Genomic DNA, 288,358 nt, shown 5'->3' with positions numbered 1-288,358 from the left:
GCTCTGCCTTTCATCGGAAACCGCAGCCTTCAAGCTCCAGCCAACACACTGTCAAAACGACAGGAGAGTCTTTAAATTGAGCCGAATTGTTTTCACAAAACTTTCGGGACTGTGAGAAAGAGAGAGGAAAAAAAGAAAAAATCTCCCACTGGACGTGAAAGCGGAGGTGAGGCTAGATTAATCAACCCGTCGTCCCGCTGAGCCTACCACCTTCCGACCAGCCACATGACACCTGCACCCGCACCTCCGCCACACTTCTGCTGCCACTCGCGCACACCACGAGGACTTTGACAAATGGCGTCCCTCTCACTCTCTCTTATATCCCTCATTGCGGGAATTGATCCCCAGACAACAGACATGATGAACGGATAACGCGACACTTGATGAAATCACAAGGTGGCCATCAGGTTGCACAATAAACTCCCAATCAGTTGTAAAGGCGAGCTCCATTTGCCCCGCACTCCAAAAAGCACCTTCATAAATCAGGATGATTCCAAAATGGATGACATCCACACGGATCAGCCTTTTAGAGGACCAGTGTATGGCAATCGCCCGGCCTCGTTGATCCTTTTAGGTGCTCTATAAGCCATCCGACGGGAATAGGCGTCAAGATAGTGGGAGCGTTGCAGCTTAGGTGGAAGTTCCATAGAGATTTAGTGACTATTATATCGTATGGCAGGTTTGAGGATCACATACTATGGCACAGCATGGAAAGTTCTTGAGTACATCCCATGTTCAGGAGAGTAGTGGGATTGTGGAATGTAATCCAAATTGTTCTGCGCTAGAATAGCAGGTCACAAGTTAAAGTGAGAGCTCAACTAGTTAATTGCTCTTTAAAAGGATGCACTTGAATTATATAATATTTCTGGCAAACGAAAATCGAAAGAAAGTCACATGAAAAGGGAAGTCTCATGAGGTACGCTAACGTTTAGCACAAGATGTCAGCGTATCATGACAAACTTTAGCGTACATTACTGTACAAGTGTTTTATTTATTTATTTTATAATATATATAATAATTTGGTCCCCCAAAAAGCTAAAAATAGAAGCTAAACATGTTGAGTAATCATAATAATAATAGTATACTACTAATGTTTGGCATGATATGCTGACAACTTGTGTTTTGGATTTCAAAATTATATAAACGATGCCAGCTTTGATGTAGTCCTATACATCAAAGAATGTATCTTCAAAATAAAGTCGAGCTAACACAGAGCCAACTTAATGTTAAAGAAAGTTTTTGGCCTCACTTTGTAAACACAAGCAACATGAAAAGACAAGCATCAAGTGGCGGGTGCAGAGGTGACGTCCGTAACTCGCTATTGGCGCTGACATTTGATCAAAAAACAACAACAAAAAACACGCACACATCTCGCGGCATGTTCATGTTTTCCATTTACATCAAGCACTATGCCCCTTTTTTTTTTTTTTTTTTTTTAACGCAAGCGTAGCCCTCGCCGAGGCAGTCCCTTGGAGGACGCCACCGCTTCCAAGTCTGCGCCTTTGAAGTCGACGCCTCGCCAAATAAGCCGCTGCCCCGTGAATCCAAATCGAGGTCTGCGACTGCAGACAAAAGGGAAATGGCGCTATGCGTTAATTAACACCTGGCCTCATTATCTGTCCCGTGTGGCACAGTCCCAGCGGGCCGCATTTAACACCGCTTATCACGATCATAGCGGCACTAACAGTTGTGTGTATGGACAAACTTTTTTATGTATGTGAGTATCACGGTGTTAGTCTGTGTGTGTGCGTGCGTGTGTGCGCGCGCGCAGGATTAGACTCTCTGATGTCGGGATTTAATAAGATGCTTCAAAGTTGCTCTAACGAGCGGCTCTTTAGTTCTCTTCTCTAGATCTCGTCGTGATACGCTCGATAAACCGCCGCCTGCTAAGTGGCTAGCTAGTCCGGATCAAGTTTATGGCAAAACACTAAATATCTCATATTTATAGGGCACATCCATCCATCCGTTTTCGATCCAGTGATCCCCTTATTCAACTATTCCCGGAGTATAAGGACCAAGCCCAGCCACAAAGAGCGAAAAACTGTGAGTAGTTGACACCCTCCCTAATTTTTTAAATTGTGTTTTTATTTATTTTAATGATGGCCTGTGTTTGTAGTTTAAACCATACATACACCACAAACCACTCTTGTATACTGGGCTAATTTACACAATAATCACCCTCCACACTGAGTTTTTTTCACCAATGACATAAAGAGCGAGGCTGGGTGAAGATCCACAGCCACTTTCAAGCAACACCTGTCGGACTACTGTATATTGTCGGAAAATGTCAAACGTCTAAGCCAAAAAGTAAGCAGAGCTGCATTGAGTATTTTTGATTGGTGCCTCCATGAGTTAACACTTTTATGGTCTTTAGACGCTTGCTTTTGTGCACACTCTGAGCTGTTGCCGCCATGGAAACCAAATTCGTACTGGCCATTGACCCAGCACTGCTGTATATGGGGTATAAAGGGACTCACTTGCACCAGACATGGCTGCCCTCTCAAACAGGCTACTTTCAGCAACATAGTGTATGCAGAGTGTGAAGTAGTACCTTGATTTGCAAGCGCAAAAAAAGGTTTTCTCAGTTGCAAGCCATTGCTTGGTCCATTTTTTATTTTTTTTTTGCTTTGAGATGCGAACCGACATTTGAATTACGAGTAAATCAGATACGCCGCCACTCCAATGCAGTGAAAACAAATTGAGCAATTAAGGTACTGTAATGCCCCCGCATGTGGGCAAGGAGAGCCGCAGCCACTGATTCACATTCAGCCTTTTATTGAATGGGATCCAAATACAAAATGAGAACACTGAGGACCTGCTGTAGGCCACAACTCACGCTCAGACACTCACACTGAACTAGCTGGCCAACCCAACCCAACTCCAAGTCCTGAGCCCACTCTCTAGGCCACGCCCCTTTAATGCACACATCCAACACACAAATACAACTCTTAAGTAAAGTAATTGCATTTTACTAAAGCAATTTACTTCATTACATTCTCTTTTATTATGCTTTTATACAATCATGATTACAAATTTGCATATTTTTAGGGGACTGAATTGGATTAATGGCATTTTAATTCATTTCACTGGGAGAAAATTGTTTGATATACATTCAGTATGAGGAAATTCCTTTATGATTTTTTTTAAGCAACAAATTTGGTCGAACAGTATGATCCGGAATTGCTTGTTGACTTTTGATTTGTTCGCATTTGAAAAATATTTCTTGCATAGAAAATAACAAAAATAGGATTATCTATTCAGGAAACTCTCCCATTTATTAAACTGTCATTAAACAAATGTCTTGCGTGTTATGACTGTCCAGCCTTATTTTTTATTTTTATTTAAAAAGTACATGTCTATTGTTGCCATGGCAACCGCTGATCATCCAGTCTCGTGGTTCTATTCGATGCTAATTGGACTAGCATGGATTCTTTTTCATTCTAATGTAACATTTCTGAGTTGTGTGCAGTACTTGTAGAAATATTGCCACAGATAACGTGCAATACATGACACTGTATTACCGTGGGTGAAAACAATTCTGTATTGCCGTCAATTTAAGCCTGGTTTCTCTCGCGTGACATTGCTTTCGGGGCTGTCGGCGAACAGCTGTCGCGTCTCCAGAGACTCAAAACGCTAAGTAGCACCAAAGCTGCGCCGAATGTTCGTGTGCAAGCTCATGTAGACGGAGGTGACAAGTTCACCACTGTCAAGATTGGGGAGGGGGGTGAGTCACGTTTTTTAAAAATGTTTTATTTGTGTGCGAAAAATACTTCACCCTGAAATGAGTTGTTTTGCCATCACATGTGACACCCGTTAGGTCACGAATCACGTAGCTTTTCATTGGTAATAGTGCTTTCACAAAAGCCAGAGAATCGTAGCGGTCGTCGCCATCAAAGAGATGAAATTGAGAGCGGGAAATAGCGTCGCTATTGTGCTAGCTCACCATGTCAATCTGCATAGTTATTAGAGGCATCTATTAATTTCAAATGCCAGCCAGCGTGCAGAATAAAGCAGCACTCAAATGTCAGCCTTTCATTCAGCATTATATAAAAATCACGCCAATAAAGCCCGTTCTCCTCACACACACACACGCACACACAGACACACACACACACTCTTTTTGCTCTTTCTCAGATCGATGTGGCTTGACAACGTGATGGCTGAGGGGGGGAGCGAGCTCCCAACAGTTGCCTGTCATCCTGCCACCGTTTCTGCCTTCAAACCTTTCCATGCGCTGCAGGATTTTTCTCTGGGAAGAATACATCATAGTGAATACAAACATCTAAAATGCTGTCCTGCTTGACCTCCCCCCCCCCCCCCACTAAAAAGACAGAAAGCACTTTGACATTTGCAACGAGTTGACAAAAACTTTTATATAATGCATGCTTCATCTGAACATCGTTCCCTTTGCGCCAAAACAACAAAATCGGAAACCTGTGATGTTGGCTACCTACAGTATATGGCACGAGAATCTTCTTATGTCATCAAACTTCCGCCCCCATTTGAACGGTGTAGGAAAAAAGCGTCACAATTCAACCTGTCTAGGATATTTGCTTCACAATGGTGCTCACTTGGGCGAATTCCCAAGTTGGAGTTAAACATAGTATGTAATAGCCCTGGAAACACAAAATGGCTGTTTCAAACCAAAATGACTGACTTCCTGTTTCATTTGGATCATGGGTCCTTGAGACTTTATAGTGTTCTATTACGATACACGTCCATCTAATTTCATATCATTCAATAAAACAGGTGACGAGGGTTAAAACATTTTTTTACCGTGTTTTTTTATGATGAAGCCTTCAAATGATCATCAAACTTTGATGCCATGCTCCACACACATTGGATGGCGTAAGCAAAAAGCTGTGCAGTTTAGCATCAACCATTTTTCTAAGATCTCTGCTTCCCACTGGGGTTTACTTGGGCCAATTCCCCAGTCGGGATATGTCAGATCCCTCGAATCCCCCCCAAAAATGGCTGCTTCAAACCAAAATGGCTGACTTCCTGTTAAGTTGTTCGATTCAACTCAAATGTTCCCTAAGGAGTGGAAATGTGCTGCAGTCATCACAGTTTTTAAGGGAGGTGATGACATAAATTTGAACTGTTTCAAGTCTAGTTGACTAGCCACAATTACGTCGACGATTGAAACCGTCGACAATTAATTTGATCGTCGACATCGTCGTTTATTTTTTGAAAAACATAAAACTGGCTCTGTAGCTTCCCACTACTCGCCGCTGTTGTCTCTGTCTTCTGGTCTTTGACACGCATGCACAGCACAGGCATTGGTAATCCGAGTCAGCTGTGATGTAACCAGAAAAGCTTCGCTAGTACCTTGGCTAACCGTGTTAGCAATCGAGCCCGAATGTTTTACGGCCAAAAATACAAAAGAAAAATGCGATGCAGAACTTGCTTGGACGGATGCAATCTATTGAAGTCTATTGACTGCATCGCAAATGTTTTATTTTGTGTTCAAATAACATATTTTTTTTATTACAAACCTTAAATAAGGATGTCTGTGGGAAAACTTGTTTCTGATAAATGAATGGATGGACTGAAAGATCATTTCCCCCATAGTCGATCATGAAAAAAGGAAAAAAAAAATCATGTTATAAAGTCCTTTTGTGCAGTTAAACAAGAAGGTCAAGGATTAATTTTTAAAGTATCACATCACAACACAGTGTGATTGAAATGTGTGAATAATGGCCGCTTTCGAGGAACGTCTGTCTCATCACGGAAATGTCAAATTAGCCAAGTGTGAGAAACACAATTTAGCCGTGACGCGCTCGTGCCAGGCTTTTTCCCGCCAGACGATGCGAGTGTTTTGCGGCAAACAGCAAGGCGTCTGAGTCATATGGTGAAGTAAGAGGGTTGCCTTTGAATAATTGCGCACAGCAGGGAATGCAGGCAAGATTTGTCTCTTTGTTTGCTTGATCTAACATTCAAGCCTTACGGAGGAAGAAAAGATGTTGAGTTTGTGAACGGAAAATCTGAAAAGTACTCATTCAAATGTGAAAACAAAAAAAAATGAAGATGTCTTTTTGTGTTTCGAGCAACTGCAATATAGCTTGGTGGTTACATGCACGATTCACTGCAATTCCGATACGATACACTCCAGTTATGCTGAGATATGATGCAACATAATATTATTCACTCCAATTACGATACAATCCCCACCAATTACGACGCTGTTCACTGCAATTACGATATGATCCACTCCAATTCCGATACAGTTCACTTAAATTAAAATGCAATACAATTCCCTCCAATTCTGATGATTTCACTCCAATATGATATTCATTACAATTATGATATGATTCACTTGAATTACAATGCAATACAATACAAATTACCATGTGATGTGATACAATACAATAAAATACACAATAACACACACTCAAATTACGATTACTGCAATCACTTCAATTACAATGTTATGATTAAATTCGATACAATACCATGCACGCAAATTCCGATACAATTCGCATCAATTACAATGATTCACTCTTATTATGCTAAACAATTTACTTGAATATAACGCTCCATGTTACGATTCACTCCAATTATGATACAATGCGATATGATACAATATGATTCAAAATAATTATGATTTGATTCAATCTGATTCACTACCAAGCACGCAACTTTCGATATGATTCACTCCAATTACGATTCGATACAATACAACATACAGTGGACCCCTTCATACTTGCGGTTCAACACCCGCAGATTCACCTATTTGCTGATTTTTTTCATTTAAAAAAAACATTGTTTTTTTTTTTTAGATTTTTGTCTTTTTCTTTTTTTGCTTTTTTAAAAATACTTTTTCGCAGTTTATCCCTACACAATAATTTTTGGGTGTTTTTTGAATACTAACTAGTGGGGGTTCCTATGACGACATGATGAGATATGATACATTACAATTTACTCCAATTGCGATACAATTTGTTCCAGCAACTATATACAATTGACTTATATGATTCACTTTATGACGCAGTGAGTGAGGTACAGTACAATGCGATAATATAGTACAATACGATTATGGTTGGGCATCGTTTGAATTGGAGCGATTCCGCATTTTCGCCACTCTCTTCTTCGGGGTCGGTGGACTGTAGGCATGGAAACTGGGACCCTAAATTTTTTAATTTGAATGATTCTCGATTCTCGGTGCCCAACCCTAAATACGATTCACTCCAATTGTGATACAATTCACTAGAGTTATACAATGATTCACTCCGATTACGATGTGATGAGATACGATGCCAGATAATTCACTCTAATTCAGATACAATTCACTGTGTTTACTATATGAGTCACTGCAACAGAAACTTGACTGTTGGGTAAACAACTGGAGAATTCATAGTTAGTTTCAGCAACAACAAAATTACATTGACACCGATTAGCGCAATGGTAATACACGGGCATTTTAAAAAGTGAAATCTTTGGAAGTAGAGCAAAGCAGAATGTGTTAAACCAGGGGTGTCAAACTCAAATTCACGGTGGGCCAAAATTAAAAATTGTGACAACGTCGCGAGCCAAACTCTATATTTAATGAAAAATCACTGAGATGTGCATGTTTCGCTGATCTGCAGAAACGTAGCATTAAAATTTATCATATGACAACAAACTTAATTTTGCTTAAACACTGAATTTTAATATTATAAACACGAGAAATCAAATTTGCGATAAAAGACATCAGTGGTATTTGTTTGTTGTTTTGTATTTAAACAGATAACATGAATTCTTCTGTCTCTCCATCTTCTATTTATCTATCGCCAACTTCCTTTCTTTTTGATGTAAATCTTTGTTCAAAGGCCAACAACAAAACAACCCGAAAAAATAAGAATGTCCTTCAATAAAAATCCAAACTTCAAACTTTTAATAGTCCCTACCTACGAGTTGATAAACGACAATAATAAAAAAAAAAACATTAATTCAAATTATGTCCCTCTTTGTTACAGCCACGTTGCTCCGCACACGACAAACAGGTCTGTCTTTTACTTTAGTGAACAGACAATCTGCCTCCCACCTGTCTTGGAAGTTAACCGTTTTCCATCTTTCGTTTGGCCGTTTTTGGGAAGGGGAAGTGTAAAATTGTTCGAGGAGACTGGTAGCATAGTTACTAATGACTGCAACAGAAAGGGAATGGGCGCTCGCCGGTCTCGACCGATGGGCCAACACACTCGCAAAGCATTCTGGGATTTGTAATATTAGTAGCGCATGTGCTATATACTGGCGGGCCAGCTCTAATACACATTTGATATGGTCTTGCAGGCCAAATAGAATTACATCGTGGGCCAAATTTGACCCCTGGGCCTGAGTTTGACATATATGTGTTAAACGGTCCAGAAAGCACACACATACAATCATCACTTTTCCCTCTCTGCTATCTCCATGCATAATTCATTCATCTTTGTATTTACAACCCGCCAAGAATTAACCTGTCACTCGTACGTGCGAATAATGGCTACATATCTCCTTCTGTCAAGCTGCTCACCTCATCCCGGTGCCCAACCTGAGACCGGGATATTATCCATCATCATTTGACAGAAAACAAGGCACAGGGAAATTCAAAAGCGGGGCGGCGGACAATAGCGGTGGCAGGCGAGTCATAGCCTAAATGACGATTCCCTTTACCTCCCCCTGTTGGCGTCAGGGGACATGTTGCGTGTCACCGCGGTGTCTCGGCGGGCAGCGGTGCGGCGATGATGCGCCGGTTCAAGACAGAGTCAAGGGCGGCGGGGTGACGGCACGCTAAACGCTCTAACTGTTCCCCTTCTCCAAACAAATGCACGGATGAGTGAATTCCGCCTTGGCCCGCCTCCGCCAACGGTCAGAAGGGGGGCATCGCTAACTGATTTAGCGAGCACTTAAAAGTGTGACATTCTGGAGCAAGGATGTGACCCCGTCATCGTAAAAACAACAGTGGGAGGGGTTGATTTATTTGATTTGATTTATTTATTTATTTGTCTGTCGGAAGCGTGGTTAGCATTGGAAAGAGCCTTTACAAAGTACATCACTTCGAGACATGTCTCCATACACTGACCACAATACATATGAAGCAATATACGATACGATCCAATTTACTCCAATTACAATGCAATGCGGTACAATGAGATTCACCCCAATTACAATGCGAAACATTACGACGCAATACCATTCACTCTACTTCGATGAGTTACGATACAATCCGATTTCTCCCACTCCATCTGGCATAAAGTATGTTACAATATGATGCGATACACTCCATCTAGGATACGATGAGGTACGATAAAATATGTTACGTTAGAATATGATAAAGTTGGCAAAATGGCAATGGAGAATAAGAATTATTCATTAAGTAATTTAAGAATAAATTCTACAGAAAAGTTGTATATGTTTTAGAAAGTCTAATCTTATGAGAATAAAATAATATTTATTTTTCATTAAGTTCTATATTTTTGAGAAAACAAAGCCAGAATCTTTAGACAATAAACGAATGAAGTTGTCTATTTAAAAAAAAAAAAAAAAAGTCATTCACGTAACGAGAATTCTTTTATTTTTGGGGAAGAAAGTTGTTTATTTTTGCAAAAAAATGTGTCAAGCTTTTAGAGTCGTCTATTTTTACTCCCTATCTTGATTGCGTAAAATTGCTTAAATCAAAGCATTCGTGGACAACGTATCACCTCGCGGTAAACATTTTCTTATTGATGCTCCCAGCAGACACGGATCAACATTTATTTGGATGGCCGCCTCTGGCCACCTGATTAACGTTATTTTGGTCTCCGCTTTATCCCCGAGGACATATGCCTCTTTTTTCTTTTGAGGGGGGAGACATCAAAGTGAGCCGATAAATATCTACGACCACATAAATATTTTTCACCATCAGCACGAGTCATCTTTTCACCCCGCTGAGGTGAGTTGATGTGGAAAACAATCAACCTTAACCGAGTGACGCGTCGATTCGCAAAATGCAAATAAAAGCCATTCTCTTAAGTGGATAAACAATAAGTGGCAATCTCCCAGCGTTTTAGCGGCGGCTCTCATCTTGTGTTTTCATCCGTAAGCCTCTGCGGGAGGGATTGTGTGTCCAACTAGCAGCCTGCGCTCTTTCATCCTTTCTTAGAAAACGGAATAAAGTTCAGCAGCATTACAAGGATCCACCCAGTTAGACTCAAACAACGCCGGAATAGAAGCGCCCGTCACGGAAACGCGTAGACCGACGGCGCTCTCGCTCAAAGCCAGCATTTCTTGGTTCACCTTCGCTGACGGATTCCCAGAAGTGAGAGGCTGCTGGTATCCTTATTTGCCCTATTCGCAACCTCGAACCTGATTCTTCTCTACGATGTCAGGGAGTGTTCTTGCTTGTCATTGTGGACTGTAGAACTGCTTATGTGGGTTTTGGCAGACTCATCACAAGATAAGATAGGATATCCTTTATTGATCGCCACAGGGGAAATTCACATGATACATCAGTTAGAAAAAAAAAAAAAAAAAAAAAATATATATATATAATAATGTATGGTAGTTCACCCAACCAGTCTACATGTTCTTTGTGGACTTGAAGAAGGTATTTAACCATGTCCCTTGGGAAGTCCTGTGGAGGGTGCTGTGGGAGTTTATTTTCTTGAACAAAAGTTGTAAATTCTTGCAAAAAGTTACCAAAAAAAACATTTTCACACACCCAAAAAAAATGTGCATATATTTGTAGCTTTCTGGGAATAAAAGTTATTCTTACGAGATTTTTCTTTTTTAAATAAACTGATATATTTTCAAGAAAAAAGTTGCACATTTAGTTTAAAAAAGTCTTTCAAGAATTACCGTATATATCTTCTAGGAAAAAAAGTTGTATAAATGAAAAAAAAATACTGTTACTTACAAGAAAAATCTTACAATAACCAACATTTGTATTTGTCAGAAAGAAAGTAATATATTTTCTCAAAAAACTCTTTACTCTAAAAAAACCTTTGTACAGTAAAAAAAGAGGTAAACGTCCGAGAACAAAGTGGTATGTTTTTTCATGCTATCTTATCTCCACCTTATATAAACCTGTTTAACATTTAGCCGGTGGGGAGAGCCAGACATTCTTAACTCTTTTGTCGAAACCATTGATGGAAAATTTGTGACAAAATGCCACCAAAAAGTCTCCGCTTGCATTGAAAAAGTTCTGTTTGAAAGCTTCATTTGTTTGAGATCAGCACTGTTGCATTATTAAACAGCCTATCCAAGCCAGACTGAATGAATTTAGGTGTATCTGTTTGTGCTGTTGTTACCGGGTTAAATTTGCTAGATTTCCACATCCTGTTTTCCTTCCGTTGATACGGTACCAAGGAACCTTTTGTAAACAAAGGACATTGATTTGGATCTTCTGCAACAGGTGTCATTTGAATTCATCTGTTTGTCCTATAATTGTTTTTATTTTGGTAGGTCCCTACTTTCTATTTTTGTTCCTGTGTCCTTTGACTTAATAGGACTTTCAGCCGGATCAAGTATTTGGTAACAAGCGACTTCGATTTAGATCTTCTGTGACTGGTGTCGTAAATTTGTGTCCCTCAGTTTGTGCTACATCTTTTATTTTGGGAGGCTAATACTTCCTGTTTTTGCTCCTGTTTTCTCAAAGAACTCTCTGCCAAGAGCTGGTATTGGCCAGCTTTTTGTGAACAAAGGACTTGACTGGATTTTCTATGACTGGTCTTTTGCGTTTGAGTCTATTTGTTTTTTTCTGTCACTGGTTTTATTCTGGTAGGTTCCTACTTCCTGTTTTTGCTCGTGTTCCCTCAAAAGAACTCTCAGTCGGAGCCGGTATTGCCCAGCTTTTTGTGAACAGAGGGCTTTGCTTTGGATATTTTTGTGACTGGTCTCCTACATTTAAGTCCATCTTTCTGTGATGTTACTGGTTTTATATTCATAGCAAAGCAAATGTATTCATATAGCGCATTTCATACACAAGGGAACTCAATGTGCTTTACATGATTAATAGCATTTAAAAACAAAGAAAAAACAGCTTATAAAACTTTAAAACAAAGAGGAAAAAGATAAAAAAATAAATCAAAATACAATTAAAACAGCATACAGTGCAATAAATATCATTTAAAAGTGGAAATGCTCTAAAAAGCATGGGAAAAAGGAAGAGTTTTTAACCTGGACTTAAAAACATGCACACTTGGGGCTGACGTCACTTCTTTTGGCAACTTATTCCATTTGTGTGCAGCATAATAGCTAAATGCTGCTTCACTATGTTTGCCTTGGACTCTGTGCTCCACTATTTGACCTGAGCCCTACTGGGTTTATGTCCCATTAGCATTTCATTCATGTATTCAGGACTTAAACCGTTTAGTGATTTATAGACCACTAGCAGAACTTTCAAATCTATTCTAAAGCTGACTGGGAGCCAGTGTAAAGACTTCAGAATTGGAGTAATATGCTCTGACCTCTTTGTTCTAGTCAGAACCCGAGCCGCAACATGCGGAATGAGCTGCAGCTGTTTAATGCTCTTTTTAGGTAGTCCAGTCAGAAGACCATTACAATAGTCAAGTCTACTTGAGATAAAAGCATGGATGAGCTTCTCCTGGTCTGCTTGACACATGCAAGCCTTCACTCTGGATATGTTCTTCAGATGGTAGAAGGCAGTTTTAGTAATTGATTTGATATGACTGTTGAAAGTCAGGTCGGAATCTATCAGAACACCAAGGTTTCGGACTTGGTCTTTGGTTTTTAAAGAGAGTGACTCCCGGTATTTACGAACAGCAATTCTACTTTCTTTATTGCCAAAAACAATGATCTCAGCTTTTTTGTGTTTTAATTGAAGAAAATTTTAGCTCAACCAGATATTTATCTGTTTCAGACAGAGACACAAAACCTCAATTGAACTGTAGTCATCTGGGGCCTCATGTACAAAGACTTTCGAGGATTTCCTCCTAAAACATGGCGTACGCTCAAATCCAGAAAACGTCGTACGCACAAAAATATTCAGATGTATGAAACTGCGTACTCATGAATCCAAGCACATTTCCTTCTTCGTACATTCCAATCAACGTGGAAATGAGCGCACATGTTGGAGTAGCCGACTCCTCCCTGTCCACGCCCATATTTGAATATGCAAATCATATTTAAATGAACCCTGCACCTGAGATGCCGATCTCTGCATGATCAGAAAAAAAGGAATATGAGCAAGGTAATGAAGAAAAATAATTTTTCTGAATGTGAAGTTGCTCAATGATGTGGAGGCACGCAAGAAAATCCTCTTTGGCACGCTGTCCTACGGCATTAACAACACGCGAAAGAGAAGTGAATGGGACAGCGCGTGTGCGGCTGTCAATGCTGTGGAGACAGAATAGCGCGCACATGCTGAACTAAAATAGAAGTGGTCAGACATTAAGGTGGATGTGAAGCGGAGGACAGCTGCCCACCGCCAAAGTGTGGCCAGAAAAAGGCGGAAGAACCGGCGCGGAGGGCCTCACCCCGTTCGAGGAGAGAATCGCTGCGATCATGGGCGACGCTGCTCTCTCAGGGTGATGGGAGGACATGTGGCTGACTATGCTCACCCCACAAGGTTAATACCATGTATTTTTAGAACTCATAACAAATGTGTTCATACAGTAACCTACACTCAGCCCTGTGAGATAAAGGTTCATGCGTAAATGTTGTATGTGTGGTATTTGTAATAAATCTTTTGAATTCAAATAGAAGCACATCAGCATATCAAAGAGGATATCAAAAACGTGTACTCCTTTTTGATTACACAATTTATTATTTTAATACACAGGAGAGGACACAGCTGAAAATCACGTGATCGGCCCCCGATTTTCGATCACATGATCGGATCGGGACATCCGTGGTTGGTTCCTTTTTCCTGCTTTTGTTCCTGTTCCTATTAGCTTAATAGGACTCTCAGACGGACCAACTTTTTGCGAACAAAAGATGATTCGGATTGTCTGTGACTGCTGTTGTGCATTTGAGTCCATATGTTTGTGCTGGTACTGTTTTATTTTGGTAGGCTCCTAAGTCCTGTTTTTGTTCTTGTCCCCTTCATAGGACTCTCATCCAGAACTGGTATTGGCCAGCTTTTTGTGAACAAAGGACTTTAATTTGGATTTTGTGTGACTAGTCTCCTGCATTTGACTACATCTGTTTATGTTGTTACTGGTTTTATTTTGGTAGGTTCACACTTCCTGTTTTTGCGACTGAGATTTGAGCCAGTATTCGCCAGCTTTTTGTGAACAAAGGACTTTGACTTGAATTTTTTGTGACTGGTCTTCTGCATTGGAGTCCATCTGTTTATATTTTAGTAGGTTCCTGTTCGATTAGCTTTCTGCAAACATAGCTCTTTGATTTGGTTCTTCTGCAACTGGTGTTGTGCATGTGAGTTAATCTGTGTGTGCGCAGTTACTGCTTTTATTTTGATAGGTTTCCACTTCCTCCTCTAGTTCCTCTGACGGGACTTCCGCTGTGTCTTCATCATTATGCAGCACCACAAGCTACATTGTCTATCTCCGCTAAAGGTCGGAGCTACTTAATTTTTGTCTGCTGTTTGTTTTGATGTAAAGCTCAGCACGTCCCTTTTCTCTCCGTCTCTCTATCCAACGGTGGCATTAAACGTCTCAGCGCCATCTGGAGCCACCAGCACCAATGCGCTGCTTTTTAAACGCTTTTAATTGGTAAATATTTACAAGTGGGAGCTCTCAGCGCGGCTTCGCTCGGAGCGTGTTTTAAGCGCCTCTGTGCTCCCTGACGATGATGCTGATGTCTTTGATTGGGAGAGCAGATAAATGCAACCTGTGGCTCCGCTGTTGACAATAGCCACTCAATAACCAATGAGACTCTCTAAGGTCAGGCACTTTATTAGCGATGCTTCGTGTAATGAGTAGCAGTGCAGTGCTTCATCACTTATTTTTTGTGTGTGTGTTTTATCTGTGATGGCATTAGCGTCTTAAGTGTCCATTTTGGCGGCACGGCGACTGGTTAGAGCGTCAGCCTCACAGTTCTGAGGACCCGGGTTCAATCCCCGACCCCGCCTGTGTGGAGTTTGCATGTTCTCCCCGTGCCTGCGTGGGTTTTCGCCGGGCACTCCTGTTTCCTCCCACATCCCAAAAACATGCATTAATTGGAGACTCTAAAATTGCCCATAGGTGTGACTGTGAGTGCGAATGGTTGTTTGTTTGTATGTGCCCTGCGATTGGCTGGCAACCAGTTAAGGGTGTACCCCGCCTCCTGGGATAGGCTCCAGCATGCCCGCGACCCTAGTGAGGAGAAGTGGCTCAGAAAATGGATGAAGTGTCCATTTTGTTGGGGCCAAAGTAATAATAGTAAACAAATATTTAAGGATTATGCGATATGTTAGCTAAGCAACTCTTAGCATGTTATCAATTCTCATTAGAAATCGTACATGCCAAGATTGAAAATCCATACCATCCTAACTTGACTCCAGTTGATATCTCATTGTATGTTAGCGTACTGACTGTTCGCATGTTAGCTCAGGTGCAAATTGATTGGTACCGCACCAGACCGTGAATAGCGAAAAATAGCAAATAATTGATGGCCATTAGCTACAATTGCATTGGGGAAAAAAGTCTTTTAACCACCCAAAACATTTAATAAGAGGGATATACCACCAATAAGCATTTTCCATGAAAAATGCGGGTTGGTCTCCCCGAAATAAAATAAAATAAAAAAATACAAATCAAAGAAAATTTACAAGAATTGAAAAATAAATCTGTGAATAGGTGAATCTGCAGGTGCCAAACCGCGAGTATGTGTGGGTCCACTGTATTAGTTTAAAACCTAAATATACCCAAAACTATGATCCCAAACGTCATCTATCAAACTCATCTCACAACATTACCCTTAAAAATAAATGGCTTACAAATTATTTGATTTTGACTACTTCCAGATGTCTTCATTTTTCAAGACATTAACAATGTCTAAACCAGTGATGATCAAAGTGTGACTGGTTTTCTTTTGGGAGGTTTGAAGAAATGTTCACGTTCAAATCATCATGTCCTCCACCTGTAGTTATGCTAGCATGTCACAGCATAAACAGGGCATCCCTAATCTGTTTCTCAGGTTTGGTTATGAGATGTATGTGACAGCAAGGCTTGGCAATGTAGTTGTGACTTTAATTTCGGTTGACAGCAGAGGGGGATATTGCCAAACTGCGGACTCCATCGTTCTGCTGGGGGACTTCAATGCTCACGTGGGTAATGACAGAGAGACCTGGAAGGGCGTGATTGGGAGAAACGGCCGTAGCGGGGGTCCGGTTTGGTGGCCTCAGTATTGCATCTCTGCTTTTTGCGGATGATGTCGGTTGTTGGTTGGTTTCATCAAGCCGTGATCTCCAACTCTCACTGGTGCGGTTCACAGCCGAGTGTGAAGCGGCTGGGATGAAAATCAGCACCTCCAAATCTGAGACCACTGTCCTCATTTGGAAAAGGGTGGCATGCCCTCTCCAGGTCAGGGATGAGATTCTGCCACAAGTGGAGGAGTGCAAGTATCTTGGGGGTTTCCTCCACATGGTGTCTGGGCTCTCCCTTAGAGAGAGGGCGAGAAGTTTGGTCATCCGGGAGGAGCTCCGAGTAGAGCCGCTGCTCCTCCACATTGAGAAGAGCCAGATGAGGTGGCTGGGGCATCTGATTCGTATGCCTCCCGGACGCCTCCCTGGTGAGGTGTTCCGGGCACGTCCCACCGGAGGGAGAAACGGGGGACGACCCAGGACACGCTGGAGAGACTATTTCTCCCAGCTGGCCTCGGAACGCCTCGGGATCCCCCCGGAAGAACTGAATGAAGTGGCTGGGGAGAGGGAAGTCTGAGCGTCCCTGCTAAAGCTACTGCCCCCGTGACCCAACTGCGGATAAACGGAAGAAAATGGATGGATGAATGGATAATACTGTAGTTGTTGGGTAGACTTGACAGCAAAATTTATGAACGGCGAATTTGCGGATTTTCACTGTATTTCCTGGCTTTGTGTAACTCGTGTGCACCCGCCCGTGGGCACTTCAGGCCTTCGGCGTGTTCATTAATCTCCGTTACGGGAAACAACACGTCGCCTGGCGTACCCCTGACCTGCCACGTCGGCGTCCTCATCCGTCTCGATCAGGGCAGCAGGCGAGCTCGTCACTTACCAGAGCGCAGTAGGTTTCTGGCGGATCCCCGCACGTGATGTTGGGCGGGTCGAGGGCCACCCGCAGGTACTTTGTCATGTCGGTGGCTTCGGGCTGACAGGCCATGTAGTCCCACGCCAGACCCTCCTCCGTGTAGATCTGCGACTTGCACACGTCGTAGTGTCCCCAGGCCGCGGGGTAATGTTGCATGGCGTAGGCCACACCGCCATAGATGGCGCACAGGGCAAGCAGGACGCTCAAGAGCATCTTCTTTCTTTTGTTTAAATAGTCACAAAAATGCGTCTGAGGGCGATTTAGATGAGCCGCAGTGTTGTCAACCGCCACAGCATCTTTTCTGCGATTATCCTCCACGTGGCCACTCGAGGTGTGACCAACAAGTGTGTGGACGGGTGGGTCAGCGGTCAGATGCGACGTGCAAAGAGGCCGTCAGATGTTGCGGTTTATGCTCCCCGCGCTCCTCTTTGGACACAAAGGTGGCAGCGTCCTGTGGGACAGAAAGAAATTAGATTTTTTTTTACATTGTGTTTTTTTTACATGTAGCTACACAGGGAACCATTCACAGCAACAAAAATAAAAGTTAAATTGTGTGCTTGTTTGTCTTATTTGAACATTACGTGATGCTTAGGATGGCTACACGTGTTGAAACATTTACAGGATAAAAACCGTCTTAGTATGTGGTGTGCTTGTCAAATGTGAACATTCCATGAAGCTCACTGTGGCTATACAGGGAGTTGAAACATTTACAGCAAAAAAATTAAGTGGCGTGTTTGTCAAATCTGAACATAGATGATGATCAGGGTGGCTAAACAGTGAGGTGAACCATCCATCCATCCATCCATCCATCCATCCATTGTCTGTACCGCATCATCCTCACAAGGCTCGTGGGCGTGCTGGAGCCTATCCCAGCTATCTTCGGGCGAGAGGCGAGGTACACCCCGAACTGGTCGCCAGCCAATCGCAGGGCACAACCATTCACGCACACCTTCACACCTACGGGCAATTTAGAGTCTTCAATCAACCTACCATGCGTGTCTTTGGGATGTGGGAGGAAACCGGAGTACCCGGAAAAAACCCATGCAGGCACGGGGAGAACATGACCTGTGAGGCAGATGTGCTAATTAGTCGGTCACCGTGCCGCCAATTGAACCATTGATGGCAAAAAAAAAAAAATGTTGCATGGGGTATGCCAAATGTGAACATTGCATGATAATCAGGGTGGCTACTCAGGGAGTTCAACCATTTACAGCAAGTACTTTGGAACAGCTTTTTGTTAACAAAGGGTTTTGATTTGGATCTGCTGGGTTTCTCTTTCCTGTTTTGTTCCCTTTTGCCTTGACTGGACTCTCAGTTTGAGCTGTTTGATCAAAGGACTTTGTTTAGCATCTTTTGCAACTGGTGTTTTTAACTGTTACTGGTTTTATTTTGGAAGGTTTTCGTTCCTGTTCTCTTAATAGGACCCACTTCAGGAGCTGGTATTGACCAGCTTTCTGTGGGGAAAAAAAAGGGAGTTTGAGTTGGCTCTTCGGTGACGGGTGTCATGCATTTAAGTCCATCTGTTTGTGCTATTACTTGTTTTATTTTGGTAAGTTTCTACTTCCTGTTTTTGTTCCCAAGACCTTGATAGAAAACAGCCTGATTCGGACTTGATCAAATATTTGTGAACAAGAGACTTTGATTTGGTGTTGTGATGTCTCCTTGTGATGGTCCTAGTTTTATTTTGGTAAATTTGTACTTCCTGTTTTTTTTCCTATTCCTATTGACCAATTTTCTGTGAACAAGCACTGTTAATTTGGCTTTTTTTGTGACCGGTGTCATGCATTTGCGTCCATCTGTTTGCGTTGTTACTGTGACTTTGGTGGGGCCAGTTCAGAACACAGCTATTATATACATGTTATGGATATACATTTATAAGTATGAAGATGAAAGCCCTGCAAGATGTCACATCTGACAAAGCAAATTGATTTGATATGAGCCCTCCATGGCTTCACACGTGTACGCCTCCGTAATAACCTGGCTCCAAATCATTGTATACAATTCAAGTGGAGCCCGAGAGCCGCAAAGCCCAATCTCCCTGTGATTTTCATACAAAGGGGCTTATTTCCATCTCCCCAAGTCACTGCATTTAACTTATTGCTTTTCCAAACTGCTGCCTCGTCGCCATCCGAGCCTCGTGAGGCATTTGGGGAAATATTAAAGTCAAATAGCGAGACAGAAATGGTCTATTTGACGGATTGTACTTTTGGCGGCGGAGCCATCACAAGTCATCAGTGAAGACCGCTAACCGCTAAAGGGGCCTGGCAGCGGTCGGCCGTAAAGTCACGACAACGGCTAAAATCCAAAAAATAAAATGAAAAGTGGTGATGAACAAACACGATGAGCTGTTGACGACCGATATGCTAATATGCAGCTTTTAAAAAAAAAAAAAAAAAAGGTTGTAAATGCCAGCCTCTGATCTAAGGGGGGCATCATGGGAAGGCACCCCCCTATATACACCCGCCTTTCATAACGCGTGACTTTCATTACAAAGACAGCCAAATTAAGTACCAGCAGCAGGGTGGCGGGTGGTGGCTGCAGCACCCCCCCCTTCCCATCTTATTTTTTATTTAATAGAGAACACGGCAAGCTAATAGGCAGCAGCAAATGGAGCTAACTCTGGGAATATTGCATTGATGACAGAGTGAGATTGAAATGAGGGATGAAAGACAGGCGTCAGCACACGACAGTCCAAGTATCGAAGTGGTTATCCAAAGTGTTCCGATTCATTGCTGAGATGATCTACTTTCATGACTGAGCGTTAACTTTTATGAGTGTAAAATTCCACTTACAGTGGTAATGTCCACAAGGTATGTAGCTATTTTTAAAAATGCAAAAAAACAACAACAAACAAACATGAAAATAACAGTAACCAGCAGGCTTGGTTGCAAATTCTCATGACTTTGGTTCCACAATGTCATTAGAGATACATTATTTATACCTATATATGCTACATGTTTGCTAAATATGTTAAAAAAAAATTTAAAAAAAAAATACACAGCTTGGAAAAATTAAACCAACAAGCAATCTTGGAAGCAAATTCTGAGAATTGGTTCTCGATATTGTTAGAAAAGTTATATTTATGCATACCTATGCTACATTTAATTACAAATGTTTACCGTAAAAAATGTAAAGGAAAGAAATTGTTAAAAAAAAAACAAAGCGGTCTTTGTCATACATTCGGACCTTTATGTTCCTCAATATAAGTGGAGATGTGCTATATAAATACAATAGTCATTATTATTAATATTAATATAACTGCTACTACCATTATAAGACGATTATTTATGCATATATATACTCAATGTTTCCTAAGAATGATTAACATTAAAAATGATATGAAAAAACAAACGACAGCAAAAATCAGCATTTGTCGCAAATCCTGATATCGCCGTTCCACAACGTTGTTTTGGAAGTTACATTTACGCGTATAAACGTGAAATGTTTACCATGTATGTTAATTTTATTTATTTATTTTTTCATCTTAAAAAAAAAAAAAAAAAAAAAAAAACCAACAGCAATCTGCAGCCTTGGTCCCAAATTCTGAAGTCTCCATTCCCCAATGTTATGAGTGTACATATGAGAATTGTTCGCGAACTGTTTAAATAAAAAAATCAAGTTTGAGCATGTTATGGATTATTTCTATTTGTTCTGTTTATTTCTATTGTGCAAGGTCGCAGTTACCATAAATAACTGGCGAGAGGAGCTGTCGCATTAATCATACCACGTCCACTTACACGCTCTCACATTGAGTAGCCAGCCGAATCTCATTAAAAGTCATTTGACGGTGAAAAAGATGCCGTCAGATTCTATAATAAAAAGTCATCAATATTAGAGCAGCTGTCAGTATGCAAGGAGAGGAAGGATGTTAGATGACCACCTCACCTCGTGAGCCCTCCCTCCTCTCGCTCTCCTCCTTGCTCAGTCGCTTTCACTCGTTTTTTTTTAAAGTGAGTGAAACACCCCGTTGTGTGTTCATGTGTGTATGTGGGAAGCGTGGACGTGTTTTCAAAGTCAGCGGGCTTCCACCGGATGACCGGAGCGCATTTATTGGATTCATTTATGGGGAGGGGAAAAAAACATGCATTTGATTAATTTGTTTCTTTTCTTTTTTGACTGAATACATGCCAGTGACATCACCTCTGATCATTGGGTTCTCCATGATTAAAGCAGCAATATGTGGGAACGGTAGCCTACAAAAACACATCTACAGTGTTTCTGGAAATAGTACCCAAAAGGGACATTTATTCATTCAACTGGAGATGGGGGGAAGGACTTTTGGGAATTTTATTAGTATACGGATTAGTGTAAAGTGAAAATGGAGTTTAAAGACCCTGTAAAGTATATTCAGAGCTTTATTACTATAAACACATTATACATTATATATACATAATTGCTGGAACCATGCAAAGACTGAGAACAATGTAGCACTCAGTTGTACAGATGTAGCATGACTGTTTTTCACCATTTCAGCTTTCCATATTTTTGGGGGTGTGTGGCTAAAATGGCATTAGTCGCCCCTCCCCCACTATATAAGAACTGAAAGTCTTCGTTCACATCAGCGGTTATTCTGCACAATTGCAACATTAGCTAGCTAGCTATGACTACAGCCCGAAAAATGCATCCAGTAGTACACTGCCTTTGCGGCTTTAGAGCGCCTCGTTGTCGGTCGTGAGTGTACGCACGTCGCAGAGAGAATGCGGAAGAGTGAAAAAAAAATGACAGGTGCTTTAGCACAGGGAAAACCCCTGTGACAACCTGATTGGGTATATTCCAGCCCCCAGAGGCTTCAGGCAAAAATAATTTCACGGATCAAACGTGGGCATAATGTTTAGGCATACGAAAGGTTTTAGATGAGGTGGCATCCGTTTTTACAGATCATTAAACTCGTATTTGATTGAAGGTTGACAGTTGAGCAGGGCTCAGCAGTGTGTCTAGCCACACACTTGCAAACCATGCCATTGCGGCCAGTATCCTAACTGTAATTTCTAATCTAAATTGACCTTGGTTTGATATCAAAATCTGTATTGCCTTTATTATGCTGCTGGAAATAATAGTTCCACTTCACACCTACAGGGGGAGTGTGGGAGTCAATACATCTGAACGATTGAAACACCGGTGTCACCAATTGAAACAATATCAAAACAAATCAAAAGTTGCCAGTGTGCGGCCCTTCCGACCATGACTCGTCTTTGTATGGAGCAACTGCTCGCCTCAACAATCGACACATCCATGCAGCCGCCATGATGCCGGGGGATGCGCGAGCCAACAAGCGCCCTCGGCCCCCATCGACCAATATGAGTCGCGGCGGGATCAGTTGGCAGGCACTAGCATGTCTGTGCTGGCACACGTTTGTGATTGTCTTTCTCCTTCTGTAGTCCCCCCCCCCCCCCCCCCCCCGCCCCCCTTACACATCGCACTGCCACCTCCACCTCCTCCTTCATGTCTCCTTGTTAGTGTGAGTACTAACCTTGCTGAAATAGATCTAGGTAAGCACTAAAAATAATACAAATGCTGTACATTAGCTCGCTTTTCATTTGCAAGGAAGGGGTGACAACGTGAGGGTTCCTCCGACCACCTTGCATTATTCATGCACTACTTCTCCCCAGTGACCCCAGAAAAGAAAAACCGCAGAGCATGTCGCTGGCATTCATGTAACATTCATGCAACCGCACAGACAGACAGAACACAGGAAATAACTAAGGAGACTCTTTCACACTAGAAATCTAAGCTGGCAGTTCCACTGGCTCGCTGTCCGGTGTGTGAGGGGGGGGTTAATGTCGACCTGCAAATTTGCCGGCTTTCGACGTGGCAACAGAGACGGACCGCCACCTAAGGGCTGCGACCCGACTTTAAAAACCAAACCGCAACGGCCGCGTTGAAGGGGGCCCTGACACGCATGTAAAGTTTCACAGCTAAGACTCACTGACTCACTGCCCACTTTGCCCCATTGCATGGAAAACAATTTTCTCTGCCCCACAAGTTGCTGCTGACATCACAACCCATCTAATTATCTGAATGGGGACAGCCATAATGATCACACGAACGTCTCACTGTAAAAGGCATTTACTAGCGGGTGAAGTTTAACAGCCTAGGCTCATTGCCTACGCCCTCCTTCTATTTTTTTCAACAATTGGCTCTGATGCAGATGTCGCCACGCATCTAAATATGTGGATGCACCAAGCCTGTCGTGTGAGCACACACTGCAAGGCGCCGCTACTAGTATGTGATATTTATCAGCCGAGACTCACTGCTTACCACTCTTTGTGTCGAAAGCAATTGTCACCGTCCTTGACGTTGGCACAGATATTGCCACGAATCACCACAAATACACCGCCACAAATAATCCGGCTCCGTTGACGTCGCAATGCATCCAATTATCTGATTGCGACAAGTCACAACTGTCACATAAAAGCGCACAATAATGGGCCACGACTAACGTGTGAAGTGTAAAAGCAGAGACTCGTTGCCCGCGCCCGCTTTGTATAGAAAATCGCCGCGCGTCTAATTATCTGAATGCGCCAAGCTGTAACGGGCGTGTGAACGTGCGCCGTTGGGGCCGCGACTCGTGAAGTGTAACAGCTGAGAGTTACTGCCCACACTCCTTTGTGTCAAAAGCAATTGTCTCGGTCCTAGATGTTGGCACAGACGTCGCCGCGCATCTAATTATCTGAATGCAGCAAGCAGCAACGGCTGCATGACCGAGTACTATTAACAACCGTGACTTTTGAGAGTCGAGAATTACTGCCAATGCCTCTTTGTGTCGAAATCAATTATCATTGTCCGAAACACTGGACCTAAATAAACAATGAAGAACACACACTACACAGTATATGACTACAAACATGAATCCAAAAGCCATTTGCCAAGAAGCCGAGGGCCAGGAAGCAATAAAAATATCACTCATGTACCATTTTAGGCCATCGAACGTCAGGTAGTAAAACACTACACTTGACACATAAAGCACATAGTTCATTAAATCAGGGGAGGGCAACCTATGGCATGTGGGCCAACTGAAGCTGAAAACACTGTACCTGTTTTTTCATGGTGAATTCTCAAAAAGATCATCAAACTTTGCTGTAAGGCAAAAAAAAGCTTTCTTAATTTCTATCCGTCTAAGATACCCGTTTTCAATTGGGCAAATTTCTTTGTAGGAGTTTAAGTTAAGAGCCTTAGAATTTGACCAACAAACCAAAATTGCAGACATCCTGTACAGTTCTGGGCATGGGCTCTTCAGACTTTTTCATGCGTCCTCTGATGACAGACATGTCCAGCCAAGTTTCATGTCAAACGGTAAAACTGGTGTCGTGGGCTCACTTTTTGGGTCTGCGTCTTTTTCATGGAGAATCCTCAAACTTTGACATCATGCTCCGCCCACATTAGATGACATAGGCAAAATAACAATCGGTCTAAATAGAGCTCATTTGGGTGAATTCCGCAGTAGGTGTTCTTCAAAGTAAGTGAGAACGTTAAAATTTGCACCAAAATGGCTGCTCAAAGCCAAAATGGTCAAATTCCGGGTGGATTTCGAGCAGGGGTCCTTGAGATTTTTTTCTTGCATCCTATGTTAGACATATCCATGCACCCAATTTGGTGACACTGGTATGGGGGGGCTATACATTTCCAAAGATTATCAGACATGTTAAGACAAAAACTGAAATGGCAAATGATAATGGAAGGGGAAATAAAGGTTTCCCACCCTCGTTAAACACAACGTCTTCCAACGTTCAGTTCCATTCACGTCTTAATCTCCTTAATTAATTCTCCCCTCATAAAACACCAGCATCTTTGGGAAGCACACAAGCACCACATAACGTGGGGGAGCTACTCACGTTCAACAAGTTATACGCAGCCGCGAGGCTTCTTCTCTTTTTTTTTTTTTTTTTTTTTTTTGCAACTTTGAACACATTTCCATGATACATGTCGCGCGTGGCTGGTGGGGAAATGCAAGCCGACGAGGAGGCAATTTGGGCGGCAAGGCTGCTGCCGCTTGCATCGGCGTCACACAACAAAAAAACAAACACTTTCAATGGCGAAGTCCATCAATTTTGTTGGAGTTGAAAACAGGTTCGAAGCAGAAGAGAACGAGATGTTCAAAATATTAAAAGCAGGCTTTTTCTTTTTTAAATTTTATTTATTTTGTCTCCGCCGGGTCCTAAAGGCAACAACTACCGTTTTTTTTTTTTAATGCGAGAAAATGAATTTGAAACTTAAATAAACTCATAAAAGAGACATTTTAAAAGATGATTTTATAGCGTAATTACGCACGTATCTCCGCCGTTTTCGCTCCTCCGTGCAGCCGAGTCGTTAAAGTTAACGAGGCGAAGGTTCTTTACACTCAAGCCTTCAAAAAAAAAAAAAAAAAAAAAAAATGCATTTAACTGCACGAATGTTGACAAAAAGTTCAGGATGCAAATACACGCAACAAATATCTTACCTTCCATTAGTATGAAGGTGCGGCGTGTGAACAAATAATCCGGGTCCGAACGGGTATAATCAGCGCGTTGCAGCGCGCACTGCCGGGGTGCAGCACTCAATGCTGGCTGGGTGGGAGGGCTGCTTTACCCCCCCCCCCCCCCCCCCCCCCCCTCCTCACTCCCCCGGCGAGGAGTCATGGATGCTTCACCGCCTCCTCCTTCTCCTCTTCTTCTTCTTCTTCTTCTTCTTCTTCTTCCGCCGGGCGCCAAAGCAGCGCAGTGACAGGTCGCCAATAATGCCACAGTGGGTGTGTGGGGGTCGGTAGGTGGGGTGCCGGTCTCTCTCTGCCTAAAAAGCCTGAAGGTCACCCAGCAGTGATTGGGTGTCACATGCATGTGATGTCTGCATAGACGCGTGAGAGTGCGGACGAGAACCAAATTAAAAGCTCAAAATGCATCAGTGATTCTATTTATCTATATATATATATATACACACACACAGTGGGTACAGAAAGTATTCAGACCCCCTTAAATTGTTCATTCTTTTTTTATATTGCAGCCATTTGCTAAAATCATTTAAGTTCATTTTTGTCCACATTAATGTACACACAGCACCCCATGTTGACAGGGAAAGAAACGGAATTGTTGAAATTTTTGCAGATTTATTAAAAAAGAAAAACTGAACTATCACATAGCCATAAGTATTCAGACCCTTTGCTCAGTATTTAGTAGAAGCACCCTTTCGAGCTAATACAGCCATGAGTCTTTTTGGGAATGATGCAACAAGTTTTTCACACCTGGATTTCGGGCTCATCTGCCATTCCTCCTCACAGATCCTCTCCAGTTCTGTCAGGTTTGATGGTGAATGTTAGTGGGCAGCCATTTTCAGTTCTTTCCAGAGATGCTCAATTGGGTTTAAGTCAGGGCTGTGGCTGGGCCATTCAAAAACAGTCACGGAGTTGTTCTGAAGCCACTCCTTCGTTATTTTAGCTGTGTGCTTAGGGTCATTGTCTTTTTTTGAAGGTGAACCTTCGGCCCAGTCTGAGGTTGTGAGCACTCTAGAGAAGGTTTTCGTCCAGGATATCCCTGTACTTGGCCGCATTCATCTTTCCTTCGATTGCAACCAGTCTCCCTGTCCCTGCAGCTGAAAAAAAAACCCACAGCATGATGCTGCCACCACCATGTTTCACTGTTGGGACTGTATTGAACAGGTGATGAGCAGGGCCTGGTTTTCTCCACACATGCCACTTAGAATTAAGGCCAACAATTTCTATCTTGGTCTCATCAGACCAGAGAATCTTATTTCTCACCATCTTGGAGTATTTCAGATGTTTTTTTTTTTAGCAAACTCCACGCGGGCTTTCATGCATCTTGCACTGAGGAGAGGCTTCCGATCGGCCACTCTGCCATAAAGCCCCGACTGGTGGAGGGCTGCAGTGATGCTTGACTTTCTAGAACTTTCTAGAACTTTCTCCCCTCTCCCGACTGCTTCTCTGGAGCTCAGCCACAGTGATCTTTGGGCTCTTCTTTACCTCTCTCACCAAGGCTCTTCTCCCCCAATTGCTCAGTTTGACTGGCCGGCCAGCTCTAAGTAGGATTCTGATCGTCCCAAACGTCTTCCATTTCAGGATTATGGAGGCTACTGTACTCTTGGGAACCTTAAGTGCAGCCGAATTTTTTTTGTAACCTTGGCCAGATCTGTGCCTTGCCACAATTCTGTCTCTGAGCTCTTCAGGCAGTTCCTTTGACCTCATGATTCTCATTTGCTCTGACATGCACTGTGACCTGTAAGGTCTTATATAGACAGGTGTGTGACTTTCCTAATCAAGTCCAGTCAGTATACTCAAACACAGCTGGACTCCAATGAAGGTGTAGAACCATCTCAAGGATAATCAGAAGAAATGGACAGCACCCGAGTTAAATATGAGTGTCGCAGCAAATGGTCTGAATACTTATGGCTGTGTGATATTTCAGTTTTTCTTTTTTAATAAATCAGCAAAAATGTCAACAATTATGTTTTTTTCCCCTGTCAATATGGGGTGCTGTGTGTACATTAATGCGGGAGAAAAATGAACTTAAATGATCTAACAAATGGCTGCAATACAACAAAGAGTGAAAAATTTAAGGGGGTCTGAAAACTTTCCGTACCCACTGTGTGTGTATGTGTGTATATATATATATATATATATATATATATATATATATATATATATATATATATATATATATATATATATATATGTATATATATATATATATATATATATGTATATGTATGTATATATATAAATGCAGCCCTATGGGGGGCACAAGTCAGTGCAAACTGTAGGCCGGTCCCAAGCCCGGATAAATGCAGAGGGTTGCGTCAGGAAGGGCATCCGGCTTAAAACCTTGCCAAACAAATATGAGCGTTCATCCAAAGAATTCCATACCGGATCGGTCGTGGCCCGGGTTAACAACGTCCGCCACCGGCGCCGTCAACCTGCAGGGCGCTGTTGGAAATTCAGCTACTGTGGGTCGAAGTCGAAGTCAAAGAAGAAGAAGAAGAAGAGGTGGAAAGCGGGTTCTTCGGCAGAAAGAGAAGAGGAAAACACAGAGCCTAGAACTGAATGTGGGGACTTTGAATGTTGGGACTATGACAGGAAAATCTCGGGAGTTGGTTGACATGATGATTAGGAGAAAGGTTGATATATTGTGTGTCCAGGAGACCAGGTGGAAAGGCAGTAAGGCTAGAAGTTTAGGGGGAGGGTTTAAATTATTTTACCATGGTGTAGATGGGAAGAGAAATGGAGTCGGGGTTATTTTAAAAGAAGAGTTGGCTAAGAATGTCTTGGAGGTGAAAAGAGTATCAGATCGAGTGATGAGGCTGAAATTTGAAATCGAGGGTGTTATGTGTAATGTGATTAGTGGCTATGCCCCACAGGTAGGATGTGACCTAGAGGTGAAAGAGAAATTCTGGAAGGAGCTAGATGATGTAGTTCTGAGCATCCCAGACAGAGAGAGAGTCGTAATTGGTGCAGATTGTAATGGACATGTTGGTGAAGGTAATAAGGGTGATGAAGAAGTGATGGGTAAGTACGGTATCCAGGAAAGGAACTTGGAGGGACAGATGGTGGTAGACTTTGCAACAAGGATGCAAATGGCTGTAGTGAACACTTTTTTCCAGAAGAGGCACGAACATAGGGTGACCTACAAGAGCGGAGGTAGAAGCACACAGGTGGATTACATCTTGTGCAGACGATGTAATCTGAAGGAGGTTACCAACTGTAAGGTAGTGGTAGGGGAGAGTGTGGCTAGACAGCATAGGATGGTGGTGTGTAAAATGACTCTGGTGGTGGGGAGGAAAATTAGGAAGACAAAGGCAGAGAAGAGAACCATGTGGTGGAAGCTGAGACAGGACGAGTGTTGTGCAGCTTTTCGGGAAGAGGTGATACAGGCTCTCGGTGGACGGGAAGAGCTTCCAGAAGACTGGACCACTGCAGCCAAGGTGATCAGAGAAGCAGGCAGGAGAGTACTTGGTGTATCTTCTGGCAGGAAAGGAGAGAAGGAGACTTGGTGGTGGAACCTCACAGTACAGGAAATCATACAAGGAAAACGGTTAGCTAAGAAGAAGTGGGACACTGAGAGGACCGAGGAGAGGCGAAAGGAATACATTGAGATGCGACACAGGGCAAAGGTAGAGGTGGCAAAGGCAAAACAAGAGGCATATGATGACATGTATGGCAGGTTGGACACTAAAGAAGGAGAAAAGGATCTATACAGGCTGGCTAGACAGAGGGATAGAGATGGGAAGGATGTGCAGCAGGTTAGGGTGATTAAGGATAGAGATGGAAATATGTTGACTGGTGCCAGCAGTGTGCTAGGTAGATGGAAAGAATACTTCGAGGAGTTGATGAATGAGGAAAATGATAGAGAAGGGAGAGTAGAAGAGGCAAGTGTGGTGGACCAGGAAGTGGCAATGATTAGTAAGGGGGAAGTTAGAAAGGCATTAAAGAGAATGAAAAATGGAAAGGCAGTTGGTCCTGATGACATTCCTGTGGAGGTATGGAAGCATCTAGGAGAGGTGGCTGTGGAGTTTTTGACCAGCTTGTTCAATAGAATTCTAGTGCGTGAGAAGATGCCTGAGGAATGGAGGAAAAGTGTACTGGTGCCCATTTTTAAGAACAAAGGTGATGTGCAGAGCTGTGGCAACTATAGAGGAATAAAGTTGATGAGCCACACAATGAAGTTATGGGAAAGAGTAGTGGAGGCTAGACTCAGGACAGAAGTGAGTATTTGCGAGCAACAGTATGGTTTCATGCCTAGAAAGAGTACCACAGATGCATTATTTGCCTTGAGGATGTTGATGGAAAAGTACAGAGAAGGTCAGAAGGAGCTACATTGTGTCTTTGTAGATCTAGAGAAAGCCTATGACAGAGTACCCAGAGAGGAACTGTGGTACTGCATGCGGAAGTCTGGAGTGGCAGAGAAGTATGTTAGAATAATACAGGACATGTACGAGGGCAGCAGAACAGCGGTGAGGTGTGCTGTCGGTGTGACAGAAGAATTTAAGGTGGACGTGGGACTGCATCAGGGATCAGCCCTGAGCCCCTTCCTTTTTGCAGTGGTGATGGATAGGCTGACAGATGAGGTTAGACTGGAATCCCCGTGGACCATGATGTTTGCAGATGACATTGTGATCTGCAGTGAAAGCAGGGAGCAGCTGGAGGAACAGTTAGAAAGATGGAGGCATGCACTGGAAAGAAGAGGAATGAAGATTAGCCGAAGTAAAACAGAATATATGTGCATGAATGTGAGGGGTGGTGGGGGAAGAATGAGGCTACAGGGAGAAGAGATGGCAAGGGTAGAGGACTTTAAATACTTGGGGTCAACCGTCCAGAGCAATGGTGAGTGTGGTCAGGAAGTGAAGAAACGGGTCCAAGCAGGTTGGAACGGGTGGAGGAAGCTGTCAGGTGTGTTATGTGACAGAAAAGTCTCTGCTAGGATGAAGGGCAAAGTTTATAAAACAGTGGTGAGGCCAGCCATGATGTATGGATTAGAGACAGTGGCACTGAAGAGAAAACAGGAAGCAGAGCTGGAGGTGGCGGAAATGAAGATGTTGAGGTTCGCTCTCGGAGTGACCAGGTTGGATAAAATTAGAAATGAGCTCATCAGAGGGACAGCCAAGGTTCGATGTTTTGGAGACAAAGTTAGAGAGAGCAGACTTCAATGGTTTGGACACGTCCAGAGGAGAGAGAGTGAGTATATTGGTAGAAGGATGATGAGGATGGAGCTGCCAGGCAAGAAAGCTAGAGGAAGACCAAAGAGAAGGTTGATGGATGTCGTGAGGGAAGACATGATGGCAGTTGGTGTTCGAGAGGAGGATGCAGGAGATAGGCTCTCATGGAAAAGGATGACGCGCTGTGGCGACCCCTAACGGGACAAGCCGAAAGGAAAAGAAGAAGAAGAAGATGTATGTATATATATATATATATATATATATGTATATATATATATATATATATATATATATGTATATGTATGTATATATATATATATATATATATGTATATATATGTATGTATATATATGTATGTATATATATATATATATATATGTATATATATATATATATATATATATATGTATATGTATGTATATATATATATATATATATATGTATATATATGTATGTATATATATGTATATATATATGTATGTATATATATGTATATGTATATATATGTATGTATATATATGTATATATGTATATATATATATATATATATGTATATATATATATATGTATATGTATATATATATATATATATATATATATATGTATATGTATATATATATATATATGTATGTATATATATATATATATATATATATATATACATATACATATATATGTATGTATATATATATATATATATATATATATGTATATATATATATATATATGTATATATATATATATATATATATATATATATATGTATGTATATATATATATATATATATATATGTATGTATATATATATATATATATATATGTATGTATATATATATATATATATATATATGTATATATATATATATATGTATATATAAATGTATGACAAATGTGCAACACCGGTAACAGGGGAACCCTTGTTCACAAAATGGAGTAAACGGACGCAAAAGCACAGCACCGGTCAAAAAACAAACGAAAAAAACAATGCTTGTAAACCACACAGGAATGGAAACAAAAACTTCCCCACTAACACACACAAAAGAGGAAGAGCACCACCAAATTAATGCAAATGCCCAAAACACTAGTTGTGCTGTTAAATCCTTGTAGCCGTAGCCTGCTCAAAAGGTATGAGCTCTTATTTTAAAATGACAGGAAGTAGATTACTCAGGAGGAGATAAAAGGAAGAGGAAGTGACAAACTAGGAAAAGAAATGAGACAACTCCTTTGTGAGTGAGTTGCTTGTTCAAGAAAAAACCCTGTTTCACCCGAGTGGAGAAAGGAGAGTCTCATTGGACAAACTGCAGTGATACCAAAGGTGGGATTCATGTTCCCCCCACTTTTTAAAAATGGTGTACATGCTAATGCTAGTATGCTAAAATGTGCATGTTTCAAATGTTCAAGTGTCAGTTGCATTTTAACCTAGCTATTAGATTAAGAATTAGCTTAACATGCTAATGCTAACATGCTAAATGCTAGCTTTTAAATGCATACCATTTGGCCTGTGAATGAGATGATCTGAAACCAAATTAGAAACCTTAGCTTAGCTTAGCATTTGCTTCAGCAATGTAGTTCTTTTGTTTGCTGTGATGCATGCCTATGCTATATCTTAGATATTTAAAGTATGTTTAGGAATTAATTGTAATGGTTTATTGATGTTTGTTTCATGTATCAGTTGCAATGTAATTTTTCAACATTATTTAGACACATACAGGAATGGAAACGAAAACAAAAAATAAAATAATAATACCAGTACAAATAAATGCACTTAAATGCACAGCAATGGTCCAGTAGGATCTGAATCAAAATTTCTGGTCAAGAAGCATGAAAGGACCTATTGTATTTGTATTTAAATAAAAAATTATGTTTATATTAAATCATAATGCTTATTTTGGGCTGCCATCACACCTCACACAGTGAGAGTGAGCTGATCATGTTCCAAACACTTTACTCTCTTGATTGATTTATTGCCAATTCAAATGCAATGAAAGACTTGTCCACCTTATCAAAACAAGAAACAATGACAATTTTTCATTTTTGTTGTTGTGTTTTGGCGCTGAGGTTCGGGAATACTGCTTGAATGACGAAATGCGTCTCCTCTGAGAAAAAGTGCTTGGGCTTGGAGCGACTGCTGCTTTTGACATTTCCATTAACTCCTTTCTCCTGGAGACGCCCTCCGCGGAGACTCACGCATGACTCTGTTCGCTCGTGTCGCTTGAACCTATGCACAGAGGGACGAAAAAACCTACGCGATACAAAAAGAGGAAAGTTACACAATAAAAGCAACAGCAGAAACAGATGGATTCAAATGCATGACTTTCGTCACAGGTGTTCCAAATCATCCCTTGGTCACCAAAATGTATTAATAGTGGCTCCGGTTGAGCGTTCTCTCGGGCGAACATAAAAAGGAAGTTCAAAACTTACCAGAATAAAATCACTCACAGCACAAACAAATGGTCTCCAATGCATAATAGCTGTCACAGAAGATTAAAGATGTTTGTTTTTAAAAAACGATCAATACCTGTTCTGTCTGACAGCTCAATCAAGGCAACAAAAACAGCCCAAAAACACTACCAAAATAAAACAGTAACAGCATAAAACAGATGGGCGCAAATGTACTTTGCTGGTCACAAAAGATCCAAGTCAAAGTCCTTTGTTCAAAAAGAGGCAGTCATTACCGTCTCCAGCTGAGTCTGATCCACGCCACTGAGAACGGGAATAAAAACGGGGAGTAGAAAACCTACAAAAAAATGAAACCAGTAACAGCAAAAACAGATGGACTCCAATATATGAAACCGGTAACAGAAGATCCAAATCAAAGTTACTTGTTCACAAAAAGCTGTTTGATATTGGCTCCCATTTAGGGCACATAAACAGGATGTAGAAAAGTTTTACAAAATAAATCCAGTAACACCACAATGAGTAAACTCAAATGCATGCCTTCTGTCACAAAAGATCAAAATCACTACTTTGTTCACAAAAGGCTAGTCCATACCACCTCCAGCTAAGGGCCATATCAAAGGGTTGGGGGGGGAAACAGGTCGAAACCTACCCTTATGAACCTAGTAACAGGACAAACAGATGGACTGAAATGCATGGCACAAGTCACAGAAGATCCAAATCATCATTTGTTTACAAAAAGCTAGGAGACACTACCACCAGTCAATATATCAGGAACAAAAACAGGATATAGAAAAAAAAAACATTAACAGCACAATCAGGTGGACTGAAATGCACAAAAGATCCAAATCAAAGCCCTGTGTTCCCAACAAGCTGGTCAGTACTAGCTGCAGCTGAGAATTTTATTAGGGGAACCAAAATTGGAAGTACCAAAATAAAACCAGTAACAGCACAAATAGAAGGGACTCCAATGCAGAACAACAGTCCAAAAATATCAAAATTAGTCTTTTGTTCACAAAAATCTGGTCAATACCAGCTCTGGTTGAGTCCAATCAAGTGAACTGGAATGAAAACAGGAAATAGAAACCTACCAAAATAAAAATCTGTAACATCTATTACCATAACCTTGCGTAATGAACCATATGCTGCTGCACCTTGTCTAAAGACTGAAGACATTCACACAAGTTGTTCCTGTTTGATGAATTTAAGCACGTTATATGATTACACAATGACTGTGAGGCGCTAATCTGTCGCGAAGACCGCACCACCATTATCTGAGTAGCCAAATGTATAATTGCTGCTGTGCATGCCAAGAAGAAGAAGACGACGAATTATTTATAGGGATTTCCTACATGCTAATTAAACAGCCCCATAAACAACTTAGGATCTATTAGAGCAGGACAAGGAGGATGAAGACGGGGGAGCCTGTAGTAAACAATTAGATGTCAGCAGTGGCGGTTCAAGACCAATTTCACCGAGAGCACATGGCTTGGGTCGGGTTTTTGTCAGACAGGGGCATTCAGCCCACCTCTAGCTAATGTTAGTTAACCTTAACACAACACTTAATTAACTAAATACAGTAAAAATGCACTTTTTTTTTATTGTGGGCAGCCTAAGGCCCACGTGTGCAATAGTAATGTTGTTTCTGCAGCGTCTTCATGCCACCGTGCAGTGGATAGGTTATCTCGGCAAAGGAGAAGTGCTCGCCAGCAGAGATTTAATGAAGAATATTTGAGAGAAATCGTCTTTTTGTATATATAGAGAGTCTTAGATCTTTGAGTTCAGCTTCAGAAAAATGGGAGCGAAAACAAACGTGTCATATTTATATTTTTGTTCAGTATAGATGGGCTCAAATATATGATGGAAGATCAAATTTGCAGTCCTTTTATTCACAAAAATTTTGACCCATCCAAGTACGACTGAGGGAAAAAAAAGCTGTAAATGGGTATCTTTCAAAATGAAAGCAACACGAACACAAAAAGATGGACTCAAATGCACAACACCAGTCTCAGAAAAGCCAAATTCAAGTTCTTTGTTAGCAAAAAGTTTATTCATTCCAATTTAAGCAGAGTTTTATCAAGGGAACACAAACAGGAAGTATAAACCTGGCAAAATAAAAGCAGTAACAGCACATACAACAAATGCATTTTGCCAAAAAGATCCAAATTAATGACTGTTGTTCACAAAAAGCTGGTCCTTCCCAGCTTTGAATGAGTCAGATCAGACACATGAAAACAAAAACAGGAAGTAGAGACCCACCAAAATAAAACAAGTAACGGCACAAACAGACAGTAACCAAATGCACGTGACGCTAGAAAGATCCAAATTCAAGTCTGTTGTTCACAAAAAGCTGGTCCGTTTCCAGCTTCGACTGAGTCAGATCAGATACACAAAAACAAAAACAAGAAGTAGAAACTTACCAAAATAAAAACCACAACAGCACAGATTGACTCAAATGTATGACAACAGTCACTGAAGAGCCAAATCAAAGTCCTTAGTTCTCAAAACGTTCAAAACTGTAGCATTCAGAGAAATTCTCCCATACTGGTAAAAATATGACTATGAATGAATATGAATCAATTGAATCAATTAAGGAAATGTAGTCAAATGCCTAAACCTGAACAACATGGACGCTGTAAAGAGATTGCTAGAATACATTAACCAGCATCAGAGTCCTACATTCATCTCTTCCATTGGCATCTCGTAGCGGTAACCCGCATTTCTAGCATCTGATGCCAAAGGCGAGGTGACGAGATGACAGAAAGTCTGCTGCAAATCCTGTTGCAAGCATTAACTTTTGTTTTCGATATCCGCCGTGACCGGCTCACTCCTTCCCTGTAGTAATTTCACAGGCGGGGATTATAGACATGAAAAGACCTGACATCATCCCTCCAATTGCACCTCAAAACACTCAATCTCACGTCTACTGTTTTCTGCCGGTTTCCACTAGCTTTTTGTGAACAGAGGGCTTTGGTTTTTTTGGGTCGTCAGTGACTGGTGTCCTGAATTGAAACCCATCTGTAATTTTATTTTGGTAGAATTTTATTTCCTGTTTTAGTTCCCGTGCAGTTGATAGGACTTTGTCTGTTTTCACCAACTTTTTGTGAACAATGGACTTGGATTGGTTCTTCATTTGTTGCCATCTGTTTGTGCTGTCACTGCTTTTTTTTGGGTAGGTTTCTACTTGCTGTTTTTGTTCCCCTTGATAGTATTGTCAGATGGGGCTGGTATTGAGCAGTTTTTTTGTGAACAAAGTGATTTGGATTTGGCTCTTTTGTGACTGCTGTTACACATTTGAGTCCATCTCTTTGTGCTGTCACTGCTGTTATTTTTGTAGGTTCCTACTTCCTTTTTATGTTCAACCACAGCCATCTTTTTGTGAACAAATAACATCGTTTTGGATCTTCAGTAACTAATCTCCTGCGTTTGAGTCCATATGTTTGTTCTGCTACTGCTTTTATTGTGGTGGGTTTCAACTTCCTGTTTATCCTCCCTTGATATAACACTCAGCCAGAGCCAGATTTTTGTAAACAAAGGACATTGATTTGGTTCTCCTACGACTGATTTCTTGCATAGGAGTCCATCTGTTTGTGCTGTTACTGGCTTTATTTTGCTGGGTTTTTAACTGCCTCTTTTTTTTCTTGTCCCCATTGGCTTGCTGTGACTCTCAGCCAGGACTAGTTTGGAACAAGTTTTTGTGAACAAACTGCTTTGATATGGCTCTTTTCTGACGGCTGTGCTGTTTAACAAGGAGCACTGAACGAAGAACTAGACTGCTACCTTAACTTCTAATGTATTTCAACTCATCATTCATTAACTGGTCTCACATTTTGTGTACATGGTGTGTGGATGACGAGCTTCAGTAACAGCCATCACAGCAAATAGCCCTTTAGCTTGTCAAGATCCAAATCTTCTAATACGACTTTATACACAGAACATTGCATTTGATTCCCCTTCCTTTTATGAGTGGACCCTACACTTCTCCGACACCAGGTTTTGTACTGTATCAGAGCTGTAACAAAGGTGGAAAAGCGTGTGTGTGCGTGTGTGTGTGTGTGCGCGTATGTGCGCACGCGCATGTGCGTGCATATAATTTAACCTCACCTCACAAAATCTCAATCTAACAGCTCGAGGGATGGTGTTTCATAATTGTAACATTCAGAAACAGAAATTAATTGTATTTAACAATGATCACAACTACATGTACTTGCACATGTACAAAACATACTGTTAGCCTGGTGCTGATCTCCAGTTTCACTAGTTTTTCTTCCTATCTGAGCTGCTGTCTTCCTATCTGGATCCTGATAAAGAACAACATTAGCTTCCGTGCGTGGCAACACTTGCGGTAGATAAGCAACCCGAGAGTCTAAATGTTTGGCCTGGTCTTATCGGAGCTGTTACAGCACTGTCCATCATTTCACAGCAAACTTGGTATCCCCCATGCCGTGTCTGTTTTCATCACAACAGGGCAAGAGAAGTGAGTGTAAAGTGTTAATCTTACCTAACACCTTACGCCGGCGTCATCTCGGCTGTGTTACTATCTTCAACGGTGGAAATACTTGGTCCCACTATTCCGTGTCTGCTCTTAACACAGCAGAGAGGGAGAAGTGAGCGTTAGGTGTTAAACTTCTCACTCTTGTCCGCAATCCGGGCATTCATAATTTACACTAGCGTCCCTGCTCTGTCATCGTCATACCGCAAGGGCCTATCTCCCTGGCCTGGAGACTAGCTGGCAACCTTATGGCGACTCGAGTGGTTGCGGAGACTTCTCTGGGATGTCTCCTGGAGACTAGGTGGGTCGCCAGGGAGTCGTGTTAAATTTTAACTTGTTCGAGCGCTTTTGGAGATTTTTTTTCAACTCTGTAGCAGGTCTCGGAGACGTCGCAGAAACTAATTCTGCCCGCAACTGGGAAGATGTCTCCACGACATCTCTGAGACCTGATGGTGAGCAAGGAGACTGAGGAGACATTGCGGAGCCTGACTGGCAGTCGCGGTGACGTCTCCGCTGATTTTAGTACTGAGGGAAAATACTTGGTCCCCCTCCCCCCCATTCAGTTTTCCATTTTCAAAGTGTGAAACTTCATACCTTAGTGAATTCATCCTTTACACAGGTGTCGTCCTGGCTCTGTTATTATCTTCGAAGGCAGATACTAGCTGAAATAGTTGGTTGCCCCATTTCATGTCCAGTTTTAAGGTGTTAAATTTCATACCTTTGTCCGGCAGTCTGGGAATTATCATTTACACTGGCCTTTGCCGTGGCTCTGTTCGTATGTTCAAAGGTGGAGTAAGGGCAGAAATACTTGCCCCCCCCCCCCCCCCCCCCACCCACCCTCCTTAGTCATATGAATACTGGCGGAAATACTTGGTCCCCCCATTTCGTGTCTGTTTTCATATGCATTTCAGGTTTTAAACTTCCTACATTAGTTCCGCCCAAAATTTCTCTCTCTCTCTCTCTCTCTCTCTCTCATATAAAATACAGGCGGAATGATTTCTATGTGCCCTGCGATTGGCTGGCAACCAGTTCAGGGTGTACCTTGCCTCCTGCCCGATGACAGCTGGGATAGGCTCCAGCACGCCCACGACCCTAGTGAGGAGAAGCGGCTCAGAAAATGGATGGATGGATGATTTGTTACCCCCTCTCCATGTCTGTGCCGCTTATATCAGGGTGGGAAAAAAGGTGGATACATCCATTATAAAGGGCATTAAGGGCTTATGTCACTTGAGGTAGCTGACAGGTGGAGATAATATCTAAAGTATCATCGTGAACACTAAAGCGTAGGGATGTTTTTTTTCTGTGCACTTACTGGGAGACAGGCAGTAAATCAACACAGCACACCTATACGACACACTCGGAATGGCAAAGCGTAAATAAAAAAAAGTAGCGTACATGCGCGTTGTCGGCGAAGTGAAAACACCAAACATCTTTTTTTTTTTTTCTTTTTGCTCATTCAAAATCATAATGCACACTTTATTTTTATCCAAGCCGTGCAACTCAATCCTCGTGCTGGTTGTCTACTCAATCAATTCATCGATTTTGCCGTCATCTGCCACTTCCCTCTCTTGTGCGGGCTCCTGATGGCGGCCGCTCTATTGCGGGGGTCCGGCAGGTATTTAGGCTTTCAACGGCTCGAGGTAATGCGCTTCATAGTGCTCCGAGGTAAAAACCCGAAGCTACTCAGGCCTCCCTAATTCGTTTAGCCAAGCCCAAGGAGGGAGAGTGGGCTGCGTCTGCAAAATCCATCAGCCGCTCGGACAAAGTGAGGCTGCATATGTAATCCTTTGTCCCCCCCGTGCTCACAATCAAATGAGGATTGATAAGTGACGTGATCGACTGTGAGTGTAAAGTTTAGTTGATTCGTAGAGGTGGGAATCATCGGGATCAAGGGTGTGTGTGTGGGTGGCTGGGTGGGGGTGGGGGTAGCGCAAAACAACACTGCATTGGTGCAACATCATAATTGTCTGTGATGCTATGAACAGCTTTGAAAAAAATATCATAATTAATCTTAATTGGAGTGAATTGTGCCATATTAGACGTGGAGTGAACGCATCATAGTTAGACTGCAACATATTGTATCCCGTCGAAATTGGAGTCAATCATATCCTATAGCATTGCAATTGGAGTGAATACTGTATCATCGTAATTTGAGTGAGTCATTTTGTAACACCTCGTAATTGGAGTGAATCTTATTGTATCGCATTGTAACATTGGTGAATCATAATTGTATCACATCGTAATTGTAGTGAATCGTAGCTCGTAATATTTGGAACGAATACATCGTAGTTGAAGTGAATCATATCGCAATTGGATCATGTCGTAATTGGATTAAATTGTTTTGTATCACTTCATAATTGGAGTGAATCGTATTACATCATATGGTAATTGGAGGGAATCTTTATAATACCATATTTCTATTGTATTGTATTGTAAATGGAGTAAATCGTCTTGCATCGTATTTAGAATCTCATAACGTAATAGGAGAGAATAACAGCGTATCGTATTGCATCGCAATTGGAGTTAATTGTATTTTATTAAATGTTAAATTGCATCGAAATTAAATTGATTTGCATGTCGTAATTGGAGTGAATTGTATCCTGTCGTATCATAATCACCATGAATCGTATTGTATCGCATCATAACGTAATTGGAGTGCGTCGTGGTCTATCGTATCGTAAATGGAGTAAATCACAATGTATTACATCGGAATTGAAGTGAATCGTATTGCATCAAAATTGGAGTGAATCGTCTTGTATCACCGAGAAAGATACGGTATTGTAAATTTTATGGTTTCCTATTGAGTGAATTTTATGGTCAATGACTCATTATCAGTCGACTGCATCAGTGAGTGGAGATCCCACTCTTATTGTTTGATTTGACGTTGCCTGGAAGCTTTTCCCACGTTTGGGTTGAGGGAGAGGTTGTCGTCTTCCTCGCCAAGGAAAGCAGGCCAAGCGCCTTTTGACAAGTCCCTCGACTCTGCCGGCTTATGGAGTCACACAGCAAACACACGTGCATGCACATGCTAACAAGCCACCATGTTACTGCAGGAGGTGACAGACAAGTGCCTCAACACAAGCAAAGTGCATGAGGTGAGAATGTGTTTCATGTTTGTTAATCACATACTTATGGGGGGGGGGAAAGCTTCCCCGCCCTCGCCCTAAACATTCAAAGAAAGTATACCACAATCACAACCTATAATATTCTAACTATTAAACAGTTTGCACTGAAATTTCGCCTCCAGCAAACACACACACACACACACACAAATAGTATGGATACAAGCAGTATGAATTAAAAGACAGTTAGAATTAAAGTAAAGGTATAAGCGGAGTGAGTTCAAGTAAATGTACAACAATACGAATTAAAGTAAAATGTCAGTTAAAACGAAAGGTGTACAAGAGTAAGAATTAAAGTTACAGGTGGTATGAGTTAAGATAAAGGTACAAACAAGGTAAAGGTATACAAACAATACTTAAGCTTAAGTAAAGGTATAAACGTTCTGAATTAAAGTAAAAGTTACTGTGTGAGCGAAAGTAAAAGTGCATGAATTAAAGCTAATCTACAAATAGTTTGAGTTAAAGGTAACATGCATTTGTTTCATTAAAATTAGACCATGATGCCAACCAATTTATTTTATCCATCCATTTTCAACACCGCTTATCCTGGTTAGGGTCGCGGGACGCTGGAGCCTATCCCAGCTGACTTTGGGCGAAAGGCAGACTACACCCTGAACTGGTCGCCCATCAGTCGCAGGGCACATATAGACACGGACGACCATTCGCACTCACATTCACACCGTCACTGAGTGGGAACTGAATCCACGCTGCCCGCACCAAAGTCAGGCGAGTGTACCACTACACCATCAGTGACTCAATTTATTTTATTTTAAAAAAAAAAGGATATTTTTTATTTATTATTATTTTTTAAAAATCTATTTTTAAATGTTTCTTTTATCGGCACTCGACATGTCCTGGAGGTGAAGTGAAATCTCAGACGCTTCCCAGTGACTGGAAACACGGGCTAATGGCATTGCTCGAGGCCTGTCCGGGCCAAGCTTGTCAATACCATTTCCCTTACGCTTCTCCCGCTTGCCACTTCCCATCTGGAGCCAATTCGTGAGCCGCGAGGTCAACGCCTGCCTCCGCATAACACTTAGCACACATACACAACCCCCACCCCCCCCGCTCCTTCCGTCCTTTCGCTCAGCTGAGCCTTGCTTCGTTGTGATAGCCATCACCCACAACACTTTTACTGTAAGCCACCAGCACACTAAAACATTCTACTTTCTTTAATATGTTGAAAATGGTCACCAGGCTTTGAATATGTTCCATGTGTTTTCTGTCATGGCTAAGTTCTGACTTCCTTGCACTTTCCTATTGTTCTGAGTATTGATCAATCCAATAAGTGCTGTTGAATGGGTACTTTTTATGCCGGCAAAGAGAAACTACAAAATCCGTATTAGATTTACACTGGAGCTGAATATACAAACAGTGGTACATATGATGTTGACCCTTGTTTTTATTTTTTCAATCATTGAAGACCATAAACGTATATCATAATGACTCAGTTACAGTATAACAGTTTTGTTAAAGCAACAACTGGGGTCGATTATCCCCAGATTTCACCAGAAATTCACCATACCCATACGGGCGATAAACACACTGGACTGTGGTACACAAATATACGCGGGGCATACAGAGCCCTCCTGCGCCACCACTATGGCTACTCCAACCACATATCCATCCTACTGTCACCTGCCTATGGTCCGATGGTTAGGAGGGTCACTGTTTGGCCCAGTGATGCAGCCTCTGTGCTCCAAGACTGTTTTCAGTGGACAAACTGGCAAATGTTCAGGAAAGCAGCTATACATGAAGGAGAAGTGGACCTGGAGGGATACACTTCATCCATTCTGGGCTTCATCTTAAAATGTGCTGATTTTGTCTCCACCATCAAGATAATTACACTGTACCCGAACCAGAAGTTCTGGCTGAATGCAGAGGTGAGCGCTCTGCTGAAGGCTAGGGCTGCTGCCAGCAGCGCATGCGAAACATCAGCACTCAGGGCAGCAAGAAGAGAGCTAGTTGTGGGCACTAGGAGGGCAAAAGACTTCTATGCACAGAAAATCCAGAGTCACTTCACATTGAATGACCCTCAGAGAATTTGGAAAGGCATTAAGTGCATTACTAGCGACAACACCAAAGATGCACAATGTACAAAAGACTCTTCTTTCACCCGCTTTGAGGATCCCAACAACGGCACCCCAAATGCCAGACTCACACTGCCACCCTATGACTGACCTTTCAGCTTGAACCCCTCTGACGTGAGGATCCTCCAAAGGATTAACCTGTGTAAATCTGCGGGCCCTGACAATATCCTAGGGCGGGTACTGAGAGACTGTACCCACCAGCTGGCCGAGGTGCTGACAGACAATTTTAACACCGCGCTCCAACTATCATTTGTCGCAACCTGCCCAAAGACTGTCTCCATCATCCCCGTACCGAAGCGCTCCACAGTGACAGGTTTGAATGACTATTGGCCAGTTGCTCTCACTCCAGTAGTCATAAAGTGCTTTCAGAAACTGATCATGGCACAGATTAAAAACGCCATTGATGTCACTGTGGACCCTTATCAGTACACCTACAGGAAGAACCGCTTCACTGACGATGCCAACTCATCAGTGGTCCACATAGCCCTCACCCACCTGTAAAGCAAGAATTCCTTCGTCTGCCTGCTCCTCCTGGATTTCACCTCCGCTTTCAATGCTATCATCCCATTTGTCCTGGTACAAAAGCTGAACGGTCTTGGGCTGAGCCCATCCCAGGGGAACTGGGTCCTGGACTTCCAGATCAACAGACCAGATTGTCAGGATCCACAAAACTGTCTCCTTCTCCATCACCCTCAGCACTGCCTCCCTCCAGGGCTGTGTGCTGAGCCCCCTCCTGTTCACACTAATGACCTATGACTGCGCTGCGAAATTCCCGAGCTGTCATGTAATGAAATTTGCGGACGACACAGCAGTAGTGGGATGCATCACAAACAACGACGAGTCAGAGTACAGAGAGGAGGTAGAACATCTAGTGGACTGACGCAAAGATAATCTTTGCATCAATGTGACAAAGACCAAGGAGATGCACACCAAAGTCTCTACTTCCTCCGGAAGCTGCGACGAGTCAGACTGAGGAGCGTCATCTTGAGGAGCTTTCACAGACGTGTGTGGAGGAGAGGGTCGACAGCATCACAGTTTGGCACAGCAGCTGCTTGGCTGCAGAGAGGAAGGCACTACAAAGGACGGTAAATGCTGCATTAAAATGGCAAACATTATAACAGTATGAATTAAAGTTATATCTAAAAATTGAAGTGGAAATTAAAATGTTCTGGGCAAAAGCAGCCAAACTTTAACTTGACCACAGTTCAGTATGTAAAATGGCAGTGAAGCCACCCCCAAAAAAGACCCTCATTTCCAAGCCACAGACTTAGTGACCCACAAAGGTGCACCAAAGACAAAGGTTGATACTCTGCCACACGTCAGCCAGCTACACAGCAGGAGGCTTGTCACCACCTGGTTTAAGGGGCTTACATCTTGAACCACCTGTCTTCCCCTTTCCAGTCAAGGGTGCATATTCATGCCACCCCTTTGCTCTGCTTCACCGCTATACTCTTCAACTGACTCCCCAAGGGTGAGCTGCGCACCAGACACCATGAATTGCGAGTACTCTGATTGGTTCATACCTTATCTTAAGGCGCTCTCACACTGGGATAATTCTCCCGTTTGTGGATTATTTTTGAGTCGTCATGTGTATTTCTATTGTGCAAGGTGGTAGTTGTCATTGATAACTGGCAAAGATCACATTCATTTATGTGATGCGTCAGCATGTGCTCATGCCTCACTGAGTGTACCTCAAGCTTTGCCTCCGTGGCTTATTCAGAGTGTTTATTTCATCATCATCAATACGTGGCAAAAGAAAAGGTCGCATCAATTATTTTGTATTGTGCTTCCACATTGTAGGGCTTTGTTTTCATGCCCGAATGAGCGTACTTTTCGCTTGGACTCGATTTCAAGTCGTTCTGTTCATTTGTATTCTGTATTATGAAGCTACGATTATTAACAAGTAAAATGAACTCACATGAACAAGCAATGTAAGCATGTGTTTGTTTTGTTTCCCCCCTCACCAAACCATCCCAAATCCACACTGGCACTTTGGCTGTTTTATTACACCCCGTTGCTGTCTTCTAAGCTTTTAAACACTTTTATCAAGAGGTGTATAAAAAAAAAAAAAGCAATTATCTAAACTCGCTGTCACACATCAGCAGGAGTAAGTAGAGGAAACACTTAATGCCAGCGCACCCCCTTGACCCGCAGAGACAGTGGAAAAAGAATTTTGGCGCCCGTTGTCATGGAAATTTTGTGGGACTTTTATTTAAAAAAAAATATGGAACATTAGTTGTCACATTTCTTAAATCATGTCATGAGATTTAAAACTGCTGCCAAAAGCTTTGAAATTTAGCCACCAAAATGGACTTCTGCGAACTCTAGCTGTACCTAACTTTGGCTCAGATGAACTGTGGCTAACATTAGTGGTAGCAAACATGAGCTAACGACAACAGAATAACAGAAAAGCTGTCATTGACATTAAGTGCAGCTAACATGGACTTGAGCTAGCACTAGCTGTACCTTAACTGCGGCCAAGATGAACTGGGGCTAACGTTAGCTGTAGCAAAACATGACCTGTAACTAGCACGAGCAGTATAACTCCCATTTACGGCAAGTATCCTTAACTAACGCTAGAACACTAGTTGGATTCTTAATAACACTTAAGTGACAGTAACAGTGACTACAATTAAAAGCAGTACCGTAATAGTATATTCACTGTTGCTAAGATGAACTATAGCTAACATTAGTGGTAACCATTACTACAATGCTGGGAGAAAAACAGGAGTTCCAAACGTCGCTAAAATGAACTTCGGCTAGTACTAGCTGTACCTGTGGCTAAGATGAAAGTGCGGTTAACATTAGTGGTGCGAAACATGACCTGTAACTAGTGTTATTCGTAGCTAACATTTACTGTAATTGTCCTTATATCCTTAACAGATGCTAACATTTAAAACAATAAGTTTCACTGTTGCTATAATGAACTATGGCTAACATTAGCAATTACGACAATGCTGGCAGTGAAACAGGACTTCAAAATATTGCTAAGATTAACTTTGGCTATCCATTAACATTAGCAGTAGCTAATGACAAAAGAATAAAAGCACAGCAGTCATCTACATTAACTGAGGCTAAAATGGACCTAGCCTAGCACTAACCCTAGATTAGCAGTATCTAGCATTACCAGTAGCTAACATTTAAAATAATTATCCTTAACAGTGACTACTGACTAACAACCAAAACATTAATAATAATGTTCACAGTTGCTAAGATAAAATGTGGCTAACGTTATCGGGAGCAATTAATACCGCTGGCACTGAAATAGGACTTCATAATATTGCTAAAATGGACTTAGGCTCGCACGAGCTCTACGTCACTTTGGCTAACATAAGCGCTAGCTTTAACTAACAGTAACAGAGACTAATGTGAAAAAAAACCCAGTAATGTTCACTGTTGCTAAGATGAACTATGGCTATCGTTAGCAGTAGGAGCCACATGCTGCTTCAAAGCCTTTATGATCTGGACATGAAGTTGATCAGCAAATGAAGCCTCACATGGAGGTGGAAGAAGATAAAAGAAGCGGCAGCTGGGGTGGTTGGGGGATGCTAATCTTGTAATTTTGCTAAGTGACTCATCAAAGATAGCCCTTTAATCCCAAAAAACAGGACGAGGAATACACGCACACACACACATGCAAAAACTCTTTTGATCAGAAAAATTAGGCCAGTGCCAGGAGAGCCTCCAGAGGAACACTCAAATCCATTTGGGGGGGATTTGAACTCCATTGCGGGAATGAAAGGATCAAACTTATTCGTCGAACGCGAAGCCCCCGTGGTGATCTCATTCAATGAGATGCAGATACAAATAAAAAATATGGAATATTATGAGAAAAGTGGCTGATTTCTCCACCTTCCCATTTCCATCCATCCCTGAGCTGCTCCTCAAACCCCAAAGATGTGTTATTCTTCCATGGCCGCAACATCACACAGAAGTCTCAAACAATCAACAGGGGGGAAGAAATATTAGACGGCCACTTCACTGTGCATCATGTTGAGCCGATGTTCCGTTTATTTTTACTTTGCAAGGTGTCACTTATCAACAGGCAGTAGGAAAGATCACGTTGATTATGACTTACACTTGAATGAGCGTATCTCAGGCTTTGACTTGAAGGTTTTCACATATATATATAATTTTTTGAAAATGTATTTAGACAGCGCATTTACATTGCGGGCGCTCATGCCTTAATGTATAGGTACACCAACTTTGACTTTGTGGCTTATTTCGAGTTTTAGTCTATTTCTATTGTGCAATGTGGAAATTATCACAATACGTTATTATCAGTAGGAAAGATCAATTCGATTATATGAAACATCTATGTTGCGGGCGCACACTCTCACACATGAGCGTACCTAGGAATTGGATTTAGTGGATTTTTTTTTTTTTTTTTTTTTTTTTTTTTTTTTTTTTTTTTTTTTTAGTGGCACGGTGGATGACTGGTTAGAGCGTCAGCCTCACAGTTCTGAGGACCCGGGTTCAATTCCCGGCCCCGCCTGTGTGGAGTTTGCATGTTCTCCCCGTGCCTGCGTGGGTTTTCTCCGGGCACTCCGGTTTCCTCCCACATCCCAAAAACATGCATTAATTGGAGACTCTAAATTGCCCGTAGGCATGACTGTGAGTGAGAATGGTTGTTTGTTTCTATGTGCCCTGCGATTGGCTGGCAACCAGTTCAGGGTGTACCCCGCCTCCTGCCCGATGACAGCTGGGATGGGCTCCAGCACGCCCGCGACCCTAGTGAGGATTTTTTTTATGGAATTCTGTTTATTTCTAATGTGCAAGGTGGCTATCATGAATAACTGGAAAGTAAGAAAGATGGCCTTAATTCTATGATTATAACAAATCTATGTTTCAAGTGCTCATGCCTAAATGAGCGTACCTCGACCTTTTGATTTTTGTGGCTTATTTCGAGTATTTCTTTTTATTTCTATTGTGCAAGGTGGCAGTCTTCATGAAATAAATGTCAGGAGAAAAGGTAGATTATGACACATCTACGTTACAGGTCCTTATGATCAAGCCTGAAAGAGCGTTACCACTGTATCTTATCTCTCCTCAAATCCAAAACACTTCATCATCATGCCTTATTCATTTCCTGTCGCATCAACATCACACGGAAGACCGTCACTCTTGGTGCAGGATTAATGTAAATCCTGCACAAACAATGCTTTCCGGAATGATAATGGGCAACCACGCGTTGCATGTAATGTAACGCCCTGGATATATATGCTGGAGATGGGCATCAATTCATGTCCCCGATTTTACCTTTTTAAGGAAAACGCAGGGACGATGGGCCAGAGATGAAGGTGTCCCTGTTCATCACCCGGGATATTTATCACGATTCCCTGCCAATTCCCCCATCAGCATTTACGGAGAATTTGCAGGACCATACGCGGGAACGAAGCGACATCTAATGACACGAAATGAAAAGTGGCATTGCGAGGCCGCTCTCTGATTGCTCCGCTGCGGTTACGACGGCTCTCGCTCCCGACTTCCCGGTGCCGATCACTTGCAGCTCGGCCTGCCTGGTCATAAATAATGCAGCCTTCTCCACCACCGCCCAACAAACACCTCCACCAAGGAGAGGCAGCCTGCACTGCAGATTCTCAAAATGACAAAGGTGACTTCAAGGAGCTGGAATGTGAGGGGCTGGTGGGGGGTGAAAAACAAACAAACGAAAAAAAAACAACAGGAAGTCGTTTGGGGGTGGTGTTTACAAGTCTGGAAGCAATGACGGGCATATGTTGGGATGCTGTAGGTGGAATAAATAAACAACGCCTCAGATTTCAGGAGGGAAAAATACAGTAGATATGTGATGACAAGCTGTTGACGAACACTCCGGAAAACTCCAGACAAACAACGGCCAAAAAGGAATAAAAATAAAATGTTGGCGGCCTACTTTTCACAACTTTTCCGGCATAAATCTAGCACGGAAGCACTTAGAGTGATCCCCGCGTTGTCACGTACCGCTATTCACGAATTCACCGGCATCCTTCCCCTGCTAAATTGTGGTTCTTCATTCGCTCTCCCGAAATTGTATTTTTTTAATTTTTTTTTATTATTATTATTATTTTTTTTAAAGCCATCTTCTTTTATGTGCAAAAATTTCAGATACGACCGATATGGTCGCGGTGAAATCAACTCACTTCACAACAAGTAGCAGTTTGGCAGGTAGTGAAGAGTTCGTAAAGCTGTTTATTGCCACTCCCAGTTGAAGCTTACTGTCAAACTAAACATAAAACAAAGAGAATTACACGTGTTCGATACATTGCGATATTATGACCTAATATTAATACTCACAGGGAAATATATTCTTTATCCTCGACTAATGTTACTGTGGCTAACAGAAGAGTAACTTGTGACCTTCTCCATGCATATCAGTGTTTCCGTATTATACTGTCCCCAGGTAGCCAAAGTGCGCACACCAGAAGAAATAACACAATGTCCGTTGAAGTGAAGCAAAATACAAGTCACACTGTTGAATTATTTTGTTATTACTGTATTTTTTTATGAAGTGCAATAATATAGGGTGGTTTAAAAAAAAAAAAAAATGATTTAAGATGATTTGAAATAAGTGTTTTGAGTTACGTGCATGGTCATGGAATGAATTCAACTCATATCTCAAGGCACCACTGTATTTACTTATGGTAATGCCCTTGCGTGTGGGAAATTAGAGACACAGTCGTAGATGCACTTTTCAGTTTATTGAGCGCCTATAGAACAGCAAAACACAATGACCACAATCATCCTCAGATACTCACACGCGGACTGGCCGATGTCACACACCACCTCACCATACCCCACCTCTCAAAGGTATCGTAATTTCTCGTGTATAATACGCATCCCCCCCCCCCCCCCCCCCAAAAAAAAATCCAAAATCAATTGTGCACATTATACATAGGTATAGGGGAAAATCGAAAAACTTTTTATATAAAATAAAAATTTGATAAATGTATGCTGCCATCTCGAGGTTATGAAAAAGCGGTACACGTTCATTTCAATATGCCACCGCCACCTAGAGGCTATGAAAAAGGTATAGCCTACACTTTCATTCCAATATGACAGGGGTACGTATGACTGCATATGTACAGTTGCGCTCCTAAGTTTACATACCCTGCCAGACTTTGTGAAATTTATTTTAAATTTTTTAAAATGCGACTGATGAGTGAACACCAACCATCATTAATTTCTTTATGGTTATTTTTTGTTTGTTGATAATGTTTTTTTCTGAAATACTTGACAGTTTAATTTGAATCCTTTTAAAATAAAACTAAATGTGTCACCTGGCCCTTCATGTTTTCTTGTAGAAGCAAAATCATGCATTGTAAAAATGCATTATACATTGGTAGAAGGTTTTTCTAGAATTTGGAGGTCAACTTTTGGGGTGCGTATTGTACATGGCTGCGCATTATACATGAGAAATTACGGTACATGCATGTACACAGACACTACAATAGGTACTGCTTTTGCCATACATTTTTATCCTTGCAATATCTTTGTGTTCTTTGTGTATTCAAATATCATACTACGATGTTTAAAACATTTTTTGATAGTTAAAATGTGTTTAAAGCATGTGGGAGTGGTAAAACTGTATATTAAAAATAAGATTATATGGTCACTCTACTGTGTATCGGAGATGTCCCCCCCGATAAGCAGGGGTTCGCTGTATTCAAGTGTTTCTCCGTGGAACCTATCCCCAGCTCTTGGCTGAAGAACTCGCCTTGCATTTTTCATGCTGCTAACGTTGGCGGTAGCAAACATGACCCGTGACGGGTATTACAAGAAACAAAAATTTGTGGTCATTATCTTGACCTAACAGTAACAATGATTACAGTCATAGTAATGTTCACTGTCGCAAGTATGAATTGTTATTTTTAGCGGCTAGCATTAGCTTCAATTATAACTGCAGCATGTGCGAGACAAAGACAGTCCAATTGATAGATAATTGATTGCAGGACGACATCCATCTAAGTGTCCCTCCGTGGTTGGAAGGCGGGTAAAAATAAAAAAAAATAAAAAAATAACTCCGGAGTGGTGAATATTGTGAGCCAAGACCCGATTCTTTTTCGTGTAATGACTTTTCATTCGTGGCCGCTCACAGTGAGCTACGACTTCATAAACATTTACAACGTGCTCTGACGAGGTGAAGCCAAGTGTGGAAACCTCAACCAGAAAAAGAAATGGCGTGCCCGGCCGGCAAGTCACGGAGAGCAATTAGCGGCTAACGATCAGCTATTAGACGTTTATGGACCCACATATAACCACCGCCGTGTTGTGGACTGAAGTCTGTTTATCAGTGTTTATGTTCTAAGACTCCATCACGTGTACAGTTATTGTTTGTCAAAGGGAAACTAAGTAACAGCGATTGTGTTACAAGTCCTTGTTCATCTTCATATTATGATAAATAATTGAACCACTAGATTTTGACTTTTAACTTGGTTCATTACTCAATTATCAAGGGTTGCCTGCACTGATGTCTGTTTATGAGAACAAGTCAGCAGCCATTGACTTGTGAGTCTTTGCTTTTTGTCATATTAAAAAAAAAAAAAAACAGCCCCAATTTTGAGCTTAACTCACTGTATTAATCGATTATCAATGATTGTCAACAATGGGTTATTAAAACAAAGTTATGCAGATTGTGTTGTGAGTCTTTGTTCATCTTCATATTATAACAGGATTAAGCCACGTGATTTTGACCCTGACAGGTTTTATTAATTCTCAAAGGCAGTCAGAACTTGGTTTATTAAAACAAAGTAACAGTGACTTTCCTTGTTTACACATCTTTCTATTATAAAGACACCCATTTTTTACATTAACTTGCTTGATCAAAGGTTGTCAACAAGTATTTATTAAAACAAAGTAATGCAGTTTGTGTTGAGTGCCTTTATCCTCATATTAAAGCAAATAATTTAGCCACCCAATTTTGACCCTAACTCTGTTTATTAATTGATTATCAAAGGTTGTTGACAATGGTTTATTAAAAAAAAGTAGCACAGATTGTGTTGGGTCTTTTTTCATGTACATATTATAACGAAAAATTTAACCACCGGCTTTTGGTCAGTTTGGTCTATTGATTCCCAAAGGTTGTCCACACTTGGTCGATAAAAACAAAGTAACGCCGATTGTCTTGTGAGTCATTGCTCGTCTTCCTAGTATAACTACTTCTTATATTACAAAAATAATTTAGCTGATTCTCATCATGATTGGGTTTATCACAGGTTGTAGAGACTTGGGTTATTAAAACAAAGTGACAACAATCATCTTCGAGGTTCTTGCTCATCTTCCGATGATAACAAATAATTTAGCCACCCAATTTTTACCCTGACTTGGTTTACTGCTTAATTATCAAACATTGTGGGCACTTGGTGTATTAAAACAAAGTAACTGCCTTTGCTTTTCAAGTCCTTGCTTGTCTTCATGTTGTGAAAAATAATGTAGCCACCTGACTTTGAACTTTTGACTCGCTGGCCAATTATTAAAGGTTTTGGGCACTGGGTTGATAAAATAAAAGTGATGCAATTTCTTTGTCAAGAGAAAATCACAATGTGATGCGACTTCTCAGGTACGTTATTTGCTCAAATCATCAGCAGAGGGCCAGTGTGTTGTTTGTTAGCATATTTTATTTTACCGCTCTGAGATAATTATGTAAATCAAAAACCATTTTAAACTCACAACAACTTCTGAGTTAACTTTATTTTATTGTGCATCAGGGATCTATCTAATATTAATAATGGCCTCTAATTAGATGCCATAATTAAGGGGCGCGTACAGAATAAATTGAATTAATGTGGCAGCCGAACCTTGTGCTGTCACGCTGACTTTTTATGAAACATATATTTTTATTTTATTTTATTTTTTTTTTTTCTCCCAAAGCAGCTAAATTAGTGTGATCACATAATAATGTGTTTGGTGAAAAAACATGCGGCTCATTACCAAATGTTCCAAATAAGTGTCAGCAATCGTATATGTTGCTTTTTGTGAGTAAAGGACTGCTTTAGGGGCTGCTGTCGTGCATTCAAGGCGTTTGAGTAGCTATCTGGTTTTATTTTGGTAGACTACTGCTTCCTGTTTGAGTTCCTTTGATAGAACTCACAGCTAGAGTCGGTATGGACGACTTTTTTTGGGAACAAATGACTTTGATTCAGATGTGTGACCGTTATCATGCATGAGAATCCATCTGTGGTTTTATTTTGGTGGATTTCTATTTCCTAATTTTGATCCCTTTGTGGGAATTTGTCAGACCTTGGTATTTACCAACGTTTTGTGATGCAAGGACTTTGATTTGGCTCTTCAGTGACTCGTGTTGCGGCTTTAAGTCCACCTGCGACTTTATTCTGGTAGGGTTCTACTTCTTGTTTTGGTTCCCTTGCCCTTTTAGTTCGAGCCAGTATGGACTGTTTTTTTCTCTCTCTCTCCCCTCTGCTCTGTGGTCTTTCCTCTTTCCTTGCCTTTCATTTTCATCATTTTCCCTCCCTGTAAAAAAATCAATGCTTATTATTCATTATTTATATTGTGTATATAAAAACAGTATACTTCTTTGTTGTGTGCGAAATGCAAGCGCGGGGGGTGAAGCATGATAAAAGCAGTGGCAGGTGGACTCTATTTTGCAGCCCTCAATAGACCAAATCAAACGCCCGAGCCTCCATTTCCGCCGCGCCGTCAAGGGAAGGGAAGGCACCGGGTTACGGCGCGTTGGCCTCTGAGGAATTCCCGCCTCTCTGATGTGATTTGGAGGTGGGGGGGTTGGTAGGCCTTGGTGGGATTCCTCCAACTGACCCCGCGGCCTCTGAATCGCAGGGGTGTGAAGGGATTGGAGTGCTGGTTCCACAGTCGACTTGTACTGCATTTGCTCTATTCACCAACGCATTAAAGCTCGTAAAGTTTGCACTTTGAACAGCATCTGCGGATAAAATATAAAGTCATTAGCAAACTGTCATAATGGCCACCTGACTGGATTTCAGTCAGCTTAAAAGGATTAACTGTTTTGTTTTATTTTTTCGGTTTTTGTTTTCATTCCTGTGTCTATGACAGGACTCTCAGCGTTGTGCATTTAGTTGATTTGTTTGTGCTGTTACTGGTTATATTTGGTTCCTTCTTCCTGTTTTTTTTTTTTTTTTTTTTTTTTTTTTTTAAATCCCATGCGCTTAATAGGACTCTGTCCGACCAATTTTTGTGGAAAGAAATTCACATTTTTACCAGATTTGTATCCAATCCATCATTTGGATCTTCTGTGACTGGTGTTGTGCATTTTAAATCATCTTTTTGTGCTGGTACTTGTTTTATTTTTGTCGGTTTATGTTTCCTGTTTTAGTTTTCAATTCTTTTGTCTTGATAGGACACTGTACCATAGCTGGTGTCAACCAGCCTTTTGTGAACAAAGGACAATGAGTTGGGATCTGTGACCATCATCTTGCCATCAAATCTATCTGTGGTTTTATTTTTGTAGGCTACTGTTCCCTGTTTTTGGTCCTGTTCCCGTTGGATCGATAGGACTCGTAGGTGGTATTGACCAGCTTTTTGTGAACAAAAGACTTCAATGTAGATCTTCTGTGACTGCTGTCGTGCATTGAAAGGTCCATCTGTTTGTGCTGTTGCTGGTTTTATTTGCGTATGTTTTTACTTCCTGTTTTTGTTCCCTACGTAGGATTCTGTTGGATCTGGTATCGATCAGAGTTTTTGTGATCAAGGACTTTGATTGGCACTTCTGTGACATCTTCTGTGCGTTGAGGTTTAAATGCATGACACCAGTCTGGTTGCTTACTTCCTGTTCTTGTACCCTTCGCATGGGCTCGATAGCCTGGTACGGACCGGCCTTTTGTGAACAAAAACTATGATTATGGCTATGATTTGGATCTTCTGTGGCTGGTGTCATACATTTAAGTCCATTTGTGGTTTTATTTTGGCAGGTTTCTACTCCCTGTTTTTGTTCCCTTGATAGAGGACTCTCAGAAGCAGCTGGTATTGATCAACGTATTGTGATCAAAGAATTTGGATTTGCGTCTTCTGTGACTGCTGTCGTGCATTTGAGTCCATCTGTCCGTGATGTTTCACAAGGAGACTGCATGAGCTCCTCGCACTAGCAAAAGTATGTTTTATGACATTAGTGCTATACTATTAGTGCTAAAGTTAACTTACTATTAGACTGGTTAACTTGTTTACTCTTATAATGTTACTAACATCAGAGCGTGTACAGTAGAGGTTTTTACAGTAGCAACAGTTTGGAACAAATTGGTCCAAAACGTAAGCTGTTGAGATCCATCTTCAATGATGGAAGTACAGTGGTTGGTTAAACAACATCGACAATATTTTATCATGTCAGCGGTGACGTGAGCCTTTTGGCGGAAGTCTTCACCGCTGGAGCGTGGGGCGGACTGACTGTGTGTTGCAACAGAGCCTGAATGATTTATGCCTTTGTCATTTCTCATTTGCCGAAGCAATGTGTTGTCGTTTTGTGCGTGCGTGCGTGTGTGTGTGTTGTGCACCCCAGTCAAGTCTGCAGAGACAAAGAGTTAAGGATTCAGAGTACCCTTGAAGGAAATGGCAAAGTCAAGCAGGCATGTTATCTCGTTTTTTCCCACTATTTTCATGGTACACAATCACCAGATGACACAATGTTTTAACAAAAGAATCTCCTGCTTGTTTAGGGTTGAACAGGTGATGTATTCAGTGCAAAATATGAGTGTTCGTTTTTTTTAGTTGGGGCAGTTGGGGGAAAAAAACAAAAAACAAAAAAAAAAACACGACTACCGCAATGGCTATGGTAAAAAACAAAAAAAAATATAATAATAATGTTGGCAGTACACTCAAAGAAATTACACATGATCTGGAATTGAGCATTTCTTCTGGTTCCACAGAATAGTAATCTGTCTAAATAGGAATTGGTGTCAAGGGGGTGTCTCAATTTAGAGGCTGGCCTTGTGCAGTATGTTGGGAAGCAGTAAAGTTTAGCCTGGCTTGTCAGGGGAAGTTACAGAGAAGTTACAGTTGCTGCATGTGCACTCCTGGTGCATTTTTTTCGAAACCAAATCATACGTAAGCCATTTATTGTTAAGAATAATGTTGTGAGATGAATATGGACTAACTGTTTTGGGATCATTGTTAGTGGTATATTTACGCTGTAAACAATGAAAATTTTAAGCGGAGTGTAAATTACCCACGAATAGCAGAGGATTACTGAATTATTGTTCTGCCTTGTCAGAAGTCTACACTTAACTTTTCCCTCTACTTTTGTGACTTTGTGTGCACGACAACGTAAGAGAGTCGTGTGCCGAAAGCCAAATAAGCTTTTGACTCACTCTCACGTACGCAACTTTTGGGGGCAAACTTGGCCTCATCCTGTCAGCGGCGTCGCAGGCAGGCACGCAGACACGCTTGTGTGTGTGTGTGTGTGTCAAAGGAAGTGGTCCTCCGTTGAGTTGAGGGATTCACTGAATTGGGGGGGGGGGGGGAGGAGGTGAGACAGACAAAGAGAGTGAATGACAGATGCGGCGGCGGAGAGACAGCAAAGTCGTGGGTTTTATCGGGGGAGGTGGGGGGCAGTGGAAAGCGCCGCAGGCGAAAACCCAGTGTGGGGATGGCCGACAAAATCCATGCTGCTGTTGCCAAGCGGACACAAGACAACAAGAAGCCCAAATGCATCAACCCTGACGCCGAAGTTGACCATAAAGTCCGAAAATGTTGAAGATTAATTCTAGAACAGGAAATGACACTTACTGCCATATATGCAGTGGATAGAAAAAGTTTACACACCCCTATTCAAATACAAGGTTTTTTCGGTATAAAAAAATGAGACCAAGATAAATCATTTGTGACTTGTCACCTTGGTTAAAAAAAGGAAAATATATATATATATATATAATTCACAAAAACCTGGCTTTGGTTTGTAGACATTTTACATCCACTGTATGCTTATTATATACTATACAGTATATTAATTCTATCAATAGCTCTAAAACTCCAGGAGGTGAAAAGCGCAACAAATTGGATGTCTGGGAGCACTTTGAAAGTCAAAACACTGCTGGCGAACGGAAACGATTGTGGCACAAAAGCAGGCAGCTCCATGTCCAATTATTGCTGATGAAAGGCACATTCTGTGTGGCCCACATCACAGTGCCGGATTAGCCAAAGTGATTTCTTCCTCTCCCTCTTTGGCTTGTTTGACATAGTCTGCCACTAATCCTCTCAAGAACTTTGATGTCTCACCTTTTCTCGACCAACAGCACGGACGCCAACAACCTACAACAAAACATGGCCGCGTAACGGAAACGGAATATGGATGACTACATTCCGTTTTTGTATAATTGCTGTATAGTGATGTTGGCATCGGGCAAATATCGCACTAATATCATAGAAGTTACACCCGCAAGTATACAGGTGCAACAGATTATTTCGGTTTCCCCTCTAAAGTTGTTTCAAAATAAAAAAAAAACAAAAAGCCAGACCAGAGGTTACAATTTGATCATAATTAGCTAAATTTTTGTGCTTGGACTTTTCGTAAGCTTTCTGAACCAATTTCAGAACAAGTATGTACAAAACAAAACAAACAAACATACTTTTTACGTTTTTGTTTGTTTTTTCATTCCTACGATGGATTAAAGTAAACATTTCCAACTCAAACTTAACGTTGAGAATGTTTTAATATTCCTCTTTTACGTACAGTAAAAATTTGAAATTGTTTCGAAATATGAGCAAAGCGAGGACGCTACATTTGGACGAGCGAGTAGCTGTCTCCAATGCATTCTTTTAAAATGTTACTCAAAACATTCACGTTAAACAAGTAGCTTTCAAAGTTTTATGATGATGAAGTTGTGGGAAAGAAAACCCGCTTATCTGCAAATGGCCACGCGTTACTTTCCGTCAGCTCTGCGACGAGCCGCTCGCCGTTTGAAGGAACAGCTCGACAACGTGTCGACACTTCGCCCTCGGGGACGAGTGATTCTGACTCACAGAGCCAAAACGCTTCACTGTGAAGCTCTCTGCCGCCGAGTTTCACATTTGACTTTTGGCGAATTTGATCATTGAAAATGTTCTATGTAGTGTACATTCCGATGCACATCAGACAAGTTGATTAACCATCCTCGAATGTTCTGTATTAAGCTGATCAAAGGCCTCAATAAAGCGAACATGGGATAGTGGATGTGTCAAATGATTGACAATGAAGGTGGATTAGGTCTTTAATCTCCACATTGGATTAAAATGCCAGGGACGTTGCCAGTAAATCCATTGCTTTCTATTCATCGAGGTGCTCGCACATGCTTCTGTGCGCTATGGTTAGTGTTCTCCAGCAGGCCCGTCGCATTTTCCGCCCATTTCACTGCTTCCATTGAATTGTAATGGCGTGTTTAAGTCTAAAGAGAGCCGTGTTAGGCAGAGCGATTTCCCCACGGTGGTCATTACTCATTACTGACAAACACGCAGAGGCACACTGGATGTTTGTTTTATGGGTTGGCATTTTTACATGATGGGAGACTGGGAAAAAAAATGACACTGCAATTCATGTTTTATGCAGTTCTACACATACAAGACTATTGAAGGGATTGTGTTTAAGACCTCCAGAATTTAGAACACTGTGAAGGGCCACAACACATTACTATCGCAAACCTCATTGAAAGCCTTCTTAGAATTGCCTTTTAAGGCCTCAACGTGACAGAGAAATCACCAATTTTAGCAAGTACATTCATCCAGGTAAAGAGTTATGTGTGTTAGGGGTCCTGAACCAGACCCCCAAAACTCCCTAACTAGCGCTGCGTGGAAAGTTTGAATAAAAAGTCGGCCACGGACACCAGTTTCACCAAATGACATGAATTTGGGTCAACATAACTATCATAACACGACACGCAAAAAAGTCTCCAGGATCTATGACCATAATCAAGGAGGAAACCGGCCATTTTGGTTTGAAACAGGCATTTCTCCATTTTCAGGTGATTTTCAAGGCTCGGACGTACTTTAATAATTCACATATTAAGCCCTACTAGGGAATTCGCCCAAATGAGTCCCAATCGGAAAAGGCTGTCCAAGACAGATGAGTGAAATTGAATGGCTATGTTTTCATGCCTATGCCAGCTAATGTGGAAAAGAAGGTTATTTTATTTTATCCAGTATCACTTAGAAACATGAAACTGGGCAGGCATGCCTATCGTAAGAGGACACACAGACATGTCTTAAAGACAAGACAACATCGAACAGGAAGTCGGCCATTTTGGTTTGAAGCCGACATTTAATTTTCAAGCGATTTCCAGCCCTCTGATGTACTTTAGGAAACTACTACAGGTACGAGGGAATTTGCCCTAATGAGCCCCAATTGGATGCAGCTATCCTAGACAGACGGGCAATGATAAATTGTGAACTTTCTTGCCTACATCATCAAATGTGGACGGAGCATGGCATAAACGTTTGATCATTTTGAGGGTCCAAAAAAAAGGGGTGAAATTCCCCCCAAACACAGTTCCACAGATTGACATGAAATTGTGTAAATCATATCTATCATAATAGGACACACACAAAAGGGTCTCGGGGACAAATGTCCGGCATTGTACAGGAAGTTGGCCATTTCTGTTTTAATCGGATATTACTTCGATTTCAGCCGATTTCCAGGGTTCTTACGTACTTTAATAAACTCCTGCTCGGAAATTCAGAAGCAAGTATCTTAGACAGATTGGTGATGCTGAATAAGGAAGCTTTCTTGCCTAGGCCATCTAATGTGTGAGGAGCCAAGCATCAAAGTTTGATGATCACATTTTGAAGAGTACCGGACGCAAGCTGCCAAAATTCACTCGTGGTCTTAAAATTCAATAAAATTCAAGTTTTCTCTCTTCAACACAATAAACAACAATAAAAGATGAGCCACCTCCTTTATAACAAACATACAATTGTTTACAGTTAGTTACTTGGAACGGATTGTCCGACAGAGAATAACCTTGGATAAGGAGCCGCATGCTGCTTCACCATGTCTCAAAACATTCTAACATTCTGGTGAATTTCTACTCTATTCCATTATACTGTCCTCTTGTCAGTAATTTAAATTTGTGCAATTTATTGGCAGAAAAGTGGAATGGATGCTTAAAGAAATGTAAAAAGTTAAACAATCACTCATCTCAGGCGCTCCAAATATGTCACCGCCGGAAAAAAAAAAAAACCACATCAGGGTTCCTTCGTCGCATCTCTCTCCCACACAGAAGTCAACTTCAGGGACGCTTTGTACGTTCCACAATGCATGAGAGACGGGATTTTTCATAGCAGATGATAAATAATACGCATAAAAAAAAAAAAAAATACCAAGGTGGGAAATAGTTGCCCAAGATGCCGATTGTCACTAAAATCTGTTTAAACAAAAATTGTTAAAGGAGTAAAGCTATAAATTCCACCAAGGACCCCTATACTGCATGTTCCCATTACGATCTGAGTTCCGAGAATATATCCCGCCCGCCCCCGTCCCCGAAAAAGGTGCCTCTCATTAGTAAAAAAAAAAATACATAGTACATTTAATTATCAGTTTTGTTCACACACAGACATTAAAGAGTTAACGCTGAGCCCATCTGAACTTTGTTACTAACCAAAACAGCAACAACTACTAAGCCATGTGAACAGAGAACTGTTTGAAATGAGTTCCTTTGCGAAGTATTAACAACGAGCTTACTTGAATGACGATTATCGTTCCAGTCGACTCTTGACGTGTGGACACTCCACAATATTGTGTGCCTTCATGTTTATAAACTGGAGGGCTACGCCACTTTATTTGCTCCACTCCGTCTGCCTCCTTCATAATAGATGATCTCGCGTTTGCTGGAGACAGCATCTTTAACGTTAACGGTTCCAGTAGACTCTATGCGGTCACTCGACAATATTGTGTGTGTCCATATTTATTTTTTGGGGGGGGGGGAAGAGGAACCATATCCTCCAATATTTGCTGTTTTTATGATCAAGCCAACACCATGTCTAATATAAAACATTGCTTTGGTACGATCATGTGGCACCTTGGGACCAAGGAGATATGTTGAAGTGAGGGGAGGAGCTTCATTTAGTCAAACCGTGGCCATGTCTCATAGAAAAAAAAAGTGCTTTGTTTTAATCTTGTGGCATATATTATGAATCATGGATTTTTGCGATGCACAGCAGGGCTCAGATCCTGTCCCCCATGAATAGCAAAAAAAAAAAAAAAAAGTTACCTGCCACCCATCTGCGAGTTGAGTAAATAAACACTTCTGCTCTGAAACTATTTGCGTAAAGTTTAAGTCGAGTTCCAAGTAAATATCTGTGTCCTTCCCAACAACAACAAAAAAACATCTGCTCTTGAAAATTGTCAATGAACATTTGACATTCGTAACTCCTTGGCACTCCTCTCGCTCGTTGGGTGAGCAGTTGCTGAAAACTAACGAGCGTCATGTTTGGCAAGTGCTTCACAACCGTTTTCCGCACGCGACTGCAAATGATCACGATCCGCTCGACTCATAACGGTGATTGGCAGCCCCAAACTTCCCAGTACGCAAATGCACGTTTCAAGAGCTCATTTGCATCGGCGGTAAGATACTTTCTGAAGATTTCCCAGCTCCTCACTGCAGGAGATAATGATCCCGCCTGACAGATTGGCTGCCATTACACTGGTTTCTTCTTCTTTAGCGTGGACTCCCCTGCCAATGAGGGCCTTTCTCAATGCGTGGAACTTGAGAAAAGTTGTCTTTGGGGAGGAAGATTGAAAAGATGGCAGTGATCCGTTTTTTGTTGTGTTTCTGGAAATGTCTGAACGTCTACTGACAGCGGCCGTGTGAATGCTGGGTTTTTGTTTGTCCTAAATCTTGGTGCGGTTGGCACTTGTTTCAAACCAAAATGTCTTACGTTCTGTGATTTTCTCTGACATGGCTTCCTAAAACCTTTTTTTATGGGTTTACCCGTGATCGTCCCTGCCTACCGAGTTTCATTTTGATAAATGAAACTGCCTCAGACCTTGTGGAACCGCGTTATATGGAAAAGTTGGGTCACTCCTAACTCAAGTCTCCACTGTATATAAACAATATGTAATTGCTTGATGAATTGGCTTTAGTGTGTTTGATAAATTCAAGTTGAAGAATTTGAAAATGGCCATTGCAATCAGTTTTTTGGTATGCGGCTCTCGGAAGAATACGTTTGGAAACCTCGGCCTTGAATGGTTGCGTTCCTGCCAAAAGCGTTAATTGCGTTGACCTGCTAATCATTATGAAAAACAACAGGCACAAAATGAATGGAATGAAGGAAACCTGCGTTCAGCAAAATAAGAGATGCTGGCTAATGAACCGATTCGCTTGTCAAAAAAGTGTACTATTGCTCTGTGACTACAGAAGAAGCAGGCTCCCTCCCTCCCGTCGCCGTCCTTTTCTAACCACAGACTCTCCAATCGACAGCGCAATTGATTTCCTGATTAATGCCCCGGTCCACCTACTTGCATGGAGGCCCCCCCGAGACATCATTTTCTTGTGACCTTGATCAATATTTGCAGCAACATAAATGAATGTCAGGAGAAAAGTAATTTTGTTTAGTCGGAGGAGGCATCGAGGCTAAAATACTTGATAGCTTTCCAGCTATTTGCAGCCATATAGCAATACATTGCACAGCACTAATTGCTTTTGGTTCAGTCCAATCATAGCGCGCACGCCGGGAGAAAAAGACTCTCTTGCGATATTTAACGCCCTGTGTCCGTAGATGGCGTCCATCGTACTGAACCACATTTTGGGGTTCGTCTTTTACGGCGTGCCATCAAACCTTGCATCCGTGCTTTACCTAAACTTAACGGGAACTGAAATTCTTTGCAATTTGCAGTCATGTGTCTGTCTTGGTAGCAATCGGAGAAAATGCCCTTGTTTGAAGGACCCCTAAAAATAGGCAAAATTACCCCTCAGACTTCCCGTTTGTTTTAAGGTATGGCTTTTCAAGACGTTTTTTTTTTTTTTTTTTTAATCTTTTGTAGTTTTTCTCATGATAGACATGTCTACCAAATGTCCTGTTGCTAAGTGAAACTAGCGTCAAGGGTCTGGATTTTCAAAACGTTCGACTGGGTAATGATAGGAGAGCATTTAAGGCTGAGTTCCTAACTCATTAAAAGCCGGACCAAAGCATGCAGTATGGTCAGGGAGAAAGACATTCCCATCAGCCCTTGCAAAGTGACGAGATCGCAGGCGGAGGAACCAGAAGTTGCCTCACCGCTGGACTGCTGACCTCTCTCGCTTTCTTTCACTCTCTCACACTCTTTCTCTCTTCCCCTCACTCACCATCTTTTTACATGATGAGCACGGATAAAATATGTAGGAGGCTGTCTGCTAATTTTAGCTTCCGACTGCTCCATCATCACTTTCAAAAGTTTGGACCTTTTTAAAAAGCGACTCTCGGCCTTGTCGTCGTCATTGGTGGTCATGTTACAAGGCTGGGTTTCACCTTATTTACATAGTTAACATTCTCTCCAACTAATGTAACATTCACGGCATATTTATTGTTCTCTTCTCTCTATTTACTGTTACTGTTCTACTCTATTTAATGATCCATTCAGCTAGGGCTTGACGTTAACATCTTAGGTCGCTGGCCCCTGTGGCGACTGGTTTTCCCAGAGTTACGAGCCACTCGGTCTTTTAACCAGCCACACATTTAACATTCTATACTACTGTGACCTATATTGTATTTAATGTTCTACACAACTGCAATGGACGTTTGTATATGCCAATGTACTATATTTAATGCTTGATACAACACTATAATTTTCCATATTTACATCATTCTTAATGTTCTATACAACTCTAATGTACCATATTTAAATTGTATTTAATGCTCTGTACAACTCTGATTTCCCACATTTAATGTTCTATCAAACTCAAATGTAAATTAGTCAAATTATATTTAAAGTTCTATAAAATTCTAATTTACCACATTTCCATCATATTGTATGTAATGCTCTATACATCTGTAATGCACCATATTTAATGATAGATGCTAATACCCCATATCAATTGTTAAAATCCAAATTTTCACAGTTGCTTCCCTGGGTGTCTGTTTCTATTTCTCACTAAAGGCTGCCATTATAAAAACTTCCTGGGCTGCGATCATTTATCGCCACAGTGCCCCTGATGTTGTAACATCCCCCCCGCCCCACCCCATCGCCCCAAAACAAAAAACAAAAAAAAGGGTGATTCATTTGTGGGATGTCGAGACCCGGTATTGGTTCCAGCCACTGATGACTTTGAGAGAATAATTAAAGCGTGGCCAAAGTGTTGCCGAGGGATATTTTACATGCGCTAGACGATGGGGGGTTGGGGAGCGGCTATAGATATTGATTACTGCTGGGATTACGGCACCGGCAGCATTGCTCTCAGTTCAACAATGTAATCATCAGCACCCCCACCCTTGTAATGCGCAGGTGGCCGCCCGCCTCCTCACCGGGGTCGGGGGCGTAAGGGGAATGATTGGACGCGGAGCAGATGGATAATATTGCATCCGCCGGAGGTCCGGAGGAATTAGAAGGCGGAAATTTGCCGACTGGGGATTTGTTCTTTTTGGTGACAATTTAAACGGTGCGCTTCTGGTGCAATTAAGAGGACGGGACGATCGCTTTGAGCTTTGGTGTATTCGTCAAGGACACGACAACCCTTCCCTGCTTTTTGTTTTTGCTCCCCGTGTCACTGTCCTGTACAAAAGACTGAATGGGGAGAAAGTCGACACGCCAATTTTTCAGCTTTGGACATGGTATCGGAAGTGGTACGTGTGCAAGAGGTTGCCACAAGACCGGGATGTGAAGTGTAACACCCGACACTCACTTCTCCCGCCCGTTGTGTCGAAAGCACTTGTCCATTACACTCTTCTGGCAACCAATACACCATTACTGTGGAAATTGGACATGTTTCGGCTTTAGAGGTAATATCAGAGGTGATATGCGTGTAAGGGAATAAACACTTGACACTCACCTCTCTGGCCCTGTTGTGGTGAAAGCAGTTTTCCGTGTCAATGTTCGCCACGGAATGGGGGAATGAATTTGACCTGGAAATAATCTTGTCAGAAGTGTAACACCCGACACTCACTTCGCTAGCTCTGTTGCGTTGAAAACAATTGTCCACGTCACTGACGGGTCCCGTTGACCTGGCATTTTTCCGGGTTTGGAAGTAGCATCAGAGGTGGTCGGTGTGTAAGGGATTGTCACAATACTAGGACCGGGGTATGAATTTGAACTTGACTAATCACTTCTCTAGCCCTGTTGTGTTGAAAGCAATTGTCCATATCACTGACCGTTACCGTCCGCTTGGCAATTTTTGGAGGTAGTTTCAGCGTCAGAATGGCGCCCGTGTGTAAGACTGTGGCAAGGGTGTGAAATTTTACATTCTCTTCTCATGCCCTTTTATGTTAAAAGCAATTGCCCGCGTCACATTTCCGTTCAACGGCTTTGTCACGCTATTACTGTCGACCTGGCAATTCTCTTGCTTCGGAGATGGTATCAGAGGCAGAATGTGTGTAATGGAATGCTACGATGCCAGAACCAGGGTGTAAAGTTTAACACACGAAACTCTGTTTTCTGGCCCTGTTGTTGAAAGTAACTACCCACGTCACTGTTACATATAAACAGCACCGACGCAGCGACTTTAAGGCTTTTTCAACTTCAGAATTAAAAAAGAGACTCAACAGTTCCATGTCAGCCAATTAAGGCCATGTTCCAATGAATCAATAAATCAATCGAAACCATTTTTCTAAATATCATTTTTAGATATGCAAAATTGTCAGGATTTTTATTTTTTTTTATTTGGATAACCACTTCTATGAATAATCATTTTTTTTCTACAACAATTTAACGTGAAAGGATTTGTCCCAAAAGAGCTAAGCTGGTGGGACTGGAACAATTTTCATTTTTAGAAATCAGAAGACAAATGTGCCCATTCTTTCCTCCATTAGTTCACTGCCGGACTGCCTCGTGAAGAATAATGTCGCATAATAATGTCACAATTAGTCCAAAGTCACTTTCATTATCCAAAAAAATAAAACATAAAAAATGAATGAATGACTGCAATTACTGAAAGGACAAGCAACCACTTCTAATATATTTGAAGCTGCGGAAAAATGAAATGAATAAATCACCTTATTGTCTGAAAACTTGCCCTTTTTTGCAAGTTTGGATATCCTGGTAAAATGTATTTATTTTAGAGGTTCCAAACACAACACCACCAAAACTCACTCAGTAGCACCCCATGGAAATTTCAATTAAAAAATAAAGTTTTATCGATCGACATTAAATTAGATGTCTATGATAGGATGCACGAAAAAGTCTCAAAGACCAGTGCAGGTCAAAGACTAAGCAGGAAGTCGGCCATGTAGATTTGAAACAGCTATTTTGGGGCTCTGAAGTACTTTCAGGTGGTCAGTAAATTTCAGCCCCCGAATCTAGTTTTACTAAGCACCGTGTGATTATCATAACATGATGCACAAAAAAGTGTCAAGGACCCATGCCCAAAATTTGACAGGAAGTCGGCCGTTTTGTTTTAAACCTTCCATTTTAGGGCAAATTCCAGTACTTTGACAATGTTCTACTAGGAAATTTTCCAAAATGAACCCCGATCAGAAGCAAGTATCCTAAACAGATGGACAACGCTAAATTCCTACGCCATCAAATGGGGGCGGAGAATGGCATCAAATTGAGATAATCGCTTCAAGGATTTGTCATGAAATAGGGGACCGTCACCAGGGGGAACGTGGGACTTGAGTTATCACCGAGCAAGGAGAGGCGTCAGCCTGTATGTTCAATACGCCGCGGAGTCGTGCCGAGATGGTGGTGCCGGGGGATGTGGATTTGATGGCGGATAATGACACCATCCACAGCCTTGTGTGTGGAGAAAAGTAGAGCTAGCTTCCCTCGGGGTGGGGGTGGAGGGGTTGCGCGAGATAAGCGTCCTCCTCTCACAGAAGGAGCTGGCAAAAAAAAAAAAAATGCATTTAGATGCCTTCAGATAGAAATAAAAGGGGGGGTGGGGGGGTGACTAAACGTAAGAATTACTCATGAGTACCCGAGATTGAAGTATTTGTTTGAATGCGGAGGAGGATTAAGTCCAATCAAACGAACGAATCACCAGCACAGTTTCCAGTGTTTCTGTGTGTGTGTGTGTGTTTTTTTGTTTGTTTTTTTTTGCTCTGGCAGCGGGGAAACAAGGACAACTGGCAGCGTGTTGACAGTCGACAAACACAGATGTTCAAAGCGGGACGGCGAAGGTATTCCCGCTTGCTCGCTTGGTGGCGTTCCATTGGACACAAGCGGATAAGAACAATGAACAATGAATCATCCATGCATGAGAGTTCACTACTTGGCCCCAAAGGACATAATGTCATCCACTTTGTGTTCTGCTTATTGACTAAAAATTCAATAATATATCCACACCCGTTTTTGGTATTGCTATTGATCGATGCCAGTGTCTCTCCTGTATAAGCCAACATTTCCACACACATTCGGCAATTTGATGATGCTTTTAACTCAATTAATAAGTGTCACGATTTGCAGTGGTATCGACGATACTGTCCCTGTGTCTACTTGTATGGGTTCATAAAATCACTTAAAACTCATTCATATTTAGATTTCTGACCACGCAGCCACCTTAATTATTTAAAAAAAATATATTGTTTATTCCGATACGTGGCGGCACGGTGGCCGACTGGTTAGAGCGTCAGCCTCACAGTTCTGAGGTGCGGGGTTCAATCCCCGTCCCCGCCTGTGTGGAGTTTGCATGTTCTCCCCGTGTCTGCGTGGGTTTTCTCCGGGCACTCCGGTTTCCTCCCACATCCCAAAACCATGCATGAATTGGAGACTCTAAATTGCCTGTAGGCATGACTGTGAGTGCGAATGGTTGTTTGTTTGTATGTGCCCTGCGATTGGCTGGCAACCAGACCCGCCTCCTGCCCGATGACAGCTGGGATAGGCTCCAGCACGCCCGCGACCCTAGTGAGGAGAAGCGGCTCAGAAAATGGATGGATGGATTCCGATACGTGTCCTCTATTTACGGTACTTGATATCAGATCAATACGCAATCTTGCGTCATTCCTGTCTCCCTATCGGAGACTAAAATAAGCCATTTTTTTTCTGTCTTTGTCATCACCCAGCGCTAGATAACCAGCAGAAGTTAATCTCTGGATCAGTGAAGACCACAGGTGTGTTAGCGATCAATTCACTTCTCTATACTGCGTAGAAAGTTGACCTCACGGACACACTTTGGGTGTCTGCGGATCCTTAAAAATGACACTCCATCTTTAAAGGGGACATTATGAAAATGTACATTTTATTATTTAGATACAAATACTTGGGTCTCCGGAGTGCCTGTCCAAACATCAAGTGTGAAATTAAACAAGCACGTAAATCTTTTGCTCGCTACCTAGTTCCAAAACTGTGATTGCTGGACTGTGATGTAACAGTGGGTTCATTTACATAACCCCGCCTCCACAGTGAGTTTCTCTGCCATCTTGACATCTCGAGCTACTTTTAAGCTAAAAGTTAAGCAGAGCTGCATCTTTGTCAGATGCAACAGATTAAGCGTTAGCTTCTTGTAAGCGGCACATACTTGATTCTTCAGTGAAGTAGCCGACGCGGTAGTTGCAGGGAAGATGTTTCCACTGCATGCACCACATCAGCGGATCCACAACTCTTAATTGGCGAATGTAGTTTGAAGTGCTGCCGCCACCTGGTCAGATTCAATCCATGCTTCTACTGTCTTCATGAGCTTTTATCTTCTTTGCCTCTTTGCGACCCCTTAGCCCTGGTTGTCATGGCAACAATAGCTCAGTACTGGCCCTGCAGTAGAGGGGGACAGGATAACGTGCTCAAAACATGCATAGTTCAGCTGGGCTAAAAAACTAGAGTGGGTTCAGTGCTGTAAGTCTTGATCCTTGGGGTATTTTGATGAAAGTACATCGCAGAAATGTTCCTAAGACACAAGAGAAATGTTTTAAAAAGTGAAACAAAATGGCCAAGTTGCCGCCTTTAAAAGCTTTAACCTGAACCAAGATTCTGTCCGCCGTCTTCTCATCAGCAAGCAAAGACGATTGTCGCATCTGCTAAAACTCAAGGCAGCAGGGTCGACCTCGACGAATTCATCGAGACAACTTATCGATCGCAGAGTGTTAAATATGCTAAACATTTGTCAGCAGAATCTTGGCTGCCTAGGAATACCAAGAATTCATCATTTTTTTTTTTTTCTTATTCTTTTTTTCTGGCCGTCATAGTGAGAGTTTCAATTATGCCGCTAATAAAGCATGCAGAGTCGCCGTCATCAAGCGTCCTTCTGTCTGCAGAATGTTAAATACTCGCATGATGAAACTGCTCGCTGACTCTATTATTGATGTTTTTGCAGGTTTTAAATGGGATTTCTACAGCTAAAGCGTGTAATAGTAAAAATAAAGTCTCCATAGTAAAAACGAATGCTAATTTCTAACCCATTTTTTTTCTCCAAGAAGTAAAAAAAATGTTCGGTGGAGTCAGAAGAAAAACGGCTCGCGGCTGTCGTTTTTATGACTTTTTGTTTTAGTTTGTTAGTTTTGTCCACATTTGTTCCATGGATTTAACTCATGAATAATCCAAAAGAAAAATCGTGAAATCGCTTGTTGGTCATGCAAATTCTGATTTGCCAGTATGACAATCATTCAACTGTATTACAAAAGATAATGATACATGATTAATAATAAGCATCGACATCTGCTATACTACTTGCTATCGGATCACAAAAACTCTTTAAGCTCATGATCATTTATTCATATTCAGCAATTTGATGACGCATCTTCTTTTACTGTTTCCACCTTTTTCTGTACTTAATTGGTATCAGTATTGCTGATACTGTCTCTGTATTTACTTGGTATCGGATCACATCCGCCTTAAGTATTAAAAGTATTGTTATACGTATCAGCTTCAGCAATTGGTGAAACTTTATCAGCTACGAAAAACCATTAAAGGTCATGAAAATTCATTCAGATTTCGCAATTTGATGATGCATTCACATTGGAGTGATTAAACTCCTTGCTGCCTACTATCGAAGTTTTTGTGGATTTTAAATGGGATCTTCCAGCTAAGACGTGTAATCTCTCTGTAGTGAGGATGCGTGCAAAGTTTTTTTTTTTTTTCTTCCCCCCCCCCCCCCCCATGGCTTTTCTCCGAGAAACAGGAAGCCACGTTCGGTGGAGTCGGGAGAAAGACCGGCTCGCGGCGGCATCTGTTGTCATGGAGCGCACCAAAGCACTTGTCAATGTACGAGTTTCTCTGCACGAGCAAACTTCGGTCACGGCAAAATCCCATCAGATCCCCGCTGATGTCCGTCCTGCTGTCCATGCATGTTCCCAAAGCGCAAGGCCTCTTTTTGTCTGGTTCCGCGACAGACCGGACAGACTGGCCCGCTGCTTCCCGCAAGGGTAACATGTCCGCGTTTGATGTTGAACTTTATCCCACTTGTCCCACCCGTCATGGCGACTGACGCCAGTCTCCGCGTCCTCCCGCTGCGTGACATGAGACGGCTGAGAAAGTCGTTTGAATTACCGCTCGCGACGTTTTTTTATTTTTTTATTTTTTATCACACCGCCTCACACTGGGCGGCCTTCTGTTACAGAGAAGACATCTGCTTGATAAGCGGGCATCGCGTTGCTGTGGGAATCCTGCCGAGGGGACATTTCCTCTTGATTCCTTTCCAGTCTGAGTATCGTGAATCAATGGTTCTCTTTTTGGGAGATGATAGCGTTTTATACCTGCTTGTTGGAGTCAGGGTTAATTTTAGGGTCCGATCATGGCCAACATACGACGAATGACCTATGCTGTGAAACGCACCACTAGTCAGATATTTTGGTGTAAAGATGCTATTTTTCTGGGGAATTTTGAAATCATCCGGTGTTGAGCAGCTGTTCGAGAGTGCAGAGTGACACTCATTTTGCCAAATTAGAGTAGTCGGAAAACAATTTGGGTGGCATATTTTTCATTTTTGGGACTGGCTTAAAACAAACATGGGGGGTGGCAAGCACAATGTTAGGGGGGCATGGACCCCTGCCCCCCCCAAGAACCGCCACTGGTTTGAGGTCCAATTTGAAGCGTAGTTCATTAAGTATGCGTACACTAACAAGTAATGCTGCTACGCGAGTGGACTACAGTGAGTGGTTATGCTTCCGTTCATTTATTTCCATTGAGAAATGAAAGTCTTACTCAAGCTTTGAAGTTGAGTTTTTCTGTGTTGACTAAGTATGTCCGCGTTTAACGAGAAGAAGCCTGCTGCTCGAGAGTGGACAAGAGTGACCGTTTGTTTTCAATGCTATTTCCTTGCATGGTATATTTCGTTTTATTCAAGTTTCGAGGTCCAATTTTGCTTTGGAGTCTGTTCAATATATGTGCACAAACGAGTGAAGCTGCTTCCCGAGAGTGGACGAGACTCACCTTTTATGTAGTTTGACTCATCATTCATTGCCGTTCAAGGTTTGAAATCCAATTTGGAATTGGAAGTGTATAAGTAAGCATCTGTGCGCTAACTAGTAATTTGCTGCTTGAGAGTGGACGAGACTAACTTGAATCCATTGATATTGACCTCCATTGCAAAATGACACACATAGTCATGGTTTGGGTCCAATTTACCTGCTTATTAAAGATGAAGAAACCTACATTGCATTACACCCCGAACCCAGCTGCCCCCCCCTCCCCCCCCCCACCACCCCCACCCCATCCTTTTCATGCAGCTCACATCGCAGACAGTCCACCATGCAAATAACCATTGCTCTCAATCGCACCATTATCATAGAGCGCTACGCTCCTATCATACCCACGACTCTATTAAAATAAAATAAAATTTAATTAAGTTAAAAAAAAAAAACAGCTCTCCAGGTATAAGGTCGCAGAATAGCAAAAGTGCAGCAATAGATTGTTTAAAAGGCACAAATAGAGTGGAACCATGACAATCCTTGAAACCCCTAATGGCAGCCCCCCCCCCCCCCCCCCCCCCGGCCCCCCTGGTGGTCGTACTGCGGTTGTGATCGCTTGACTCGAGTTGACCTCAAATGACAGAACCATCCCACCGACCCCCTTGAAACGGTCTTATTTTGTCCGCTTAATAAGGAAGCCAGAGCACAGCAGGCCTGCCGGGTCGCTTTGACCCAACCAGGCAGCTGTCAATCATCCCAGGAGCCAATCAGTGTTGCAATTGGAGCAGATATCGGGGAGATAAACGCTCGGCTCGTCTTCGTCTGCGCTGACATAATGATTGCCTGTCGGAAAATGGAAAATAAACTGTCGCCGTCGTAAAACTATTCTTTACTGTCATACGAGTGTAAACAGGTTCACCACTGTTAACATTACAATGTTGAAAAAGCTTAATTTTGTAACGTTAGTGATAACGGTGTGATGTAAGTCCAAGGTGTGAAAATATTCTTTTATAACACGTGACGACAAATGGTAAACATTACGGCGTCCGAATGCTGTATTTTTAATACCTCCACCAAGGAAGTGACACGCATCCGCACAAAACATGACATCACATGCCGCAGTGTGTTTACGGACGTAAATAAGGCCTTTCGTACTGACACATTTGTGGCAATTTAAAGGGGTTTTGTGCTTGAATTGACCGATTTCCCCCATATATTTATCAATTCGAAAGCATCTTTTCACCGCTGAATGTTTTAAGCTTCTTTGTCCGTGATTGCTTTTTCACGCTTGTCTTTATGTTGAACAATTGTGACATTTGTCACCTTTTGATGACATATAGGTCTGACACAATTGTGACGTGCACTTTGCCAAGTAGGTTGCCTGCACCCCAAAAATGCATCTTCTCTTCAGATAGTCTGCTGGCGTGGCCGCTTTAGAGCGCCTCGTTGTCGGCCGCAGAGAAGGGCGGAATAGCAGGTTGGGGGCAATTTTTTTTTGTTTGTGTGTTTGTTTTAGTTTTGCTGACTTCACAGTCTGTATGTACAGTAGAATGGGGCTTCGGGTTGGCGTGGCCGCTTCAGAGTGCCTCGTCGTCTGCCATGAGTGCCCACACGTCACAGAGAGAAGGAAGAAGAATGAGGTAAAAAAAAAGAAAAATTCAAACATTCCAATTGTGACAGACAGCATTTGGACCGGTGTTTTGCGTTGGTGTGACCACTTTAGAGTGGCTTGTCCTCGCGACATGGAAAAGCCCCCGCGACGACCCGGTAGGATATATATTCCAGCCACCGGAGGCTGTTATTTAATATTTGTGGCTCAAACATGTAATTATGTGTAGGCATAAGAGAGATGCTAGCTCAGGGGTGTCAAACAAATTTTTGTCACGGGCCACATTGCAGTCATGACTTCCTTCTGAGGGCCGTTATGACTGTGAACCCATGTAAATGAATTATTGCCTCATATATTTATATGTACACGACAAATTGATGGAAAACTACTTTTTAAATCAGAAGCCTATATAAATGTTTTGATTTTATTATTCTATTACATTTCTTTTAAAAGGCTGATTGATAACAAAAAAAAATGCTCACAATATCTAAACAATATTACAAGACAGTTTACAATTTTGATATTTTCGCAAGAAACATGAAGTCGACGCAGATCATTTGCTTTCGTGGGCCACATAAAATGATGTGGCGGGCCAGATCTGGCCCCCGGGCCATGAGTTTGACACCTGTGTGCTAGCTGAAGTAGCATCCACAGCATTTGAGAGCGCTTTCTAAAGCCTAATTTTATATACTTCCCGGGGTTTTTTTTGTTTTGTTTTTGTTTTTTTGTTTTTTTTTTAGTCGTTCCAATTTGACAGGGTTGTTATCTTCTCTGTTTGACAAAGTTACTTATTTATTTACATGTTTAAGCTGGGAGGGACACTATGGTGGACACAACAGCCACTCAGCCATTCTTGGGAATTCTTTTTGTCATAATTTTTAAGGTGGTGACACAACGGATGCAGAAGGCGGCGTCTGGCCGGGTCACCAAACCGATTTTGATGTGGGTCGGTCGGTCCTGAGCTAGCCATGCAACTTTAATGCTCATGTGTTGCCCTGGGCTGCTATGTATAATTAAGGTGCTCGTGTGGACTCCTCCCCCGCCGGCACACATGCTGGGAATTAGGTGGGAAAATTGCGAGAAGACGACACCAAACCTATTTTCCGCCACAACTGTGACGAGACACGTTCTCATTAAATTTTCCCTGGGGGGCGCAAGGGGAACGTTTTCACACGCTCCGACTTGCGAAAGTCCGTCCGGGTGTTGACCTTGATGTTTCAATCCAGTAATGACGCTGCCATGCTAGCGCATCACTTAAAAGGGGCGTTTGTTGGGGTAATGTGCTGCACGTGAAGGCGAAAACTGTGTGCGAGTGGGCTGAGGGGTGGCGGCGGTGGGGTTCAGGGACAGGACCTGCTGCACTATTCATGCCGCCATCTGCTCCCTTCCACTCGCATTTTCAGACCAGGCTCGATGCTGTGTGTGTACGTGTACGTGTGTGTGCAGTCCAAACATACCTGAGATGTGGGCGGCAATAAGAGGGAGCAAACAGCAGCAGCAATAAGGGGGGGATCGATAAAAACAGCGGCACGAGGGGAGGGGGCGGCTGAGAGGGGTCATCTCATACTGCGACTCGGCCCATGAAATATAAATGCGGCTCAAACAGATGAGATTGCTCGTTTTCTACAGCCCCCAAATGTGAATGACAATCACATCTGTATTTCGGTGGACTAATTGAAAGCGTTCCTCTCGACCGCTGGTGTCCAACTCGAGGCCCACGGCCCAAATCCAGACGTCAATTTATGTGGCCCGTGAAATTTCGCCACTTTTTTTCACAGCAGAAAATAACCAAAGACCGGAAGGGTCTACATTCAAAAGGTAGATGACAAATTCAAAGTTATAGTTATCAATTAAGCTGCTGTTATAACTACTATGTAATCACCTCAAAATAGCAGTTATAGTTTAAGGGGTTCTAAAGGTATCAAAGAATTTTTTTTTTTACAAATTTGCACTCTGACCTTTAAAACCAAAGAACCGTAACATATGAGCACAACTGTGGGTTTTCTCATTCACTGAATAAAAGTAGGGCTGTTAATTTCAAATAAGAGCAAGTAAATAAAAAGAAAGTCTTACGAGTTCAAATAAAGTGCTTAACTTCAGAATAATTATTTGAAAAAATTCACAAAATAAAGATACTTCGTTTTGATCATTTGGGTAGAAGCAAAATCATGCATTATACATTGGTAGAAGGGTTTTCCAGAATTTTGAGGTCAACTTTGGGGGTGCGTGTTATACATCGGTGCGCATTATACACGGGAAATTACGGTAATTGTACCAAACCGTGATTTTTTTTTTGGCTTACCGTTATACCCATAGGACTGTTGATGACGCCATTTCGACGATGGCATTTTATCACGTTGCAAATTGAGCGTCTCCCTTTGCTCGTTGCGTCAAATGAGGCACGACTGACTGACTTTGAAAGATGCTCCAGTGTGTGTGTGTGTGCCGTTATCATCTACATTTAGGATGCACTGACACACACCTCGGGGAGTACACACTGTTTTCTCAGCGGGGTGCGGACTATTAAAGATGATTTAGCCGTGCAGGGATATCATTAAGGAATAAATGCATGAGGACAAGTTTCATGTTGCTCTGTGTACTGCTGTGTTATCTGTCAGTGGGAGGGCCAAGAAGAAGAAACCCACCACAAGGACAGCAAAGGTGTCGGCAGTATTAAACATATGCTGTCTTCTGTATTTACTTTAGTTTGAATATGAAACTGTGAATTTCTTGAAAAAAAATGTATATTTTTCTAAAAGAGCTGGCACAATACAATAGCTGTATTTATTAAAAAATAAATAAATAAATAAATTTGCTCAGTTTGGAGTGACTCTTTTAGACAGGCTGCATTTAACAATAATTTAGTCTGTTATTGTGCAATAGTTTGAATTTTTCATATATTCTTTTAAGTTCTTATTTCCTGTATTTCTTTTCATGGACATTTTCAACACTGCATCTATTATTTGTTTTAAATATATAGAATAGTGATACTTGTCACTTTAATTAAAAAATATGTTTTTGTATTTATTTCTATTTTGTATTTCATATATTACATGTATTTATTGTCAACAGTGCATTCTATCATTTTAAAAATATTTTCTTTATTTTAAACTGTCTTTTTTTTCTTTTCTTTTTTTTTTACAATTTTACACATTTTATTTTTTCACAATTAAATAATAATCAAATATTTTTTAAATTTCCTTTAAAAATATGTATTGCTATTTGTATTAAAAAAATAAAATGTTTTACTTTCTTTTATTTTCCACAATGCAGCTTTCTAATCTAATGTAACCCTAACCCTCTTTTTAACCAAATAAAAGTAGTCTATTTTCATTCTTTTACATTTATTGTATTTCTTTTTCTATAGTTTTGTTTTTCTTTATAGTTTCTACACTGCATCTTTAGTTTTCTTTATAATAAAATGAAGTAAATAGCACGGTCAAATATTCACTTAAAATGTGTCCGTTCATTTTTCAGTGTTTGTTTTTTTAAATTTATAGTTGTTTATATTAGAGTTTACAGTTGTTTATATTTCACCTCCCCTCTCAAAAAGATGCAAAAATAAATCAGTTGAGTTGTACAAATTTTAGGTCACATTAATGGTGGAAAAGGTTTTAAAATGATTTGTATTGGTCAAAATTCTTTTACAACACAAAAAACATGGCATTTGAACAGGGGTGTGTATACTTTTTATACCCCCTGCAGCCTTGTTCCTGTTTTTGTAATCTCTGCCTGGTGAGCTGACATTATTGCGCTGTTTAACAAGTGGAGACGATATATTATAAAACCATTTCTTGGAGCTGAATTTCCCTTGATTTGTTATTTTACAAAGGTTTTATTTGAAAGATTTGATTAATTATGCTTTAGATTAAGTGATGTTGTCAGCAATATCTGAATTTGCGCAATCATATTTTATTTCATTATTATTATTATTTTTTATTTTACATTCATGCTCTAAAAAAACAAATCAGAAGTTACTCAGTGCTTGAGTACTTTCTTACTCTTACTCAAGTAATTATTTGGAGGACTACGTTTTACTTTTACTTGAGTCATATTATTCGAAAGTAACAGGACTTTTACTCGAGTACAATATTTAGCTACTCTACCCAACTCTGCTTATTACATATTTTATTGGGTATACTTTTAACCAGGGTTTGTTTCATTGAGGGCAAAACAGCGACTTTGTGGGTTGTTGTTTTTTTTTCCTTATAAAGACAAGACACTGGTCAAGAATCAGATGCCACTGGTGAGTTTATTTCGATATCTCAAATGATCCTTTGCTGAGTTTCAAGTGGTGATGAAATGAATTCACAAAGAGCAACTATCTGTTACAACAGTGCCCCCCTGTGACTGGCAGAGCAACTTTTTTAGTGCAGCGCCATTGTACAGTTTTGTGAAGGAGGGGCTTTTCTAGACATAAAGTATGCTCCAGCTCGGCAAACTGAGGAGTTTGATCAATTTTGGGACAAACTAGAAGAGAGTTGGGGTCTCTGTCGTACTCTGTGTGGAATTAGAATTCGAATCTTTATTTTCATTGCACTGCAGGTGCAAAGGCCTCAAGTCCAAATTATTATGTACAATTTTCAAACTTTCACCACCAACACAAAAATTCTTCACCTCAAAGTTTTGAGGCTGTGGGTTCAAATCTGGTTTTCCGGCCTTCCTGTGTGGAGTTGCCATGTTTTCCTCGTGCCTTTGTGGGTTTCCTCCATGTAGTCCGGTTTCTATTCTTATAAATATATAAGAGAGCGGTGACGGGCAGGTGTGGTGGCATGAAATATGAAACAGGAAAGGGGGGACACTCTTGACGGCCGTGTCAGCGAACATCAGCAATGGATGACAGCGCCAAAGAGGTCGCCCAGCAACGCTTGACATCTCGGCGGCTAATCGGAATCTACAGCAGCCGGACTGCGACGTGGAGCTAGTGCCTGGTGGCGGTGGGAGACCGTGGGTGGCAAAGAGGTCAATAATTTAGAAGCTGAAGATGGTCCAGCATTTGAGGTTGTCTTGTTGTCCTTCCTTTTCACTTTTTAAATCATGTAAAAAGAGCTCCATAACCTAATCCCCTTGAAAATACTTTTTTTGTAGTGTACTCATGATAGACCTGCCTACCAAATTCCTTGATGCAAAGAGAAATTGGCCTTGAGGGCTGATTTTCTTCTTCTTTTGTTTTAATCCAAAGGATTAGAGTGCTGGGAAAATGTGTGTGTCTCGTTGCGTCTGGCGTAAATGAAACATATTCATTCATCTTATCCTCACATAGGGTTGCGGGCGGGCTGGAGCCTATCCCTGCTATCTTCGGGTGAGAGGCGGGGTACTCCCTGAACTGGTCACCAGCCAATCCCAGGGCACATATAAACAAACAACCATTCGCACTCACATTCACACCTACGGGCAATTTAGAGTCTCCAATTAATGCATGTTTTGGGGATGTGGGAGGAAACCGGAGTGCCCGGAGAAAACCCACGCAGGCACGGGGAGAACATGCAAACTCCAAACAGGCGGGGCCTGATTTGAACCCCGGTCCTCAGAACTGCGAGGCAGATGTGAAGCACATCATTTCAGAAAAAAAACATCATGCCAACAGTCAAACATGGTGGTGATAGTGTGATGTTCTGGGGCTGCTGATCCCATTAAGGACCTGGACGACTTACTGTGATTGCTGGAACCATGAATTTCTGCTCTTTACCAGAAAATCCTGAGGGGAATGTTCAGCCATTAGTTTTTGACCTCAAGCTGAAGCGCACTTCGCTTGTGCAGCAATCCAAGGCACACTTGCAATTGAACTTCTAAATTACCTTTTTTTTTTTTTTTTTTAAATTAATAAATAATGAAGGTTTCTGAGTGGCCTAGTCAAAGTCCATACTTGAATCCATTTGAAATGCTGTGGCGTGACCTTAAAAGGGTCGTTCGTGCTTGAAACCCCTCCATTGTTGTTGAATTAAAACAATTCTGCAAGGAATAGTTGGCGAAAATATCCCCACAGAGATGTGAAAAACTCATTACCCGTTATAAAAAATGCTTGATTTCAGTGGTTGCTGCTAAGGGTGGCCCAACCAGTTATTAGGTTTAGGGTTTCATTACCTTTTCGCACAGGGCCAGGTAACTTTGAATAGTTTCTTTACCTGAATAAATACAGTCACCAATTAAAACAATACATTTTATGTTTACGTGGGTTATCTTTGTCTGATATTTACATTTGTTTGATGATCTCAAACATTAAAGTGGGGAAACAAATAGAATCTAAAAACAGAATCTTAGAAGGGAGATAATACTTTTTTTACGGCACTTTATAAGAATCATTGTTTTTGTTTTGTTTTTACCCATCTCCTCACCAAACAGTCAATTACAATAAAAAAAATCTATCCGGCACCAAAGACATGGAACGGAAAAATAACCATTGAGAGAACAAAAAACAAAAAAAAAAAAAACGAGCTGACTGAAGAAAATGGATATATAATGACCAAATAATAGTGACTGGCTGTAAAACGTTATTTTCCAACAGTCTGAATGCCTTGTGGCACATTGCTGCCTCTCACTGGTCACCCCGTGTACTACATCAGATTAATCATGCAGGACTTCTGATTTGTGGGGTGGGGGGGGGGGGGAAACCACACTTTTTACAGTATTGTCAGTGACAGATCTTTAAGTCTGGTGCGTTGTGTTGGTCGTCTGTATCGGGCTTCAGGTGTCTTGCTCGGTATGAGAGGTAGAAGAATGAAGAATCACAACTGATTCGTTTCTCGTAACTGATGATATGCCCTTTAGCATGTCACCCACCCCTGATCAGATGCAGGACATCTATTATTAACCAATAGAATCCTGGTGTCCCTTGAGTATCTCTTCATCCAACACCTGTGAGATTGTTTCCCTTAAGGCCACTTTCAACATCGATATCTCAAGGCAAGGCAATGAAATGAAATATCTTCTTTCATTCTCCTGCTCTGCGGTCACATTGCCATGACAACTGAAATGAGATTAATGATCTGGGCAAGCAACACCTTTTTCGCTGTCTGAACTGTGGACGCTGCCACTCAGTCCACAGCTCAAAGAAGGTGGGGGTGTTATCGTGAAACGACAGAGAGAGAGAGAGAGGAAGGGAAAAGAATGAAGTTGCTGGCAGCAGGGTCTCTGTCCTTCCCATTTACTCCACCGATGTCAGCGCTAAGCTCTCTGCGGCGACACCGTGATGACAGGAAGTCCTCAGCGGACGACAAAAGCGCAGCGAGGACATCCGGAGAACATCGAGGGTTCATCAAGGACAGCCGCCTGATCAAGGAGATGTCTGACAGTAGAAGAGATTTAAAATTGATAACAGTTCTCCCCTCTCCATTGCTTTTGGGTTTAATACCCCGCCACCACTAGACGCATTTGCCCGATGGAATCTGTGAAGCTATACAATCAGACACACCTTTTCTTCTCCAGTGGCGTGTGGTAACAAGGTTGCCTTCTGGTGTGGATTAACAACTGCACCGTTGTGTTCTTGGACCTGATGTCCATATCCACGGGATAGAACATAAGAGTGGAGACATTTTTTGGGGAAGGTCAGACGTATTACAGTTCACTCAGCCTTGTATGTTTGATGGAAGAATAGCAAGCTGCAAATCACCCAGCCATACATCCAGCCACATAAACATGTTTTTAGACTGGGGGTAGAAACTGAGGTACCCAGAGAAGACCCACGTAAGAACAGGAACTCAGAAAGGCACCAGCCCGCCTTGACCCACCCGTCTGTGCAGTAAACATACTAAACACCTCTGCTAACATGAAGATAATGTTGTTAAGGCACCAGAACAGAAACAAAGAGAAGACAGCAGAGGCAAGCCTTTCGCCACAAATCCCCTTTAATGGCACTTTTGTTTGCAGCTTGTAATATTTTGTCCAACGTAGCAGGCATTTACAGTTTGGATTCCGCGTGAATCGCCACAAAAGGGTCCTCGTCTTGTGTGCCGATCCGGAATTGGGCCCGGCTGTCGTCACCGACGTGGATCTGCCTTCCCGTGCACCTGTCTCCTTCCTTTTGGCCGGAGATGACATCACAGTAGGTGCCGGCAGGCATGCCAGTGTTCAGGGTCACGTCCAAGTCCCTAAAGATGAAAGACGGAAGCTGCTGTTTCAAGTTTTAGAGATTGTTTGTTTGAGTTCTTTGAAAATATGGGACAATGAATGCAGCAAAAAAAAAAATAAAAATAAATAAATCAAGCGCAGGATACGGAAAGCGTACGGTGTTCTGTCAGGTTTCAACACACTATCGAATAGTAAGGACATTAGCCATATGGAGCCAGAATTAAAGTGACCAACTTAAAAAGTGTGCAGTATTTAACATCTTACTGTATGCCTGCGAGACCTGGACTCAAAATAACAGACATCAACAAACTCAATGCCTTAAATGAAATGCTACAGACCCTTACTGAAGACCGTGAACATGGCAGATAGCACAATGTCTTTGGTCACATCCCATCCCAGACCATAATTCATCAATACAACGGTCTTTGGCAATAGTGAAGATGCAAATAAACATGTAAAACCTAAAAAAAAAGAAGGGCTAGATGACATTAAAGAATTGTGCCAGACGAGTGTGTGGATCACTAAGACGATTGTCGAGATAAAGAGAAGCGTACTCCTCTCTCGACACCCATTGGACATGCACTTATGGATATTAGGTGAAGTAAGTTAGTCATTTGAGTGGCGTTCACGCTCACCAGTTGTCATTGTTAAAGACGATGAAACCACGATTACCGCGGCCAAAGGCAACCTGGTTACCCTGGTTGTCCCACCAGTTGGTATGAGGCTGTCCGTTGACCACGTTGCGGAAAATGACCATGTTCCTGAAGGGTGTGTGACAGAGAAAATCCATCAGACACCATGTGTTTCATTTTATTAAGAACAAAAACAATCTGCATAAACTAACTAAAATCCGGGAGTTCCTCACTTGATCTGTCGCCATCTGTGCTCACACACCCATCCATCCCCGCAGGTCTGATCAGGGTTGATGGGAACAGACTTAGTGCTTCCGTTGCTATGACTCGGAGGTCCCATCCAGTCGTTCTTATCCTGAGAGGATGACCAGGCCACAACATGAATCCATCGGCGCATAGATTAACGGCGAGGCGGCAAAACGAACCTTTCCGTCGACAATGTGGCGGTTCCAGCGGAAGCTCGACATGACCCTGGCTACACCATACGGGTGGGCTAGCATGTACCCCACGGCCATCTTGTACAGCCTCGGGTCCCAGAAGGTGACGATGGACGCTCCGCCGGCACCGTGCCCTCGCTGGTTGTCGTGGTTGTCGACAAATACGACGGCATTACCGTTAGGCATGAAACCCCACCCCTCTCCCCAATTTCTGCGGAGAAAAAAAACCAAATTATATTTATAGGTTATAGAGGTTATTAGTCATGGTAAATATTTGTGTTAAAAATCAGTAATCAGTAATTATGGCAGTAACAGGGCGTACTGAATCTTACGCCTCTACGCAAACTATTCGCATGGTGTCGGTATCCTCAAACCACGTATGTCGGGATTATCCTAAACCGAGGATGCCCCTGTTTGGCCAATCGCATAATACAGGTGGTCTTCAGATTCACAACAAAGTTGCGTTCCTGCGATAGCCACGTAACCAGAATTTGTACGCAAGTCTGAACACGCTGTCGTCTATCACTAAACTACGCTAACACAGTAGAAAAGTCATTTTGATGAAAAACACTTCTAAGCTATAAATACCATAAAACAATCCGATGAAAAACAATAAATACTGAGTGTACCGTCTCGTGCTGCGCGACAGCGTTTTCTTTCACTCTTTGTAACCTTGAAATCTCGTGCGGCTCTACCGTCGTAAACCGAGTACCGCCTGTATGTATGAAATGAATATTTATTTGAAAAATGCCTCTTGGCCATAAATATAAAACACTCAAAAACAGTTAGTCCAGCACTAACTGAGCGTGCAGTCTTGTGCCGCACCACCACCACATATTCTTATGCCAATCGGAATCTCAAAACATTGTATTTCGGTACTGTCGTAAACCGAAGACCCCTCTGTTTGTACGAACTTTGCTTCCCAAGATGCCTGGCTGCGGCGTACCTGGTGTAGCACAACTTCTCGCCGTGCCATTTTCGGAAGACTGTTCCCAGTTTGGCGCCATATTTGAACTCAGTCACTCGTCCCAGGTGGGAGTACTCCCTAGCTGAGATGGGCTCGCCTCCGAGGTCAATAACCTGAGGGCCAGGGAACAAATCATTTGTCAGCCACACAGTGTTTGGACCACATCGTCCATTCCAGAAGCCTTCACTGCAGTTTTTTAAAAGTGACCCATTTGGCGGCAGCATGTTTGCTCACTCCTTGTTTGACCGAAGACTGGATTTACACAGCATGTCTGTATGTATTTACATATACCTTACAAGTGACTCATATCTGAAGCTCAAATTGCACGTTTACAACTCCACAACTGTCAACACCGGGCATTGACAACATATTTATTAAACAAAAATTAATGCAAATATTAAACCCTTAAATAATGTTAATTTTCTATGCACACATAGTATATGGCTCCATTTTGAGCCGGGACAAGAATATCCTCATTATAATTGTTTAAATTATGAACTACAGAGCTCTTCAGAATGTATTAATAGCCTGTCTGACATTAATAAATGGATACTTACTTCCTGATCACGTTTCATAGAAGAAAAGCGAACATGCATTTGCTACATTGCAGGTAGATTTGTGAAAGTGTAGCTTTCCCCAATGTCAACACACCCTCCAAACGCTGTAATATTTCTGTTCCTTACGGGTATGTTTAGTCTGTATGATCATTCTTATACTGTTTTCTTTCAGTGTTTTGAGAGTCTCCCATGACGAGAGGTGTAACCAAACATTATTTCAATTGGAAAAACCGTTTTTGATGTAAAAGATGCAAATGCATCGGTACAATGAATCGTATCGCATGAAACTCGATATAGCTCGAACCGTGCCTGGTCAAAAAGTGAAAAATCGGTTTGATGTTGCTGACGCGGCTGCATCTCCTTCTTTGACCTTCTCCCGCTCTCTCGAAACTCTCGCGAGACTTCCGTCAAATAGCGCTGTGAGTTTGAGTCAAAACGTACTGCATTCCATGTATCGAGCTACGTAGTGAATCGTCTTTTATTGGAGAGATGCACACCCCTACCCATGACTCTTCAAAGACCAAAAAGAAAGAAAGAAGTAGAAGAAAGTGCTTGTTTCTGTGGGAACCTGTTCAAATGTGATGGGAGCGCAGACATTCTCGGGAAGGTTTCAAGCTTTCTCTTGAACACTCTTACCACTTTCAATGTAATGTCATGGTACAGTGGGTGTTTTTTGTTTGTTTTTCTTTTCGTTTTTGTGTTTGACCAGACACAAGCATCTGTGACCAATCGTTCATTTCGATTGACAGAGTGTATTTGATCTGACTTGTTTACGCTGTCGTTCTATTACTCTGTCCACTTTTGGAAAAGGCTTGATAACCATCTGAATATGTCCGAGTCCGTAAATTGTGTCATTTGAACCGTGTGGTGCAAATCCAGCCTCAGAGCTCAAATAAAGCCATCAAGGTGAAGTCTCATACTGCAGAAGTCGAGCTTCTGCGAGTACCTCCTGGAAAATGAAGGGTCTGGAGCCTTCGGCGAACCACTCGGCGCTGAGGTTGTGCAGGCGGCCGTAGACGGCGGCCAGGTCTCCGGGCCACATGTGCTTGCAGGCGTCCACCCGGAACCCGGCCACGCCCATGTCGATCAGTGCGTTCATGAACTCGGCCACCTTATCCCGGACGAAGTTCTTCTCCAATGCAAGGTCCAGGAGGCCCACCAGGCGACAGTCGCGCACCTGGAGAGGGAAATGACAGAAAAAGAAAGTCATGTTGTGATTTACGTTTGATTAGTCTGAGCCCATTCACAGCTGGTACATAGACATTCATTTAGACACATTATATCCTATTTCATATCTTGCATTTCGTATGTATTTGTACTTAAATATAGATACTTTAAAATACAGTCAGGAACTTTTCATCTTATGCACCTGATTTGCATCCGAGTAGCTCTCGATCTCACCGCTGCCCGTTCTGCATTTGTGGTCGTTGAAGTCCGAGCCGCTGTAGGGGACGTCGGGGAAGTTCTTGGTGCTGGCGCTGAACCAGGTCCCGCACGACGAGTGGTTGCCCTCGCCGCCGGCCGCCCCGCACATGTGGTTGACGACGGCGTCCACGTAAATGTTGACCCCGACGTTGTTGCACCGCGCCACCATGTCTCGCAGCTCCCGCTCGTCGCCGGACCTGGAACACAGGTTGTAGCCCACGGGCTGGTACCTCTGCCACCACGGCCTCCAGGGATTGTTCAGAACAATGTGTTCGTTGGGAGGCGAGATCTGAGTAAACGCACGGAAAGAAAATGATGATATAAGCAAATAATCAGGCATACAGTTTTCAAGTATAGAGCACACTTTAGAAAGTAATTGAGATACATTTCAAAAGGTGTGAGAGAGGAACTTTGCAATTTTCCTCTAAAATTACGTTTTGCCATATTTGTGGAAACTGTACATCTGACCTGACGGTAGAACATTAGTAAAATGAAAAGTGAAAACAATCAGCCCTCTCTGGCCCCATCTTCTCATACAATCATATCATATCATCTCCGGTTATTCATGACAACTGCCATCTTGGGTAATAGAAATAAACATAAATAATAATAATAAAATCCTCATTAAAACAAAAAGGCCACCGTGCAGGGACATACACGTGCGCGTCACTTCCTGTCAAAATAGCAGGACTACAAGAGTAGTACAGCGTAAACAAACGAGCAATGCATAGGTACATACACATGCACATGATTCATGTAATCGCTCCTCTTGCCATTCAGTAATCATAACAGCCACTTGGCACAGTAAAAATCAACAGCATGACTCAAAATAATCCATAGAGTAAAAAAGTAAAATCCAAAGCATGGGTACATACATGTCATGATAAATTTAATTGCTCCTCGCGTCACTTATAGTATTCATAATCACCACCAGTTTGCACAATAGAAATAATAATGACAAGAAATAATCCCAAAAGTCCATGACACACTTGTTTATGCGCATGTATGTGATTTATGCGATCGCTATTTAGCAAAGATAACAGCCGCCTTGCTCAATAGAAAAAAATCACACAAGTAGAAATAATGCACAACGTAAAAAGAAAAAACAAAGTCCAAGGCCTCGCACAATGTGCTATATGGTACCGCTGTTGTATGGCTCAACTCGCCAGTTATTCATGATAATCGCCGCCTTTGATACGGAAAATTGCCCACAGTCGAGAAAGTTGCAGTAATGATATTTCAAACGTCAACCGCGGGGTACCTGAACTCCCCCGAAGCCGTTGGGCCCCAGGAAGCGCTCGCACTCTGCTGCGATGTCCGCCCAGCGCCACTCAAAAAGATGCACGATGGCCGTCCTGCCGTGCCGCAGCTGAGGGGGGTGCTGTGCGGCGGCGAGCCCACAGAGCAGCGCCCACACCACGATGAACCCCTTCATTCTTTTCAGACGAAATGCTCTCAAAAGAAAAGAAAAAAAAAACACGAAAGCGGCCGTCGCACCTGTATTTGTACAACTTTTCTCCCCTTCGGGGGAACCAATGGGGAGCCTGGCAAATAGAGTCAGGCAGGTTTGGCAGCTGCACGCTTTCTCACACTTAGAATGTGACTGTTATCATGTGCGACAAAAACAAACCAATATTTCCCGCTGGTCAACTCAATTTCATGTTAGACTGACTATATTTGTACTTATTCGCGCAAATTCCGTTTCTTTAGACCAGGAGGGGCAGATGTAAATGATTATTGAATATTGAACGTAAGACTCGAATGTGATGTGGCAGCCAAATAGTCCTCATAGTAAACACTGGTACTTGAAAAACTTATCAGAGGATGGAAAATTGGGTGCGTTCTAGAGATGTTTCTATCTTACAACTGCACTCGGAGGATGTATTTTGGGAAGAAAAAAAAAATCCTCAAAATGATCAACAAACTTTGCCGCCATTTAGTCGGAGTTTGTCAACCTACGAGCCCTGCAATTTGCGCCAAAATGTCTGCTTTAAACCAAAATGCTTCAAATTTTGTTGCAAGCGGACAAAATCTTGAGGACAAGTTGATCTTTGAAGGACCCCTGGCAAATGGCCAAAACAGCCCCTAAAATGACAGCTAGAACCCAAAATGGCAGACTTACTGTGTCTTTTCTTTTTTGGGGGTCTACTCATGATAGACTGCTAAGTCAACCCTTTTCCCACTGTACAATTTGTCTTACTTTTAGCAAATAGTGTAGCATAATTTGTAACATGAGGCTCGGCCGAGGCGTGTGTACTCCTGCAGCTGTTTGTATTGGACGTGATCCCGTATTGATCGAAGTCAATGATTAAATTCGTTGCTCAATTCGTTATGTGACGACACACCGCACTGTTGTTAAACGTCTGCAGGATAGTTTGTGGTCGCTTTGAAGATCATTTTTTTTCGATGTTGACAGTATTATTCTTATTGTGTTTGAGCAACTGCACGACGTCATACCGAGAGCAAATATTTTGGTGACCTTAAATAGTAACACGAAATATTAGGTTGCGTTCAAGACTGCTGGCAAATTCGTCACTCCTCAAAGTGTTCCGGTCGACGGTAACCAAAAAATATGGTTGCTGTCCTCGGCTACATTTTTTTTTCATTGTGAGTAGATCATTTGACTTTAAAGCTTATTTTATTTTGACATGAGAATGCGCTGCAATGTTTTTCCACATTGAAACAAATGGAAATGCCATTTGTCCATTCCAGCCCCTACCCTAAAAAAAAAAAAATAATAATAATAATTTTTGCAACGTTTTTAAATAACAAAAAATAGGTCACTTTAATATTGTACTTCATAAAACATACAGTAATCCATCCATTTTCAACACCGCTTATCCTGGTTAGGGTCGCGGGGCGCTGGAGCCTATCCCAGCTGAAAGGCGAACTACACCCTGAACTGGTCGCCACTCAGCTGCAGGGCACATATAGACATGGACAACCATTCGCGCCGTCACTGAGTGGGAACTGAACCCACGCTGCCCGCACCAAAGCCAGGCAAGTGTACCACTACACCATCAGTGGCAACATACAGTAAGGATTATGGAGGCCACTGTGCTCTTAGGAACCTTACGTGTAGCAGAACTTTCTTTTGTAACCTTGGCCAGATTTGTGCCTTGTCACAATTCTGTCTCTGATCTCTTCAGGCAGTTCCTTTGACCTCATGATTCTCATTTGCTCTGACATGCACTGTGAGCTGTAAGGTGTGTGGCTTTCCTAATCAAGTCCAATCAGTATAATCAAACACAGCTGGACTCCATTGAAGGCGTAGAACCATCTCAAGGATGATCAGAAGAAATGGACAGCACCTGAGTTAAATATGAGTGTCACAGCAAACGGTCTGAATACTTATGGCTGTGTGATATTTCACTTTTTCTTTTTTTAATAAATGTGCAAAAATGTCAACAATTCCGTTTTTTTCTGGCAATATGGGTTGCTGTGTGTAAAACCCGAATTTCAATAAAGTTGGGACCTTCTGTTAAACACAAATAAAAACAGAATACAATGATTTGCAAATCATGTTCAACTTATATTGAATTGAATACACTCCAAAGACAAGATATTTAATGTTCAAACTGATAAACTTTATTGTTTTAGCAAATAATCATGAACTTAGAATTTTATGGCTGCAACACGTTCCGAAAAAAGCTGGGACAGGTGGCAAAAGAGACTGAGAAAGTTTAGTTGAAACACCTGTTTGGAACATCCCACAGGTGAACAGGCTAATTGGGAACAGGTGGGTGCCACGATTGGGTATAAAAGGAGCTTCCCTGAATTGCTCAGTCATTCAAAAGCAAAGATGGGGCGAGGTTCACCTCTTTGTGAACAAGTGTGTGAGAAAATAGTCGAACAGTTTAAGGACAATGTCCCTCAACGTACAATTGCAAGGAATTTAGGGATTTCATCATCTACGGTCCATAATATCATCAGAAGGTTCAGAGAATCCGGAGAAATCACTGCATGTAAGCGGCAAGGCCGAAAACCAACATTGAATGCCCGTGACCTTCGATCCCTCAGGCCAAAGAGGAAAAGAACCATCCGGACTGTTATGGACGCAAAGTTCAAAAGCCAGCATCTGTGATGGTATGGGGCTGTGTCAGTGCCAATGGCATAGGTAACTTACACATCTGTGAAGGCACCATTAATGCTGAAAGGTACATACAGGTTTTAGAGAAACATATGCTGCCATCCAAGCAAAGTCTTTTTCATGGACGCCCCTGCTTATTTCAGCAAGTCAATGCCAAACCACATTCTGCACGTGTTACAACAGCGTGGCTTCGTAGTAAAAGAGTGCGGGTACGAGACTGGCCTGCCTGCAGGCCAGACTTGTCTCCCATTGAAAATGTGTGGCGCATTATCCATCCATCCATTTTCTGAACCGCTTCTCCTCACTATGGTCGCGGGCGTGCTGTAGCCTATCCCAGCTATCATCGGGCAGGAGGCGGGGTACACCCTGAACTGGTTGCCACCCAATCGCAGTGGCGCATTATGAAGCGTAAAATACAACAACAGAGACCCCGGACTGTTGAACAGCTGAAGCTGTACATCAAGCAAGAATGTGAAAGAATTCCACCTACAAAGCTTCAACAATTAGTGTCCTCAGTTCCCAAATGTTTATTGAATGTTGTTAAAAGAAAAGGTGATGTAACACAGTGGTAAACATGACCCTGTTCCAGCTTTTTTGGAACGTGTTGCAGCCATAAAATTCGAAGTTACTGATTATTTGCTAAAAACAAAAAAGTTGATCAGTTTGAACATTAAATATCTTTGTGGAGTATTCAATTAAATATAGGTCGAACATGATTTGCAAATCATTGTATTCCGTTTTTATTTATGTTTAACACAATGTCCCAACTTCATTGGAATTGGGGTTGTACAATTCCACAATTGGGGTTGTATTAATGAGGAAAAAAACGAACTTAAATGATTTTAGCAAATGGCTGCAATATAACAAAGAGTGAAAAATCTAAGGGGGTCTGAATACTTTGTGTACCCACTGTAAATTACTTTATTTTGGCTGATTTGATTTGTTGTGTTTTTGATGTAACCTTTTACAAATGTTTATTTTAGAAAACATTTTATGTCCCTTTATTTTTCATTTTTATAGTGTTAATTGTATTCAATATCACATTTTTAAATAGTCAATTGTTCCCATGCAAAGCTTTTGTTATAATTTCAGCAATGTAATGCTTATTTTCTTTCATTCTTTGATCAATTTTGTATTTAGCATTGTTTTAATTCATTTCAATATTAGTTTTTCGTCCAAAAGCTTTTTATTTTTATTTATAATTATTTTTGAAATATAATTTACATAATTTTTCCTTTCAACATTCCTTTTGTTTTTCCTCTTAAATGTCTGCGCTGTGTCATTTTTAACTGTGACATTTGATGCAACACATTTCCCCCCAAACTTTGTGCCACTTTTTCCCACGAGCCTTTTGGAACGCCGGTCGGCCCAAGGACAAAAGCTTCCTTTCACGTCTGTGTCTGTGGTGCTCAGGTTAAAAAAACAAAAAAAAAGTGCTTCTGCCACGGGAAAATGGAAAAAGACAGCGCTGGCATAGTGTGAGGGAATAACATGATGAGGACGATGAGAAAATAAATTAGAGGGTGGTGGTAGTGGGGGGGGGGCGAATCATCTCATGGCTTCATCGAAAACCTCCCCCGCCCCTCCACCTTTTCTACCTTTATTTGTGATTGTTTGCATGGACGGAGTTCAGCGAAAGAGGAAAGACGTCCCACTGAGTGAAAATCCATTCAGGTTCATCCCATGGAAAGTTTTCACCGTGCTGATATGTTGTGCAGATGTCGTTTTCCGTTACGCCGCAAAGAAGGCGAAGAAGAAGAATAACAGCGGCGGCGTGAGGGGAAGTTCCCGAAGGTACATGCGCACACGCATACACGCACGCACCCACACAACTCAGTAAAAAGCTTCTCCGGTGTGAGATGTGGAGCCCGTGCCAGCACATATTCTCCTCTCCATCCACGTCTGACATGACACCTTCACTTCTTGAAAACACGAAATGTCACACCCTTTAAAATGGCCCATGGGTGCAGATGGGCGAGTACAGATACTAGGTATCGGTATCGGGCCGACACCAACCTTAACTCATGAAGGCTGCCGATACCAGCCACCGATACTAAAGGCAACAAAATCTGACATCGAGTAAGTCATCCTCACCAGTAGTTGGCGCTGCGCTGTGGCCATTTGACATATCGGCCAATCATCAAGTGCTTCAGAAAGAAACAAAAGTCTTTGTTCACAATCATCCGTCATTGTGTTCATTGAAATTTTATGTATCAAAAGTACGGTAGTCTGTATAGGTATAAGTTAGTACTCAAGAGTAAATACTCATGCTGGTATCTTAGTGGTATCAAACATCTCTAGTGAACGGTATTTTTTGACATTTGAAACTGCTGTATTCTGACACGAAAACACCATATTTAGTCTTGAAAATACAATATATTTTGAGATGAAAACTAGACATTGTCACATGAAAATGCACCACTACAACATATTTTGAAATGTTATTACAACCCCAATTCCAATGAAGTTGGGATATTGTGTTAAACATAAATCAAAACAGAATACAATGATTTGCAAATCATGTTTGACCTCGTGCAATTCAGAGAAGCTCCTTTTATACCCAATCATGGCACCCGCCTGTTCCCAATTAGCCTGTTCACCTGTGGGATGTTCCAAACAGGTGTTTGATGAGCATTCCTCAACTTTCTCAGTCTTTTTTGCCACCTTTCCCAGCTTTTTGGGAACGTGTTGCAGCCATAGAATTCCAAGTTAATGATTATTTTCTAAAAACAATATAGTTGATCAGTTTGAACATTAAATATCTTGTCTTTGTGGTGTATTCCATTAAATATAGGTTGAACATGGTTTGCAAATCATTGTATTCTGTTTTTATTTATGTTTAACGCAACGTCCCAACTTCATTGGAATTGGGGTTGTACAATATTTTGCTCTGGCAACTATATTTTGCAATAAAACCTCATAATTTGACAATAAAATGCTATATTTTGACATGTAAAAGCAATATTTTCTACCTATACCAAATCTAGCATATTGCTATTACAGTGCTGATTTTTATACAAAAACATAAAATTTTTGCCGTGAAAATGTTTTGTTTTGACCTTAAACCGCCTTTTTAATTTTTTTTATTATTTTTTTTTTTTTTTAGAAGAAATACATAAAAACAATATAATTTGACATGAAACAGAAAGACCCGATTTTCACACGAGGATGCTAAATTTTGACACAAAAAGACTAGTTTGGGTAAAAATTGCTCAATTTTGATGTGAAAACACTGCTTTGTCATGAAAATGCTATTTCCAGACATAAAACATTGTATTCGAAAGGATAATGCCATATTATACAATGACAGCGCCAGCCTTTGCCACAATTTTGCAATGAAAATGTTCGTTTTTTGCCATGAAAGTGCTAGCCACTGATTTATTTTCAAACGGGATCGTTCACAATGAACCAACATCATCCTTGAATCGAATTTGCAACCATAAACCATGATTCGGACCAATTCACAGATTTGTACCCCAATAGATTACGATTACAAAATCCTATCCTTTACCTTGAAAATTTATTTTAACATAAAAAAAGAAACCCCCCTCCCTTTTTTTTTTTTTTTTTACTTTACATGAAAATGTGAAATTTTGACACTAACATGGTGTATTGTGACATTACAATGCTATATTTTGAGATGATGATGCAATAGTAGGACATTAAAATGCTGTACTTAGATGTGGAAATACAATATTACGGAATTCCAATGCAATGTTTGCTTCTGAAAACACTATAGTTCGACATGAAACGCAGAATTTTGCAATGACGAAGTAATATTTTGCTATGAAAATGCTATATTTTGACATGAAACGGTCTGATTCTATGAAAACGCTGTAGTTCAATTTGAAGTTGCTTCATTTTCTGCCCTGAAAACAAAATGGTTGGATGCCGCGAAAAGCGGATTGAAAGGCATTAAGGAGGAATGTAAGAGAGCACTGAGGAAGGGTTGATGTTATTGGACCATGCGGCTTCATTCCATTCCATTCGCCCTGCCAGTGGCTCGAAAAGTTGTCAGTGAAAAAAAAAAAAGTCAGCTGGAGTCAATTTTCTGATCGTCTTTCACACGAGTCAGCGGGAAATAAGACATTTGTGCTCTTCAGAAGACTTTTTACTCCTTGTTGCACATTTTTTACTATGGAAAAAAAAAAACCTTAAAAATATTTTTTTTAATTTCTTGTCTACGCTTTAATACGTTTTTCTTAATTGCATTTCTATCTTTTTTGTTGTATTTCCTACACTGCACCTTTATGGAGATGAAATTAATAACAATTTCATTTTTATTTTTATTTCATTTGTTTTTTTTCCGATTTTCTTCCCCCCCCCCCCCACTACTGTGTACTTTTAATTTAATTTATTTAAATTATTAATTTCTGTATATTTCTGGTTCATTTATATATTTAATATTGTCTTATTTTTGTTTTAGTTCGCTTATTTGTGAATGTTTAATTTTTATTGAATGGACAATTTTTCTATATTTTTTTAAAAACATTTCTTTACATTTATCTTTTTGTCTTATTTTTTAAATTATCTATTAAAATTGTATTGAGGTTTTGTTTTATTTGTTTTGTTCTTTCTTCTTGTTTACTCTCCATCCACCACTGACTGACATAAGGTGACCCAGTTGGCTGCTAGGAGAAGGGCTGTCGACACACGGAGACTGACAGAGGCCTTGAATGACATCCAGGAAGTTCACGTTGGAGCGCTTCCATCAGGCACGATGGGGAAAAAATGCTTCCCGTCTCCATTCGATCGGAATCAAATCAAAAGCAGAGATCTAAGAAATTCAATCTAGTTTTTTTTTTTCACTGTCTTTGTTCTTCCCAAATCCCATCGCAGCTTTTTTTAAACCAGAGGGTGTACTTGTAAGCTAACTCCACTAGGGGGCTGTCTAAGGTTTGGTTTAGAAGATGTTCTTTTTGATCTTCTCTGGAAACGTCTAAAGGTTGCTATTCTGCAATGTTGTATTTGAGATATTTATATGTGTAATGTATAACTTGATTCATTCACTATCGCATATCATTATCTCTCTTGATATATTATCAATCCAACTGGATCAAATATTGGATATCATCACTTTGTGACAATTTGGACTGTACAATGTAATCCTTTTTTTTTTTTTTTTTTTTTTTAACTATATGTTTCCATAAAAATATAACATTTAACCACTAAAACACAATATTTTGCCATGAAAATGCTGTATTTTGTATATGACTCAACTTAACTCATTCACTGCCAGCCCTCCCAGTTAACATGGCTATTTGACTTCCAAAGCCGTCCGTCTATGGCAGTGAATGTTAAATGCTCAATCCAAAATAATAAAACTGTATTCTGCCATGAAAGTCCTGTATTTTACCTGTTAGCTGTTTTTTGGGGGAACCTATCCCCCATTATTCGCATTTCTTTTTTTATTTTACCGTAGTCCCTGCTTATTTTTATTTAACGTTTTTTAATGGTAATTATAAGGAGCCTAAATTATTTTGGTAGTCAGGTTCGCTTCCTATCCCCTGTGAGTAGTGGGGGTTCGCTGTATTTCTAAATAAGTATTTTGCCATGAAAACGATATATTTTAACCTGTAATGCTATGTTTCTAAATAATAGCACAGTAGTTTATCATGAAAATGCTACATTTCAACATAAAGCGCTTTGTATTTCAAACTAATGCATTATTTTGCCGTACAAATGCTACGATATATGCCAGTATCGTGATATTGTCGGTATCACATGGAAAAATAGCGGCATCATATTGTGCAGTGAAAAGCAAAGATGTGGGTCAGTTGTGGTCAGTGGGTCGGTATTGGGGTTGGGGAAAAATATCGATCGTGCTGCATTGAATCATGGTTTTCTACCGAAATATCGAGGTATCATAATACTAGTATTGTAAAGAAAATGTTAGTAAATTATCACTTGTGTCTCCTTTGTAGACAATGGGTCCACATTTGTCAGCCACTAACAGCTAAACAGGAACTTTCAAAGTATAGCTTAGCCCTGTAGCACGCATGTATGTGTGTTTGCGTCTCCATTGGTGAGCGTCGCATGGGCATATGTGATTTTCTTCGTTCTATTTGCACCAAGGTATCAATTTGGTGAGCCGTGCACCAGTAATAAACTTCTATTCCCGTGCTGCCTGCAATCCGGGCCTCCTCCACCGCAGGCTGCGGTGTGGACGCCGGCCCGCACCGCCCCGATGAAAAACCGTATGAGCGCCCCCGAGGTTTACTACGCCACTGTGGCGATGGGCCCCAGCGCTGTGGCACTTCATTCTGGCAAGTTGCCGCCGATAATGCAAAAGACAAATGGCATTTTTTAACCTCTGCCATGAACAAATTGCTATAAATAAATGTTCTGTCGTGAAAATGCTATATTTTGCCCTTTCAAATTTTTTTATTTTGAGATCACCTATCTTTTGACATTGAAATGCTATGTTTAGTCATAAAAACATTGTTTTGATTATAAATTTTGACATGAAGATGCTATATTTTGCTTTATTGCTCTATTTTGATGCAAAAACACTATTTTGACATGAAATTTGTATATTTTGTCACAAAATTGCCAAATGTTGCAATGGAAAGGCTATAGTTTGCAATGACAACTATATTTTGCCATTAAAATGCTATATCTTTGGCATTAAACATGGGGAGAAAAATGCCACATTTTATCATCAATATGCTTTATTTTGCCTCGGAAACACAATCTTGCTATATGAACACCATATTTTGCCATGAAAATATTCAGCTATTAAAATCATATCTTTGAACATGAAACCGCTACATTTTGAAATCAAATATATTTCCTTGTATTAAAAATAGTATATATTATGACATGGAAATACTGCAGTAATAATCATTTTTTGCAGAGTACAAAGAAATTATGCCTATGTGTATTGTTACATTGTCTGTCTATATGTGTTGATGCACTATTTGTGTTATAATACCTGTAGTTAATCCTTTGAAGGATTAACATAAAATAACCTTAATTAGTCCCACAATGGGGAAATTTGAAATTTGGGCAATTATAACACTGTGACTATCGATGCTATTCGTTTTCCCGTCTATGTTGGTTTTCATTGTGTTTTAGCATTATGCTAGCAGAAGGCAAACTTTAAATACACAATATGCAATTCTCTTTGTTTTATGTTTACTTTGACAGTAAACATCAAATGGGAGTGGCATTAAACAGCTGCAAGCCTCTTTTTTGAAGAATTCTGCCAAACTACTGCTTCTTGTGAAGTAAGTCGCGTTCACTGCCCATCCAGCACTCGCATCTCACATTTTTGCTTGTAAGTCAAAGCAAAAAATCGTCCGAATGACTGTTTGTATCGCAAAAAGAACTCGTGAGATGGGTCACCATTATGTTAAGGCACCACTATGGTTTGCCATGAAAGCTACGAAAACGCTATATTTTTAAATGGTAATGCAGTAATTTGGCATGAAACGAAACTCGCGTCGATGTGGTGGTAGCTATAAATATTTAAACAACATATATTTGAACACAAGCGGTATCAACACATGCAGAGCATACAATACTCACAGGCAAAAAATTATCCTCTGCAAAAAAAACGAATATTATCGCAGCTTAGTTGAGACGGTCTTCTGTTTCATCATCAATGTGTAGTATGTTTTTATGTATTGGCCAGAATGAGTAGCACAATGCCCATTGAATTATAATGATGCACAAAATGTTTCATTCTCTACATTCTATTCAATTGACTGTATGTTTTTATCAAGTACAATACTGGAGAGGTTTTAAAAAAAAAAAAAAAAAAAAACACTACAAAAAAAAGGTTGTTGGTATTTTTGGAGGCGCTGGAACGGATTAATGACCTTTCATTTCAATGGGGAAAGATGATTTGAGATATGAGTGTTTTGATGGATGAGTGTGGTCACAGACTGAATTAAACTCTTCAGTCACTGTACACTCTATGTTGTTGCCACATTATTAAGCCTAAGAACAATGAGCGTCTGTTGCCTGGTTTGCCGTCCTTCCAGTAAGATGTACATCGTGTGTGTCAGTGGGCGGTGAAACATATAGGAAAACATGCCACCTGAATCACAGCGAGCAAGCGAGAGAGAGGAAAAAAATGACACGTCCTATTTGGGCGGAATGATTCCATATGCGGGAATGCCTTCTTTCCTTTCCCTGCTGAACTTTAAACGCTTCCAGACGCGCTTCGCTATCGCCTTTACGTTGCAGTGGAGGCGACTATAGACGCAGAAGCACACGTGCGTGGACTCGCTGGAAGTCCTGGCTATCACGCACACACACCACAGTACATTGAATATTGTAGTAGAAAGCACTCGAAGGCTGTTTATGCGCCGCGGTAAGTGCTGCTGTTTTGGATAGCAAAGAAATTCAACTAGGAGGATGGGGGTTTAAGATTCTTGTGTCTCAGTAGATGCTGCTGTTGTTTTTAACAAATGACATAAAATGTGGTTAGCAAGGGGTTTAGTGTCCAAATTTGTAATCCTTCATGTTTCTTCGTGGTTGCTGCTGTTTTGGTTAGCGACAGAGTTCAAGTCGGTGTGTGCGGGGTCAGTCTCAACATTTGAAAGACTGTTTATGTGCCTCGTTTGGTTAGCATTAAAGTTCAAATGGAGGTTAGGCTCTAAATTTGACAAACTTTGCATCAGTAGGTAATGCTGTTTTGTAGCAAAGAAATTCAAACAGCATGATAGGTTCTTTAGGCTCTAAATTTGAGGGACTGTTTATTTGCCCCAGTAGGTGCTGCTGCTCTGCCTAGCAAAAAAGGTTCAAATGGGTTAGTCAATAAATCTGAGAGACAGTTTACAGTCAACCCTGTTAGGTTCTGCTGTTCTGATTTACAAAAGACTCAATATGACTGGTCGGAAGGTTAGTGTCTAAATTTGAAAGACTGTTTATGTTCCTCAATAGGTGCCACTGTTTTGGTTAACAATAGTATTCAGATTGTGGGATTCAGTCTCTAAAGTTGAGAGACTTTGCAACAGTAAGTGCTGCTGTTCTGGTTGGCAAAGGAATGCAAATAGGGTTGTGGGGGTGTTAGCCAGAGGCTGAGCTGCACTGTGTTTGTTTGCGGTGTGGACGAGTGGCTTGAATATACCTCAGTTACACTTCCTGTCGCTTACTTAAAATGTTCATTAAGCCTCTACCAAAAAAAAAAACTGAATACGAATACATTAGACCCCAATTCTTAAATTGATGACACACTCGCCGCTTTGCCAATTCGAGGCACGGCCACTATTTGAGAAAATATTTCAAAGGCAACACAAAATTCAAGTGTTTTTCCAGTGTTTTGAATGGAGAGCTCAGACAGCTGTCAGGACAAACGCGTCACTTCTCTCCGTCCCGTTTTTCGAATGCCAAACCACACTGCTTTCCCACCCTTAACTGAGTGTCTTTTATATTTATATTGTCATTGTTCCTGTGGTCAATACATGCCATTTATCGGTTTCAAACCATCACCCAACACCACGGCCCCCCTCATCATCTCTGCAGCGCTTAATTGCATCTTTCGCAGTGTTGCCTTTTCTTTGTCATTTTTAGATGTCAACTATTTTAGCGAGATAACTCTTTAGCGGAGTGGAGTTGGGGGTGGTTCGGCGTGGAAACAACGCCGCATCCAGCTGGCCACTGCAGCGCCAACCGCTGCGGTGGAAGCGTTCCAGCGCACACACTGGGGGAGCAGTCGATCACGGAAAAATAATGTGCTACTGTACCCGCGGCAGTGGCTACTGCTCGTCCTTACACCTTTTCCACTTGAATAACGTACATTGACTTGTTTTAGCTGCAAAGCTGAAATCTTGAACCGCGCTCTCCGCAAGTCCACAACCCAATTTCAAAAAGTGTGTCACGGATATATATAATTTGTACCTTGAGCGTCAAATGTCATTACAATTGTTAGAAACAGTTACTAATCCTTCAGAGAGACGAGGGACATTTTGTGCCAGCTAGCCTAAAAATGGAAAAAAGACAGAAAACTGTTTTGTTTTTGTTTTTTTAAATGTCATTTAGACTCCACATTTATTTTAACATATATTGCTATTTGGATTACTGGCTTTCCTTTTTAAATCTGTCCACCAGATGGTGCTACTTTTCCCCATTCAAAGCATGCAGCAATTTTGCAAATGTCACTGTCTTCATCAAGGATGTCTCACGACTGAAATGATGCAGCACAGTTGCTCCTTTATAGTCTCAACTATTGTCATCCATCCATCCATCCATTTCTACCGCTTATCTGAGGTCGGGTTGCGGGGGCGGTAGCTTTAGCAGGGACGCCCAGACTTCCCTCTCCCCAGCCACTTCATCCAGCTCTTCCGGGGGGATCCCGAGGCCAGCTGAAGAGCGTAGTCTCTCCAGCGTGTCTGGGAGGCATCCGAATCAGATGTCCCAGCCACCTCATCTGGCTCTCGATGTGGAGGAGCAGACGCTCTCCTCTGAGATCCTCCCGGATGACCGAGCTTCTCACCCTATCTCTAAGGGAGAGCCCGGGCACCCTGCGGAGGAAACTCTTTTCGGCCGCTTGTATCCGGGATCATGTTCTTTCGGTCACGACCCACAGCTCGTGACCATAGGTGAGGGTAGGAACGTAGATCGACCGGTAAATCGAGAGCTTCGCCTTTCGGCTTAGCTCCTTCTTTCCCACAACGGATCGATACAAAGTCCGCATCACTGGAGACGATGCACCGATCCGCCTGTCGATCTCCCGTTGCGTTCTTCCCTCACTCGTGAACAAGACCCCAAGATACGTGAACTCCTCCACTTGGGGCAGGATGTGTTATGTGTAATCTACTTTCTGCATTAAGAAATCTTCAACCACACTCTCCATAGTCGGTGGACCGATTTCAAAGTGTGTCAAAATTCATTCACTTGTAAAAATATTAATCCTTAGTCGAGGCAAGGCACTAAATGACAAAACTATACACACAAAGACGGGTGACAAAAAATATTGCATACCCAGTGAAAATGCCATTCCCAGATTTGTCTTCGTATAAACTATGCTACTATGCCATTTGGCTTACTGTCTTTCCATTTTTATTTTTTATACTACACACCAGATGCCTTACTTTCCTTCCGTTCAAAGCATGCAACAACATTTCACACCTTCCACTGTGGTTAGTAAGGGTGCCTTGCTGCTAAAATGATAACATGGGGCAATTCAATTGCTGGTTTATACTCTCGACTATGGTGATTGACGTGCATGAGCTATAATTATGTGTGTAATCGACTTTATGTGCATTGGGAAATCCTCAACCGCATTTTTCACAGCCAATAGCCTGAAAAAATATTTAAAAAAGTGTGTCAGTGGTTTAATTTGCATCTTGCTCTTCAAATGTCAATAAAATTTGTAAAAACATCCTTAAGAGATTCTCGTGACATGTTGTGCCATTTAATTCAATACATTTTGGCTATGTTACATGAACCTAGATTGAATTTGCCAGAGGATATTCATTTAAAAAATGTTTTACATTTGTCGTCCCTGTTCCTTAAACTAGCCTAAATTGCTAAAGCAACACACATAAAACGCGGGTTGTGATCCCACATGTATGAACTGTGTTCGAGAATCCTAACGTGTTTTTTTTATTAAGTATCAATAGCATCAAATCAAAGGAATCTTGGCCTTGACTCCACACATTTAGTCATTCTTGCCATCACATTCGATAGCCTTTGTTACGCTGTTTGACAAAACCCATTCGAGGAAACGTAAACTTTCCAAATCGGAAGAAGCGGAGGAGCCTCAAGCAAAAATCGGCTATTTTACATTCTTCGTTCTGCAACATTTTCCTTGCGCTAATATGGTTGGAAAGTCAGTCAAAATAGGAAAAAAAACACTGGAAAACACCAAGACTTGTCATTCCAGTTTTTCCTTGCGAGAAAGACGTACAGAATGCAGTATACCAGGTCTCCTGACGAACACTGAGTCACATCACAATCACAAAGGTGATTGTTTACGGTTACTTGGAACAGGACATTCCAAAAATAACGTCAGATAATGAGCCTTCAGCAAATTCTGATCACATGTAGCAGCCTGTTCTGGTCTCACAGACGTTTGAGTCTCATAGGTTTTGTCAGGCGGAAATAACGTGGATGTGGACCTATAATTCCAAGCTGTATATTTAACTTCAACCCTGAATTATGTAGAATTACCCTTAATGAGCAAATTTGAAGCGATACCTTTTTAGAATTGCCCTGCCACCCCATGAGTGATACAGTTCACTTCAATGCTAGTTCTCCAAAAGTATTAGAATGGTGAGGCCAATTCCTTTATTTTTTTGTTTGTTTTGTACTGAAAATATTGGGGTCTAAAGACGTACACAAGACGAGATCAATATTCCATCTTTTTCCCCCAGATATTCTCTTTGGATCCAAAGACCTAATTTATAGGTAAGCAAAAGTATTGGGACAGAATAAAATAGATGAAGTGAAAGTTATTTTGTCCCTCTTTTTTAATTGCTCTTTGTTAAAATTTTAGGCTAAATGCATGCTCTGTTGAGTTTAAATCTGAAAAACCTTCCTTTTTTTTTTTTTTTTTTTTTACGCGATGAACTCCTTGGTTATTTCGACAGTACGTTTAGGGTGTCTTTTCTCGGCTTCTCAACTGCTTTTTTCCCCCACTTATAGCCAGTGCTTTGGTTTTCATGTTGGTGACAACGCTAACTAAATCTACAGGAGGTCCTCGGTTTACGACGGTCCCGACCGATGCCATTTCGTGTATACGAATGGCACTGATGTACTAGTTTGTGGTCCTTCTGGTCGATTTTTTTTTTATTACTGTATTCATTTGATTGTTTTCTACTTCTGGGCTAGCATGTGTTTCGTACAAACATTGACTGTAATTATGAATTTACTACTGCATTAGTGCAGGTTAGAACACATAAAACAAAACATAAAACATTTAAATAAATTATGCTCCCCAGAGATGCTGATTAATAAAAGGTATCAATGTGTGCAGATTGCTACACACGGGTTTTGCAAGTCGAAATTGGCTTCCTCGGACCAACCAGAGAATGTAAAGATGCTTAAAAAAAAAAAAATTTTTTTAAACTTACTGTGGGTCAGCTACCTGGCCCTTCTGATGCAAATTTGAAAGAAATAGTCCAATGGCTAATATTTTGTAAATTACATTGGCCTGCACTACTTAGGAAGATCCTGGACAGATGAGATTGACAAAACAGCACATAGAGGCAATTGGCGATTGGACAAAAACCATAACATACACATACTAAAAGCAGTGCAGCCAAGAGAAATGCTATGAAATGAAGAGAATAGACTGTTGTTAATAAATTAATACTGTAGAATTATTGGAATTTGGGTTGTAAATCTTGGTTAGAGTTTCTGGTCAAAAAATTGTGTATTCAATCCAGATGTCAATAACAAGAAATAAAAGCACAATTTAGTTTGGCCTCATGTTCATCTGGTTTGAGCACGATTTTGACACCTGCAACTCAAGTAGTTTGAGTCCATTTGCGCTATAATAAACATTGGCTTTGAACTGGATACGATTCAACGGCGTTGCTGTCTTGCAGCACATTTGGCGTCAATGACCCCTCCTTCCATCGCCATCTTCTTGGCTTGAGTCTTCGCCGCACGAAACCCGACACGGCGGGCTTTACATTATCAAAGACCTCGCCACTTGGCTCATCACAACGCAGTCCCCGCCCGCTGTCAGCCGGAGCCTTTCATTACAGTCAGAACAAGCGAAAGGACCGACCTCTTCGTTTCTAAAAATGTCACTCATGATGGTACAGTCTTTTTCTTCATGACGCAACAACTATCGGAAGCCTCAACATTATATAGGACATTTATGAAGCCCTGATAGTTAGTTAATTGTTATTTTTTCAAGAAAAGCTATTCATTTCTCCGAATCAATGCGCCATGGCACGTACTCGTAACTCAAATTGCCTTTGTCCCTCACTTAGTGAGAAACAGCTCTCATGTTCATCCAAAGCATTTTTCAATTGTGTGCAAAGGCTTCACCCAACGTCAAAGCATTTTCCACAATACAAGCTTTCACTCGGGCAACATCGGCGTAACGCATCTGGTCAAAAGTCAGGGTTTCAAAATAAAAGAGCCAAAGACTGTGCTGAAACTTTATTATACAGACGTACTTTTATTTTGAAGGCTTTTGACAGGATGTTTTATACTGATGTTGCACCACTTTGCCAAAGTGTTGCCGAGCACACCGGAGTGGTTGTTGCCTTGAGTTGTTAATAAAAGCGTGCCTTGTGAAATACGATATATATAGAAAGTTCAGAGTGCCACCCATTTGATAAAGAAGGCGAGAGACAACCGAAAGTTTTAAGGCATAAGAGTGGGCCATTTTGTGCCATTCTTTATTTTCTTTTATTTCTAATTCATTTTGGGTGTTGGGTATTTTGTGAATACTGAATTTGCCTGAGGATATCTTTATAATATAAAACCATAGACAAAGGTGGTCTGGCCACCGCGTGCGCGGCAAGCAAGCAAGCCCAGACATATGTGCATTCCACCCAGTCGTTCGGTGTACCTCTCTTTATCCTGAGAATTCATCGCATCGATGAGGTTTGACTCGACTGGAACTCTGAGCCTCTTCTCAACTTCCACGTGCTTCAGGGCAGTCGTAAAAAATGCATGGCAAGGAAATGCCCTCTAAAATTCAGGGAGTTTACGGGCAGTTTACATAAGCGCTAAATGCTTCCAGCTGGATGACCTTTTACGTCTGAAGGTGCACTTGCACTACTCGAACCGTGCTTGAGCCCACTTTCACCTAAAGTCCGCAACGTGTCGCTAGTGTTTGTGCTCTGATGCGTATTCAAGATTTGTACACTTCCCCTCACCTGGCACGCTTGTGGGTCATACAATTAATGCAGTTTTTCATGATAACCGACAGTACACATTAGAAATGAACTACTACGAGAAATAATCTACAATCAAGGCACCTTTGGTTATGCACGGGCACATGCGGGAAGAAAAAAAATTCACTTTTCAAGATTAATGCGCTCACTCTTCTCACCAGTTATTAATGAAACCAACACCTTGTACAGTGATGCCTTGAGGTACGCCATTGTTTGGCTGACTTCTTGCTTTGATTTGCAAGCAAAAATTTGAGATAGGAGTGCTCTCTAGTGGCAGTAAATTCAACTCAACTCACTTCACAACAACCAGCAGTTTGGCAGATTGTTCAAAAAAAGAGGCTTCAAGCTAAATCTAAAACAAACAATTACACTTTTTTTTAAAACAACTAAATGACTTTGCCTTAAAGTCTGCTAGCTTAATGCTAACACATAATGGGAAACGCAAATGACTGCATCAGTGACGCAGTGTTCTAACCCCTTAAGCAATGAATATTTGAACACAAATGGTGGAGCAACACATAGACAGATAATAACTATATTCACGGGGATATATTCTTTATCTTCTGCGAAGAACGAATATTAGTACAGCTTACTGATGATCTGAGACTTCTCTGTTTATTGGTATGTCTGTATGTCTTGTATCTCAAGGCACCACTGTACAAATGAAATACAATTTTTAAAAATGACTACAATTATCCACAGACTCCAAATTTTAAAAAATCAGGGGACTCGGTCAGGCACCGTGACCTCCCACTCTCGCAGTGTACCTCGTAATGATGTCATTTCTCTCTCGCCAGTTATTCATGTCAACCGCCACCTTGCTCAGTAGAAATAAACACAGAAATAATCCTCAGTCAGAAAAGTTTCAGTAATGCCCCCAGTCATGGTACAGTTTAAACCATCAGTATGAATCCCCCAATAAAAAAGTGTGTCAATCCAACTTGGGAAAGTCTGTGGAATGCTGATTAAAGAAGTCTTCCTGTACAACCGAAATACATGTGAAGACTTTATTTTCACAGCTGCTCTACGTATGTATTACGACGGCATAATTACATATTGTCAGTCGTGCGCACGTTGGCACCGTATGCACCGCTTGTAATCACATGCGTGGAAACTACAAAGAGTTGCCCCACAAATCAAATCATCCCGAAAATTAAAGAGCAGCCCAAAGAAATGACGAGCTTTAAGAAGAAGTCCGTACATTTTTCTGAGTCGGGTGACTTCATTTTCAAAGGGAAGCACAAAAATCTACTTTCATTCTTTGAACAAGAGGATCGCAAGGATTAAACCCAACATTTTGGGATTAAAGTTGCATGGGAAAGATCTTTGAAACTAAATGATGAGGAAAAACAAGACCAACTCATCCAAGGATTCCCAAACCATAGTGCACGCATCTTCAAAGTTTTGCATAAATATGAACTTTTCCTCTGTAACTGCCATTTTTTACTCCACATTTATTGGCTGTAAACAGGCTTTTTTTTTTTTTTTACTTATTTCTCAAGGGTGCGCTAACTACAGTCGATAGAAAAAGTCTACACACCCCTGTTGAAATGCAAGCTTTTTGTCATATTAAAAAAAACTTTGAAACTCAATTTATAAAATATGACTGCTTTTTGAGAGGGGAAGTAAAAATAAACCATTGAGGTAACGTGGTTGCACAACTTTGTAACTGGGAATGTGGCAATGTTGGGAAAAAGCCACTCACATGCAACCTTATTTTAAATGAGAGTCAGCACTAACCTGCAACCATTTAAAATGCCTCTGATTTACCCCAAATAAAGTTTAGCTGTTCTGGTAGGTTTTACATGACTTTTTCTGTGCTTTCTATGTCCCTTTTGAAATCTTTTTTTTTTTTTTTGCAGGTTTTATACCTTTTTGTCCGTTTTATGTAGTTTTTCTGGTTTAAGTAATTTTGTATTATTAATGCTTTTCTTTTGTAGTTTGTGATATTTGTGCCTTTTTGTGTCTTATTCACCTTTTAGTAACTTTTTTTTGTTTTATGTGAAAAAATAACCTTTGGTGTTTCTTGTTCCTTTTTGTGTTTTATTTTTTTATTATTATTTTTTCTTTTGCACATTTATTGAACCCTAAATCATGCAGTTTTGAATGTGTGAAAATGACAATTGATCGTTAATTTGAAAATAGGACATTTTGTGACCGTGACAGTTGTGGTTGGCCAGTAGAGATACATGGTTTTATAAAACATGTTGTCATTGGTTGTTCGGGTTCACTCTTTTAACAGTACATGCAGGAGAACACAAAGAATCTGTTAAAAACGTCAAACTCGTCATGAAGTGGACTTATAGAGTTTTTGTTGGACCTCTCTCCTTCGTTTTTCAAATACCCCCCATTTTATTGGCAGGGATTTGAATTGTTTTGGGATTCTGCCTTTTTTTTTTTTTTCTTTCCACAGATGTCCATTGTTCTCCATCCAGTGTGTATCCCTTAAGACAATAGGCTGGACCAGCTGGTGTCCACAGTGGCGATCGCACACACGCCTGGTGGACCTCCACGCGCCAAAATGGAGTTTACTTGTGCATCCAACATGAGCCAAGCCTCTCTGAATGCAGCCGTCTAATTGGTTCAGAAATCTCCCCCGAGGAGAGCCAATAACAGCGTCAAATTTGATGCATCTTTTATGCAATTGGCAGCAGATTCATTTACCGTCTATTGTCTCGCGCCTCAAAGTGGGTCGCGGTACATTCGCATCCGTCTTATCGACATGCCAATGCACCGTCTTTTTTTAATAAGGTGCCATAAAGTACCTGTTTGTATCACAAAATGGCTCTGTTTTGAGAAATGACTGTGTTTACGAGCCTTAAACGACCACGCGGTGGACGTTTAAAAAAAGAAGCCCTTGATTAGGGTGAGGGAGAACACTGACGCTTAGGCTTTTTCATGCATCCCTTCAGTTACGTGGCTCATGAGAGAAGGCTTGCGTATATCGAGTAGCACCGGGTCGCTACATGCTAACATTAGCCAGATAAATTTTCCCATAGGAAATAGCTGTACATTTTCCATACATTTTGTATAGCTCTTGTACTCTTTAGGGTCGTGGGTGAGCTGGAGGTCATCTCAGCTGACTTTGGGGAGAGAGACGACATACACCCTGGACTGGTTGCCAGCCCATCGCAGCTCACATAAACTTTCACACTCGCATCCACATCTGTAATGACTCAAACCAGACTGCCAAAACAAGTGCATCAGGTGCAAGAAGGGGAGGTTTTTAGACTTGTCAAGTCAATCTCTAGACTTAAACCCAACAGGGAATGCATTTTACCTGCTAAAGAGGAGACTTGAAGGAAGTAACCCAACAAAATAATCCAGCCCTTCGTCCATTGACCCTAATAAGGAAATTTCTTTAGAAAATGGCAGGATTGTTTTTGTTTTTGTTACTCCTTTGAAGTCAGCTCTTTACCAGGTAAAATTAATTCTCTCTCGGGTGGAAGTCTGGAGATTGACTTGACAAACTTAAAATATTCCACTTCTTGCATCTGACAAACTCCCCGTTATTTTGGCAGTGTGTTTTGAGTGGTTACAGGGGGTCCCCTGTTTGTGAGGCAGTTCCGTTCCTACGGCAGTGACGTAAACCGGTAGCCTAGTGGTTAGCACGTCTGCCTCACAGTTATGCGTTTCTGGGTTCAAATTTCAGGTTTTCCAGTGTGGAGTTTGCATGTTCTCTACCCTTGCTTGCATGACTTTTCTCCAGGTACTGCGACTTCCTCTCACATTCCTGAAAACATGCACTTTAGTTTCATTGAAGTCCACTTTGGACTAGTGTGTGGTAACTCCATTTTTGTAATGTTGCAGGTGAGTGGTTTAAAGTTTCATGTTTGCAATAAAATCTGGGGGAATTGTTAGCTTGACTTATACGACCATGATTACTTTTTCTGAATACTTGTTTTTACCGATATTGTGGTTTTCCTCAGATTTTGGCATTTTCCCAAATATAATGATTCAGGACTAGGATCATATTGCTTGCATTTTTAACCACAGTTCAGGTAATCGTCATCTTTAATTTTATAGGTTGGATCCATGTCACTATCATCTAGTTCGCTTGAAAGAAAGAAAAAAACAGACAAACTAGGATTAGAAAAACAATGCTTAGTGCGTTAGCGGTCCAAAACATCTGCACATGCATCAATATTTCATAAAAGATGTCTGATCATCATTTTTTGGGCTATTTTTGCAGGAGGTAAAGCCTGGTTTCATGCATGCAGTCCTCTCGGAAATGGGAGTTGACCCAGTGTTGCACTAAATCGGGAAACGTGCAACGTGCAATGAAGGACTGCCCCTATATAACAAAATTGGAACTACACCTGGCTTTAGACCAGTATTCATCTGAAAGATACATATGCCTTTACTATTTTCATTTCTGCACATAACTGAGTGAGTAACTAAGTGAGTTCCATTTCCTGTTCTTTGGTTGTCATCACATGTTGCTGGCAGATGCATTTTCCCCCCCCGAAGGTTTTCAGCAGAAAATCCAGATTCTGTAAATTTCTCCGAGGTGGTGGATTTTCAAGGTCCCACTGAAGAGTTTCCAGATGGCACTCCTTTTTTGTTTTTTTGTTTTTAATAATAATGCAACCCATTCATAACGACTGGCTGTTTATCGCTTTTATGGGCTGGAAGTATTATTGTTTGATTAGCGACGAGCGCTCCACTTAGTGTCCGCACGCCGTCCTCTATGGCTTCCACCTGTACTTCCATTTTGTCTTCCAGTCTCTTTTTTTTCCTGTTGTTTTTTTATCCGCTAATTATTATCAGGCCTGAAGTCTGTGAGAGGAAGCTGGCGAGTCTGGAAAACATTTGAATTTTTGGCTACCGGGTGCTAGTCCCCATTCCCACCCCCTTTGAACGCATTGGCCCCGTAAAGGAAGCTGTTAAAAACTCCATTTTGAATCGTCTACAATAACAACTCTGCCCCCCTTTTCTGCTTCATTTGCATTTCTGGTCAGCTGACCTGTCCTACATTTTGTTCCATTTCGTATAGAAAACATTTAAAGTAGAAATAGTCTGGTCCGAGGTCAAACTGTGTGCTGTCGTAAAATCCTTTATTAACTGTTCCATTTTCTGGTTGTATGGTTACCTTCGCACTTTTCATCGTTACTAATCCCATATGTCGCATTCACTTCCTTTTTCTGCTCATAACAATTTTCATCATCAATGATCCCCGTTGTTGCTACGAGTTGCATTTCTTGTTCTATGGTTATTGTCACAAATTTCCCAATCAGCGATCCCTTATGTTGCAGTCAGTTCTACGGTGATAATCACGCTTTTGCCATCAATGATTCCATGTGTCGCAGTCAGTTCCTTTTCTGGTTCTGTAATTACGTTTCGTCTTCAGTGATCCCATATGTCGGTCTTTTCCTTTTCCTGTTTTTCATCATCTCTCATCTGCTGTGTTCTGTGAGTTCAGTTTCCTGTTCTATGGTTATCATCACCCTTTTCCTCTCTACCATCACTGGTACCCTTGTAAGGGGTCAAGCTGAAGTCTCACGAGGTTTGCTCAAGTCTTGCGTGATGTTTAAAACTCTTTGAAATTTTACTTGATGGGGTTTTTTTTTAGGTTTATTTTTCCAGAACATTTTAGTTAAAGACTTTTTTTTCTTCATTTTGTGAGGTTTTGATGTGATTCCGGGGGTGGCTGCACCTGAAGCCGGTGATGCTCTGCTGTAGATGATGGAGGTGAGGGGAGGACCAAAAGGAGGTTGGCCTATAAGGGGTGTGGAGAGAACGTTCCCGAGTGCTGATTTGACGAAGGGATGCTTTTTCACAGTGAGTATCCTCCTCGTTGGCCTTCGGCCAACCCTTCTCAAGGAGTCAACTGCATTTTTTTTCATGACAGCGCTCCAGCATCAGTGTGCTGCTGCGCTTGGAGAAAGGGGGAAGCCGGTCTGAAGCTTCTCGTCAGGCCGCCACAGGCACAGGCATCGTCACTCTTCCCCCCCACATGGAGCTGTAGTAGTGCCAGCACACACACTTTTTCAGGAGGATTGTTGTTTTTTTTTTAATTTAACTTTTTTAATTTAACGAGAAAAGTTTGTGCACCACCCGCGCGGGCGATCACCATGGAGACACAGAGGCGGCCCGCCAGGTGGAGGACGAAAAGGTGGCTGCGGGATTCCACGCTTGCCGCTGTCGTTGTTTTAATCCTGCAAACTGCTGCTGTCAGAGCAGGTAAGAAGCTTTTCTTCTTTTTTCCCTTTTTCTTTTTTTTTGTTTTTAAAGCAAAGTGTGCCTTTCAACCACGCCAAAACAGGGTTACGCAGCTATTGCACCTTGCATTTGCAGCTGTTTTATTTATTTATTTATTTATTTTAAGTTCAATTAATGCGTCTTTGCCCATTGTTACACCTTCCTTAAACCCGTTTTACGATATGTCTTGAGTCACGTTCGACTTGGCACAAAAGCGCGCCCCAACATTTTTCTTAGGCGTGGTCCGCCGAGGTGAGCGCTTATGTTGGAGACCTTGATGCATAAAAAGGGGGTGGAGGGAACTCAAGTGAGGATGTGCTCTCATTCATCTTGAACGCTGTGCACTTGTTTTATTCTCAATCCTCTGGGTCGTAAAAATTGTGTTTGTGCTGGGCTACAGTGGGTTTACGCATGACTTTTACGCATGGGATAATACGGAGAAACGTACGTAAATTATCACAGGAATAGTTTATTTACAGTAGAAATAAACTTATTCATCATTACCCAGTAACTAAACACTAATTGCACATTCAATGACATGTTGAACCTATATATTTTTTAAATGACCCGGAAAATGTTTAATTTTTGACATTGTTGAACTCTAAGGCATGGAATTCACATCCCTACTCCTTGAAGGATATCTTTTCCATCTCTCCACTATTATCCAAGCGCCCCCCCCCCCCCCCCCCCCCCCCCCCCGCTTGCCCCCCCACACACACACACACACAAAAGGGAGCGTTGATGGAAAAGAGAGAAGGAAGGGGCGAAAAAGTGGACTATTTTGACTGGTTTAAAAACATATGTGGGTCACATTAACGTCTAGCTTTGAAGAATAGTGTCGGAAGAGCCAAAAAAACATCCATACTGTGCAGTCCCAAGCCAGGAATATAAAAATGTGCGTCTGCTGGCTTTCTAATATTTGCTTTTTTGGGCTCATTTCAAAGAGTAAAGACTTGGAATTTCTGAGAAGAAGCCTTTGGCTGGCTTTTATTTGGCCCACAATGTGGGAATTCTGGTTAAAGTGGCCAGTAGCAGCACCAGAGAATAATATCACCAAAGAATCAAACAAATCAGCAACAAGAATAGTCAGCACCAGTATGTGAAAACTACAGGAATATCAAATACTAAATGCGAATGTGCAGTATTGTCAGTACAAAGAAAACTACATTTATCATATCTCTCGACATTGGGACCTTGGTTTGAAAACGACCCAGTACACGAACAATTTGGTTTATGAAAATTTTTTTCAAAGAAAAATTACCTCGGGTTACCTACTTTTTACAAACACTCTTGGCATGTTCATGGAAGGCTCAGAACTTTGTGCTTTTTCTCACACCACATAAAAATCACTGGGTCCGTGCTTCAGGTATCTTTGTTTTGTGCCTAAAATGGCCGCGACATCCCACAATGAAACGCAAAAGCTGTGCGGCATTTTGGGTGGTGGTGGCCAATTAGGGCTAGTAGTAACCATAGTGAACGTAAACATTACTCTACCCGAAAAGGCTAAGACACTGCGCAGTGATTTGCAAGCGAACTCACTGCTATTTCATCATTAGAAAGTGTGTTTTCAGCTATTTCTATATTGTGCAGTATTTATGTTTAACCACACAACGGCAAAAATAAGGTAAACAAAACATTGTTCAACGGCTGGAACGGATTAATTGTATTTCCATTCATTTCAATGGGAAACATTACCTTGGTTTGCGAACATTTCAGTTTGAGAACGGGGTCATGGTACAAATTAAATTCATAACCCGACGTTCCACTGTATATGTATGAACGGTGAACTGTACATTAATCAATGGATACTGTGTATACAGAAGTGAATGTGCACAGCAGCAAGAATAGTCAGCAGCATTGTATGTAGCAAAATAACTGTATACAGTATTTCAACAAACAGTCTTTAGATGAATGTTAAACGGTACATGAATAGATGGTGTACGTACAGACGTGACTGTGAAGAGCAGCAGCGATAGCAGCAGTGTACTGGATGTAGCGGGACAACTATAACATGAATGCTACATAAGTATATAAGTGGCAAACTATACATGAATAAATATCATATAGCAAAATAACTATATAAATTGTCTATATATGATTGTGCAAGTGGCAAATTGTATATGAATAAGTACTAATTTAGAAGTGAATGCGAACAGAAACAAGCATAGTCAGCGACATCGTACGTTTAAAAAAATATATTCATGTATAAATAAATTGCCAAATGTTGAACTGGATATGAAAAAAAAGTGCATACTGTACTTTATATAGAGAAGTCAATGTGAGCAGCAGCAAGAATAGTCAGCAGCATTGTAGGTATAAAAAAAGCTGTCTGTATTAATGCATCAAGTATGTTTTATATCTTTGAATGGCAAACTGTACATGATTATATATAGGTAGATGCTATTCAAAAACACACATACACACTGTACTGTATGTACATACAGTATATATACAGTATATTAAACAGTATATTGTGTGATCATCAAAGCCAAGTGTCCCATCTTGCCCCTCCTTGCTGCTGTCCCACCATGATTGAGATGTAAGGTCACCATAATTGCATGATGTGCACTCGCAAACATTTGCGGGGTCTCTTGAGAGGGCGGGAGGATTGTGTGTGTGTGAGTGTGGGGATGGGGGGGTGGGGGGGGGGGGGGCTTTAATTGCTTTCATTGCTGCCAGACCTCGTTAGAACGCCTCTTGTCAAAAGGGAGAGAGAAAAAAATCCCTGGGAGAAGATTCCTGACTTAATCACAGCTAACTCCACATCAGACCAAATAGACCGGGGTGGAATTTTTGCCTCCATGTCTGCTGCATTCCCTTGAAATGATTTTAACGAGTTTTATTTTCTTTCTTCTTTCATTCTCACGTCGTGTATCTGCATGCACCTGAGGGCGATTATCATGCTTTTTTTTTTTTTTTTTTTTTTTTTTTTTTTTTTTTCTCTTTTCCTCCCACATTTTTTTTTCTTCTGGAGAGCTTGTTCACATGGCAGACATGCTGCTGCTGCTGACACACGTTGACAAATGAGCTGTCTTAATCACCCACAAACACTCCATTAAAGCAGTCGCAGTTAATAGTCGATTATCTCGAGAAGCGAGAGTGGCTGGAATGCTGGATTGGGACAGACAGTGTGCCGTGCAGTGGAAAGAAGGAAAGGGAAGAAAGGAAAGTGGCAAAGAAAGAGGAGAGTGGGATTGGGGGTGGGTTGGTGGGCGTGTGTCCTGAGCAATAGGCCACATCTGGAATATATGAGGCCTTGAGGTATGCAGTAATGCACAAAGGTATTCACCAACTCTTAGAGAAGAAGCAGTAGCTTAGCACTATATTCCAACACAGACATTTGCTTTTTTTTTTTTTTGTTACCAATATGTTCCCTTTATAATCACACTTTTGATGTGACATTAAAGTTCCCCTCTTGATTGAAAATGAAAAAAAAAAAATAAAATCCCTGAGCGGGTTTATAAATTGCTTATTAATCATCATCATCATCATTATCAAGAGATTTATAAACAATTCTGTTCAACATTAGGTGTTGTCATTAACATTAGTAACCATGTTATAAAGCCTTTATGAAGCCATCATATGGGTAACTAGTTGGTTAATACTTTATAATGATGTAATAATTAGAAGTAGGTGACTAATGATGTAAACAATACTTTATAAATCAGTATTAAGCAGTTAAAAATGACAGATTTTCAACATCAGGTGTTGGCTGACTGAAGTGTGTTGCACCTAATTTTATTTTACAATTCAACTTATTACAACTTTATTTATAAAGCATCAATAGAGTTACAAACCACTTCATGAAGCATTGACAAGTTGGCTCATAGCTGCTTTATAAAGTATTAATAACCGAGTTATTAACCTCTATAAAGTGTTAACAAAGAAGGCAATAACTTTACAAAGCATTATCAAATATGTTGATACCGCTGTATAATGTATTACCAAATAAGTTACCTTTTTTTTTTTACAAAGCATTAATAAACTAGTTATTAGCCACTGTATCAAGCATTAATAAACTAGCTATTAAACCACTTTACAAATCATTAAAAAAGTATTTAATAACCACTTTGTAAAGCATTAATAACATGGTTATCGCTTTATAAAGCATTACAAAGTTACCAAGTAAACTCTTAGTAAAGCATTACCAAAGACGTTAATAACCACTTTATTAAGCCTTAATAAAGTAGATACATTTGTACAGCGTCATGAACTAGTTATTGACCACTTTATAAATCATTAACAAGTCGATATTAACACTTTGTAAAGCATGAATAAATTGTATTAATCTCTTTATCAAGCATTAACAAACTAATTATTAACACTTCATAACGCATTAACAAACTATAGATAACCATTTTATATAGCCTTAATATGCAGTTAATAAGCACTTTATAAAGCATTAATTTACTTGTAATAACCACTTTATAACGCATTGACAGACTATTTAAACTACAGCATCATAAAGCATTAACCACTGTATTAAGCATTAATAAAGTAAACCATGAAATAAAGTTACTAATCACTTTGCGAAGTATTAATTTACTAGTTAATGAGTAATTTTAAAGCATTATGTAAACTAGTTAATAACCATTTTCAAGCATTAAAAAACTAGTTAACTGCAGTATTGTAAAGCAATAATAAACAGGTTGATAACCACCAAAGCATTGAAAACCCAAGTATTAACCATGTTAATAAACATCAGTAAACCAGTTAATAACAACTTTATAAAGCAATAATAAACTAATAAATAGCGCCAAATAAAGTATTGACAAAACTAATTCATAAAGCATGACTATACTAGTTAATAATGACTTTGTAAATCATTAGAAAACTAGTTCATAACCACTTTCAAAGCATTAGTAAACTAGTTAATAACCACTTCATAAAGTATTATTAAACTAGTTGATAATCACGTCATAAAGAATTAATGAAGTTCTTAATAAGCACTTACTAAAGCATTACTAAAGCTTTCCAAAGGGCGCGCAAAGAAGTAGCAGAGAAATTTGGGGCCATCCTAGTTTAGTCTTGTGTATGTTTTACTAAGGGGGGTGCATAGGGAGTGGTGCCAGGCCCATAATGGCTTCAGCATGTGGACTCCAAGCTCGAGCAAGAAGACCCACCACCACTCACCACCTCCCCCCCACCGTCCCAACCAAGCAGGCAGCCACCCATTCAGGAACCGCACAATCAGCACTTCCTTTACTTCACATGCCATCACAAGAAAATAATATGAAGCATTATATGTTTTTATTCTGCATTTATCGAATTTAAAAATGTGCGAGTGGTCAAATGTCATGGGCCGTTTGTGCTTGGGCCTTCATCTTGTCCGGATTGAGGTAGAGGTTTTTCCCACGTAAATCATAACTCCTCAAGGGGGATTTTGTGGTGATCTGTCAGACGTGGTTGGTCTTTTGGAGTAGACAGTAGAGACATAGTAGCTCCCCGCCTGGTTAAATATACAAATGGTTTTTTTTGTCTCACTCAGTATTGGTCATTCTAAAAAAAGCTTGTCAATATGCTACAGCGCAGATTTCCACAAAGCAAGTAACAAGGCAATCCAAGATCATCATATTTGTATTTGTTTGTACAGGCGGCAGTTTATTGCAAGTACAAGGCAGCCGATGGCAATGAACAACTGAAAAAGTTTGTGAAAATGTTTTTTTTTTTAATCTAAAAAAAAAAAAAAAAAAGTCATAAATCAGAATTACAAAGTCAAAACATTAAAATGATTGGACATAACCATTTTTTATTCAAGGGGGTCACGTGATAAATTCCCCTAACAAAAGTAAAAATATGGTGCAAGCTAACATGCAAACAAAATGAATAAAAATACATTTGTATTTGGAATGTTTTTTTTTCTCCTTTTGCTAGCTGAGTCACAATGGTACTACTACTCTCCACCTCATTATGTGAATGGTAGAGTCCTGTTCGTCTCGGGTCTTATGGAAATTTTTGTGAATCAGGACGGAGGCTTAACTGTTGTTATATTAGCTCGCAAGCTACTTCCTCTTGCATCAAGAATCAGCGAACAGGACGCTACCTTTCACATTCTGACACGGGGGAACATTTCTAGTGTGACTCAAACAGTGAAAACAGAAAAATCTTGCAGTCTCCCAATTTTTTTTTGTCTGTATGTTAGCCCACAGTCTACTTCCTGATACCTGAAGACTGCCCTGAGACCTTAGATAACCAGGGTTCATACCATAAGCAGCAGTACCATCGTGACTATTATAGTAAAAAACAGAAAATTAATTTCAGGAACTAAAGTAATGTTTTATGTTTTATAGTACATATGTTAGCTTGCATGCAACTTCCTAAAGACTGCAAACCGGACTCTTCCACGGGACTTTTATGTTAAATTTATTTATTTTTTTAATACTTTTGTCCATGGAATTAATTTTCTCCTTTCACCACTTGACTCCCTGATTTTTCCAATTTCGCTTTTTGAGTCAAAATGGTACTGCGAATGGTAGAATCCTGTTCCTCTCAGGCAAGGGTGTCAAACTCAAATTCACGGTGGGCCAAAATTAAAAATTGGGACAACGTTCCGGGCCAAACTCAATATTTAATGAAAAATCACTGCGATGCGCACGATTCCCTTTTCTGCAGAAATGCAGCGGTAAAGTTTATCATTGACAACAAACTTAAATTTTGCTTAAACACTGAATCTGGAATCAACAAACTTGAATATTATAAACACGAGAATTCGAATTTGCGATAAAAGACATCAGTGGTATTTGTTTGTTGTTTTGTATTTAAATAGATAACATGAATTCTTCTGTCTCTCTATCTTCTATTTATCTATCTCCATTTACCTTTCGTTTTTATGTAAATCTTTTTTCAAAGGCCAACAACAAAAAATAAGAACGTCCTTCAATAAAAATCCAAACTTCAAACTACTAACAGTCCCTGCCTAGGAGTTGATAAAGGGCATTAAAAAAAACATTAATTCAATTGTCAGCCACGTTGCTCCACACACGACAAACAGATCTGTCTTTTACTTTAGTGAACAGATAATCTGCCTCCCACCTGTCTTGGAAGTTAACTGTTTTCCATCTTTCATTTGGCCATTTTTGGGAAAGGGGAGTGTAAATTTGCTCGAGGAGACTGGTAGCATAGTTGCTAACGACTGCAACAGAAAGGGAAGGGTCGCTCACCGGTCTAGACTGATGGGCCAACACACTAGCAAAGCATTCTTGGATTTGTAATATTAGTGGCGCATGTGCTATATACTGGCGGGCCAGCTCTGATACATATTTAATATGGTCTTGCGGGCCAAATATAATTACATCGTGGGCCAAATTTGGCCCCCAGGCCTGAGTTTGACATATATGGTCTAAGGCAATGATTCCAACCACTGTGCCATTAGTGTGCCATGAGAGCTCAGGAAGCGTTTCACTAGAAATGATCAATTTCACTTAATTGGTGAGAAAATTCTCAGTTGTTTACTACAAATAATATTAGTGTAGTTTTTGCATAATCCCTCTAATTCGCTAACAAAAAGTACCTTGGCAAAAGTTCAAAGAAAAATGCTGAGTGAAAGTTGTTGTTTTGTCCCTTTGACTCATAGTTACATGTTGCGGGTTTTGGTTAATGCGTACAACATGATTAAAGCGGTCTAAAAGTGGACAGTGACAATCAATCAGTCAAGCGCGCACTGGAACAAAAGGGCCAAAATACGTTTTGACATTGGTTATGCGGTTCAGAGGCGAAGTGACCTTAAACAACATTTTCACGGCACAAACGCAATCAGCCAGCCTCATTTCCCCTCTTATCATCGCTGTAATAAGTAATCACGTGACAGGAAATGGACACAAAATGGGGATTTGCTTGAGGAATGCAGTGTGTATTATTTAGGGAGGGGGCGAGACACAGGAAAAAAAAGTCTATTGGCTAGGGTTAAATAGTTTGGATGGTTTCCCAAACAGCAACAAGGACGACTTAAAAACCTGCTAATATTCTAGAAATAATACAACCCCAATTCCAATGAAGTTGGGACGTTGTGTTAAACAGAATACAATGATTTTCAAATCATGTTCAACCTATATTTATTTGAATACACTACAAAGACAAGATATTTAATGTTCAAACTGATAAGCTTTATTGTTTTTAGCAAATAATCATTAACTTTGAATTTTAGGGCTGCAACACGTTCCAAAAAAGCTGTGACAGGGTCATGTTTACCACTGTGTTACATCACCTTTTCTTTTAACAACATTCAATAATTTCGTTTGGGAACTGAGGATACTAATTGTTGAAGCTTTGTAGGTGGAATTCTTTCCCATTCTTGCTTGATGTACAGCTTCAGCTGTTCAACAATCCGGGGTTTCCGTTGTTGTATTTTACGCTTCATAATGCGCCTCACATTTTCAATGGGAGACAGGTCTAGACTGCAGGCAGGCCAGTCTAGTACCCGCACTCTTTTGCTACGAAGCCACGCTGTTGTAACACGTGCAGAATGTGGTTTGGCATTGTCTTGCTGAAATAAGCAGGGGCGTCCATGAAAAAGACGTTGCTTGGATGGCAGCATATGTTTCTCTAAAACCTGTATGTACCTTTCAACATTAATGGTGCCTTCACAGATGTGCAAGTTACCCATGCCATTGGCACTAACACAGCCCCATACCATCACATATGCTGGCTTTTGAACTTTGCGTCCATAACAGTCCGGATGGTTCTTTTCCTCTTTGGCCCGGAGGACACGACGTCCACAATTTCCAAAAACAATTTGAAATGTGGACTCGTCGGACCATAGAAAGCTTTTCCACTTTGCATCAGTCCATCTTAGATGAGCTCAGGCCCAGAGAAGCCGGCAGCGTTTCTGGGTGTTGTTGATAAATGGCTTTTGCTTTGCATAGTAGAGTTTCAAGTTGCACTTACGGATGTAGCGCCGAACTGTATTTACTGACATTGGTTTTCTGAAGTGTTCCTGAGCCCATGTGGTGATATCCTTCACACATTGATGTCGGTTTTTGATGCAGTGCCGCCTGAGGGATCGAAGGTCACGGGCATTCGATGTTTGTTTTCGGCCTTGGCGCTTGCTTACATGCAGTGATTTCTCCAGATTCTCTGAACCTTTTGATGATATTATGGACCATAGATGATGAAATCCCTAAATTCCTTGCAATTGTACATTGAGGAACATTGTCCTTAAACTGTTCGACTATTTTCTCACGCACTTGTTCACAAAGAGGTGAACCTCGCCCCATCTTTGCTTGTGAATGACTGAGCCATTCAGGGAAGCTCCTTTTATACCCAATCATGGCACCCACCTGTTCCCAATTAGCCTGTTCACCTGTGGGATGTCCCAAACAGGTGTTTGATGAGCATTCCTCAACTTTCTCAGTCTTTTTTTGCCACCTGTCCCAGCTTTTTTGGAACGTGTTGCAGCCATAAAATTCTAAGTGAATGATTATTTGCTAAAAACAATATAGTTGATCAGTTTGAACATTAAATATCTTGTCTTTGTAGTGTATTCAATTAAATATAGGTTGAACATGATTTGCAAATCATTGTATTCTGTTTTTATTTATGTTTAACACAACGTCCCAACTTCATTGGAATCGGGGTGTGGAACAGTTATATTATTATTATTATTATTATTATGTTTTCACGGGACCTTGTGGCACCTCTGTTTCAGGAGATGGGGGTTTAATGGCGTGTGTGTATGTCTGTGCCAAGTTAGCTCATAAGGGGGTGTTTGATATGACTTTAATGTCGTAATTGTAGGAGGGTTTTTTTCATGAAGAGAATCTTTTTAATCTTTAAAACAATACTTATTTTCTTTTTTAAAAAAGGCTTCTTTTTATGTGGGAAGAATACAACTTTATTCTTGAAATATCATGATAGTTTATCTTGGAAAAATACTTTTTATCTTTAAAAAACAACAACTTTATTCTCGGAATATTACTTTTTAGCTTGAAAATATCCCACTTTGTCATGATTTCATGATTTTTTTTCTTGACTAAGTATCTATTTTATCTTGTAAGTCTCCCAAAAAATACTTCAATAGCTTTTTCTATAATTACATTTTTCTATTTATTAATTGAGAAAATAAAGCTTGAAGAAATACAACTTTATTTGTGTAATATTATGACTTTTGTCTTGCCTAAAATATTAATTTTTTTTCTTTCTTGTACAAAGACTACTTTTTCTCGGGGAAAAAAAAGCCTATTTTCATCACCTTTTTTAACCAGATGTCTTTAAATGAACATGTTGAATTATCAAAAGTGCGCCGGTGGATACTTCAGTCGACATGTATTCTTCCACTGCGCAGTGGCTTACACTTCTGTTTACATCCTTTTTCCTCTTGTTGGACTGTACCATGATTGGTCGTTTTGTTGGTCGTTGTTCATACAGTCATTGGGTCGTCTCACTGTGTCAGTCATTACAGTACATGTATATGTTAGTTATTGTTGTCATTACCAGTTCTGTGTTCTACCCAACGACATCAGGCATGAGAAAGCCTACTGATCAACATTGCTGTCCATTTTTTTCCAATTTTTATTTAATTTCACCTTCAACTCCTCTTCTACCTCCACAGCCGAGCCAGTGGACGTGCTGAAAGCTCTGGACTTTAAGAGCTCCCTGGAAGGCGTCAAGAAAACGCCCGGATTCTGTACGATGCGCCAAGGATCCAAACCCGACATTGCGTACCGAGTGAGCAAGAATGCTCAGATCAGTGCCCCGACTAAACAGCTATTCCCAGGTAAACATGGTCATCTTGGGAGCCAACACTCGCAGTGTCCAAATATTTTCCACCGAGTGCCGGATACAGAAAAGTTTAAGGGTGATGCGGATCATTTTGATATAATTCCATCTCTTATTTACGAAAGATGAAAAAAATCCAACGTAGCTCAAGATATGTGAAGAAAAAGTAACCTTCGCCTAAACCATTAGGTGCCTTTTTTAACGACCCGTTTTAGCGTCATCCTAGGCAAAGATTTTCTTGCCGACACCATTTAATATGTGTGGAGAATGGCGTCCAAATTTCATTCATTTAAACCAGGGGTTTCAAACTCAAAGTCACGGTGGGCCAAAATAAAAAATTGGCACGTCGCGGGCCAAACTCAATATTTAATGAAAAATCACTGCGATGTGCATGTTTCCCTTCTCTCCAGAAATGTAGCGTTCAAGGTTATCATACAACAACAAACTTAATTTTAAGAATAATAAGAATGTCCTTCAATAAAAATCCAAACTTCAAACAATTAACAGTCTCTGCCTCCCTGCCTAGGAGTTGGTAAAGGGCATTAAAAACAAAACAATTATGTTATATGCTTTGTTACAGCCACGTTGCTCCACACACGCCAGACAGATCTGTCTTTTACTTTAGTGAACAGACAATCTTCCTCCCACCTGTCTTGGAAGTTAACCGTTTTCCATCTTTCGTTTGGCCATTTTTTGGGAAGGGGAAGTGTAAATTTGCTCGAGGAGACTTGTAGCATAGTTGCTAACGACTGCAACAGAAAGGGAAGGGGCGCTCGCCGGTCTCGACTGATGGGCCAACACACTAGCAAAGCATTCAGGGATTTGTAATATTAGTGGCGCATGTGCTATATACTGGCGGGCCAGCTCTATTACACATTTGATATGGTCTTGTGGGCCAAATATAATTACATCGTGGGCCAAATTTGGCCCCCGGGCCTGAGTTTGACATATGATTTAAAGGATTGCCCATCAATAAGGGGGTACGAGTGTACTTTTGTTCAACTGTATTCCAGTGGAGAGCATAAAGTGGCCCCTGATCTGAAAAAGCAGAAGGTCTAAATCAGCCTCTTCCACTGTTCGATCGTCACATAAACAAAGATCAACATCCACTTTGTGTTATCGAATCCTGTGTGGAAAAGTGCTGAGGCACTACTTGTAATTAAGTACAATGTCAACTGCCAGCATCAATACAATGTGCCGCTTTCTCAAATTTAATTGCTGCCAGCCTACACTTTGCTGCCCTTGGCAGACAGTAGAAGACTGTCTGGCTCTTTTCTTTTATGAGTCGCGAAAGGCTGGCATGACGCATTGTGGGGAGGAAACCTGCGGAGCGCGGACCTTGTTAGTCGTATTCGTCATGTGAGGGCACCTCACTAAAGTGAATGAATTAACCCTCGAAAGCGCTGCGGTAGACGTAATGAACAGTTTCTGTGGCTGCAGCTGTCTAGACGCTTTGGTTTAACGTGGCCAGAGAAAGACACTTGGCGAAGGCAGACGACGTGGTTCTAGTCTGTTACACTTAGCTAAACTTGTTGCTTATAGCCTTCACGCTAAGCTAAACTAATTTATTTGAGTCCTTTATGCTTTGCTAAACTAAGCATTTCCTAGCTTCATACCAAACTCAAGCCGTTTAGCCGTAATGCTAACCCAAAAGCAGATTTTTAGTCTTCAAGTTAAGGTAAATGCAAGACGTTTCCTCCACGCTTGGCTAAACTTAACTTTTTTTAGCCTTCGTGCCAAACTTAATTAACTGAGCAATTCCTACATTCATACTAAATTAAACTCTTTTAGCCTTCATTCTAAGCCAAATACAAGTCTTTCGCCCTCCACAATATGTTAAACCCAGATCTTTTATCAGTCATGCTAAGGTAAGTCCATCACTTTAGCCTTCACACTGAGCTAAACTCAACCTTTTTAGCCTTCATGTTAAGATGAACTCAGCATTTCCTACTTTCATACTAAACTCAACTGTTTTGGCCTTCCCGCTAAGATAAGCTTGACACTTAACCATCTCAGTAAGCTAAACCCTTATCTTTTAGGTTCCATGCTAAGGTAAATGCAACACCTTCAACCTTTATGCTAAGCTAAACTCAGCATTTCCTATGTTCATTCTAAACTTCACTCTTTTAGCTTTCTTGCTAAGCTAAATTTGACACTTTTAGACCTACTTACTCAGCTTTATACCAACATTTCTTGCAAAGCCAAAATCAACACATCCTGTCTTTTTGCTAAACGAAAAAGTTTAAGAGGCATTACTGCCATCTACTGTGCTAGAGTGTGGGTAAGTGTATGTATATACAGGAAGTCCTCGAGTTACGACGTACTCGACCTACGACGTTTCGACTTTACGACGCCCATTTTGTCCCCAGCACCATAGTGTTTCTGCTTAGCTAGTGCGTAGTGCTTGTCTGTGTTTGTGCGCCGGGAGTATCTTTCCCTTTTTTCACACTCTCAGCAGTAATGGTAAGTACAGCATCTTATTTTTTTATTTTAGTTTCTTTATACAAAGTGTTAACTTTCCCGCTACGGTCACCTGACCGTGGTCGGGAGACGCAGGGGAGACGCCTTCTCCAGTGCCGGGGTTGTTGTCCTCGGGGTTAACTCCCTTCTCTCGTTGCACAGCTGAGCTGGGTGGCGGCAACAATAAAGGCATGAAGCACCGATTTGCTGCTTTAATTGCTTTATTAGCGCCTCTGCACATTCAACGTCAACGGGTCCTCCGCTAATTGCTACTCTTCCCCGGTCGCCGTCACTACATTTGCCACTGTAGACACTCGCACTTGCGTGCACTCCTTCCTCCTTCACAGTCCGTCTCACTCACACATCGATGCACACGCCCACACACACACTGAGCTTGCTGTCACAATCACGTGGGACAATACCCGTAACAGAAGTATTTTGACATAAATTTCGACTTTAACGGTGACATCCGACTTACACGGAAATTCGGGTTGCGTCGCCAGGGTAGGAACGGAACTCGTTCGTAAATCGAGGACTTCCTGTACTTACAGGGAGCAAATCAAAGAACGAAACCAAAACCTAAATTGTCATTATCTATTTTAGAGATTCCGCTAAACTAAACATTTTCTGTCTTCATACAAAGCTAGACACGACACATACAGCCTTCATGCTAAGATAAGATCATCTCTTTTAATCTTCACTTGAATATAAATGTATCTTATTTAACCTTCACACTAAGGTAAGCTCAACACTTTTAGCCTTCACACAAAGCTAAATCCAACTCTCTTAGGCTTCATGCTAAGCTAGAGACTACGCTTTTTGCCTTGCAAGAGTCGAGAATTCATGCCTTCATGCTAAGCTAAAATCGACACTTCCTGCCCTTATGCTAATTTTGACTGGGTGTCCTTTTCCAGGTGGAGTTTTCCCGGAAGACTTCTCCATCATGTTCACCGTCAAGCCCAAATCAGGCCTGCAGTCCTTCCTGCTCTCCATGTACAACCAGCAAGGCATCCAGCAGCTGGGCGTGGAGGTGGGCCGTTCGCCCATCTTCCTGTACGAGGATCAGCACGGAAAGCCAGAACCTGAGGAGTACCCCCTGTTCCGCTCCATCAACCTGGCTGACGGCAAGTAAGTGACCTCTCCCCCCACGAGGGTCCTCTTCCCCACTGCAGATGTGGCCGCTAACCTAAACTGTTTCCTTATTGACCTTCATGCTAAATTAAACACCGCATTTCCTGTCTTCATGTTAAGCTACCTTTAGCATTTCCTGCGTTAACGCTAAGTTAAAATGAGCACTTTCTGCCTTCACTCAGGAAGTGTTGAGTTAAGCTTGGCATGAAGACAGGAAGTGTTAAGTTTTGTTTAGCATGAAGGGAGGATGTACAGATTTTAGCTAAGCATGAAGGACATACAAATAGCGCTTAGCTTAGCATAAAGGACACACCAATATAGTTTAACATAGCAATGAAAAGGACATAAGAATAGAGTTTAGCCTAGCATGAAGGGAGGAAGTGCTGAGCTAACTTAGCATCAAGACAGTAAGTTCAATTTAGCTAGCATGATTAACAAATATAGCGTTCAGTTTTTGTGTGGATGGTGGAATAGCTAAGTTTAACTTAGCGTGAAGGCAGGAAGTACTGAGTTTAGCTAACCATGAAGGAGATAAGAATTTAGTTAAATTAGCATAAAGAAAAGAAGTGTTTGGTTTTATTTTCGCATGAAGGCAAAAAATGCTGAGTTAAGCTTAGCATAAAGAACATAAAAATAAAAATTAGCTAAGCATAAGGGCAGAAAGTGCTTTAGCTTATTATAAAGACAATAAGTTGAACTTAGCTTAGCATGAAGACAGGAAGTTCTCAGTTTGGCTCTATTCTTATTTATTTAATGCTAAGCTAAACTCAGTGCTTCCTGAATTCACGCTAAGCTAAACTCAGTACTTCTCACCTTGAGACTATGCTAAACTCAGTACTTCACCCTAAGCCAAACTGGACACAGAGAAAAGAGGTTCAAGAAACCATACCTAAAAACAAACAGCAAGTGGGCCATTTCGGATTGAAGCTTCTATTTTATCTGATTTCGACCATTTTGAGTGTTGGTATGTGAATAATTTTGTGTGTGTTGGTCATTAGGTGGCATCGTGTGGCCATCAGTGTGGAGAAGAAGAGTGTAACCATGATTGTGGACTGTAAGAGAAAGGTGACCAAGACTCTGGCCAGGGGCGAGGAGGCGGCCATCAACACCCAAGGCATCACCGTCTTTGGCACCAGGATCCTGGATGAGCAAGTCTTCGAGGTGAACCGCTTGCCATATTGGAATCCCTGTTTGAACCCCTTGTTTCCTGCATTCCCGGGGTGGAACATTTAAAGGCGTTTAACCCGTCACGGCGACAAGATTGATTCGATTGTAAAGTTGATCGGGGGAAGATGTTCTTGGCCAAGTTACAATTTTTTTCCATGTATGCTTTTTTACTAAACTAATCTCAACATTAGCAGCCTTCTTGCTACTCATGCAAAGCTAAACTCAACACTCCATCCATAGCTAAACCTGTCATGTTAATTTAAAGTCAACACTTCTCAGTTCTAGCCTTGATGCTAAGATAAACATGACACTTGATGGAATGTAGCCAGACTTGTGCTAATGGGTCTTCATTTCCTACCTGCATACTGACCTCAACTCATTTAGCCTTCATGCGTGGCTGAACTCACATAATTAGTCTTAACACTAGGGGTAGGTTTGGAAATTCACTCCAAGCACGATCTCTACACTCCAGAACATTTGGAAACTCTAGAGCGTTGTTGGAGTGTGCCGTTTGGTTATTCAGAGCGCCTTACTCTGGGAGTGCTGGAGCGCACTCCCACCGCTCTGACTAATGAGACTGAGCGGCCGGAGCATCAGGCAGGACAAGATAACAACAGGCAGAACTGACACATTCAATATGGCAGACGCACTGACGTATCCCTGGCAATGGCCAACACGCCTCTTCGTAAATTCGTCACTCTGCTTCTCTGAACACTGCACTCACAGAGCGCAGTGAGCGCGTCAGATTGAATTTACGAATTTGCCCTAAATTAAAGGCAGATAGCTTAGCCTTCATGCTAATCTAAACCAAACTCTTTTATTCTTCATGCTAAGCTAAAGCCAACACTTCTTATATCACATTAAACTCATCCCTTTTAGCCTTCACACTAAGTAAACACAACTCTTTTTGCCTTCATGCTGATCTTGAGTCACATTTAATTTTCAAGCTAAGCTAGAGTTGTTACATTTAGTCTTCACACTATGCTAAACACATTTTAGCTTTTATGCTAAGCTAAAGTCATTACGTTTAGCCTACACACTAAGCTAAACACAGATGTTTTAGCCTGCAAAGATTAATACAGATCTTTTAGCGTTCACGTAAGCTAAATGAAGCTCTTTTAGCCTTCACGCTAAGCTAAAGGCAACCCTTTTAGCTGTCATATTAAGATCAATTTGACATATTTAGCCTTCACACTAAGATAAGCTAAATATATTTTAGCCTTCATGCTAAGCTCAATGCAGATCTTTTAGGCTTCACGCTAAACTAAACCCAACTCTTTTACCCTTCATGCTAAGCTAAACTCAACCCTTCTTGCATTCATGCTAAATTGAACTCTGTATTTTCAATCTTCACGCTAAACACAACTGTTTTTGCCTCTGCGCTAACCTAAACTCAACTGCCTACGGTAAACCCATCTATTTTAGCCTTCTTGCAAAATCTGTATTTAGATATTTTAAACAAAATGCTAGGTTAAACTTAACTTCTTGAACCTTTACACTTTTTTAGATTTCACTCTAAGCTAAACTCATGATAAACTAAATTTAGCTCTTTTATTCTTCTCTGAGCTAAGTTATACTTAACAAACCCAGCAGGTTGTGACCTGTGTGGAAAATGTGACTTCAACACTTTGATGTGTGATCTCGGAATGCTGGCTAAAGTGAAGCAGCCGTGGTTAGATGTCCTGACAGTGTTGATAAGGAAATATAGCGTGGTTATGTGGGCCATAAAAACCGCGGTAGTGAATTAGTTTTATAAGGGAAAGAATGCCAGACTGGAAGCCGCAGTGAAGATTGTAATTAACGTTGTTATGAGTTGAGGGGAGACGAGTGAACAAAAACACTTTCTCCAAATCTTATATATTCTTAACACGCTGTTGAAAAAGACATTAGTTTTTTTCTTTAACATTTCATGTTAAATTACCTCAAATACTCCTAGCCGTTATGCTAAGCTAGATTCAGCCCTTGATCAAATATAGCCAAAGTTTTGGTTCTGGTTCTTGGCCTTTAAGATAAGATAAATTCAACACTACCTGGCACATGCTAACCTAAATAAAGCTTTTTTTTTAGCCTTCATGCTACATTAAACACATATCTTTCAGGACATCTTGCTAAGGTGTATTCAACACGTCTTGCCACCTTCTCTTTCAGCCTAAATTTAAAATGTCCTGTCTTTATATTAATCTAATCCTGGAATACATTCACGCTAAACTGAATTTGACACATTTAGTGTTCAAGCTAAGTTAAACTCAACTCTTTTTGTCTTCATGCTTCGCCCAACTCAACACTTTCTTCTTCAAGCTGTCCTAAACTGAACTCTTTTAGCCTCGATATTAAACTAAATTCAACGCCGCTTGTCTTCATATTAAACTCAAACTAATTTAGCCTTCATGTTAAATTAAACTCAACTCTTTTAGCCTTCGCACTAAACTACCCGCAACACATACAGCCTTCTAGCTAGTTCAGGAGACATTGAGGTGTTTTTCAACAGACACTAGTAAGACATTGACGGGTATGTTAGCCAACGTTATAATTGCTTCCTGCTTAATGGCTGATTACAAACGTCCTGTGTTGTTGTATTGTCATTACTGTAGCTCTGTTCAAATACTGCAAGCCATGTTTTTTAGCTTCAGGTTTCGTAATTGTACTACAGGCAGTCCACCTTGACACCTTTGGAACATAGCCAGCTGTGTTGAAAAGTCGCATATGTTTATGCTCAGAAAATACAAACCAAGCCATAGGAAATAATGGAGAGTGAATTAATCTGTTCCAGCCTCAAACTGTTTATAAAACCTTTATTCACTAGTACGGGCCTTGATGTTTTAAACTGTCAACTGTCATGCAAGTGTAAAAACAAGTTAGCCGCTGTACAATACAACTCAATAAAACCAAAATGAAGCTATTTATTTACACTTTGAAGAGCGCTCATATGTAGACATACAGTATTATAGTGTCACCTTCATATTCTATAGTTACAGTTAAAATGTAGTTACAGTATTATTGTTGTGTTCCTCATCCTAAAATAAACTCACCTTGACGAAACTAAACTAATCTCGTTTGACTTGCATGCTGAGCCAAACTCAGCACTTTCTTGGTTTATGCTAAACTAAACTAAACTAAACATTTTTAGCCTAGTGCTGGGTGGCAGATGCAAGAGTCTTGGAAGTGCAGGAGAAGCTGGAGTAATGATCAGCATGTGTTCACATTCCACAGCTGGTAGACGCATATCCTCACCCAGCAAGTCTACCGATTATGCAGCCTCTGTGCTCCCACTTTTTTTTATATAAATATATTTAATACAGATGGTGCTGAGTCAGTTGTGAAATGAAGTTTCGTTTGGTTGAGCTCCGCTCATGATAATTTTTGGGGTTAGCTTAGCTCACCAATTTTGTGGGCATGGCTAAAATGAAGTCCGGGTACGCACTTGGGCTTTCTGCCATGAGTCGGCCCTCCCCCACTTTATAAATACTTGAGCGCCTTCTGACATCAGTGGTTTTCCTGCAGAATTGCAAGTTACTCTGTTTTTATTACAAGGTCCATTTCTATCACTAAAGCATGCAGTTAGCTAGCAAGTTATGTCTACAACCCGAAAAATGCATCCTGCCTGGATGCCACAATTTACAGAACAGTTCCATGTCGTTATTTCAATTCCCAATTGTTAGGTATTTTGTGTTATTCAGGCTACTTTAATAAGTTGAAACACTTGTCATTGTAGGGTTTATAACTAGCAGGAAGTATGTGCTCGAATGTGTCTGTCAGTGTGAGCCACAGGCTGAATAACGTGTGCTGCGGTGTTTAATAAGTGGTTAATTTTCACTTAAATGTCTCTGTTATGTGGACCCCCACACAGCACCAAACGAGGCAGTGACATATACGGATGACGATGCCACCAGTTCGCAGCGCCCGGAACCTTGTTATCCTGTAAGCTAGCAGGTGGCTATTGTCTCAGGTTGTGGCATGGAAAAGCCCTGTGACGACTCGGTGGGATATATTCCAACCATTGGAAACTTTAGGTGGATATATTTTTGTGGGTCAAACATATAGGAATGTATAGGCACACACGTACAAATATATTTGAGTGACAGGTGAAAGTTGTGCAGGGCGTGTTCTCAACACACTGAGTGGACACGGCGACAGCATCTGAGATCTCAGAGAACGTCTCGATTTTTAACCATTTTGAAGCCTCATTTCATACACTTTGCAATTTTTGTATTCATTCAAAGTTGGGAGGCTTGTAAACACCAGTCTTCATTGTTGTGTGTTAAATTTAAAAGACATTTTGTTGCGTGTTGGTTATCATGGTGGCAGGACGAGTTGACTTTAGCTTAGCATAAAGGCTAAAAAAATGCATTTAGTTGAAAGCATGGCATGTTGAGTTCGGCTTAGCATGAATGCAGAAAGTGCTGCGTTTAGGTTAATGTGGAGGCTAAATGTGGAAATCGGGTGTGTGTTACGCACACTTCCCTCAGCTAATTGTTGTCCTTGTGCGCATTTTTGTTTTTTTCAAATTCCATCTGCATGTGTTGTTTTTCCACTTCCACAGCTCTGCTTGTGTGTGAGACAATAAGAAATCAAGCAAGCAAGTTGCTCAGACGTAAGGAAGAGGAGTAAGCAGCTGGATGACGTGACACCTCTTGAGCTGGACCCACATGTGGGCCTTGATTGGTGTCAGGGGCAAGTCAGAGTGACATCATTGGAGAGAGAGAGAGTGAGAGAGAGAGAGTGAGAGAGAGCGTGGCAATTGCATCAAGCTGGACTATTTGCAAGTGTAAAAAGAAGTCAACCGCTGTTAATAGTGCAATTTTTATTCTTTAATCCTTTCCAGAGTCAAGCTGTCACAATCTTAATTGTTTTTAATGCTACAGCCAATGTTTAAAGTACCATTTTACAATTTTATAAGTGTAATCATTTGTTAACTGTTGTTATTAAGACATCAAAACAATAAAACAGTCTTGACTTTAACGGTTGAGTTTAAGTTAGCATCTATGTAGGGCTCCACGATTATGGCCAAAATAATAATCATGGTTTTGATCAATTTTGTAATCATGATTATTAATCAAGATTATTCCTCATGTTAGGGAAAAATCTGAAAAAAATGCACTACTTTTTAAAAAACAATATCGAACAGTTTTCAGTTCAAAATTAATCTTTAAATAAGAATAAATTATAATAATTTAAAAAATAATAGGCGGCACGGTGGCCGACTGGTTAGAGCGTCAGCCTCACAGTTCTGAGGACCCGGGTTCAATCCCCGGCCCCACCTGTGTGGAGTTTGCATGTTCTCCCAGTGCCTGCGTGGGTTTTCTCCGGGCACTCCGGATTCCTCCCACATCCCAAAAACATGCATTAATTGGAGACTCTAAAATTGCCCGTAGGTGTGAATGTGAGTGCAGATGGTTGTTTGCTTGTATGTGCCCTGTGATTGGCTGGCAACCAGTTCAGGGTGTACCTTGCCTCCTGCCCGATGACAGCTGGGATAGGCTCCAGCACGCCCGTGACCCTAGTGAGGAGAAGCGGCTCAGAAAATGGATGGATGGGGAAAAAAAATAAAATGTTCCCAAAATACATTCATTCAGTTTAGCAAGGGCTAACTGAATAAATGTGCTATTACAAAGTGCAATCACAAATTGCAACTTAATGGAAGTTACATTTACATTTACTCTGTTACAGAGTCTGTTTAGACTACGACTTTGACTTCTGCATTGGGCGCTGTTTGCTTCAATCCAATTTAAGTGCTAGTGACGTTGAAGTCTAGTTCACCAATCAAACGACACAAGGAAGTCAGATTACCGCAAACAACATCTTCTCTTGGGCTTCCCGGGCATTATCCTGGGTATTATCACTAGATAAACCAGATCAGCTAATCGACGTGTCTACCTGGCGACCATGTTAGAAAGGTCGTCTTTAACATTAAAGGCAACAGCGTGCGACTCGTGTTTACATTTAGATGAAGAAAAAAAAACAGCTTTTGTGTATTGTAGTATTTGTCTGGCACTGTCTGCCGAAATGTGGCCGCCAACATCCCCCGGACTCACGGCTGTGGTGTCCTTGAGCAAGACACTGATACCCCGAAATGCTCCCCGGGCGCTTCAGCTGCCCCCTGCTCCAGTGTGTTCCACTAACGTGTATGTGTTCACTGTGATGGGTAAAATGCAGAGAACAAATTTCGTGTGTGCATGCATGCATGTTCATGACAATACAAGGTGATTCTTCTTCTTCTTCATATTAGTCCACATTATCCCTATTTTATCACAAGTAACTGTAAAAGATGCATCTTTTGGGGAACGTGCTAATCTCTCTCACACTGTACACACACACACACACACACACACACACACACATAAAGCAGTATCAGAATTTGCACATTCACATTTTGTTATTTTTATATTCCTGTTGTGGTTTAAAAAAAAATATCTGAAATTACTCACCATTTACTCAGTACTTTTTACTCTTACACAAGTAATTTTTGGGAGGACTACTTTTTACTTTTACTTGAGTCACATGATTGCCAAGTAGCTGCAGTGCAGACAATACATTGTGTAGCTTAATGAAGCCTTAATCATACGTTCGCCCCCCTGGTGGCTGGCTGACTAGGTTGCGGGCACTGCTGCAATTGAAGCACATTCCATATGCAGCAGTGCCTGCATTTTAAATGTGAAGAAATCACAGACGATCAGGCTCATTTAATCTTGGCAGCCAATATTGCCATCGCGATTAAAATTCAATTAATTAAAATGACTGATTTTAAGTTAGCTTGAAAGCTGAATGTGTAAATTTTAGGTTAGCGTATAGGTTAGAAAAATAGAATTTAGCTTAGAATTAATGCTAAAAGTGCTCATAGTCTAAAATAGTTAGTGACTTGGTTTTAACGTAACTTGAATGCCAAACGTGTAGAGTTTGCTTAGCATGAATGCAGAACATGATAACTTGGACACTCTTAGACTGAATGTGTTAAGTTTAATTTTGCATGTAGGTGAGCAAAAATTTTAACTCAGTTTGAAGGCTGGATGTTTTGCGTTTATGTTGCCGTGTAGGCTAAAAGAGTTGAGTTCAACTTAGCCATATGGCTGAAAATTCGATTTCAATTTAGCTTGAAGGCTGAATGTGTTTAGTTTTGGTTAGTGTTGATTATAATTCACATAGTTTTAAGACTGAATGTGTCAAGTTTGAGTTGTGTGCTGGCTGAAATAGTTGATTTTAACTTAGGCTGAATGTGTAGCCTTTAGGTTAGCATGCAGACTAATACTGTAGCTGAGTTTTGATTAGTGTGAATTCTAGAAGACAGTCTGTGCTTCTAGCTCAGACTATAGACAGGAAGTGTTGCATTTAGCGTATCATAAAAATAGTTGCGTTTAATGCGTTGACTTTAACATAGCATGATGGATAAAAGTCAAATCCTTAGTTTAGCTGAGCATGAAGACCGCAATTGTTGAATTTAGGTTAGCATGTAGCTAAAATGGTTCATTTGAACTCAGCTTGAATGCTGAATTTGTTGTTTCGTTTAGCATGAAGTGCATGTTGTGACGTGTCTGCCGTTGTTGAATCCTGTGAGCTTCCCCGTTGCGCCGACATTTCAACGTAAACATCCCACCGCGCAGAATTAATAAACGAAGAATTGCGGATGTGGAGCTGATATCAATGAGCTCATGCACACTAACAACAACAAAGACAAGACAAATAGACAAATAAGGATCATGCTGCTCGGCTTGTTGTTCCATCTTAGCACACAAAGCACAAAGCAGTAGGAAAGAATGTGCAACAACTTGACTGTCATACAAGTGTTAATACAACTTAACAGTGGAGGGAGTTAATCCTTTACAACTTAAAGATATTACATTGTGTACTTACCCTTCACTTTGATGACAGAAAGCCATATTGTACTGAGCAGCCAAGATGCAGAAACTCGTGTACTGATTTCCTATTCTATGGTTATTATCATACTTCTTCGGCCTTGTGCACGCGTAACGATTTTTTTCATCTTAAAAACACACACATAAAGCCACAAGGGTGTAAATTATGAACATGTTTCCTCTACTATACCTGATCAGTTTTAAGTTGTAATAGCGCCATTCTCTACTAGATGGCAGACGTCGCTTTGTAGCTCTTCGACCGGTTCTTCTCCATCAAGAATAAGAAGCAGTTTATTGTTTAACAAATTTAAAGGCAAGCCTATGTAGCTAGTTTTCTGAGAGAAGTTGTCAGCCATGATTGTTTTTTGGCGCTGATGAGTCATACAAGACAAACGGAGCGCCCTTTTACCTCTGAGAAGTAGGCTTTGTCGTGTAATGACCAGAAAGAGCACACCGGCATCTTATATATTAGGTAAGATGCAAGGTAATGCTTAGCTCAGCTTAATTTTGCATACAACGGAACTGACCGGGAAGAAAATATATCGCACACAACTCACAGTCAGGGTTTCATGCAAACAAAGTGCAACATAAATGTAAGCAGACTTGGCTGGAAGTGGTCACGTTTTTCAACTCGCAGAACAGTGAGGCGTGTTGGCTCACGGCAGGGTTAGCGGTGCAAATGTAATTTCCTTTTCCAAAAGCTCATGAAAGCCAGACGTCTTGCGATAACTACAGAGCTTGGTTATTTATCTACTGTGCACAGGGACTGGCAGCCTTTCTCGTGGCAGATGCTACAATAGGTTACAGACTCTTTTCAAGCCTTGATTAATGAGCTTTTATATCAGAAGGATTACGGCCTCGTGCTTTACCACATCCTGCTTGTTGTGTTTTTACTGTCACTTTTTATGATCACCATGCTGGGTTATTCAGGAAGACGGTGCAGACTTTGTGTTTAAAAATGACATTTTGGGCGGTGTTTTAGCTGGCATATTGTTTGTTTTTGTCATGGTCCAGGGTGACATCCAGCAGCTGCTGATCGTGGCAGACCCCCGGGCCGCCTATGACTACTGTGAACACTACAGCCCCGACTGTGAAACCCCCACCCACCAGGACACCCCCCAAGCCCAGGAACCTGAGGAAGAGGTTAGTAGAAAAGGGAATACATGGAAAGTCAACATTAAATAATTCATAAAATTATATAATATTATAGTACGTCATTTATTATATTTAATGGTAACTGTTTTATTATTGCTTATATATTTAGCTCTAGATTAAATTACCAAATATGGTTATTTGCACTTCAAAATTAGGCAAACATTTTTCTAAATTCCAAATAAAAAATACAAACTATTTATTAACTATTATTATTATTATTATTATATTGGCTCAAGTTACTAAATATGGTTCCAAGCGCTTGAAAGTTATATAGTATATGAAATATTTGGGGCGGCACGGTGGACGACTGGTTAGCTCTTCTCCCTCACAGTTCAGAGGACCGGGGTTAAAATCCTGGCCCCGTCTGTGTGGATTTTGCATGTTCTCCCCGTGCCTGCGTGGGTTTTCTCTGGGTACTCCGGTTTCTTGACACATCCCAAAAACATGCGTGGTAGGTTGATTGAAGACTGTAAATTGCCCGTAGGTGTGAATGGTTGTTTGTTTATCGGTGCCCTGCGATTGGCTGGTGACAAGTTCAGGGTGTACCCCGCCTCTCGCCCAGAGTCAGCTGGGATAGGCTCCAGTCCGCCCACGACCCTAGTCAGGATAAGCGGTACGGCAAATGGATGGATGGATGAAATATTTGCAAATTGATAAAATAAAATAAAATAAACATTCTTAGGTCACCTGGCCTAACACATCAATATGGTTCCTTGCCCTTCAAAATGTTACAGAAGTATTTTCACAATGAAAGAAAATTATTTTCAAAATTCCAAAAATGAAAAGAAAGATCAAAACATTTTTCTTTAGGAAATTTGCAACCATTTAATTATTTATGTATGTATTTATTTATTTATTTAGCTGTGGTTCCTTCCCTTTAATTATCAAATGACAACATCAAAATATATTTTATAATATATTTTTAAAGAATTTATTTGAAGATAGTTGGGTCGTAATAAATCTCAGCCTTTGTATTTGTTTATTGGCTGTGGGAATTCATGTGGTTGTCTACTGCCTTATATTGAGCTGTGAGGCATCCAAAGTGACCAAATATGGTTCTTTGCCCTTCAAAGTAATTCATTTTTTGCGTGTATTTCTTCTCTAATATGAGCTGTGGCTGTCAGCTGACATTTTTCATCAAGTGTTTGACCAAATAACTGATGAGCTCAGACTGGAAAATCTTTGCCTTTCTCTTTTCCCTGCTGCCGAGTCCGTCCCAAGCCCCACTTTGCAGTGGCCCCGTGGTTTATATCACTAACGAGTTGTGCAGGCTGTGCTACCCGAAATCCAACCTTTTTCCCTCCCCCCCACATGTGAAACAAGAATCCCAATACCTGGAAACTTTTTTTTCTCTCTCTCTCTCGCTCTCTCTCTCTCTCTCTCTCTCTCTCTCTCTCTCTCTCTCTCTCCTCATTGCCGATGTGCAAATGTGGATGAAGTGGCTGGAAAATGTTGCTTCATCATCATCAAGTTCACTCTGGTGGAGGCTGTCAAGCTGAGAGAGAGGGAGGGAGCCAGGGAGGGAGGGATGAATGGAGAGTGAGAGAGAGAGAGTGCGAGAGAGAGAGCGAGAGCGCTTGGTCGCACATGTAGTCTCATAGCCTTTAGACAGATTTATGGACGTGTATGGAGACCTTCTAAGAAAGTGCAACATCAGTAATTTGTCTTCTTTTTCAGGAAGTGCAACATAATAGTTTGTTTTTCTTTTAGGAAGAAAAGTATTGACGCTGCGCTAGCATCAATACTTTTCTTTTCAGGAAAGTGCAAATTCGAGTTTGTCTGCTTTTTAGGAAAGTACAACATAAATTGTTTGTCTTCTTTTTAGACAGTGCTACATAAATAGTTTGTTATTTACCGTCGTTGTTATTACCACAATTGTCCGCGGAGTCCCCCTCATTAATGATTTTTAGATGGTTTTACTCGGGCACCGCCAACAGGGAGCGTCCACCCTGACGTCCAGCCTGCTGTGCAAAAGACGAAGCAGGAATGATACAGGAGTGCGTCTCCCCATGTGCGTATGAGTGCACGTCCAATTCCGATTTCATCCGAGCTTCACAGTGAAGGTTCTAGCCAAGCACTTCAAGGTAGTAAATCGTCACAACCCCTCAACCCTCCCACTCGCCCCTCTTGTCAGGCTGTCTCGCCTTGTCTGGCCAGGCCTCCACTTCAAGCGTGACCGCCGGAGGGATGTTTAGCCAACATTGCAGCTTTTATCGCTTTTTCACAATGTCAACAGTTATCCCGGGAACTAATATTAATCCTTTTAATGCATGTCAGGAATTGGGACTTAATGGACCTTTTCACCATTGTTAAACTGTCAATAAAGGTACGCTGGGAGAAAACGACATTACTAAATGGTAATAAATTAAATTGTCCAGTAAAAGAAAGATTCTCAAATAAACTTAAAAAATAAATATGTAATTTAAGTATTTTCTTTTTAGGAATGTAACTTTGATATTTTTTTTAAATGGAAAATGTTACATCAATAGTTTGTTTTATGTTTAGGAAAGTGGAACATCAATAATTTTGCTTTTTAGGAAAGTTTTACATAAATAGTTTGTTTTCCATTTAGAAAAGTGCAACATCAATAGTTTGTCTTTTTAGGAAAGTGCAACTTTAATATGTCTTCTTTTTAGGAAAGTGTTATATCAAAAAGTTGTCTTCTTTTGAAGAAAGTGCTACATCAGTAGTTGGTCTTCTTTTTAGGAAAGTGCAACATCAATAGTTTGTCTTCTTTTTAGGAAAGGCAACATCAGTAGTCCTTAGCGTAGCTTTCCGTTTGACTCTTCTACCTTTGAAGTTTGTGAAAGTGCTTGTTGAATTTCAAATACTTTACTGCAAAACCAATATTGCTACTCTTAAAAAAAGGAAATATAACATAAACACTAGTTGTCGGACTTGTTAGACAGCAACAGTTAGCTTATTAAACCTTATCGTTGTTTAGCTTCCCGTACCTTTGATTCTCAGGTTGGAAGTTCGTGTAAACTTTTGGTAAATTTAAAATACTTTGCTACCATTTGTATTACTCCTAAAAAAAAAAAAAAAGACAAAAACAGCAAAAGAAACATGACAAACATGGTAGCCATGGGACAACAATGCTTAGCTTTTTTTTAGCATACTTTTGAAGTTTGTGTAAATGTTTGCTGAATTGCTGCTTAGGCTAGCTCCAATTCCCACATTTTATGCCAATCAGAGAAACTTGTAGTCATTTCCTGTGCGGTTTGTCCTGAGTGGCTCAACCTTAAGGCTGTAAATAAACAGCAACATTATATCCCTGAAGCTGATTATTTTGCACCGCATTCATGTGGGCTATTTTAGAGCTCAGGCCGTACGTTTATTTAGCGCTATAAGTCATTTACTGGCTGCTATTTGCTCCTGTAATTTTGCCTTTTCCCACCATGAGTCAGGACTGCACACTCACTTTAATGGGGCCCCATTAATGAAAGCCTCAGACTATCGATGACATTCAGACCTACGTGTAGCAACGCATCACGTTTGACCGCATTACAACTTGTTTGGGAGCAAACAAGATTTATTGCTATTTTCATCCATATATTTAAGTTTTTGTTCCTGTTCTGTTCATATGGATGTGATTGATTTGGTCATGTTATTTCTAAAATAGCATGGCGAGTATAACTCAGCCTTGCTCTCACTGGCCATGTAAATACTGTACAATATGACATTGTGCTGGCGTATTTACATGACGGCACTGATGGATTGATTGCACCTCTTTCGCCGTCCATTTCTTCTTCCCCTTTTACAGTACACTAACTATGATTATGGCGAGTTCTATGACTACAGCGAAGGAGCGGTACCCACCGAACCTGCCCCCACCGAAGGAGCCAAGACCGAGGTACCGCTGCTACTAATACCGCTTTCATGGCCAACACACCATGAATAACAATAGGTCTTCTTGTCCATCTTTTGTCTGTCTCTATTTTCCTCTTTGATTTTATGTCAGTTTGAAATCTTTGAACTTTTATTTCAGCGTTTATTAGGCCAACGTAATCTCAACAGCAGCACAATGAAATCTGTCAGCTCAAAGCATTTTATTGGCAGTCAAACATCAGGTACACCTTTTTAGCAGGGTTGTAATGGTATGCCAAAAATTACAGTTATGTACGTAGCTTGGTGTTAAGATCACGGTTGGGTTCACATTGGCACGCTGTCTGCTTGGCGCATGGTCGTGTAAGGGAACAAAATGCGTTTCTTTGGTGTAAGCAGGAACCGATATATGGCATTTAAAATCAGTCAAACAAACAAATTGCGAGCAGTAAATTCTCCAATGAAGGAAGGATTCTCAAAGAAATATAGTAATGTATCCAATGACATAAAAAATACACAGAAAAGAAAATGACAGCTTAAATCTTTTATTTAAAAAAAAAAATCTTTCTAGGGAAAAGTGGAGCAGTAACATTTTTACAGCTTTGACATATTGCCAAAAGCATATTGCTAGCCATGATCTCCGCTAGTCAGAGACTGAGCTGCACTGTAATCGTTTACGGATTAGTACTCGTTTGGCTAAAGCGTGAGGCAGTCACACTTCCTGTCACTTACCTAATATGTTCCGTGTGGGAACTCTAATATAGGACAAAGTGATCCTTTGAATTGGTGGAATCAATTGTTGATGGATTGCGTCTTGAAGCAATCAAGGTAAAATGGAGTTCATAAATTTGATGAACAATATGACGTCACGCATCAGCGTGTGGAAGTTGAGCTACGTAAATGACATAACTCCTCAATACACACACAGTGGCACCAAACAGGAGTTCATTCCATTTGTACATTCATTTATTCAAACATGCACATCCATTATATTAAAAATGAAGGTTAATGGACAAATGAATTTCCATCCCAAGTATCCTAGAGTACATTTGACCATGTCATTTGTACGGCTGGCATAATTACGCAAGATTCTAAAACCAAAAAATCTTAACTTCAAAATATGCCGGTCAAAGGTCTTGTAAATGGTACAGACATAATAAAAAAGATTGCTATATTTATTGCTGTAATTGTATCAATTTGTCACTGTCATTGGTCTCTATTTGCCATAAAAAAATGTTTCATACGTAAGTTGTAAATTTGTGGATCTGATTTCAGACCGTTGTCGACGGCGACTACTTCACTGATTACGACTACACCATCGTGGACGGAAGTCAGCCAGAAACTCCCACAGCGGGCCAGGTAACTTTGTTTTTGTTTTTTTAACTTCATGTCTCAGGAGTCGCCAGTATGATGCAGTATGTGTAAGATTGAGTCTAATCAACAAGGGGGAGCGGAATCAAATGAGTCACGTCAACTCGAGTGTAGCGTCATTAGATTGTAAACATTATTTAAAACCTACTTTTATATTCCGCATTCATCAGCTGTCTCGATGCCAGCATTCACATTCCAAAACCTTTTACAAATTTTAATGATGGTGATTGGTGGTCGAAAAAACCCTTATTTGGACGAAACCATCGAGCTGCTATGCTACTCGTTTTTTCCTCACGAGAAATGACGTCGTAAAGATGGCCACAGCAGGAAAACTTTGTCATTCAGTGAAGCGTAACCAATGGCAAACTGATAGATAGACAGACAAATCCTCCGTCCCTCTTCCATGCTTCTGACATATCCAGAGTTTGGCAGCCTTAATTTGTGCTTAATCATAACAAACATAAAGAGCGACCTAATGAGGAACATTCGGGGGTTAAATGGGAACAATATGGCCATTTCTTTTCCACGTTGTCTGCTTGGCGCATGGTCGTGTACACTTTGTAAAATTCAATATATTAGTGTCACTTTAAATGCTTTCCATTAGTGGAACTGACTACTTGAGTATTTTTATAAGGGTACGTGGTAATTTTTAGTCTGATTGCTGCTGATTAATTTAACCAATTTCAAAGTTCGTTTTGAAATGGTAGGGCTTGGGCCAAGAAAGAACCAATTCCCTTATAAAAGTTCTGATTCAACATGTTTTCCACTTTCAGTAATTGGCACAAAACATTATGGAAGGATGATGCGTAAACTTTGGTGTCAATACGAGACAAGATGCAGATAGAGTACGATTTTCACGAAAACTAAATGTTAGTCATGGCTAAATGAAGAACCAATTCAATTGCTGTGTATATCTAAAATGTTTACATTAAAAAGAAAAAAACATTTTCCATGTTAATTGGTGGCCACAAAACTTTATGGTGGGGTGGTGCATAAAATTTCGTACCGATATGAAAAAGGTGCACATCCAGTACTATTTTGATGAAAACTAGAGGTTGGGCGTGCCCTGATGAAAAACCAAATTCTTTCATGTGGATTATCAGAAAAGTTTAGATTAAACAATTTATTTTCACTTTAACTGATGACCACAAAACCTTATGGAGGAGGAGTGTGTAAAATTTGTTACCTATACTTCACCAGAAAGGTGCAATTCCGGTAAGTACAAATCGGCGAAACAAAAGAAAAAGCCCATAAAATGTCTCTACTGATCAGGACGAGGGTGACGGAGGAATTTTTCAGGCTTTTTAACATAGAAACAATAAACCAAGATTTCTTTATTATTCATAATTTCTCAGTAAGTAATAAAGGAATCATACGGAAAACAATCTGGTATACATATATACAGTAGATATCTACGATTACTACTTAGGTGCGGACCCATTTAGGATTGTTCAATGATTGGCTAAATCTAAATCCTTTTTGAAGGAGTCCTAGAAAATGGCAGCCCTAAATTGGCCACTTCAAACCAAGACTTGCTGTGTCTTTTCAGGCAAGGGCTCTTGAGGCTTTTTTGTGGGTCTCCTCATGATAGACATCCCTACTAAATGCCTAATCTTATCCCTCTTAACTTTTCCCTCCTCCATACCAGATATATGAGGAAAACGTGGACGATTACGTCACCGGCGTGGAACAGGTCGGGGCGGACCCTACTCCCGCTGTGGAAACCCCGGTTGACACCAACGATAATGTGAACGAATTCAGGGAATATGACCTGAATGAAGGAGAGGAGGCCCAGGAGACACCCTACGATTACGGAAACTATGGTGACTATGGCACTCCAACCGAAACCATGGGCTCCACTGGCGAGGAAGAGTTCGGCCCCGGGGTTCCGGCTGAAACTGACTTCAGAGAGAGCGGCGTAAGTGATGACAATGTTGGGTATGAGCCGTGGTGATCAGGAATGCGTGTTGGGAATACCGCCAGTGTTTGTTGTTTCGGACGGTGTCGGATTGTAATTTGAAGCTTAGACGCACACCTTCGATGATCTCGCAGATGGTCACCTCTCTGTCACTGCTGACATGAACTCTGTAGCCCAGTAACCTGTCATGTTTAGACAAACGTTCCCCGCTGAGGCCACCAGTCATCTGTTTGCCTTACCACATGACTAAGTACTGTGCTTTTAAAACAAAGAGCATAGACATCAGGGTCTTTTAAGATACATTTTCTGAAAACTCTCCTAACTCTGGTTCAAAGCTCTAGTTTTAAACCCTAACATAAAGCCCTATTCAACGCTAAACCTAATTTGAAACGCAAATCCTCGTTTGAAACCCTAATTTGAAACCCTAACTCGGGTTTGAAACCACAAATCATGCCTGAAACTCTAACCCTGACTTGGACAACACTTTGAAACATAACACTGCCTTGACACACTAACCCCAGTTTGAAATCCATCCATCCATTTTCTGAGCCGCTTCTCCTCACTAGGGTCGCGGGCGTGCTGGAGCCTATCCCAGCTATCATCGGGCAGGAGGCGGGGTACACCCTGAACTGGTTGCCAGCCAATCGCAGGGCACATACAAACAAACAACCATCCGCACTCACATTCACACCTACGGGCAATTTAGAGTCTCCAATTAATGCATGTTTTGGGGATGTGGGAGGAAACCGGAGTGCCCGGAGAAAACCCACGCAGGCACGGGGAGAACATGCAAACTCCACACAGGCGGGGCTGGGGATTGAACCCGGGCCCTCAGAACTGTGAGGCTGACGCTCTAACCAGTCCTCCACCGTGCCGCCTAGTTTGAAATCCATACGCTTTTTCGAAACCCTAATCCTTATTTTTTTAAGACCATACCCTGTCTTGAAACACGTCGTTGAAACCCTAAACCAAGCTAGGAACCCTAATTTGAAACTCTAACTGTAGTTTAGGAACTTACGCCTGTCTGGAAACCGTAATTGGAAAGCTAAACCCTAATAAAACCCTCATTTGAAACCCTAACCATGTCATGAGAGACTAATTTGAATGCCTAACCTTGATTTGCAACCTTAACCATGTTTTGAAACTCTACATTGAAATCATATAACCCTGTCTTGAACCCTTGTTTGATATCTTTATTCTTTCTTTTGAAACCCGAACTCTGTCTTGAAACACAAACTGTAGTTTGAAACACTACACTCTGTCTTGAAAACCTAATTTGAAACTCTAACCCTGGCTTGAAAGCCCAATTTGAAACCCTAACCCTTGTTTACAACCCTAACTCTGTCTTGAAACTCTTCATTGAATTCATAACCTTGACTCGAAATCCTTTTTTGAAACCTTAACCCTCGTTTTTCAACACTTACCCTGTCCTGAAACCCTAATTTGAAACCGAACTGTACTTTGAAACCCTAAACCTGTCTGGAAACTCTGATTTGAGTTCCTAACCCTGGCTTGAAACCCTTACCCTATCATGAAAGCCAAATTTGAAACTCTGACTTGAAAGCCTAATTTAATTATAAACCTTAACCTAAAGCCCTTGTTTGAAACACTAACCCTAGCTTAAAACTCCAAACCTCTTTTGAAACCCTAACCAATACTTGAAAGCCTGGACTAATTTGAAACAGTAACTCTGTCTTACAACCTAACTTGAAACCTGAACCCTGACTTGGGACCATTCTTTGAAAGCCTCACCAATTCTGACTCGACTACTTTGAAACCAAAGTCTGCACAATAGATCTGATTGTGTAGCACAGCCGTTCTGAGGATCATGGCTTTGGCTCGTCTCTGAAACTCTTTGCCCATATGAAGAGACTTCTCAAACCCCAAACCTGGCTTTTGACCCTTGGTATAAAATCCTAACCCAGACTTGATACCCTACCTTGAAACCCTAACCCTGACTTCAAACCCTATTCATATATGTGCTGCTGCGAATGAGCACAAATCAAACAAACAATACGAAAAATATATCTCTGCAGTTGGCAATGGAACCAGCAATATTCAGTTGAACTTAATGATGTCTTCTTATACTATGGACATCTTGCACTTTCTATGAGATGAAGATTCTCTGAAGTAGGAAATGACAAACCTCGGGGGTTAATCGGCAACGTGCTATTACTGCTCTCCGGGCTACAATCCCAGCACACCGCAACTCCTCCATGACTTTCTCAAGCTCCTGGACACTGTCTTTCTTTTGGGGCTTTGGGGATGCCTCTCATGTGAAGTCATTGTATGGATAGTGTCAGGTAACCACCCCTGTAGTTGGGGTCGTTTTTTTTTTTTTATGTCGAGTAAGGAAGCTTACTAAATAGGAGTCCAAATTATAGCCTCTGGCTGAATTATTCCTGACGTTTATTTTTCCAAGCAGGCAGCAGAGAGAGCTACCTTAATCCTCATGAACAGTAGTCAGCAGTCTGTGGATCATTTTTTTTTAGCACTTTTATCTTTATCTCCTACTGCTCGTCAGTCTCGCCTTTTCGTGTTTTCTTTTTCCCAACATAAATGTACATTACTGTGTTTAAAAAAAAAAGCCTTTCTCTCATCCACAGGTGGGAGGAAGTCAAAGTTATCTTGGAGAGAAAGGAGAGAAGGGAGAACCCGCCGTCATTGAACCCGTAAGTTGTATTTTCATATAAAACCTTAGTATTCATCCCCTTTGTCTGAGTCCATCACATAGTCATTTTATAACCAACTCAAAAAAATCTAAAATATAATGCTAAGTTTTTGTTTTACAGTTAGCTTGTTGCTAATTAGCAGGCTAACAGCCATACTGCAGATTGGTAACATAATAGCACAAATATGTCCCATATAAAGTATGTGTTTTTTGTACTGTATATACAATGTATTGTTTAAATTTAGAGCTTCAGCTCCCACAACAAGATATTTGGTCTGTGGTTTCTAACTTCAGCAAGCTAGCAGACATATATGCTGCCTTCCAGAAAACTGGGAAGTCTCAAAATGTTCCCAACGTTTTACGAGGAAAAGGGCAGTACCCACGTACACTGTTAATGTACAATGACAGTTATCTTACCCACTATCTTTAGCACATTGACGCTCAGGTTGAGAACTTTCTCAAATGCAACATTGCCCAATTAAAATGACTTCCATAGATACAGTGTTAGTAAATTGCTAATTAGCTACAGCTAACATCTGTCATGCCCTATTGATAAACAGTGGACCCCCTCCATTGCAGGGGATAGGCACCAAGCCGGACCGTGAATAGCAAAAATCTGTGAATAATTGATGCCACTTTTTAAAAAAATTTTTTTTTAAACAAAACAAACACAATATATATATATAATAACCCACAAAATTGAATAAGATGGAAAAATATTGGGGAAAAAACGAAAAACATTTTGAAAAAAAAAAATCAGCAAATAGGTGAATCCGCAGTTGCTGAACAAACCGGTTGTTTGTCTATATGTGCCTTGCCAATGGCTGGCGACCATTTCAGGGTGTACTCTGCCTCTCGCCCAGAGTCAGCTGGGATAGGCTCCAGCACGCCCACGACCCTAGTTAGGATAAGCGGTACGGAAAATGGATGGATGACGGGTCTTACAAATATTGATCACTAAATATACAGAAAAGAACTAGCTAAATGCCCTTTTAAAATACACCTCAATGACAATCAATGTCATAGATTTTAGTCATTTGATGTTATCCAGAAGCTAACTAGGGAACTTTAGGTAACAAGTGACTCATTTAAAGAATAACAATTGGTCTAATCACTAAATAGTTTACTATTACAATACAGACTTGCCTGTCAAATAAATTAACTCTTCGACAGCTAATCTGCTATGAGGCTGCCAATTTGCTGACAAAAAGTCTATACAGAAAGTCATACTTTTATGTCTTTCTAGATTTTATAACTTATTTTCAGAAAATACAGTATCTGATATATACAGCTCTTTCCGTACAGTATAAGTTATACAGCCCTAATATTAAGCGAAATGGTAGCTCCTCCCTTACCATCTGTAGTGAATTCCGTCCAAAAGTTTGACCACACACGCATAATAGAACCGTCGATTAAATACTGCGTGTAGCAATACGTAAATTCCTCAACCTCAAACCCACAGCAGCCGTCTGTTATTTGTAACGCTACTGTATTATCTACTCTTTTGCTTTTTTTTTTTTCAGGGGATGCTTATAGAAGGACCCCAAGGATCACCCGGCCAGGCAGTGAGTATCATGTTGTCTCCTGTCTGCCTTGCACACATGGAGAACAGCTAAAAGGGGGGATAAAGGAGGGGGTTGCCTTTATGGAAAGAGCGTCAGTGGTGGAGTGTGATGAGGGTTGGGGGGGTTCTTGTATTTTGAGGTCTTTTTGAACCCATCTTTGCTTCTGTCTTTGTTGGCTGACGCACCATGTGCGCTGGATGGACCGCCTGTGGTGAGCTTTGGGATATAATGAACTCAAAGTATGTGTGTCTGGTTTTTTCAGGGTGTCCCAGGTACCCCAGGACTGCAGGGTCCCCCAGGACCAACTGGAGATCCCGGTGCGAGGGTGAGTTGAGGCCCCACAGCACGTTCAGCGCACAGTTTTCCACTCATATCATCTTTCATTTCATCCTGTCACTAATTTATGAATGAGCCAGACAGAACAGAATAAAACAAATCTATTGTAATAAGAATAGTTGTATTTCCTTATACCCAGAAAAAAAGTTGTAATATGACTAGATGAAAGTCAACATTTTTCAAGACAACCTTTGCAGTTTTTCAAGAAAATAGTAGTATTTTTTCCACTAACAGAATATTTCTTCCAATAAAAAAACTATTTTTTGAAGAAGAATGTCAGATTTTCTTTTGTAGAAGAAAGTTTTTTTTACTTTTTCTTTTTTTAAATATGTGTTTCTTGCCAAAAGAAAGTATTTTCTGATAAAAAAAAAGTTGGATTTTTTTTTTAGAGAAAAGTATTTTTTACTAACAAATTCATATTTTTCGAAAATAGGTTTTCGACAGAGTGGATTTCTTTTAGACGTTAATATTTATGTAAAATGAGCGTGTTTTTCGAGAATGAGGTAATATTTTTCGACAAAAAAGTAAGATTTTTTAAAATAAATTTTGTATATTTTCAAGAAAAAGAAGACTAAAACTAAAAAAAAAAAACATTTTGTTTTTCAACAAAATAAAAAAATATTTGAGATCAACTTTTTTTTTGTTATCTCTTAAAAATGAAATGTCCCACCCCACCCTTAGAAAAAAGTTTTTAAAAGCCAATAACAACATGTATGTGTTATTACACTTAAATACACTTTTAACCTCACACCACTGGGAAGGCGCCCCCCCCCGTAGGAAAGCCTTCTTTCGGCTGTCATTCATAATAGGAAAAATATGAGCAGGAGCTGCGCTCTGTATACTTAATGATTTCGGAAAAATTCAACAACTTTGCTTGGGCTCATAAACCTTTTTTCCAGCACTCTGGGAATGGAGCTAATTCCCTTGATTGATTGGCACTGCATTTTCCCAAATGTTGCCATCCTTATCCCGTCACCGGCAATCTTCAATAACATCTACGACTAGGTCAGAACCAACGTAAACTGAGGACTGCCTTTTTTTAGAATAAACATGTATTTTCCGGGAGAAAGTACTATTTTCGTAGAGAATAATTTAGTATTTTTTTCACAAGAATAGTATAGTCCATCCATCCATTTTCTGAGCCGCTTCTCCTCACTAGGGTCACGGGAGTGCTGGAGCCTAACCCAGATATCATCGGGCAGGAGGCGGGGTACACCCTGAACTGGTTGCCTGCCAATCGCAGAGCACATAGAAACAAACAACCATTCGCACTCACATTCACACCTACGGGCAATTTTGAGTCTCCAATTAATGCATGTTTTTGGGATGTGGGAGGAAACCGGAGTGCCCGGAGAAAGGGTTTGGGGTTTAAGTTTAAGTCATATTTTTACAGAAATGTTGAAAAGTTTTTTGGGTATTTTTCAAAGTAGGATTTTTTTTTGGGGGGGGGGGGGGGGGTGGGGGGGTAAGTGGTGTTTTCTTTTCAAGAATTAATTTGGAATTTGAGGATGAAAGAGCAATTTTTCTAGTGATAAAACATTTTTTTTGACAAAATAATTTCCACTGCCACAATGTGGTTATTCCTATGGGTTTTAAAGCGAAACTCGGTCCCCCCTCCGCTCCCATCGTTTCCTCCCGTGGGAAAACTGTCTTATCCAGGAGGATTAGAAGTGACTCCTTCCTGTAGTCCCGCGGTTTTCTGCGGCGTAGCGCTCAGTCTGGACGCATCATCATCGTCGTCACTGTAAACCCTCTTTTAACGTCATTTTCCAAGCTGTTGGACTGGCTGACTGATCTGGTTTCTCTTAAAGATTTACTGTAGCCTCGCCTCTATTAAATCAACATCCAGTATAGTTAGACTAGCATCTCCTTCCCTGCAAGGAATACACAACAAAGACAGCTTCTGATGCAAACCCTCTTTTAAAAGAATGGTTTTTTTTTTTAACTCTTTATTTTGAGGGTCTTGCAGGGAGAGAGGGTGGGTGCAGCATCTAGTTGATCAAGTTGATGGGGTGTGTGACTTAAAAAAGGCTGGGAAAGGCTGCTTAATCCACAAACATCATGTTGTTACAGAGAACACTAGTCGCTTCCACTCAACCCTATTGGGAAAGTATTTCATGCTGCTATAAATCAAAGGGAAAAAAAAGAGATTTAAATGCATGTATTTTAGGGATCCCGGACGTGACCCTCCACACTCAATAGCGCCCCCTAGGAAGTTAAAAAAATCAGCACCCAACAACAGTTTTACCGATTGACAGGAAATTAGGTGGACATATTTGTTATAACAGACCATACGGAAAACTCTCAGGGACGCACGACTGAAACTAAAGAGGAAGTCGACCATTTTGGTTTAAGGCAGCCATGGGGTGAATTCCAGGGCTCACACTTTGACGACCTCAGAATAGAAAATTGGCCCAAATGAACCCCAATCAGAAGCAGGTATCCCAGTCAGATGTGTGACCCTAAATTACAAAGCTTTTTTGCCTTTGCCACCATAGTGTCAAAATTTGATCATCATTTGTCATCAAAGTTTGATGGACCATCAAAAAAAAATGACGGACAATCAAACTTTCATAAATGTACTGTTAATGATCATATCTTCCCAAAATGAACATTGTAAAAATGTAATTGCATTCCGAATCCAACCTTGGGCATCAAATGTATTCTTGAAGTGTTTGAGAAAAAAAATTAATGCCCGACAACAGTTTTACCAATCAACATGAAATTGGGTGGACATGTCAACCATGACAAGATGCACAAAAATCTCAAGGACCCATGCGCAAAATTGAAGAGGAAGGCTTTTTGGGGGTGAACCTTTAGCACTTGTACTTTGACTAGGTAATTTTTCCAAATGAGCCCCAATCGGAAGCAGGTATCCCAGAGAGATGAGCAACGCTAAATTCCAAAGCTTTTTTTGCCTAAGTCATCTACCTGCAATGTCGGTGGAGCATGTTGTCAAAATGTTATCGTTTGACGTCACAGTTTGATGAACCATCAAACCATCGCCAAGGACCATGAAGTTTCCAGTGGATCATCATATCTGCCCAAAGAGTCAAATGGCACAAAAAAATCTGGACCCCACTGTAGGGGTCCCGCATATAAGACTTATGAATACCCCCTCCCCCCCGGCCACTAGTTTCACAAATCAATACAAAATTGGATGGACATATCTGTTGTAACAAGATGTACAAAAAAGTCTGAAAGACCCATTGCCTGATACTGAAAACCAAGTTGGCCCACTTTAGGCAAATTCCAGGGCTCGTACTTTGACAAACTCCAACTAGGGAATTTGCCCAGTTGAGCCCCAATCAGAAGCAGGAATACTAGACAGCTGGGCCACCCGGCCACCCTAAATTGCAGCATTTAATCATTTCCATTCCACAGGGTCTTCCAGGACGACCTGGAATTCCTGGTTCAGACGGTGTCCCTGGGCCCGCAGGTACCATTCTGATGCTTCCAGTAAGTTCTTCTACTTATCGCACCGGCACAGCAGGCTGCCACTCTATTTGCATGACACACTATTCACCGTTTTTCACGCACACCACTTAGTTTTGTCGCTAAAGGCTTTTTGATTTGAATTGTGTCATCCTTTTTCCGTTTGAATTGACAGTTCCGAGCAGGCGGCGAGGCACACAAGGGACCCGTAGTGACGGCACAAGAGGCTCAGGCTCAGGCCATCCTTTCCCAGGCCAGGGTAAGTCATCACTGCTATCACTGTGCGTGTCATTTTGTCAAATGTTAACCGGTAATACGTTTAAAACAGGGATGGGCAACTTCAATGATGGCAAGGGCCACAATCTTTCAGCAGTGCTTCCACAGGGCCACAGACCTCGCACTTCCTAACCAGATGTATGACAAAAATGACATTTTAAATATGGACAAAATATGTGCTATTTTCTTTATTTAACCAGTGGTCATCACAGTATCTCGATATGTTTCATGCTCAAATGCATGTATAAAAGCTCCACTCTTAAACAACAAAGGGTTTGAAGCAAACAGCAAAATACCCCTGATTTATTTTTTTTTTTTTTTCCAGGGAAAAGGTCTCTAGTGTATAAAAATTACCATTTAAAGATGGCACAGAACTGCTGAACAGCAAACCAACATTAAGTGCAGGAACTCATTTTGTGTATTTTTTCACCAAAATCAACCGACTCACAGATATCAATATTATACTATGTTGCTGCATGCCATTCAAAAGCCCAAAGTACACCATTGCGGCATGCAATGCTCAACTTTTTCTGTAATAAGGGCCTTAATCCTTATCGTTTAAGTGTGTTTATGTTACCCGTAGCTCATTGAGTGTGTGTCTTAATCAACTGCCAGGTTATATTTATGTTGCACAGTGTTAAAATGAAACAGTGACTGTGACTTGTGTGCAATACAGTAACATCCCGGTCAGTTCTGTCAACTGCTCAGATAAAGTCAGCGTTACCTGGCATGTTTGGTGAGGCTGTGTGAAATTGTTTAGCCTCTTTTGCAGCAGAATATTGAAGCACTTTCTCTTTAAATACCACCGTTAATGTCAGCTTTGCAGATGCCCAATCAAACAATATTTTAAGTTACATTTTAACATTCTCTTTGTGTTAACTGTCCAACACATGTAAGAATAACATCACATTTTTTTCAATAATAGTATGAAAACAATAAAACACTCATGCATTATTTTATGTAAGAAGAAATTAACCAGTAAAAAAAGATGAAAAACAATGACCACAAAAAGCTCTACACTACTTTGCGCGCTAAACCGAACTCTCGTTTTGTATTTGTTGAATGTAAATTTAAAAATTGTAAAAGGTTTTTTAAAAAGTAATTGTAAAAATGCATTAAAATAAAAAGATTTTTAAAGTCAAAAATAAAATATCAAAACAAGAACATTTTAAAATATGATGAATTAAATTTTAGTTAATTAAAATAAAATAGAAATGAAAATATAATACATTAAATTTACAGTAAATGCAAAAAATAAATTAAAACTCCAAGTTACATAAAAAATAAATAAAATTATAAAATTGAATTACACCATTAAAAATTGTGTAACTTCTAGAGCATTTGACTTTCGAGGTATTTTTTTGGTCACCCATTTATGACATAGTCCCTATTTATGCAGCGGTTAGAGCGGTCAGATTTTATACTACTTCATGTAAACTGAAAGATCAAAACGGTTGAAAAGCAGAACCCAGTACAGTCCAACATTACTTTTAATTACTCCCTCCAACTGATTTATTAAATCCAAGCCAGTTATATGGTCTTTTACATTGTCTAGACATGCCTAACAAATTTGGCATGCAGACAAAGATTGAGTGGTACCGCTTTAGAGAGGGCAGCGCTTAAAACACATGGAGATCATTAAAGGGAGCACAAACGTCATATTTGCACTATTGGAGCGCAGCCAAAACCTGTGTTAAAGTCAAAGCACTTTGTTTTTATGTTTGTCTTATTTATTCCTAGCACTATACACATTTCAAAGGAATTATTCTCACATCTGGAAGAGGAACAACAGCATTAGTATTGCCTTGCGAGGGTGGAGTAGGACATGGATTGCTTCCCTTTGCAAATTAGCACGTTTTTAGGCCATTAGGCTGCAAATGTTCCACACATTCTTGGCTTTGGAGCAAAAGCACTGAGAAAGGTGAGGGGGGGGGGGGGGGGGAAGTCTCGACTCTGTACATTTTAAGCCTAATTTGAATTATTTTCAGACGCATGTTGGCGATGGGTAGTGCAGTGGCCAGGTTGTGACTCATGAAGTGGCCAGGGAGCCTCTAGTTAGTCAATTACAAAGGGTACCAGGTGTTTATTTGTAGAAATACAATGATATTGCGGTAAATAATGTATTTTTATAATCCCAACCACAAATATATATTTGAAACTTCACACTAGAACAAAAACAATTTGTTATTGCATTTATTTACTCATTTTGTAGGGTACTGGATATCCATTATTTGTGCAAATATGAAGTTATATAATTTTGAATTTTTTTTTATTTTCTTCCACAAATAATGACATGCCAAAGTACATAGCTTTACAGATGCCGCATCTTCTGGGCAGGTGGTGTGTGTTCCTGTATTTTTTTTTCTGGACACTAATTAGTCGCAATCGCAGTCGGTGTGTCTTCCTATATTCGTTTTTGGACACTACTTGTTTTTTAATGGATTCATTCATAAGACTTTTCTGTCATACTCCTCGCTAACTTACTGGTACAAAGGCCAAATGTCGACTTTACAGATGTCACGCCTGCCGTGCTGTGGTAAAGACATATACCGCAGAGGATTGGAGTATGGTACATGCATAAACATCTAAGGTTTCCTTATAGGCAACTTAAACGTCCATCAATTCTGTGAGGTTTCCCATTTTGCGCATGACTGTCTTGTGGTTTTACGTGTCTCTTTGATTCCCCCCAGCTGGCCATGAGAGGTCCTCCAGGGCCAGCGGGTATGGCGGGAAGGTCCGGTCCTGTGGTGAGTCCCCTTTCATAGCACATTGTACTGTGAATCCACATGCTTGTCTTTTCATCCCACACCACACATGAGGTCATGAGCACGCCCTTGCTGCACGTATATCATCACACACCCATACATGTGTAAGTGACTGGGCGGCTGAAGTCACGCAGTCGTCTCTGGTTTGAGCTCGGTCCAACTATGTCTCACACACCCAGACCCCTCTCTTTTTGATTTTACATTGTAAACGCCTGATTCAGAAATGGATTTACTGCATGCTATTATGTTAGGTTCTTGTCCAGCAGCTGCAAACATGCAAAACATTTTCACTCAGTAAATTCATATTTCTAACAGGGTGGTCCTGGTGCGTCCGGTCTTAAAGGGGACAGCGGCGATAACGGACCGCAGGTGACAAGTTGTTTTTTTGACAGTTACTATTGAGATTTATTTTTTTCTTCAATGCAGGCCATGTTTTAATTTCAGTAGTTTTTTTTATTAGTTTGTGTATTGGAAAATTGCATAACATTACATAAAATAAAGACAACAATTATCTTTTTTTTAAATGTATTTTGTTCTCAACAAGTGCCAAAGTCTTAAATTTGATCAAAGTGGCCTTTTAAAAGTTAAACCTCTTACATTTTATCCTGAAATATTAAATTTGACCTAAAAATTCTTAAATTGATCAAGGTGGACTTCTGACATTTAGTCAGTGACCTTATAAAAGTTCGTAAACATTCTTAAATTTGAGTAAAGGTTTCCTTGATAAAGGTTTTATAATGTATTAGATTTGATCAAATTTTCCTTTAAAAAAGTCCTGAACATCTTAAATTTGATAAAATTCTTACATTAGACCTAAACATTCATACATTTGACCTAAAAAAAAAATAAATAAAAGTACACAAAAGTATTAAATTTGATAAAAGTGGACTTAAAAAGCTCCTGCAAAACATTACATTTTAGTTCCTTAAGCAAGCAGATACCCTGTTATTGGTCATTTGTTGGGAGCTAGACAGGATAATTATCCACTGTAATGTTTATCTGTTTGTTCCTTAGGGCCCCAGAGGTCTTCAGGGTCCAACTGGCCCCCCGGGAAAGGCAGGAAAGAGAGTGAGTCAAGCTAGGATGAGTAATTTCTATCGAAAGGGAGACCATTTAGTCCATAAGGACCTCTCCATTGAAATCTATGTTGCCTCATAATTCCAATATGGTTGTGTGTGCTGCTTCAGGGCCGTAACGGAGCTGACGGTGCGCGAGGAATGCCAGGAGAGCCCGGGACCAAGGTAACTGACACATACAGTCCATGATTTTTCACTGTAGGCGTTGTTGCACCTGTCGTAACGTCATCGTGTCTTTCCAGGGCGACCGGGGTTTCGACGGCCTTCCCGGTCTCCCCGGAGAGAAGGGCCATCGGGTGAGTACAAAGTTTCTTTTGTTTTCGGCGCGCTCGCTCTGTTAACCCTCCTGTTATGTTCTTTTCTTGCATACACCCATAATTTGCACAGGCCAGTATGACCCACTGTTGTTTAATCATCCCAAAAATATAAAAACTACACAAACCGTGACTCAATTCAGCCATTTTCAACACCGCTTATCCTGGTTAGGGTCACGGGACGCTGGAGCCTATCCCAGCTGACTTCGGGCAAAAGGCGGACTACACCCTGAACTGGTCGCCAGTCAGTCGCAGGGCACATATAGACACGGACAACCATTCGCACTCACATTCACACCGTCACTGAGTGGGAACTGAACCCACGCTGCCTGCACCAAAGTCAGGCGAGTGTACCACTACACCATCAGTGACTGACTCAATTCAGTGGATAATAATTTAATAAGAATTCCAGCAGAATACTTTTATGGTATGGTAGCATATTCCAAAGGGCCACTGTCACAAAAACAAAAAAACTAAATTTAAATAATCGTATGACATGTACATTGCACGTGCATGAGCCCCTGCCTAATTTTTACCCTGTTGATAATTTCTAGTTGCTGTGTTTATTTCTATTGTGCAAGATGTTGTCGTGTTAATTTCTGTTTTGCAGAGAGGTGGTTATCATGAATAACTGGCTAAATGAACGTTGCGCCCATGTGTGACTATTTTTTACTTCATTATTTGGAGTTGTTGCGTTTACAGTATTTCCAATGTGCACAGTGGCAGCGCTCTGCTTAAGTAAATTCAACAATCCGTTTTGTATAGTGTTTGTCCTCATTAAGGTCGCTTTTGAGCTGGAGCCTGAACCCAAGCTCACTTTGGGTGAGCGTTGCGCTACGCCCTGGAATACCTTGACAAAACCCACGCAAGGACTCCCCTAATGAGAGCACAAGCCAAGATTCAAAGCCAGAACCTCTTGATCGTGAGGCAAACCTGTTAGCCACTAGTCATCGGTATCGGCAGTTTATATAAATTATTTTTAAATGGATCTTTTTAGCGGGGAGGATGACTAAACCTGCACCCTAATGAGGATAAACCGTATAGAAAGTGGATGGATGTGTACCTAAGAAACAAACATAAGAGGAAGGGTTCAATATTTTTAGATTTTCCAATGCCTCAATTTGACCCACAATATCACTTAAGGAAGATTTTTCAAAAGGACCTCTGATCCATTTCCGATGTTGGTTCCAAAGCGGTGTTGTGAGGTTGTTTGACCCATTTATTAAAAAAAGGCCAGGGCGGAGACCATGAAAGAGTCTTTTAGAAATCACAGAAGGAGTATTTCCACACATTAATTCAATTCTATATAGGGTTTAATTAAAGGACATCCATATAGAAGACTTATACTGAAAGTACAGGGAAGCTTATTCTCCAGTTGTGGTCACCCGCGTTTTAGGTTCTAGTCTTTGCATCGTTTCATAATTGTCGAGTCATCAGCCTTTTTCCTTCCTTCGCCCCAGCTGTGAGCCCGCCACTCCCCCTTCGCGTTGCTAACTTCTCCTTGATGCCTCTTCTCTCCAGGGGGAGCACGGTCCGACAGGGTCTCCAGGACCTCCAGGAGAAGATGGGCCAAGAGTGAGTTGTCAGCCGCCCCTCCAGCCCCTCCAATTCCAACTGCCCCCCATTCTTATTTCCATGCCAATAACCCCGCTCCTCGTTGCCTCCACAGGGGGAAGATGGCCAGGTTGGACAGAGAGGTGTAGCTGGAGAGGGCGTAAGTGGATTTATTGCCTTCTGAAAAGAAAATATGAACTATAAGCCTGACACGCGGCGGTTAATCAAGCTGTCAGACACACCGTCTCAGTCATCAAAACCAAAAAACTGTGTGTGTGAGAACAGAAAGGCTCATTTTATTGTGTGTGAAATGACAGCACACACACACTTGATTATAAGTCTCCAAATTGAGATAGCTTTATGGAGTGGGAGATGCTCAAGCTAACCACACGAGGTCAGTGTTTATAAGTACAATAGACATACAGTGCTCGAAATTCCCACGTTTTTCAGGGTTTTTTTATTTTTTTTTATTTTTTTTTGCTGCCGTGCGGCTGCCACTAAGCGCTGCAGGCATTCAAAAACTGTCACGCGATGCTTTGAATGTTACTGAGTTTTTTTGCTGTTTTCTTTTCTGTTTTACACAATACTTCTGTCTTATGCAATACTCTTTTTTTAATGTTTAACGCTGTTTTTTAATGTTTAACGCTGGTTTTTTCCCTTACGCAATACTCTTCTGTTTTACTCAATGGCCCTTTTTCTTTGCTGTTTTACGCAATACTTTTTTTTTTCTTTAGTTACCACTCTTATGTTTTCTTATTGTTTTATTCAATGTTCTTTGCTGTTTTCTATACTGGTTCAGTCAATTTTATTTTGTTTTCCTCATGCTTTTGTTTTTCATTGTTTTTACTTCTGCTGTTAATTGTATTGTTAGTTGTTGTTCTATTTAACATTGTGCACATTGAAATTGTTTCACCATGCAAGGGTCCTCGAGGTTTGCTTGGTCCCAGAGGTTCCGCGGGTCCTGCAGGACAGCGTGTAAGTACACTGCACTTAACATTTTGATCACACTGGGCTCTGGCTAATTGTACTGACCTGTCAAACCCCTTTTTCTTGCAGGGTCTTCCTGGACTTGACGGTCAAGCGGGTCCCAAAGGAAACATGGTGAGGACCATATTTTTGTTTCTCCTTGGTGTGTGTGTGGTTTTTTTTATATATATATTTATCCAAGGAGAGCATTGAATCACATGTGTCAAGACCACCAGAGTGATCGCTTTATCATCCAACCTGCTTGAGGTTAATCACATGTCATAACAGAGGTCATAGTTCATTTGAATAATACAGATCATCATAATTGTCAAGAGACTTTTTAAAAAAAAAATTAAGTACAAAGCGCAAAGATCCATGAGGATGATTAAGATGCTGTCAGCTTTCCTGAGGGTCTCACCGGGAAGCTGGATAGGGGTGGGGTCATTGGTCAAGAGGCCTAAACAAGTCCACATGTGGTCACTGAGTCATTGACATGAAGATATTCATAAACCCAATATGTTATTTGGTTAATCTCTGTTAGGCCTTGCACAGGGATTACACAGATGCTTCATTAGCCTTCTTTTCCATCAAAGTTGTCACGCCATGTTTATATTGAGCGCGGAACATCTGAAGCAGGCTCCCCTCTGGGAGGTTTTTCTGTCTGGGTGTGGTTTGTGACACATTTCAATCCCGAAAATAGGTGCAAAAACAAAAGTTGTAATCCGCTCCCAGTTGGTACAGTAACACACATTGTACCTCTTAGACACCTCATGATGAAACCGAAGATGTTTAACCAATAATTCATGCAAGAAACGCCACTGGTTTGGTCCATTTGTGAGGTTATAGGTCCCTGACGGTGGGCTTGCCTTTCTAGTTACAAAGGTGTTTGGTGGAGTTCTCCTTCACCAAACTAATCCAAGCAACAATAACAGAGCTTTCCCCAAACTGTTTCCACCAAGTCAGAAATATACATTGACCAAATTGTCTTATGTTGATACTTTGGTCCGAGTTAATCTGAAAAGGTATGGTGGTATTGTGTATTTGGTTCATCCCAAAGGTCTCTGATAAGGTTCTTTCACACCAGACTCTTCTCACAAATTCTTTTTGGATAAAAGGTCCTTCCCGAAACTGTTTCCACAGTCAGAACTGTACACTAGTCTAAAGTGTCTCATGTCAATGCTTTTATCCGAGTTTATCTGAAAAGTTAAGGTAGTATTGTCTTTTTAGTTTGATCCCAAAGGTGTTTGATAGGGGTGTTCCACACCAAACTCAGCCAAGTATTTCTTAATGGACCTTCCTGGAAGACCAACAGCTGTTGACAAAGTCAGAAGCATTAAATTGTTCCAAATATCTTATGTCAATATGTTTGTCTGAATTTAATCTGAAACGGTAAATTGGTATTATGCTTTTTTTTTTTTTTTGCTGACCCCAAAGGTGCTTGATAGGGATCTTCTGCACCAAACTGAACCGAGCCTTAAAAAAAATGGCTACAAAGTAACACCAAACTCCTTCTTAGATATTAAAGGGCCTTCACACCAAACGTTTTGCACCAAGTCGGAAGCATACACTTGCCCAAAAAATGTTTTATGTCAAGGCTTTTGTCCAAGTTGCCTCGAAATGTTAATCAATCTTTTCTTTTTAAGAGGGTGCAGCATTAATAGTTTCTCTTCTTTTCAGGTAACAAAGTAGTGAAAACAGTTTGATTCATGTTGACTTAATGCTGTTTCTAATTGAGGAGTTTGACATAGTGCCAAAAGCGTATCGCTTGCTATGATGACTGCTAGCCAGAGGCTGAGCTGCACTGTCGTTGTTTACAGAGTAGACGTATGGCTAGTGCGTGAGGGAGTTACATTCCCTTTTGCAATATGTTCTGTGTGCTCTGTGCACTGTTCTGTGTGGTAGTGTAGTGGTACGTCTTGGGTCCTTTTGTGTTCAATTCCTAGCCAAGTCACAACAACAACCCAATATGTTCTGTGTGGGAACTGTCCAAAACATTTTTTTTCTGAGTTCATCTGAAATGTTAAGGCGGTATTATTTTTGCAAAGAACACAATCAGATAAAAATATTTATGACATGCTTGTTTTATGTCACAGGGTGTGCAAGGAGAGCCAGGTCCTCCCGGTCAGCAGGGTTTGCCTGGTCCTCATGTAAGTCTTCCCTTCATCCATTTATCTTTTGGTCAGGGTGTGTGTGTGCGTGCGCGTGATCTGTTTTCTAACTCAACATGATCACTTCCTGCCTTAAATTCTACCCTTTGCTATTTCTTTATTCTCCTCCTCAGACGTCTGTTTTCTCCATCCAGCGTCTGCACGAGCACTTTGCACTCTTATCTCCTCCCCTTTTTTGAGCCCGCAAAATTCACACGGGGAGTTGACTTTCGTTCATTTCTCAGGGGGAACAGCAATAATGTCAAATTGATTATCCAAATGCGTCTGAAAATCCCAATAAACATTGTTTGTACCTCATTAACTCCAATTCAAATTATTTCAATCAATAATTTGTGCCTTTCAATGAGATAGTTAATGAAAAAAAAATCCCATTAAATTTTTTATGTCAGAAAGGCCTACACACTACATTCGATAGATTTACGCGACATGGATATTGGATTATTAAAAATATTATTATTATTATTATTATTATTATGGAGTGGTGTTGCTAAATGAATTTATCTTCTCTTCCAGATCAAATTGACCCGCTTACAAATCAAGACATGAAGCTTACAAATAAATGAAATAAACCATCAGCATATGCAATAAAAATGGTTAATTTCATACATTTCCAACAGTCATGATTTGACCTGATTTGTCAGCGGGTCAATTTCAACATCTAATTGTAGAAATGTTTATCACGCATTATTAACTCAACTGGCAAATTTTTGAAGTAAACCATTACAAAGTGTGGATTTCATACCAGAAAAACTAGTTTTTTTTTACTGCTACTATTTAAAATTTTTCCCATTAATATAGGTCAATATGAGAACAGTTATAAATTGAAGTTATTCACCAAATGTCTTCTGAAAGGTAGGATTGTCTTGGTAGGATGTGCTTTTTTTCTCCTCTGGAGGAAAAAAAATCTAAAGGAATTCATTAAATTACCTATTTTGTGGAATAAATTGACCCATTGCACAGTTAGCACTTATTGTTTTATGAAACTTGTGCTGAGCTTAAAAAGTGTAATCAACAAATACAATGCACCTTGTCCTGGTTAATTTCACGTACTTGCAAGTTGAGTTCATAATGAGTGTTAATAATCTTTTGGATAGTTAAACGCCATCTGGGTCAAATTGACCCGCTGACATATCATGAGGGTTGTAAATATGTGACATGTACCACTTTAATTTTATATGTTGATTACACTTATCCATGCAGAAGAATTTTAATGCAAAAAACAACTTTTCGAAAATGGGTCAAATTGTACTGTAACAAGAGGGTTATAATGGTGAATTATTCCCTATGACCACTGCAATGTATGATTTTAGTGTCAGGGTGTGTTTCCTATCCTCACCTGGAATCTACCTCAATCCATTTACATTACATTACTTCATTTGTTTCTCAGGAGGAACAGCAATAATATCCCTCAGTCAATTTGACCCGTGGCATGTTTAATTATCCAGCGTCAGGAACTGGGGGGAAAAAAAGTCCCAATAAATTTTGTTTATATGTTATTATGAACTCTATTACTGCTTTACCTCACACACGATGCTTTAATGAGGATAATGCATTTGTTTTTCAGCAAAAACAGGAACATCATGAACATCAAAGAGGCCTTAAGAACGAAGGACCGCTGCCTTTTTTTTTTGTTTTTTTTTTTTTGATGAGGGGAAAAAATGTCAAATATGTTCCTAAATACTTATTCTTCCCAGGCATTTGGGCCTCGGGAGTAAAGTCAAGTGATTTGAGGAAATAATAATAAGTCCATTTGCATGGGCGGTTGAGCGTGTCTGAATAAACACTGCTAAAGTGCTTCCAATCTGAAGGCAATGACGTGGAGAAAATAACCAAATTAAAACTGGAAACAGACTTGACAGGCGCACTTTTTTGTACTTTGTGTAATATCCACTCTTTGTCTCTCTCGCCTTCTCTTTCAGGGTCTCATTGGGCCACAAGGTCCGATCGGGCCTCCTGGTGAAAAAGTGAGTGCTCCCTCCTTCCTACCTTAAAAGTTAATTTTCACTTGAAAGCGCTTCTGCAGATGTGCTGCTGTGAAAGAAAGCTTCAACTGCAAGTGGTTGCCTTTGTCTGACTCTGCGTGTCTCACATTTGACAACTTGGAGGTTAAAATAAATTGATTAATAGGCAATATTTTGTTTTGAGTATAAGTGAACCTTTAAGCTGGGATTTTGGGAAATAAAGTGAACCCTCGCTGTTGGCGGGGGTTCAGCACCAAGACCCGCCACAAAAACAAAAATGTGAATAATAGATGCTAACCCTTAAAATGTTTATAATTGCCTGGTTTTATATTTTAAACACTAAATATGCCCCAATTCGTGATCCCAAAACACTCAATTATCATTTTAAACGCTTCATACAACATTACCCTTTAGAAAAAAATTGCGTGCTGATGATTTGATGATAAAAAAAAATGCACCGGAAGTGCGAGGCCGCTGGCGAGTATGTAAAAATACCAATTACTACCCGTTTAGCAATTGTGCTACGTTTTTGACTCAGTCATACATACTGTAGATACTCTTGTTTTTTTAAATAGTACATGCATTGCAAACAACTCTTTATCTTAAGTTAGTTAAGCAGCTAACCGCTAATAAGCTGTTAACCACCAACACTGCCGATTGTTATCCAGGCCTTTCTCTGCATCATCTTGAGATGTTTAGCACCCTGCTTTCTCAGGCCAAATGCCGATTTGCGAATGCTAATAGTAAACAGTTTACTCCCCCATATCAGCAATTAAACTTTGTGATAAACATCTTTATTATTATTAAGGTCGACTTAGCATTGGGGCAACACGGTGGTTGAGTGGTTAGCACATCTGCCTCACAGTAACTAGTACCCAACAATTGGCCAACCATTTGGCTAATAAGGCGGCTGACTGTGCTTGCGACTACGTCAAAAATGGGAGCTTTAGCCATTTTGTAGTGAGCAGTCAAGACAGACAGTGAGGTCGCTACGCTACACAGCAGTATATTCAACTTCCAGTTCTCTGGTTATTGACATACTTCTGTTTTGGTATCACAAAAAAGGCAAAGAAAAACAAAATACAGTACTTTTCATCCATTGATGCTCGCTGAAATCTTGTGTGACATTTCACGATGACATCAACTTGCAGCTTTTTGCACAAAATCTTAGCATTTTTTTTTCCTTATAAAATGTTGGGTAATTTTTAGGGGCGGTCCGATGTTAGCCAAAAATCTGATCGACTCGGACTCGATCTAAAATTTTCTGTTTTACCACTCTTATACAAGCAGTCTATTCCATGGCTCCACTCCAGCACTTCTGTCCAACAGTGTCTGTCTACAGCGTGTACAATCGTATCTTGTCTTCCGCGCCCAGACAGCATGCAGAGCCCATGTGATCACAACAATAGGTTGCAAAGGTCCTAACATAGTAGCAAGGAGTAAGCGTGAATATTGCTCGCTTAGTCTTTTATTGACACTCCAGTTTAGGTTCACTGTAAAACTAAACTCGCATAACAAAATTATTACACCTATTGAATATTCAAATACATCAAAGCCTTTGTTTTTGTTTTTTGCTTGTCTTAGTTCAAAGCTAACACACAATGAATGAAAAACACCATTGAAGAGCTAACGAAAATTAGCATTGAACTCGCGGTATTTGTATCTCTCAAAATAATGAATATTGGTACACAAACGCTATATAACTACATATAAACTGGGAATATAACAATACTCTCTGCCATATATTCTTCAAACTCTGTAAGAAACGAGTTGAAATAATATTTTATCATGACTTCTACTTTCTTTAAGGCAAGTGTGTATCTCATTGCATGTATCACACAGCCCCTCAGTGGCCAAGACCTGCACAGCAGGAAAAGCGATCGCCAATAAAACTAAACCCTAGTTTCAGTTCAAAGTTAAAAAGTGTATTGCCGCACATGTGTAGAAAGCAAATGATGTTCTTACCAAAAATAGACAGTTTAAAAAAAATGTAATTGAACTTTGTTATTTTGCCCTTTAAAAATATAATTTTTATTTATTGAGATTTTTCATGGTTTTCTCATTTATTTTTTATTTAATCCATTCAAATGTAAAATATGCTGATATTTAAGTTGTTGTTATGTTGCAATTTAAATAGATATTTTTGTTAGTGATTTTAGTTAAATAATTTTTCAGGATTTCCTATTGTAATTTGTATTTATTTTATTCAGTTGTAGTACATTCTTATTTTTAAAGTGACTTTATGTAACCATTGGTTAATAATACATGGGTCAGTTTTTCTTATACCTACTAATGTTGATTATTGTTCTCTGTTTGAGTAATATCACTTCATCAAGCCTTTTCTAACATTCCATACAGGAAAATATGTAAAGTATGTATGATTATTGCTGATATCGGATAGGACCGATATTGGTATCGGGCAAAATTCAAGGCTGCAATATCGGTATCGGATCGGAAAGTGAAAAATTTGGCTCAGGGACATTCCTAATAATTTTCCAAATTCTAAGATGGATTTTAATGTTTTCAGATATTTCTAACTCCCCACCTTCTCTCTCTATTTATCATGTGAACATAGGGACCTCATGGTAAACAGGGCTTGGCCGGTCTTGGTGGTGCCGATGGGCCTCCTGTAAGTAAATTTCCTCCTCAACCTGTTCAAAATGTCAACTAATAATACCGTATTTGACTAATTATGTGGGTTTTTTGTTTGTTTGTTTTAGGGTCACCCAGGTAAAGAGGGTCCACCGGGAGAGAAAGGAGCAGGCGTAAGTTTCGTGTGGTATTTGGGCTTGGTACCATGACAAATGAATTATTATGTACAGTGGTGTTTTTATGGGAAAAAAAAGAAAAGAAAATATAGGTCACCAAACCACTTAGACAGGCTTACATACCAGAAAAACTACAGGATTCAAACTTGGAATGTCTTTCACTTTAATTTTATATGTTGAATGTATTTGTTTGTTTTGATTGTTTTCCGTTTTTATTTATTTAAATTTTAAATTGTAAGTTGTTTTTATTTTATTATTCACTTTGTTTTTGTGATGTAGTTTTAATTTTTGTTTTGTCTATGTCATCGTTTTTAAAATCTTGCTAAATGTTTATTTCTTTCAGTTTTCAGTTTTTTTATTTTATTCTGCCCTTTGATGTATATTTTTTACATTTTGAGGGTTTTATTTGGTCGCTTATTCATATTTTATAAAATATTATTTGTAAATATCTTAGTTTTTTATATTTATATGAATTAAAAATAATTTTCAACCAATCTTAAATTTCGGTCCTGAATTTACTTTGAATGATTTCATGCTTTGAACTGCCAGTAATCATTTATAAAACAACTATAATACAATTTTTAGCCAACTCGGGTAACGTTGACTCACAGATTTAGTCTTGCAACTGGTCTCTTGTTGCTACGCAGAATTCCATCCATCCATCCATCCATTTTCTGAGCCGCTTCTCCTCACTGGGGTCGCGGGCCTGCTGGAGCCTATCCCAGCTGTCATCGGGCAGGAGGCAGGGCACACCCTGAACTGGTTGCCAGCCAATCGCAGACGCAGAATTCATGAGGCGCAATCATTTCTGCACAGTAAAAAAAATACCAAAAAAACTAAAATCAAACTAATACTGTTTCCTTGACAACTTAGGGCAGATGATTCTGCTGCCCATAGCAGAAAAGGAACAGGAAGAGTCATTACTCACAAAAAATAGAACTACCAGGGTTTATTGTTGCTAAAAATAACAGGCTTTTTTTTTGCATGTTGCCATCTGCTGGATGAAGTGGCCCACTGACCAACTTGTCCCTTGTATGCACAGTATATGGAACACATTGTGTTTGACCTAAATTTCAGAGCATTTCACCTGACTAGTTCATTGTCTGTTATTGAGTTCAGCTTCTTGTCAGTCTTTTCCACATGTGTAACTTGTTACGCACTTCTGGGAAATCAATGGAAATATATCAAATAAACTAAATTTTTCTCGTCCTTAGGGTTTCCCCGGACCAATGGGATCCATCGGCTACCCCGGGCCTCGCGGCGTCAAAGTGAGTGCTCATCAAACTCTGGACAAAACTGATAAATAAAGACAGTAATTTAAAATGGAACTTGATTTGTGCTTGTCTTCAGGGAGCAGAGGGAATCCGAGGCCTGAAAGGTGGCAAAGGAGAAAAGGTAAACATAGATTTAATGTATTCAAATGCAGCAGCTCTGGTATTGGCAAAGATAACAATATTTGATTGTGTAGACAACCACTAACCATACAAAAAGAATGATCTTTTTGGAAGGCGTCAACCACACAATTGAACAATAATAACCTTTATGAATAGATTGTTTGAATTGAATTGGCCACTGTGTGTGTTTAAGACTCCAATGCAAGCACCAAGATTTACTGTGCGGTTACGTACTGCACTATGATGAAATACCTGAATGTTATAGTCTTTTGTGACTGGTTTCAAAAAGGGTCAAAGAAAAGATTCAGATACATTTCTAAGAACTTTCCAACTTTCCAGAAACATTCCATGAGAACTGTACTTCTGGATTTCTTTATGTAAATCATTTTATTTGTAATTTTTTTGGGGGGAGGGTATTCAGTTGGAGACTTCATGAGAATGAAAGGAAATTTTGTGGAAATTGATGGTCCTTTTTAAAAAAAAAAAAAAAAAAAACTGTAATGTAACAATGTACCGCAATATTAATATTTTAAATAAACATGAATATATATATATATAGTATTTAATATTCTTTATACATTTTTGTGCTACTTTTGGAGGTTGATAATTTCTTAATCATATCTTTTACATTGGCTAATTGAAAGGTACTATTTTGGATATTTTATATTATTCATTTTATGTATTGTTTGATTTTTATATGATCAAAAACGTTGTGATGTACATATTTTGAGTAGTTTTATTGAATATGTAAATTTTAGTTTCTTTTTAAAAATATTTATTTGTATTCATAATTTTTTGATATCGTTTCATTTAATCTATTTAGGCATCACTGTTTATTCATGAGGTGTTAAACCTTTATGATACATAATGTGTTTTTTCCACATTTTAACTTCAGTTCATAGACAAAACTGGCTGTTCCAGATTATTCCCATTAATTCCTGTAGATTCCCATGGAAAATAAGGTTTACTGTATAAATATTACTGTATAATACTGTACTGCACTTTTATCTCCAAACACCAGATGTCAGTAGAGTAACGCAGATATCAAATTAGACGGTGTTTTAAGTGTTTTAATCCAACATGCCACCAGGGGTCACTGTTGACTATCATTCGTGCTTTTTGTGTTACTTGATTGTACCAGCTAACAAAACCATATAATGTACTGATGAATTGATTAATTCAATCTAGGGAGAAGATGGCTTCCCTGGCTTTAAAGGTGACATGGGCCTGAAGGGCGACAAGGTGAATTTTCCAAATGTTTGCAGCAAAAAGACCCAAAGATAAACATCCAAGTAAATACTAGTAAGAGATTGTTTTGGGGTCATCCAGGGTGACGGGGGTGTAACGGGATCCCGAGGAGAGGATGGACCTGAGGGCCCCAAGGGCACGTCAGGACCCAATGGCGATTCCGGTCCCATCGGCCAACCTGGAGAGAAGGTGAAGAATCTAATTACATACCAAGACTGACTTTAAAGTTGATTTAATTTGAAACATTTCTGATTTCCTCTGTTGTTTAGGGAAAACTCGGAGTGCCCGGCTTGCCCGGATACCCTGGAAGACAAGGTTCCAAAGTAAGTGAAACGTGTGCTTAAATGATATTTATTTCAGTCTTCCATTATGCGACCTGACTGGCTGAAAATTAACATACGACCTGACATATATATGATTAGTTTTTGATTGATTGTCAGTGGGTCACTGATGGTGTAGTGGTACACTCGCCTGACTTTGGTGCGGGCAGCGTGGGTGCAGTTCCCACTCAGTGACAGTGCGAATGGTTGTCCATGGCTATATGTATATTGTTTTAATTAATTTACCTTGTGTTTTGGAAACCCGCAAGAGCGTATGTATTTATTTATTTGACTGTAATCCTTAATGTAATCAATAATTGATGCACAATTATCAAATGAATTAAATGTTTTATATTCCAAATTGAATCCAAGCACAATAAGAAAATCCCAGAAAACAGCCATTTTTTTTCAGCCATTCAGAATACATAGCTTATCAACACAATGTGCTATTAATTACTGGCACTATCAAGCCCCTTAACTATATTGTGTGAGCAAACAAAGACAATTTACAGGTTTATTCTCATTTTATTATATAATCATTACTATACAAGGTGGATTTGAATCTCCAAGTGTGGAGAAGTAGGAGAGACTTTACTTTTTTAATGCCATAAAAAGTTGAGCTTGTTCATCAACAAGGGAGCAACAATGAGAAATTTAAATTACGCGGTTAACAGCCTAACAGTTGAGTGCCGACGCTTGTTTCATCAATTGCCCCAAGTGAATTTTTCTTGGAGAAATAATTGTTTAAATTGTCTAAGAGTGCTTTTCTTGTGGTTTTAAGTGCCTCTTTCCAATTTGGTCTTTGTGTTTGTCTTGCAGGGCTCCAATGGCTTCCCCGGTTTCCCCGGCTCCAATGGCGAGAAAGGCGCAAGGGTGAGCTCTGTTTTATCAAGTCGAGTAAAGCGAGAAATGCCGGCTAATGGCAATTTTTTATTTTTATAATGTTTTTTTATAATCTTTATTGTAAAATTGTTTTAATATTTTACCATTGAAAAACATTGCAATATGTTGTAATTTGTTCTTATACTTTTTAATTTAATCTTTAAAACGAACTTTTTGCAAAATTGTACTTAAATTGTGATTGTATTTTTGTGATTGTTATTTAATAATTTAGATGTAATCCTTTATCATATAAAGGATTACAGTACAATTATATTGTATTTTTATTTGTATTTTTTATATTTATTTTTATTTCTTTATTTTAAAGTATTCATTCATAAAATATATTACAATTTTAAGTTATGTGTTTATTTTTAAAAATTACATTTTTTTTGTTTATGTGTAATCCATGTGTATTTTTCAAGTATTTGTAAATGTATTATATTTTTAATATATTTCTTTTACATTAATGAATCTTAAAATAACATTAATTTTGATTACATTAGGTTTTAAATTACATTTGATTTAATTGCATTAATTTAATCTTGAAATAATAATAATTTCTACGTCATTCTTCATTTCATCCTTTATTCATTTTTACACAACCTTTTTATTTCAAATTTGGATTTTATTTTTGTAATTATTCATGTTTCTACTTCATTTCTTTTAACATTTAACAAATATTTTTTCACTTTAATTTATTCTTTGAAAAAAAATAATAATCTTTTAATTTCATCCCTCACTCTTTTTTTCACAGAAAGGATACATGATGGTCCTCTATAACAACGCACTTTTACCGTTTAATATACAGTGTGTTTGCCCAGGGATGCCCACGCGATGACAAAGTCTTCTGCAAAGTCATTAAAAACTACCTACACTTCCCCCTAAATTGAAGCTTGTTTTGTTGTTTTTGTCTCTGACAGGGAGTTGCTGGCAAATCCGGACCTCGAGGCCAACGCGGCCCGACGGTAGGCAATTTCATGCATCTGAATCATGAATGATTTATGCTGCTCAAATAATAATAATAGTAGTCTTTTGGGGGCATCAAACTGCTGGGTGGACACTATGCACTTATTTCCTACATATTTCCCGCACAATATTTAATTCCGAGAATGACAATAGATTATTATGTCACAACACACAATTATGTGTGTGTGTAGGGTCCACGTGGTGGGCGTGGTGCCAGAGGCCCTACAGGAAAACCAGGAGCAAAGGTGATAAGCCAATTAATTTATGGACTGTGTGAATTTGTCTAAATGTGACATTGACCTGCAGAAAGCTGACAGTGTGTTATACTTTTGTCCCCCTCAGGGCACCTCAGGCAGTGATGGACCCTCAGGACCTCCTGGAGAGAGGGTTAGTGTTACAATTTGGTGACTTCTTTTATTTTTACATATGTCCAAAAGATGGTGCTACTTTTACCTCATTCAAAGCATGCAGCAACTCATTTTACTGTTTTCTGCCAGGGTGTCTGTCTCACTACTGAGCTGATAAGTGTACAATAAATGCATTAGTGTTGGATAATGGTGTATTCGATTTTAGTTTTTCATTTTTTTTCTTAAATATGGGATCCAGTACAACACAATCAAAACAGATTTGTTTTTTATTTTGGACCCAATACAAGTCAGTATAAAGTGAGCATTTTTTGTATCCATTTTTTAATATGTTTATCTTTAATTTGAGATAAATAATAATTTAATTTAATAAAGAAAAATGTTTAATCAAATGTATTGTTTTCATTTTACTTTGAAATACAATCAGCTAAAAGGCAATCAAGCATAAAATATGTTTTCAATATTGTGGATGCCATTTCAATTCCTTTATATCTTGAACATTTGTGGGGTTTTACTCTTTTATTTAAATTCATTTTATTATTTATTCATTTTTATAATAAAACTTCAATATAATTTAAAAAATATATCTTTTTCTATTTCTTGTATCTTGTTTTACTTTTGCATATTCCATTAATGTATATAGAAAATGGATCCATCGATGAAAATCATGTTTTATGAAAATACATTTCAATTTAGCAATGACTTTTTTCTTATCAAAGGGTCCTCAAGGACCACAAGGACCTGTAGGATTCCCTGGACCTAAAGGACCCAATGTAAGTAATTGCAATCACATTTTTAATATGGTCTTTCAGAGGTCTTGTTTTTATGAAACCGTCCGCTTGTCCCTCCACCCTACTTTTAGGGCCCACCAGGAAAAGACGGACTGCCGGGTCACCCAGGACAGAGAGGAGAGACGGTCAGTGTTAATTTTAATCCCCCTTAATTCCGAATTGACCTTTCACTAAACCACATACCCGGCAATTCTGTCTCCCCAATCACAATCTACTATATTAGCCAGTGAGGCTAACAATCTAGCAAGATCACTTTGAAGAAAACTGACCTGTTTCTTCGTCTTTCAGGGTTTCCAAGGAAAGACCGGACCACCAGGACCTGGAGGCGTCGTTGGACCTCAAGTACGTCCATGTTATGAAACCCTGACATTAAATTATTCACCAGTTTGCCAAGTAGACAGAAAGCTTAAAAAATATATATATGAAAACTGAATAACTTTGATGTTTGCTGTCAGGGTCCAACTGGGGAGACTGGACCCAGTGGAGAGCGAGGACACCCAGGTTCCCCAGGCCCACCCGGAGAGCAAGGTTTGCCAGGCGCTGCTGGGAAAGAGGGCGGAAAGGTAAACAAGCACTTTTTGCAGGCCAAAAAATGTCAAGAAAAAGAAGAAATATTTTGTCTGGATTGTCACATGAAAGCGATCTTAGAGAATTTTTTTTTCCAGACATTTATGGCTGTGTTGGATGAATATACTGCTGTGTTGAATGGATATACTGCAGGCCCAAATTGGCAGAAATGTACAATTGTAATATTTGTTCCTTAAATTAGCCTAATGGCAAAGCTACACACACACACAAAAAAATATGTCCCATTGAAAACCTGCAAAAGGCATTTTGATTTATTTTAACATTAACTAATGCAATCTTTTTATGATAAGAAGTTTCAATTTTGACTTTTAGTATTTATATACTGTGGTGCCTTGACTTGCATGTTTGAGTCATTCAGTGACCACGCTCGTAACTCAAAACACGTATCTCAAATTCTCTTTCCTTATTGAAATGCATGAAATTACCATTAATCTGTTCCAGCCTACACAAATAAACACCAACAAAAAATTTTAAGGTATTTTTAATAAGAAAAATAGCACTTTACAATTTTGTACTTTATAAAAAATATACAGTAATAAATGGAAAGTAAAAAAATTAAACAGTTTGTGCACAATGCTTGGCCACCAGGGGGCATATAATTGTCCACTATCTGCCCAACTGTTGCTTCATTGTAAAAATAAATCAAAAGCTACCATTGTATATCGACCAGATGGTGCGACTTTTCCGCCTTCAAAGCATGCAGTAAAATTTCACATCTTTAACTGGTTTCTGCAGCCCTAAAGTGCAACTTTTCGTTCACTCGACGGTCTCTCAATAGATTGTTTGTCTCCCTACAGGGAGATCCAGGTCCTCAGGGGCCTGGTGGTAAGCCAGGACCTGCAGGTCTGCGGGGCTTCCAGGGGGCGAGAGGTCTTCCTGGTGCCATGGTAGGTGATATTGACTTGCCTGTAAAAACATATAGACTTTGTTTACTGTTGAGACAATGTTTTATCAGTAACTATTACTATTATTACTGTTTTAATGGTCGTACAAGTGTCAAAATAAACAAAACGTTAAAAAAAAACAAAAAAAACATGCCTTAAATGACAAATGTTGATTCTTAATGCATACGAAATTCACGTCTATAAACTTCCTTAATCATCATACAAGTGTAAAAAGTTTTTTTTAGTTTTAACCGTGTTTATTATTATGGTTGTAGTTTGTGGTATGCAGAGAACTATGTTCCCCCTCTAGTGTAGCTCAATAAGGTAACCAAAATGTTAGAACACACACATACACACAAACACGCGCACACACACACACAGACACACACACATGCAAATACATACAGTATATAGTTTCTGAAGAAAAGGCACAGCAGCGATATATGAGCATTCTTTTTTTTTTTTTTTTTGCGTGTGGAATCTTCTGCTCACTCGGCATCCTCCGTGCCCGCTGGCGCTTTTGGAGGCCCGCGAATGAGTTACGGTAATGAAAGTCCTTTATTGCATCTGGGTAGCAGCCTTTTCCCCCATATGCAGTGGTGATTCAGCACAGATGAATACACAGCGCTCACTGCATAGCCAAGAAGACAAACGCATGACAGCCAACCAGAGATGGATGGACCCAGACTTCTACGTCATTATTGTTTTACCTTATACAAAGTAAATTAGGTTATTAAGTTGAGTTATTGCAATATAAAGGTGAGTCGTTGAACTTCACCGCCCGGATCCACCCATCTGCAATGATAAAACCAAAAAAGTTCCTTAATTTAGTGTTGTCCATTTATCAATCAATTTTAAATTCAATTTTTATTTAAATTCAAATTTAGTTGCAAATGGACAAAATCTGTAGGAGAAGTTTGTCTTTGATGGACCACTGGAAATGGCCAAAGTGACCTTCAACCCAAAATGGCAGGCTCCTTGTGTCTTTTCAGGCATGAGTTTATGGGCCTTTTTTGTGGATCTGGTTACCAAACATAATTTTTTACCAAAGTGAACCTACTGTAATTTGACTGCTTTGAACCAAAATGGCAGACTTTCTGTGTCTTTTCAGGCATTAGTTATTAGACTTTTTTATGGGTCTACTAATGATAGACATGCCTACTAAATTTCATGCTGCTAAGTGAACCTGGCTTTGAACGCTGAATTTTCTCACAATTCAGAGCTTTGTTACCAAATGTAAATTTTTCCCAAAATTTTGTCGAACCCAAATGGCCGACTTCTGTGTATTTTCAGGCTTTGGTTGTTGAGACCTTTCTGTGGGTCTACTCATGATAAACATGCCTACCACTCTTATTGCTTCACCCACATTCAGTGACAAAATTTAGCATCACTCAACTGTCTAGTGCATATGGTTCAAATTTGGTAGTAATCAGACCAAATTTCAAAAATTCATTTTAAAAAGTTTGTTTTTCAAGGACACTTGGAACTAGCCAAAATGGCTTCAACACAAAATGGAAGACTTCCTGTCTTTTCCGCCATGGGTTCTTCTTTTTTTTTGTGTGGGTCAATATGTGATACCAACCACTCCTTTCTTTGTAATTTCAGGGTCCAGGTGGTTTGAAGGGAGGAGAAGGGCCCCAGGGCCCCCCTGGTCCCATCGTAAGTCACACATTTGTACAGTGAATACTTGGGTGTACACAATTTTTGTTTATTCTCATTTCAAATGGACTGTAGGGAAAGCTTGGTTTCACTGAAATCTTGCACTAAAAGGACATCCTCTCCGGTAGTAATCGTACACACTCAAATTGGAAGAGTGAACAGGATCGCTAATGGTGGCGTAATCCGTACATAAGCGTGACTCTTGAAAAGCCTCCACGGCAGCGAAATGGAGAGAAAGATGACTGACAGCCGACTTCGAAACGCACCCTTTGTATAATTATACCCCCAAAGTACCTCTCCAGCGACAGCCCATCAGATGACAGCCGATATGCCGAGATGAAAAGATCATCTGTGAATGAGCGCGATGAGGCACTTAGCTCAAATTGGCGAGAATATTTTGGGATGGAGAACGCAACACACTGACTTCCTGCTGCTGCTGGAAAGGCAGTGAGGGTGATTGCAACATAGATCACTCCAGCCTTTTATTTTGCCATTCAGTTTAGCCTGTGGTATACAATAATTTTGACCATATACGACGACTTTGGCTTTGTGCTACCATTATGTTCCAGTATATGGACCAACCTCGTCTTTCTCGCTATCCAAGAGCGAGACATACCGACATGCTGCGTTTTAAACTGCCATGAACCTGCTTTAATTAAATAGGTAGCACAGTGGAGAACTACTTGTTAGCATGTCTACCTCACAATCAGTAACGTTACATTTCATAGTACAGTAGTATATAAATGAAGCTGCTTTGCTGCATCTTGCACAGGGGGTCTTGAATCTGTGCAGTGTGCAATAAAGTCAGAAGATTATCCAGGCTTTCTAGAGTGAAATGTGGGGGGGGGTAAGGGGATAGATTATGATAAGGGATGAGGGTTTAGGGTTAGGGTGATGGTTTAGGACTAGGTTAGGGGTGAGTATACAATATATAAGAGTTTTCAGTGAAAAAAATTGGATCTTTAAATAAGAATAAATAAGAATAAATGAAAATGAAAAAATCTACTTTACCAAGGGCTAACTGTATTACATTGGACATCAATGCCATTTTCGGCTTTTATTTTGAAATTGGTCACGGAGCGCGGTGCCGGCCCTTAATCAAACCTTAACCATATGGTCGAGTAAAATGCATCTCCGTATCTAACAAGTCCAGCTAGGAGCCGATCGCTCTCATTCTGACCGATGTGTTCAATGTCACAGGGTTCCCCCGGTGAGAGGGGCGCGGCTGGCCCCGGAGGTCCCATCGGCCTGACGGGACGCAACGGCCCCCAGGGTCCACCAGGACCAGCTGGCGAAAAGGGAGCTCCTGTAAGTAGCTTTACCCCACTATGAATCATTTTCACAGGGTTCATACAATGCATTTGTTATCTATCTGTCTTTTATGTCATCTAGGGAGAGAAAGGTCCCATGGGTCCCGCTGGCCGCGATGGCATCCAAGGTCCTGTTGGTCTTCCCGGTTCAGCCGGACCTCAGGGCCCACCCGGAGAGGACGGTGACAAGGTGGGTGTAAAGTAGTCCTAGTCACGTCCGCCACACACAATCAATTAAGTGAAAATACTCGCTTCAAGGTTGTTGTGTGGGCCAATCAAATTAGCATTTCTGGAGAAATATTTACTGGGCCGATCACGGTGAAGGTGACTTTGAAAAGTACATTTAAAGATTGAGGATTGAAGGAGGAAAGTAAGCTCTGCTGCTTTTGCATCGCCCCCACAGGGAGAGGTTGGTGGACCCGGACAGAAGGGAGGCAAAGGAGACAAGGGAGAACTCGTAAGTCCTGTGCTTTCTTGTAAAATGTTCATTTGGTAGAAAATATGAGGATGCGTCGTCGTCGTCATCAGCTGTATAATTGTTTTTCCTTTAGGGTCCACCAGGCCCGACTGGTCTTCAAGGTGTGATCGGAGCGCCTGGTCCAGCTGTGAGTACCTCCTCCCATTCGTTTACGACTGTCGCGGTGCGTGACCAATACAGTTAAAAAAAAAAAAAAACAGCTGCCATGTGTCTGTGACATGTTTTTGTCCCCAAAGATCAAGAACTGCAGCACCAACACCCACTTTTTCTTGCGTGTATTGAGGGGGGGACCCCGTGTCATTTTCCTCCCGCCCCCACTACTGGAGGGCCAAATCCTAGTACGACTTTCAATACCATGATGACTAGGGCCCAAAGCTAGCAGGTTGCAATGGGGCAAGCAGACTTAATGTGAAGAAGAAAGCGAGAGCCCATATAGACAGGAAAAGCATGGATTGTATTTTCACTCGTGAAGGCAGCGCTTCATCATCAAGCCGGCAGATTGTACTTGTCAATTAGTGGAGCAGATCGATGTATGAGGCGCATGCATTGGACACATTGCTAAACACAAACAGCCCCCAGCTGCCACAAGTTCTGTTTCTAGAACACAGTAGTTAAATCATCCATCCATCCATTTTCTGAGCCGCTTCTCCTCACTAGGGTCGCGGGCGTGCTGGAGCCTATCCCAGCTGTGATCGGGCAGGAGGCGGGGTACACCCTGAACTGGTTGCCAGCCAATCGCAGGGCACATACAAATAAACAACCATTCGCACTCACATTCACACCTACGGGAAATTTAGAGTTGTCAATTAACCTACCATGCATGTTTTTGGGATGCGGGAGGAAACCGGAGTGCCAATAAAACAATGAAATGAAAAACATTAAGTACGGCTTTAACTGAGCGAGCCTTCTTGTGCCATGTGACAGTGTATTGTTACGCCACTGCGCAAAATAATTCATTCTACAACCTTGAAACATCAAACCACTATTGTAAACCGAGGACCCCCTGTATGTGCCGGTTATCAGAAGCTAACACTAATATGTGCATCCAACAACACTGCAACTCTGCTTTGCTTTTGGCTCTGAGGGACCAAGCCCTGTCATGAATAGTAAAAATCGACAAGTAATTGTCGCCCACCCTTAAGGTTTCTAATTGTATATAGATGCCACAATATGGCAGCAAAGCACATTTCTTCTATTAGGCAAGGCTATTGCCTAACTAAATGAAGCTCTTCCACTCACTTCCACATAGTTTCTTGGCCCCAAGATGGCGCCCCAAAAATCTGCAAGGAGGCAAAATCACAAAAAGCGAACTGCGAACATGCGTGTGTTCACTGTATCCGGCCATGGCTTGAAGGAGGATATTAGACCAGACTAGCTGCCAATCATGGGCTGATAAATTCGATGGTAATATTATGTAAATTAGCCGAATAGTGCCGTCACTCACAGACATGTTTTGAGAAATAAGCCGCTTCCAAAACATTTACTTGTTTTTTTTGTATTTCTCTTTTGATGGATGGCAGGCACTCCAGAGACCCAACTATTACAAGCAATCAGAAAGTCCTTTTAGGCCTTTAAATTCCCTTTAAATTGCATCAATTGATTTCAGAGTTCTGTCCGACTCTTAGGCAACTTTTAACAAGTCACGCTGACGTTGTTATCATAAAAATAACGCGAAGACAGCAGCACATCAGCATGCCAAGCTGCCAATCACGAGCTAAGAAAGGGAAACCGCCTCAGCACATCCGATGTCGACGAGCCGCGCAAACACGCTTGCCCGCACGTCCGCCTCATTAGCGCAAGACTTTCTGCAGTAGGGAATGACCCAAGGGGGGGAGGGAGCATAACGAGCGTCTCGTTGTTGTAAATGTTCAATCTTTAGCAGCCAAAAGTCGCCTTCTGCGGGGGGTAGAAATGATAAAAATAGGCATGAGGACATACTGGCCAAGAGCAGGTAGCACGACTGAGCTGAATAGGCAATTAGTGAACATTCGTTTGTCAGCTCATATCAACATCGTCTGCGCTCCATTTGGTGTGGTGCCGCAAGAGCACCGTTGATTCATACATATATTATTCTTTTCACGAAAGTTTTGATCAGACCAAGCAGGTTTATGGAAATCATACATGCTTTAAGTAACTTGATTTACAATATAATTATTATTATTTTTCAGTGCAGCTTTTGTATTGGGTCACTTCAGGGGTAAATTAAAAAAAATAAAAAAAAATATCAAAATCCCAAAACTTGGCAGGGGGAATTAGGGTCATGCTGAAACAAATTATAGAGCAGGAGTAAATTCACCATTATATACAATACAAAAAAACTGTCTTAAAAGGTCTTAATTTTATGAGATTAAAGGTAATTTTACAAGGAAAAAAATCATTTTAGGATTTATTTTCACCCCACGAGGACAATGTTTTCTGAATCAAAATTTTATTTCCACTAAAAAGGTTAATTTTATGAAAAGGTCTTTTACATTGTCGCGGGAGTGCTGGAGCCTATCCCAGCTATCATTGGGAAGGAGGCGGGGTACACCCTGAACTGGTTGTCAGCCAATCGCAGGGCACATACAAACAAACAACCATTTGCACTCACATTCACACCTATGGGCAATTTAGAGTCTTCAATCAGAATCAGAATCAGAATCAGAATCAACCTAGCATGTACGTTTTTGGGATGTGGGAGGAAACCGGAGTGCCCGGAAAGAACCCACGCTGGCACAGGGAGAACATGCAAACTCCACACAGGCGGGGCCAAGGATTGAACCCCGGTCCTCAGAACTGTGAGGCAGACGCTCTAACCAGTCTGTCACCATGCCTCCACCGTACCGCCTAATTTGATCCCCAAAACATTTATTTTATGATGAAAAACATGTAATTTTACCCCCCAAAAACATAATAGTTTTAGGGTTTTAAGGAAATTGGGTATTTTAGGAAGAAAAAGGTAAACTTTTGCACACAAAAAAAAAAGAGTGAAGGTGTAATTATTTGGTAATATTGTGCCATTTTCCTTACAGTATAATTGCAATTGACCTGTGGTGACAATTCTATAACTTGTAACTTATAATATGAATCGTCATGTACAAATGTTCTTTTCATTTTGTGACAACAACTATGGAAAGCTCTGATCACATATTCATTGGTGAGGAAAAGAAAATGAATGGCAGCACAAATCGTCATAAAACGACCTTCAGGACACACGTTAAGGGAACTGTCCGCCCTGATCTGTGCTGCAAAGTGCTTATTGACACTCCCCTCAACTGCATAACCTTGAATGCGTGACTCTTTTGGGCCTCCTGTAGGGCAGCGACGGCGAGTCCGGCCCCCGAGGTCAGCAGGGAATGTTTGGCCAGAAAGGAGACGAAGGATCCCGAGGCTTCCCCGGTCTTCCGGGACCCATCGGATTACAGGTTTGTCCTTTTTCCTGCTGCTACTTCCGGAACACGTAACCCTGTTGAGATGTACCTGTACGCCCCGTCGTTTGTTTCCTGAGCACAAATGAGTTCCTGCTAATGACATTTCATCTCATTTACACGACTTTAAAAATTCATGAGGCCTCGCTCCCAGTTAAATATTGTTTGTTTCCCCTCCTGGCTTCTCCTGCTTCAAATAGGCTGAGTTACAAATCAGTCACCGCTAACGTTCAGCGCTTTGCATCTTGCCGAGGTGCTGTTAATGCTGCCGTTGGGTTTACACACTTCTCTTGCACAATAACAGTACAGTGATACCTATAACTGTCTACCTAGCTCATTGCTAGCACAAGAAGCTAATACATGCAGTCTACATCTTCATTCAGTGAGAGAAGATTTTCCGAACCAAAGTCCTTTGTTCACAAAAAGCTGGTCAATACCGACTGAGAGTCTTATAAAGCAATCATCATCTCCAACTAGAAGCCAATGTCAAAGTTTACCTCATCATTCAGTGACTCAAATGCAAGATACTAGTCACAGAAGATCTGGACCAAAGTCCTTTGTTTGCAAAAAGATGGTCAGTAGGAGACTCTTATCAAGCCAATTGGAGTGGGAACAAGAACAGAAAGGCGCAAGGGCGCACTTTTAAATAAACTAAATTTTAGGAGATAAAGATGCAACTTTACAACAACAACAAAAAAAAGTCATAATTTGCAGACCGGGAGAAAATATCATTATAATTTTGGGATGAAAAAACATTAGATTTTGCAGATGTAATAATGGAATTTCAATAGAAAATATTATGAGGAAAAACGTAATTTTTCAAAAACAAAAGATTATTTTTAACACCAATTTTTAAGATTTTTATTTAAGAATATTTTATTTGTTTTGTTATTGTGAATATTTTTGTAATTTTGCAAGATGTTATGTCATTTTTATGGGGAAAAGAATACAAATACAATTTGACAACTTAAAACGTCACAATTTGAGAACAAAAAAAGTTGGTACTTTATGAGGATTACAATGTAATTTTACTAAAAGAAAAAAGGAACCATTCAAGAGAAATACGCTGTAATTTTACAAAGGAAATGTAGTGTGTCGTTTTACAGACACAAAAACATTTTTTATATTTCACATAATAATAATAAGAAGAAGAAGAATTAGTATTAAATATGCAATATATTTTTAATTATAGTAATTTTACAAAAATAAACCCCCCAAAATCATTTGCTGAGTAAATCACCCCATAAACTGAAAGAAGAAGCCGCCTCGCCTCTATCAAACATTCTTTTAATCCAAAGGACGTTTCCATAAGAAGAAATTTACTTTAACATCTCAAAGTTAATAACCTCCACAATCGACGTGCACCCGCTGGCCAGCCGGCCAGTGGGGCCTGATAACGTCGTTATTCAGCGCAATTGGCTTTTAATTGGGCCTCCTGCACTCCTCTGATCTCCCCTCTTTTAATTAAGAATGCCCTTCAGTAGATGTCCACTCGGAGCACAGCACTAATGATTTTTTTCACTGCGTGAGCAATGAACGAATAGATTGAATGTCTTGTTGCTCATGCAGCTGAATATTTGGTGCCGCATGTGAAGATGTTGGACGTATCAAAGATAGAGATGCATTTGTAAAAACATCGATTTACTATCTGTGCCAAAGTGGGCATCTTTCTAATCCAATAGTGCGTCTGTTTCACAAACACCGTCGTTATTTAGTAGCCCACACGCTATGAGATGCTTTATATATATGTCCGTGCTCGCAAAGCTCAAAACAGAAGCCTCAGGCAATTATCAATTAGCCTTTTACATCAGGAAGTCAGCAATATGAAGCAAAGCTGTATGGAGTTGTAGAACAAGGAGAATTTGGACAGCACAAACACATGGAATACAGCATGCAAGGTCTTCTGACTAACAATTATATGACACTTTGTGATGACGAGCATGCAGTTGTTTGTAGCTAACTTGGAACAGGGCGTTCAAAAAAAAAAAAAAGCTTGGATCATCTTTTATCGTTTCTCATTTAAATAAATGGAAATGCCAGTAATCCATTTCAGCCCCCCCAAAAAATACCCAACAAAAATTTTTGCAATACATTTTTTATTTTAAACAAATAGCACACTATTGGATATTATAAAAACATATCGTAATATTACAACCCCAATTCCAATGAAGTTGTGACGTTGTGTTAAACATAAATCAAATCAGAATACAATTATTTGAAAATCATGTTCAACTTATATTTAATTGAATACACTACAAAGAAAAGATATTTAATGTTCAAACTGATAAACTTGATTGTTTTTAGCAAATAATCATTCACTTTGAATTTTATGGCTGCAACACGTTCCAAAAAAGCTGGGACAGGTGAGAAAAAAAAAGACTCAGAAAGTTGAGGAATGCTCATCAAACACCTGTTTTGAACATCCCACAGGTGAACAGGCTAATTGGGAACAGGTAGGTGCCATGATTTGGTATATAAAAGGAGCTTCCCTGAATGGCTCAGTCATTCACAAGCAAAGATGGGGCGAGGTTCACCTCTTTGTGAACAAGTGCGTGAGAAAATAGTCGAACAGTTTAAGGACAATGTTCCTCAACGTACAATTGCAAAGAATTGAGGGATTTCATCATCTAGGGTCCATAATATCATCAAAAGGTTCAGAGAATCTGGAGAAATCAGTGCATGTAAGCGACAAGGCTGAAAACCAACATTGAATGCCCGTGACCTTCGATCCCTCAGGCGGCACTGCATCAAAAACCGACATCAATGTGTAAATGATATCACCACATGGGCTCAGGAACACTTCAGAAAACCAATGTCAGTAAAAACAGTTCGGCGCTACATCTGTAAGTGCAACTTGAAACTCTACGATGTAAAGCAAAAGCCATTTATCAACAACACCCAGAAACGCCGCCGGCTTCTCTGGGCCCGAGCTCATCTAAGACGGACTGATGCAAAGTGGAAAAGTGTTCTGTGGTCCGACGAGTCCACATTTCAAAGTGTTTTTGGAAATTGTGGACGTCGTGTCCTCCGGGCCAAAGAGGAAAAGAACCATCCGGACTGTTATGGACGCAAAGTTCAAAAGCCAGCATCTGTGATGGTCTGGGGCTGTGTCAGTGCCAATGGCATGGGTAACTTACACATCTGTACGACAACGGCGACCCCGGACTGTTGAACAGCTGAAGCTGTACATCAAGCAAGAATGGAAAAGAATTCCACCTACAAAGCTTCAACAATTAGTGTCCTCAGTTCCCAAACGTTTATTGAATGTTGTTCAAAGAAAAGTTGATGTAACACAGTGGTAAACATGACCCTGTCCCAGATTTTTTGGAACGTGTTGCAGCCATAAAATTCTAAGTTAATGATTATTTGCTAAAAACAATAAAGTTTATCAGTTTGAACATTAAATATCTTGTCTTTGTAGTGTATTCAATTAAATATAGGTAGAACATGATTTGCAAATCATTGTATTCTGTTTTTATTTATGTTTAACACAACGTCCCAACTTGGCACACAAATTGGGGTTGTATAATTAAATGGAGTGTTAAGAATTAAACAGTTTAAGCATCAGGGTTTCATGCTTTAATCCAAAGGTCCTCCTTCTGGTTTGTGATCCTTGGCCACTAGAGGCGGCAGTATAATAAATACAGACGTAGTACCTACGTTGGGGAGATTACGGTACTGTGGAGATGTAGTTAGTCGCAATTACAAGTTGCCCTGTTGAAAATATTCTTAAAGTAATATAACTAATTACATTTCATTACATTGTATTACTTTTCCTAACTTTTAATGAATGTATCGACAGGAGCCTCGGATGTTTACTCTGAAAAAGGGGATTACAAAACCATAGATCATTATTTTGGAATTAACCACATATTTGTTCTAACACAAATAATGAACTGATAACAAAACATGATGACTTGAAAATAAACAATACAAATGTGTTTGTTGCATTACATGTGTACAGCATGTGGAAAACATGATACCATGTTGACCTAATGAAAAATGTGCACAATTTGGAGTTTAAGCAATAGTGCTTTATATGACAACCCAAATAAGTGACGGCATTAATCCTCCACAAAAAAATCTGAAATTATAAAGATGAAACTTTTCAAAAGTCAATGTTCCTCTATGTGATCAAAGGTTTAACTGTATTATGAGTCTAACCGAGTGTGACCTTTTCAAAATCTCTGATAATATAATAGATTTGACTTTTTGAGAAGCCCTGCTCTAACAAATACGACTTCACTCTTCCAGGGTTTGCCCGGCCCTCCTGGCGAGAAGGGAGAGAACGGCGACGTTGGAGCCATGGTGGGTTTTTGAGAATTTACTGTGAAAAAAAGATTTGTGTGTGTATATATATATATATATATATATATATATATATATATATATATATATATATATATATATATATATATATATATATATACATATATACACACACACACATAGTAATGTGAATATTTTCAGAAATAACTTCATATCCATATCTTCTAACAGGGTCCTCCTGGACCGCCAGGCCCCCGTGGCCCCCAGGGTCCTGGTGGAGCCAGTGTAAGTTTGTTTTCCCTGTTGTGTAATATAATCACCATAATTGGCATAACGGCCCGCACTGTAATGTACTGTATGTACTCCCTGTATTCACAGGGAGCTCAAGGGCCTCCAGGTGGTATCGGAGGACCAGGAGCTGTAGGCGAGAAGGTGAGGTTTTTGTTGTATTGTTTAAGGGGGTGCCACCATCTCTGTTGTGGTGTCGAAGGGGGGGGTGCGTCTGATCTAGCTGTGTGCACCTAGCTTGTGGTAGCTATATTTTCTTTCGTCACGTGTTTAGACAAGATTTGCCTTTTTTTAGGCTGTGGTGGTGCGCCATCTTTGTTGAGATGTTGAAAGGGGTGCGTCCCTTAAAAGGTTTGTGAAAGGCTGCTTATGACGTAAAATCAACGATCTAGTAATGAGCCCTTACCTTGCGGTGGCTAATTTTTGTATTATTTTGAACATGATTTGATTTCTTCTTTTTAGGCTGTGCACTGCAGGGTGGCTTGAAATGTCTGGAAAATGCTGTTCTATCAGATAAAAGCAACCATGTAGCTATGCTGGCCTAGACTGTGGTAGATTTTCTTTTTTAAATATAATCTGTCAATTTTTGAAGGTGTGTTCAGGCAAGGGTGATGCGTCATCTCTGTTGAAATGTTGAAGGGTCTTCATGGCTACAGAAGGCATAAAATCAATGATCTAGCTATGTGCAGCTAGCTTCTAGTTGTTTTGTTTTTTCTTTGTTTTTTTTTACTTTGGTTGTGTTCAGTTTTCTCTGGGCGCTCCGGTTTCCTCCCACATCCCGAAAACATGCATGGTAGGTTAATTGAAGACGCTAAATTGCCTGTAGGTGTGAATGTGAGTGTGAATGGTTGTTTGTTTGTATGTGCCCTGCGATTGGCTGGCAACCAGTTCAGGGTATACCCCGCCTCCTGCCCGATGATAGCTGGGATAGGCTCCAGCACTCCCACAACCCTAGTGAGGATAAGCGGCTCAGAAAATGGATGGATGGATGGATGGTTGTGTTCAGTGGGAAGATGGGGGTGTTGAAGGGGTACGTATGTTAAGAAGGTATCAAATCAGCAATGTTACAATGCCCGCTAGCTTTTTCTAGTTTAAAAAAAAAATAATAATTTTTTTTTTTTTTTTTTTTTACTTTTTGATCATGGACAGTAGAGAAGAAGGGGTGCACAATCTCTCTTGGGATATTAGGTGCATGGCTTAAAATCAACGCTCAACCAATGTGTGGTTATTTTCTGGTTGTGAATATTGTTTTTTTGGTTTGTTTGTTTGTTTTTGTTTTTTTGTTGTTTTTTTCTCGGTGTGCACAGGGATGAAGTGGTGCACCGTATCTGTTGAAGGGCTTAAAACAGGATTGACATTTTTTTGGGGTGGTGTGTACAGGGAAGTGGTAGTGCACCATTTGTTGAAGGGGGTATCAAGTTGGGGAAAGGCTACTCTATGCTAATACAGTATTTAGCTGCATTTTGACACAACTAGCTAAATTCTTTCTTGTCGCTCAACAGGGAGAAAATGGTGAAGCCGGCAACCCAGGATCACCGGGAGAGCCAGGTTCAGCAGTAAGTCCTTTTCACACAAAATGTAAATGTTTATTATGATATTGTGAATGTTGTTTAGGTGGCAGAATCATGCCGTGGTGTGTTTTTCATCCTCAGGGACTCCGAGGAGAGACTGGCGAGAAGGGAGAATCTGGACCACCTGGAGCCGCAGGACCTGCCGGGGCCCGCGGACCCTCTGGAGATGATGGCCCCAAGGGTAACCCTGTATGTGGAAACGCTTGACACCGTGACATCCATCCATCCATTTTCTTTTTAAAAAGCTGACTCATTTTTTCACCGTCTCTACAGGGCCCTGTCGGCTTCCCGGGAGACCCTGGTCCCCCTGGTGAGCCCGGTGCTGCTGTAAGTATTAGATATATAATATAAATTATTTATAATTTATCGCTAATTTTCGATGTTTTTTTGCTAATGTACATCGTCATGGCGCGTTATTGTGTGGCCTCCATTTTGTGTGGCAACAAATGTATATTGATTTGAATGTTTAAAAAATCTCAACATTTAGGGCCTTGACGGTTTAGGAGGTGACAAGGGAGACGACGGAGAGCCCGGTCAACCAGTACGTTGTTACAACTCTGAAGATAATTTGCACCTGGAAGAATTGCATCCCAATGGTACAATTATTTTTTTTTCCTCCCCTCTTTTAGGGTCCGCCAGGTCCTTCTGGGGAGGCTGGTGTACCAGGACCTCCTGGCAAACGGGTGAGTAGACAGTTGTAAAAAATGGGGCATTTCGATTTGGAATGTGTGCCATTTTTAATATATAGTAGTTGGAATTTTTGTATTTGATTTGACAGATAATAATGGCCGAATCGCCATTTTTGCATATTTATTTTGTCTGAAAAGTAATGTTGCTGTTTTTAGTATAAAAACTCCCAAAATTGTTGAGATGGTTAAAATTTTATTGGACAATACCCATATTGCATAATAGTCACAATGTCGGCACTCTTATGGGTTGGACTGTATATTTTATTAATAATAATATGATGTTTATTTGCTACGTAGTAAAAATATCCAGTGTATGTGCAAAAACATCCTAATATTAATCACATTTTAATACATATATAATAAAAATGATACTGTGTATATTATTGTATTAATACTTATTGAATTAAAATTATTTTGCATATCTAGTAAAGTATGGCGAGTGTTTGTCATATTTGGAGATAAACATCACTTCAATCATAATCTAATAGATTTGTATACATAATTATGATCTTAATCTTTGTTTGATCATATTGCATCACTTTAATGCATAGTCATAGTAATGTATAATATGTATTGTATAGTCTATTGTTATCTTATAAATCATAATGCATGGTGTATTTGATACGACAATATGCGGAATGTGTGCTGTACCACCCTAATATTATTTAGTATAATTACCATATATAAAATATATGATTTTATAAATGATGTTGCAATAATAGTCTTTAGAGTCGCTATGCAACGATGCACATTAGCATGAGCACACATACACGCTTGGATGCACACACACAGACACACACACACACACACACATTTGATTATTGCCCCTAATGGCACATAAAAACACACTAGTATGCTGGTGACCCAAGGCTGTTTGGACAGCTTTTAGCTTTTAGCATGTTTGGAACATAATGGAAAATCTCTCAAGGTCAACGCTTCTCACCGGTGGTCAATAAATTAAATAATAGCGTCATCAATAACTGTGTGGGTTTTTTTTTCTGAAGGGACCCATTGGACCAGCAGGTCAGGAAGGACGACAAGGAGAGAAGGGATCCAAGGTAAAACATTGATTTAAGCAGAACAAAATAACAGCATGTTAGCATTTCATCATTTCTCATTATCAATAGCACCTGACAACAAGGCATGATTATGTCAAATCCTTCGACTTTAGCTTTCTCTACGACTATCTTGCGATATGTTAGCATGCAAACTGTTAGCATGTTTGCATTTGGTCAATTCTCATTGGAATTAGTACCTGACTACAAGGTGTGATCAAGTAAAATGAGTTATCACTAGGTTGCTGATCGTTCTATATTTTAGCATACCAACTGTTAGCATGCTGGTATTTGGTTGGTCCTATTTAAAAATGGTATAGTACCAGACAACATGGCGTGATAACCTAATATCCTTATTGATCGGCCTTAGTGCTGTCTTTCCTCAGTTTTTGCTATATGTTAGCTAACAAATGCCAGCATGTTAGCATTTGATGCCGTCTCTTGTAAAAATAGTACCTGACAACGTGTGAGAACAAAAAGTTCTTATTGATCAGCCTGTAGCACTTTCTCTCGTAAAATCTAGCTTGATTTTTATCATACCAACTGTTTGCATGTTAGTATTTTATGTTATTGTTAGCAAAAGTACCTGACAACAAGGCATGACATTGTAAAATCCTTTTCAGTAAACTTTAGCGCTCTCTCTACTCAGATCTTGCTTTATGTTAGTGTGCCAACTGTTAGCATGATAGCTTTTGATCAGTTCTCAGTAGATTATGCCCAACAACAAAGCATGACAATGTAAAATACTGAGCAATCTACTGGATCTTGCTATACGGTATGTTCATCTGCTGTATAGCAATGTACAATTTGAATGCTACAATGCCAACTTGCATGTTAGAAATTGATCAGTTCTCGTGACTCGGATACAATAATATCTGGCACGTGTAGAGTCCAAAGAAAAGCGCCTTTTACAGCCTTAACAACCTGATGTTTCCCCCAGGGAGAAGCCGGAGCCGAGGGACCTCCTGGAAAGACCGGTCCCGTGGGAGCCCAGGGGCCCTCCGGAAAACCAGGTGCCGAGGGTCTTCGAGGAATCCCCGGCCCTGTTGTGAGTACTGAGTTTTGATTTCGGAAAGAAGAATGGAAATGAGGAGTATTGATATTGTAAGTACCCAAACCATTTGTTAGCGCACATGTTAAGCCACATCCTGTATTCCGTTTTATCTCAGGGCGAGCAAGGACTTCCTGGTGCCTCTGGAAAAGATGGACCTCCTGGACCCCTTGTAAGTTCTGTAAAATACCTCCACACAGGGTTTTTTCTACTGTCCTTTACACTCACCATCCTGACCCCCGACAGGGACCACCCGGACTTCCTGGTATGAAAGGCGACTCTGGATTCAAGGGAGAGAAGGTAAGACGCCAACGATAATCAGCGTTATTCACATTAGAAAAAGTACCTGAACAGTAAGGTGTGTTGGCAATCCCTTTTCAATCGACTTCGCTACTCAGGTTGCTGATCTTAATTTATAATAGCGTACCAAATTTTACCATTTGATCCGTTCTCTTCTGTTCCATGTTCGAAATGGTACCTGACAACAAGGCGTTACAGTGAATCCTTATCAATCTGCCTCAGCACATTCTCTAATTGGGCTACTATCTTGGTATCTAACAGCTATCTAACAGTGAGCATGTTATCATTTGATCAGTTCTTATTAGTACCTGACAAAAAGGCAGAATGTGAAATCCTAGCCCTTTCCCTACTTTAGTTGCTATCTTTTTACATGTTAGCATATCAACAGTTTAGCATTTGATCAGTTCTTATTGGAAATGTTACCTGATAATAAGGTGTGCTTTAAAATGCTCATTGATCATCTTAAGCGCTTTCTCTCCTTGGGTTGCAATCTTGAAATATGTTAGCATCAGTAAGATACAAATTTAAATTGTGGCTCCTTGCAAATTGTTAGAATGTATTCTTCTACTTACAATTCACAAATCGAATGGAATGATGTTGCCTTTTCATACAGGGCCACCCCGGTCTAATCGGTCTGATTGGACCCCCTGGAGAGTCTGGAGAGAAGGGAGACAGAGGTCTGCCTGGACCGCAGGGCAACGGTGGTGGCAAGGGTGAATCTGTGAGTTCATATCAAAGTGACGTCTCCAAAAAAGTCTTCATTACATTCTAATTTATGATTTTATCTACCGTAAGGGTATTATGGGTCCTCACGGTCCTCTGGGTCCTCCTGGTCCTCCTGGTATTTCTGTAAGTTGCTCTTTTTGCACATTTCCCCCCCGTTCTCCACCATCATGTTCACCCGTCTCGATTTTTTATTTTTTTTTTTTTACCAGGGAGCTCATGGACAAAAAGGCTCCAAGGGATCAATTGTAAGTTAAGTTTTTGTAATCATTTATCCTTCATTCCTGATAATGGATTCTATCTTAACATTGTCTGTGATGCTGTTTTTTGCCTTCAGGGTGGAGCAGGTCAGAAAGGAGACCCCGGAGTGATAGGACCACCTGGACCCCCTGTGAGTTTCCCCCTTTCGAGTGTCAAAAAACAGTAAAACACAGGGCTTCTTCGTATTCTCATTTTCGCTTCGAAACTTTCCTTTCCTATCCCGGAAGAATGACGACCCGGAAGTACTTGGAGGATACGTCATTGGTATTCTAAAAATGCTTAGGAAAGGTGCCTCAATTGCACCCTTTAGCTAAGGCTACTCCTGACCAACCTTTACGAAAGGAAATGGGATATATTATCCACAATTGTTCACGGTAGCAATAGATTTAAAGCAACAGGCTGCCGATGAAGTAATGATCCTCGAGTTTCACGTTAGAGACTTAAAAAAAAACATCCATTCTCTGAGCCGCAAGGGTCGCGGGAGTGCTGGAGCCTACCCCAGCTATCATCGGGCAGGAGGCAGGGTACACCCTGAACTGGTTGCCAGCCAATCGCAGGGCTAAAAAAAATATATATATATATAGTACACAACAATATATATAAATAATATATATAAATAAACATGTATCAAGAATACAGTCTTACAAAACAGTAGCAATGTGACCATAAAAAATAGCTTTGATTGTAAAACTAACTATGTAGGGAAAAACAGCTGTAAACAAAATATTATGAAATATAGAAACATACGAGGAATAAAATTTTTGGTGAGAGAAAGAAAAACGGAAAAAGAAAAGAAAGCAAGCTAGAGACTTAGGTCAGCAATACTCCCTGCCGCACGATGATGTTGGTTAGGAGAAGTGAAGTCTAATTCATTTGACATAGTGCGTTCCTTTCCTATGTTCTAAAAGAGGCACCTTTTTATCCCTCCTTGACTCAATGATGTATGGCTGTATGCCAACAAAGTTTATATAGCGTAATGGTTAGGAGATTTGACTTTCCAAAGAGGCGCACAGTTTTATTAACCTGCTAACCGGCTAGCGCAACGAAGCAGTCTATATCGTGACTTGGTGCGTATTCAGATCCAAATCAAAGTCCCTTGTTTGCAAAACGTTGGTCAATACCTGCTCCAGTCCTAAATGTATTCTTTGATGTGAGCCAAAAGTTAGGGCGCTGAAACTTAGCCTTTTCTTTCTTTATAGTCTTTGTCAAAGTCTCGGCCTGCCTTATGTGCCGCCTGGAGGCGTACTAACTGCTGGCATGTTAGCATTGTATCACTTTACCATTGAAGACACCCTTGGAAGTTCCTGAACCTGTCAAAAGAAGGCAATGCAGCAAAAACAGGAAGTAGAAAGCTACCAAAATAAAACCACTAACAATAGTGTTGGTAGCCGCTTATCCTCACAAGGGTCCCAGATGTGCTGGAGCCTATCCCAGCTATCTTCGGCAGGAGGGGGGGTACACCCTGAACTGGTTGCCAGCCAATCGCAGGGCATATTTTTCATTTAAAAAATATGATACATAATGTTCATTGGGTCCTCCATTTTGTAGCACTCTCAGTGTAACTTAGTGCTTTCTTTATTCAGGTTGGTGATCTTTCCAGAGTATATGTTAGCATACCAACATTTGCCATGTCAGCATTTATCAGTTCAATTCAGCACTCAAGTATTATGCCAGCTTGAAAGTTCCAGAACTTTTTGAAAGAACTGTCCCCCAGGCAAATAGCGATTGAACAAAACCATGAAATAGAAAGCTGCCAAAATTAAACCACAAACATAGTGAGTTAAACTGTTAGCGGTTTTGAACTGCTTATTTTTCATCGCATGCTAATAAATCTTGCTCTGCTTAAGCACTTTCTCGACTCAGGTTGTAGTTCTTGTTATACTGTATGCCACTGTACTAACTATTAGCATGTTAGCATTTCATTGGATCTTATCAGAGATAGTGCCTGACTTCAAGGAATGATGTAAAATCCTTACTGATCAACTTTTAGCGCTTCCTCTGCTCAGATTGCTGATAATTCTATAAATTAGCATACCAAGCCTTAGCATGTCAGACCTCTCCAAAATGTGGGTCAAATTTGGCTTTATTCAGTCCAGTTTGGTTCAACTTCATTCTTGTCCTCCGCAGGGCCCAGCAGGTGACATCATCCAGTCGCTGCCCATCCAGCATGTGTCAAGGAAGAACAAGCGGCACGCCGAGGAGCAGGCGGATGAGGCAGCGGACGACTACAGCGTCGACGGCCTGGCCATGGAGGACGTGTTCGGCTCCCTCAACAACCTCAAGCAGGATATCGAGCGCATGAAGTTCCCGCTGGGCACCGCCGACAACCCCGCCCGCACCTGCAACGACCTGCGCCTCAGCCAGTCCGACTTCCCGGACGGTAGGCGAGGGTAGAGACTGTGGTTAGCTTAGCATTAGCTGCAGAAACAGTTTTTACCTGGGTTGTGATCGTAATCATTCCCGTTCCACTATATAGTGCCCTATATAGTGAGTTCACTAGTTTGTTGTGTTGTTCTAATGTGTGGTGAGTAAAGGTTTTTCCCTCTGTACAGGTAGTGCCTTCACTATATCCCACAATCCATTTTGTAAAGTAGCAAACAACAAATGATCACTAGAAAAGCAATATATCCCGTGATGCATTGCACCGATATGGAAAAAATATTTTCCGTTCGTTCCCATCAGAGTAGTTGATGCCCCCCCTAAAAAGGTTTATTATTGCTTATAGATGCCACAAGCTAGCGGCAGAGCATTACACAAAGCTCCCCAACTCACTTCAACATAGTTTATTTGCACCAAGATACCACAAGATGGCAGTAAACCGCTACACGAAGCTCCTCAACTCACTTCCTTGGCACCAAGTTGCTGCAAGATGGCAGCAAATATACATTCCTACATAAACGTCCCTATATAGATATCAAGGAGTAGGGAATGAGTGAATGATTACGAACACAACCCTGGTATTTCATGGGATTCTGCTCGTCTTCATGCTTGCGTACTCCCCCGACAGGTGAATATTGGATTGATCCAAACCAGGGCTGCGTAGGAGATGCCATCAAAGTGTTCTGTAACTTCACGGCGGGCGGCGAGACGTGTATCAACCCAGACAAGAAGTCCTCGGGGGTGAGTGTTGAGCCATGCAGTGCAATGCAATCCAGTGTGAAGAAGCTGCACTGAACGTGGTCGTGTGACCTTGTTCTCCCCTTTAGGTCAGAATATCTAACTGGCCCAAGGAGATGCCCGGGTCTTGGTTTAGTGAATTCAAACGTGGAAAAATTGTAAGTAAGACTGGCTGGCACATTTGATCAATTCTCATAAGAAATCGTACCTTGACAGGAAGGCGTGATGTAAAATCCTTGTTGATCCGTCTTAGCTCTTTCTGATGATAGATGGATGGATTGGGTTGCTATCTTGAAATATGTTAGTATTCTGACTGTTAGCATGTTAGCATTTTATCAACTCTCATTAGAAGGCGTGACATGAAATCCTTACTCAGCTGCCTTAGTGCTTTCTTCGCTCAGATTGCTGTTCTTGTTAGTGTACCAACTGTTAGCATGTTAGTATTTTTTTCAGTCGTTAGAAATAGTTGCTGATGGGCATAATGAATTAATCGGCCTTTCTGCTTTCACTACTCAGGTTGCTGATTTTCCTGTATGTTAGTGTACCAACTGTATGTTAGCATTTTATAAATTCTCAATCAAATTAAATTTTTATCAAATGGTAGCTGTTCAGGGCATGATGTAATATCCTTGTCCATCCACCTTTAGCGCTTTCTCTACTCAGATTTCTGCTCTTCTTATATGTTATATCTATATCAATTGTAACCATGTTACCATTTTATCAGTTCTGATTAGAAATAATAGTTGACTACAGGGCGTGATGTAACATCCTTAGCAATCAGCCTTTGCACGTAATTTCTCAGGTTACTGTCATTCGATATGTTAAGATGTACCAACTGTTAGCATTTGATGAATTCACATTTCAAATAGTAGCTGTCCACAAAGTATGGCATACAATCCTTCAATCTGCATTGGGCCGTTTTGTATTGAAGTTGTGGTCTGGATATATTAGTAATTATACAAAATCTTAACATGTTAGCATTTCATCTAGTATCATTAACCTTTTGAAATAGTCCCCAACGCCAGGGCATGACATAAGATATGTATTGATGCGACTTGGCGCTTTCTCTATTCAGGTTTCAGATTTGTATTATGTCATATGTTAGCATAACAAATGTTAGCATTTTAGCAATTCTCACAAGAAGTAGTATCCATCAACAGGACAATGTGAAATCCTTATCAATCAAGCTGCCTTATTCCGCTTGCTTTCTCGTTATATGTTAGCATACCAATGGTTATCATGTTAGCATTTCATAAGTTCTAATGAGAATTAGTAGCTACATACATGTTAGGATTCTCATTTGAAATAGTGCCTGACAACAAGGCGTGATGTAAAATCTTTATTAATCTTCGAAAGCGTGTTTGTTCTGTATTAAATTAGCTCTCTTGCTATAAGTTAGCATATCAACTGTTAGCATATTAGCATTCTACCATGATGACTTCCCCTTCCTGGCCCACGTGCAGCTGAACTACGTGGACATGGCTGAGAACAGCATCAACGCGGTTCAGATGACTTTCCTGAAGCTGCTGAGCTCGTCGGCGCGTCAGAACTTTTCGTACGTGTGCCACCAGTCGGCGGCCTGGTACGATGCAAAGGCTGACAGTTACGACAAGGCTCTCCGCTTCCTGGGCTCCAACGACGAGGAGATGTCGTATGACAACAGCCCATTCATCAAGCCGCTGACCGACGGCTGCGCGGTAAATCCTCATCTACTTCCACTTTAAACCCTATTTTGAAACCCTAAAATGAAACTCTAAACCCTTGTTTGAACCCCTAACTTCAAACCCTAAACCAAACATGAAACCATACATTGAAACCCTAACCCTAACTTCAAACCCTAACCCAAATTGAAAACCATGCTTTGAAACCCTAACCCTATCTTTAAACCCGATATCAGGTTTGAAACCCCAATTTTTAAACCCTAATTTGAGATTCTAACCCTAATTTAAAATCTGAATTTGAAACTCTAACACAGTCTTAAAATCCTGACCCTGATTTAAAAAGCTAACTTGTAACCCTTACCCTGAGTTCAAAACTGAACTTGAAATCCTAAACCAGAGTATAAACCCAATTTTAAAACCCCAATCCAGGTTTGTAGCTGCAATCTGGGTTCAATCCCGAACCCAGGTTTGAAGCCCTAATTTGAAAACCTTGCCCTTATTTAAAAGAAAAACAAAAACTAACCCTGCCTTGTAAATCTAATTTGAAATCTTAATTTGGAACACTAACCCTCTTAAAACCCCAATTTGAAACCCAATCCCTTGTTTGACACCCTCACCCAAGCTTGAAACCCTAACCCTTTTTGAAACCCTAATTTGAAACCCTACCCTTGTTTGAAACCCTGACTCAGTCTTGAAATCCTAATTTCAAGATTTAATTTGAATCCCTAACCCTAATTTGAGACTACCGTACTTTAAAACTCCAACCGATGTTTAAAAACTCTAGCATTAAAACTACTACGTACTTTGAAACCCTAACCCAGGCTTGAAACCCTACTTTCAAACTCTACCCTCGGTTTGAAACCCTAACCCTTGTTTGAAACTAATTTGAAGCCCTAACCCCTATTTGAGAATCTAATGTCCAACCCTAATTTGAAACGCTAACCCTAATTTAAAGCTCAAACTCGGACTTGAAACCCGAAACCTACCTGATTGGTTGTGCTTACAGTCCAAGCAGGGCTACTCGAAGACGGTTCTGGAGATCAACACCCCACGCATCGACCAGCTGCCCATCCTCGACGTAATGCTCAACGACTTCGGCGACTCCAACCAGAGGTTCGGCTTCGAGGTCGGACCCGTCTGCTTCCTTGGCTAGACGCCCCCACCGCCTACCAAGAGACCCCCGCCTCCCACCTTTCCCTCTACCCTCCCCCCCACCGACGGACAGGGTCGGTGGGCGCAAAGCGAAGAAGACAAACGAAGCGGGGAGTGTCGTTGTGGCCTCTCGTGGGGCCGCAAGCATGTGACTGAGAAGCGAGTCAGACAAAAAAAAAAAAAGGACTTTTGATGCCGTGGCGGGCGGACACGCGCTCGACCACAGACGTGCGTTTGCGCAAAACACTCAAGGTGCTACACAAATTGCTTTTTGATGAAACTGTAATTATTATTATAATGATTATTATTATTTTGTACAATATTGTGCCTTTCTGAATCCACCACCCTTAGAGACTTTGCATGTGTCCCCGTTCGTAATTGTTTTTTCCTGTTTAAATGTTGAGAAAATGTACAATCAGGACGTACAGTACGTTTGACCAAATTTGTAAGTATAAAAATGTTTGTAAATAAAATTGCCTTTTATTACAACAAGCAAAAGTGCAAAACAAAAGACATTTTAGTATTTTTTAATGACTTAATGGGAAGTCGAGCCATAATAAAAGGAAATGAAATAGTAATATAAATATTGTCAGAAAATTCTTATCCTTTATACGTCAACTAAACGTGGGTCATATTTGTCTGTTCTAGAATACATGACGATTTTTTTGCAATAAGACATTGTCTTTCATGTTAATTTACCACCAAAAAGCCTTGCTGACTTATTGTGTGCCTTTTAAAAAAATATTAAAACTGGATTCTGAAACTGGATGTGTGCATTGTCGCGTGTTTGGAAGCACAAATTACGCTCACGATGATGATGATGATTGGAAAATACAACGAAAATAAAGTATGTGTCGAGTAAGTGCAAGTATTTTTCACAAAGCATAAAAGCACAAAGCAAAGCATCTTGCAGCAGATTTTCCGATTCCCCCCAAAATTTACATTTCTCTTCAAATTGTTTCCATTAAATCCCATCACCCCCCCACCAAAAAAATTGTTTTTTTTGTAATGTTTTCAAATGTTGCTTTCTCCACCACCCCCCCCCCCCCCCCCCCGGCCCCCCCAAATAAAAGTGTCGGCGCTGCGCACGCGCGTGCCCGCGTCAATACGAGCAGCTGGATCCTCCGAGCCGAACCGAAACCACCAGAATGAAGTCACGAGTGGGTGGACATCTGAGATTCACCGCTGCCTTTGTTTTCACACTATCAGTCGTTTTTTTATTTTGTTGTTTTTGATTGGTTGATTTGTTGGACTGGCACGCCCCCCCCCCACCGGACTGGGCGAGTGGACGGGTCCACGAGTGGGAACTCAAACGTGACGTTTGTCGTTGTTTGTTTGAAGTTGTGGTGGTTGTGTCTCACGTCACGTCACGAGATGTGGACGCCGTGGCCGTGTGTGTTCGTGCTCGTGCTGCTGCTATTTGGCTACTGGCCGTCTGTGGTGAGTTCAAAGACACCTCGGAACCACAAAGCTCGGGTCGACTCATTTGACATGTTTTTTTGAATTAGTATTCTTATTACAGTATTCCATTATATGGACAATTTTCTCGACGGCTGCTTTATGTGTACATAATTGTAATTTCAATATGAATTAGATATTAAAATTACGTGATCGAACATCAGGCTTTTAACTTAACATTTTTTTTTATCAAGTAGCCTATAAATATCTCTTCAATCTCAATCTATAAACTGTATCTGTGTACAGTGGAGGGGAGTATACATCCATATTTAATCTTGACGTAAACACTATAATACGTTCTGTTGCTTAAAAGTGAATGTATAATTTCTTTGTAATCGTTTTATTTTGCGATAGATGGCATATTGCATACGTACCTACGTCATCTGCAGTGTATCTGCCTGTCTACAATATAAACTATTATCCAGAATATAATAGTAAAATATATATGACATATATTTGACACTAATAACATAAATTTCAAATTTGGATGTGTAAAAAAAAATATATAATTTATATGCTAATCATTTTCTATACTATAATTTTTTTTGTATTAAATAAAACGTAATATAATAATAATATCTATTATAACATGATAATATTGTTTTAATTTATAACATGATATTGTTTTAATTTTTTCTTATAATATTATACAGAAAACGATTGAATTAGCTTATGCTAAAATTCTAATTATATAATGTGTATACCATTGATATGCAAATAGGTTATGCTACAATTACCCACTACATGATAATAATAATAATAAGAAGAAGAATTTAAATTGTATGTCTTTTATCTTAATGTAAGTCAATGAATTTATTTCTTAAATGTTTTCCATCACTTATTTTACTATACATTATAATAGAAACCATTTGATATTGCATGTTACACATATATTACACATAATAAATTTTCTCGTGTGTATGTACTACACGTGTGTTCACATCACTATTGACATGCAATGTGTGTGTGTGTGTGTGTCCAAGCAGACCCCGGTGGGGCCACAGGAGGGCTGGCAAGTGTTCGGCTCCGCCCACGATGCCAACGGCCGCTGCGTGTGCACGGTGGTGGCACCCGGGCAGAGTCTGTGCTCCCGGGACGCCAAAGGACGCCAGCTGCGACAACTCCTGGAGAAGGCACGTGCACACACACGCAGGCGCGTACATGCATCGACACACGCTCGTGCTCATGCTGAGTCATTTTCTCTGTGCTGGCCAAAACAAATGTTTTCATTTGTGTCAGAGTGTGAGGAGACATTGATTGAACACAGATAGAACCAGGAAAGAACAACTCGGATTTTCTTTTTCTTTTCTTATTTTTTTACATTTACTGTACACTTGCTAATCAATCAAATCAATCAATACATTGATACAGATACTTCATTAATGAATGATATACAATGGATGGGTGACTGGATGGAGAGATGAATAAGCACATCCTTAAGAGTGAATGTTGTCCGAGCAGGTCCAGAACATGTCTCAGTCCATGGAGGTTTTGAACCTGCGCACCCAGAGGGACTTCCAGTATATCGTGAGGATGGAGAGCCTCATCAAAGGTCTGCGCTCCAAGTTCAGACAGATGGATTCGGACAGGAGGACGCTGGCCACCAAAAACTTCCAGGTACTCTCCTTTTCGCTTTAGCATTCTAATCCGGAACTCTAGAAGATTGCGGGCATATTCCCGATGTTTCCTCAGGAGCTGAAGGAGAAGATGGACTCGTTGCAGCCGCTCATCCCCGTGCTGGAGCAGTACAAGACGGACGCCAAGATCATCTCCCGGTTCAAAGTGGAGCTCAAGAACCTGTCCGAGGTGTTGCTGGCCGTCCAGGAACAGATGGGGACGTTCGACTATGACGAGCTCAACCAGAAAGTTCTCAGCTTGGAAAAGCGCCTGAGAAGCTGCATGAGCAAACTCAGTGAGTCTGAGATGCACGACCATGTACAGTCAGGGCTAAAAATATATGTCCTTTCACCCAACCATCCATGCATCCATCCATCCATCCATCCTTTCATTCACCCATTCATCCATCCATCCACCCACCCACCCATCCACCCATCCATCCATCTGTCCATTCACCCATCCATCCATCCATCCATCCGCCCACCCATCCATCCAACAAACCATCCATCCATCATCCATCCATCCATCCATCCATACCTCCATCCATCATCCATGCATACATCTCTCCATCCATCATCCATCCACCCATCCATCCCTTCATCCATCCATCCATCCATCTCTCCATCCATCATCCATCCATCCATCCACCCACCCACCCACCCATCCATCCATCCATCCATCCATCTGTCCATTCACCCATCCATCCATCCATCCGCCCACCCATCCATCCAACAAACCATCCATCCATCCACCCACCCATCCATCCAACAAACCATCCATCCATCATCCATCCATCCATCCATACCTCCATCCATCATCCATGCATCCATCTCTCCATCCATCATCCATCCACCCATCCATCCCTTCATCCATCCATCCATCCATCTATCCATCCATCATCCATCCATCCACCCACCCACCCACCCACCCATCCATCCATCCATCTGTCCATTCACCCATCCATCCATCCATCCGCCCACCCATCCATCCAACAAACCATCCATCCATCCACCCACCCATCCATCCATCATCCATCCATCCATCCATACCTCCATCCATCATCCATGCATCCATCTCTCCATCCATCATCCATCCACCCATCCATCCCTTCATCCATCCATCTCTCCATCCATCCATCCATCCCTTCATCCATCCATCCATCCATCTATCCATCCATACCTCTGTCCATCATCCATCCATCCCTCCACCTGTCATCCATCCATCCATCCATCCATCAATCATCCATCCATCCATCCATCCATCCATCCATTCATCAACTTGGAACTAGCCATAGTTCATCCGTGGAATTTGTGTGTTTGTGTGTGTGTGTGCACCTGCAGCATGCGGCAAGCTAATGAAGATCAGCGGCCCACTCACAGTGAAGACCTCCGGGACCAGATTCGGCGCATGGATGACAGACCCGCAAGCGTCTCCCAAAAACAACAAAGTGAGTGTGCGGTGTTCAAAGTTTGAATAAAGAGACAGCTACAGCCACAGAAAGAAGACGTAATACGCCAGCACGCTTGTAGCAATTCTTTGGAAATATATACTTTTTTTTCTCATAAATATGTGACTGAGAAAAACATTGTTTTAAAAATAATTGTACATTTTTCTTCAGAATATGACTTTTTTTTCTAAATGTACATACATTTTCTTTATTGAAATCTAAAGCTTTTTTCTCAAAAATAAAATTGTTACTTTCAAAAATTAATTCTATTTTCGTATTTCTTTCTTTAAAATGTACTACCCTACTTGTAGCTTGAACATTTTTTTCCTTTTTTCACAAATGCACAACCTCTCTGAAACAAATCTCTTTGTGTTCTCCTTGAAAATACAAAACTTTGAAAACTTTATCTGATGAATGTTTTTATGCTTGAAAATATATAACAGACTTTTTTCTCTGAATAATATATTTCTTTTTCTTTAAAAAATATGTGAAAAAAAGTAATTTTTGGGTCGGGAAAATATAATTCCGCACGTTTATTTGTGAAAATACTTTTCCTAAAAAAATAACTTTTTATTCAAGATTTTAAGACTTCTTTTTGAAAACTACAAGTTTTCGAAAATACACAATTTTCTTCTTGACCATATAAAACGTTTTTCACAAAATTAGCTTTTTTCTTGAGAGTATATGACTTTTTTTCTCCAAAATGTACAAATTTTTTTTATTGGAAAATAAATCTTTTTTTAAAGAAAAAGAATTGGTATAGGTTTCTTCAAAATATAAGACTTTTCTAAAAAATACTTTTTTTTCCTTGAAAATATACTACTTTTTTTGAAAGCATCCAACTTTTTTTTGGAGAACACAACTATTTTCTAATGAATATACTTTTTCTCAGAAAAATGACGTTTTATAATGTTTTTTGTCAAAATTATCAACTTTTTTTTCCTCATTTTGTGGACTTTCTCGGCAGGTTTGGTACATGGACGGTTACACCAACAACAAGATCGTCAAGGAGTACAAATCCATGGCGGACTTCGTGTCGGGCGCGGAGTCTCGGACGTACACGTTGCCATTCAAGTGGGCGGGCACCAACCACGTGGTGTACAACGGCTCGCTTTACTACAACAAGATGCAGAGCAACATCATCGTGCGCTACAGCCTGGAGACGCGTCGCGTGCTCACGCAGCGCACGCTGGAGTCGGCCGGCTACCACAACGTGTACCCGTACACGTGGGGCGGCTTCTCCGACATCGACCTGATGGCGGACGAGCTGGGCCTGTGGGCCGTCTACGCCACCGACCGGAACGCCGGTAACGTGGTCCTGAGTCGCCTGGAACCCGACACGTTGCGAGCGGTCGCCACGTGGAACACCGAGTACTCTAAGCGCAACGCCGGCGAGGCCTTCATGATCTGCGGGACGCTTTACGTCACCAACTCGCACCTGACCGGCGCCAAGGTCTACTACGCGTACGCCACGCAGACGTCCGCCTACGAGTACACCGACATCCCCTTCCACAACCAGTACTTCCACATGTCCATGCTGGACTACAACGCCCGGGAGCGAGCGCTCTACGGATGGAACAATGGACACCAGGTGCTCTTCAACGTCACGCTCTTCCATGTCATCAAAACCGAGGACGACGCTTAATCGGCACTCGGCTGTGCTGGATTCATTCATTAGCTAGTGTGGATATAAAAAAGTCTCCACACCCCTGTTCAAATGCCAGCCTCTTGCGCTATAGAAAACGATACCAAGATACTGTAAATAACTTCAAAACTGTTTCCACTATTAGTGTGACCTATAAGCTGCACAACAAATATTTAGATATTATAGAGAGGGGATGTAAACAACTGAGATGATGTGGTTGCACTAGTGTGCACACTCTCTTATAACTGGGACTGTTTTCGGAATTAAATATTCACATTCAACCTCATGTTGTGTGAGAAAGCAAAAAAAAAAAAAAAGTCAAGAAAAGCCTACTAGAACATGTGAACTTTATTTGGGGTTAATCAGAGGGACCTTAAATAGCGGCATGTGCGTGCTGACTCTCATTGAACATGAGTTGGATGAGTTCATTCCGAACACAGCCACATTCCCAGTTATAAAAGGGTGTGCACACTTTTGCAACCATATTATCTCCGCTCTTTATTTTTACTTCCCCCCCTCAAAAATATTTCTCTTTTTTTTCAACTGAGTTGTACAGGTCAGATTAATGGTACTAAAAGTTTAGAAATGATTTTCATAGTCTCCTTTTTTTATACATCACAAAAACCTAGCATTTCAACAGGGGTGTGTAAACTTTTTATACCCACTGTATTTTATGACATTCAGCTCGCAATTTGCTTTGTTGTATCCGTCATTTAGCTCATCCACGGTTTTTAGCTTTCTTTCCTGTCATCGGTTTTGGATTGTGCTTACCGCATTTTCACGACCACAAGGCGCATCGTATTAAAAGGCGCAGTCTCAGTTACGGGGTCTATTTCTGTATTTAACACATACATAAGTATTATTGGGCGCAGGCATACGGTAGCATGCATGCATGCTAAAACAATGTTTTTAAAAAAGGCAGCGGGAGCAAAACTGAGTTCGGTTGTACTTTATTGAAGTATTTAACGATGTACTCACGTTATTTTTGGATCAATCCTCATCCACAAATCCATCAAAGTCCTCATCTTCTGTATCCGAAATGAACAGCTGGGCAAGTTCTCCATCAAACACGGCAGGTTCGAGTCAGTCTCGTTGCCGTGCGAAAGCTCGAACAACAGTGCAAGCAGGCACGTTAGCCCAAGCATCCACAATCCATTCGCAAATTGTGGCGTAACTCGCCCGGCGCTGCCCCCTCGTCTTAGTAAAGATGTGTTCGCCATCTGTCATCCATCGCTTCCACGCCGCTCGCAACTTCACTTTGAACGCCCTGTTTACACGGCTGTCCAGCGGTTGGAGTTCCTTAGTCATGCCTCCCGGAATGATGGCAAGCTTCCTCACTTGCTGCACATGGCAGAGTTATTGCACTCAGTCGAATGGTGACTTGAGACGCTTCTCCCTTCTCTTCTTTGCTCATTAACCCAACTCGGGCCACCTCGCCTTGTTTCCGCGTTTTTTTCTTCTTCTCAGCTTAAGTCTTCTTGACTTGGCGAAGCTCGTATTCCTGCTTCCTCCACTTGCGAACCATGGATTCGTTGATCTTGAATTCTCTCGCGGCTGCTCGATTCCCAGGTTCCTCCGCGTAAATGATAGCTTGTTTAAACTGTGCTTCGTAAGCGTGTCTCTTTGTCGGTGCCACTTTCGGGGGTCCTTAGCCAAACCAATGTTGTTTTGCACAATGCACACCCCGGCGCTATATATCTACTGGGGGCGTCCGCTTTTCCTCTGTATAAGCAGTGTGTCGGCAGGAAATGCTCCCAGTCAGTCAACGGTAAAAAAAAAAACGTCCAAAAAAAAAAAAATGTCAAGTGGACCACTCATCACACAACAACATTTATAGATGTTGGAACCCGGTGCACACTTAAGGCGCGCCACATTAAAAGGCGCCCCGTCCATTTTGGAGGAAATGTAAGACTTTTAAGTGTGACTTGTGGTCGTGAAAATACGGTATTTGCCGGCCTTCCTGTGCAGCTCGGTTGATGCAAGGGGAACAAAAAGTAGCATCCAGTGGTGTCAGTAATTGTAATAATAAACATGTTCTCCATTACAACTTGCTGCTGGTGTGTTTCCCCTTGCAAAAAAAAAAATGCAGGCAGTCATGAGATTAAAGTCTTTTTTCTTCGACTGTCTTTTATTTTTGGTGTGGGGATCCAATCTCGCTGGGCATACAACAAATAGACTCAAAAATATATCTGGTTTTTAAACGTAATTTTTTTAATTTCTCTAAATAAATCTTATGCTGAAAAATAAAAACACTTTTTTTCTTTCTCTCAAAAAAACATTTTTTCTCCATACGATACACTTTTTTATTGGAAGGATATATTTTTCTTTTTTTTTCTTGAAAGTGTTTTCTCCTCAAAGTCTCAAAATACTTTTTCAAATAACGTTTTTGTCAAACATAATTTTTTTGCTCCCCAAAACAATTTTTTTTCTCCAAAATATATACATTTTTCTCCAAAATAAAGATGATCTTTTCTTTAAAATACCTACTACTCTGTTTCTTGGAAATACAACTTACTTGAAAATATTTTGGATGAGTTCAAAGAAAATAAGGACAGTACATTTCAGAATACATAAACTTCTATTTTTATTTGTGTCCAATATAAAATCTGATCCTTCCTTAACTATACTTCCCTAGATTGCTTCCTTGGAATGAATAGAGCATTAAATATGAAATATACAGTATTTCATTTCATTTTCATTTGTACGTCATATACATAGAAATGTGGCATTCATTAAACATTCATTAAAAAAACAGCCTCTGGTGGCTTGTGTATTTTCACATACTTTATGTGCATACTCAATACATATACATATTTATGCATACAGTTAATGAGTTACTTTCAGGTTTTCCTCTTCATAGGCATGATTCTGACATCTTTGCGTCCGCCGGCGCCACGTCGCTGCAACGTGGCCACGTCGTCCTCAGACGTCTGCTGCTTGGCGAAGTTGACGAACACCTGCACACAAACGCGCGCACACACACACGCACACACGTCAGCATGCGCCGCATTGATACAAATGACACCAAAAACCAAACATACACGTACATAAATAAAACACGCAAAAGGTACATGATACACACAAAATGGGTACAAAAAGGTACATACACTAAAAGCTAAAACTACGTGAATAATCACACAAAAGGGTGCTCAAAACATAGTAAAACAGTACATAAAACAAAAAAAGGTACATAAAACAAACTAAATATGTTCTAAATTGGGGAAGCTGTGTGTAAGTACACCACCATAAAGGTACAACACACAAAAGTACATAAAAGGTACATAAAACACCAAAAGGTATAAATAAAAAAAGGTACTCTTCCACAAAAGCGAAAAAAAGGACAGAAAATGTACAAAAAACACAATAAAAGCATAAAAAACAATTACGAAAATGGTACATTAAAAATAGAAAAAGGTACATAAAACACAAAAAGGCATATAAATCACTAAAAGGTACATCAAATCAATTTAAGAAAAGTAGAAAAAATCATTGAAAATAAAAAGGTACACACAAAAAAGGGGTATATAACTCAACTGAAAGGTGCATAAAATAATAACATTAGTAAATAAAACGAAAAGGTACAAAAACCAGCAAGGTGTTTGCAGGAGTGTGAGTGGTACCTGGTCTAGCGTGGTCTGCGTGACGGAGTAGTCCTGGATGCACAGCCTGTCCTTGTTGGAGACGAGCAGCTGGAAGATCCTGGCCAGCGAGGACGCGGCGATGTGGTACTGGAGAGTGTTGTAGTGTTTCTCGCGCCGCACGCACGCCGGAAAGCTGCTCTCCATGAACGCCTCCACGGGCGCCAGGTCGGGAGGCGCGCCCGCTTTGCCCGCCGCCATCTTCATGCTCAGCACGTAGCCGTCCCCGAATCTGAAAGGAGACGACGGCCGCCGCTTTGTCATCAGGTCGCTCTCCACAATCTAATCACATCCAAGGCACATTTTTCAGTGATTATTATTGTTCATGTAGAGGGTCAAAATATTAGGAACAGTCAGAACATTTCAGTGCGCTTGTCTTCCACACAGTGTTGGGAAGATTACTTGGGAAATGTAGTTGGTTACAATTAATCCTGTTGAAAATGCAGTAGTGTACCAATTTTAATTACTTTTCTTAATTTTGAATGAATTTCATCAACAGGACCTTTGGATGTGTCCTCAAAAAATGGATCCTTATTTTGGATATAGCCACATATTTGTTCTTTACACAAATAATACACTGATAACATCCATCCATCATTTTCTGAGCCGCTTCTCCTCACTCGGGTCGCGGGCGTGCTGGAGCCTATCCCGGCTGTCATCGGGCAGGGGGCGGGGCACACCCTGAACTGGTTGCCAGCCAATCGCAAACACTGATCACAGAACTTGATCAAATTTAAATACATTAAAAACAATTGTTTCTTGCATTATACGTATGTGTACAGTATGAGGAAAACATGATACCATACCATGTTGACCTAATGACAAATGTGCACAATTTACACAATATTGCTTATATGAAAAGTGAATGTTCCATAAAAACGTCCCAAATTACAAAGATGAAACTGTTAATAAGTAAATGTTCTTTTGTGTTCCAAAGTGTAACTATGAGTCTAACCTTTTCAAAATCTCAGACAAAATCATAGATTGTACCACAAGGTGGCGCTTCGAGGACATAGTTGGAAAAGTATGTAACGTTTGAGACAATGGCAGAATGGCACATGAGCGGAGAGAGCCAGTCAAACGCATCGGCTTTAGAAGGAGGAAGAGATATGAAAAAAATAATAATAATCTTTTGAAGCTATTTTTCCAATGTAACTCAAATTGTAATCATGGACATTTCCAAAAAGCAGCAGTAAAGTAATTACACATTACATAATCTCGTTACATGTAATTCGTTACTCGCCAACACTGCTTATACGTAGTACTACGTGACAACGCTTTCAAAACGGAACATGGATTTTTTTTTTTCTTCTGTTGACGTCAGTAACTAGGTATATTGCGGATTATTTATTTTTGCAAACGTGTCACTTGTTGCTTCCCGTCTAAAATGGTCGCTGTTGATGCTCTCACTTGTATTTGAGGTGCTGGATGGTTCCCAGGCACTTGAAGGTGCCGTTGACCATGATGGCGAGTCGCGTGCACAGGGCCTCACACTCCTCCATGCTGGTGGACACAGAACAGAAACATCAAATCTTAACCGCTACACCATAAAACAATGCTGCCTTATACTGTAAGTATACTTGCAAAGTCTTACTTCCGAGTCTGAAACCTGGAACGCTCCCTAAAGTCGCAGCTACGACTTTTCTATTAGACAGGGCTAAGGCCTTGTATAAGTGAAGCTCCTCCCCTCAAGCCTACATAGTTGCTTGGTACCAGGATGCCACAAGATGGCGCCAAAGCACTACTTTTATATTAGACATGGCTTTGGCCTGAGCACAAAAACAACAAATACAGTGCATATAAAAAGTCTACACTCCCCTGTTCAAAAGCCAGGTTTTTGTGAAATTATTTCAAACATTTTCGCAGTTATCCAGACTTATAAGAGGGTGTGCACACTTGTGCAATCACATTATCTCAATTGTTTATTTGTACTTCCCCTCTCGAAAAAGTATTTTTGCCAATTGAGCTCAACAGGTTATAGGTCACGATAAAGGTGGAAAACGTTTTGAAGTGCTTTATCTTGCTCATTTCTTTTTTCTTTTTTTTTTTTTTAATCACAAAAACTTGTCATTTGAAGATACTTGCACTACAGGTGAGTTTTTCAGTCCAAAACAGAGGATAGATTCTCCCCCAAAAATCTGCAATTAAGTTGGCGAATCCTCAAGTAGCGAATGACAAATATGAGTGGGAACATGATATGAAAGAATAGCATTGCTAACAATGGCGGAAGTAAAGAAATATGATAATACATACCTGTGCGACGTCAGCACCACGGCTCGCCCGTCCCGGATGACGGTCAGGATGGCGTTCCACAGGAAGCGGCGGGAATGCGGGTCCATCCCCGTGGTGGGCTCGTCCTGCAAGGCGAAGAGTCGCCGCTAAAATAGCATTCCGCGGATGCGGATAGAATTCCGAGGTGCTGATCGGTTGACTCACCAAAAGAACCAGCGCCGGGCAACCGATCATGGCGATGGCAGTGGACAGTTTGCGTTTGTTGCCGCCGCTGTAGGTGCCGGCGCAGAAGCCGGCGTACTCCGACAAGCCCAATTTCTCGATGCCCCATTCGGCCACCTGACGCGGGAGAGGGAGTTTAGCGTCATACGCCAACACCAAACCGTACCCGTTCAGCATCACAAAGCAAACTGTAGCGAGAAAAGCTCGCAAGTGACGTCACTCGTACGTTGAGATGCAACTGTACTTCCTTGACACCACTTGCTAATTCTCCATTAGCCAGGGCTTTGGTGCCATCTTGTGGCAACTCGTGGCATTACAGTGAGCAAAAACAACTGCAAAATAGGTGAATTTTTCAGGGAATAGTTGAGGTTGTATTCCTTAGGGGGAAAAAAACACAAATACCTGGGCTTCACTGGATTGCGAAAATGGCTAATTTCCCAGCCGGGATCCTACCACTCACCCTGGGGATCTCGTCCTCGGGCACCCCCCTAAGGCGGGCGTACAGGTACAGGTGCTCCCTGCCCGTCAGCAGCTCGTCAATAGCGTCGAACTGCGGGCAGTAGCCCATGTTCTGGTGCACGTCCAGAATCTCCTTCAGGACGCTGCGACACAACACCACAAAGTACCACTCACGACCTGTTTTTTTTTTTTTTTGTGTGTGTGTGCTGATTTTACATTTCAATGTCAATGAGGGGAAGATTATTGTCTCTAAGTGTGGGCTTCAGGGGGAAAAATGTTGGCCAGGAGCCATTTTCAGTGGCTCCACCACCATTAGTTTTGCCCTTTAATGTATTCACATTCATGGTTATTACAATTAATCCCACTCATATTTCCATTAGAGTGACCTTCCAACATGCTGGATGGCTTCCAAATGACAAATTGGAACCGGAATAACGATCAACGACGGGAGGGTAAAGTACATCCATTAAGACCGCGAGAAGGACGTAGGAACTTCATGCAATACATCTTGGGGTACATCTTGTTCCTAACCTAACCCTGCACCTAAAACTAAACCCCCACTCTAATCTAAGGTCAATTTAAGCCTTAAATCACCTTAATTCAAACCTAACCAGTAATATTATATTCCAATAATATCATATTGATGTTCATATAAAGTATTAGTAGGAAGTACAGCAAGGGGTAGGACTAAATATGTTTTTACTTCTTCATACTCCTTTTTGAATGTGTATCACTTTTTTTGTATTACACTTCAATATTGTCTGTTTTGATGTTCTTTATCATTTTCATATATTTGAAATAAAACACGCAATCAATCCACAATACCCTTAACCCTTAACCAAGTTACCTCAACCTTAACCAAACCTGACCCTTACCCTAACCTAACCAAACCTTTGCCTAAGGTTTGTGGTCTTGTACCTGTAACCAAGCACGGTGGCGTCGCCCGAGCTGACGTCTGTGTCGCCTGTCAACATTTTGAAGGTGGTTGTCTTGCCAGCGCCGTTGACGCCTAAAAGTCCAAAACACTGAAAGGACAAAAGACGCGTTTCATGGAAGCGGCGACGAACACAAACACAAAAGTGCAGTGTGGACACAGAGGAGCCAATCAAAAAGGTCAAAAAGCCAGCGAGCTCACCTCCCCAGCGGGAACGCCGACACAGATCCCGTCCACCGCCGCCCTCTTCCCGCCCACGTATGTCTGTGAGAACAAGTCCGAAAAAAAAAAAAATATCATTTGTTTTTCAAATATACTTTTACTAGGAAGTTGCAAGAAACACCGCCGTTGATGACCTTGGAGAGGTCTCGGATGTGCAGGATGTCCGACTCGCTGCCGCCGTCGTAGATTCTTCGTCGCTCGCAAGCCACGTCGTCGTCCTCGTCTGCCCCCGGACTCCGCTCGGCGTCCGATAAGCTGCGACTATCACGAGTGCACAAGGAAATATCAATGCTGTATTGTTCAGGCATTTACAGTGTTGAACTTCAAAGTTGTTCCCATTTCAAAACAAATTCGTCCCATGTTTTTTTTTTTTAAAGTAACATTTTAACATTCCTAACTGTAAAACTACGGTCAAATAAAACTAAAATACTGTTTAGTCAAACTACTTGCTAGACACCTGACAGAAACATGGAAATTGAACAGGAAATTGTTTGCAGATCATTCAAAATAGCCAAAGAAAAAGTAACACCACACATGATTTGATTGTCTGTGGCTCATTTTTCCCAGTCCATTTTGGTTGAACTGTTTAGAGTTCAACCAAAATGGACTTAGATGTTTTCACCATGTATCTACTGTATATAAGACCTGATGATGTGTGTATGATGTCGTACCAGTGGTCTAGGCAGAAGCGGTACTGGATGAGGAGGTTGAGAGCAAAGTAGACGAAACCTTCCGCCGCCATGAAGCAAACGTTCTGCCCCACAAAGTCCCATCGGAAGGCGTTGTCCGCGTGCTCCTCACCTGCCGAAAACACGAACGCTCATTGGACTTGCTGTGATTCCACTACGACTAAAGCAGTGACGTCAGTGATGTCGGCCAGCTTGGAGCGCTGGAATGTAAGCGGCCCACCTTGGTCCTCTCTATTTCAAATTGAGAGTCAATATGTAAAAAATTGTGCGACAACAGAGATAAACAAAACATCTTTACTTTATCATTCCTGCTAATCTAAAAAAGATATATACATATATTTCTAAATATTTGTATCTTATTATACAACATTTTTGTCTTCAAGGAAATTAATGCGGTGACCACCAGCAGCGGTGGGTGGCGCCCTAGCGCCCACTATTGACCAGCCGCCACTGGACTAATGTGGCGTGTGTCATTACCGAAGCGGGCGTAGACGTCGGTGACCGCCTGGTTCATGGCCATGTCGATGAGGCCGCGGCCCAGACAGAAATGAGGGAAGACCAGCAGGCCTTTCTTCAGCCACTCGTTGAACATCAGCAATGACTGGTACGCACACACACGCACGCACACGCACACACTGAGTCATACATGCTCTGAGTCACATCCCATATCAGTTTCTGTGAATATGTGTGTGTGCCAACAAAAACAAACCAGCTGACAAAAGAAATGAACTTCGCAAAGAGAAATTATGCAGAAAAGAGGGTAAAACGGTTTACTGCCAACGACTCTAAATCCGTCTGGCGAGGATTAAAATCGCTAACCAACTGCAAGCGGAGAACAAAAGAGGACTCGCTGACGACTCGAACACCTTCCACTGCAGATTTGAAAAGGACACTTTCACACCCCACACCCACCCAGCCGTACCACCGACCACCATCGCACCTCTGACTCCCCCTTCTGCGTTGACTATTCATGAAAAGAGGACTTGCACGCTGCCAGAACTAATAACTAACTATTAAACTGCTAGAAGCTAAGTGACCCTCCGTAGTGTGTTCTTATGTTTTTATGTTTCAAAAGTATTTACTGCCAAAATGGCTGTCTATTGTCGTACTAGAGCGGCTGCAACTACCACAGACAAAATTCCTTGTGTTTTTTTGACATACTTGGCAAATAAAGAGGATTCTGATTCTGATATGTAACTCTCCAACCACAACAATAAGCACAATGTTCTGTAAGTGACTGTTTTAAGAGATGTCTGTTCTTGTCCTTACCCGGTTGTTGTCAAAGAGCTCCAGGATGAAGGTGACGGCGCTGCTGTTGATGCCAATGAACAGGTTGATGCACGAGAGCGACACGTAGGCGGTGCTCGGAACGTTGAACAGATACGACACGGGGTACATCATGGGCGTCACAGACCACCTGAAACCACAGTGTGGGGGGAGCCGTAGAACAGGATATGAACCTTACCGCGACGTATCGGAGAGCATCTGGCTGCTCAGCACATTATGAAGAATACAATTAATAAATGACGAATAGGGCTTTATTCATTCCATCTAACGTATACATGATATACTGGATGACAGCATATTATCTGTTAGCATGTTAGCATTTTCGCAATTCTCATTTGTAATTGTACCTCACTTAAGAGCACTAGGTGAAATCTTGATCGATTAGCCATCTATCTTTAACTCAGGTTGCTTGCTATGTATTAGTATGAAGACTGTTAGCATGTTAGCATTTGTTCAATAACCTCAGTGCCTTCTTTACTCAGGCTGCTATCTTGCTATATATTACCATACCATACCATGTTAGGATTTGATCAATTCTCGTTTGAGATTGTACCCAACTAAAGAGCGTAATGTAAAATCATTATGGCTCAATCTTAGTGCCTTCTTTACTATGGTTGCTATATTGCTAAATGTACCAACTGTAGCCTCTCATGACATGTCTATCAGGTGTCCCTAATTGGCGAGTAGTTTTATTTTTGTAGCACGACATCATTTTGAATCTTACCCGTAGAGCAGAAGAAGCGCTAGGAGGGCGGGTAGGTTGGCCGGGGACGTGTAACACTTTTTGTCAAATACCACGAAAATGGCGACCACCATAGCAGCACTGATGGAGTAGTTCACCTGGAGGAAACGTTCAGACGGTATGAATGACAACGGAGCAGTTATCCCTAAAAACACCAGTGCCGATTTGCCCTCACCATGTCCCAGAAGAAGTTAGCCAGCCAGTAGATGAAAGGGCTAACACCGCTAACAAACTGCAGGTGCTTAGCTTTGGTGGCGCGCTCCTGGATGAGGTAGAGGACGAAGCTAGCCGGGATGAAGGACATAGCGAAGATCACGCAGATGGCCACCACCGCGTTCACAGACGTAGTCAACCTGGCGGGAGAAAACAACCGGGCACTATCAAAGCTGAGGAGTAGAATTCTATCTTGAATTTGCAATCTTGCAATACAAGCTGCTAGCATGTTAGCATTTTGTCCAATCTCATTTTCCTTTTGAAATAGTGGCCGATGACAAGACATGATATGCAATCCTTATAGGTCTGCGTCGCTACTTTTGGTACCGTTTTAAAGTTGCTTAATTGAGATATGTTAGCATACCAAATGTTAGCATGTTAGCACTAAATTAAAGTCTCATTAGTGTTTTGAAATACATAGACACACCTGCCTTATCACTTTCTGTACTGAGGTTACTATATGTTAGCGTACCAACTGTTAACATGTTATTTCATCAATTTCCATTAGAAATAGTAAGCCTGCCGACGACAGGACATGATGTACAATCCCTCTGGGTCTGTCTTCGTACTTTGTGTATTCATGTTGCTGAATGGATATATAATGTTAGTGTACCAATTGTTATCATGACAGCATTTCATCCAGTCTCGATCGTGTTTTGAAATCGGACTCGAGTACATGGCATCTGCCTCATCACTTTCTGTACTCAGGTTGCTATTACGCTATACGTTTCTCATTCAAAATAGTAAGAAGAAGAAGAAGAATCATATTTTATTGTCATGCACATGCATACATGCACACGAAATTTGTTCTCTGCATTTAACCCATCACAGTGAACACATACACATACCCAACTAAATAGCATGTTGTAAAATCCTTATTGAGCTGCCTTGGTGCTATTAGTGGGTAATAGTAGTGCAGTTCAGGTTGCTTTCTTGCTCTATGTTTCTCCAAAGGCTTTTAGCACGTTTGCACCTGTCCACCGATTAACGATATGTTACCAACTTAACATTATGAGTCCATGCAGGTTGTGAACCTGCTGTATGTTAATACTGTAAGAATTCAATTTTTTTTAAGGTAGCAAAGTTCTACGGGACTTGGACTTTTCAAATAATGATCGACCAGAGGCTCAGCACTCACACGGTGACCTCGGAGAGCTGCTCCTTGGTGAGGTTCAGCGGGTGGTTGAGAGCGGTGATGCCAAACTCGATGGGCTTGGCACTGATGGGCAGGAAGGCTCGCATGATGGCGTTGTTGGCCACGTTCATGAAGGCCACCATGGCGTGCCAGCCTTTGTTGTTGTACCACACCTGCCAGAGAAGACCATTTATAACCTCCTCTCAACGGCGCTCCAAATTACATACACCATCCTGTGCTGTTGTGCAACCATTATTATCGTTTGTCCTCAATGGTGCCCACCTTTATGTTAAATTCACTCTCCATGTATCGCAAGAAAGGGCCGAGCTCTCGCAGTGCCGCTCTGGAATGTTGACCCTGCCAGAGACGAGGTTTGTGATTAGCGACCATGGAAGAGGTCAAACGCCATGCTCTCCGCTAACGACGGGATTGGTTACCCCGGTGATGTTGAGCATTCGTCCAAGTTGACGGAAAACGTTCTCGATGTCTCTGGGCTCCACGTCCAGAATGGGAAGCTGTCCTCCAATAGACAGACCGCCATACCTGAGGAGAGACTCCAGTCAGCTGGGACACATGAAACTAATGATTTTATTGATTTACTGATGGTAGATACTAGCGTACATACCTTTGCTCATTGACCCAGTATTTGCTCTTCAAACTGTGTGATGAATTACAAAGAAATTAGACAGTAACATGAACAATACTAGCAAACAATACTAATTAATATATCAACGCAACATCTGACCTCAGGTCTCTTGGATTGTATTTCATACAAAATTAACAGGGCTGTAGAGATAATAGTCCAACAGTACAGTAGAGTTTGGAAATGATTGGTTTAGAAAAAGGCACAAACAAACAAAATATTTTTAATATAATTGAACTTAATGTCGTTTGGAATTTTTAATTGTATTATTATTATTTTGATTGTATTTTCATCTTTCAATATTTTTACTTTTAACTTGTTTTATTATTTTATTTTTAATATTAATTGCAGTCTTTTTTCTTTTTATATTTTATGTACATTTTGTCTTTATCATTTTTACTTGTATTATTTTAATTTTAACTTTCAATGCTATTATTTGTTGATTTTAATGTTATAAGTTGAATTAAATTTAATTGTATATTTTATTGTATTTTTTATTCGTAATGTGTTTTTATTCAATTTTTTAAATTACAGTTATGTTTGCTTTTATTATTTTTATTTGTAATTGTACTTCGTTTTATTTTGTATTTTCTTTAAATATTTAATTTTACCTTTGATATTAATTTCATTATTAGATTTTATCTATTTAAAAATATATAACATTTCTTTTTTTTATAGTTTAAATTCCAAATCATCGTCTTTTCTATTTGGACATACAACAATACTTACTGTTTTGAAGGTTCACCTTCACCTACACTTTGGTTAATTCAAGTAAAAATAATGTAAAATGAACAGAGTGCATGCTGTGGAATGGAAAAAAAAAAAATCAATAGAAGTTGACTGGTAGAGAGCTGAGAATTAAAATGCATTGATTTGACCTTCAAGTTGAGCTACTGTGGTCTTCTTAATAAAAAAACAAACATCTTCCTGTACTGTAGCTTGTGAAAATCAATAAGGATTCTTGCCAGGCTTTTAGCATAAAAGAAAAAGGCAAATGCATTCACCTTTTTCTGATGAGACTCGGGTAGGTTTTGACGAGGAAGTCAGAGATGTTGCGCTCGGTCAGATCCATCATGGTGTCCCCAGTGGCTTCCAGGCGTTGCGGCGGCGGGAGGCCTCCAGCGCCGGCAGGACAGACGGGCATCATGGTCAGCTTTCTGCTGCTGCTGCACTGGCAGGAGGGCGACGGGTTCCTCTCGTTCCACTCGGGACTCTGCAGGACGTTGCCCGTCACGCCGTCGACGTCGAGATGCCGCCACTCGGACACCTCGTCGCTGCAAGGCATCCTGAATGGAAGTCAGTGGACAGACACAGCATAGTTCGAGCTCCAGATGAACGTAGGCTGTGGATAAAAGATATGCAGATGACTACATAGTCATTTCAATCTGGTAAAAATCAAAAGGCACGCCTTCTGTCTCCTCCAAGGTAAATGATGTACATACGACATAAAATATAGGCGTAATGGTAATTAAAATGTTTAAATAAAACTACAATATTTAAAATTTGGAAAATGTTATTAAATATTATAAGCAAGTACAACTGTATACATTTAAAATAGAAAATATACGATTTCATTTAACAATTAAAATTTACCATTTAAAATTGACTTCATTAAATAAAAAAATTGGAATTGAGTGACGAATGTATTTTAATAAAACATTTTGTAAAATATTTTGTAGAAAATTTAACACTTTTAGTAATTACAACAGAAACAAATTAAAATAAAACATAAGACATTTACAAATAAAATATTTGAAAATTAGACAATTTATTTAACATTTTTAATTTGGGGTATTTAATTCCCCAACGGAGGGATAGAGTCATCGAAAAAATATTCCGCTGTTGGAGTTTAAATGTAAAATGTATTTCCTTTTAAAATGTATTCTAATTTAGATTTTTTAATTCAACAAGTAAGCTTAAATTGAAAATGTAATTAAAAATGAAAAACAATTACATTTAATACAAGATTCAGTGCAGTTTCAAATTGTATTTTATTTAAAATTCAATAAAGACATTTTTAATTAACCCTAAAATTAAAAAAAAATGTAGCTTTTATGTCTTTTTCCTCAGAATGAGGGATATCTTTAAGGCAATAGTCCCCTACTGGATGTAGTATTAGCCGCATTAACAGTGGTGAGGGCACGGTGACCGACTGGTTAGAGCGTCAGCCTCACAGTTCTGAGGACCCGGGTTCAATCCCTGGCCCCGCCTGTGTGGAGTTTGCATGTTCTCCCCGTGCCTGTGCCGGTTTTCTCCGGGCACTCCGGTTTCCTCCCACATCCCAAAAACATGCATTAATTGGAGACTCTAAATTGCCCGTATGCATGACTGCGATTGGCTGGCAACCAGTTCAGGGTGTACCCCGCCTCCTGCCCGATGACAGCTGGGATAGGCTCCAGCACGCCCGCGACCCCAGTTAGGAGAAGCGGCTCAGAAAATGGATGGATGGATGAACAGTGGTGAGTCGGCACCTGTCGGAAAGTGACCGCAAATGCTATCCTGCTTTTGCAGGGTTCTGCATGAAGCCAAAGGTAGAAAAATGCCTTAAAATCTTCTGTTGTGGCCTCGATACAGCCATTTTGCAGCATTTCTTGTACGCAAACCTTCGCTAATCAGTATCCCGGCTAAACCAGCCTCTTTGCTTCTCACCCCAGTGGGTCCCCCTGCATGCAGCGGGTTCCGAGACCCGGTCGCCTTAGGAATCGTTCGGTGAAGTGCCTCATGGCCGGGTCCGAAGGTTGCTCGTTACTGCATTGGAAAGACAACAATTAGAAAGGTCATCACAGTTTGTAGCACACCTGTCTCAAAAGAACAAATATGGCATCTCATGACTGCCAACCTGAAGAAGGTGACCTGTGGGCCGTACATCCACGGGGTCAAAGTCAGGCTCGGGTACTCTCCAAATGGTGGAACAATGGTGGTGAAGATGAGCGCGACCAGGACGAAGCTGGCAGGCAGGATGATCTGACGCAGGATGAACACAATCAATGTTGAATGAAAAGGACAACCCAAATCACTTTTGATCCTGATTCAGATCACTTTTGTAAGTGGAAGTGTCCATTTCCAAATCCAGAATCTGGATCGGAATCTGGCTCTAGATAACTTTTGTCACGCAGCTAGGAACCAAAGAGCGGATTTCAATGAAAAAGTGTGTAGGGAAATAACTTTTGATCTGGAGCTGGAGCTGGATCTGGATTTGGATCGAGACGCACATACCTTTTTGTAACTCAAAAAAGTTGGGAATGAAAGGCTTTCGAAGAACCCAAGAACAGGGCCATCAAACTAACTAACTTGATTTGGATCTGAATCTGAATTTTGCTTCTGGTTCTAGATCATCTATCAAATGGCTCTATAATAATCTGGATCAGGAACTGGAACAATATCTGTAACAGGATTTTGTAACCTCGATATAAATTAAGTTTCTGCTCATCATCAGTATGAGCCATGACAAACTGATCAATATCTGGAATTCAAATCTTGATCCATATATGGCCATATTTACCAATCGCCCCTTTCTGTTCATGTTATGCGGTGCGCGCGTACCTGCGCCACAAAGTCTTTGCGGCTGCGGGTGGCATGATGGAACCTCTTGACGAGTAGCGCGTGAAACTGCTTCAGGACCAGTCGCGCCCCTTTCACCTGCCTGGAGCCTTTGCCGGCGCTGCAATCCGACGCAACGTGCAATGTGACGCCGTTAGCTCGCGCGGCATCGTCGCGTTCTGTGGGTGGTGCACAAGCGCAGCGTTAAAAACGTGAAAAGACACGTATGGGTTAGCTGTTAGGTGGGGCGGCGAGGAAGTGATGAGTAGGAGGAGTTGAGCTGAGAGCGGCTGACGACTACAAATCATTAGCCAAATAGCATAACCGCCCCTGTCATTTTTGACTTACTGTCACAAAATCAATTTTTTTTAAAATACAGACGCGCTTGCTACAACATGGATTTTTTCTTTATGCCTGTCATCCAGGTGATGGTAATCTGCATAGCTTGAACCGAGGCAACTCGACTGTACTTGTTTGTGGAATGGGCTGTGTTTTTTCTTGTTGTCCGAAAAGGTTTAAAATTGACTTAGGCCAGTGATTTTAAAGTGTGCTGCTACGCAGGGTCCGCCTAGTGATACATGAAATAATCACGGAATGAAATGTTCAAACTGTGCATAATGTTAGCGATACGGTACATTTGTTGAGTACAATTCACTTGTATTTAACTTTGAAATACAATGCAGTTTTAATTAATCTTTCATTGTTAGTTTTCAAACAATTATTTATGTCAGTACAATTTTCATCAAATTCACAAGTCATAAAAAATATATAAATACCTGCTGATGTACTTACTCTTTTAACATAACTCACAAAAGATACCATTTTTTAATTATTTGTTATGAATCTCTTTTTATGATCAACGTTGTTAAAGTTTTATTTTTTTCAAACATTCTTAAAATTTGTTTAAGTTAATAGCAATAATAACAATAAAAATGGTTGTACTATGAAATATTCTTATTAATAATTGAAGATAAGAAACTATTTACAAAATTACAAAAAATAAACTAGTGAAAATAAGAATACAAATAGAATAACATACAGTATTAGTTAATTCACCAGTTAATTATCTTAAGAAATACAAATAGCAATAAATTGCATATTTTCTTTACAACAAAAGTAAGAATACATAACATATAATTGCAAAAAAATAAACAAATACAATAATGATCATAATAATAATAATAACAGCATCAGAACTGTGATTACCTAACATTATTTGCTCAGGAAATTAAAAATAAAAATGATTTTTAAAAACATGAATAAATAAAAGCATTCACAAAGCTAGCTTTATAAAAATAAAAATAAAAAAATAAAATAAAAGCTTCATTTTGCCCATCTACTCTTGCTCAATTTTTTTCTCCGCCGCAACATCCACTATTATACAGGTGAGAAGTGACGGGAGGAGAACACAGGTAACAAACTCACAACACATGTGGCAGAGGAGAGAAATAAAAGAGTGTAGCATAAGTGTGGTGGTGATATTTACCAGCGGTGGCTGCGTTGGTCGCTGCTGCCTCGCCATCTGCTGTCACCTTTAGGAAGATCTGCAAAGATGGGACATTGATTAAAAAAGAATAATAATAATTCACAAGCAGAACAATACAAGTTAAAGCTCTTTGTTTTTTAGGGTTTGCTTTTAATTTACAAATAATTCATATGTAAAAAAGGCTGGGGGAACTTTAATGTTTATTTAATATTTGATATCATTCACAAGCATTATTATTATTATTATTGTTCCTTAAAAATATGCAAAAACAAAAAACTGAATAAATTGAATGTATCAAATATTTTTTAAGAACAAAATGAAGCAAAATAAATATTATATAAAAATATATCAAAATAATATAGCAAGATAATACAAATAATAGAATGTAAATAAAATACAAAAAAACTTTTTTTTGTCATAATCATCAATTTCATAATTCTTACAAATATTTTGTTACCATTTTTGAGCAAAATATTATTAGTTACAGTAGTATTTTCAAACCTTTTTTCAACTTCAGTTAAAAATACCAAAAGGAGTTTAAAATTGCAATTAAATGGTTATCATAATTCAACCCCCAAAAATGTTCTACTATTGACGAAATGAAGACAAATATTGCTACTGCTACTAGTACTACTACCACTATTACTACTAGTAGTACTACTACCTACCTACCTACCTAAGAATAATAATAATCATCATCATCATAATCATAATTTTAATGGATTATTAAATACTAGTTATATATTTGTATGTTACACATAATGAAAAGTAATCTTTATGGAAATACTGTATAATTGACAATATGTTTACTGTATTAATTGAGAATTGATACTGTGAGCTGACAGGCACGCGTACCTCCTCCAGGGACGTGTCGGAGATGCCGAAGCTGCTCAGGCCCATGTCAGCGAGGGTCTCCTCCAGCTCCCTGAAGAGGCTGGCGTAGGCGCGGTGCTTGAAGCCCCGACTGGGCAGCAGGAAGGTGAGCTCCTGACCGATGGCCTCGATGAGCTTGGCCTCGGGGACGTGGTGGTGGATGAGGCCGCTGATGCTGTCCAGGTCCCCTGCAGACGTCATCGCAGAGGTTGTTTTTGTAACCGCGATCTGCGTGTTGATGGTTTTGTGACATATATGGACCTCACCGTCTAAGACCCGCTCGGCATTCTGGCACAGGTTCTGGGACTGATCCTTGTATCTGGTGCAAATGGAGCAGGAGCAAGAACAGTCGGAGGCGCAGTCACAGTCATTCTGGTGGAAAAATAAGATACAAAAAGGTTTACATGCTCATAATATGGAATTTCTATTTCATACGTAGTAGTGATATAAAAAATAGTCTCCTAATGCTAATTGATTGGCTTTTATAGTCATTTGTAGTTGCTTTTATTCACCTATTGAGATCAAATACAATATAATACATTTTTTTTAATAATCATTCAGCACAATCAAAAATATATTTTAATGTATTTAATTTTAATCACAATCATGGTGCGCCACTAATTCTACCTAGCAACAAGAGGTAAGACAAACACTTCTCTACTTAGCAGGTTAAACATTTTATTTCAGTTTTTTATCACTCCCCCCAAAATATCGAATATATATAAAATATATATAATATATAATTGTAGTCATGACATTTTAATTTAGAAACAGATTTATTATTTTTGTTTTTACGTTTATTAATACTTTTGAACACTATATTTTTTATGATTATCATTTCCTGATTAAACTGATTTATTTTTTATTTTAAATACAATTATTAAACTGAATTATAAAGCATTATCATTATTTAATCCCAAATATGTTTTTAATGAGTTGAATTGTTTTTACATCTATCCATGCATCCATCCGTCCATTCTCTGAGCCGCTTCTCCTCACAAGTGTCGCGGGAGTGCTGGAGCCTATCCCAGCTATCATCGGGCAGGAGGCGGGGTACACCCTGAACTGGTTGCCAGCCAATCGCAGGGCCCATTTTAAATTATCTTAAATTCCAATTTTCTTTTGTTTTATTAGTTGATGTTGTTCATTTTTTAATATTGAGATCTGACATCTGAGCTTTTTCAATAATCATTATTTTCTAGTCTTTATTATTACATATCTTGTCCTTGCTACATGCCCAGGAGATGCCACATGGTCCTACTGCCTTACAGTGAGCCATATGTGGTATCCTTTTTGACTTTAGTTACCAACTAAACCAAATTGCCCCAGGGCAAGTACTTCATATTTGGTAACTAAAGTCAAAAAGGACTGAGAACACATTTCACCTACAAATGAGTACCCCTTTCAGATGTCATCATACGTAACTTTAATGTGTAGGTGTCACGAAGCTCACCTCTTTCTTCTTGAGGTCTTTTATGCGGCGCACCAGGGTCAGGTAGAAGCCGGCGCCGAAGCAGTTCTTGAGGAAGAGCGGCGAGCCGCAGCAGTGCAGGCGACCCTTGGAGATGATGGCGATGCGGTCACTGAGCATGTCGGCCTCGTCCATGTGATGCGTGGACAGGATCACCGTGCGACCTGCACAACATCAAACGTTAACGTATGTGCATAAAGGTGCTGTTAACCGTAGCTTGTTCTATATGTACCGGATCTATATTTCAACAGCAGATCCCAAATAGACCTCCTGGAGTAAGGATCCACGCCGGAAGTGGGCTCGTCCAGGAAGACCACCTTGGAGCCGCCGACAAACGCCATTGCGACCGACAGCTTCCTCTGCATGCCACCTGTTGTTTTGCGAAATGGGGGCTTCGGGAGTGTTTTTTCACTTAAACGTGATAAAGAGACGCAGTGACTCCCGACCTGAGAGGTTCCGGGCCTCGTCGTCTCGCTTGTGAGGCAGGCCCACGTCCAGCAGCATGTCCTCAACCTCGTTCCGCGCCTCGGCCGGCGTACGACCCTTCAGCAGCGAGTAGAACAGGATGTGCTCCTCCACCGTCAGACTGAAAGCCAAACAAGAACCACAGAGAATCCAAATATACCTAGCAATAATTTTACTAAGACAATCCTATTGTTTTATTATTTATTTATTTATTATATATTATTTATTTATTTATTTGTATCTTTTTACATTTCAGCGCGAACATGATGCTGCACATTGAAAACTGTCTGCATTTTTGTAATTATTTTTGTTAATTATGGATGTACACCACTTTGAAAATATACATTGTCATATACTGTATATAATTTTATTTACTTATCTACATTTTTATTGTTTTGAATTTATTTTTAAAAAATCATTCATTCATTCAATATTGGGCATTTTTAGTAAGTAATTTTTTTTCATAAATCATGAGACTGAATATAATTAAAATAGTTTTTTTAATTATTTTTATATGTTTTTAAAAAAGAGGTAATTTTTTGTAGAATTTTGAAAAATATATTTAATTATTTAATTATATTTTATGTATTTATTTGTTTAATAATATTGATAGCAACTAAAATATAATATAAACTCAGGATTTGTAATTATTGTTTGATTATTGTACAATTAATTTGATATTTATTTAAAAACTTGTTTTATTAAAACGCAGAAAATGTTGCATTATTTCACATTTAATGAAATGTTTTGAAATTCTTCCAAACTACTCCTTTATCCAAACTGGGCATTTGTAATTTTTATTTTAAAATTAAACAAAAGCTAATTAATTATTTTAATATCCAATACAAAACAATGATAATGTTAACACTTCTATGATTGTAAATGTTATTTTTTAATCAGTTTCTGCTTTTTAATATATTGACAACCAATGCAATAAATTTAAATATTTGTTATAACATTTTTGAATTATTTACTATTTCATATTTAATATAATAATAATAATAATAATACATTTGAAATAGTTATAAATGCTTACATTATACAGGCTTTCACTATTTAGAAAAACAAAATTATTATTATTATTATTATTGAGACTTCACTCCAAAGCAAAACACTGTCTATATTTTTTTATTTTCAAAAGTGACGATTATCCTTGTAAAGACAGAAAGCATGAAATAAAGTGGGCGTGTCTTTCATTTCCACGTGGTGAGAGAGGCACTCACTGATTGAAGAGGATGTTGTACTGAGGACACATCCCCAGGGAGGATCGCACGGCGTCCATTTCGGTGCGGATGTCTTTTCCGTATATGTAAGCAGAGCCGGATGTGGGCGGGAAGAGTCCGGTCAGGATGGACCTGCACAGAAGACAAAAGCCCAAAATTCACACCTGTATGGAACTATGAAAAGTAAACAGTGTGTGATGGGGTTGTCGTACATGGTAGTAGTCTTCCCAGCGCCATTGTGTCCCAGGAAGGAGGTGATCTGACCCTCGTAGAAGTTGAGGCTGAGGCGGTCCACGGCGGGACGGGAGCCCCCCGGGAACACCTTGACCAGCTCCTGGATGCGCACCCCCAGCTCCAGATTCACTGGATCGGGCTCGAACAACAGCACGCCTGCCACGACAAAGCATTGCAACCTTTGAGGAAAATTTTATTGTTCTCCAAAATATTTCTTTTTCAATGACGGGTTTTAATATTTAGCTTCTCGCGATGTTACAAACACCATTACATCCAGTACAAGAGCTGTATCAACAATTCTGATTTCACTATATTTTTAGATGCACAGTACGCACATTTATACACGTATTGAAATACTGTAACTGACAAACTGTTACTATTCAGTAAAAACTGAATAATGACCTATAATATGAAACTATTAAAAACGTTATAATTATTAATATAGTGGAATAATTGAAATATGTATATATATTTATATTTTCAATATGACGCTCACTAGAATGCTATTGTTGCTGTACCATACATGCAACACCTCGCCTGTCCACTAGATGGCGGCTTCAGTGTGTTCTCACCTTCTTGCCTCTCTGAGGCGTTTTCCTTCTCTTCCTCCTTCTCGTCGTCCTCCTGCCGCCTCAGCCACTCTTTCTCCCGTTCCAGACGCTCCCGCTTGTTTTGGTGCTTGCAGGTTTTCCTGCAGGCCGAGCCGTTGCAGGTGTTGACGGTGTCGGTAGGAGCGCCGCCACTTTCGGGGTCCTTCTCTGCCTTGTCCGCTTCCGGAGCAACTGTGAAACAAATTAAACAATTATTCAACTATTTAAAATGGTTCTTTGTTCCTTCTTTTTCTATCCTTTCTGAAAATCAGCCTGTTTTGAGGGGGCAGTCCATTCCCATGTAAATGGACCATTACTTACCCCAGTTAAAGATATTGTTTCAAATAGGCAGCAAACCAGATTTACCAAGCTGTTTAATTTAAGACTTGATGGGTGGGCACACACTCCAAACGGTTTGTTTACAAACAATAAAAAGTTTCACTTTTACATAATATGTTCGCTTTAGTACATTAATTTTGTGCACTTGTGAGCAGCAACAGTTCTAACCTGGTTCATCTTCTGCCGCGGGTGCAGATGAAGCTTCGTGCCAGTAGGAAGGCTGCAGGGGGAAGTAGAATGGCCGACCGATGCCATACTGACCTGCACAGAGCAACGCCAATTTTGCACTTATCTACAGTAGTTAGTGAGATACTGACAGGTAGTTCATTGATGCATGTAGCTAGCTACTGTAGTTATTTATTTACTTTGTTAGACAGACAGACAGACAGGAAGATAGACAGATAGATAGATAGATAGATAGATAGATATAGATAGATAGATAGATAGATAGATAGATAGATAGATAGATAGATAGATAGATAGATAGATAGATAGATAGATAGATAGATAGACAGATAGACAGATAGATAGATAGATAGGTGACTAGCCAGTTACTTACCTGCTAGTTACCTACTTACTTCATTATGTAAGTGGTCGAGTTTTTTATTTACCTAGTAAAATGCTACATAGTTAGGTTGCTTGCTTATTACAGCACATACTTCTTTTGCTAGTTACCTGCTTTTTTACTTAGTTAGTTAGCAAGTTACTTGCTTACTTAGCTAGCTAGGTATCGGTAGTAAGCTATCTAGCTACGTAGAAGGTAGTTAATTACGTCCAGTATTTACTTACTTACTTAGGTAGCATGCGAGATACATGCTTATCGAGGTTTGTCGTTCCCTAGCTATCTAGTTACAGTATGTACTTGGGTAGCTTGCTAGTTACCTACTTACTTAGTCAGTTTGCTAGATGACTATTAACCTTTTTACTTTGCTAATTGGCTATATTGCTAGTTACCTCTTTGAGTGATGTAGCTTGCCACTAACTTACTTACTTACTGAAGTAGCTAGCTAGCTAGTAATTTACTAACTAGTCAATAGTCAATAATCATACAAAGCTGCAAAATGTACATTTTTTGCCAGGGTAGGCCTACACGTGTTTGAAAAGGTCCCAAGGCCTCACCTGGAAAGACATTGTCCAGGTACCAGGCCAGGACGCCATAGAGCACGGCATCCACCGCCATCATAAGGACGGAGGTGAGGAAGGAGTAGGTGTCCTTCTCCAGCGGGCTAGTCTGGATGTTATCCCACTGCAGGCCCACGCCCTGCTCCTCATAGCGCGACAGGTACTCCGTCCCGAAGCCAAATGCCACCGGAGACAGCAGGCTCTGAAGGAACAGTGGGCGACATCTTCGTCACAGATCATGTCTCAAAACGTGTTCTTTGGTCTACGTACGGCAGCCATCTTCATGTTGGCGGTGAGGCGGTCCTGCCAGGCGAAGCAGAGCACATGGGGCAGGTAGAGGGTGAAGTAGAGCACGCCGCTACACGCCGCCGCCAGGTTGGCCTTACTGAAGAAGACGCTCATGAGGAAACACTGCATGATGGTGGCCACAGTGAACGTCAGCAGAAAGAGGAACACCAGCAACGGGTTGCTATAGTTCAGCACCTTGCCGCCCTGGAAATGGGTCACATGGTATTAGTTAGTTGGTTAGTTGGTTAGTTAGTGAGATACTGAGCTATATATTTATGTCCTTAACTTAATTCTCTCATTAGTCAGTAACTTAGTTAACGAACTTGGTTTCTTTTAAGTTAATATAGTTAGTTAGCTAAGTAGTTACTTCATTAATTAGTTAGTGAGGGATGCAATTATTTGCTTACTTTCTTAGCTATCTCGTTAGTTAGTCAGTTAATTACCTAGCTCGATAGGTACCAAAATAGTTACTTAGCGATCTAGACATTTACTTAGTTTGTTAATAAGGTGGGTAGTTTGCCAATTATTTAATTAGCTAGTTTGCTAGGTAGCTAGCATGATACTTAGTTAGCTATTGATGTAGTTGGCTAGTTAGTATGTTGGGTAGCTAGTTACTTATAAATGTAGTTAGTTAGTTAGGTATTTAGTTAGTTAGTAACCTATAGATAGCTAGTTGTAAGATAGTTAGCTATTTCGTTTGTTAGCTTTTTTCAATACCTAGCTAGCTAAATTAGTTACCTACTAACTCACCACAATGATGGAGGTGAGCAGCGTTGCGCTGGCCGCCATGGTGACGAAGCTGTCAATGAACCACGTGCACCAAAGGACGCCATTGGCCACGCCCATTGCCTTGAGGGTCTCCTTGAGGCGCAGCTCCTTCTCCAAGACGATGCTCTTCACCGTCATGGACACTGAGTAGATCCACGCCAGCACCATGAACATCGGGAAGCAGCGGTTCAGCGTGATCATGAAGCTGACGGCAGGCCAGGGAGAGGTTAGGCTCAGTTTATAAAAGTCTCGTAAAAAAGTCAGCTAGTTAGCTAGCTACTTATTTAGTTAAATATTTAGCCAAGCAGCGAGCTATTTATGTACTTACTTAGGAAACTAGCTAGTTACCAGGCTAGGTTTCTAGTCACCCCTTACTTGGGTAACAATCTACAGTATTTACTTGCTTAGGTAGGTTGTTAGTTGCCTACTTACTTATTTAGCTAGCTAGTTAACAAATTACTTACTTGGCTCGCTAGATATGGTCTTGGTTATATAGCTTGCTAGTTACCTAGTTATGTAGTTAGTTTGGTAGATCTCCTTACCTACCTACTTAGGTTGCTAGTTACTTAGTTAGCTAGGTAGCTAGCAACTTACTTACTAGGTTAGGTGTTTTCTATCTAAATGTCTATCTATATATCTGCAGACTCACAGGTCGTCCACGTAGCAGGGGTAGGGCATCTGCTGCACGTAGACCCCTAGTGGCCAGTCGTGCCCCGTGTGCACTTTGATGATGCCGTGTTCGATCATGTCCTGGAGGTAGGCAAAGCCCCCCCAGATGTACCTCTGGTCCTCCACAGGGTCTGCCCTTGGGCCTGGGTCCCAGTACCTGGAGCAAGAGAGAACACTAGTGCTGCGTACATTTTCAAGCTCAATAGGGGTTGTGTCCAACCAACTTGCACATTGGGCTAAACAGGTCAAAACACTTCCTTCCAGTTCACCTGACTGGCGAAGCCCTATGGCAAGAGTCTGCAACAAAGCAACTGTAGAAATATTAAATGTCTACATTTGTATTTTGTTTTACACTGTTTTTAAGCGCTACTGTACCATATCCGATGTTTAGGCTTTGTTCATGTTTACATATATCATATAAATACATGATAGCCTGTACATTTACATTTTGTCCGAGGACACCAGCCATAAACAAAGAAAGTTTTAACATGTTAGGGTTCAAAACATCATTTCATCAACCTGTAGTTATGCTAGTTATCGCAGCATACACAGGACGACCGCTAACCTGTTTTCTGGGTTTGGTCATGGGACATTCTTCATATAGCGGGCTAACTATGGGGTGTTTTTTGGTTGGTTGGTTTGTTACCTAGTTTGTTTATTAGCTAGATAGTTATGTTATTTAGTTACCAAGCAATCTACAGTAGCTAGTTATTTAGTTAGCTAGTTATCATGTTAGCTAGCTACTTACTTAAATTAGTTAGATGGTGTCTAGGTACATAGTAAAACATACTTATTTAGGTAGCTTGCAAGTAGTTATATAGCTATCTATCAAGCTGCTGCCTCGCTATTTAGTTAGTAGAGTGAGCTGACTAGCACGCTATCAAAGTTACTTAGTTAGCTAGCCAGTAACTTACATCTAAAACAAGTAGGCCTACAACATAATACCATAGTTCTCATTTTTGTCAGACAAAGCCATTTGTTCCCTATTGGCAGTGCCGTTGGTTTATGCATTCATATCAAAAGAAGAACAAAATGTGAGGATTGTTCAGGAAGGTGAGCTATTTCTTTACTTTTTACAACTTTGGAGGGTTTAGATTAGGGGATGTCATCAATCATTGCCAACTGTGGGCCTGTGAAGCCCTTTGAGACTCTTTTGTGTTAAGAGCTGTACAAATAAACTTGACTTGACTTACACTCATCAGTTCTGAAAGATTGAACATTTCTGTTGGAAGATCAAAAACAAGCTTGAAGTCCCAAAGGCAATTATGTCACGGCATCAACGGAAAATCACACTGTCCGACAGATTGCTCTGATGTCATCCCTCTATCCCGGAATCGAACCCAGAATGTCCCCACTGACCTGTCTTTGACCTTGTTGGTGCGCTCCACAGCATCGATGTCCATGCGGATCTTATACTTGACATGCGCTGGGACGCTGGTGGTCCAGGGGTACATGTCGGTGAAGACCACGCCGGCCCAGAATTTATTCTCCTCCAGCAAGTATAAGGCTTGGTGGATCATCTGCGACTCATCCGTGTAGGCCACAAACTTGTTCAGGCTGATGCACTGAACGATCAAAGCCATTTTGGTGAGAAGTCAGGATAAAGGTGCAGAAACAGGAATTAATTCGGTGAAGTTTGTGTCAGTGTATCTGCTCCAAAATGCATACTGTATCACTGAATGATCAAAGTTGCACTCCAAAACTTGTCAGTACTTAAAACCATCATCAGCTCATGTGACCTCATGAGACTTCAACTCAAGAATGAGTTGAACGCTACAAGTGTTGTTTTTGCTTTGTTTCTTTATGGAGTGTTGTCTGCGCTGAATTTACAAAAATGTAAATAATTCATTACGTTGTGAAATATAAAATGTAATGATTATATTGAACCTAATTAGCTAGTTACATTGCTAATTAGTTAGCCCACTTTCTTAGTTTCCTAGGTATCTAGCAGGTAACTTACGTAGCTAAATAGCTAGCTAGTTAGTTACTGAGCTAGGAACTTTGCAAGTTGCTGACCATTATTTGCTTTGTTACATATATTAGCAGTTAGTTACTTATGTCATTAACTAGTAAGGTAGTTGCTTACTCTGCTAGTTATTTAATTAGACAGCTATTAAGCTAGCTAGGTATTTAATTTGTCAGTTAGCTTGCGACTGGTCACTTACGAGTTAGTTAATTAGATAGATGATTAGTTAGTTACAATAGTTAGTTAATAGGTTATGTAGCTAAAAGCCTAGCTAGCCAGTTATTTACATAGTTAAATCTACACTAAGTACAAATCACTACGAGAATTTTTTATAATATTGGTTTAATACATTTTAGCTGTATCATACCATAGTTAACTTGAGCCTAGACCGGATTAATTTACCTTACTTATAATGGGAAAATGATTGGTTACTTATCAAACAGCCCCTTTACTATCGCACACTTCACACACATATGGAACAGCTTGTGAAATTCCCAAGAAACGCATTGAACCACGATCCTACTCCATAGCGTGTCCAATGTGTCCATTCATATGACTGTAGATGAGAGCGCATTCTGGACCAGACATTCCTGTCCTGTCCAAATGTGTCAGGATGAAAGAGTCTAACGGATACATATGTTCCAGCGCTTGACAGAGGGCGGGGGCATCCCGCGGCGAGATAATGGCAAGCGACGGCTATGTCTAATTGGCCGAATTGACGCGTCGCATTTGTTTGTGCCGAGGATGGATGCAGCCGTTTGTTCCTCTTTTATCCACAAAGACGCCTATTTGAAACAGCGTTGACACAATGCGGGGTTGGGTGGGTCTGGGGATCCACTTCATCACTGGTGCGAAAAAATGTAGGAGGGCCAAGGGATGGGGGGGTGGGGTGTGGGGGGCGCAGGATACTCCTGCCCACCCTCCAGCCTCCATGATGTAGGACGTGATAGCCCCTGGTGGGCGATTAGTTTATTCGCTAATGAGTTTCGTAAATAGCAAGCTAGAGACTTACTGATTTAGCTAGGTATCCAGTTAGTTAGGTTGGTAACTAGCGATTTACTTACTGACTTACAAAATGTTCAAAATCAAGTTCTTGCCCTAACATATGATATGAAAATAATCTTTTAAAGTTAGAAAAAGTCTGCTTGTGTCTAATATCATTCTAAATCAAACGGGTTTCTTGCTTTGACATCGAGCCTGCACGAAAACCAGCTGTACACTAAGGCGTCGTCGTTCTCACCTCAGCATACTGGTTGACAGTGCGTATGATCTGGTCAGTGACGTTAAGAATGTTCCTCCAGTCGAAGTTGGGCATTCCTGCCTCTCGCAGCTCCTCGGGGCCACTGTACAGGAAGTTAAGGATGTCTCGGGCGGTCACGTTGGCATCTTCCAGGCTCTGGTCCACAAAGTTCATCACCGTGGGGTTTGCCAGCGTGTCCTGTGGCCATGACATGTGCAAATACATAAAGCATACTTTGAGAAAAGTATTATTGTATTGTATTGTATTGTAGTATTAGGCAACTAGATAAATATATAGTTAGTCAATTAGCTATCTAGCGGTTTGTTATTTAGCTAGCTATCGAGCTTGTTTGTTACTTAGCTAGCTAGATAGTTATTTAGTTAGGTAGGTAGCTAGCTGCTTACTTGCAATCTAGCTTTAGCTAGGTAGATAGCTAGTTACTTACTCAGATATCTTCTCAGTTAGTTAGTTACTTAGTTGGTTAGCTGGTTGGTTGGTTCTTCATTACTTGTTAGGCAATGTAATAGCACTCTATTCTAAACTGTCCTAATGGCCAATGAGGAATTAGGAGAGTTTGTGCGTTGTAATTCAGAGGTTGAGTGAGTGTACGGGCGATGGATGCACGGTTTCCCAGTTTTGATGAATGCAGCATTGTATCACGCGGGAAAGTCTTACTCTGATCATATTCATCTGCACGCTGTCTTGGAAGAAAGCCCACAGCTGAGGTCCCACCTCTTCCCACATCTTGCCAAAATTGTGCAGCCTCTCCAGCTCCTCAAAGGTGGTGTTCGCCTGATGCACGTACAAAAACAAGCAGTTTTAATAATTAATTCAATTCATTAAAGAGGCAGAGGGGAGGGTGTCAGAGGGTCAGGCGAGTGGGCGGGGGTCTCCTCCCTTACGTTCTTTAATATCTTGCGGACTGCGGGGGAGTCAGGGGTGTACAGGATCTTTCCCATCAGTAGGGGCTTGACGGAATTCCACACCACTTTGGTGACTGGGTTGGACTCCAGCGTCTGCATCAGGCTGTTGCAGAAGGCGGCTGACAACGTGAAAAAAACGTTATTAACTGTAATGGGGAGGAGAGTTTAGGTAGACTTTCTGTATAATTGAGTTTGGCAGACATTTTGGGGCTGAAATTTAATGTACAAACATATTGTAATTCTTAGATTAGATGAAGCACACGAGTGAGGATATTTCAGAAAGATATTTTGATTGATTGGTAGGTTGCTGGTTAGCTAGCTACCTGCTTAATCAGCTATCGCTTTGACTAGATACGTAGTTAGCTATCTAGCAAGCTAGTGACTTCTTTAGATGATAGTTACTTAAGTATCAAGTTACATATTTGATTGCTTACAGTTGTTAGTTACTGTAGGTGGCTTGCTAGTTACATACTGTGGCTATCTATCAAGTTAGTCAGTTAGCTAGCTAGCTCATGTTTTGATATCCACCTAGTTAGTACCAGACTTACAATAATTATCTAGCTAGTTTGGTAGGTAGGTACTGTACATATGCACAAACTGTAAGCAAGTAGCTATCTGGTTACATACCCATTTATCTAGTTAGTTAGTTAGTTAGTTAGGTAGGTATGTAGGTAGGTATTTATATAGAACCTTACTTGATTCATTATCTAGCCAGTGAATTACTTAGTTGGGTAGCTATCTAGATATTAATTCATTAGTGAATTAATGTATTTAATTTCTTGGTTAATTAGGTATGTAACTAGCAAGTAGATGGCTTAGTTATCTAGATACCTTTGTAGGTAGGTAAGTACATAATACATATACACATAGTTAAGTAGCTATCTGGTTACATACCTACTTAGTTAGTTAGTTAGTTCCATATGGGTGACTTCTTGAGTGTTCAACTGAACGAATAATTTTTTTTCAGACATTTTGTTTGCGAGGCTGAACTCACTGGTGGTGTGGTCGTACACGTGAGTGTCACGGGCCCGGCTGGCGTTGACACCCAGGAACACCTTGTAGTTGTTATCTTCGTACCAGTTGAAGGAGAGAACGCGTGCGCCGCCGCCCTCGGGGTAGCCGCAAAAGAGGCTGGACACGGACGCCGTCAGCTCCGAGAAGGAGGGGGGGCCACCGGCGGAGAAGAGCGAGCTGATTGCTTTGATGAGGGCCTGGGAGTTGTCGCGCTGCATCAGCTGTGTTGGAGGAAAATGATGACAAAACGGTTTACATATTTTGGCCTTAAGTTTAAAAATTATAAAAAAAATTAAATAGTGAATAAAAACGTTTTTGTTTTTTTTAATAGATTGGCAAAGACAATGTATGCATAAATAAAAACATATACAGAGAAAAGTAATTAAGGAAATAATCAGAACAAATACAAATATTGTGTAAAGAACTAAAAAATAATTTATTTATGTAAAAGAATTTTAAAGGCACCTTTCACAACATTTTATTGTAAATTAAAAAAAATATATCTAGTCATCATATTTTTGTCTTATTTCGTCAAAATTATTTTGTAATATTTTATCACAATATTTTGTGGTTTTGTGGTCCATCCATCTATCCATTCATCCATTTTCTACACCGCTTCTACACACTAACGTCATGAGCGTGTTGGATCATATCCGAGCCTATGTTCACACCCCAGGCCAATTCTAGTACGATGCATCAGAGTCTTTCATGTCAATGTGAACAGTAGAATTCCGATTTGTTCATATTCCCAGGCCTATTTCATATGTGGATATAAATTGGATATGTATCCGACACGGGTGAAGTAGGGATGCTCACAGGGCACGCATCCCACCTATCCCTCCATCCATTTTCCGAGCCGGTTCTCCTCACAAGGATCGCGGGAGTGCTGGAGCCAAACCCAGCTATCTTCGGGCAGGAGGCGGAGTACATCCTGAACTGGTTGCCAGCCAATCGCAGGGCACGTATAAACAGCCATTTGCACTCACATTCACACCTACGGGCAATTTAGAGTCTTCAATTAACCTACCATGCATGTTTTTGGGATCTGGCTGGAGAAAACCCACACAGGCACGGGGAGAACATGCACACTCCACACAGGCGAGGCCGGGGATTGAACCCCAGTCCTCAGAACTGTGAGGCAGACGCTCTAACCAGTCGTCCACCGTGTCGCCGCATCAAAAGGTGACAAAGCAGACACGCCACAAAATGGTGGACGAAGCGGAGGAAAAAAAGATGCTTCATGATGAATATAAGAAAATGTTGGTTTCCCAAAATTTACTTCCGTAAGGCCGCCTCGCAATTGTGGACATGCGCAATGTGACGTCCGGTTTGTGATGTCACGATGTGTTCCGTCCACAATAGAAGCCGCATTTGTTTTTTTAATATGAACGACTGCATAAAAAGATCGGATTTAACCCAAAAATCTGAATTGGACAGCATGCCATGCGGTGTGACCGTAGTCCTAGAGTGTGGGGATAAAGCTTTAAAATATCGTATGTATAAATAATCCCAAAAATAGGTGGTCGCTACTTTGAGGATTTCACCTATTGCGGGGGCACATAACCCCAGCGATAAACGAGTCATTACTGTATTTTTATTTTTATTTGTAATATTTGAGTAGTTTCTTCCTAACATTTAATCACTGTGTTCTTTTTCCTGCCATCTCGCTTTTCGATGATGTCACGCACTCACTCCGAAGAATACGTGAAGTCAGACAGGAAGCGTCTACGGGTGCGTTTGGCTCGCCTCTCTGTCACCACGGCGACGAGCGGCTCCCACCACCACAGCACGATGTGTCATCTCGGTGGAATGTCAACCCACCCGCCCCCGATTCTTCCTCCCTCATCTGGCTGAAGGTGGTGATGACGACGAGCCCCCCCCCTCCCACAATCTTTACGCCTCCCTCGGGACGCATAGTGAATGTGCCAACACACACACACACACACGCACGCACACACCGTACTTAGGAACATAGAATTTTTAGGAATTTTTCCCAAAGTGGGAACATGACATGAAGGCGACACCCTTTGGACACCTCATTAGGTACACTTTTTTGATTGCCTCTCAGGGTTATTATTGCGAGGCAGACGCTCTAACCAGTCCTCCACCATGCCGCTTCTAGAAATAATTATTTGGCTATATTCCTAAATAAATACCTTATTTCTAATACATATATTTTCTTGTATGTTGTTTATGTAAATTAAATTATTTAAATATTTATTTCACAAAATAAATACTATTACTCAAAAATCTATTCAATTTAAAGTTGATTTAATGTGTAATCAAGTTCAGACCTGAAAAAATGTTTTGATACTATATGTACAGAATACATTTTAATGAAATAAAAAAAAATAGAATAAAACAGGTACACCGCCACAAAAGAAAATTAAATCAAATTTAATTTAATTAGCAATCTGGTTCAGATCTGGATAAAATGTGGTTTGCTATAACAGCTTCTGGCCTTTTAAGATCAAATCAAATAACATCAAATATAAAATTAAAAATGTTATTTGATTACATTGTACTCTCGCTCAGTTCTAGGGAAAATTTGTGGTTTACTATTACACATATTATAATAAATATAAATAAAAATTAAATTCCATTTTTTATTTAAATTAGTAATCTGGTTCAGAGCTTTTTTGATATTACAACTTCTAGAATATAAGATTTAAACTGTATACAAAAATAAAATAAGAACAATAATCTTGTTGTCAGGAGGATAAAACTGAATTTTGAAGAAAAAAAATCCAGGTTACTTTCTCAAAATGCAAACGAAGTAACACCTTCGCTCCTTGGCGGAGGTAATAAGAGGATCACATTGACCCCAAAGACAAAGGAGAGATAGTTGAAAGGCTAAAAATAGCCTCAGAAGCTGTGAGGATTTCAGAAGCGGGTGGGTGAAGGGACGGGATTGTAGATGGAGACGCAGAGGTGCATTGTGGGACATCTCACCTCTCGGATCTTCTCCGACGTCGCCCTGAGGACGCGACCCCACCACCGCAGGTCGACCCCCTGGGAGGTGCCGTCCGCCACGCGCGGCAACTGAGGGCGCAGGAAATGTCGATTCATCAAATTTTGCTTCTTTTTGTCCAAGGGAAGACGGGAGGAAGTCGGGAAAACGCGGGAGGGAACGCCAAGACAAACACACGACACATCCTTCCCGCCACATTCCGCACGTCTGCAGCTGAAGGAAGCACGCGGGGGGGGGGGGGAGTGAAGGTGACGAGAGGGATCCTCGGACCGGGTGGAATCGTGTTCTGTAAAAATTGTCGCTGAATTTCATAATAACAAGACAAATAGCTCCTTCAGTCAAATAGAACACCTCATTAAAAATTGATTATTTTTAATTTAATTACTTTTTTCACCTGTTGGGTTTGCTCAGTATGGCCCAGTTAGAGTAAAAAAAAAAAAAAATAAAGGAAAAAAAAATAAAGAAAAATCAGATCGTAATATAATTACATCAGATTATATTCATCTGTTAAATTTGCTCAAAATTCACAGTACATTAAATTGGGGTATTGGAAAATAAAAGAAAGACTAATAAAATCCAGTGCTGTTAGAATCTGTTCCATAGGCTCGCTGTGCTCTGTTAAATAAATCAGTTCATATAAGAATGAATTAATCAGAAAATAAAATAGAATAGCATAATTAAAATACATTTTGAAACAAATAATTGTATTCAAAATCAATTACTGTTTTAATCTGCTGAGTTTGCTCAATGTGCTCATTAAACTAAATAAAAACTCAATTATATCTGCTTTAACCAAACAAATCTGATAATAAAAATACAAATATGAATAATAATGAAAAAATCAGAGAATAAATAAAATCAGAAATCGGCTGAATCAGAAAATAAATTACAAAAAAAATAAAAAAATTAGAATGATGATAATTATATAATAGAAAATTATGACAATGATAATAATAGTAATGTAATAGTCACTGTACCAATAATAATAATAATCAGTCAGAAAATAAATTACGAATAAAACAGATTGATGATAGTAATAATATAGAAGAAAATATTAAAATGCATTTAAAAAATTAATTCAGAAAAACACTAAATTGTGTATACTGTTCAATATGCCCAGTAAAAGTCAAATAAATATTCTGCAAATAATAATAATAATCATCATCATCATAATAAAAAATATTAAAAGTAATTTAAATGTAAAACTGTTGTCTTCTACTGGCTTTGCTCAGTATTGATGCTGATGTAATATGTGTCCACTTTGTGATGTTGTTTATTCTGGTTACGCTCGTCCATGCGGTGGCATGCTAAGACGAAACGCCGCGGGCCACGTCTTAGCGCGTCTGTGGGCGGGGCCCGGCGTAAGCCCATTAAGGGAAACAGGGACAAGAGGGATAAAGTCTGAGTCACCTGCTGAGTGAGCGCCACATAACACCCACTTCATTAGGTACACTAAGTCAGTAAAGACACAACACGGACTCTCACCAGTCGGAAGATCTTAAAGAAGTCCACGTTGGCGTAGAGCACGTCCTCGATCCTCTGCAGCCGCGGCTGGCTGAGGGCGCACATGGCGTTGCGGACGCCGTGGAGGCCGCGGCGGCTCGGGAAGATGATGAAGCGCTCCAGCAGCGCCTGGCTACACGCGATGTCCTTCAGCTGCAGCGCCGGAATGCCCGACGCAAACTGTCCGCAAAACAATAACGGGGACAATTAACACATTAGAAATACTTCAAATCAAGTGATCATTTGCTCATAAATTTCATTTTATGTATTAAATAAAATGTAATTCAAATACTGTTTGACTTTTAAATGTGCTTCGTATGTTCATCAAAAAAGACAGATTTTTTAAAAAAGAAAAATAAATAATATAATAAGTGAGTCCCATTTTTGTAATTTAAATGTACTAATAATGTATATATATATATATATATAAAATGATTATAATCAAGTGAAATTAAATCCAATGTTATGCATTAAATAACTAATGACTGTTTTCGTCTGTAAAATTTGCTCAGTATACTGAGCAAAATGAATGAGTAAAATAGATTAAAAAAATAGCTTTGCAATGGATATTTAAATGAAATAAAGAAAATACACTCACAGAATAATAAAATCAAATTCAGTGTTTTTTATTTTAATGTATTGATAATGAGATTGCATTGAATAAATTACCAGTTCTTGTTCTAGTTCAGTCTTATAAATTTGCTCAGTATGCTGAGTAAAATAGATTCGATTTATATTAAAATAAAATAGAAATAAAAGGAACAAAATTACATAATAATATAATAAAAGTGAGTTTGATTAAATGCGTTAATTACTCTTTTAGTCTCATAGTCTTGATTAGTAAAATAACTTTAAAAATCCATAATGAAAATAAAATAACATTCGATTATAATATGATAAAATTGTAATCATGAATACATGTAATGACAATTAAATTAAATTTAATGTATTAAATCAGTCTACAGTTTTAGTCTTTTAAATTTGCTCAGTAAGCTGAGCTAAATAGATTAGTCAAGTATGGAACATTAATAGTAAAATAATAAAATAGCATTCAATAATAATATAAAGTTTAATTAAAATTCTATTAAATTTGATCAGCATGCACAGTAAAAATAAATAAATCATAATGATTGAAACCATTTGAAGAAAAATATTACAAAGTGTGTGTACTAGTGAGGATAAGCGGTATGGGAAACAGATAGATCGATAGATAGATAAATAAGTAAATAAATGTACTTAAATTAGGACCAAAAAAGCTTTGGTCCGGTGGTTAGCGTTAGCATTAGCATCCATCTCCCGAGACTGACCTGTTCAATTCGAATCTCGGCGTTGGTCAGCTCGTAGACGACCGACTCGGAGAGCTCGGCGTCTCGGAGCAAGAACGCCGTGAGAAGCTCGTTCTCCTTCAGGATGTCCTCGATCTTCAGACCACGACCTGAAAGCAACAACATCGTGTCGGAGCTGTTACTCTTTTATTTTGGTAGCTTTTTATTTCCTCTTTTTGGTCTCTTAATAGGAAAAGGCCTTTGATTTGGATTTTCTGTGACGAGCGTAATGTATTTGAGTCCTTCTGTGGTTTTATTTTGGTAAATTCGTGCTTCCTGTTTATGTTCTCATGCCCTCGACGGGACTCTTAGCCAGAGTTGGTATTGACCAGCTTTTTGGTAAACAACGGACTTTGATTTGGAGCTTCTCCAATCACAGTCGTACATTTGAGTCCATCTGTTTGACGTGTGATTACTTCCTGTTTTTGTCCCCTTACTATGACCCTCAGAACTGTACAGATCAGCTTTTTGTGAACAAAGCACTTGGATTTGAATCTTCTCTAATGCTGATACGGTGCCGTTATACCGTTTTTATTTTGTTAGGTTTCTACTTCCTGTTTTAGTTCATAATCATGCGTGTTCGGTAGGACTCTCAGCTGGAGGCGGTAGCAACCAATCTCTGTCAACGAAGGACTTTGATTTGAATCTTCTGTGACTGGTGTCATGTATTTGAGTTCATGTGTGGTTTTATTTTGGTGGGTTCTATTTTTTGTTTATGTTCCCTTACTAGCTGGAACCAGTATTGACCAACTTTTTGTAAATAAAGGACTTGGATTTTGGCTTCTGAAGCATTTTAGACCATTTTGTTTGGCAAGAAGAAGCACCGAATATAGATGTAGACTGCTGCATTAGCGTCTCGCGCTAGCCGCCAGCTGCCAAGCCAGAATTTGAGGGCGTTTTTTGGGGGGTATGGTACCTGACACGAAGGCTGGGTTGTTGCGTAGCGTGTCCATGAAGTTAGAGAAGTTAGACACCTCCTGCCACAGACGTCCCAGCTGGCGCACCTCCGTGTCGCTGAACATCTCCAAGATATCCCCGTAGAAACGTGACAATCTGAGGCGACAACAACAACGAAAGATATAAGATGGCGAACAGTGAGGATAAAGAAGGAAGTAAGCCACTCACACTGAATTGTTGTAGTTGGAGACCACCCCCGGTGATTCTCCTCTGGTGGGGTGTCGGAAGCAGGGGTTGTTGGCATTGCAGAAGATGCCCTGGAGCCAAGGAAGGACGCCCGCGGATGGCATGGCCTTGTTGGGGAAATGGCCTGGAACCAGCACACGGGATTGTCATGGAATCTAAGATAGGCTAACAAGGATTAGCGCTACGGTAGACTCTGACATGACGTGTTGTCACTTGAAATGTTGTGCGGGTCCATTTTTACCTCTAACAAAATGGACCCGATTGCTCACTAACACTGAAGAGTTATCGTAACTCCTGAGATCATTTGAACTCTTTTGCTGACCAAAACAGCAGCACCTACTGAGCCACGTAAAGTTTCAAGTTAATGATCTTTGGTTGTCATGTTGTTGCTTTTTTTTCAGACTAAAGTGTGCTGCGAGAGATCACATGGATCTTCAAGTGCGGCGTGTGGATCAGAACATGACCAATTCATTCCCCCCCCCCCCCCCCCAGAAAATATGTATTTTTCGATGGAAAAACTCCAAATATTTCAAGAAAAAAGAAAAACATTTCAAGATTAGCTAACCAAAACAGTAGCTCCTACAGTATAGAAGCCCATAAACTGTGAAGTCCCTGCAAAGCATTCCAGTAGACTTTGACAAGTGGTCATTCCACAATGTTGCGTGCGTCCATGTTTGTGTTCCACTTTTTCTCCATAGCAGTCATTTCAATTTTGTTTTCAGTCCACTTTCACTTGTCGTACTTTGTATCAAATCGTTGCCTCCTAACAATCTGCAGTCGAGCAACTGGCTCATGTGCTCTTACATTCATGCTGCTGGTAGAGCGGGTTGGCCTTCCGCAGCCACACCAGGCTGATAAACAGCAAGACAGGCCACAAAAGCTCCACCAGGAAGCGAATCTAAAAAAAAAAAGTTGTTTTTTTAAATGAGCGTATTATTGAGAAAGCCTTTGAAACAGGATCGAAATTCTCTCGCTCTTCAATTCTGGATAACGTTACCTTCTGCCTCTTTCTCAGGGTCCAGTTCTTCCAGAGCAACAGGCGGATTTGAGAGCCTGTCTTCATGGCTCCCCCTCGGATGGGGTCGTGTGATTTTGCTAAACCTGCCAAAACAAGTGAAGTCGGTCGCCCTTTTAAAAACGCCTCGGCCCGAACTCACGCCTCCTCTTTTCCGGGAAAACGAGTAAAAAAAACAAAACACACAAACCCCAAACTGAAGTGATTGTAATTTTATCAGTTCAGTTAGACGCACACATGAAAGTGTTAACCATTGGGCCCATTTGGACTCTGTTGCTAACCATATCAGGAGCACCTATGAGAACAGGGTCAAATCATCAAATCATAATTTTCAAGAAAAAAAGTGGTATTTTTTCACATAAAAAGTCAAAATATTTCGATATATATATTTTTAAAGATAAGTTGTATTTTTCTGAGATAAAAAGATGTAACATTATGAGAAAATGTCTTTTTTCCACAAAAGTGGTATTTTTCAATATAAATGTTTTATTTTTCTTTGAAAACAATAATAATATTACAAGATTGTATTTTTTCAAGAACAATAGTTGAGTTTTTCTAGATCAAAAAGAGATTTAACAAGATTGATATCATCATTTATCATCATATCATTTATATCTAGATAAAAAGTAGTTTTTTTGACAAAACTGTAATCCGATTTTTCAAGACAATGTTTCTCTAGATAAATGTTTTATGTATTCTAAATAAAAGGTATCACTATGTTATATTTTTATACATAAAATAGATACAAATAATATTTTTTCCAAGATAAAAAGGCTTACCCTTATAGATAAAAGGGAACTTTTGAGAACCCCCCCCCCCCCTGATAAAGAATTGTACAGTTTGTAGATAAAGGGTTGAAATATAACAAGAAAAAGTTGAATTCATTTTTTTAGATAAAAATATGTATATGATATGTATTCACTGCGATTGGCTGGCGAACAGTTCAGGGTGTACCCTGCCTCTCGCCCGAAGATGGCTGGGATGGGCTCCAGCACGGTCGCGACCCTTGTGAGGAAAATGCATGGATGGATATGTACTCAAAATAAGAAAGGCATACTTTTCTAAATTAAAATCAACTCATAAGGAAAAACTTTTTTTCTAGATAAAAAACTATTTTCTCTAGTTCAAGGGTTTTAAACTGCAAGGAGAAATTTTTACTTTCTAGATAAAAAAAGTTTTTCTAGATCAGAAACGTGTATTTTTTTGATAAAAGGTTATAATATTGCGAAGTTGTATTTTTGTAGGTAATAAAAAAACTAGATCAGAAAGATTTATTTTTTCAGATGAAGGTAATTTGCAAGGGGAAATAAAACAATTTCTAGATAAAAAAAAATGGAATTTTTTTATATAAAAGGTTGAAATATTACAAGAAAAAGTTGTATTTTAGATTTTTTTTTCTTGATTGGAAAGGTGTTTTTTTTTTTATTTAAAAATGTCACCTTTTATTTAAAAAAAAGGAAAAAGTCTGATTGATTGCGACAGAGATACAGCAAAGTAGCATGAAAAAATATGCTTTTGGCCACATGAATGCAACATTGGGGAGTATTTGTCTGCCATTGGTGGATGCAGCGTGAGTGCAGGTTTAACAAGACTTCTGAACAATAACATGAATGTAATATCGCAAAAACTTGTAATTCCCGATCAGGTGAGTTGCAGATGGGGAAAGAACATGACGAGTGATTTGTTTGGAATGATGCCTACAAGTCATGATGCCATACTGAGGGTGCAGGTGGTCAAAAAGTCATATTACCACAATAGTCAAATTTCCTCAAGAAAAAATGTTAATATTACAAGAATAAAGTTTTTTTTTTTTTTTCAATAAAAGAGTTGTAATTTTTTTTAAAAAGTATTATTTTGCAAAGAATTTCTGAATATAATGAGAATAAATAGGGAATACATTTTTTTTTAGGTTTAAATGAAATAACTTTTGACAAAGAAGGAAAAAAAATATAAATGTGTACTATTTCAAGGAAAAGTCATACATGAAAATTAAGTTGCATTGTTTTAGAAAAAAAAATATTAAAAAAGAATTACAGGTATAAAGTCAAGATTCTTTTCTAAAAATAAAAGTCATACATTTCTAAAAATAAATCCATAAGATTACCCAAAATAAGTATTTTTTTCAAGAAAGAAGTAGCAATATTACAAGAACAGTCTCGTAAATTTTCAAGAAAAATTGTTTCTTAGATGAAAAGTATTCCTGTGATAAAAAGAATGTCATGAGAATGAAGTTTTTTTAGGTTAAAAAGTTAATACATTTTGACAATGAAGTCATATTTTTACAAGAAAACAATGTTAGAGTTAAGAGCAGTTACAGTAAAGTTAATATTACAAGTACAGTTTTAATTTTTCAAGAAAATGTTTGCATTTTGTTCAATCAAAAGTTGTATTTTTCGAGATAAAATGTTTTTTTTCGAGAACGAAAAAGTAACAAGTAAATTCACTTACACAACCCCCGACTACAAATAAAAGTGTCAATTATCGACCATAATCATGCGTTCAGGTTCCTCCAGTAGGAGCCAAGTAAGCAACAGCTAACGGCAGTTGTGGCCTCATTCTACCGCATTCTACTCATTCATACACAACCTGATGCTCCGACATGACACACAGACCTGGCAAACTAAAATAAACAGTCAAGTGTTTGTGTGTGTGTGTGTGTTACCTGAGAGGGAGCGTGGTGTCCGAGGTACGCCGCATGAAGACCAGGCTCCAGGAACAAGGTAGACGGCACACACCAACGACGGATGGACGGCGGTCTGCTCAGCAATGACAGCAACAGAAAAAGCAACGTTCCTAATCTGATTGCTCTAATCTCCTGGCTCAGCTCGTGCAAATAAAAAAAAAAAAAAAAAAAAAAAAGAGACAACAGGTCATTATCCATTTTGAAGTACAACAGAGAGAGAGTGCAAGTTGGACACAACATTACGTATCCAATATTGGAGCTTTTTATATGATTGTTAATTATTGTGGTCATTTGTTCCATTTTTTTTTTTTTTTTTTTTTTTTTTGCCTGGCTAAACGATACAACGATATTATTAAAATTTTGATTTCTTTCTGAATTTTTAAAATGTTTACATAAAGTTGATATTACAGGAAAAAGATGTATTTTCGGGATATTTTTCTCAACAAACTATTATGAGAAAAAGGTTGTTTATTTTCTAGATCAATATTTATTGAGATGGTCGTATTTGAAAAAAACAATCTTATTTTTTCTAGAAATAGTTTTAAATGTTCTATTAAAAAAAGGGAAATATTACAAGTTTTTTTCAAGGTAAAATGTATTTTTTTCCAGAGAAAAAGTTGTATTAGTAAAGTCATTTTAAAAAGCTGACTTTTTTGGAAAAGTTGGGATTCTTTTTTTGTATTTTTTCTGCATAAAGTAGTAGTAGTGCAAGAAAACGACATCTTTAATGAGATGAAAAGACATACTGTGAGAAAAAGTTGTGTTTTTTAGATAGTCAAAATGTGAGAACACATTTTCCATACAAGTCTTATTTGTTGAGCATTGTATTTGACAAAAAAAGTTGTAATATTCGGAGAAAAAGTGTTTATAAGAAAAACTAAAGAAAAAGTAGTTATTTTTTCATGAAATTCAAATTTCATTTCATTTCATTTCCACAATATGAGAAAATGTCATTTTTTTTCAAGATCCATCTGAAAATATTTTCTAGATAAGGCTTGTCATATTTTTTTCTAGGTAAGAAAATCAAGATAAGTCATACTTTTTTAAGATAAAAAAAAGCCTGTTAAAAGAGTATTTTTTTTTTCCATTTAAAAAAAATACAAGCACAATAATGAACATAGAATACAATTAATACCTCATTCAAAAGTGAGCATTATTCTCTCTCAATTTTTCTAGATCACTAATTCCTGAGTGAACAAAACCATGTGAATTGTAACGGGGCGTGTGAAACACACATCACATCCAAAAGTGAGTCACTCTGCTGAGCGGCTCCACAAGGTGCCTCGGGTGCCACCGGTAATTAGGCTGCGAGAGTGTGACGGACTCCCGCCGACAGGAAATTAAATACACACATACGCTCACATTTTGTCACAAGCAACAAAGATTAGTCCAACTCTACACACAGAAATAAACGTGAAATATGCGGTTAAACAACTTTTTTAATCTGCGGCGACAACTGCCGCACGTCTGTGAGGTCACCACAATGAGACGCAACAAACATGCAGTATGAAGGATCGTAAAACAATAAGATAAATATGCTTTACATATTGACAACAAGAGGTACCAATCAGAAGAATACTACCAAGTAGTAATAGAGGGTCACACAGAAAAGAGAGAAAAAAAAAAACAAGTTGGAATTTTAAGAGAATACATTTTTCAGGATAAAAAGTCATTTTTAAAAGTCGTAATGTTAAAAAATGTAAACTTGGATAATTTTTAAGATAAAAAGTCGTATTTTTTTCTACAGAAAAAAAGTTGATTTTTTCCTTTAAAACGTTGTTTTTTCCTGAAAAAAGTAAAGTAAAAAAAAAATAAGTTGCAATATTGTAAGAATAAAGTTGTACTTTGAGAAAAAAAGTCCCATTCAAAATAATTTTAGGATGATTAAGTTTCTTCAAGATGAAAAGTCCTATTTGAACAAGTGAAGTTCTGCCCACACTTCATTGCATCGATTAAGCATTCTCTCCTTACCTGGCATCCAATTACCACCGAATACTCCTTTCAAAACAATCATGCAAGTCATTCTCATTGACACATTCTGATTAAAAATCTCATACTAATTTGTGAAAAAAACACTTTTCCTGATGAAATCACAATGCTGTTCTCAAAATATTAGGCCATCTTTGATTGGAAAAAAAAGTCAAAATATAGATCTTTTAAAAAAAAATACAACTTATTTGAAAACATGTTCTTAAAAAGTGCTGGAAAAGAACATTTTCTTGAAAAGTTGTAGTTTTCCTTCAAAAAAAGGTTTTTCCTCAATGACTTGTTTACTAAAAATGTGCTATTTTCTTCTTTAAAAATGTGACTTAAAAATGTGGCCTTTTTTCCCCTTGATCACAAATATTGCTTTTAGCCCCAAAGAAATGATTTTCTTTTCCTGAAAAAATTACTTTTCACTTTGAAAAACAAACTTTTTACCCCCTTGAATAAATATGATATGAAAAAATACCATAACTAACCCTATATACCTAACCCTTTCTTTCTCTCAAAAGATATTTCCCTTCAAGGATTTTTTTTCCTCTGAAAATATAATTTGTTTTGACGAAAATACTTTTTTTCCTGAAGACAAAAAAAAAAGAAATCCTCAAAAAATAATAAGTAATTAAAAAATATTTTTTCTTTTGACAAAATGACATTTCTTTGGGAAAATACACCTTAACAAAAAAGTAATCTTTTTTTCTCTCCAACATATATATTTTCCTACTGGAAAAATACTATTTTCTCCCCCAAAAATATGACATTTTCTCGAAAGCAAAGTTTTTCTCTTAATTTCGAAGGAAAATACAACTTTTCCTGCAGAAAAAAACACAAATAAATGTTTTCTTGACAAAATATGACATTTGTTCACAAAATACCCATTTTATAATTTTTTTTACCCTTTCCTTTTCAAAAAATTTACTTTTCTCTCCTGAAAAATACTTCTGACTAATTTCTGAAAAAATGCAACTTTTTTTCCTCAATGAAAAATAACATGATTTTTTTCTAGTAGAAAATACACCTTTCAAACAAAATTATACTTTTTTTTATCTCCCAAAATCTCCTTTTTTGCCTGAAAAATACGATAGGATTTCTTGTAAAAAAATAAAGCTTAATGAAGAAATACTGTAGTGCACTTTTTTTTTTTTTTTTTTTAAATCATTTTTTCTTGTCTGTGTGGCCCTAATCCTCCTTGGTAGAAAACAATGCAAAAACATTTAAAGGGGTAAAAAAATATATATTTAGCTGAAAAATCTGAAGAGTATAAAAGCTGCATTAAGTGCACTGTGGGATGGCAGCAAAAGCCAACTTCAGGACAAAGAAAGGAAAACTGATAGGCTCTCTCTTGTTCCAGTGGTTTTCTGAATGTTAAGACTTAAGAATATATTAGCACTTAGAACACTTTGACGGTGTGGTATTGTACAAAAGTGTCATCTTGTTTGGTACGAAAACCAAACTTGTCAGACAAAGTGGGCCTCTCTGTGCTCCAGCTCCTGGAGACGCCGAGGTCGCAGTCTATGGTAGACGGCCTTCGTCTCGCCGGGGCTGAGGTCGTCGGGGCTGCTGGGGGGCGGCGACTGTGGGGGCGACAGGGAAGCCGCCCCGGGGTCGATGGCGCTGTCCGTGGAGTCCTGGGTCTGGAGGCGTTTCGGCGGGAGGCTGGGAGACGTAGTAGGGGTAGTAGCGGTAGTGGTAGTGGTGGTCCAGTCGGGGAGCGTCCTAGCCCTGCTAATGGGAGGCTTGTAGAAGGTCCCTGGCGGGGGCTGAAGAGTCCTCGGGGGTCTGAGCGTCAATGGTGAGTTCGACGACGACTCGTCCCGCTTGAACGTCCAGGCGGGTTTGACGGACACGGCGTAGGGGCTGTTGGGAAACACAGTGCCGACGGTGCCGACGGAGGCCGGGATGGCGCCCGGAGCGGCGGCTGCGGCAGCGGCGCTGTTGGCGGGCAGCTTGGCCACGATCATGGCGGTCCTGGGCGTGACGTCGTAATGTTTATACTTCCTGTCCCACGTCCGCCGCTGCATGGCCTGGGTGTCGATGAAGGGCGTAATGTAGTAAGCGCTGACCCGCGAAGAGCCGGCGGGGACCGCCGCCCGCTCCGCTTCCGGCGTCTCCGCAATGGGTTCCGCCGCCGGGTCGGCACGCTCCGCCGGTGTCGGGAGGCGCTCCAGAGGCATGCTGATGGGACGGGACGCCAGTCGGGTGCGATGGGGTCGGAGCTGGACCTTCGACACCAGGGAGGAGGAGGACGACGACGTGGAGCCGGCGGAGGGGGCGTGGCCTGACGTGAGGCTGGATCTCTGGAGGCTCGATCCCTCGCCGACGCCATTGATGCCGTCCGAGGAGTCCGTCCGGTCGGTTCCCGGCTGGACCTCCTGGACCTCGTCCAGGATGTGAGAGGATGGGATCACGGAGGAGAACCTCTTGTACGCTTTGGCACTCTGCACCGAGGGGAAAAAAGGCAATCTGTGAGAAACTGAACCTCAACTCAATTGATAAAATGCTAACATGCTAACAGTTGGAACACTTAACTTATACTGGAACTTAGCATATAGCATGACAGTCAACTTAGGCAAAGGGGGAAGGATTTTACCTATTTTCCCGATAGTCAGATACTATTTTTAATGAAAAATGATCAAATGATAACATGCTAACAGTTACTAACTGTAATAAAGCACTCGGTTAGCGCCACAGGGATTTTTCACTGTGCCTTATACAGTAGTTGGGTACTATTTCTAATGAGAATTGATTAAATGAGAACACCTGTTGTCGGGTAATGATTGTTATCAGAATCATTTTTCATTTCAATATCATTTTTAATGAATTGATCAAATGCTATCAGTTGTATGCCACTATCATTAATAAAGCATTTCTGATTTTACACTGCATTGTAGTTCATTACTATTTGTACTGATAATCGGGGAAATGCGAACACCTGTTGTTGGGTACTAACTCTAATAAGATTTCATTAAATGCTAACATAGAGCAGGATAGCAACCTTATTATTGAAAGCACTACCGTACTGTTGATAAAGATTTTATTCACGGTATTTGACCTTTAGTCAGGCAGTATTTTTAAGGAAAATGTATATAATGCTAACATGCTAACAGTTGATACTCTGCAAAATTTGATGAAGTGGTTAAACCAATTTGTTTTTGTATTTTATTATAATTTTTTGAGCACTTTTATTTACGGAAATGTTTGAATACTAATAATAGTGTAATAATGTAATTACACTATATTATTTATTTTCATTTATATTTACTTTAATGAAATGTTTGACTTATTACCTTAATTATTATTATTATTAATTAATGAAATGTTTGTATGTACAATAAATTATTGAATATTTTTTATTTTAATATTTAATACTGTACAACTTATTTGATGATCATGCAAAAAATTGTTTAATATTAGTAATTTAATTATATTCATATCGTGAGCCAAATAGCATACTTGCTTTACTCATTTTTAACTTTCTGTCACAATATCAATAAAAAATACCCATGTGCTTGCTTAAAATTGTGTTTTTGTGCGCTTTTTCTCGTGTTTAGGCAACGTTTAAAAATGACTTTGGCAACTAAGCTATGAGGCTAACGATATGAATCATAATGTATTACTGATCAATACTATTAGTTATGATGAATAGGTGTGTTATTCACCTCTTTGATGTCCGTCAGGGAGGCAGAGTGTCTGTTGAGGCGCTGCAGCTTCTCCTGGTGTGTGAGGCGGGGCGACGTCTGGCCGGAGGCGGCGGCGTCCGAACCGCCCGACGGCGAGGCGTCAAAGACCACCGCGAAGTGTCGCACCAGTAGCTCCACCATGAGGGCCTGGTACGGGTAGTCCACCAAGGAGGACAGGGACACCTCGGCGTCCGCCTGCCGCGGCTTCACCAGCGTGGGGCCGAAGATGATGCCCAGGTTGCTCGCCGTCATCTTGTTCTCCTCCGCCTGCTCCGCCACTCTGCAGAAGAAAAAAAAAAGAATTATGATAAAAGTTGTAGGGTTTTCTTTTCCAGAATAAAAATAGCAAGATTACAAGAAAATGTTGTTTTGAGAAAAAGTCGTGATATCATAAGAAAAAAGTCCTGTTGCTTTAGAGCAACATGTCATATTACAAAAATAAAATATTATTTTTATGGGAAAAAAATTGAAATAAAATTTCAATAAATAAAATAAAAACAAGAAAATCTAATTTTGTCACAATATGACAATAAAATAATCTAAAAAAAAGTAGCAATAGTAATATAATGAGAAAAATACTAAACCTTTTCAAAAAGAAAGTGGTAACACTTTAAAAAGAAAGCGTCAGTTTACTTTAAGGATAATGTAATATTACAAAATCAGGTTTATTTTGAAGATAAAAAGTCGTATAAATTATAACAATAAAATTGGATTCTTTTTAAGGAAAAAGTTGGAATATGACTGAATCTGAAATCAACTGTAATATCACAAAAATATGATTTTTTTTCAGATTGTTTTTCAAGGTACAAATATTTATTTTTTCAAGAAAAAAGGTCATATTACAACAACAAATATTTTTGGAGAAAAAATGATATATTTTTCAGAAGTTTCAGTATCAGTTTTTCTAGTAATTATATTACAAGAATAACATCTGATTCCATATTTTTGGGAATTCCTTTTTTAGATTTTTATTTTTTTTCAAGAAAAGTCGCAGTATCCCAAGAATAAAGTGCTGTAGTGTGTTTTTTTGTGTAGTGTTTTTTAAAGAAAAAAAGTCATACTATTACGAGAATGAAATCAGATTTGTTTTCTTTTTGAAGAAGTAGTAATATTACGAGAAACAATGTCAGCTTTTCGCTTAATTTTTCATTTGAGGACAGCGTACCTGTTCAGGTGCGCCACGAGGAAATGCAGCGTGCGGTAGTTAGCAACGGGAAGCTGGCGTAGCAGGTCCCTGATCCGCAGGACCACGCCGTTGATGTGCACGCTGGGCCCGCCGGATTTCTTGGTCTCGCCTTCCTGGCCCGCCTTGGCACTGCTCTGCAGGGTGTCGGCCTCCTCCACCACCACCCGCTGGTACTCTTTGGCCAGGCCGATGAAGTCGTTGTAGTAGCGGTACAGGATCAGCGGCTCCGGTAACTGCGCACACAGCATAATACGCCTCAGGGAAATTGCAAAAACCGTGTTGCGTTGAACCCATCTGTCGGAAACATTCCTACATCCGTCCATTTTCTGTACCGCTTATCCTCACTAGGGCCGCGGGCGTGCTGGAACCTATCCCAGCTATCTTTGGGCGAGAGGCGGTGTACACCCTGAACAGTTCGCCAGCCAATCGCAGCAGTCAGAACTATACATGCTGATAAACGACAGAGGAGAATGAAAGTAATCGGAGCGGGGAGTCAGAATATTGCGAGGAAAAGTTAAAGTGGCGTATGAATGAAGATTTTTGCGGAAATAAATAAGGAATTCTTTTTAGGATAAAGTCAGAATGCAAATGTTTAAACATTATTTTTTTGACAATAGAAAGTTGAAGTCGGAAAAGTCTCTTTTTAAAGTTGTTTTTTTAAATATAAAATATATTTTTTAAACAGTTATATTTTACTTTTTCCAAAGAAAGGAAATCATGATACTATAAGAAAGAATTTTTTAAGAGATTTTTTTTTTTCTAGAAAAATAGTTACAAGAAATTTTCAAGCTGAAAGGTTTTTTCTCGATAAAAATTTTAATTTTTAACCCCAAAATATTTAACGATATACTTTTTCAAGATAGAAAAGGGTATATTTTTTGCAGGAAAAAAAATATAATGACAAAACATTGTTTTTCAAGATACATATTTGTATTCCAGTTGATCCACGCTAAAGGAGCTGCCTCTCCCAGCCGCTGGGGAAACATTATGTACTACTTGTAACGCCGTTCATTGCGGTTTCCTCACCTGTCTCAGGTAGAGCTTTAGCACATTGCTGATGTCGTGTGGCGACAGCTCCGACAGTTCCACCAGGTCTTTGCCGTTTTCGAAGGCCTGGCACAGCTTCTCCACGCGCGACTTGGCGCCGTTCACGCGGTAAATTCCCTACCAAAGACACGCAAAAAATAATAATAATAAGTTAAACGTCTGTTTGTGGAATGACAGTGGTGCCTTGACTTACGAGTTTAAGTCGTTCAATGACCGCACACTCGTAATTGTACTTCATAAAAACACACAGTAACAACATAATTGAATAGTCATTTGTTTATTATGATTTCATATTTGAGTGCTCATTCACATTGTACTTCTTCCGGTGTGCGCGCCTTGGCCACCATGGGACAGTATAATAGACATGCACAAAGAAGAGTTTCATAACAAAGTGACTCTGTAAGCTACAGTAATATTACCGGTAGTTGTTTTTCACAGAGGATAAAGAATTTCGGTGTGGGTGAAGTAATTTAATTAAAAATAAAGTAAATTTAATTACAGCAAGTAAGCACCCATTATTTCTGTCATGTAATGTTTGTTTGACCTGATTGATTAGAATACACGATCTGACTAGAGCAGTGATTTCCAACCTTTATGGAGCCAAGGAATATATTTTACAATTGAAAAATCTCACGGAACACCAACAAACAAAAATGTCACAAAAAGTCGATACATTAAGTATTTACTTCCTGCCATATAATACAAGACCATTCATTTGTTCTGTCTGTCACTATGCCTCACAAAGATACATTATTTATTGTAAATATAATGTTTTGAGCAATTAAGTACACAAGTATATACAGTAAATGAACAGGTCATTTAAATAGACACATTGCTCCATCTTGTGATCGGATCGGTTATCGTTTTTTTTTAATGATCGGTAATCGGCCCCAAAAGTCCTGATCGTGTAAATCCAACTATCTAGTGCTTGTTACTTAAATCTGTCCTCGCAACACAAGACGAAAAAATAATAATAAGTGGCCGAGCGATGTAAACGCGTACGTCGGGTCCACCGTATTATTTACGGGCCCGAGATATCCTTACGGCTCACCTTAATGTTGAGGGCGCGGCTCTCGATCTCGGAGGTGCACTTCTTGATGATGAAGGGGATGCCGTCGGCGCTGTTTTTGGAAGCCTGCGTGAAGTTGATGCCGAAGAGCTGCAGCCTGCCTTGCAGCTTCTTGTGGCCGCACTGGATGGCCAGCGTTTCCAGACACTTCTTGTGGCAGGCCAGAGAGCACTGGAGGAAAGGGGAAAAAAGGGCTGAGACAAAGCGACGTCATTAACAACAGGGAGTGCACTGTCGTACGTTACCTCCTCGCACTCGGCACCGTGGAAGACCACCAGGCTGTCGCACTCGCGGCACTTGGACGGCGCGCGGAGCTTCCTCAGCTTGTGCGTCTGCGCCGCTTTGGACATTTGAGCGTTCCGGAAGGGCCCCGGTGAGCTGGCCGTCTCCGTCACTATCTCCGCCAGACCTAAAGAGAAGGGAGAAGAACATTCATGTTGATAATGTAACGTGAGAGCCAGATAGAGGAAGTAAAGTGAGGCCAAAAATAGCAGGACAATCAGAAGAAGAAGAAGAAAAACAAAGACTTGGTGTACACAGTATGTCCTGTATTTAATTCTCTGCTATGAAGAAGTCATATTTTTCAAGAAAAAAGCTTGTTTTTGGTTATTGTTTTTACGTAAAAAGTCCATATATACTGTATGTATGTGTAGTCATTATTCTCAACTTTTTTTCTGAATAAAAAGTATATTTTTCCAGAGGATAATAAAATGCATTATTATTGGCAATCATTTTTTTCAAGATGGTCATATTTTCAAGCTAAAGTTATATTTTTACAGAGGAAAAGACAACAATGAACTTTACATTAATTTTTTTTCAAGATAAAGTTTTAAAAAGAAATTCCCCCCCCCTCCCCCCCCCCCCCCCCTCCCCCCACCCAAAAAATAAAAAATTTAAAAAAGCAAAAATTGCAAAAAAGGTTTTTATTTTTTCGGAATACAAATTTGTATTTACACCGTCTGGACCAGCAGAGACCTTTGTTTACTGTATTGGTCAATTAACCCAGGGGTTGCCCACGCGGTAAACGAGAATTGTGCAACTTTTGATCAAATGTAAGATATTACATATATTTGAACTCTATGGAACCCAAAAATGAATGTGTGGTAAACGTGTAACTGCTCAACAGAATTTTTGAAAGATGACCAACACAGGAAGTACAAAGAAAGAACTTGACTCAGATTGAGTGACAAAAGAATACCAAGAATGTGATGCGAGCGGGGAGTGAGTCATTTGTCAAGGTTCCTGAGAGGGGAGGCTAACTCTGTGCCACTTATAGCACATTTCCACCCTGCAACTAGGAACTTTTGGATGCACATTTGGAACTGGTGTCTAAATTTAATTCCCCAGTCATTCGTCGGAGGCCAAAAAACCCTGCTAGGGGTGGAGGGCGGTGCTGCACTACCGAGAGCCCCAGAAACCTTCACTGGTGGAGTCTGTGGCTTATTTGATGAGAGGAACCTGATATTTCCAGGATTTACAGCTGCATTCATACCTAGTTTTAGTTCTTGGGACATGTATTTCGACCGCAGGAACTGTACCCTGAACGGGGAACTTTTGGAACAGTTCTGATTGCAACATTTTTGTTAGTACAAGTACAGATAAATAAAACTTCGAGGAACTACAACTGTATTCCCAGCTAAAGTTCCAGGTACTTTTCGTTGACCTTCGTGGTTGTCTTTTTAAGTTCCGGGGTACTTTTTTTCAAGCTAACAGTCCCCTAGTGTCCAAACGCACAATGGCTCTCCAAATGTATCTTTTTATCTAAAGATGACCATTTTTCCACAATAGTTGTAGATGTGATCAGTGTGGAAATCATGTGAGAAAAAAATGGAGGCTTTGTCTTCTCAACATTGTATACGACATATATGCGACACGTGTGGGATAGTGTTGACGTGGGTCATACCATTGTCCAAAGGCGACAGGGGTTCTCGCTCATCCAGGTCGTCAGCAGAAGACATGGTGCCAGTGGAGGGAGTTCTGGGCAGACGGCGCTTGAAGTCGCCTGCGTTGAAACATTTAGAACATTATATGGTGCTGGCATTTAGTAGATAGATGAACAGATTTACATTTTTCTAGTAAATGATAATACATTTTCAGACCAGAAGTGTAATTTAACTAGGCGCCGTAGCACAGTTCTGCTTTATTGACCCCCTTCTCCCTTCATCCCTTCATACCTGGACTGGCAGACGGTGAGTCCATGGACCTGGACTCGCTGCTGCCCCCCGCACTCTCGGAATCACTGCACATCCCTCCCTGGCTCCCCGGACTGCCAGAGGTCCAGGCTCGGGTCGGCGGGGCCTGGCCCCTCAGCCCTGCGGGGAAAAGGAGCACCGTTAGTCCCGGCGGTGGCGTGACGCCGGGAAACCGACGCTGTTCCTCCGCCATTTTGCGGACATCCACCTGGGAGGTCGGTGCTACTGTTGGAACGGCCCGCGGCGATCCCGGACCGGCGGTGCAGCGGGCTGTCCACCTCGTCGCCACTGAGGACGTCGCAGGACGTGAGCGAGGCTTGAGACAGGTTGCCGTGGGACGAGTGGGTGCTGCCCACAGAACGCTTGGCGAACACGAACCTGCAGGAGGGAAGAAACATGACATCCATCCTTTCTCCAGGAAGGCAGGAACGAGATTCGAATTCACGAAACCTCAGCAGTGGCGGACGTACTAAACATTGGGCCGTCGTGTCGCCCGGAAAACAACAGTAGAAGTTAATACAAGTCAGAAGTCGTTCCTTTTTTTTCCCCCCCATTCTGTTTGAACATCAGAGGGAACTTTTAATGGCAATGCTGCCTTTGATGAGGGTTTCCCCACACATAACAGAGGAGCATAAACTCGACATATAACGACACGTGAGGTTTGCTGTCGCTTTCATCTCCTGGATTTTACAGCGAAAATCAAAGCCAAATTATGACTGAAAGTGGACGCAGGAAGTATAGGTGGAATTTTTAGGCTTCGTAAACCTCCAGCCTCAAATCTAAACACTTTAAAGCTCTTTGGAGATGGATTGTTTTTCCAAGCATGTGCAATAAAAAGCGGCAGCTCCCGATGTTAAGGTGTTTTATTTCATCCAAAGTTAAATAAATACAATAAAAATCTGTGATAAACATAAATTGGGGAAATAGGTGGTCAAAACAAAAAGCAGGCATCTCCATATTTTATGAGTTTAAAAACAAAACAATATTTTAATATATTGTAGATTTTCATCTCATTGTTATTTTTTGCGTGCCCTGCGACTGATTGCCGACCAGTTCAGGGTGTAGTCCGCCTTTCGCCCGAGGTCAGCTGGGATAGGCTCCAGCGTCCCGTGACCCTAACCAGGATAAGCGGTGTTGAAAATGGATGGATGGATGGATGTTATTTTTTGATCATAAGAAAATAATACATGACAAATTTAGTATCTTAATTTTTTTTTCTGTTAAAAATACTACACTTAAAATATACATTTAAAACAAGATTTTTTCATCTTTAAAATCTCCAAATCTTCTGAGTTTTGCCTTTCTTTTCCTATAATAATAATAATAATATTATATTTTAAAATGTGCTTGTTGGTGAGTTTTATTTATTTGTAAAAAGTGACACAAGTCCCTTTTTGTATTCTATGCACTGTAAATATTTTATTTATATTTGTTTTTGATTGTAAAACAAAATCTGAAGACACACTTACAATAAAAGAGAGAAAAAAAATTGTCCGAAATTTTTCTTCTTGTAAATGTAAATATATATATGCATGAGACAATTTTAAAACACAAAAATCACCCAAAAACTACATTTAGTACATTTACAATAATAAACAGACAAAGTGATTAATCGTCCTTTTATACTGATATAAAAAAATCGATTTGTGGGTTGTAACAGCAATTTGGTGATCAAATTAATCTATTTCTTTAATCCCGAACCCCAAATACAGATTTATGTGTGCGTAAAAACATTTCTGTCAGCCCTTTTTAAAAACCAAAGCATGTTCATGTATTTCAGGCACCTGTGTGTGAACCCTGACATTTTTTCCCTACGGGTAGTGTGTTTTGTGTGTGTGTGTGTGTGTGTGTGAAGTAACATGTTTGGACAGAAACACGAGAGGCCAATTCTCACACTCGCAATCTGCCCGCCTGCATTCAAGCCTGCGCCACAGATATTTCCTGAGAGGAAGGCCAACACATTCACATTCTCTCTTTTCTCCTTCCACGGACTCATTGTTAGCGCCTCTGAAAGAACAACCCCACTTACACTTACGACATACACACCAAAATGTGCTTTTATTTGCACAATTGTGTCAATTTTGATGCTGAAAAAAGCTTGAAAAGGTCTCAAAAGTGCTTCAATGTGTCATATAACAGTAACTCGGGTATGCACCAGCTTTCATTGACCCCAATTTTGTACTTTACCACATCTGTTATCATGCTGAAATTCATTCATTCATAACAGGGTACGTATGGGTTGGAATATTTGCCAATGCTCTATCATGCGGAAAATGCTGTTTAGTGATAACGGTACGTGTCATAAGTCTATAGTTTATGCTATAATTATTTAATATTAAATAGAATCCAATTTGTACTTTTATTATTTGAATTACCGTAATATATAATGTGCAGTAAGTCAAAATAGCGTCGGCCATAAACACAGCCTAAAAATCGTGAAATATTTTGTATTTTTTGAAGGAAACGCGGCATTGCAGAATAAAGTAACAGTCAGAATAAAGTAGTATGATATTGTAAGATTTGTTCTGATTTGAGTTGAAAATTCTGACTATCGCTTTTCCATGCCCGCAATTCAAGTCACCACCGATTCGTGCACAGCCCTAATCAAAGTTAATTATGAGTACAGTGTTGCCACAAGTAGTGGCAAGGAGGGCGTTAAATTCCTCAACTGCAGATGGTGGACGCCACTGTTTGTGAAAGTATTGTTAAATGACAATTACGAAACATGAGTCGGTGCTAAAAACGTAAGATCGTCTTAAGTACAGCGCAAGGAATGCTTTTGCAATGGCCGCTGTTTTGGATAACAACAGCGCATATGACTGCGGTAGTTTGGGTTCCATACCTGGCGCCGTCAGAGGAGACCGAGTCGGAGTGCACGCGCTCCCTGGGCAAATGTCGGGGAAGGCGGCGCACAAACTCCGAGTAGCACTCGCCAGGCTCGTACAGCTTGGCGCTGTCGCTCAGCGCCTGGTGATGGGCGGGAAGCGACGCCATCTGCACGTGCTGCATCTGGAACCAGTTAACTGTCACCTGTAGGCAGGACGAGGTTATCAAATGAAATTCTAAAAAATGAGATCAAATGAAATAGAAAACATTTATGTAATAAAATAAAGTAGTTACATGACATCAAAACATCAAAATTATGACCAAAAACCAGATGAAAAATAAACTAAAATGAAAAATATAAGATGAAATAAAATCAAAATGAAACAAAATAAAACAAAATAAAATTTAAAACAGGCGGCACGGTGACCGACTGGTTAGAGCGTCAGCCTCACAGTTCTGAGGACCGGGGTTCAATCCCCGGCCTCGCCCGTGTGGAATTTGCATGTTCTCCCCGTGCCTGCGTGGGTTTTCTCCGGGCACTCCGGTTTCCTCCCACATCCCAAAACCATGCATGAATTGGAGACTCTAAATTGCCCGTAGGTGTAAATGTGAGTGCGAATGGTTGTTTGTTTCTATGTGCCCTGCGATTGGCTGGCAACCAGACCCGCCTCCTGCCCGATGACAGCTGGGATAGGCTCCAGCATGCCCGCGACCCGAGTGAGGAGAAGCGGCTCAGAAAATGGATGGATGGATGGATAAAATTTAAAGCAATCAAAAATTGACATAAAAGTAAAAATTAAAATGAAAAACAACTCAAACTAAATAAAATTAAATACAACTAAAAGTAAACTAAATAAAATACAAATAAAATTCAGGGAAAAAAAATAATAAAAAAATGAAATATAATTAATTGAAAAAGTAAAACAGAATGAAATTAAAAATTAATTAATGAAAACAATTACTGAAAAATAAATTTTAATGAAATGAATACCATAAAATAAAAAAATGAAACAAAATAAAATAAAATACTATTTATAACAAATAGAAATAGAAGTAAAAAAAGAAATAAAACACAACAAAAACAAAATAAAATGAAATATAGTTTAAAAAAATGAAAAATCCAAATGATAAAAAAAAAAAGAATTGGAAATTAAATTAAAAGGAGAAGAAAAATAATAGTAACAAAACGTGACCCACCGCCTTGAGCGTGAGGTCGCACTGGAAGATGGTCTCTCTGATCTGGGTGAGGATGGTGCGTTTGACGTTGGCCAGGTCCATTCTTCTGATGCCCGCATCAGCCATGCTGCTCTGGTACTGGTCCTGGGCCTCCTCAGCCTAACGCAACAACAAAATACCACAATTAAGAACGCTATGAAAAGGAGCAAAGATGGCCGCGGTGACCCCCATTTAGTTTACCTTCTGCAGGGCTTCCTCTTCCAGCCTCCTCTTCCTCTCAAGCTGCTTGTTGCCAGCGTTGGGCTGCTCCTCCAGGGAGCGGCTGGTGGACGAGCGGGCCTTCTGGTACTCTTCTCGCCTCTGGGCTTTCAGCGTCCGAGCCTTTCGCAATCCTGTGTCCGCCTCGTGCTGGAATAGACAATGAACACACTATGTAAAACTACTACTTCTTGTATTTTTTCACTTAATAAATAAATTTTCTCTATCAGTGTACAGTACATGTCAATGTGTTCTTTACCATTTTCTTCAGCTCCCTCTGCCACTGCTCTTTGAGGTCTTTCCTCAGCTTGTCCAGTTCATTCTTACGGGCAAGGAGAGGCTGAAAAAGGGGTAGAAGGGCAACAATTAAAAATGTTCTTATCAAGTTTAATCTTTTGGCCTTTAAAAAAAACAAAAAATATATATACATTTTTAAAATGACATTTTTATTCAATAAAGTAATTTCACATTTTTATTGATTTAAAAAAAATTATTGCATTTTTCTGATTTGTATAATAATTTTCTAAAAATGCAATGAAAATGTATTTCTTTAAATGTATAAAAATGTATGTTAGAAATATTATACATATTGACTAAAGATGCAAAATGCAATCCAATTATTTGTTTTAAATATCTGAATTAAATACATTTTACATTGCTTTTATATTATGTAATACTATGCAATAAATGCATTTATTATAAATATGTAGCATCACATTTCACTCTCTCAATTTCTAATATTTCTTTTGATTTGTTTTTTTATTGTATTGATCTATTATTTATCAATTATTTTAGGTATTATAATTATAAGGCATCATCGTTTCTTTTTACCAGTATGTGAGAATGCTGAACAGTATTTTTGTAATTTTATTTCTTATTTTAAAGATGTTATATTTATATATACTATAATTACATATATTTTAGTTTTCCCCATTATGCATTGCTCCTCGAGAAAATTTGAAGAGCTTATTCATTGTATTGAAAATATTAGTATCAGTATTGATATTTATGCTACTTTTATAATAATAATAATAATAATAATAATTGCATACAATTTTTTTATCATCAGTCATTGTTTTTATCATCAATATTTTTTTTCATTTTTTCAATATCATTGACTACTGAGGTTGACTTTGAAGTTATTTAATTTAATTCAATTATCCCCACAAGATTTATAAGGTATATTTATCTACCTATCAATCTAAATTGTGAATAAGTGGCTGTCCAAATAATACAGTACAACGCCATAATTGCTACTCACAATATAATTACATAATTCAAAAACACAGGCAACATATAGTGCACAGAAGGCAGCTCATAATCATGACAATCCAAAAGTGGGCAATGAATGCTACAACACAAGAAAACACGTACTGTGCTCTTAAAACATAGAATCTGTGACTGTAAAGACACAAAGTATTTTAGTGTTGTTGTACCTGCATGAATTTATTTGTCTGCAGGGCCATGGCGGATTGCATGAGTAGATGGTTGCATTCAACATCGTTCTTGAAGGTGGAATTGTAGATGTCGCTAAAGGGCATGTAGTCCTGTACGGAGCCGAACACGTTCATCCATCCATTCCAAAAACATTAGTAGTAGTATTTTTTTCATTTATTTATGTATTCATTATAATCATTCATCAAGAAAGTGATTGGATTTTAAAATAATGAAATCGATAAACGACCTGCTGCGTCACCAGCGACTTGGCCGACTCGGCCAGTTTGGCGTAACCTTTGGCATAGTCCATATCTAGAAGACAAAGGGTTACTCATGTCATTCATCAGCCAGTTTCACTTAGCAACATTAAATTTAATAGCAATGTCTATCACGAGTTGAACAACAAAAAAGTCATGCTTGAAAAGATACAGAAAGTCAGCCATTTTGCTTTGTAGCGGGCCTTTGAGGACCATTTTGGCTATTTCTGGGACTAATTCGAAGATGGACTAGTCTTAGAGTGTCCAAATGCTACCAAATTTGGCAGGAATGTCTATCATGAGTATACGAACCAAAAAAGTCTCATACCTGAAAACATACAAGAAATCTGCCTTTTTGTAATGACGGGCCATTTTGGCCATTTCCAGGCTTTCTTTAAAGACGTACTCATCCAAAAGGTTTTGTTTGATTCTTACCACATTTCAAGCACGTAAACTAAAGTTTGATAACTTGACATAAAACATCCCCATGAAGGTAGTTCAGGAAATGCAATAGCAATGTCTAACATGAGTAATCTCACAAAAAAAGAACCCATGACCGAAAAGACACAGGAAGTCTGCTGTTTTGTTTTTTAGTGGACATATTAGGGAAATGTTAAAAATTCACTGTTTGAGTGTCGCTTATTTGGGGGGGAAATATCAATTTCTTTAATTCCTACAAAATTTTAATTGTGTAATTTAAAAACTAATATAATAATAATTCACAATTTATTTAAAATTACCCAACTTACAAAAGTAGAATAAAATAATGTGGTCGTTTATTCAAATTTTCATTAAAAGATTAATTCGAAGAATTATTCGATTAATTTATTGGAGAATTAAAAGAACAAAAACACCTCTGCAGTCCAGCCATCCATTTTCTGCACCGCTTATCTTCACCAGGGTCACTGGTGGGCTGGAGCGCCTGCCTATCGCAGCTATCTTTGGGCGAGAGGCTGGGTACACCCTGAACTGGTCGCCAGTCAATCGCAGGGCACCTGTGTGGGTTTCCTCCCACATCCCAAAAACACGCATGGTAGGTAAACTGGCGACTAAGTTGCCTGTAGGTGTAACTGTGAGTGCGAATGGTTGTTTGTTTATATGTGCCCTGCGATTGGCTGGCGACCAGTTCACGGTGTGCCCCGCCTCTCGCCCAGAGTCAGCTGGGATAGGCTCCAGCACACCCGCGACCCTAGTGAGGCTAAGCGGTACGGAAAATGAATGAATCAATAATTGAAAATGCTAAATAACACAAACACAGTTGAATTATAATCTTCAAACAAAAAAATATTGAAAACAGATGAAAATAATTCACTCTGCGATGTTGTTCAAATGAGGGAAGGCGAAAAAATTACGTGCACGGTTAGCAAAGCATTTTCACTGCTGGAGTGAAAGGGAGGTGTTGACTTCTTTTCCCCGCCTTTTGTTGCCAATATTCATTGGAAGTGGGAAACACACACAGATGTCACCTTTGATGCCACAACACGCACGCGTCGAACAGCGGCTCTGAGGCGAGATGGTTCTTCACATTTTCCCGTATGTGTAAAAAAAAAAAAAAAAAAAAAAAAGAGTGCCATTGGGAGTCGTTCAGAACAATGGAGAAGCGAGAGGCACACGTCAACGCTCGGTGTCCTTCAGATTTTGTCCGATTACTACCAAATTGTTGACTTCCCATAAAATACACCCCCACGAGGTAACTTTCTGTGAATAACAAGAAATGTAATAGCAATGTCTACCATGAGTACTAGACCCACAAAAAACTCTCAAGAACCCATGCCTGAACAGACGGTTTGCCATTTTGGTTAATTTCCTTCAAAAATGAACTCATCTGTTGATTTTGGCCAATTGCTACCAAATTTGAATCATACTCGACAAATTCTTTAGTTTTAATCATTGCGTATGGACGCAGCACGGCAGAGAACTTTGATGACTCGCCATAAAAAAACAAAACTCTAATATCTAATAGCTCCACAAGGTCAGGGATTGGCCAATGTCTTCTGTGGCAGTACTGTACTACATGGAGCGGGGCCTTACCCATAGTCACTCGTTTCTCCATCCAGGCCAGCAGGTCTTTGATGTACTTGGACCAGGCTTTGGCGTAGAGCAGGGCCGACTCTACCCCGCTGTCATGCTTCAGCAGAGTCAGGTCCACCTCCTCCTCGCGCGACAGAGGCACATCTGGACCTGAGGGGGAACATTAGCCCGTTTTTACACAAATTAAAACACTTTGCAAGCGTCTTAATAAAATGTCAAAATACGCTGAGGATCATTAGTATGGGTTTTTGCTGCCATTAATGTACTTGTTTAAGAGCATTTCACTTGCTTCAAGCATTTCCCCCCCTAAAAATCTTCATAGGATATCATAATTAGGTATTGAGATTTTATTACTGGTTATGAGTAAGTTTAGCTTAAAATAAGGAATACCATAATTCTATAGGTGTCTCTAGTCCTAAAACACAAGTTTTAAGACATCGGTGGGGTGGTTTGAGGGTAGCTATGTTTACTTGTTTTAAGATATCTTAGGTAATTTTTTCCTGTTCTAGCGGCAGATAATTTTGCTTAAATTAATATATTCATCATTACATTACTTTTACATTTTTTTAAAGCCCAATTTTTCAGTGGACTGATTCCGTGTAGCGCAGTCGTCGCTTGAAAATGGCAGTTTCTTTTCCAAGGTACCTGTAGAAATGGGAATCCATTGTAAACATAAGACACCGGCTATCAGAAGATGACGATAATCTACACATCCAAAAACACTGCATTTCTACTGAGCTTTTGGTTTTGATGTGATATTGCTTCTGCGTAGTCTGGGCGTCGCTTGAAAAGTCAGTACAGACTGAGCTACAGACTGGCTTTGATGTGATCGTGGCTTCTATGCAGAGCAATCATTACTTGAAAATGGCGGATCTCGGCCCACGTACCCTCCAAGTCATGGCCAATTTTTTTTTCATATTATGTCTCCTTATGCTAAAAGTCAGACGTTAAAACAGAAGAGACGTGGCTATGAGGAAGTGGTTTCCACTGCAGGAGGATGTCAAAATGCTGGCATCTCCCAAAAAAGAGAACATCCCCCCCCCCCCCCCCCCCGCAACTTCTACACAGAGCCCATGTGTTTTCCATCCGACGCAGGCCCGCTCCCGAACAGGCCTCGGAATGTCAGAAATTCAGGCCAGCAGGGAAAACGTGTGGTCCGGCAGAAATAACAGGGCGGGTCTCCACCTCAGGCATTCCTAAATCATGCCGGTAGCTCCTAAGTTGACATCGGCCTGCTTTTGGCGCACACGTCCGTAAACACGCCGTTCCGCGACAAAATCCACGCCCCTCGAACGATGGAACGTCGACGCCCACTCACCGGCGAGGTCGTTCTTCTCGGGCGTGTAGTCTTCGGGATCCACGGCGAGGTTGTCAAAAGACTGCGAAAAAAAAGGAGGGGGGGCAAATTTTCATGTGACGAGGAGGCAAAAGCAGACATGCAATTAACAAACAGCTGCACTCTCAACGTCCAAATTATGCACGGCGAGCTCGTCTTTGAGTGTTTTTAAGTTTGTGGGAACAAAGCTTTCAACAAAAACAACAAGGGAAAAAAATAAAGAAAAAATGCTTTACCCTGCTTCTTCTGGTCTGGGGGGTCCCCAACCCTGAGCCGTTGTCCACATCTCCCATAAGGAAGTCAGAAACTCTGAGGCACAAAAAAAGACATAGTATAATATTTGAATAACATTACAGCGACAATAAATCAAAATGTCACCTAAAATTACACACTTGCATAATGTACCATCTAAAATAATGTTGCACCAGCCTGGATACCTCCGAGGTTGCATTAGCACTAGCATGAATGCTAATGTCACTTCTCTATCTTGTGGGAAAGTGCTAGTGTCAACTTTCCAACACATGAATACAATTAGACACCTTCAAGATACATTACTGTTTCGTTAATTAACTTAATACAGTGGCTTAAAATACCACACAGAATCTTGGTGAAGCTATAGTGGCTTGTAAATTCATAATAGGCAACACTGGATCACTTACTGTAGCATTTAGAATAATGAACCAGCACGGAGGCCGCTCATGTTGTGTTAGCATTAGTGCCACTAATGTTACAGTGCTAGCTAGCTAGCACTCTCCAATGCCGCTCATGTTGTGTTAGCATTAGTGCCACTAACGTTACAGGGCTAGCTAGCTAGCACTCTCCAAGTCATGGAACTGGGACAAAGCTGTTGTTGTCCTTTCAATATTTTACACGTCTATCATGTCATATCTGAATATCTGATTGGCGGATTTCGTGTCGACTGTGTGAAATTCCACACTTGAGTGGTAATATCCTGCTTGATGAGAATCTGTGTAAAAGATACAGGCACCAGGGAACCAGGCAGTAAATCTTGACATATTTAGTCGATACTTGAAACAGTTGTCATCATATTTTTTTACAAGTGGTAAAAAGGTAAAACGGTGTTGTACTCACACATTGCCGAAGGTGAACGCTAAGGTGTCAATGGATGCGTGAATCTCGCCGAACGTGCCGTCTCGGTTCTGCGGCCTCACGTTGTTGAAGTTGATGCCTGCGGAGAGAAAGATGGGCAAATGTATCACCGACCTGATAGCGCCTGTGTTTAATCCCGATGAGATATTTACACAGTAAACGGTCAAAACGTATCAGGCTGCTTTCCGGAAGTGGGAGTAAGTCACATTTGTGTTAAGTCATAATTAAGTCATTAAAGTTTTAACCTTCAAGTTTCAAGCTAGTTGAGTCAAGGCACTACTTGGGTTAAGCAAGTCAAGTCACACAAACTTGCTAACATACTAGGTGTCAAAAAGGTTCCAGGACTGGTGGACTGGATTACTTTTGAAGTAGTCAAACAAACTTTCCCAGCCTTCTCTGCCACGCCTTTATGCACTCCTGAAAGGATTCTTCTGGGATCCTCCGAAGCTCTGTCGTAACGGCCATCTTGATGTCATCCACGTCTTCAAAACTTGGGAAAGAGAAAGAACAATCACACGCAGCCAGGTCGGGTGAGTAGGGATGTTGCTCCAGCATGAAGATGTTCTTCTTGGCCAGGAAGTGTCTGATGCTCAGGGAGTTGTGATTGTTGCACTGTTATGGTGAAGCAGCCAGGAGTCTTGGAACTTTCCTGACACACCTATATTCACACATTAGCTCTTATCTTGAGTTGCAAGCCTTGCATGTTGCCATTGTCTTTTTCCTGATTCAAAAACATAACGCTTGAATGCACCTTTAATAATCTTCAGAATGTTGATGCTAGCTTCTTGAGCAACACACAAAAATAAAACTTTTTGAATCTCAAATCTTGAAAATTCTAATTTAAGGCAGAACATGTCAAGTCATGTTGTTTAAGTGTAAGTCATGTCGAGTTTTCAGAATACGAAGACAAAGTCAAGTCTTTCATGTTCAAGTTTTAGCCAAGCAAGTCCCAATTCCTAAAACTGGTGACTTTGACTTGAGTCAAGTCATACGACTCCGCACCTCTGCTGCTTTTTTCCAGGAATTAGACAAAACCGTTCGGGGTCGAAGTCTAGTCAAAACAAAAAGTCACCTTTACAAGAGTCTTGCATTCAAATCCTGTCCAAGGTGTTGTCATCCGCAATGTAAAAGCGTAAACGGTTGCTCATCCTTGGGCGTTTTACAGCAAAAATTTGAGGACCGTCGAAGGTGAAAAATCTTCAGCAAGCACTTTCTTTAGCTAGAACGCCATTTGTAACCAAAGTGGCAGTCAGTGACGTTGGACGTAGTGTTTCCTGTCTGCACTGCAACAGGAAACCCGCGTGCAGCTCCACTTCTGTCACTCTCCTCGCTTGCCTGGTCAAATACGCTAAGCTCGCTAGTCTTCTAGCTTTTGACTTCCATTTTCTCCCAGTGATGGCAAATTCCGGGGCGACGGCACGTTCCTCGGCCCGCCGAAAAGGTCTTTTTTGAGTTTTGAGGAGACACTCGAGGAGCGCTGCTGAACGACTCTGCACTGCACTGGCTTCTTCCTCAGGACATCCTGTGGCTCTCGGAACAATAATTCCAGAGCTTGCCCCCACCTCCCTCCCATCCCTCGGCGCTGCTGATTCACTCTTGCCTAGTTTGCGCTCTAAAAAGGGGGAACAACAAAGTGACGTCTTACAATACATTTAGGTTACTATTTTCCTATTAGTCTTTACCTGCCTTTTCTATTCCTCTCACCTCGAGAAAGACAATATAGATACTCTCGATATTCTCGCACCCCCGTACAGGATTATTAGAAGATGAAGATGAGAAAGAAATAAGCAGAAAATAGTTATCTAAAATCGTTTTTCCAATGATATGAAAGGCAAAAATCAGCGGTAACCAAATTGTGGTGCACACCCACAGGGGGTGCGCAAGATTTGGTAATTTAATGATGTTTACAATTAAACAATTAAAATGGATCAAATAAATGATAAACAATATATACAGGAATACATTTTGTAAATGAAAATATATAGATTTATAATAAAAAGATATTTTACAAGATACCGATTGACGATTGAATACATATTTGTCATTTACAAACATTTTTAAACAATGATTGATTCTGTTGTAACTTTTGGCTTATTATAATAATAACAACAATAATAATAATAATAATGATAATAATAATGCCTAGAAAGAGTACCAGTTTCGGCCTCATCAATTGATAGTAATTAATTATATCATATATATGATATAATTATATACATTAATAATCTATAATAATAATAAAAATGTTAAAAATTAACTGTTTGATTGTCGCTTATTTGGGGGGGAAATATCAATTTCTTTCATTCCTACTAAATGTTAATTGTGTAATTTAAAAACTAATATAATAATAATTCACAATTTATTTAAAATTACACAATTTTAAAAAGTAGAATAAAATAATGTGGTCGTTTATTCAAATTTTCATTCAAAGATTAATTCGAAGAATTATTCGATTAATTTATCGGAGAATTAAAAGAAAACAAAAACACCTCTGCAGTCCAGCCATCCATTTTCTGCACCGCTTATCTTCACCAGGGTCACTGGTGGGCTGGAGCGCCTGCCTATCGCAGCTATCTTTGGGCGAGAGGCTGGGTACACCCTGAACTGGTCGCCAGTCAATCGCAGGGCACCTGTGTGGGTTTCCTCCCACATCCCAAAAACATGCATGGTAGGTAAACTGGCGACTAAGTTGCCTGTAGGTGTAACTGTGAGTGCGAATGGTTGGTTTATATGTACCCTGCGATTGGCTGGCGACCAGTCCACGGTGTGCCCCGCCTCTCGCCCAGAGTCAGCTGGGATAGGCTCCAGCACACCCGCGACCCTAGTGAGGCTAAGCGGTACGGAAAATGAATGAATCAATAATTGAAAATGCTCAATAACACAAACACAGTTGAATTATAATCTTCAAACAAAAAAATATTGAAAAGAGTAACAACAGATGAATTAAAAACAATTCACACTGCGATGTTGTTCAAATGAGGGAAGGCAAAAAAATTACGTGCACGGTTAGCAAAGCATTTTCACTGCTGGAGTGAAAGGGAGGTGTTGACTTCTTTTCCCCGCCTTTTGTTGCCAATTTTCATTGGAAGTGGGAAACACGCACAGATGTCGCCTTTGATGCCACAACACGCACGCGTCGAACAGCGGCTCTGAGGCGAGATGGTTCTTCACATTTTCCCATATGTGTATATAAAAAAAAAAAAAAAAAAAAAAGAGTGCCATTGGGAGTCGTTCAAAACAATGGAGAAGCGAGAGGCACACGTCAACGCTCGGTGTCAGCGCCGTTCGTAAACGGGTTGGGCGAGCATGTGTTTGCAGTGTTTTTCTCAAGTACGTGCTGGCGGGCGTCCAGATGCCGCAGGTGTCGCGACAAATGCGGCAAGGAGACGCGGCGAGGCATGTTATCGTGCGAGTGTGGTGCTCCTTGTCGCTTACTCTTCATTCCTAACAGACCCTCATCTTTAGGACTTGAAGTAATGGGCGATTATGAGTCATTAGCCCCCAACCAAACCCAAGGTCATTTTGGCCAATCAGAAGCCAGAGTAAACTAGTTTACGGAAAAGACGCAGGAAACAAAGAATCTCACGAGACGACTTGAAATGATTGTTTAAGAATTCTGTCTATAGTGTGGAACTGATTGTCGATTAGTTGTGACAAAAGGGGAGTTCACCACTAGTTGAGAAAGATATTTCCTCATTTAATTAAAATCCATCCATCCATTTTTAACACCGCTTATCCTGGTTAGGGTCGCGGGGCGCTGGAGCCTATCTAATTAAAATACTATTTTAATCATAAGAAATAATAATTTAATAATTGAAAATAATACTTTTAAATTACCGTTTAGTTATAACATAAAAATGAGTAAACAAATACAAAATAATAATAATAATAAAATAATAATAATAAAATAATAATAATAATAATAGTTCTCTAATTGCAATTACACAATTGAAAAACATAAAAAGTTTAATGATAATATATTTTTGAAATTGATGTTTAATTATAACGAACTATCCATCCATCCATTTTCTGAGCCGCTTCTCCTCACTCGGGTCGGGGCGTGCTGGAGCCTATCCCAGCTATCATCGGGCAGGAGGCGGGGTATACCCTGAACCGGTTGCCAGCCAATCGCAGGGAACACATAAACAAACAACCATTCGCGCTCACATTCACACCTACGGGCAATTTAGAGTTGTCAATTAAAGACTAATTCCTTGTGTGTTTTGGACATACTTGGCAAATAAAGATGATTCTGATTCTGATTCTGACCTAGCATGCATGTTTTGGGGATGTCGGAGGAAACCGAAGTGCCCGGAGAAAACCCATGCAGGCACAGGGAGAACATGCAAACTCCACACAGGCGGAGCCAGGGATTGAACCCTGGTCCTTAGAACTGTGAGGCAGACGCTCTAACCAATCGTTCACCACGCAAAACTAATATTTTACAAATAATTCACAAATAAATGAAATGAAATGAAAATTAATTAAATATAAATAAAATAAAAATAAAGTATTACGACAACATCCATCCATCCATCCATTTTCTGAGCCGCTTCTCCTCACTAGGGTCGCGGGCATTACGACAACTTGAAAATATAGTTGTTAGTAACTAATAAAATAATTCAAAATAATTTGTTTAAAATCTTTTTTAACTATCACTAAAAAAAGATTGAAAATTCAACCATCTCTGATTAATTAGTAATTTATAGTTACTATTATAAAACAAGAAAAGTACAATAAAAACAACAATTCACGATTTATTATTTAGGATAATGAAATTATTCGAAAAGTGCTATTGAATTATGTTATACTTTAAAAAAAAAAATTCAAAGTTTTACTGATATTATAATTTTCCAATTAAAAATATTTTTAATTGCTGTTTGTTTCAGTTTCAACACCGGTTATCCTGGTTCGGGTCACGGGACGCTGGAGCCTATCCCAGCTGACTTCGGGCGAAAGGCGGATTACACCCTGAACTGGTCGCCAGTCAGTCGCAGGGCACATATAGACATGGACAACCATTCGCACTCACATTCACACCGTCACTGAGTGGGAACTGAACTCACGCTGCCTGCACAAAAGTCAGGCGAGTGTACCACTACACCATCAGTGACTTTAATTGCTGTTTGATTATATGAATTTAAAAATGATACGTAAAAATCACGTTCCAATTCAAATTTTAATAATTAGTAGTATTAATTAAAATGTATTTAAAATAATTACAATTCACAGACAAATGATAATTTCATTATTATTTATTTTTTTTTTTTTACAAAGTATGAATTCATTAATTAATTATGTTTTTAATAGAAACATCTTTTAATACAGAAAAAGTATACATGTATACATTTAAAATCAGAAATAAAGAAGATACACACACACACAGACACACACACTCCACCCCCAAATGCTATTTTTTCCATCTAGATGCATTAGAACATGGCCTAACTGTTCTTCTCAAAGGCAGGTCATTAATTAACAGTCAGCATTCATCAGTTTGATGCTCTATAAATAATGTAACCATCATTTTCAGTTCAGTAGGAATTGGCTTGGACTGGTGCCATGTTTCCACTGTGATTGAAGTGCAATGGCCCGTGTTGTTTCCATTTTGACATCGTTACGCATGACATCCACATGCATACTGTGGCACCGGGTCACGCCTCGGAGCTTCCAAATAGGCCAGGTGGCCGCCAGGTGACATAACTACTGCTTACCTTTCACCTTGGCGATGAGCGTGCCCGCCTTGCCCAGGATGTCCACCGAGTTGAGGGCCGGGTGTTTGGCGATGACAGCCTTGAGGACGCGCAGCAGCTCGGCCAGACGTTCCTGGACCACCTGCTGGAGACCCTCGTGGCCTTCTGGGGAGGAGAGAATGAGGACGCACAAAAGCGTGGGCGGTTCAGTCGCTCATTACAAAGTCGCAGAGTCGCACTCATTCTTGACATTCTTTTGGTCTGTGCAACAATAATTTGTTGTTGTTGCAGTGACTTGGCAGCTGCTTACCTCGCCCGCCAACACAGTATCCAAGTAGAAGTTGTTAGGTGTCAAACTCAAGGCCCGGGGGCCAGATGCGGCCCACCACATCATTTTATGTGGCCCGCAAAAGCAAATCATGCTCGTCAACTTCAGTGATTTTTGCTAAAATATGTACCCAAATTCCAAATTGTCACAATAATAAACAATAATGTTGAAATATTGCATTTTTCTGTTACTAAACCCTTCTTCTACACTAACTTAAACAATACTTGAACAAACTATTATCCTTGTCTTCTGATTTCAAAACTAGTTCTCCCTCAATTTGTTGTGTAATGGTAATAGTATGATTTGGTGATTAAACATTTCTATCTTCTAACTGCCCTCTCCTGAGAGCTGGAAATTCTAACTACAATGCGGTTAGGGTTAGTTGTTAATTGTTCAAATATGTATCATAACGATACCTGTATTAGGATAATATTTAAAGTACATTCACAAAGATCCCGCCTTGAGTGCGGAATCGTACGTTGACGTCACAGCTGTTTTGGATGTTGCAAAGTCAGGCGATCTGTGAAGATGTCTCGTTAGTTTGTTGCTTGGGGTTTTATCAACCGTTTTACACTCGAAGCTAGAAGCTATTTCTGAACAATTACTTTTGATTGTATGTGGTCATTCTAACACCATTTTTGAGGAATATGCAGATTTTGTGGATAAGATTATGGCCACATCCAATATGGCAGACGCACTGACGTTTGAGGACCACCCCACTCAAGTCGGTGGCTATTTATACATTTCGATGCTTTTTACAGCGCTGAGGTTCACGCTCCAGTACAAGTGATAAAGGTTTGATGCATAAAGAAACAAACTGAATTTTTGGTTTTCTGCAGATGGATAATATAAATTCAGATTTTATTGATTAACTATAAGGACTCAAATAAATATTGAGTATTTTATCTCAAAGTTAGTTCAACCCAGCAACTTTTGTTCCCCAGAGTACTAAATGTTTTTGTTGCATGCAGAAATAACTGAAAAATAACATACAGGAAAAGAAAAATGATCTTCATTTTCAATGTCAAAAGGGTTTTGTGGCTCCTGTGTTTTCTTTTCTGTAGGAAAAGGGTTCAAGTGGCTCGAGTATTTAAGGTTGCTGACCCCTGCTTTATGTAATGCAAGATCATCGAATACAGAGGAGGCAGACTGGGGACAACGAAGAAGTTGTCTTGGAACACAGCATTGTGGAGTGACCAAATGCCACAGTTTACTCAGAACGCCAATCGTTGCCAAAGATGTTGTCTCAACATAGCTCAAAAATATCTATTACAGAGGAGGTAGACTGAGTGAGAAAAGTAAGTCCCTTCGGAATATAAACATGGAGGCACACAACATTGTGGAGCGACTGCTTGTCGGAGTCGACTGGAACAGTAACTACGATTAAAACGATGACGTCACTACATAACGTCAGAATAATTATTACGGAGGAGGCGGAGTAGAAAGAATAAATAATTCACGGCAGAACACAACATTGTGAAGTGAACACATTTCACAGTGTACTAGAACACTAATCTTCATAAAAGATGATGTCATAACTTAAGACCATCTTAGAAATGGCAGAATGGGCAGGACAAAAAAAAACCTCGTCTGGAATAGGAACACGGATACCTACGATGTTGAGAAGCGACTATATGTCAGTGGCTACTAGAACTGGCCAGTATGGCTTTAAAATAAAATATTTTGTTTTTTCACAAAAATCAGATTTTTTTATTTTTTTGTTTTTCCCTTTTTGTTTCTTTAAAAAAAGCATACAACAATGACATTAATCAAAAGCAGTTTTGCTTTATTTTTCATGATACCAAACATGCCTTGAAACCGTTTTTTTTTTTTTCACGTGCATCAACTTCCAGAGAAATAATATTTTTGTTTTATTCCAGTTCATGTGAAAATAAGTGCTTTCTCTTGGGAGGTTTATTTTATTATTTTTTTGGTCAAAGTGTGTGTTAACATGATCCTTTATAAATTAACATTTTAAAATGTTCACCAATTTCACATTATAAAATGAACCGTAAAACTGCATGGCTTGGCTAGTTCCTATATCTATCAATAAATCTGATTAAACGCCCAAACGTTAATTGTCCTTAAAGATAACAAAAGACCATCTTTACCACGTAAGACTCCACACTCTAAGGAAACTGTTTACGTGCCTCGGTAGGCACTGCTGTTTTGGTTAGCAACATGAATGAAATGGGCTCGGCCGTCAACTGTGGCGCGACAGCCGGCAGTAGATGAAACGGGGACGGGAAGCGCAGTAATGAGTGGCTGTGGAAGCAAAACGGGGCCCCAAATATCTAATGTGGAAAAAGACAGAAAAGGGGGGAGGAAGGGCGGAACTGAGACAGGAAGCTTTTTCAATACAACAACAACAAAACAGCAGATAAACAAAAAGTGCCGGTTTGGAAGACAAAATTGCAGCTGGTTGAGACGCAGTAAGGAAGAACACTGACTTGTTGCGTCACGATGCAAACGGTGGCGAAACACCTGCCGACGGAAGAGGCTTTCGTGTGGCAGGAAGCTCACGACGACGTGATTTCTGCGCTTTTCTGGTCGTGTGCAAGGCGCCTAACATTTTGGCTAACCCTCTGCATAACATTGTGTCTCTTTAGGTGACAAAGAGATGCAAACAAGGCGTGTTTGGCGATTAAATTGGGCTACCAGTGAAATACTAGACATACCCTTAACATACAATTAACTAAGCCCAAGATTGGTAGACTGTGGATGAATGGATGAACGGATTGATGGATGTATGATAGATGAATGGATGGATGATGGCTAGCTGGATAGATGGCTGGCTGGATGGATAGATAAGTAGATAGCTGGATGAATGATGATGGATTGATGGGTGAATAACCAAGTCATCAATGAGCAACCGAGGCCTACAGTGAGACAGACAGATAGATGGATAGATAGATGTCAGAAAAAAAGCCAAATAAAAAGCAAAATAGTTTGAAGCTTACTGAACAGCACGGCAACACAGCAATCAGACAATGACAAACGATGGCATCATTTATCACTTTACAGACAGTGTTCAAGAGTGCCATTTACGGATAAAAGTAGGTGAACGATGTCACGTCTTGGCACCACGCAACAGGTGAGTTCACGCCTGTGTTTTGTGGATGTGCGAGTGTGTGTGTGTTTGTGTGCGGGGAAGGGAGGTGAGTAGGAGAGTCATCTGGTTTTCATCAAGAGCCAGGCGGGATGAGAGGTTGGATTTATTGCAACGCTGAAGGAATTACAGGGGGGAGTGAAAATGAGAGACCGGGTGTTTTCTCAGCCCCTCCCTCAGTGTGACACATACACACACACACACACACACACACATGCGCACATGCATGCGCACACACACACATACACATACACATAGCTGGAGGAGGAATCCTCCAACTTTTCCATATTCTTCAGATTCAAATAGCGCATATTCACCTCCAGGAACATTTAATGGAAGTACGAGCTTTCAGTGCGCTAGGACTGCGAGAACTTTCATCTAAATTTAAGTTCCAGAGCTGAAACAAGTCCCTGCTCGGGGGTTAATAGTTCCGCGAGATCTTTGAGGTAATGACTGCAGCGCCCTAGCAACTTCAAGAACCAACAACTGAAATTGCCTTGATCTTGAGTACCAGGTGGAGCTGGCGGGGCTAGGGCGGGGGGATGGTTGGGGGGTTTGTGATTGTAGGTTAAACCTGAAGTGGCTTAACTTAAAGGCTAAAAGAAGGCCCTCCTAGGGGGGCAGTACTTTCAACAGGTCCAGGAAACTTTGGGGTGGGGATGTGATTGAAGTTCCAGGAATTACAAGTGTTAAAATCTAAAAGTTACTTGAATTTTTGGTAAAAATCCAGCTTGAATTTAGTTCTGGAGCCAAAAGAAGGTCCTGCTAGGAGGGTACTACCTTTAAGAACTCTAGGAACCTGTCTGTGGGAGGGAATGAGAGTTGGGCAGATGGTGATAGTTATGGCGTAAATGCGACTAGAATTTAGCTCGGGGACTGAAAGAAGGCTGAAAGGGGGGTAGTAGTACTCTCTCAAGGTTCAGAAACATTTGGGTAGGGGTCTGTAACCAGAACTAACGGTTCCTGGAACTTGAGGTTGCGCCATGAAGCGCATTAGAAGAGAGGAGATACTTTTTGACAAGGAGTGCAGCACTGATCTGATAAAATACCAGTAACTAAACATTTGTGAAACTTAGGACACACTTTTAGAGGACCAAATTGTGTTTTTGGACCTTGGAAACTCTTGTCTACATTTAGTTCCAGGATAATTAATCAAGGCCAAACAAAGACCCCGGTAGTTTTGAGAGGTCCAGTAACCTTTGTGGCTAGGACTGCAGCGCAGATCATTTGTGATAGTAACCTTCATGTTCCTGGAGCTACAGATACCAAGATCGAAATGCTCAGTGGAAATTTTGTAGAAAAGGGAAGACCCTGATATTGGGTACTACTTTTTCAAGATCTAGGAACCAACAGCAAAACTAAAGGTTCCTGTAACTTGAGGCGCAGATGCGTTGTTAAGAGCGTTAGGAGAGAGAAGACAATTATAAGCCTCCCAAGATCAGAGAACAAATCTCACAGGAGAGATGGGATGCTCACCTGCTTACCACGAGACTCCCTACCACATTCATCCACCCTGCTCTTTGAAGTGCCTCCACCCCCCACCACTTAAAGCCACCAACAATAGGCCCTCATCAAAGTGCTCACCCTCTTTCCCTTTCGGGTATGTTTAGCTCACCGGTGCTTGAAGCGCTTTGACAATCAAAGGATAAGCAAGAAGCACACGCTCGGTTAGCATGACGCCAGAGCACGCCCCTTTCGATTCGCTGCATGTAAACAAATTACCATCGCAAATGCTTGTTTCCTTTCTTTGAAGGTATGAAATGGATCTGTGTCTTCACCAGACAAGTAGATCATAGAATAGACCTTTATTGCCACTGTCACAGGAACAGTAAAAATCAGTTAGGCATCTCACAACTTAATGGCCGAAAGAAGGCTCTGGGTAGAAAGAAGGGGGTAGGTAGTACTTTCAAATGGCCCAGGTAATTCGGGATAGGGCTCTAGCTGTAGTTCCATGAACTACGAGTACCAAGTTAAAACGTTGGTAGGTGTAGGTGGCGAGTAGTAGGGTTGGGTATCAAGTATCAAGAATCGATTAGAACCGGGACTAACATTCCGGTTCTCCCAGAATCGTTCAAATTTAAAAATTTCGGTTCCCAGTTCCAATGCCTACAGTCCCCTGAGCCGAAGAAGAACGTGCCGAAAACCAACGAAGAAGTTCGCACACGAACGAAAAAAGTACGTGCGGCCAGCGGCGTATATGGCGGCGATCGAAGGTGTGTCTTAACTTTGTTCAAGTAAATGACCACTCGCCTCAGTGCAAGACTTGTCATAATATTGTGCAAAGGAGGTTGCAGGACGTGTCGAAGTAACATACTGGTCATAAATCGGGTGAGTGAAACAAAGTTGGTCTAATACTGAGGCACGTAGTAAGTTAAACTGTGACTAAAACTGTGTCAACGTAAATGCAAATAAGAAGCATTAGCATGTGCATTTTCTATACCAAGCGAGTGTGTACACTCCAGGAGACACTTTGTCCAAAAATGCTCACACAAATTCCCTGAAAAGGCAGATAAGATCATCACATAAAAAACAAGCATTGTTTTTTAGTTTGTAGTATACATGCTGCTACTGTGGACAGGGTTGTCAAGTTCTTCTACTTTTGTCTGATATCTTCACTGTATACACAAGGTTGGGCCAGTGTAGAAAGTATGTACTGTAAAATGCAGGCAAACCACACAGACTCTCAAATGTTCATTTTAATCAATGCTGCGGGCTGCTAAGAAAATGGATGGCCATAGTTTTGGACCCCTTATCTAAACCATGGAAACGTTTTTGACCCTGTCCACAAAAAGAATCGGAATCAAGAATTGTTTGGAACTGGAATTGAAATGACGAATTGGAATCAGTAGTCACTGACAGTGTATTGGTACATTCGCCTAACTTTGGTGCGGGCAGTGTAGTTCAGTTCCCACTCAGTGACGGTGTGAACGTGAGTGCGAATGGTTGTCCGTGTCACATATGTGCCCTGCAACTGACTGGCAACCAGTTCAGGGTGTCGTCCGCCATTTGCCCAAAGTCAGCTGGCACCCCTGCAATCCTGAACAGAATAAGCGTTGTTGAGAATGGATGGATGGATTGGACCCTAACAACCCTAGTGAGTAGTAAGTTCCACTGTTACCCCCTTTTTGATGGTTTTGAACTCCAAGGGTTATTGGAACTGTTTGGGGTTGGTTTATGACTTTTGGGGGCGTTCCACATAGATGACTCCACTGTATATGCTTGCCGGTTGATTTGGACAATCAAACTTACAGGTACATACACCCTACAAATATTGTGAACCTCTCCTATAGTTCGTTGAGGCAAACAGACTACAGAACAACAAAAATAACAAACTTTGTTTAACGAGCCGTAACTTTATTTTGTGCAGAGGCCTCCATGTGCGTCTTTTAAGCTCTGTGTCCAATTGAACCACTTAGATCGCTGCCCATTACCTCCCCCTCCCAACAATCAACAGTGAGAGAAAAACACTAGAAAAAAAGATGTGTTTACAAAATAGAAGCCATGAGCTCCAATCTCAAGCGACAGCTCCCACTGACCGCTCGCTATTGTTTGCGTGAGAGGCTGCATGCTCACGGCGGCGTGCAACAGCACAAAGAAAGCCGGCGAGAATCAGCCATGAGTGCTTTTGTCACAACAATGGCATCAAAAAAAAAAAAAAGAAAAAAAGAGGCCTGGAAATGTGCTGCCTGATTGCGGCGATGGTAGCAGAGGTGGTGGTGTTGGGTGGGGGGAGGGCGGGGAGGGGGTCCGTGGCATTGTTTTGGTAGAGATAACAGCGGTCAGGGCCTGCATTGTGGAAAGGAAGAGACCCTCCCACATCTGCCCCCCATCATTCACCCCCGCCGTCCACAGCCTCGTTTCCCCTTGCCGTGATGAGCCTGCGTCCCATCCCCACTTTTAGGAAAACACATGCACCATAACAAATAGTAACCCTGTGACTTGTGACACACCAGCATGGAAAGGGAGTTCAGAACATTCGCAGAGCTGACGCAATCTCAGTAACGCTAAAACATTTATACTTGGATTTTCCGGAGTTGCCTTATGGAATATAGTAAGTAAGGGACAGGAAGAGTTAGTATAGCCACACGTCTACGCCGTAAACGTCTAAGCCTCCGGCTTGCAGATGTCATAGCAAATGATATAATTTTAAAAGTGTGTCAAACAATGGAGCCAAAGCAATAACAAATGCCATTGGTTGGTCTTATGGAAAAATAATTCACACTGTTTTGAACTGTTGTTTTCTAAACCAAGAAACAATTGATGTACTGTAGCACCTTCCTAAGGACTAAGGATTTAATATTAATTTTGTATTTTCATGTATACGTTCTTTTAATTGTTCATTTATTGGACAATTTACCGCAAACAGTTTCCAGGTTATCATTTCCTAAAAAGAAGGCAAAAATTATTATGTTGCACTTTCCGAAACAGAGAAGTTTTAAACTGTTATATTGCATTTAACATATTATGTATTTTATCACATATGTTGTTTTGTTTGTTTTATTGCTGTTCCTGAGAAACAATCTTAACAGGAAGGTTGAAAAAAAAACAACTGTCTGGCCTACATTTTGGTGTAGGGGGTCCCCGGCAGAGGGTTGGGGGAAGGCCAATCTAATCCAAAGCTTCAGGTGGCCCCTTCTTCTCCTGCCGATAGCAACCGGCAATCAGCGAGCCTGTCTGGACACGTAAAGAGCTTGACGCGAGACAAGCCTCTGCAGCTCCGGGGACAAAATGCACCCTGGAAAAAATGGCTGTAAGAGCGCTTTTTGCGAAGAGGTTTCTCCAACCCCTTCCTTCAGGATTCCGGCATAATGACCCATGTTGACTCAGTCCACCTGACAGATGCTGAGCTCCCAACCAGTCACTTTCTGTCATTCCTAGAGAGGAACGTCAGCTAAGCGGCGGTTTACAACAAACTGGGGGTCTGATACGACTAACATTTACATTGCTGGGCTGCTTGCAACGTGATCTATGGCAGGTGGAATTGTTTTGTCAGGATTCCGTCGGCAAACAAGACTCACAACCCCCACACAACCGACCCACACACCCCCTCGTCTAAACAATTTTGGCCACCGCCGCTGGGTATTTTGCATGCCTTGTTCGGAGGCCGAGCAGGGGCCGCAGACGTCGCACACAGAGTAATCAGCGGCCGCGCCATAAACAGCTACCTGCTGGGGAGTAGGGGGTGGGGGGTCCTAATGGTTAGGACCGCACCGTGTGAGGTCTGGCCTCTGCCTTGGGTCTCTTGACACCGCACCGAAATGATATCCTCCAGTCAACATCAGTTGGTAGGCTACGAAAATCCAGAGTCACAGTTGGACACCCTGTTATTGTGTTTGTACGAGCCCCTTTCACGCTGCCTGTCTTTTTTGCTGTGCTTTTATTACCAAATCCACAGGGAAAAGACACATGCCGTGTGTCTTTGTGCTATAACCCCAGGAAATTCCATGTCGGTGGTCTACGTCAAAGGCACTGACACTAAATTTGCCAGCTTCCGAGGTAGTATCAAAGGTTGAATAACTGGAAATATCAAAAAGCTGGGACTGGTATGCATTTAATTGCATTTCCGTTAGCCCCTTTCAAACTACCGCTGTTTTTTCCTGTGTCAGTGCTCTACGTCTAAGGCCCCAGTATTGAATTTCCCACGTTCAAAGGTAGGAAGTAACAAGAGGCGGAATGGCGGCTGCGTGAAAGGTAATGTCAGAAATCCGGGACCGGAATATGAAGTGTAGCCACTGGTATGCATTTTGTTGCATTTCTGCTATCACCTTTTCACACTGTCCTTGCCTTTTCTGAGTCGGTGGTCTAGGTCAAAGGCACCGACATGGGAATAGGACAGTGTGAAAGGGGTTAACATGAATGTAAGAATGTAATGTTCAAGGTGTGACTTTGGAATCTTCGCACCTTACCGACCGATGTTGACTCGAGGATGCTGTTTCGGACTGCTGACACAGAAAACAGAACAGGGCAGTGTAAAAGGGGCTAACGGAAACTCATAGGCAGAACTTTGGCTGCGTGACGGGATGGGACACTGCTCGTGTCTGTCTATGTGAAAGGCACCGACACAGAACTTCAAGGCTTCTGTGGTAGTATGATTGGCTGGACAGCCGGAACAGTGGCTGTGTGAAAGGTAATATCAGAAAGTCGGGATCGGGGTATTAAGTTGAACACCTGCTGTACATTTGATTGTGTTTGCCCCTTTCCCACTGCCCAGATACGTGAATTTCACAGCTTCCGAGGTAGTATCAGAGGTAGAACGACGGCTGTGTGAAAGGGAATAATGGCATGTGAGACCTGTGTGGAAAATGCGTTTTAATGCGTTTCCGTTCCCCCCTTTCACACTGCCCATTCTTTCCCCCTGCTAGCTGTCTACATCAAAGGCACTGGCATGGAATTTTCCCGAGTTTAAAAGTTCCATCACAGGCGTATTCTACACGTCACAACAAATGCTGGTACAATTATTAAGAACAGCCTAAGTGAGACTGTCTGGTCTCCATCGCAACTTGTATAGGAGCAGAAGTCTCGTATGCCTGAACTTGAAAGTATGGCAACTATGAGAAGGTGTCCTGGAGATGACTTTTGCGTAACAACAACAAGGTGACGCACAAAGCTGCACAAAACTGATCCCGGGTTGTAAATTCCTCACCTCTCCTTCGCCACGACCAATCTGCTCCACAAACATCACCACTGGCCAATAACCTTAAATAACCACCCAAGGAAACACGGTGCAACCAAGGGCTCACACAAAAACATCCTTCACGTGGCATCAAGGGGGAGGGGGGTTACAGCCCCCGACAAATCCCACCCTTTTTCTTTCTCCCGGACCATTAAGCCATTATGTCGTTACGACGGCTCTCGATTAAAGGCGCCACCCGTGAGCCGCCACTTGAGCTGGGGCACACTTGGGCGGGTATTCATAGGGATTTACGGCCAATAAACAGGGACGTAACTGGTGACAAGACCCTTCATTTTTGTCACTGATTGCTCTCACCAACTTCCATGAAAAATAGAAATCCATCCATTTATTTTCTAAACTGCTAGCCTGTTTCAGATCATGGAAGTCAGTAGCCCCTTTCACACTGCGTGTCGAAGCCAGCTGTTTCCCAGAGTGAGGTGGTTGATTTCCTTGTCAGTCAGTCAGTACCTTTCACATAGAAGAAAAGGCTGGGAAAAAGACGGCTTTGATGTGAAAATGGAAACATGTGACGTTGTGTTGAGTTGACTTTGGGAAAGATTTGGGGCTTTTACAAGTGGAGTGAAAGAAGCTACAGCCACGGACCCTCTCACTGTAAGGGAAAAGTCAGTCAAGTTGGAACATTGTTGGGTCAACTTGGTCCCCCATTCCGTGCCAGTGCCGAGCTTTCACAGGGAGCAGAGATTCAGTGTAAAACCTGGCAGTGGGTTGCTCTGAAAGCACCACCTCAGACAAACAATTGCTGGGCCACCTTCACTCTCCGCCCCCTTCCCGTGTCCATACCCTTCATGCTAAACACCCAGCTTTCGTGGCCAATTTGAAAGAGGCCTCAGGTGGAGTTTCTTCTGAATTACGGCTGATACTACCCTGAAGCATTCCGTGCTAGTACCAACACGACTCTGACGCAACCTGAGAATCCAGGAAATTACCATCATTCCGTGTCTGTCCCATTCACACAAAACAGCGAACCGAGACAAGCAGTGTGAACGGGGCTACAGACGGAATCCCGCTTGTGTTATATCACAGGTACTACCCCCGAAAACAGACAACTGATACAACAATGATGGCTTTCACAGCCAGGTGGCGTGTAAGGGGCCGCAGTGCCACGACGACGGCATGCACCATTGTGAGATACAACAGTACAACAATGCAGTTTGACTGCAATGTACCACAATCTTATCAGCGTGTTGCGATGTCATTGGCAGACGCTGTTCTTTGCTGAGCGAGGACAGGTGAGTCAGTGCTACATTTTGTGCCATGGTAAAATATTTTCACCCGCAGTCACACAGTCGGAAACGCTATCACAAAAAAAAAAAAAAAAAAAAAAAAAAAAAAGGACGCCTGACCTTCTTGTGCAAAGAAAGACGAGTTTTCCAAGGCCGCCACCCCCCCAGAGCAACGTCCAGTAAAACCAGCCACTGAGGCGTTTAGTGAACCCTCCAGGCAAAAATAGCTGGCTGGTCATGTTTTATTCCGGGGAGGGGAGGCTTTTTCCACGTCAGTGTGGCTCACAGCTACCCTACCGCCGCTCTATTGAAGTTACTGCACGGCCACAAGTGAACATTTGTTCTAAAGGAATGCCGAGTATGCGAACGAGTGGGGGGGATGGAGGAGTGGGGCCCTCGGCTCAGGCCAGAGCGTCGACGACGACGGCTTCTTTATTCTTTTTTTAAATCACCCGCACAAACCGATTAAAAGCATTAGCTCAGTCAGGACGGGACACATGGACATCGAATGACGAGCAGATGCTAAAAATATCAACAAGGGAACAGAGTTATTTGACACCCTGCACGCATAATGCGACAACAAGCGATTTAAGCAATAAACGTTTAAATAAAACATTGCATGAATGCACATGAATTACAACTGGAACCAAAATAAAAATCAAAACCAGAACTGTCACAAGAAAGGGGAATACTGGAACCAGAACTAGATGCACAACTACAACCAGAGTCGCAACTAGATCGCTAACTAGAGCACTAGAACTATACACGGAACCAGAACCATATCCAGAAATAGAAGCAGAACAAGAACTATAAGAACAATTAAATTAGCAGCAGAGCCCAAACTTCAAAAGAAAGAAGATCAAAACTGGAAAAAGACACAAAACTACACTAACTATCTGAACTAAAACGAGACCCAGTACCAGAACTAGGAGCAAAGCTACAATCAAAACCAGCACCAGAAGCAGAACTAGAACCAAAACCACAACTACAACTGGTAGGAAAACTAGTACTACACACAGAACCAAAACTACCACTAGAACTAGAACCAGAACTAAAATAATACCAAGATAGAATAAAACTAGAACAACCACTACCACTAGAACCAGTAGCAGAACCGAAGATAGCCAAGAATAAAAATCTAAACCTCCAACTAAAACAAGAACCAGATGCAGAAATAGAAACTACAATAAAAACTAAAACCAGCACTCACAAGGAAACAGCTATATCTATAATCAAAACCAGAAGACCTCGGACCAGAACTACTTGTGCAGAACTACAACTAGTACCAGAACCAGAACTACACTAACACTAAATTCAAAACCAGAACTAGAAGCATAACTGGAACCAGAACCACAACGAGAATTAGATGCAGAACTACAACTAGTAGCTGAACTAGATCCAAAACTACAATCAAAACCGGAACAACCACTAGAACTGCAACTACTACTACAAACAGAACTACAGAAGAACCAAGAACAGAAGCAGAACTAGCACGAGAATGACCACAAGATCAGAACAGCTTGAACTAGATTAAGATCTACAATTAGCAGCAGAACAAGAACAAGACCCAGAGGCAGATCCTACCAATACAAATAAAGTTGTATTTAATGTCCAAGTCGTAGAATAATTACCACATGGGGTATTTAACTGTAATGACGTGTGGTGGAAGCCATAAATCGGCGGGAGGGATAAAGGAACATGCAGGGGCAGACAAAGGCTCATCTGGGGACGGGGTCGGGGTTCACCCATTGAGTCACAAGACCCTCATCTTCTTGTCCTCGACACTTCAGACCCGACCCAGCGGTTGTGGGGTGCGGGGATGCTCACCAAGAGCCACCACCCCCCCACCACCGCCACCCCCACCCCCCCGTGGGCTGCTAAGCTAAAGCCTCAAACGCGCCTACGCTAAGTTGTTACATTCCTGGGCTAACTGGTTCCTGCTGTTCTGGCTCATGCTGCCGTTGGCGTAGCAACAACACGCCGGATAGTGACAGAGGGAACATGGAGGGCGTCATCATGTTTGTTTACATTCAGCTTACACGTGGTGGGAATTTACAAGCTTAACATTTTCACTCAATCGTCAAATACTATTCATTTATTGGCTGTCTTTGCCTGTTAATGACAGCACACTCCAGAAGGTTTTGAAAACAGCACGCTATATGCTAATTCTTTTTGTCTAACAATTTTCTCTTTTTAAATAACATTTGTGTATTTTTCATGTAAGGTTTTTGGTCAAATAGTTTGATATTCTTTGGAAATATTCTCATGTTTTATGGCTTAATATTTATGTATTTCCCCCCTTATAATTTTTAATATTATTGTAATATATTTTTACTTTTGATCATATATTTATGTATTTTCTGTTAAATGTGTTTCAAAATGTTTCAATGTCTTTTGTGTGTTTTTAATGAAATATTTTTGTACATTTTTTTTTTCAATTTCCAGTATGTTTGTCTTTTGCTTCCAGTATTTTTTTTTATTGAGTCTAATATTTGTGTGTTTTAATCCAGTATTTGTGATTTAGTCACATTCTTTTCCAATGCCATCTCATCTAATGTTGTTATATTATTTTGTAATATTTTTATTTAATATTTGTGTATTATTTTTATTATGTTTTACTATCGTTTTATTTATTTATTTATTTTTCTGGTTCTGTAATTTATGTTTTAAGATTTTCGTCAAATAGTTCAAGCTAATATTGCTGTAATTCTTTTTAACATAAAGAGTATATAAAATAATTATTTTAGAATTTTTAAACTGTTTTTCCTAACATTTTTAGTTTTTCTAAAATTATTTTTCTATTTTTTTCTCCAATATACGGTATGTGTAGTTTGCATGTAATATTTTAATATTTTTTGTCTAATAATTAGCACTATTTTTTAATTGTCTTTGTTGTAATGCTTGAGTATTTTTTAAGTTTTTATGTTTTATGTATTTTTCTACATACTTTATTTTTTATTTTTGGGGGGGGTGGGGGGAATCATTTGAGCATTATTGCTTTTACTACCGTTAGACGGCGCAAGTGTCACCGATCTAAAGATTTGACTTCTGTCACTTACTCCCAACATCCAATCCCTGACGTATATTTTGTTTTATCAATATCACAGTAATACTTATAACTGCGATCATTATGCTCTCTGAAATTGTGACTGCATTGCTTTTCAGTGTGCATCTGGTACACGACTGGTGGCAAAAATAACCACCATGAGGGCTTTAGATGTACAGTACAGAGCTCCACTCAAACGAGTACACGTCTTGTGAAAAGTAAGCTTTTTATCCAGTGATTGTTATTATCACTGATACGTTAAGCTGCTTACAAAGTCAGGAGAGGATGCTCGCAAACCATTTGTGACCTTCATTTCACACACACACACACACACACACACACAAACACACATGCTATGACTCACTCACAGAGATCGTCCTCCTCCATGCAGAGGAATGGTTAAACAAATCACTCCCGCTGCCAGGAGCACTGTTGGACCGCAGTGTGTGTGTGTGTGTTGTAGTAGTAGTAGAAGTAGTACAGTAGGGGTCAAACTGCAGCCAAGTCAATATAGCATAACAAAGAAGCAAAATCTTACCAGGGTGGGACAAAATATCAACTATAATATATACTATCCACAAACAAGCATGAAATATTTTTTGGACATTGTACAGTATCAATACATAAGGATCAAATATCAGTTTTCAGTCGGGGGTGGGACAAAATATTGACATTATATTTGCTTATGATCCAGTATCAATACACAAGCGTAATATTTCAATCAGTTGAGATGGTGATGTATCATTACATACAGTATCAATATACATACGGTATCAATATGGAAGTGTCACGTATCGATCTCTTTTGACTAACTGTGCGAAAAAAATCAGTATTGGGATCGCTGGCGATACACAAAAGTGAAATATCCGTCAGTTAAATATAACCATAACATCAATATTGTGATGTATTATTTACTGTCATGATACAGTATCAATAAGCAAGTTTCAAATATTATCAGTGTTAAATAGGAGGTACAAAATATCGATATCCGTATCGATTATTTTGTTTACGATACAGTAGCAATACATCAGCAGCCAATATTGGACCTTTTTAACTGAGCGTGGGACAAAATATGATGTATCATATTGTTTTCTGCCATGGTACAGTATCGATACACAAGTGTCAAATATTGATCAGTTTCAACCAGGGGTGGGACAAAATATCAATACTGTGATGTAGTGTTTTCTATCCCAGTACAGATACACAAGTCAAATATTGGTCCGTTTTAAGTAGCCATGGAACAATATATCCATATCTGGAAGTATATTTACTTATAATACAGTATCAATACACAGGTATCAACTATCAGTTTTAAAGTAGGGTGAGGACAAAAAAATCTCTATTTAGATACATATTGTTTTTTTATTACGATACAGTATTAATACACAAGTAGCTAAATATCGCGTTGAACTAAATGTGGCAAAAAGTATTGATATTGCTATGTATTATATCACTTTTGAAACAGTATTGATACACAGCCATCAAATATGCACTATTATTAGGTAAGGATGGGACAAAATAACACTACCATGATGTGTATCGTATTGTGTTTTTTAACGGTATAGTATCACTCCTCAAAAGCATCAAATATATTTCAACTAGGGGTGTCATAAAGTATCGCTGTCGAGACGTATCATTCTCAGTAACAATACACAAGCATCAAATATTGATAATTTGACGAGGAGTTTAACTAAGAATGGGAAATAATATCTCGTCAATGTTACAATAGTGTCAAAATGTTTGTGAAACACTTTTGTGGCCATTGTGAATTCTCCTCGTCTCACCTTGACTGTGGAAGGCTTCTTTGAGGTGCAGCAGCACATTGGCGAACCACCTGACGTCGTTCACCAGCGTCATGACGTACTCCGGGTCCACTCCAGGCGGGCACGACGTCGACACCCACGGAGCCGACGATCCGCTCAGCAGGTTGTGGGAGCGCCGTCTGTGTCCGCCGTCCCAGGTCTTGGTGGAGCCGGACGACAGCGAGCCCGTCAGGGAATCTGAGTGATGACGGGATGCGGTGGGAGCGTGACCACGCTTCACGCCGTCGCTGTCGCTGCTCTTACGAAGCATCCTGGCAGCGGGTTTGGGGGGTGGGGGCTGCTGCCCTATGAGGGATGAGAGGGGGGAGCTAGTGGACTATGCAGCCACCCGGACCCTTACTGCCTTCCACTAGAAACACACAGGATCAAAATGATGATGATGTAAATTAAGAAGTATTGTTGTATTGTATTGTTTCCATTAATGGTACAATACTAGACTTTACACCGATTTTATCGGCCTTATCGGTATCGGCCGATAATTAGCATTTCATGCTAATCGGCTTTAATGTCATAATTCGCCGATATCGGCTCCGCAAAAGACATTTACTCTGCATCGCCATTGTGCACAGTATATTTGAATCTAAAAGTTAGGTTTTTTTTAGCCGTGTCGCGCGTCTTTAGACGTAGTACTGTAAATATCTGACGGCCAATAAAGTTATTAAAAAAAAAACATGTCGGCGGGGTGGGACAGACAACACCTCTGAGACAGACAAGACGTAATGCCGGATCAAATTTGCTCTTTCACGCTTGCACTATGTCAGACTACTGCAATAAAATCTTGTATTGCGATACCATCCCGTTTTTTACGATCATTGGGCTTTATCTTGTCAACTCAAATGCGACCGGATACACTCGTTACTGTGGCAATGACAACAAGCGTGGATCGTGACGACTGTATTATAAAAATAAAATGGGGGAAAACGTGTGTTGGTGGTCACCGGTGCTCAGGACAGGAGAGGACGTTCGTTTAAGGCTTGCTTGAGGTATGTTCCCGTACTTTGAATGCGATAACGGCTCGCAAGGAGGCAACAAAACGTTATGTAGCCTAGCAAGCTCGTGGTACCACAAACGGTTGGATGTAAACATGCCGCCGTTCTGTCGAACCATGCTCTAAAGTTTCGGTGTGGGTGAAGTAATTGACTTAAAAATAAAGTAATTTAATTATTATAAGTTAGCACCCATTATTTCTGTCGTGCAATGTTGGTTTGACCTGACTGAGTGGAATACACGGTCTGACTAGAGCGGTGGTTTCCAACCTTTATGGAGCCAAGGAACATATTTTACAATTGAAAAATCGCACAGAACACCAACAAACAAAAATGTCACAAAAAGTGAATACATTAATTACTGTATGTACTTCCTGCCATCTAATAGAAGACCATTCATTTGTTCTGTCTGTCACACGCCTCACTGGCATAAACAGATGAACAAAGATATATTGTAAATATAATTTTTTGAGCAATTAAGTACACAAGTATATACAGTAAATAAACAGTTCATTTAAATAGACACATTCCTCCATCTTGTGATCGGATCGGTGATCGGTTATAATTTTTTTAAACTCGTGAATCGGTCCCAAAAATCCTGATCGTGTAAAGCCTATACAATACTGATACAAAAGTGTCAAATAGCAATCATTTTTTACTATGGGGGGGGGGGGGGGTGTCAATATCGTGATGTGTCATATATTTGTGTTCTTTTACAAAACAATATTGGTACCGACTGTCAAATATTGGTCAGCTTTAACTAGTGATGGGACCACATATAGACAGTAAAGTATTGATCCTGACGCATCAATTAACAATCACATTTTACTGCGGGTTGTGACAAAGCATCGTGAATTGGCCTTTTCTGTACCTTCTCGTTCCTATTTATGATACCGTATCGATAAACAAGCATCAAATATGGATTTGTTGAAACCAGGAATTGGACAAAAAAATATATATCCGAATTTATCAGTTTTCCGCATCGATACTGAAGCATCAATTACTGAGCAGTTGGACAAAATTGCTCATCTCTATATATGACGACGATGACTGATCTATGATCACTTAAGTGGGAGGAGCAAAATATCGTGAGGCGATGTATCATATCATATTTGCTTGTCACGGTACAGTTTCGATACGTGACAAGTATCAAATATTGTTCAGTTCTAACTCGGGCTAGGACAAAGTGTTGATATTGTTCTGTATTATATCATTTCCGTTTATGATCAGTTGGACAAAATGTCGCTATCTAGATGGATGATATTTGTTTTCTTGCACGATGCAGAGTTGATACGAAGCATCAATTATTGATAACATTTAAAAGGGGGCAGGACAAAATATCGTGACCTGATTTGTCCTATTGTTTTCTGTCAAGGTACAGCATTGATACACAAACATTGAATCGTTTTAATTGGGGTGGGAAAATATAAACATTATACCGTTGTTCTGTTACAGTAAAGTATCAATTTGAACTGAGGATGTGACAAAATATGATGAATTATTACATTGTTTTCTACCATTATCAATCAAAATCATAATTGTACCAATATTTGAAAAAGATAGGAACAGTAAGATTAACAGAGGCATAAGAAAAACAGCAAAAAAAAAGTTGACCATTGGATATGTATGATGTCTCACAACATCGACAGTTGGTGTTGGGTACCAATACTGTATAGAGACAGACAAGAGTACGATGGAGATATGTTATCTCATAGGTGACTAAAGTATATATTAGTATTGATATTATGAGAATTGTTCATAAGTATATTAGTAGTGTCGAGTGTGCTTTGTAGTGTAATGCTAGGTTTGGAATGTTGTGCTGTCTGTATTCTCTCGACATCGGTCATAAAGTGCTTCGCTGGCAAAGTCGGGGAAAAAAAATAATAATAATAATACGCGTTTTCAACACTCACCTGCCCGACAATCGTAGGACATGGCAGCAAATATTTGTTTCAACAGCTTTACACCAAAAGTATTCCGGTTCGAAGTAGGTAAAATGGAACAGAAACGACTTCAAAGAGCAGAATGTGGGGTGCCCGTTGCTCGACTGTACGTGAACGCGCCACTGGAGGCTGACGGCAAACTCTCAAATCAGTCGTCATTTACGAGGCCGCTCGTCACGTGGGGGGGTTCCAGACGGGCGTCAATTGGTCGAAGGACCCGCGGAGAGGGTGGAGTCCCGGTGACGCTTCCCGGACGGGCGGACGTGTGGGGATTTAAAAAGCTTAATCCTCAAAGGAGCACAAAAAAAAAAAAAGAATGGCTTTTTTGTCACGTTTGAGTACTCGATGTTTGGTTGATATGAGCTAAACGTCAACGTGCGAGTTATTGACGCGACAGGGGGTGGGGTTTATTAATCATTACAAAGTCATACTTATTGTTTATGAGACCATATAGTTTCCGAGCAACAATTGAACGCAGCCTGGTTATGGCAAAAAAACAAAAAAAAAAAAAAAATGACTACAACCACTTTGTTATCGATGTTTGATTTTAAAACACAAATACAAATCAATATTTTTTATTAAAATATACGTGTATGTAATTTGTTCATTTCTT

At 40.4% G+C, this 288,358-nt stretch overlaps 6 protein-coding genes and 1 long non-coding RNA gene across 16 annotated transcripts in view; 3 read left to right on the top strand and 4 right to left on the bottom strand.

Moving 5' to 3' along the window:
* The window catches only part of LOC133489299 (netrin-G1-like), a 70,094-nt gene extending 44,446 nt beyond the window's left edge, over nucleotides 1–25,648 (bottom strand). For both annotated transcript variants that reach the window (XM_061798237.1, XM_061798240.1), the window contains exons 1-2: nucleotides 25,561–25,648; nucleotides 17,091–17,574 (exon numbers count right to left, since the gene is read on the bottom strand). In XM_061798237.1, coding sequence (XP_061654221.1) covers nucleotides 17,091–17,336 — 246 coding nt within the window. In that variant the 5' untranslated portion in view covers nucleotides 17,337–17,574; nucleotides 25,561–25,648. The remainder of the gene's footprint in view (nucleotides 1–17,090; nucleotides 17,575–25,560) is intronic.
* LOC133489300 (uncharacterized) overlaps nucleotides 1–88,447 on the top strand; it is a 148,315-nt gene extending 59,868 nt beyond the window's left edge. Inside the window, exons 2-4 of one of the 3 annotated variants that reach the window (XR_009791862.1) lie at nucleotides 1,949–2,043; nucleotides 87,757–87,910; nucleotides 88,060–88,447. This is a non-coding gene — a long non-coding RNA (uncharacterized LOC133489300). Of the gene's footprint in view, nucleotides 1–1,948; nucleotides 2,044–4,134; nucleotides 4,817–87,756 lie in introns of those variants that run through there. The other 2 variants (XR_009791861.1, XR_009791863.1) reach the window with 2 other exon arrangements.
* Nucleotides 80,648–86,518, bottom strand: amy2a (amylase alpha 2A). The gene is made up of 8 exons (XM_061798395.1): nucleotides 86,168–86,518; nucleotides 84,851–85,195; nucleotides 84,428–84,658; nucleotides 82,904–83,037; nucleotides 81,946–82,168; nucleotides 81,754–81,875; nucleotides 81,524–81,649; nucleotides 80,648–80,908 (listed from the first exon to the last, which is right to left on the bottom strand). Exons 1-8 carry the CDS (start codon nucleotides 86,339–86,341, stop codon nucleotides 80,719–80,721), a joined length of 1,545 nt encoding a protein of 514 aa, XP_061654379.1. The 5' UTR covers nucleotides 86,342–86,518; the 3' UTR covers nucleotides 80,648–80,718.
* A 21,167-nt stretch (nucleotides 88,448–109,614) lies between the features above and the next one.
* LOC133488438 (collagen alpha-1(XI) chain-like) lies at nucleotides 109,615–194,644 on the top strand. Of its 2 annotated transcripts, XM_061796270.1 has the most exons (67): nucleotides 109,615–109,989; nucleotides 120,554–120,718; nucleotides 124,095–124,308; nucleotides 125,310–125,472; nucleotides 134,340–134,468; nucleotides 138,244–138,333; nucleotides 139,581–139,664; nucleotides 141,325–141,594; nucleotides 144,201–144,266; nucleotides 145,789–145,830; nucleotides 146,093–146,155; nucleotides 149,551–149,625; nucleotides 149,777–149,860; nucleotides 152,568–152,624; nucleotides 152,958–153,011; nucleotides 153,657–153,710; nucleotides 153,830–153,883; nucleotides 153,961–154,014; nucleotides 155,554–155,607; nucleotides 155,702–155,746; nucleotides 156,508–156,561; nucleotides 156,643–156,687; nucleotides 158,646–158,699; nucleotides 160,640–160,684; nucleotides 163,257–163,310; nucleotides 163,402–163,446; nucleotides 164,664–164,717; nucleotides 164,800–164,844; nucleotides 166,032–166,085; nucleotides 166,173–166,280; nucleotides 166,361–166,414; nucleotides 167,231–167,284; nucleotides 168,214–168,258; nucleotides 168,451–168,504; nucleotides 168,602–168,646; nucleotides 169,344–169,397; nucleotides 169,487–169,540; nucleotides 169,704–169,757; nucleotides 169,871–169,978; nucleotides 170,801–170,890; nucleotides 172,493–172,546; nucleotides 173,747–173,854; nucleotides 173,939–174,046; nucleotides 174,260–174,313; nucleotides 174,408–174,461; nucleotides 177,631–177,738; nucleotides 181,996–182,049; nucleotides 182,242–182,295; nucleotides 182,389–182,442; nucleotides 183,801–183,854; nucleotides 183,951–184,058; nucleotides 184,143–184,196; nucleotides 184,357–184,410; nucleotides 184,499–184,552; nucleotides 185,563–185,616; nucleotides 186,554–186,661; nucleotides 186,783–186,836; nucleotides 186,911–186,964; nucleotides 187,578–187,685; nucleotides 187,760–187,813; nucleotides 187,900–187,935; nucleotides 188,025–188,078; nucleotides 190,076–190,328; nucleotides 190,956–191,068; nucleotides 191,155–191,223; nucleotides 192,529–192,762; nucleotides 193,733–194,644. In XM_061796270.1, the coding sequence occupies exons 1-67, from the start codon at nucleotides 109,881–109,883 to the stop codon at nucleotides 193,877–193,879; spliced, it is 5,406 nt and encodes a 1,801-aa protein (XP_061652254.1). In that variant the 5' UTR covers nucleotides 109,615–109,880; the 3' UTR covers nucleotides 193,880–194,644. The 2 variants fall into 2 exon arrangements, with proteins under 2 accessions (XP_061652254.1, XP_061652255.1); XM_061796271.1 differs by lacking the exon at nucleotides 138,244–138,333.
* A 374-nt stretch (nucleotides 194,645–195,018) lies between these two features.
* Nucleotides 195,019–202,164, top strand: LOC133488439 (noelin-3-like). 2 transcript variants are annotated; one of them, XM_061796273.1, is made up of 6 exons: nucleotides 195,019–195,318; nucleotides 196,323–196,469; nucleotides 196,798–196,953; nucleotides 197,029–197,248; nucleotides 198,294–198,400; nucleotides 199,368–202,164. In XM_061796273.1, the coding sequence occupies exons 1-6, from the start codon at nucleotides 195,253–195,255 to the stop codon at nucleotides 200,043–200,045; spliced, it is 1,374 nt and encodes a 457-aa protein (XP_061652257.1). In that variant the 5' UTR covers nucleotides 195,019–195,252; the 3' UTR covers nucleotides 200,046–202,164. The 2 variants fall into 2 exon arrangements, with proteins under 2 accessions (XP_061652257.1, XP_061652256.1); XM_061796272.1 differs by having other exon boundaries at nucleotides 196,320–196,469.
* A 448-nt stretch (nucleotides 202,165–202,612) lies between these two features.
* abca4b (ATP-binding cassette, sub-family A (ABC1), member 4b) lies at nucleotides 202,613–241,417 on the bottom strand. 3 transcript variants are annotated; one of them, XM_061796267.1, is made up of 49 exons: nucleotides 241,292–241,417; nucleotides 238,612–238,715; nucleotides 238,419–238,512; nucleotides 237,597–237,738; nucleotides 237,388–237,524; nucleotides 236,454–236,581; nucleotides 235,129–235,326; nucleotides 233,625–233,714; nucleotides 230,653–230,893; nucleotides 229,638–229,777; nucleotides 229,411–229,527; nucleotides 228,736–228,933; nucleotides 226,889–227,094; nucleotides 225,510–225,686; nucleotides 224,843–225,065; nucleotides 224,075–224,296; nucleotides 223,802–224,006; nucleotides 222,851–222,943; nucleotides 222,326–222,535; nucleotides 221,732–221,909; nucleotides 221,520–221,651; nucleotides 220,278–220,417; nucleotides 220,064–220,201; nucleotides 219,814–219,995; nucleotides 218,627–218,732; nucleotides 218,343–218,548; nucleotides 217,488–217,545; nucleotides 216,005–216,180; nucleotides 215,301–215,425; nucleotides 215,111–215,209; nucleotides 213,466–213,747; nucleotides 212,444–212,476; nucleotides 212,256–212,361; nucleotides 212,101–212,175; nucleotides 211,822–211,991; nucleotides 210,646–210,823; nucleotides 210,453–210,568; nucleotides 209,711–209,858; nucleotides 208,919–209,042; nucleotides 208,424–208,553; nucleotides 207,887–208,013; nucleotides 207,732–207,794; nucleotides 207,515–207,621; nucleotides 206,598–206,739; nucleotides 206,120–206,254; nucleotides 205,937–206,040; nucleotides 205,094–205,186; nucleotides 203,666–203,915; nucleotides 202,613–203,002 (listed from the first exon to the last, which is right to left on the bottom strand). In XM_061796267.1, the coding sequence occupies exons 2-49, from the start codon at nucleotides 238,675–238,677 to the stop codon at nucleotides 202,886–202,888; spliced, it is 6,927 nt and encodes a 2,308-aa protein (XP_061652251.1). In that variant the 5' UTR covers nucleotides 238,678–238,715; nucleotides 241,292–241,417; the 3' UTR covers nucleotides 202,613–202,885. The 3 variants fall into 3 exon arrangements, with proteins under 3 accessions (XP_061652251.1, XP_061652252.1, XP_061652253.1); XM_061796269.1 differs by lacking the exon at nucleotides 202,613–203,002 and having other exon boundaries at nucleotides 203,840–203,965; XM_061796268.1 differs by lacking the exons at nucleotides 238,419–238,512; nucleotides 238,612–238,715.
* A 1,316-nt stretch (nucleotides 241,418–242,733) lies between these two features.
* LOC133488979 (rho GTPase-activating protein 29-like) lies at nucleotides 242,734–287,889 on the bottom strand. Of its 3 annotated transcripts, XM_061797561.1 has the most exons (22): nucleotides 287,716–287,889; nucleotides 284,778–285,165; nucleotides 268,615–268,758; nucleotides 262,883–262,979; nucleotides 262,027–262,099; nucleotides 261,773–261,833; nucleotides 260,455–260,604; nucleotides 258,414–258,478; nucleotides 258,166–258,276; nucleotides 256,989–257,069; nucleotides 256,712–256,879; nucleotides 256,493–256,630; nucleotides 255,312–255,499; nucleotides 252,678–252,847; nucleotides 252,452–252,589; nucleotides 252,181–252,279; nucleotides 250,523–250,686; nucleotides 250,260–250,448; nucleotides 249,188–249,325; nucleotides 248,141–248,394; nucleotides 246,955–247,255; nucleotides 242,734–245,733 (listed from the first exon to the last, which is right to left on the bottom strand). In XM_061797561.1, the coding sequence occupies exons 2-22, from the start codon at nucleotides 285,064–285,066 to the stop codon at nucleotides 244,753–244,755; spliced, it is 3,999 nt and encodes a 1,332-aa protein (XP_061653545.1). In that variant the 5' UTR covers nucleotides 285,067–285,165; nucleotides 287,716–287,889; the 3' UTR covers nucleotides 242,734–244,752. The 3 variants fall into 3 exon arrangements, with proteins under 3 accessions (XP_061653545.1, XP_061653547.1, XP_061653548.1); XM_061797563.1 differs by lacking the exons at nucleotides 268,615–268,758; nucleotides 284,778–285,165; nucleotides 287,716–287,889 and adding an exon at nucleotides 263,973–264,141; XM_061797564.1 differs by lacking the exons at nucleotides 268,615–268,758; nucleotides 284,778–285,165; nucleotides 287,716–287,889 and adding an exon at nucleotides 263,222–263,363.
* Nucleotides 287,890–288,358: the final 469 nt, after the last annotated feature.

This window comes from Phyllopteryx taeniolatus, chromosome 14, assembly GCF_024500385.1.
Source record: "Phyllopteryx taeniolatus isolate TA_2022b chromosome 14, UOR_Ptae_1.2, whole genome shotgun sequence".
Taxonomy (NCBI): domain Eukaryota; kingdom Metazoa; phylum Chordata; class Actinopteri; order Syngnathiformes; family Syngnathidae; genus Phyllopteryx; species Phyllopteryx taeniolatus.
The sequence above is the reverse complement of the archived record's forward strand: the minus strand, read 5'-3'. Positions and strand labels throughout refer to the sequence as shown.

What these genes read in the sequence shown, in the direction of transcription:
- amy2a (XM_061798395.1), bottom strand. Translation starts at nt 86,341, where the DNA reads ATGAAGGGGTTCATCGTGGTGTGGGCGCTGCTCTGTGGGCTCGCCGCC. An exon ending in GAGAAGTTGTGCTACACCAG is followed by an intron (nt 82,169 to 82,903) that starts GTACGCCGCAGC and finishes TTTTCTCCGCAG; the next exon opens with AAATTGGGGAGAGGGGTGGG. An exon ending in CACAGATGGCGACAGATCAA is followed by an intron (nt 81,650 to 81,753) that starts GTGAGGAACTCC and finishes CACACCCTTCAG; the next exon opens with GAACATGGTCATTTTCCGCA.
- LOC133488438 (XM_061796270.1), top strand. Translation starts at nt 109,881, where the DNA reads ATGGAGACACAGAGGCGGCCCGCCAGGTGGAGGACGAAAAGGTGGCTG. An exon ending in CAGGAGAGCCCGGGACCAAG is followed by an intron (nt 153,884 to 153,960) that starts GTAACTGACACA and finishes GTGTCTTTCCAG; the next exon opens with GGCGACCGGGGTTTCGACGG. An exon ending in CCGGGCCTCGCGGCGTCAAA is followed by an intron (nt 164,718 to 164,799) that starts GTGAGTGCTCAT and finishes GCTTGTCTTCAG; the next exon opens with GGAGCAGAGGGAATCCGAGG.
- LOC133488439 (XM_061796272.1), top strand. Translation starts at nt 195,253, where the DNA reads ATGTGGACGCCGTGGCCGTGTGTGTTCGTGCTCGTGCTGCTGCTATTT. An exon ending in TGCGACAACTCCTGGAGAAG is followed by an intron (nt 196,470 to 196,797) that starts GCACGTGCACAC and finishes TTGTCCGAGCAG; the next exon opens with GTCCAGAACATGTCTCAGTC. An exon ending in TGGCCACCAAAAACTTCCAG is followed by an intron (nt 196,954 to 197,028) that starts GTACTCTCCTTT and finishes ATGTTTCCTCAG; the next exon opens with GAGCTGAAGGAGAAGATGGA.
- abca4b (XM_061796267.1), bottom strand. Translation starts at nt 238,677, where the DNA reads ATGAAGACAGGCTCTCAAATCCGCCTGTTGCTCTGGAAGAACTGGACC. An exon ending in CGTGTACGACCACACCACCA is followed by an intron (nt 229,778 to 230,652) that starts GTGAGTTCAGCC and finishes TCACGTTGTCAG; the next exon opens with CCGCCTTCTGCAACAGCCTG. An exon ending in TCGGCGTTCCCGCTGGGGAG is followed by an intron (nt 207,622 to 207,731) that starts GTGAGCTCGCTG and finishes TTGTCCTTTCAG; the next exon opens with TGTTTTGGACTTTTAGGCGT.
- LOC133488979 (XM_061797561.1), bottom strand. Translation starts at nt 285,066, where the DNA reads ATGCTTCGTAAGAGCAGCGACAGCGACGGCGTGAAGCGTGGTCACGCT. An exon ending in AAGAGGAAGCCCTGCAGAAG is followed by an intron (nt 256,631 to 256,711) that starts GTAAACTAAATG and finishes TTGTTGCGTTAG; the next exon opens with GCTGAGGAGGCCCAGGACCA. An exon ending in GTCTCCTCTGACGGCGCCAG is followed by an intron (nt 252,848 to 255,311) that starts GTATGGAACCCA and finishes TCCCTCCTGCAG; the next exon opens with GTTCGTGTTCGCCAAGCGTT.